Source organism: Rhinopithecus roxellana, chromosome 5 (genome assembly GCF_007565055.1).
Source record: "Rhinopithecus roxellana isolate Shanxi Qingling chromosome 5, ASM756505v1, whole genome shotgun sequence".
NCBI lineage: Eukaryota > Metazoa > Chordata > Mammalia > Primates > Cercopithecidae > Rhinopithecus > Rhinopithecus roxellana.
In genome coordinates, this window is record NC_044553.1 from 150350688 (window position 1) to 150592902 (window position 242215).

A 242215-nucleotide genomic window follows, 5' to 3' on the forward strand; every position below is an offset into this window, starting at 1 on the left:
AAGGCCTAAGATACTACTAAGTGGAACAGGAGAGTTCCCTGGCCCCCTCACAGTATGTGCAACAGGGGTGTGGCTCTCTGTTCATCTGCCCCAAGCTAAAACCCCTTATGGGAAGGGGAGCACGCAGACGGGCAGGTGCAGGAACCAGGGTGAGCAGTTTTGGGCCCCAGTCCCAAGACAGCATCTAGGGGTTGGTGTCTGTGACTTCCAAAGCCCAAGTAGGCACGTGTTACAGTGCACTCTTTCAGCCTTGCCATCTGTGGACAGCTTAAGCATTAACCAGCTTAGTGGACCCTCTCCCTTTTTGCAAGGGCAGAGGGCCAGTATGACAGCTTCCTGTATCCCGAGCTCTTGTCTAGCATCCTGGAAGAATCAGGTCACACATGGATTTGCAGGATGAATGCAGGGGTTTTATTGAGTGGTGGAGGTGGCTCTAAGTAGGATGGATGGGGAGCTGGGCAGGGGATAGAGTGGGAAGATGATCTTCCCCTGGAGTCTGGCCATTCAGCGGCCAATTTTTGGATCATCTCCAGCCGAATTCCTCCCAATGTTCTTTCTCTTCTCTCCTTCTTTGCTGTGCTGTTCTGCCATTCATGTCTGCTCATCTTCTTGTCTCCCCATCTGCTTCTGGAGCCTGGAGCCTGGGGTTCAGGGTTTATATGGGTACAGGATAGGGGATGTGGCAGGCCAAAAGGCAACTTTTTAGGGATGAAAACACGAATACCTGTCCTCATTTAGGGCCGCGGGTATTCAGGCTTGAGGGTGGGGCCTTTGCCAGGGAACCACCCTCTTCTACCCAGTATTTCTCTGTCTCCTGTCCATATCATAAGGATCTATGGAATGCCTACTAAGACTAGGGATCCAGGGCACAACTCCTGGTAGGCACCGTGTGGGTCCTTAACGAATACCTCACCAACAGGTAGGACGGGAGCATCCTCAGATGGATCTGTAGACTCCACCTCGGCTATCAGGGAGTGCACTTTTTTCCTGAAGCCTTGGGATGATTCCTGGGATGGGACATAAAGACAGCCATCCCAACCTGTCCTCCTGTGACTTGCAGTGTTGACTGTCTTGGCCCCTGCCCAGGGTTCTAAGATTTGAAGGATATCCAGAGGCCCTGACCAGGAAAAGAATAATGAATCCTACAATGAGCAGAAAAGACGTTGAGGGTAAGGCAGCTAAGGCTCCAGCCCCATCTGTCCACCTCTCTTTCTACGATTTATAACAATACATTCTCGACTCTGGCTATGTAGTCAAGTTTTCAAAAATCCTGATGGCCGGGCCCTACCTAAGCCCAATGACATCAGAGTATCTGGGGGCATGTCCCAGGGAATCAGTCTTTTCTCCAAAATTCTACTGGTTATCCTTCTATGCAGCCAGGATTGAGGGTCACTGGTTCAAAGTAACTTGAATACATTCCTGTTCTGCAGGAGCACTGAAAATTATGTACATAAGAGAAGAATTGTTAGTTGTTTTCTAATCAGATGAAACAGGACTCAGGGATATGCCTCCCCCTAACTTCCCCACCACCCCCATTTCTCTGCCCCACTGCCCCCTTCCCATCAACTTGCCAGAGTGACAGATAATGCCCTAGCTCCCTGGAGAGCTTTCTAAGCACATGATAAACAGGCTTAAAGAGAACTAGAACCCCAAATGCTGAATCATCTATGATGTCAAAATGAACCAAACACAAGCTCTCTTCAAATATTTAATCAGTTTGGAGACCTCTGCCTTCCAATCCAATTGGGTAAAAATTCTAAAGAAAGCAAGATTAAGGGGTCCTCAAAGAAAACATTGGGCTAAAATGGAGAGGAGACTGAGTTTGGGAAGACAGAACATAGCATGTGTCTGAAGGCCTTTTGAAGGAATTCTACAACATATTTTTTAAAAAATACTCAACATGAACAAGACAGGATTAAACCGTTATACAAATTTAAGGACAACTCAAACTTCTTTTATGTCTGAAAATACCAGACATGGTTTTGAAATACATTCTCAAACCCTTCGATCCTGCTGTGGTTTGTTTACATAGCCTTCTCAGTGTAGGCAAAAAGCAAACTAGCTACTCCCAGCGTTCCCCACCAGCTCCCGGGTCTTTGCGAAGCAGTAACAGCGAGAGAAGGAGTGAAAGAGGTGAAGAGGTGACAGCAAGCTGTTCACAGTCTTTGAACATAGACTCAGACCCCTGCAAACCTAATCTATTTTCTTTGAGAAACATGGAAATAAACTGAAGGCCTTGAAAATTCACCAACAATCTTACATCCGGGGAGCAATGATAATACTTTTTGATAACTGCATCATAGGAACTGGGGGTGGCATGTCCTTCAGGGTGACAGGTCTGCAATAGCACAGGTGAGAGTCAGGATGTCGGGGCTGACTCTTAGGGAAATGTTCAGCAGGAAACGCGTAACGTCTGTGTCGCTCTCATTCTCTGTTATTTCCTCTTCTCCTGTCCCTTGGTGCCCATGAGAGGCAGCGTCGGAGGCTCCAGCCCGAGGCTCAGAATGGGTACTGCGACACATATATCCGCAGTCGGATCACGGAGCTGCCTCTGAAGTTAATGACAGTGTTGACAGTGATCATTTCCAAGTCCAGCTGGATTTCCCGGGGCCCTTTGATGGGGCGTGTCATCACCAGGGTGGCACTGATGGGGCCCGTTTGCTGTGGACAGAACCGGGGGACACCAGTGAGAAAAGGCCTGCATGGTGCCCCTGCAGCCCCACCAGGGCACTCCCCTTGCCTCCGTCAGTCAAACTGGCACCCCCTCGGTGCCTCAACTGTGCCACGCTCTTTCCCTGGCTTTGCCCACTCTCCACCTGGCTCTTTTCTGTTAATCCTTCAGGTCTCATCTGAAAGGTCACTTCCTAAGAGGAGCCTTCTCTGATTCCCCAATCTAAGTCAGGTCCCCTGCGACCTCTGCCGCTGCAGCCTCTACTTTATACAGGATGGAAAGCATTTATGACTATGCATGATTGTCCACACTGTCTGCCTGATCCATGTCTGATATCTAGGCCCCCACTAGGCTATGAGTTCTGTAAGAACAGATACTGGGGTCAGGCTTTCCACCACCGAGTCCCCCTAGAACCCAGCATGGTGCCTTGAACACAGAGGTGTTCAGAAAATATATATTGAATGATGAATGAATCATTGATTGAACCTTCTACATGGCTTAGGGCTGTCACTTCACCTCTCTGGGGCTCATCTCTAAAATGAGGGTTTGGCATTGAGTACACACGGACACAAAGAAGGGAACAACAGGCACCACGGTCTGCTTCAGGGTGGGAGGCAGGAGGAGGGAGGGGATCGAAAAACTAACCACTGGGTACTGTACTTATTACCTGGATGACGACATAATACGTACACCAAACTCCTACAACACAGTCATTTACCTAGAGGACCACCATGCACATGTACCCTTGAAAGCAGAATAAAAGTTTTAAAAAACATGTTTGAGAAAAAATAAAATGAGGGTTTGGACCAGATCAGTAATTAAAAAAAAAAAAAAAAAAAAAAAAAAAAAAAAAAAAAAAGGCATCAAAAGCTACTGGAAATTTTTTTTAAAATTAACAATTCCAGGGGCCCATTCCAAGATTTTCTAGGTCAGTATATTTTTAGGTGATGCCTGGGCAAGGTAGAATTTAAGAGCTCCCCTCTAGACACCCTAGAGTCATCTCCAGCTTCACCATTCTGCAACCTGATCACTGTGGTCCTAATAATTTCATGGGAACTCTCTCCTCCACTGAGTCTTTTTCTAAAACTTTCAAGGAGGAAGGCAGAGAGGAATGACATCAGTTGAGCACTCATCATGTGTGAGGCACTCTTCTAACCATGTTTATGTACATCTGCTTATTTAGTCCTCATAAAATGGCTGGGCACCATGGCTCACAACTGTAATCCCAGCATTTGGGAGGCAGAGGTGGACGGATCACTTGAGGCCAGGAGTTCGAGACCAGCCTGGCCAATATGGTGAAACCCCATCTCTACTAAAAACAGAAAAATTAGTGGGGTGTGTTGGCAGGTGCCTGTAATCCCAGCTACTCGGGAGGCTGAGGCACAAGAATTGCTTGAACCTAGGGGGCGGAGGTTGCAGTGAGTAGAGATCACACCACTGCACTCCACCCTGGATGACAGAGCAAGACTCCAGCTGAAAAAAAAAGAAAATCTCATAAAATCCTGAAAGGCCTTGCCAAAGTGTGGTCCCTGGACCAGCAGCATGGGCATCACCAGGGAGCTTCTTATAAATGCAGAATCTCAGGCCCTGGCTAAGATCTACTGAGCCAGAATCTATAGCTTAACACAATCCCCAGGGCTTTGTATGCACATTAATTATTGAGAAGTGTTGATCTAAAAACACAGGACCCAGGTGGAGGGCCCAGCTGGCTGTCCTTTCTAAGTGCTGTATGGAAGGTATGACTCATTATTTCCTCGTTTTATGAGTAAGCAAACTGAGGTCTCATGAGGTTAAATAATTGCTTAGGGTTACCCAGCTAGTCTTGGCCAGAGCCAAGAGCTTCCATTCGGGTTTTTCTGACCCCAAGCCCCGGCTTTTTTCACTGCACAGGAGGTATTAGAAAAGGCTGATGTGTGTTTCACTTCTTCCTAGCACCAACCTAATGAGAGATGCTCGCGGTCAGTGCAAGAGACAGATATTGGCACTGGTAGAGGAAACAGCGAGAGGGAGAAAAGGGATGGGCTGGATAATCACTTCCCATACACTGCAGAGCTCAACCCTGTGTCCAGAAGCCGAAAGCAACAGTCTCTGCAAAATAAAGGAACCCAGCTGTTCTAAAGCTACACTAGATGTTTTATCTGTCTCCATAAAGGTAGGGTGCCCCATAAAGCTCTGAACATCCCCAAGAGCCACCACAGGTAAGACAAGGGTGGGGCTGGCAGACAGGTGCAGGCCAGGTGCTGGGACCTCCCCTATCCGTGAGGCTGACAGACAGCCACACAATTTCCTCTTGGCACTGGTTCCTCCTGTTCCCGTCAGCATCCACGTTATTGGCACCTCCTCACACAGAAGATCGCTTGGACTTCCTTGTCAGCCCTTACGAAACCTGAGCCCTGGGCCAGGACTTCAGAGGGTAAAGCCACACAAGGAAATGCCGGCAGCCTTTACATATACAAATATCTCACCAGCTTTCACTGCGTGAACAAAGACCAAGAGTTGAGAACCCTGAGCTGGGGGCAGCCCTCCGGAGGGATATCTGTGGAGCCCAAGGTCTGGAAGGGAGAAGGGGGCAAGTGCAAACTTCCAAGTTGTTCCTTTGGGCTCTCCTGGTAAATTCTCCTGAGTACAAAAGAATCCTAGACTCTCCCATTTGGAATCCTAGACTCTCCCATTTGGAAGTAACTGTAGAAGCTGGGGAGTCCAGCCTCCACCTGGGTCCACCCTACCCACAAGCACCTGGAAGAGCTCAAGTACCTGCCACAAGAGCTGAGGACAGCCACCTCCACATTCAGCTTTTAGGGCAGAGTCAGGGCATTAATGAAATAACCCCCCGAGAGCCCGTGGGCATTAGTAGCCTTGGTGGTGTGAAAAGATGAGGAGGAGGAGGGTGGTGGTGGTGGTAGTGATGGTGGTGGTGGTTATGATGCTAGGCATCTGGCTACAACCTTTCCTACACCTCTTAATTAATCCTCATAACCCTATGTTGTAAGTAGGTTAGGGATACTACATAAGGCCACAAAACTACTACATGGTACTAGACTTTATGGCTCCAAAAATCATGCTTCTAACCACTACATTCTCTGATAAGGTCTCTGTACCTCTCCATTTACTCACCATCCCATGGGTCTTGACTTGAAAATCACCACTTTGTGTTGTGTTTGCTAGGTTGTTTTCCCCCTCTCCGCTAAAGTGTGTGTGGGTTCCTCCAGGGCAGAGACCACATCCTGTTTGTTTCTCAGCGCTCAGTGCCTGACCTGAAGTCTCATATGCAGTGGTGCTGAATGCATGCTGGTGACGGAAGAATGCACACGAATGACTGAACGCCAGTGGACTTGACCATGCTGGGCATCGGCTGCCAACAGCCCACCAGCCATATGTCTTCCTGGCCCTGATCCCACATGCACTCAGGTTTGTTCCAATCAGCTCGTGGGATGGCATGGTCTGACCTGTGGCAAGCAGCCACGCTGTAGCAGGCCAGCTTCCATGGGCCCTGCCACTTGATCCACGTGTGTCATGGAGTAAGTGCACTTTGGCACAGTCTGAACCCCATGACCTTGCTCCTTCTTCTGGCCCTAATTATGACCCCCAAGCCACCTGACCAAAGCCAATCATCAGTCCTCTTTCTAGGGCTCAGTGAGAGACAGACAGCCAGTAAGGCTTATGAATGGGCTTGTGTGTGTGTACATGTACGCATGTGGGCATAAGTGTGTGCGTGTGTCCATGCGAGTGTGTGTGGTTTGCCTGCGGGGTGAGATGAAGCTCCTCCCATGTGCTTATAATCAAATCAATGAATCTCAAGGTGTGAGAGCCTGGAACGCCATCCAGCCTCACCTCCCACACAATGCTCTAGTCCCCTGGGTAGCATTCCCAAGCCCTCATGGCCCAGCAGCTCACAGCCTCCTTACAACAGTAGCAGCAACAGTAGCAGTTGCCACAACAGTATCTATACAATCGTAACTGCTGTTTATTGAATACTTTCTATTGTAACTGGATGTTAGACTTTTCTTGTGATCTCAATTTCTTCTGAGACCCCAAAGCTGGAAGAGCAGGTAAAACATACCTCCCCATTCTAAAAGAAAAGTGTAATAGCACAGATTTTTGGTGCCAGGCTGCTTAGGTTCAAATCCTGCCCCAGTGCTTATTAGTTGTGAGACTAGTTGGGCACGTTGCTTAGCTCTGTGCCTCAGTGCTCTTGTCTGTAAAATCTGGATAAAACCATCCTATATCATAGGATTCTTGTGAAGATTAAAGGGTTACTGTATAGAAAGCACTTAGAATAGTGTCTGGCACATACAGGCACTATACATGGCTTGCTGCTGATGCTGTGTGTGGAGTTATTGGGGTAATACAGGACTTACAAAGCTGTGATCCAAAGCCAGATGTTTCCCTCATTCCATCCCTCCTCCAGCCTACAAACACACTTTTTGTTTGTTTGTTTTTGTTTTTAGAGGCAGGGTCTTGCTCTGCCACCCAAGCTGGAGTGCAGTGGTACAATCATAGCTCACTGCAGCCTCAAACTCCTGGACTCAAGTTATCTTCTCGTCTCAGCCTCCAGGGTAGCTGTGGTTACAGGCCATGCCACCACACCTGGCTAATTTTTTAAATCTTTTTTTGTAGAGACAGGGTCTCACTATGTTGCCCAGGCTGGACTTGAACTCCTGGGATCCAGCGATCCTCCCACTTCAGCCTCCAGAGTAGCTGGGATTACAGGCATGAGCCCCTGTGCCCAACTCTACATATATTTTATTAAACACACTTACCAGCCTCCATCTCAATCAAGAGGGGTTTCAAAAAAAAAACTGTTCAGAAATGCAGGCCCCTGAAGTTCAAGGATGCAGTAAGTGGTACCAGTCTCTCTCCAGGAGAAGTCTGGAGGTGTGAGCCCTGAGCTGCCCACACACCATAGTGAGGAATGGGGAATGCAAGGAGCTGATGTTGACATCCTGAAAGGCCCTTGTGTAAGATCTGCTGCCAGGATGCAGTGACACCCTCCACCTCACTACCACCACGGAACATCTGTATGGGACGTAGCCCCAGAATTAGGGGCTGAGAGGTTTGGAGTAGCAAGTGACCAAGCACAGGCCTTACTGCCCATATCATGGACTGGTCAGTGTGAAGTCCTCAGGCAAATCTCCAAAAGACCCAAAAAAGCATACTGTGAAAGCAACAGCTTTGGGGTCTCTGCCCCTGAGGGAGCACCAATGCCTGGTTACAATGGCAACAATCAGGGAGGAGCCTCGCTCTCCCAACCTTACCCTTTCTACCACCTGCTCCTCCACCGCCAGCCCTGGAGGAGCCAGGGCCAGCACTACCATTACTGGGAGGGTAAGAAAAGGGCAGGGCAGAGGCCAACCACACCCCTTGCCTGCTCTGAACTAGGAGACAGTGAGAAACTTCACGGTGGGTAAGAGACAGAGAGGTTGAAGTTTCCATTTAAACTAGCACAGACTTTTGACGTGAGAGAATGAGGCAGTCCAATAGAAATGGAACATGCCTGTGAATCCTAGGGAATTGACCTGAGATGTAACCCAGGTGCTCACAGGTTTGATCCAATAGCGTGAGAAAAAGAAAGTCATTGACTGTTTCACCCCCACCACCAAACTCTGCTTCTTTGATAAAAACAGTATTCCAGACAGGGTGCTAAGTGGATGATCTCATCTAATCCTAAAGTAAACACTCATCTAGAGGTCCAGAGAGATTAGGTCACATCACACAATTGTTAAATTGTTAAACTGTAGAAGACATGGCTCCAGAGCCCACATTAGAATGACTGAGTGGCTTCCCGGGGAGGGTCCCACAGCTTTGGACAGCATGGACCCTTGGAAAGCCAGCCTTATCCAAACAATTTCTGTCTTCCTGCTTTGTGGTCCCTGACTTCATAGGGCCCAGTCCTTAATGAAAGCACATAAACTCCCATGGACCTGTCCTTTTCAATATGGCTCCCCACAGTGACCCTGGAGGATCACAGCAGCATCTGTTAGAAATACAGATTCCTGGGTGCAGTAAACTGAATAACAGCCCCCAAAGAGATGCAAGTCCTAATCCTTGGAACCTGTTCTGTTACAAGGAAAAGGGTTTTTGCAGATGTGATTAAGAATCTGGACAGAGAGATTATCTGGATTGTCTGAATGGGCCCTAAATCTACTCACAGGTGTCAATATAAGAAGGAGACAAAGGGAGATTTGATACACACAAAAGAGGAAGAGGAGGCAGCGTGACCACAGAGGCAGATATTGGAGTGATGCAGCCACAGTCAAGAAATGCTGGCAGCACCCAGAAGCTGGAAGAGACTTGGAACAGATTCTCCTCTAGAGCCTCCCAAGGGAACACAGCCCTGCTGACACCTGAATTTCAGCTCAGTGAAACTGATTTCAGACTCCTGACTTACAGAACTATGAGAGAATAAATTTCCTTTGCCTTAAGCCACCAAGTTTTTATTTTTATTGTTTTTTAGAGATGGGGTCTCCCTCTGTTGCCCAGATTGGAGTACAGTGGTGTGATCTCAGCTCACTGCACCTTCGACCTCCTGGGCTCAAGCAATCCTCCCATCTCAAACCACCTCCCTGCTACACCGCCCCAGGTAGCTGAGACTACAGGTGCCTGCCACTATGCCCGGCTAACTTTTTTTTGTAGAGACAGAGTTTTGCCATGTTGCCCAGGCTGGTCTTGAGCTCCTGAGCTCAGACATCTGTCCACCTTAGCCTCCCAAAGTGCTGGGATTACAGGCATGAGCCACCACGCCTAGCCTTATTATTATTTTTTAAAGTAAAGGCAGGGTCTCACTACATTGCCCAGGCTGGTGTCAAACTTCAGGCCTCAAATGATCTTCCCACCTTGGCCCTCCAAAGTGCTGGAGTTACAGGCGGGAACCACCACTAATGGCTAAGCCACCTAGCTTGTAGCAATTTGTTACAGCAGCGCCGGGAAACTGGGAAATTAATACAACTATGTCTCACTCATCATCTTCTGAAATTGATTCTCTGGAGAGGGAGCTCTGGAATCTGCTTTTTGGGAAGTGCCCAAATTCACACTGAAATGTGAAAAACATTGTTCTAAGCCAGTGGTCTCTATTTATTTAAGATGGAGTCTTGCTCTTGTTGCCCAGGCTGAAGTGCAATGGCAAGATTTCGGTTCACTGCAACCTCCGCCTCCTGAGTTCAAGCGATTCTCCTGCCTCAGCCTCTTGAGTACCTGGGATTACAGGTGTGTGCCACCATGTCCGGCTAATTTTTATATTTTTAGTAGAGACGGGGTTTTACCATGTTGGTCAGGCTGGTGTCAAACTCCTGACCTCAGGTGATCCACCTGCCTTGGCCTCCCAAACTGCTGGGATTACAGGCGTCAGCCACCGCGCCTGGCCAGCCAGTGGTCTCTAAAGAGGGGTGGTCGCTCCCAAGAGTTGCAGGATATGAAGCTCAATAATACAAATGACACAGTATTAGATGTATACAATTTACAAAAAAAAAAAAAAAGTAAACATATTGTAGCATGTCTGCTTTAAAACCTTTTGCTGATGTGGGTAAGTCAGTGTTGTCTAATCAAACTTCCTATGGCAATAGACATGTTCTGTATCTGGGATGTCTCATACAGTAGCCATGTGTGGTTTTGAACACCTGAAATGTGGCTAGTGCCCTGAAAAAACTGAATTTTTAATTGTATTTAATTCATTCAGTTTTAAAGAGCCACAGGGGCTACTGTGCTGGACCAGGCTGATAGAGCCCACGTCTAATAGAGCCCACGTCTGCGAGCCACACCTCTAACACATTCTCTGTAAAGTAAGTACCCTGAGGGCAAGGATTTGGGATGTTTTCTGCATTGCTGTATCCTTGGTTTCTAGAAGTGCATGGTAGGTTGTTTTTTTTGTTTGTTTGTTTTGTTTTGTTTTTTTTTGTTTTTGAGACAGTCTGGCTCTGTCACCCAGGCTGGAGTACAGTGGCATGATCTCAGCTCACTGCAACTTTTGCCTCCCAGGTTCAAGTGATTCTCCAGCCTCAGCCTCCCAAGTAGCTGGGATTACAGGCTTGCGCCACCATGCCTGGCTAATTTTTGCATTTTTAGTAGAGATGGGGTTTCACCATGTTGGCCAGGCTGGTCTCAAACTCCTGACCTCAGGTGATCCACCATCTCAGCCTCCCAAAGTGCTGGGATTACAGGCGTCAGCCACTGCACCTGGCCTGCATAGTAGGTACTTAAGAAATACTTGTCACATGGGTGGCTGGAAAAATGGAGAAGTGAATGCCTCTCCAACAGAATGTTAGGAGAAAAGAGGCCTGAGACTGAGTCTTGGCCTAACTTCCCATTTCACAGATGAGAATCCTGAGGCTCAGGAGGAGAAGTATCTTTTGTAAGACTACACAGAAAGTGGTGGAAACCAGGACCTTGAACCACACTCTCCACTCTTCTCTCTCAATGCCTGTTCCTCCTAGCTCCACTCTTACCTGCTTGCATACAGCATATTCCTAGGAGAGACAGCACAAGGCCACTGTTACAAATGGTGTCCCCACTCCCCACTCCCCACTCCCTCTTACCCGCATATAAAATTCTCTGCCCTCATTTCCAGATTTGATCTGGAAAATGTAATAGGCCCCAGGGTAGCGGGTCGTGGCTTGCATTTGGAAGATGTCAGCGGGAACGGAGCGTCCTGACACCACGTCCATGTCCCGGTACAAGATGGTAAAGGGCTGGTCTCTGCAGCCAGGGTTCTCAGCAGGACACATACAGCGGCTGTGGAAAGGGAAATCATGTGAGAACTCAAGAAATCCATTCCAGGTGCTGGTTGTGCCTACTTCCTCTCTTAAAACACTGAAAAAGAGGCCATCCCATTTTTAGCATCCAAATGCCATAACTGTAGAATGTCTCTGCTCCTGGCTTGAGTCTAAAAACTCTCCAGCATGTAGGTGAGCTCTGTTTCCTAGAGAATGGACTTTTCTCACCAATCAGACGTTCTGGCTACTAAATAGAATATAAACCTTAGATTTCTGGTTTTCAGAATGTTAGAACATTCTCCAAGATACTTTATGTTTGCCATGTAGGCCAAATATGCCTCTCCAGCCTGGGCGGCAGAGAAAGACCCTATCTCAAAAAACAAAACAAAAAGAAAAAAAAAAGGAAGAAAGAATTTTTTAAAGTAAGAAATTGGATTAACAGGTCTTGGGGATCCTTGTACATTCTCTATTGCACTCAGCCCAGTCTGCATGGAATGGAATTGAATAGAATATAATCAAATCTTGTCATTCGATAATTGATAAACAAGAGTTAGAACTATGTACAAGATAAGACATTGGACATTTTGGAAATTCAATAAATAATAAGATCCTGACTTCAGATAGTTTGCTTTCTAATAGGAGAAATAAATCAGACACAAATATCTCTAATACGAAGCAACTATTAACAGAGTGCCCTAATATAAAATCACTGACTTTTACTACCAAAGAATGCCTGTTATAGACACCCCTTGATTCACCCCTAATACCCCCTTCCTCTGTCTCTGACCCCGCCCTGAGACTCCACAATAGGGTTCACAATAGGATGAAGATGTGTGTTGATACGTGCGGTGGTGGCCAACGCTAGGAGTCAGCCTTACTGTGTTTCTGCCGCTTTCTAACTTCCAATCTATCCGCAAAACCTGTCGGTTCTACTTCCAAAAGAGAGTCCACATCCAACCATCTCCAGTGCCTTCAAGGCACTCTTGCCTTCTAGCCCTTGCACATGCTGTTCCTTCTGATCTTCCACTCTCTATTTAGTTAAAGTCAACTCATTTTCCCATTCCAGCCCAAATGTCATTTCTTCGGAGATGCCTTTGGACTCCTCCATCTAAACCATCCAGCCTACTCTTCCTTTTTATAAATTTCCATTCATTCTAAGCAGAGTATGGTGTCTCATGCCTATAATCCCAGCACTTTGAAAGGCTGAGGCAGGAGGATGACTTGAGTCCAGGAGTTCAAGACCTCTGGCTTTACCAAATACATATATTTGGTAAATATATATATATATAAATATATATAAAATATATAAAAATATAAAAAATATATAAAAAACATATATATAATATATAAAAATATAAAACATATATATAAAAATATAAAACATATATACGATATATAAAACATATATCGTATATGATATATGCCAGGTGCACTGGCACACACCCATACTCCTAGCTACTTAAAAGGCTGAGGCAGGACGATTGTTTGAGCCCAAAAGGTTGAGGCTTCAATGAGCTGTGATTGCACCACTGCACTCCAGCCTGGGTGGCAGAGCAAGTTTCATTTTTTTAAGGCTGCATCAAAACAGCCATGTCAAAATGTCTCTAGTGCCTAAATGGCCACAACAAAGTATCATGTGTGGCATAGAAAAATCATTGTTTTCTAAAAGAAGTTTGGAGGAGGGAGTGATGGCTCCCAGCTGAAGAGGACCACACAAACAGCTGGGAGAGGTGGCATCTGAGCTGAAATCTGAAAGATGGGGCAGCTCTGGCTATGTGGAGAGGAAAGGAATGCCTTCCATATGGCCGGAAGTATGTGCACACAAGCAGGGAGGTTGGCCATTCCTAGGCACGGGTAAAGGCATGAGCAAGTCCTGTTCAGACTGGCGGGAGCACAGGACACCTGAACTGGACAAGGAGCTGGCAGGGGCTGCCGGAGTCCGACTGGACTGGAGCCTGGAGCAAGGGAGTCATGGAGCATTGTCAGCGTCATGCCAGAGACTCCACCAGTAACTCCAGCTCAGTGCTGCGAGCTGAAACGGGTCAGCCTCCAGCCACAGACAGGGGCGGCCTGGAAAAACCCAGAGAGAACCAGGAATGGAAGCTGGGAAGAGCAGCCTGGAGCTCTGCTCTGCCACAAACAGCCCTTACATCGGGGGTCAAAGAGCCCTGTTCTAAAGGGTTGCTTAGAAGCACAGCTCTTAGCAACAAGTGAAGACGTCTCTAATGGACCCACCTGTCCCGGCATCATCCTCTCTTTTGGAAGCCACGCATTCCTCTCTTAGAGGCTGTATTCTGAGAGGGCAGGATGGGTGTGTCTGATTCATCCTTTCATCTCCCATGCAGGAGTTTGGTGTTGCTCAAGGGAAGTCAATGTGTGAACATTTGGAAGATAGGAGGCCAAGGAGGAACTAAGACGGTTTAAAAAAGGGATAAGGCCAGGCGTGGTGGCTCAAGCCTGTAATCCCAGCACTTTGGGAGGCCGAGACGGGCGGATCACGAGGTCAGGAGATCGAGACCATCCTGGCTAACACGGTGAAACCCCGTCTCTACTAAAAAATACAAAAAACTAGCTGGGCGAGATGGCGGGCACCTGTAGTCCCAGCTACTCGGGAGGCTGAGGCAGGAGAATGGCGTGAACCCGGGAGGCGGAGCTTGCAGTGAGCTGAGATCCGGCCACTGCACTCCAGCCTGGGCGATAGAGCAAGACTGCGTCTAAAAAAAAAAAAAAAAAAAAAAGGGGGGATAAAAGAGAAGGAAAAGGAACTCCTAGTATGCCAGGAACAGAAAGCCACTGTCCTACTGCATTCACCTTTTGGAAGTTGTCTTCACTTTAATTCTATCCTCAACTCTAATATTTGCCATCTGGTGATTTAGTAAAATGTTGACCAAGATGATGTCAGAAACTTGATTAGCACCAACTAGAGAACTATCCAGCACCTCAATACTCAACTCTCCAGCACCTCAATACTCAACTCTCCAGCACCTCAATACTCAACTCTCCAGCACTTCAATACTCACAGAGCAGTCCAGGGAGATTGGAAGCATTCATTTCACCTGGGAGCTTGCCAGAAAGGCAGAATCTTGGGCCCCACCCCAAACCCACGGAATCACACTCTAACGAGATCACCAGGTAAGTCCTATGCATGTTACATTTAGGAGCCAACCTCTAAAAGACCCCATGTTTCCAGAACAAAAAGTCATTAGAGGGAAGAGGAGATTCTAGAACCCTGACTCAACTCTCAGCTTGGTTAGCTTTCTAGAGAACCTTTGCATAGCTCTGGCATGAGTGAGGTAGTAATAGAGAACACTGTGTGTGTGTGTGTGTGTGTGTGTGTGTGTGTGTTGAGACAGGGTCTCATTCTGTCACCCAGACTGGACTGCAGTGGCACAATCTCAGCTCATTGTAACCTCCTCCTCCCAGATTCAAGCGATTCTCATGCCTCAGCCTCCTGAGTAGCTGGGACTATAGGCGTGGCATGCCCAGCTAATTTTTTTGTATTTTTAGTAGAGACAGGGTTTCACCATGTTGGCCAGGCCGCTCTCGAACTCTTGAACTCAGGCAATCCACCCACCTCAGCCTCCCAAAGTGCTGCAATTACAGGCATGAGCCACCACACCCAGCCTTGTATGTGTTTCTTACTGTGTGTTGTGGTCAAACATTTTGAAAAATAGTTGTTTCTTGTATGTAGGGATGTGTTTTAGGTCCTATAACTTGTAATGGAATGTTCTGCAAACTTTTTGACAACCCACAGTAACACATTTTGCACTGCAAACCAGTAGCACACAAAACTAAAAGAGAAGTTGTAGAAAACAATATTGACTCTTGCTATGTGCAACGTACTCTGATATTTTCTATTGCGGTCTGTTTTATCTATTCTACTCTGTTCTATTCTATACATACACACACACACACACACACACACACACGAGCACATGACATAGGTAGTGGGCCAGGTCCCCTGACTTCCTGGCTGGTACACTCTCTTTCACACCACACCGCCAACCTTCTGAGCCAGGCCCTCGTCAGGTTTCTATTCCCCAAGGGGACACCATGACTTACTTATCACTGATCCTCAGATAAGGTTCCTCACAGCGGATGGGGTCAATGCATTTGAAGCCCCCTTGTAAATTGTAGCAAGTCTGCTGCAGGTTGCACGTGTGGTTTCTGTGCTCACATTCATTGATGTCTGAAATGCAGGGTAGACAAGAAGCAGAGGCAGAGCATTATTGACCAGGCCAGATGTGTGGGGGTGGGGTAGGCTGGGTCTTACTACAGAGCTGTACTACCCAATATGGCAGCCACAGGCCATATGTGGCTACTGAGTACTCGGAATGTGGCTGATCCAAACTGAGATGTGCTGTAAGTGGAAAGTACACACCAGATTTTGATGACTTAGGATCAAAAAGTAATGTGAGCCAGGCACAGTGGCTCATGTCTGTAATCCCAGCACATTGGGAGGCTGAGGCAGGAGGATCACTTGAAGCCAGGAGGTCAAGACCAGCCTGGGTAACAAAGCAAGGCCCTGTCTCTTAATTTAAATATATATATATATATATATATGTATAATTTTAAAAAGAATGTAAAACATCTCATCAATTTTTATATTGAATACATGCTGGAATAATATTTTGGATATACTGCATTAAAGAAAATATAGTAGTAAAAACAGGAGTTCGAGATCAGCCTGGTCAACATGGTAAAACACCGTCACTACTAAAAATACAAAAATTAGCCCGGCATGGTGGCATGCGCTTGTAGTCCCAGCTACTTGGGAGGCTAAGGCAGGAGAATCACTTCAACCCGGGAGGCAGAAGCTGCAGTGAGCCAAGTGCAGTGAGAACCACTGCACTCCAGCCTGAGCCACAGAATGAGACTCTGTCTCAAAAAGAAAAAGAAAAAGAAAAAGAAAAAAGGAAAAGAAAAGGGAATATAGTAGTAAAAGTAATTTTACCCATTTGCTTTTCCTGTTTCAATGTGGCTACTAGAAAATGTAAAATTACATAGATGGCTCACATCTGTAGCTCACATGATACTTCTGTCGCCTGGCACCACTATGGAGAATTCCTGCTTGGCGATGGGATAAGGCAGGTTCAAGGAGGCTGAGAATGGGTCAGTCGCTTCCGCAATGACCCCTCAGTGCGTAGAGCATGGGGCTGGAAGCCAGGCCAAGCAGGCAAACAGAAGAAGACCCACCCCTTTTACAGTCTGGGGTCCCAACCCTTCCAGGAACAGAGCAGTCAGGTGCATGAGGTCTCCCTGGCGACCATGCTCTAGGAGAGATCACTTGGAGAAAGGCTGACCAAACTGCCCTCTAGGCCACATAAGAAAGCCTGGGCTCTGGCCAGGCCGTAAAAGTCCTGCTTAGCTCTGGAGCAGTTCTCAGAGGAGCCTCAGAGATCTGCCTGGGGAGGCAGAAAGCCACGCTTAGAGGCTGCAGTCTGCATCTGCAGAGTTCATTACAGAAGTTTAAGTGACCAATATCCTGGCCAAAGGACAGGTTACAGGGAGGGAAGACACCAGGCCAGGCATCCTGCCCAGAGCTGCCACTATGAGAGCCATCAGCACCCACTCACACCGCCACCCCTGCCACCTTCCCAAAGCTGCACACGATTCCCCAGGTGAGGACCTCCAGATGACCCCCTGAAGCAGCTCCACCTCACACACACACCCCAGCCAGGCCCCTCCGGACAGCCTTACCCTGGCAGCTTCGGTTGTCATCCAGCAGGATGTAGCCTGGAGGGCAGGAGCAGAAGTACGTGCCAGGCTGGTTCACACACTCATGTTGGCAGAGGAACTCAGAGAAGCTGCATTCGTCCATATCTGGGGTGACAAGTTACACCTGCTGTTTATAATCCCAGTCTACGTGGGGATGGGAGCTTAGTGGTCATCTACTCCAACTCCCATACTGTCTTGATACATATGATGGCTTTACTGAAAAGAAGCTGTCAATTCACTTCCTGAGCACTTCTAGCAATGGGGAGCTCACTACCTACTGAGGATACCCATTGATATTTGGACAGCTCTAATTGTCAGAAAATTCTTCCCTGCATGGAGCTGAAATCCACCTCTATCGAGCTTCCAACATCTACCTCTCACTCGGCTGCACCTTCCATTCACTATAAACTTATTTCACCAGGTAGGGAAATCCGCCCTCCACCTCTGACCTGCCCAAGGGGCTGAGATGTCTTTGCCCACTGGGGTTTTCTGGGGGTTTCCCCAAGACCCAAAAAAACATTCCCTGGCCCTAGAGGGTCCTCCGAAGGGGCAGCTTTCGCAGTGCCAACTCCCCTCCAATCAGCCCTTTCTCCAACTTCAGGAACAACATTGTTCCTAAAGTCATAATTAAGGGATATATCCAAAAGGCCAGGATTTTAATTATATTAAAACTTCACTGTGGAAAACAAACAAACAAAAAACTGCCTGAAAGAGAAAACTCTGGAGTGGTGAGGGATGGGCAGGGATATTATTTTTCTCTTTGTGGCCCGCCTACCTTGGCTCCTCCCTGGGACAAGGGAAGCAGCAGCTTCCAGCCAGCCTGACATGGAGGGGGAGCCCCTGTCCGTGTGATTTACAACTCATCCGCATGGGCTATGGCGGTTGATGCAGAAGCAGACGTTCCAGAAAAGCCAACTCTTCATCACACACAGAGTTTGGCAACAGAGCCCCTGTTTGAACCTCATTCGATAAGCATGCCAAAGAAAACATGTTTTTCTTACATTTGTTGTTTCCCGAAAACTTGCTTTCCCTAGTTTCCCCATGTGACATGTCCTCGGATTACTCTCTCACTCACAGACCACTGGTGGCTGGAGTCACCCAGAGAGGGTGTCAATGCAAAAGAAGCTGTCTCTCTGCCATCAGATAATTCCGGGTGTTACATGCCTCACGCCTCTCACATCCCAGAAGGAGAAACTCCTTCCTGTCTCTCTCAGGGGTCCTCAGGTGATGGGTTATCAGCCAGCAGAATTAGGATGCTGATTTGAAGTCAAGTGTGCTCAGGTAATATCTGCTTCGGTCGTGCCTCCCCACCTCCCCCAGAAGCCTTATAGAGCCCCAGGTCTCTGACTCCAGCCCATCATAATTGAGAGTGTCCTATTTTATGTCTAAGTTTGTAGATTCCATTCATACTTTCAGTAGAGTAGTAGTGACGTTTGTCAATCCCTGAGGCTCCCTACATGCCAAGCACTGGGTTAAATGCTTTACATGCCTCCTCTTATTTAATTCTCACCTCAACCCCATGAAGGAGGTGCTATTACTCTCCATATTTTACAGAAGAAAAACTGAGGCTTACACAGGTTAGCTGACTTGTCCAAGTTCACAGATAACAAATAAGGAGGAAAGCTGGGACTTGAACCCAGCCTCTAGATCTTACACTTGGAAACACGACGCTGTAATGTCTCCCTGAGTAACTGTGCTGAGGGATCAGTGGAGCTGGGGAGCCCTGAGGTTGGGGCAATCGCCCAAGAAGGGTTAGCTCCAGGGCAGATGGAGAGCGTAGCACCCACTCCCAACTCCCACTGGGCAGGGAGGGGCTCTAACAGACCCTACTCGGTTTATCTTTGGGTCTGCAATTCCCAGACTTTGCTTAGGGCTGTGGCTCCACCCTCCAGGGTAAAGCTGAAATACAAGGTCAGTTTCTGGCAGGGAGCATGTATTAGGCCACTTTCACTCCTCCACATGAGAACCCACCATGGTTTCCAGGAACAGCTCAGCTTAGCAAATCCCTGAGAGACAAGGCTAGGAGGGGTCTGGGGCTACACGGAGGGGCCACCCAGCTGTGATAACACAGTGAGGGTAACAGTGCCTGTGGGAAATGGAGAAGTGCAGAAAGGGGTTAAGTAGGAAGACGCAGAAACAGACTCTCCATCACCCTGTTATCCTGGGCCAGTCTGCTCTAGAAAGCCTACATATCCCGGGGTCACATTAAGTCTTCAGGAGGGTGTGCATCATGGAGAACATGGAGGACAAGTTGGCCATTTGGGGCAAAATGAGTCAACTGAAAATCTTTGCCAAATTGACATGGATGTAAGCTTCTCAAGAAGCCAAAAGTCTCTTACACCTACACTTAGGGAAGATAAATTAACATGTAATGACTAAAACTCCACTGTGTCCAAAAAAAACCTCCTTGAAAGAGAAAAGTCCAGAGTGGTGTGGGGTGGGCAGGAATATTTGTCTCTCCATGGCCCGCCTACCTTGGATCCTCCCTGGGACATAGGAAGCAGCAGCTTCCAGCCAGCCTGGAACCAGCCTGGAGCTGGGCCACCCTCTGGACTGTGCCAACTTATTTAATTTTTGACCACTCTCTGAGGGTAGTTGGTTGGTTGGTTGGTTGGTTGGTTGACTGGTTGATTTTTTTTAACAAAGGATGAAACTGAGACTCAGGGAGTGACCTGCTCGAGAAAAATAGTACATGGTAGAGCTAGAATTTGAACTCAGCTCCTCCAGGGTCACTCTACCATACAGCCTATGCAGTGGGGCAATAAACATCTGTGGATTAACAGAGCATTCTGGAGAAACAAATCATCTCACCACATAATGTTAGATTTTCCACACTTCTTAGTTCCTTGGCCCCAATTCCCCAAGGAATGCCATGGAGGGAACTGAAATCTAGGAAGAAAGTGGCTTTTCACGCCTGAGGGTATTTTATTTCTGTTTCTGGGCCTTGTATTTAATCAGCCCAAGGCTCTCTGTAACTGCCTGCTTGTGGCTCTGACTGTCCTGGCCCTAGGGAGAGGTGTTCATTTGTTTCATGGGACTCTGTCCCCAGAACACTTCAGGCGTCAGCGAGACTATCACACAAGTTCCATTCATGACCTGGGTCAGTTCCTGTTACAATAAAACCCGGATTAGGAAACTTTCCATTCTGCAGGACAAAAAGATTTTTCACGTCCTAGTGTATGGCCCACTTATTTTGAAAAGCACAGTGAAGCATTATTAATTTAGACTTTGCTAATTCATAACTGCTGATGACACCAGAAGTGGCTGAAATGGAGTGTACTTTAATCCAGCCTTTACAAAACAAGGCAAGAAAGGGAAAGAGAGAGAAAGAAAGAAAAGGAGATGTGTGTGGCTCTATATGGGATGCTACAGAGATAAATATGAGTAAGAGGTGGTCCCTATTCTCAAGGAGTTTGCAATCCAGTAATATTTTTCTAACTAAGAAAAAAAAATTGAACTTTCTAGGGGGAAAAAAGAGGAAGTTAATAAGAAAATTATAATAGAGTCCATAAACTAGCGTGGGCAGAAAATCATATTTCCTTGGGCTTGGAAGGAATTTATAAAAGGTCAACTAACCCATCACTTCTATGTTCTCACAACAAATTATTATGATTTCATTCATTCAACATTCAATCATTTATGTGTTGATTCCAGAACTATGTTTTTTTTTTTTTTTTTTGCATGTTCCCTGGCTGCCAGGCCTGGAGTGAGGCACTGATGATTTCAGAAGTTCACAGAGCATGTGTGCTTCCATACCTGATCTCATTCATTCAGTGTTCCCCCCAACCCTGCCCGATAAGATATGCTATTATTCCTGGGTCACTGTCCTCTGTAAGTACTTTCTGTGATATCGCCAAGACTTGAGGCGGTGCTGGGTGAGGACAGACAGCTCTCAAACCAACATGCCAAATCAGGTGACTCCTCTCCCTCGTCAACCCTACCTCTGTCCTAGAAGGTAGCCCCATTGATTTTTGCATCAAGGGTCAGATGACAAGGAAGATGAGACTCCACATCACCTTTTGGGAAGTGACTCATCTCTGTTCTGTGTGATTGTGACCCCACTGCCCTGGAGGATGTCCCAAACTAGACATGTGTCCAGGAAATGAGAGGAAACACCTATGAAGGAAGCACTTGCCCTTCAACCCCCAACTCCTGCCCAGGCCCAAGTACAGGTGGAAGTTTCCAATGCCAAAGCCCATTACCACTGCAATGAACACCGTCTTCCTCAAGTTCATATCCTGGGTCACAGCGGCAGATGAAAGAGCCGTAGGTGTTGACGCAGGTTTGCACACAGGGGTTCTCGGTGGCACACTCGTTCACATCTGTGGAAAGCCAAGGCACATTGCTGACTGTCCTCCCAACAGAACAGCCACAATAACTAGGCAGAAAAAGCACCAGCAACTAAATCTACCACCACTAGGAGACCAGAGTCGCAGGTACCAAGGCTCTCCATCCAGGACCCTTGGGAACATGATCTCAGATCCCAAAGTGTTCACTTAAGGACCGGGGCCTCCATCCACATGTCCCTTCTGGGGTCAAAAGTCAGGCAAGGTGGAAACCATATGTATACACATGATATAAACATATACGCATATACACCTGCTAGTAAGTCTATGCTCCAACACCCCCCGCCAGGAATTTCCAGGCAACACCTGCTCCTTCCTATCACTTGTTACATTTCATCCATGAACTCCCCTCACCCTCACTGACTTGGAAGTTTCAGGTTAACAAATAACCGTGATGATTCTAATAATATATTTATTATACATAAATAACTTTGCTCATTAGGAAAGGATCTTACACTCACTTAATCCTTACAATGAGGACCATTGCCCCACTTTAGAGGTTAAGTAGGTTAAGGAGAAGACCACCAAAGGACACAAGGAGTAATGGGAAATCCATTGTCTTGAGTGTGGTGGTGGTGGTTTCATGCAGGCACACGTACATCAAAATTAATAGAATCATGGTGCGGTTTGTTATACACTGATTATGCATCAATAAGATTGTTTAAGCATTTTTCAGGCACAGTGGCTCATGCCTGTAATCTCAGCACTTTGAGGCAGGTGGATCGCTTGAGCCCAGGAGTTTGAGACCAGCCTGGGCAACATAATGGGACTCCATCTCTTCAAAAAGATTAAAAATTAGCCAGGTGTTGTGGCACACGCCTGAGGTCCCAGCTACCCAGGAGGCTGGGGAAGGAGAATCACTTGAGCCTGGGAGATTGAGGCTGCAGTGAGCTGAGATCATGGTAGTGTACTCTGGCCTGGGTGACAGAGTGAGACCCTGTCATGGAAAAAAAAAAAAAAAAAACAGTATAGGCAGGGTGCAGTGGCTCACACCTGCAATCCCAGCACTTTGGGAGGCCAAGGCAGGTGGATTACCCGAGGTCAGGCATTCGAGACCAGCCTGACCAACATGGTGAAGTCCTGACTCTACTAAAAGAATACAAAAAAATTAGCCAGGCATGGTAATAGGTGCCTGTAATCCCAGCTACTCGGGAGGCTGAGACAAGGGAATCACTTGAACCCCAGAGGCAGATGTTGCAGTGAGCTGAGATCATGCCACTGCACTCCAACCTGGTAGACAGAGCTAGACTGTCTCAAAAAAAATACACACACATACACACACACACACACACAAATACACATACATACATATAATTGCTTTTGAAGATTGACAGATGTACCCAAGTCCACTAGCTAACAAGGACACAATGGGAACTGGAACATGAGTCAGGGGCCTTTCCATAAAAACCAAGATTCATTCTGCACAGCTCATGGTGCGGGGAGGGCAGGGAAGAGCCCCTTTCCCACTGGCATTGCTGGACCCACTGTAAGTACCATCCCACAATGCTCCATACACCAATGGCCAAAGTTCCAGCTGAGAGATTTTCTATCCTCTTCCCAAGTCCAGGTAAATCTCTTAGGCCTCTGAAAAGAGATGTCAGTGTTTTCAGAGCTAAACGCCTTCATGGTGAGCAGCTTGAGCGGCTTTTCTTAAAGGGGAGTGAATCCCATGGCCACAAGGTTCCTGCCTCCTGGCATCTCTGGAGCTCTCAGGGAGAAAACAGATAAATAAAAGAACAGCTCTAGAGAGAGGGTCAAGCAAGACACCGGCCCCCACCGGTGCCCGTGGGAGGTTGGGGTTTCCTCACTGGGGACAGGAGCGGGTAGGAAAATGTCCACTGTGCTAAGCCACTGAGTGCAAGTTCAGACAGGACAGTGCTGGCAAGTGTTAGGGCTGGTGGCCTCAGCCTCTGGCCAGGCGCTGGCCACTCGGAGATGAATGAACTCATTCCACCCCGTCACCGCTCTCAGCTGCTTCTGAGAGCAGGGCGACCAAAATGATTCTGCCCACCTGGGGTTCTCACTGCCCTTTCCTGCCAGCCCTTTCCAAATGCTCTTCTGAATCTGCTGAGGGCACACAGGGCCCCACTCCAACCTGCTGGACAAGAAGTCTGGGTCCCTGGTTTTACTCTCAGCTGTGCTACCACTTGGCTGCATGACTTTGGCCAAGCTGCTTAACCTTTTCGAGCCTTGATTTCCTCCTCAGTAAAGCAGAGCCACAAACACCTGCCTGCTGACCTCACGAGGCTATTACTAGAGTTCAGTGAGATGAACAGACGTGATAATGCTCTGAGTGTGCAAAGCACTCTCCCACACACGAAGAGTCAGGATTGCAAAAGCTTACTGGAGTATACGACACCCTGTGCTGCCCATCAGCCCTGCTGATACAGCATCCTAGTGGCCAAGTGCCCATACCCAGGCCTGGGTGCCGGGCCTGCTGCTTTATTGTGCTGTGGACTTGGCACTGCCAGGTGTATTATCTGCTTTTTCTCACACACCTGTCCCTCAGAGACCTGAAGGACACAGGTGCCTTTTGGATTGGGCATGGCTATGCCTCAGGAGGTACTGGGTGCACTGTGCCAGCCTGTGGCCGGTACCTCCAATCTCAGGCCTTGGCACAGAGAAGCCTGCATCTGCCCTAAGCCGCTTATCGCAGCAGCAAGGGAGCCAGGCGCCCGCTCCTGCTCCAGTGGGAAGGAAGGTCGCTTGTTTATCCGCTTCCTCAACCTCCCGGCCTGGCAACTACTCTCAGAAGAAAATGACCTCTTTTGGTGTGAGGAACACAGTCCAGACTTCTTGGAACAATTAGCAGAACGAGCTTTGGAGGAGAGACTTAGAAAGAATCCAGGATCAAACTCTTTAACACTGATGCCTTCCTGTTTACTGACGATTTAGCTACAATTAAAGTAAAGGAGACATAATATCCTCCAAATTCGATGGCCAGGAGCCTGCCAGCCAGAACTCCAAGGGTGAATGAAACAAGGAAATGGGCCTTGCAAAACCTGAGGTCTCCAGACAAAGACCTCATTCTGTGTCACAGCACTGCCTCCAACTCCAACCTGGGCCAAGCAGCTGCCAGGGGCTGGAGGCCTGGGCCAGGAGCTGGAAGTTGAGGGGGAAGCCGGGGGCCAAAGCAGGATTTGCGCTAATTCCTTGGGTCTTAAGTCCCCCGTTCACTTCCTGAGCAGAAGAAACCTTCAGATGGCAACCACAATAGGCATGCAACTTGTTTTTCTTACTTATTAGTATTTCAAGTGATCATGTGAAAACCAGAAAATGCCTTTGTTTCAGTCTGGTTTTGTGGGGGCATGCTGAGTAGCAGGGGACGTTACCACCACCACTAGACCCTTTGCTAAGGAACAGGCTGTCCTGGCACAGGTTGGAGGGAAAAGTGTAGTGAGAGGCCTCAGAATTGCCCACGACACCCCTGCCTTGCATGGATGTGTTTATTTTATGATTCATGGAGGGTCAGGGACCCTGACCAACCCTACTCAGGCCTCAGAAACTGAACTTAGGCTATAGGACATGGAACCAAATTTCTGATTAGGCCAGAAAGCCAGCAAGGCTACTTCTGGATAGTAAACACAGAAAAGAAGCAAATCCATGAAACTGTACACTCCCAGCTGGTGGAGGATTGGGGTCCTACCCTCATAGGACCCCAAAAAGTGCCATATTCAGAGCACTTTTTGAGATGCTTCGCATAGCAAGGTTCAGGTCTCGGGTTTCTGCAGCGATGGGGATGGGTGGGCAGTGACAAGGAATGGGAATACACCGTAGCAGCAGTGTTTCCCACAAACACAAGCTGCCAGGTGCTGAAGAAAGCTGCAGCTAGTGTCTCACATCGTGTCCAAGTTATCATGCATGTCACATACCTTGGCAAGACCTTCCATCCTCATTGAGGGTAAAACCAGGGTTGCATGTACAAGAATAGGATCCAGGAACATTTGCACAGAGCTGCTGGCAGTAACCATAGCGACATTCATCAATGTCTGGAAACAGAAATGCACACAAAGTGAGACAGGTCTCCTTCTCACTCAAGGATGCCCCCACTAGTGTGGCATGATTGCCTAGCTCTTCCCAAACAGGATCATGAAGGGAAGCAAAGGGGAACAAGAGCCAAGACAGTGCTTACTGAGTGTCACGGATGGTGATGCTGTCTCGATTACAAGGCTCGTCTCCCCACAATCTTTCTCCTCCTCAACCCCTCTCAGTCCCATAAATACCTGAACCTATCCTAAAAGTTGCAGAAGAAATTTCTGCTTCGAGTGGGATGTTGGGCAAGATGAGCTCTCCAATTTTTCCCAGCTCTAAGATTCAACACTAAGGTTTGTCCAAGATGGGCTCTCCAATTTTTCCCAGCTCTAAGATTTGAGATTATCCAGCTCTTAAGATTTATCCAAAGTTAAGATTCAAGTAGAAGATTCCATATAGAGGCTCCACTACCCGGGAAGGGTCCAGTCTGCTTAACATGTAAGAAGAATCCACAGCATCACTCCAATAGGCTCCTTGCCAGCTCCATGAACAATGAATATGTCCAGCTGTCAGGAACAAGAGCCAGTTAGGCCGGGAAGAGCTGGGCAGCATGACCCTGGAGACCCATGAATCCAGTAACATGAGGACGCTGGAGTTCACCCTGGATCTCCTCCTTGCACCAGAGTGAACATAAAACTCTGGATAAACACACCTCTTCCAAGCCATAGCTGGCCTTGCCAGGGAAAGTGGCGGCACTGTGGGTGAATGGATCCTTTGAGCAGAGCTGGGCAATGTGACCTCCCTGTAACATGTATCCATCAATGGGGAGCCTGACGTCATTGGGAAAGCACTTCTCAACACCCCAAGCTGATGTGATGATGGGCTGGAGAATTCATTCCTGTGGGGTAAGGGTAGTGAATGAAATCACCAGCCTCCTGGCAGACTCCGAGATGGCACCAGTACAGGCTCCTGCTGTGACCAGTTGATCTGACTGTAGCTGGAACTGGTCCTTATCCCCACCTCCCCAAGTCTCACCAGGTTTCCTCCCTGGTCCCCCCCGTTCCTTTGGAACCATGGGCCATCTAGGACTCTCGAGGCCGGCTTAGAGCCTCAGTCCTTGGGCCTGGTTTCTACCTACTGCCAGGAAGGACTCCACCTCCGAGACCCATTTTGATCCCTTACCTATTGTTTAGCCCTTCTCAGATTCTGTGCCCTGTCCTGTGATTCTGTTTTGTCTCTAAGTCCCGGCTACTTCTAACCTGGCCCATTGCACTGCCCCTGAGTGCCGGGCAGCTCTTGCACAGAAGGTCCATTGGCTATACAGTGGCTGGCCCTGATTTCTTCCCAGAGTGCAGCTGGGCACATCACCAAGGCCAGGCAGGCAGCAGGGGCTGGAGGGGGTACCCTTCACTAGGGGTACCTTGGAGAAAAGGCAGCCCCCCCGACCCCTCATTTTTCTGCAAAAGCAGCATCTCCAGTGGTACACAGAACAGAGAGTGTGTGGCTATGGAACTTGCATTTTGAAAGGGAAAGGCGAGTTTAGCCAGGGGAGGGCAGGAGTTCAGGCATAACTGGAAGAAGCCTTCCTTTCAGATGTGAATATGAGTGGCTGGGCCACATGGTACCATGCTAGGCATCTATGAGCATCCTTCCCAAAGCTCCGTGCTCCCAGGAAGAGAACAACCCTCCCAGGCAGAGGAATGTCGGAGTTGCTGGCACCCCTCACATCAGAGGGTTTCTGTAACAGGGCTGGTATATCCCGATCTCCCCCACCACTCCAGCGCCCCTTGTGGTGGGAAAAAAAAACTAGACTGAGACACAGGAGACTTGGAAGCTTGACCCAACTCGCTTTAACTTTGTCTAAAATGTTCCTTCTCTTTGAGTCTCAGTCTGCGATGCTATAAAAGTTGGATGACATAATATTCGACATCCTTTCCAGCTCTGAAATTCAACATATTAAGTTCCTGTACAAATAACTCTCTCTCACTGATCTGCTTATGTTCAAATAAGTAGCATCAAATTTTCCATTATAGCAGAGGTTGGTTTGAATGCACAGCAACTGTCATATTCACAGACGCCTGCGTGCGAGCCTGGAAAGGAGAATCAAGCCAATCTAGGCCTCAAGGATGCTTCAGACGGGGCTTGAGGGCAGACCCACTCAGCCTCAATCAAGAAACTTGGAAAGAGGTAGCTTTCCTTTGTTTCCATGATTTTGTTTGGATCTGTTTCTCAGCTCCTCCAGGACTGACTTTCAGGCAACAGAACGGTGTCTTAGAGAATTCAAACTGGTAGGGCCTTTTCTAGAAAACACAGCATAGAAATCACACCCTAGAATTAGAAATTGAACTGACAGCTACAGTTTGCTATGAATTCATTCACTTGGCTAAACCCAAAACTAGAGGGGAAGAAAGGAAAATAACCTTCCAGTAAAAATAAACAGAAAGATCAGATAGCAGATGCCAACCGTAAAGGCAGTTCTCAACTGGTGATGACTGACTTCTCAGGAGTAAAAGGCTAAGGCCACAGCCCGTGGGGTGGGTGTGGTCGTCGGGGGGAAGGGCAAAGACAGGGTGTTGGAAGGAACTGATGTAAGATCAGGATTTACTGATCCACATTCAAGACTTGCCACATTTCTGTGACTAAGCGAAAGTGTTCCCTTCTCTTAGCATTATTTCTAACTAAAGCAAAATAATCCTCATCTCTGTCACTTCCTGGCCTGGATATAAACTTCGTGAAGACAGGAAGAAAGTCAGGGTAAAATCAAACTTAAAAAATATATCCAAAACTATAGCCCTTAAAAAATATATTTGAGGCTGGGCACAGTGGCTGATGCCTGTAATCCCAGCACTTTGGGAGGCTGACGCCTGTAATCTCAGCACTTCGGGAGGCTGAGGCAGGCAGATCATTTTAGCCCAGGAGTTCGAGACCAGCCTGGCCAACATGACAAAACCCTGTTTCTACAAAAAATACAAATATTAGCTGGGCATGGTGACACACGCCTGTAATACCAGCTACTCAGGAGGCTGAGGCAGGAGAATCACTTGAACCCAGGAGGTGGAGATTGCAGTGAGCCAAGATCGTGCCACTGCACTCTAGCCCAGGCAACAGAGGGAGACTCCATACAAAAAAACAAGAAAAAAAGAAAAACATTCAAGGCCGTGCGTGGTGGCCTACGCCTGTAATCTCAGCACTTTTGAGGCGGTCGGATGACTTGAGCCCAGGAGTTCAAGACCAGCCTGGCCAACATGGCGAAAGCCCCATTTGTACAAAAAGTACAAAATGTATCTGGGCATGGTGGCACATGCCTATGATTCCAGCTACTCAGGAGGCTGAGACAGGAGAATCGCTTGAACCCGGGAGGCAGAGGTTGCAATGAGCCGCAATTGCGCCATTGCACTCCAGCCTGGGTGACAGAGTGAGACTATGTCTCAAAAATAAATAAATACATTCAAAAACCATAATGATGACAAGATGGCAATGATGGCAACTGATTTTCAAGGGTGGGGTTACACATGTGAGTTCAATAGCCTTCCACCCCTCCCACCCTTCCTGGCAAAGAAAAGCTTACTACCCTTAGGCAGCCAGCTATGCCCATACCTCACAATGCCCCTGGCAACCGTTAACTTCCAGGAGTCCCTGTGACCCCCCAGAGAGCTGTTACCTAAGCACTGGCCTTCCAGAAGCCAATATCCGTCGGTGCAGGAGCAAGTGTACCCGCCCTCAGTGTTGATGCAGATCTGGGTGGGGTTGCACTGGTGGGAATCCGTTGCACACTCGTCCACATCTGTAACACAAGACATAGGTCAAAGAATGTCACCCAAATCCATCCAGAGCCCTGGAGCCACCAGGGGTGCCAGTGGCTTTCTTGTCTTGGCCGGGAGGCAGTTGATAAGGTTGCTAGGTTACACCCAAGGAGGTGGCAGCACCTCCCTGATGGGCACCTCTAGGAGACACTAACCTCTAATGAGGGCTGAGCTAGTCTGCTCACCAGAAATCCACAAAAAGAAGGGAACACATATCCTCAGGCACCCTTCTGCCATCCTATGCCATTGCTCCCTGATGGTGCATCACCTTGACAATAACCATTACTTGATTTAGAAAGCCATTTTGTATTAGGCTTATTCATTCGTATGTTAAACAGGGGTCTACTGCATACCTACTGTGTGCACAGGACTGTGATAAACACCACTGAGAACAAAACAGAAGTAAAGGAAATGTCCCCAGCCAGGCACGGTGGCTCACGCCTGTAATCCCAGCACTTTGGGAGGCTGAGGTGGGTGGATCACCTGGGCTCAGAAGTTCAAGATGAGCTCAGGCATCATGGTGAAATCCCGTCTCTACTAAAAATTTAAAAACTAGCTGGGCCTGGTGGCATGCGCCTGTAGTCCCAGCTACTCGGGAGACTGAGCTGGGAGGATCACTTGAGCCCAGGAGGTGGAGATTGCAGTGAGCCGAGATTGCACGACGGCACTCCAACCTGGGAGACAGAGTGAGACCCTGTCTCAAAAAAAAAAAGTTCCCTGCCAATAGAAGCTGGCAGTCCAGTTTCTTAATGGTATTTAGTCATGAAAATCTTTCAGTCTGAAGCTCTCCAGTCTTCCCTCCACTCCACAGTTCCTGGGGCTAATCTCTGTCTGTCCTCTGCTCATAGCAAGTCTCTCCTGGCTGCTCTAGAGCCCACTGCCATCTGGCTGGTGGCATGAAGATACTTATATCCATATCGGTCCTTCTCCTTAACTTAGAGCTTCAGAGCACAGATATCGAGCCATATTCATGGCCATTCCCAAGCCATCTGGCGCAGACACTTCACAGTCAGTGCTCAAAACTGTTGAAACTGAAACATCCTCCTCTCCTTTCTCCCCTGCACGGCACTTTAGGGGAGAGCGCCCAAGATCCTGAAATGGACCTCCTGATGCCACACTCTCACTTTGACCTAAAGGAAGAGACTTTTCACTAAACATTCACACACTAATTTACTCCACAAGCATCCATGGTGCCTCCTGGATCTGCCTGGCCCCGCGGACCCCAACACCTTTCCTCCTTGTCAGCCCTGCCTTCACCTGCACCTTGGTGGGTCGCCTGCCCTCCCCACTTCATTCCTGCATCAGGGTTTGTTCATCTACACCCTTTCTCCACCTTCACCGAATGGACCATCGTGCAGTCAGAAGTAATACTGAAAGCTGCAATTCTCTGAGCCTGTGTTACGTGCCTGACACCTACCTTGTTACTTGTATTTACTCTCACATCACCCTGTGAGGTGGGCTCACAATCCCCATTTTACAGATGGGAAAACTGAGTGGAAAGAGCTAATAAGCACCAAGCCAAGAGCTGAGTCCAGGCCTCCCTGCCTGCCTGACTCCAAGTCTACTCCGTGCAGGTCTGACAGAGGTCACACCACCAGGACCAAGCAGATTTGGTGGCAGGGAGCTGGCAGACTGGGCTGAGGAGGGAGGACAGAGCTTTTGTTCCTTTTTACTGACCCCACTCCCACGCTGTCTGCCTCCCAACACTGCAGATTGCAAACTTGATCATCATCTATTCAGTTGGCTTCTTTGAATACAGTACGGTGGGGATGGGGGTGTCTAAGACCCAAAAGTATAAGCTCCTTGAGGACAAGGGCCTCGTGTAGCACAGGGCTTTGTGCACGTCAGTAAAACATTCAACTGGGTGAGCAGTGGGCCCTCTGGTTCAGGGGATATGACCACAAATCCACCATCCACCTGCAACAGCCCAACACTAACAACCCTGATCAGTCCACACCCTACCCCAAAACGACAGCTTTCTGGGAATCCCATGAAACCGGCCTTCCCTCCTCTAAACATGAACAACCTCCAAGAACCTGGTGCCAAGATAACGGTGGCCTCCACTCCACCCTGATGTTGAGCATGTGCAGCCTCAGTGAAAAAGACTCAGCCCTGTTCTCAGCTGCGAGGACTCCAGCCTCCCCTTTGCCTCCCTCCCACCCAGCTCTGCCCACCCAGCAGAGCCTCCCAGGGGAGCTGGTGAATAATGCTTGGCCAGAAGCCGCTCCTGCTCAAATCCACAGTGAAGTCTATGACAATAAATAGTGCCACTATCGACTGGTGCATATTTACATTTTCCCAGCAGGGAGTGATGGATGGCAATTGTGTCCTGGGAACAACACTGCCTTAGGAATTTCTGTTCTTTTTCCTGCCTTGAGGGGAATGAAGGGTGAGGGTGACCAACACAGGAGAAGAATCACTGGAGGGGCTTGGTGGCGTCAAGTTCCCAAGCCTCTGTGCTTGTGTAATTTGTGTCCCACACAATGTGCCTGCCAAGTCCTATAGAGAGAAACCAGACACAATCAAGTAGGCCAGGCTGGACTCAGAAGGGCACAAAGGACCCCATCGTGGGCATGTGTGGGAAGTATTCAGGCCGAGAACCAAAATCCTTGAAGTTCACTCTTTTAAAAACTCCAACACTTTTACTGAACTAAAGAATTAACTCAGCCAGGCGCAGTGGCTCATGCCTGTAATCCCAGCGCTTTGGGAGGCCAAGGTGGGTGGACTGCTTGAGTCCAGGAGTTTGAGACCAGCCTGGGCAACATGGCAAAACCCTGTTTCTACTAAAAATACAAAAAAATTAGCCGGGTATGGTGGCGCACACCTGTAGTCCCAGCTACTCAGGAAGCTGAGGTGGGAGGATCACCTGAGCCCAGGAAGTTGAGCCTACGGTGAGCCAAGATTGCGCCACTGATCTCCAGCCTAGGCAACAGAGCAAGACCCCATCTCAAAAAAAAAAAAAAAAAAAAAAAGGAATTAACTCAGTTATACTACACTTTTGTTTATATAGATTTTAAAATTAAAATTTTAACTTTCACTAACTTGTTTAATGAATTGTCAATAGAAACTATATTTTGAGAAGTCAATAAGTCCTTTTATATCCTCAAAACACACCTGGTACCATGCTGTGTCCCTGGTAAATGTTCAGTAACTACTGAATGAATGAACACATGAACGGCAAACATCAATCCCTCGCAGCCCCCAGAAAGGTTTTTCCAGCCAACTAGCTGACAAGCCCATCTGGGCGTGTGTACTTTAAAAACAGCCACCACCATGCAAACCACTGTCAGCCTACACACCTGATGCAGCTAAAACTGGAGTGTTCACACGGTGGGCTTCCTCGGGGGGCTGAAAGACTCATCACATATTCCAGCTCACAGCGGAACTTCTTACATTAAATACATTTGACTTAAATCACAGAAGGAAAAATACATCGAATCACTCCAAGGACATTCTTTGGCAGGGCCTCTCTTTCCGCATCAGTGCAAAAGTACAAGCTATGACACCCTGAGCAAGTGTCAGTATCCTCATGTGCAAACAGGGTCTGCTTTCCTTTCCTGTGCAATAGTCAGGAAGAGTCTCCCAAGAGAAAAGAATGCTGGGTGCATTCAATCCTTTATTCATTCACTTGTTCGCTCATTCATTTGTTCATTCTTTCTTTCTTTCTTTTCTTTTTTTTTTTTTGTGAGACAGAGTCTTGCTCTGTCACCCAGGCTGGAGTGCAATGGCGTCATCTCGGCTCACTGCAAGCTCTGCCTCCCAGGTTCATGCCATTCTCCTGCCTCAGCCTCCCAAGTAACTGGGACTACAGGTGCCCACCACCACACCCGGCTAATTTTTTTGTACTTTTGGTAGAGACGGGGTTTCACCATGTTAGCCAGGATGGTCTCAATCTCCTGACCTCGTGATCTGCCCGCCTTGGCCTCCCAAAGTGCTGGGATTACAGGCATGAGCCACCGTGCCTGGCCCCCATTCATTCATTCTTTATGCTCTACAGTGGTTGTGTGTGCGTGTGCATGTGTGTGTGTGTGTATGTGTGTCTGCCCTCTCCAGCCTCCATGACCTTTGGAAGAACTAGGCATCGAGCATATTCCGTCCCGCTGTATGGTACTCAGAAGCGGGTACTACTTTACTGAGAGTCCTCTTATCTCCCTGTTCCCTTCTGGGTGCTGTCACCCCAGTCAGCTGCCTGGGCACTTGGAGGATTCTGCCACAGCAACCATGGCTTGGCTCTCCCTAGGTGAGGCAATGTCTATCTGCTGCCCAGGTGACCAGCACCCTGGCAACTGGAGGAAAGCACTCACTAACTCTCCCAGAACCTGGAAAAGCCCAGCGCTGCCCCTGCCAGGAAGAAGTCATCATCTGCGTCAAGCAGCACAGCTCTGCCGACCTTGCAGTCTCACCTGCACTGGCACCTCTCCCTTGAGACATCCACCGAGTGGCCTTTTCAATCTGAAACAACTGCTCACTTAGGAAAGTCATCAAAACCTATCATATCACCTCCTCGATGCCTTCCAAAGAGGCCATAGACAGAAAGGGCTTTCAGGCCCCAGGACAGTGGCCTACATATTCGGGAAGCTCTTTTAGGATTTCATACCCTTAGTTATGTCTCACATTCCCCAGCCAGACAGTAAGTTTCACATGGGCAGATATGCAAAGACAATGGAAATAAAGGGATGTCCCTCAGGCTGGTATGTTTTAAAGGAGTAAAAGAATGTCCTTAAAGTATAGTCAAGATCTTACAAAGGCACCAGATGAAGGAACTGGCCTTAACACATCAAAATAGAACTGTCCAACAATCTTGGGGACAACAAAATGAACAGAACCTTCCATTCTGACTCACAGGACAGCACGGGAAGGGGCCACAGCCCACACACCTGCTGACCGTTCTAGTCCTTGGAGCAGGACTCTGCAGAGGAAGCCAGTGGTGACTGGGACTCCTCTCCTTCACTGCATGGACGTCTCAGACAGCTTCGTGGGTATCACATGGCTGATTTATGCCCATTTTATGTCCTCCCCTTGGGAGTGGGCTGGTTCTCAGAAAACATCACACAACCCACTTTTCTGTCCCATATAAAAGTAATGGTTCCAAGTACGATCTTAGTATTAACTCACATATTATTTTTATTTTTCATTTTATTTTTTGAGACAGAGTCTCACTGTGTCACCCAGGCTGGAGTGTAGTGGCACAATCTTGGCTCACTGCAAGCTCCACCTTCCGGGTTCACGCCATTCTCCTGCCTCAGCCTCCTGAGTAGCTGGGACTACAGGCGCCCGCCACCACGCCCGGCTTTTTTGTATTTTTTTTTAGTAGAGATGGGGTTTCACCCTGTTAGCCAGGATAGTCTCGATCTCCTGACCTTGTGATCCGCCCGCCTCGGCCTCCCAGAGTTCTGGGATTACAGGTGTGAGCCACCGCGCCCGGCCTAACTCACATATTATTAAATAAAATCTCTATAGGCAGTTATAACAGACTTAATATACCACATTAAATATGCATAAATCTGTTTAAATATAAATAACATGTACATGTATGATAGCTATTTGTTCTATTTGAATGCACATATTATATACATACATGTGTTTACAGTTCAGCATTTATTCCTGAAAGCTGAAAATACTTTGTTTTCATGACACAAATTCTAACAGAAATAAAATGTCCTTTAAAAACTGTACAAAACAAAACAAAAACACTAATGGTTCCCCATGCCCACAGGTAGAACATTTTCTAGGTCATTCTCCAAGCACCAAAATTTAAAAGGAAAACACACCAAAGGGCTGAGAACTCCCCAGAAAAGGCTAGCAGGTAAAAGAATAAGAACTTTGGGAGTAGACAGAGCTGGGTGTGAATCTAGGGTCCCACATTTGATAACTAAATAAGGCAGGGCAATTTACTGGATCCTTGGGTGTTCTGCAACAGGGCTGATGTAGCCTACCTCGTAGATAGATGTGAGAGTTCATGAGTTAAGAGGAGCGCAGGTGCCAGTCTGACTGCCTGACACATAGCTCCCTTCCCCAGGGAGGTGCTGTTTCTGACAGCTGTGGAAGATAGAAGCAGCTTGGTTTCTGCCTCCTGCAGACACTGTTCTAGAATTCACTAAAGACACCAGGATGACAGCCCAGGGGTTTCATGGGCTATAAGTATGGTTAGTTCTGTGATTCAACCACAGCCAAAGGCTGGGACTTCTCCCCCTTGAGCCCCAGGAACATGGCAGGAGATCTGGACAACAGGTAAGGAAAGCCAGGGTACGTTCCTTCATGGAATCTCCCTCTCCACCTCTGCACCCAGGCATCTCTGGGCCCATCTATGATTCTATAACTGTAGGCATCCAAAAACATAAAGGTACATGTGTCTAATGGCTATGTATGATCAACCTTTCCACAATCTGATTCTTGCCTCTTCCAGTGCCTTCTTTGCTCCAGTACTGTGAACAAGCAAGGTCTGACTTTGTGAGCCTGTGTACATAACGTCGGCCGAATGTCTCTGTTCTTGTTTGAGAACGGCCATCAGCCAAAGGGAAACATTCTCACTGGGTGACACTGGGAGAAGCTGTCCAAGAACCCTTGGAAGATACACCTTTCCAAGGCCTCCACTCTTCCTTTTTTGGACATGGCAAAAATCATTTCCTTGGTAGTAAATTTTTACCCGGTGAAATAACATGTTTTCCCGGCCCATTTTTGTTCCTTCCTTGCTCAAGCTAATGGAGCTTGATAAGAAAGAAGAAAATAACAATGACACATTCCTAAGCCTCCAAGTGAAGCCAGTTTCAGGCCTGCTGCTGGGCTGGGTCGGTGCCATTTTTCAGCAAGACGAGCCCAGCCAAGGCTGGAAGCTACACAGGACCTACTTCCCAAACACCTGTTTAATTAAAGATCTCAACGTTGGAGAACTCGCTGTTGAATTCCTAGGCCGTCTGCACTCCATGTGTCTTATGGTCCTGGCCAATCACTAGGATCCAGATCTTTTTGTGTTTACAGCACTTTCCCCGACACTTGAGATTAAGCATGGAATACAAAGTTGGTTCATTTTGCGCCTCTGATTAGGCAACAAATATGTGGTCCATTTTCCAAACAACAAAATATCCTTCCCTCTTGAATGAAACCAGCTGGAATCCAGGTCCCAACCTCTCCATTGGATTCTCTTTGTCTATCCCTAAAGTGAGAGCTGGAGGAGAGTTCTGACAGGCCCCTTTAAGCTGTGATCTTCTACAGAGACAAACTATGTGACTAATGGAGATCACATTGTTTGGTTCTTGGGTAATTACTTTCATCCCCAGAGCACTTGGTAAACATCAGCTGACTTTAGTTGCTTTCAAACTGGGCAGTGAATTGGCCAAGCCCATTCAACTTTTGCCAGTGTATGGTGCCTGCCACGGGCCCAGGGGAAACACATGTCCTCTCAAGCATCATGCATCAAGGTGTCCTGAGAGGAAGGGGACAAGTCATGTCTAATGTCAAACTAGACATGCTTGTTTATCTTTTTTTTTCTTCAAAAAGCCATAAGGCTTTGGCCATTATCATGAATGTAAAGCAAACAGACGTGGAGTTCAAACTAGATTTCCATTTACTAAAACTTTTGCCATTTGTCCATCGACAGAGATTTTGGAATCTTTAGAAGGCAGTAGTTTCCAAACCTGGCTACCCAAGAGAACTGCCTGCTAAATATCAGAATTTCTGGGGCTGAGGCTTGGAAAGCTGTGTTATTTCAAAGTTACCTAAATGAATCCAATGCAAAACTGCATCTAAAATCCACTGTGCCAAATCAATACTTCTCAAACTTTAATATGCGTATGACTCAGTGGGGATCTTGTTAAAATGCAGATTCTAATTCACTGGATTCTATATTCCTAACGAGCTCCCATGTGAGGCCAGTGCTGCTGGCTCAGGGACCACACTTTGAGCAACAAGGTGCTAGACTGTTCCAAGTGGTATTTGGTTCTGTATCCATGCAACCTGCTCAGAGTTTCAGAAACTATTAGGTTGATGCATAAGTCATTGCAATATTTAAGAGAGTCTAAGAGGGAAGTTAAGTTTTCAAAAATCAAGCAGCATGTTTGCTATAAGCGGGAGCTGAGCATGAAGATGGCCACAGTAGACACTGGGGACTACTAAAGGAGGAAGGGAAGGAGGCAAGGGTCAAAAAACTAACTACTGGGAACTATGCTCAGTACCTAGGTAATGGGATCCATCAACCCTCAAACCTCAGCATCACACGAAATACCTAGGCAACAAACCTGCACATGCACCCCTGTATCTAAAATAAAAGTTGAAACTATTTTTTTAAATGGGGAAGAAATCAAGCAGTGATTCTTAACTAGATTCTTCTCTCTCTAAGATAAAGCCTGCTGGTTATAAGAGAGTTGTTATTTTTGGAGTCTTATTAAAGACTCTAGCACAGTCTAGCCAAAATAGAATGCTTTTCTGGTGTACGGACAGAGCCTTTCTTTAACTCCACCCTGCAGTGGTTGGGTGCCTACGGCTGCAATGCCTTGAGCAGGGCATTATGTGCTTCCAGAAGGTTCTCCTCCCTTTAGGTCACTGGTGGGGTTTTGATTTCCTATGAACTCAATTCCCTGAATCTTGACTAAGTTCTTAGGGATACTACCCATAAAGAGATGACAAAAAGTACAAAAGATTCCAATGAGGAGAAAGGACAACATATTCCCTCCAACACAGAGCATCCCTTTTTAAACTGAGTACTCATGAACACGGTTTCTATATGCCGTGGGTCCTGACTCCTGTAATCTCCCCATCTCCCCGAGGGCCCCTCCTTCTCATTCCCTCTGAGCCTATTCCTCACCCATCCTGACCTGTATCATAGTCCGTGAACTCCTTGCCCCTCCCATCTACTCCCCACGCCAGCGCTCTCTTCCCAGCGCTCTGTCTCGGTTCACAGTGCCACCTTTTTCCAGTGGCCACAGGCTAGAGACCACAGTCATCCTTAAATCTTCCTTTCACATCCCACTCTCAAACAATTGCAAAGGCCAGGCAGTTCTTCTGAAAATCTTGCAAATTTTCCACTTTCCTTACATCCCCTACCCCAAAGACTCCAGGTCCTCACTGTCTTCTCTCTAAATGATTGTAATAACCTCATCACTTGTCTGGCAGCTCCAATCCCTCCCTGGTGAAAGTGCACTAAATATTAAACCTCCAGAATCACTAAAACACAAAAATGGCAAGTTTACATTTCCTCTTTAGAACCCTCATGGCATGCGCTTTATATTTTGGCAACACTGCGAGTTAAGCCTACTTTCCTACTCACACATGGGCAGAGCACATCTACTTTTATAGCAGTTCACTTCCTACAATATAGTTAGCCACGTGCATCGGAACCTCCAGTTTCTTGAAAGCAGGAAAAGGACTTTATTCACAACCATATCTTAAGCACCCCACACAGTGCCTGGCATACTAGGGTATTAAAGCGAATTATACTGGAAATGAAGATACTTGAGTCAAAGACTGTTCTGAAAGGAAGAGGGAAATTCAGTTAAGCCACCAGACACATCGGAAGAGACAAGTCCACCATCTACCTTATTGTGGCTCATCTCTCATTCCCAGAGGACGAAGACTATCTAGGGGACATTGGCTGACAATTCCAAATCCAACAGAGCCTCAGGCTGAGGCTCATAGTGCCTGGAGGCCTACTCCTACCCTAGCCATAGCCCAGGGCCGATTTGAAAGCGTCCTCAACTTCCAGAAGTTCTAACATACTATGTGTGTCTTAGTCCTGTGGCGCTGCTCTGACAAGAATACTATAGACTGGGTGGCTTAACCAAGAGGCGTTTATTTCTCCCAGTTCTGGAGGCTGGAAGTACACGGTCAGGTAACCAGCACAGCCAGGTTCTAGTGAGAGCCCTCACAGGGCGGAGAGAAAGCTCAGGGTTCTTCATCCCCTTATCAGGGCACCCGTCCCAACGTGGGGGCTCCACCCATGTGACCTCCTCCAAACGTAATCACCTCCCAAAGACCCCACCTTGTAATAACATCACATTGCAGATAACGGGCTTCAACATATGGATTTGGGAGGATACAAACATTCAGTTCATAGCAAAGCACTTGGCGTGATGGAGTAAGGGATTTCCTCTTTCCTCCCGGGAGAGCTTGACATCCCAGAAGAGAAAGAACTTTATTCTCAACAATCACAGGAGGAAGGAGCTTAATAGAAGGGAAAAGATACACCTTCCTGGCCTGAAAATTGACATCAACAGGACCTCTCATGCGATACCCAGGAAACCAATTTGTCAAGCTGGCTGCGAGAATCCACGGTGCGCAAATTCAGCCCTTGGGATCAATCAGCCCAGCAGCAGCAGAAAACATTCCCAGCTGGGTCACTCTCAGAGCATGATCATGAAATACACACGTGCACCCTTCCCACGCCTGCAGTGAGAAGACCCTGCCACCACTACCGATCCTATCACAGCTCACCAGGGTGATCTTGTGCACATCAGTGACCTTCTGCATGGCAGCCTCCTTACGTCTAAAATGGAACTCCCATCACCTGCCCCCCTAAAGCCTGCAGGCAAGAGAAGAGGGCAGACATGGCACACAACAAGTTACAAGAAACAGGCCAGTAGGTGACTAACAATATGAGCTTTTTTTTTTTTTTAGATGGAGCCTAACTGTCGCCAGGCTGGAGTGCAGTGGCATGATCTCGGCTCACTGCAACCTCCACCTCCCAGGTTCGAGTGATTCTCCTGCCTCAGCCTCCCGAGTAGCTGGGATTACAGGCACACACTGCCATGCCAGCTAATTTTTGTATTTTTAGTAGAGACAGGGTTTCACCATGTTGCCCAGGATGGTCTCGATTTTCTGATCTTATGATCCGCCCGCCTTGCCTCCCAAAGTGCTGGGATTACAGGTGTGAGTCACCGCACCTGGCTAAGTTTTTTGTTTGTTTTTTCATACAAAGTCTCACTCTGTCACCCAGGCTGGAGTGCAGTGGTGCCATCTTGGCTCACTGCAACCTCTGCCTCCTGGGTCAAGTGATTCTTGTGCCTCTGCCTCCCAAATGGATGGGATTAAAAGGCGTGTGCCACCACGCCCGGCTAATTTTTGTATTTTTAGTAGAGACGGGGTTTTGCCATGTTGACTAGGCTGGGTCTCGAACTCCCAATCTCAGGTGATCTGCCTGCCTCAGCCTCCCAAAGTGCTAGGATTATAGGCATGACCATGTCCGACTGAGAATATGAACTTTTTGGTCACAGACCAACCCACTCTGCTGATCCCCTGCCTTCTCCCCACCCCTCCACCCCAGCAGGGTCCAAAGCTCCCCGCTCCTCATCTCTAGCAGACAACCCCAGTGTAGCAGAAAATAGCGTGGAGGCTATGATCCAAGAGGAACTGGAAGCCCAGGAAATGAGGGGAAGAGGCTAAAGCCTGCTGGGACCATAGGGGTGGGGGAGAGCGAGCAAAGGAGAAAGAGCCTGAAACATGCCACCTCCCGGGCGAGGGGCAGCCACACGCCCCGGGAATCTAGAAGTACGGACCACACCCACAAACAGCGCAGGGCTCAAACAGCCACGCCCTGCTCCCCATCACCCTTTGGACTTGGTAAGAGTTAGATTCGATTACATGAACCTAAAATAAATATTTGGATGGATTAAACACTTTTCAGGATTGCATGTTTACCTGGCTGAGGAATGTGGGGTGGCGCCCTTTCCCAGCCACCCCTCTGTGGGCACCAGCAGATTCCTGGATGTCTCCAGTGAGGAAGGCAGGGAGGCGAGGGAGTTACATGTGGGGCCAACCAGCTGGCTGACCTGCCAGACCACCCTTGCCCTCCCTCCCACCAAAAAGGCACAGTGCCCGAGTCCCACTGCCCACAATGCCTCTGCTCAGGAGTCATTTATGCTATACCAGTGGGGCAACACTGGTATTGGTACTAGGGATTCAAAGATAAATGACACACAGACCCTGTCTGTTTACAGTCTGGTTGAGAACAGACAAGGGACAAGGTAATCCCAACTCAGAATGGTGAGTGTCATGCTGGAGAGAAGAATGGGGGCATTCCCAGGTGAAACAGGCTTCCTGGAGAAGACACCAGATGGATCTAGAAGGATCCTGCAGCAGAGACTATCATCCGCCAATATCTATTCTCGCAACCAAAGACTGCATTTTTAAGCTTCTCTCACAGTGAAGTGTGGCTACATGACTAAGTTCTGGTCAGTCAGATATAAGTAAATGTAACGTGCAATGTCTGGGTTGTGCCTTTAAAAAGATTTGGTGCATAGTCCCCTTGCCCCTTCTCTCCTCCTTCTAGTTGGGATGCAGATGTGATGGTAAGAGCCAGAGCAGCCATTTTGGACCCAGAGCTGAAAACTACACATTGAGCCTCCCTACCAGCCCAAAACCACCTGCCTCTGGACTGCAGCATGACAGAGAAATAAAATTCTCTCCTATCTAAACCAGCGTTTTGAAGGTCTCTTTGTTACAGTGGCTTAGCATGTACCCTAATACAAATGAGTAGGAGTTCGCCAAAAGAAGAAGGTAGGGAACAGCACGTGCAAGGGCACAGAGACATTAGAGGCACGGCACAGTCAGAGAGCCGAGGGGAGCTTAACTGGAGCAGTTAAAACACGTGGGAGTGCACTGGAGCAGCCAGACACGTGGGAGGGCACGGTGAGAGCTGGGCTGGGGGTGGAGGATGAGATGGGAGCCCACCTATAAAGGCATCGTGTGCCAAGCAAAGGAAGCAAAAGAGAACAAGGAGGATAATGGAGGCAGAAAGGATCGTAAAGAGGAAAATAAAAGAAAAGAGAAGGATGAAGAAGGAAAAGTAGAGAGAAAAGGAGGAGTGGAAACACAGCCATCCTCTCCTGCATGTGGGAATTGGTACTGGTTCTGTCTTAGGAAATGTTATCTCCAGTGAGACACCCCACAGACTCTAGTCCTAGCCCCTTGTAGGTCAGCAAAAAAAAAAAAAAAAAAAAAAAAAAAAAAAAAACTGGCACTAAGTTTTATGCCTTGATAATGTTTCTGAGTTAGCTTCAATCAGAACAATTTGACTTGCATATTAAAAAAAGGACAAAAATCCCAAATGCCATAATAAAGTAAGCTCCCCAAAATGTATTCACTGACACTAAAGGGTTTCATCAAGAGTCTGCTCATCATAAGTGCCTGCTCAATTGGGTTCTTAATAAACGCTTTTCCAATCAGTGTTAGCAGTAGTGGAGGAAATTCTAAAAAAAAAAGCAACTAACCCAATGTATTTCTCCATACTTCTCTGCACCACTCTGCCACAGACTTCGTAGAAGTTGCTATCTACGGTCACTGCTCTGCCTCCAAACCTCCCGTTCTTGACTCCAATCAGACTTCCTTCTCTTTCATTCCATTAAAGCCTCTCTCATCAAGGTCACCAATGACCTTCTCAATGACAAATCCAATGATCCTTTTTCATTCCCAGTCTACATCCTTCACACCTTCTCAGCAGCATTTGGTACAGTCAACCTCTCTCATCTTCTGCAGAGACTTTCTTCATTAGGCTTCCATCATCCTCTCTTGGTTTGGGGGCTTCTCAAAGGTTATCCTGGTAGTCAGTATGAATGAGTCAGGAGACGAACTCAGGCCTTCTATTTGAGCCCAGTCTTTTCTTGACCCTCACACCCTAGCTGACCCAGAGCCCTGAACGGAGGAGACAAGTCAATAAATATTTGCTGAACTAAAAAATGCTCCTGGGGGCAGAATTTTACAGCTGGAAAGAATTTAGAAATCACCTCGTGTTCTGCCAAATGTGCCTTGACTGTACATTTGAATCACCTGGGAAGTTCTAAACCTAGGAGCACATCCCAACCCAGTTAAATCAGAACCCCTGGGAGGAACCCAGAAATCGATTTGAATGTACAGCCAAATTGAGAACTACTGATCTAGCCCAAAGGTGTACACAAGAGTGTCTTTGGAGGCTTATTTAAAATAAAATAGAGCTCTTGATTCAGGAGGTCTAGAGAGAGTCCCGGGAATCAGTTCCTTCACATTCAGATGACGCCAGTGCAAGCGTTCGCACCTGCAGAAACACTAGACTAGCCCAGCCGTAAGAGTGTGAGTGATGCGAGCGCAAGAACCACACTTTATCTTTGTAGCCGCTACCCCAAGCACAGTGCCTGATACAGAATATCAATGTAAAACCCAGTCACTCACCTCATAACTGTTAGGATGATTACTGCTATGGTTTGAATGTGCCCTCCAAAGTTCACATACTGAAATTCAGTTGCCACTGTGACAGTATTAAAAGGGTGGGAAATCCAACTAAAATTCTTAGGTTGATTACAGCTGGGGCCTTTGGGAGGTAAATAAAATTAGATGAAGTCATCAGGATGGGATGATGGAATTGGTGGCATTATAAGAAGAGGAAGACAGACCTGAGCTGATATTCACACTCTTGCTTTCTGGCCACATGATGCCTTCCACCGTGTTATGACACAGCCAGAAGGCCCACCAGATGCTGGCACCACGCTTTAGGACCTCTCAGCCTGCAGAACCATGAGCTAAATAGGCCTCTATTCTTTATCAATTACCCGGTCTGTGGTGTTCAGTTATAGCAACGCCAAAGGGACTAAGCAGCTGATGTGATTTAAAACAACAATTAAAAACAGAGAACGACAACAAAAAATAGAAAAAAACAAGTGCTAGTGAGGACGTGGAGAAACTGGCACACTCGTGTGCTGTTAGTGGTAACATAAAATTGGGTAGCCACTATAGAAAACTGTATGGTGGTTGTTCTCCCAAAAATTAAATGCAAAATTACCACATGATCCAGCAATATTACTTCTGGATATACATACAAAATAACTGTAAGGATCTTGAAGTGACAGTGTTAATGACAGTACTTCATTCATGGGGTTTTATGAGAATCGCACGTAACTAAAGCTCTTAACACAGTACCAGGCACAGAAGTGGCCCTCAGTCAAGACTGGCAATAGCTTCATCTCAAGAAGCAGGAGGAGGAAGAAGAGGAAGAGAAGAGAGTGTGAGGGTGGGGAGTCCACCTCCTAAAAGAAAAGATAAAGAAGGAACTGAAAGCCAGGTTCTAGTCCGGAACCTTCCACTAGGTCCACAGTGGCCTTCCAGCAAGTCTTTCTCAGCTTGTTTGAGAAGGTGATACCTATACACCTGTGTTCACAGCAGCATTATTCACAACAGCCAGGAGGTGGAAGCAACCCAAATGTCCATCAGCAGATGAATGATTACACAAAATGTGGTAATTCACACGGGAGAATATTGTTCAGCCTTAAAAAGGAATGAAACTGGGCCCGGCGCGGTGGCTCATGCCTGTAATCCCAGCACTTTGGGAGGCCGAGGCGGGTGGATCACAAGGCCAGGAGATCGAGACCATCCTGGCTAACACGGTGAAACCCCATCTCTACTAAAAACACAAAAAGTTATCCGGGCGTACTAGCGGGCGCCTGTAGTCCCAGCTACTTGGGAGGCTGAGGCAGGAGAATGGCGTGAACCCAGGAGGCAGAGCTTGCAGTGAGCCAAGATCGCACCACTGCACTCCAGCCTGGGTGACAGAGCGAGACTCCATCTCAAAAAAAAAAAAAAAAAAATAGGAAGGAAACTCTAGCATGTGCTACAATATGAATGAACCTTGAGGACAGTATGCTAAGTGAAATAAGCCACTCACAAAAAAGACAAATGCTGTATGATTCCACCTATATGATATACTTAAAGCAGTCAAATTCATAGAAAGTAGAATGGTGGTTATCAGGGGCTAGAGAGAAGGGGAAAGAGAGTGTTGCTTACTAGATATGGAGTTTTTGTTTGGCAAGATGAAGAAGTTATGCTGCATGATAATGTAACTGTACTTCACACTACTGAATTGCACACTTGAAAACGGTCAAGATTAGAAATTTCTTGTTACGCATTTTTACTACAATAAAAAAGTGAATATTTGTAAATCAAAACATGTTTCTTCATTGATTGCATTCTAAGTTCTATAAACAGTTCCTACTAAAAAAAAATAACCAACCTGTGATCTAAAACAAAACCCCGTGAAGAAAAGTCCAGCAGCCATCCTGTGCTCCTGAGAAACTTAACTCCACCCAAACAGCCCACATCTCTTCTGTAAGCCCCCATCTCCACAAAGGAATTAAAATTCAAGTATCACGGAATGGGAGCAGCGTGCTGGGGAGAAAGGGATGGAGAGGAGAAAGATGAAGGTGGAGAAGGGGTGGCAGGGAAGGACAGAAGCAGGAACAAAGAGGTCTGGACTATCATGTGGGCATCTTGAGCCTCTCATAACTCGAGTCAAAGGACAACACAGGCAGGTGGGAACACCAGCTTTGGGGTCAGATCTGGTTCAAATCCTGCTGCCCTCATTTTTTTAGCTTTGTAATTTTTTTTTTTTTTAAATACGGAGTTTCACTCTGTCACCCAGGCTGGAGTGCAGTGGTGCAACCTCAGCTCACTGAAACCTTCACCTCCCGAGTTCAAGTGTTTTTTTGTTTTGTTTTGTTTTGTTTGATATGGAGTCTCACTGTCACCCAGGCTGGAGTGGCGTGATCTCGGCTCACTGCAACCTCCACCTCCCGGGTTCAAGCAATTCTCTTGCTTCAGCTTCCCAAGTAGCTGAGATTACAGGTGCATGCCACCATGCCCAGCTAATTTTTGTATTTTTAGTAGAGACAGGGTTTAACCATGTTGGCCAGGCTGGTCACAAACTCCAGACCTGTCACCTCCCAAAGTGCTGGGATTACAGGTGTGAGCCACCATGCCTGGCCAGCTTTGTAATTTTAAACAAGTTCTTTGGTTGGTTGGTTGCTTGCCCCAAAAACCTTGGTTTCCTCGTTTGTGAAAGGAGTTAATGATGGTACTTAATTCATGGGGTTTTATGAGAATCACATGTAACTAAAGCTCTTAACACAGTACCAGGCACAGAAGTGGCCCTCAGTCAAGACTGGCAATGGCTTCATCTCAAGAAGGAGGAGGAGGAAGAAGAGGAAGAGAAAGGAGTGTGAGGGTGGGGAGCCCACCTCCTAAAAGAAAAGATAAAGAAGGAACTGAAAGCCAGGTTCTAGTCCGGAACCTTCTACTAGCTCCGCAGTGGCCTTCCAGCAAGTCTTTCTCAGCTTGTTTGAGAAAATAAAGCCTCTGAGGTCTCTTCTGTCTGGAAAGGTTGGTGAATCCGAATGCTCTGGGGCCCAGTTGAGCTCCCTGCCCTCACTACTCCCTGCCTAAACCTCTTACCTCTGCAGGGCTAAGGAGGCCCTCTGGAGGATGCAAGAGGAAAAGACGAAAAAAAAAAATGGCTGGGAGATGCCCACACTGTGCCTCTGCACACAAAATGAGGGCATGACCTTGTAGACCTATTAGCAAGTAGGAAGAAAACTTGCTAAGAGGGTAACCTGAAAGGGGAAGACCTCCTCATCTGATGTTATTATATTTAGGAGCACAATTAAGTCATTTATTTTCCAGATGGTCTCATGTCATATGTATATTACACTGTGCATCATCATTACATTGTATGCAAATTAGTTTAATGCACAAACATTGTTCTAAATGTTGTTGCACTATCTAAATGTTATAATGTATAAACACTGCCATATTTCCTGAGATTTGCTCTAAAATAAGGATGTTCTAATATTTCCCTCTGGACCTCTTTCAAGACTTTTTAAATAGGCATCTTCAAAAAGGCACTTCGCGGTTGGGTATGGTGACTCATGCCTGTAATCACAACACTTTGGAAGGCTAAAGTGTGAGGATCATGTGAGACCAGGAGTTAGGGACCAGCCTGGGCAATATAGCGAGACCCTGTCTCTACAAAAAATGAAAAATAGAAAAATTAGCTGGGCAGGACGCAGTGGCTCACACGGGCAATCCCAGCACTTTGGGAGACTCAGGCGGGCAGATCACTTGAGGTCAGGAGTTCAAGACCAGCCTGGCCAACGTGGTGAAACCCTGTGTCTACTAAAAATGCAAAAATTAGCCAGGCGTGGTAGCACACACCTGTAATCTCAGCTACTTGGGAGGCTGAGGCAGGAGAATCAATTGAACCCAGGAGGCAGAGGTTGCAGTGAGTTGAGATTGTGCCACTGCACTCCAGCCTGGGTGACAGAGCTAGACAATATCTCGAAAAAAAGAAAAACATTAGCTGGGCATAGTGGTGTACACCTGTGGTCCCAGCTACTCGGGAGACTGAGATTGGAGGATCGCTTGAGCCCGGGAAATCGAAGCTGCCATGAGCCATGTTTGCACCACTGCACTCCAGCCTGGGTGACAGAGTGAGACTCTGACTCAAAAAAAAAAAAAAAAAAAAAAAAGAAAAAGAAAAAGAAAAAAAAGAAAAAACACTACTTTTTAGGGACTCAGGAAAAGACTGAGACACTTTTCTTCTTTAATATGCTAAAGAGGTTGTTGATGCAAAAAGCAAAAAATGTACTCATCAAAATAAGCACTGTTCACTCATCCATCCATTCATCCATTCATTCATTTAACCAATATGTATTAACCAATGTGTATTAACTCAATGTGTACTTCATATTGAGTAGTGCAGAATGGATTCATATTTTTCATTATTTGTCTTCAAACGTCCTTTTACAAGTATAATTCAATCACAAGTTTTTATCTACCTCTTTTCCCTTAGGGAAGTCTAAGGTGTTACTACCCTGTCATTATAAGTGATAAAAATGAGGTGGACATGGTTCGTGTACAGAACAAAAAATACACATCAGGAACCCAACCAGTCCCCCCGCTAACTAGCTTTATGTCCGTTTCCTCATTTTTAAAGTGGGAATATCGTGCCTGAATATTTTGGAGGATTCAATGAGATAAGAGATTCCACTGGAGGAAATGCCACCTAAAATGTATTAATAGAGCCTATTACTATTAAAGAAGAAATGCTTTTCTCTGGGTCATAGAAGAAATAAGGGGGAGAGCCATTAACTAAATCTATTATGTGTAAGACTGGGTCTGATGGTCTCACACTATCAGTGTTACAAGTATCCTCTCACTCACCCACTCAGTGTCTGTTTCCCGGGCCAAAGGAGGAAAGGAGTGAGTGGCATAGAAGATAATTTTGAGGGGACATTATATTTCCAGTGCCCATTTGCAGAGTTATTTTGGAATATCAAGTAGCTGTAAGGATTGGACAATTTGAGCAGAAAGAGATAATTCCTCCAACGCCTGGTCTATAGACATCCACTCATCTATCTTTCAATTATATCAGCAAATACTAAACGACATCTACATTCTTGGCATTGTGCTAGGCATTGTGGATACTAAAGTGAATAAATCATGAAGACCATATATCCTGATGACAGTGCAATTAAGTTATAAATGAAAAACAAAAAGATAGTTTAAATCCCCATACATGTGTAAAATTCAGAAACTCATCACTAAATAAATCATGGACGATAAGTGATTACAGGGAAAATTAAAAATTCTTACAACTTAATAGCAATAAATACCATACATCCAAACTTAGAGGTCACACTAAAAACTACGTAGTCTTAAGTGCTGACATAATGAAAGAAAAGCTTACAGTTAATGAGCTGAGCAACCCGCTTAAGAAATTAGAAAAGGGGCTGGGCACAGTAGCTCATGTCTGTAATCCTAGCACTTTGGGAGGCCAAGGCAGGCAGCTCACTTGAGCTCAAGAGTTCGAGACCAGCCTGAGAAACATGGCGAGCCCCTGTCTCTACAAAAAATACAAATATTAGCTGGGCAGTATGGTACACGCCTGTGGTCCCAGATACTTGAGGCCCAGGAGATCAAAGTTGCAGTGAACCATGATCACGCCACTGCACTACAGCCTAGGCAACAGAATGAAACTCTCAAAAAAAGAAAGAAAGAAAAAAATTTAAAGAGAAACAAATCCAAAACATAGAAAGAAAATAATAAAAAACAGAAATTGATGCAATAAAAAAGCAAAAAGAAAAGAAAGAGACAGGGGAGCGCAACAAAGCCAAAAATTTCTTTTTGAAAATACTAAACGGATACGACTCTGGCAATATCTCTGCATGTTTTCTTTTTGTTTTTTGTTTGTTTGTTTGTTTTTTGTTTTTTAATTAAAGAATTAGCACAAGGCTGGGTGCAGTGGCTCATGCCTATAATCCCAGCACAAAGGTTAGATCATTTTAACTTTCCAGAGAATAGGAAAGGAACAATATCTCACTCTATCAAGCTTATATGTGGACACCAAAACTAGCAAGAGTAATTTAAAAAAGAAATGTGGCAGGTCACTCTAATTTATAGACATTGATGACAAAAGTCCTAAACAAAATGTTAGCCAAACAAATCCAGCAGTATATTTTAAATAAATCATACTATAACATGGCCAAAGATAACGATGGTTATACTCGGTAAAAGTCTACCATTCTTTGCCTTTTATTTTTTGTTGTTCCTAAGGGCAGGATGAGAAAGAGCAGCTCAAAAGAATTCAGGTGGCCAGGCACAGTGGCTCATGCCTGTAATCACAGCACTTTGGGAGGCCGAGGTAGGTGGATCACTTGAGGCCAGGAGTTTGAGACCAGCCTGGCCAACACAGTGAAACCCCATCTCTACATAAAAATTACAAAAATGAGTCAGGCATGGTGACCGGCTCCTGTAATCCCAGCTACTCAGGAGGCTGAGACAGAGAATCGCTTGAACGTGGGAGGCGGAGGTTGCAGTGAGAGGAGATTGCGCCACCGCACTCCTGCCTGGGTGACAGAGCGAGATTCTTTCTCAAAAACAAACAAACAAACAAACAAAAAAGAATTCAGGTGAGGCACTAGGCATTTCTTCAGATGTTCTATAAAGAGGATTCATGGTATTATCTACTTGATAACTTTTAATGAAAGGGAGAGTTAGTTCTCTTTGGGGGCAGTATTGGTACCTGCCTACCTGAGGACAGGTGAGCAGCTCAGAGGACAGCTCCAGGCCCCTCCTTTCATTACTAGGGACCATCCCCTGATGTCATGGAAAGGTGTGTGTATGACTGAGATAGTGTCTCCTTTAGTGAGTGAGTGCGTCCTTTGTTATCTGTCACTGTGGGCTCAGAACAAACTTTGGGTCCTTCTGTTTCTTCTCTTTCCATGCAGAGGTTGGGATTCCAGGTATAGCTCTTGTCCTCCCACCATCCAAACTTCCTTCATCCTTCCTTCATCCAGTAACAACACCCTAATTTTCCTTTAAGGAACTGCCTTTCTGCACTTTTAGTCCATGCATGGCAGGTAGCTTTGGACCCACTGCTGGTTCCAGGGGTGGGCTTGGGATGTAGGCTTGCTAAATCAAACCCCATGTGTTGCTAGTCATTGTGATGAACTCAGGGATGGACTTGTGACCCAAGCTAGCTACTAGAGCCCAACTGTGACCTTTTGCCAGAGCTCGAGATTGAGGCAATCTCTCTGGGTTGTTAAACTAGTAAGACATAAGCCCGGAGCTGCCAACAGCCTCCACTTGAGAGATCCTGCCCTGAGAATGAAGAAGCCTATGTTCTGGAGATAGGCATTGGAGAGAGAGAAAAAAATGAAGGCCATATGACACTACTTAAGCCCTTACACTCAGGCATGTCTTATGCTAGTTCTACTTCTCAACTTTCGGTTATGAAAAAACAAATTAGGCTGGGCATGGTGGCTCATGCCTGTAATCCCAGCACTTTGGGAGGCCGAGGTGGGCAGATCACGAGGTCAGGAGTTCAAGACCAGCCTGACCAATATAGTGAAACACACACATTAAAGCACACATATTAGCTGGGCGTGGTGGCGTGCAACTGTAGTCCCAGGTACTCGGGAGGCTGAGACAGAAGAATTGCTTAAACATGGGAGGCAGAGGTTGCAGTGAGCCAAGATTAAGCCACTGCACTCCAGCTTGGGTGACAGAGTGAGACTCCATCTCAAAAGAAAGAGAAGGAAGGAAGGAAGGAAGGAAGGAAGGAAGGAAGGAAGGAAGGAAGGAAGGAAGGAAGGAAGGAAGGAAGGAAGATAAATGTGTTTATGTAGTTCATTGTTGTTTTGCTTAATCTACTTGGAGCTGGGTTTCTGTCAGTTGCAACCAAAAAGTCCTGATGACTAATACACTGAATTTAATCAAATTTCTCTATAGCTTTCTAGAGACACAGAGTCCTAATATTGGTGTTTGCTTCATCAAAAGTCAGAGCACCAAGAGTAACAAGTGAATATATTTCATTTTAAAAGGTAAATGAGAAATTTGCTCTATGTTCCTAGAAATCTCTGCAGAGCACGCCAGTCTAAAGTCATCCTTCTTAACCTTTTTCATGTTGAGGCACACATAGAACATTACAAAGGTGTGTAAGGCACAATGGAGTGGGCAAATTGGCCCAAGGACTCAGCCCTCTGAAGCCCCTGCCAACCAACACAAGAACTGAAGAGATCAATATCCAGGTACCCGTACCACCCGTGAACCAGCTGGGAGGGTCACATCTAGAATAAGGTAAAGGTGGGAGGTCAGGGAAGCTGTTTCAAGGGACAGTCCTCACATGAGTCTTCTCTTAACAAGATGGGTGACCTGCCTCATCTGATGGTACATTCCTCATCCTCCACACACCATTTGGGAACAAAGTGCTTCTAAGTTATTCGAAGCTTTTCAGAATCAGCCTGCCAACACCCAGCTGTTTCTGCACAGTCAGGCTTTCTGGAGTGTGTGGCTATGGATTCGTGGGAAGGACCCCAGTTCTGCTGAAACTGCTCCTGCTCTCTACAGCAGACCAGATTTTCAGCCAAGAAACAAGAGGGCAGAAGGTCAGGGGACTGGGGACCGAAGAAGGAGTATCCACAGAGCTGAGCCAAAAGAATGACACTATTTAAGATATGATTGAAGAGTCTCTCCAAGACTGGCCAAAAGAGGAATTTGATTTGAACTCTGAGGGCTTAAGAATGCTGAGCACCCAGTTTGTAGATTCTTCTGTTGACCTGTTGGGGCCAAACAAGGATGGAAGGATGGAAAGAGCATCTTTTCTTTATAAATCCAGTAGCTTGACTTTGTCTACGAGTGCACACAATCTAAGGAAAGGCATGTTGCTGTTGCTGTGTTCTAACAACCTCATCTTCCTGTTTATCCAGCACTTATTACTCAACTTTCTTGGACAGCTGACCTATCAACAAGCCAACAAACATGATCAACCCTGCTCTATCTGCAAGACAGGAGATGGGGGTATAAAAGAGACATAAAGATAACAGAACGTGAAGCTTTAATGTGTAAGTGACACAAGCACATTCCTAAGTCTAAGGTAGGTGGTGAAAAATGTCCCAACAGAGGCACAAGCACGGTGTTTTGGGAACTCAAAGAAAGGGAGGTTCCAATGGGCTTGAGATGAGACTAGTAAAGATTGAAGAAGGCCTCTGGGAAGAAATCACAGATTAAGGTCATTAAGGATAAGAAAAAAAAATGGCAGCTGGGCACTGTGGCTCATGCATGTAATCCCAGCACTTTGGGAGGCCGAGGTGGGTGGATCACTTGAGCCCAGGAGTTCGAGGTCAGCCTGGCCAACATGGTGAAACCCGTCTCTAGTAAAAATACAAAAATGAGCTGGGCGTGGTGGCATGCACCTGTAATCCCAGCTACTTGGGAGGCTGAGGCAGGAAAATCATGTGAACTTGGGAGGTGAAGGTTGCAGTGAGCGAGATCGCACCACTGAACTCCAACCTAGGTGACAGAGCAAGACTCTGTCTCAAAAGGAAGGAAGGAAGGAAGGAAGGAAGGAAGGAAGGAAGGAAGGAAGGAAGGAAGGAAGGAAGGAAGGAAGGAAGGAAGGAAGGAAGGAAGGAAGGAGGAAAAAAAGGAAAGAAGGAAAGATATTACCGGGGGTCTCTGACCTCAAAAGGGTCCTGGCTGGAGGAAGAGGGCTGTGTCCTGTGTTATAGGGTGAATCATGTCCCTCCAAAATTCATATATTCAATTCCTATCCCCCAGTACCTCAGAATGTGACTGCAATTGGGGACAGGGTCTTCAAAGAGGTAATTCAGTTAAAATGAGCCCGTTATGGCAAGCCCTACTCCAAAATCTCTAGTGTCCTCCTAAGAAGAGGAAACTCAGACAGACACGCACAGAGGAAAGACATAGTCAAGTAAAGGAAAGGAAAGACACAGGGCCAGCTATAAGCCAATGAGAAAGACAAGGAACAGATCCTTCCCTTGCAGCCCTCAAAAGGAGCCAACCGTGCCGACACTGTGACCTCACACTTCTGGCGAGCAGAACCAGGAGACAATACATTTCTGTTGTTTAAGCTGCCCAGTCTGTGGTGCTCTGTTATGGCCACCTTAGCAAACTAGTACATTCTGTGGGCTTTCCCCCTGGCCCTGAGCACCTCCCAAGCTTCCAGAGGGAAGTAGACTCCCTTGTCCTTCCCCCTCCCCTGTCTGGTCTCAGAGTTCTTGTTGACTAGAACTTATTAGTGTGCATGTGGCTCTCGGGGCTCAATTTGGAGTCCCACACACTCTTCCCCACGGTCAGTAGGCTGTGCTGGAATGCAATCCTGGCAAGCTTTCCCTCCTCCTCAGAGTCAAAAGCCAAGTTGCACTATCTCCTGTTGTCTTGATGACTTTCTATTTTATTAACCCATTTGTGGCTTGTCTGCCTGCTAATGTACCAGGGTCTCCTACTCTATATTTTCTGTCTTTGGAAGGAGATGATGCTAGCAGTCAAATTCATTCAATGTACCACTATTTATTGAGCTTGAATATGGAAAGAATAGGGCTCTATGATTTACAAAGAGGACTGGTCACTTACTATCCCCAGTGTCACGAAATGAATGAATTATCTAAATGAATCTTAAAGACCATCCTCCAACCATGGAGAAGTGACTTGCTCAAGGTAATTCAGTTGCTGAATCTGATCTCTTTCCACAACTCATGATTTTTGGGGATTAAAAAACCAGAGACTTCGGGCTTCATTCAGCACTGCAAATGGCCTGCTAGGTGATCTTGGACAAATCCTGTCATATCACATACCTATCCTCCAGATTTCTCAACCAAACTATAAATGTCCCTTCTTGGTGAAGACTTCCTCAACCCCCTTGGGCAGAATCAGCTGTTTCCAGGATTCTCAGTCCATTGCAGCCTTGTGGTGGTTTACCCAAGAGTTGCCAACCCTCCTCCCTGCAAGCCTCCAACCCACATACTCCATTTCCTGTGGCCCCCACCCCGGATGGTAGGATGAAGTATGGACCAGGTCAGCCCAAGCCTACCCTCAGCACTCCCTTGGCCAAAGCAATATCTTCAGGGGATCTATCATTAGAACTGGTCTGCAACTCCTCTTTGTCAGGGAAGATAACATTTCATGGTTAAAACCCAACTCCAATCTAGCAAAATTTCAACTTTGTTCTTCTGACGCCAAAGGCTAGTAGGCCTGAGACACAGAGGGCTCTGAAAGTACCACTTTTGGAATTCTAAGAGGTGTTCTATGAAAGCCAGTCATGACATTTTAATTCTCTTACCCAGATGTCCTGTGGCTTGGCTGGAATTCTGAACCCAGAAAGTAAAATCTGTTACCTGGGATTTTATAAAAAATTATCCATGTAATCTTTACCCAAAATTAATAATAACCCTTAGAAAAGGCTCAAGTATGAAAAAGTTAAAGAAAAAGGTAGTAAAGGAGAGAAGAGATGAGACAAAGTGGCTCGCGGAGTCTCTGCCAATGCTGGTCCTTCTTGCCTCTCAGGTGCAAGATGATTGATTATGAAGCAAGAGGTTCCAGCTGAGCCCTCAGCCAGTAGCCAGCTAACAGGTACTTAGCAAGCACCAACTATGGGCCAGGCAGTGGGGATGCAGCAGGTAACAAGGCAACGTTTCTTCCTCTCATGAAGTTTACAGAGAAGGGATGGGAAAATCAACAAACAAATACATAAAAAGCCACCAAAGTGCAGCCCCCGGGCCAGTAGCATCAGTATGACCTGGAAGAACACACCCCACCCCAGACCCCAGAGTCAGAAACTGGGCAGCAATCTGTGTTTGAAGCCGTGCAGCGGATTTAATGCATGCTCAAGACTGTGCTGGAAAATGATAAGGCTGTGACTGGGAGTAACTGTTGTGTAATTTCAGACAAGGCGGCCTGTGTAGGACTCTAAGGGGTGCCATCTGAACTGAGCTGAAGCCCAAGAGGAGAATGAGCCCAAAATGTGAAGAGCCAGGAGAGAGTTCCAAATAGAAGGAAGAGAAAGTGCGAAGGCCCTGAGGTCTGGAAGGGCCTGGTATGTTTGGAGAAGAGAAAGGAGCTGGCATGGTGTCTATGACCAACCAGGGCACCTTGTGGGATGGTCTAAAAGGGCCTAAAGCTGGCAGGCCCACATGCTGGTCAGCCTAAATCACAAGCGAACTGTGGGATGTGGGACAGTCATGGAGTCCTTCCACATATTCTCTAAAATGAAGGGGCGGACAGGCGCCATGGCCTGTAATCCCAGCACTTTGGGAGGCCAAAGCGGGTGGATCACCTGAGGTCAGGAGTTCAAACATGGCCAACACGACAAAACCCCATCTCTACTAAAAATAAAAAAATTAGCCGGGTGTGGTGGCACACGCCTATAGTCCCAGTTACTCAGGAGGCTGAGGCACGAGAATTGCTGGAACCCAGGGGGCAGAAGTTGCAGTGAACTGAGATCACGCCACTGAACTCCAGCCTGGGTGACAGAGTAAGACTCTGTCTCAAATAATAATAATAATAATAATAATAATAATAATAATAATAAAGTTTAAAAATAAATAAATAAATAAATAAATAAAATGAAGGGAAGAACATTCCTGGGGCTGCCTTCCTCCCTGGGCTGTTTTGAGAATTCCATGAGCGGGTGGACACGAAAGTGTTTGGAAGAGCGAGAGGCAGTGTTCCAGTGGGAATGACTACAATGAAAGGACTCATGGCAGTAACCGCAGGACACACCCTCCACGGGGCGAAGTGGAGGCCACAACAGACCACAGGCCAGTGCCACCTGGCCCCCAGCCACTGTCTGCTCTCTGGAGAGAAATGAGATGGAGACGATCCTGGAAAAAGGATCTGTTGAGGAGGTCTGAGGTGGGATTTTCCAGAGATGTCTGACAGTGGGATCGCTTACATCTCTACCTTGTTGGTCAATCTGGGAAGATTCTTGGCTTCCTAAGGAGCTTGTGTTTTGCTCCAGCTGCTTGCAGACTTCCCCCAGGAGTTACAAAGTCAGTATCAGTTTTCTCACAGGACGAGACCAGGTCCCATCATCACAGTGAGAGCCAATTTCATCCATCCACTGATGCCCCTTTTTCAGGGGTCTTGGCAAAGGGCTCATCTCTGTGTCAAGCTTAAAGGAGACTTTGATCAGGACCCTGAGAACATGGAGGTGATGTAATTACGAGGTGACCAGTAATTAGCCCCTATAGCTTAGACTACATGCAAAATCACTGCCTCAAATGAGAAGATACCATCTCCGAAAGCTGCCTGTCTCCAGAAGCCACCCTTCACCTGGTTGTCGGAAGCATCTTCGCATCCTGAATGGTCAAGGCTGGAGGGAGCCTCACAGATAATGGCCCAGCCCCTCTCATGCAGCTGTGGACTGGAGCCCCAGAAAGAGAAGGAACTGGAGCACAACATCCAATGAGCTTGTGGCAGTGCTAAGGCTAGACTAAGCAGAAATCTTCAAATAGGCTTATAAACATTTCACTCCCCTGCTCAAAAACCAGCGTTCACAGAATAAAGCCCAAGTCAACTGCATGGCATTCGAGGCCCCACAGTCTTGTGGGGAACCTTGACTCCCAACCGTCCAAGCCTCATCTCTTATTCTATGCCTGACCTGCCCACAACCTGTGCCCAGGCTGCAGCCACACTGGGTGTCCCAAGTGTACAGGTGACTGGTTGACTCATGACCAAGGCTGCTCACCATGCAGTGAACTTTCTTGCCTCCATGTCTGTGCCCACGCTGTTCCCTAACCCTGAATATGCCCTTCCTCGTCTCTGACATGGAAATCCTATTCAATCCCGCAAAGACTAGCTAAAGACCACCATAAACATTCACTTTCCTTGTGGGCACTCCCATAGCACCCGGGACATATTGCCCTCATCAGTCACATCTGACACTGGCTCATGAAGAGAATCTGATGAGTTGTGTACACTCCCTCCCAAACCCCCACTCACACCCACTCAGCAGAGAGATCCTGAGGGCAGGGACAGCGTCTCATTCATCCTTAGACCTTCCTAGCCCTAGTCAGTGTCTGACACAGAAAAGTGATCAGTCAATATCTGTTTAATCAAACGGACACACAGATGTGCAACACCTGTGCATAGGAAAGCTTCTGTGACCACTCCAGCCAGACCCAACAAAGTGTCCCCTACCTACGCGTGTTGCCACCCTATTTCATTGGGCTACATATAATTATTTGGGTTTCATATTTCCTGCCAACCCACCTGACTCCTGCCAAGATGCTATGAACTCACCAGGGGGTGATGGTGTCTGCCTACTGTTCCATTATTGGAACGCTAAGCATCTGGGAGTTATTTATACCCTCTTGTTCAAGGTCATCACCAAGGTCTGATTGCAAAAATTTTAAAAATTGCAACATCAGGCTTAAATGGGTTAATCTTTACATGCACAGCTCAGACCTCAACACATAATGGTAAATGGATAAATGAATTCCATCAATGGTCATAAGTTAACCTAAGTAGAAACTAATATATAATTCGTATCTCTTTCTCATTTGAATCCCACATATACAGTTCACTCATGTAGCTTTTCTGCTCATTTAACAAATATTTATCAGGCACTAGAAAAATACAGTGGTGAGACCAGGTGTGGTGGCTCACGCCTATAATCCCAGCACGTTGGGAGGCAGAAGTGGGCGGATTGCCTGAGCTCAGGAGTTTGAGACCAGCCTGGCCAACACGGTGAAACCCCGTCTCTATTACAATACAAAAATTAGCTGGGCATGGTAGCACGCGCCTGTTGTCCCAGTTACTCGGGAGGCTGAGGCACAAGGATTGCTTGAACCCGGGAGAATGGGGTTGCAGTGAGCCAAGATAGCACCACTACACAAGAGAAAAATAAAAAGAAAAAAAATACAATGGTGAATAAGACAGAAAGCGCTGTTGAGTGGAGAGATGTTAAATAAATAATCGCAAATGTCTATTTATCACAGCTATGGAGCGTGAGCTGGAGGATAAGTACAGGGTGCTGTGGTCACCCCTGAGTCCACTCTGAGCTCTCAGTTGCCCCAGCAGTCCTGTCCCATCATACTTCATCCCTGTCCCCGCAGAGAAGGCCACCCTTCACTCAGCTCAGATGCAGAAAACAGATGACCCGTCTTTTTCCCTAATGGAATGAAGCAGAGTCAGGGTTTTTTGTGTCTTTGCATTGTTTCATATAATCTCCCTCCAATTCTTAACCCCCCCTCCCATGGAAACTGTTGAAGATGCCAATTTCATACTGATTCCGGATGCAAAGTCTGTTCTGTCTGACCTCACTGATTCCTGGGGGACATGTTAAGACCTGTGAAATATGTAGAGCTCATAAATCAACTCTGGCTGGGTTTCCACAAATGTTTTCGTTTGAAAGAAAGTCAGACAGCACTGACAAGACCCCAAGTATTCTGCTTCCCCGGCTCCAACATACTCGCCGGCCCCAGAGTCTGTGGATGCTGCTGCCTGCAGCAGGGCCCAGCGCTGGCTGTCCCCATCTCCCCTCTGGCCCGGCTCCGACAAGCTGGAGGGGAACAGGCGGTCAGTCCTTGACATCTAGTCTGTTGTCTGAGGCCCTCTGGAGGGAAGGAATCCTGTGAATGTCCTTTCCCTGCCAGCCCCCAAGGAGATGGCCCAGAGACCCTTCCCCAAGCATGCTCCTCTGTTTCCAAGACAAACAGGAGCCTCGGGATGGTTGTTGGGCTCCAGGGGGTGCCAGTGACATGTAATACAACTGAGCAGTGCCCTCTGGAGTTGTGCAAAGAGCTAGCGCTGGCTGGTGGTGAAGCCCTGGGAGCCAGTCTCTCCCATGGCAGGAGAACAAAGCTGTGGCTTCAAGGTACGAAGGGCACAGCCTCCCACAGAGTTTCCCCTTAGGGAAGGGGACAGAGGACGTGGGTTTATCTGCAAATTAATCTGACTGGAAGGTTCTTCACGGGCATCTTTTTCCATTAGCCCATCAGTGCTGCTGTACATTAGACTGTATCCAACATTCACGGAGCGCCCATGGTGCCCAGCATCTTGCTGGGTGCAGGACTGCCACGGTGCCCATGGCCCTGGCCCACAGGGCGCTCAAGGAACAAGGAGACTCTTGGTCACCTTAGTCTCCACTTGACACCCAGTACAGCAGGCGGAGTCAGCAGGGGGTGCACTGGAGGTGAGTGCTGGGAGACTGAGTGAGGAAAACAGTGGCGCTCCCCTCTGGCTAGCCTGGGTTCAACAGCACCCGCACTCTTCCTTCCTGCCATTCATTCATTCAAAAATCACTCCACGAGAGCCCCACTCTGCCAGACGCTGTGGGTAAACAGTGGAGGCTGGCACTGTGCCTTTGTCTCAGGAATCCCCCCGCCAGGCACCCCACCCACTTCCCTGAACCCCCGACAGCCATGCCCTCCATTCTGAAAGACGAGAGCCTGTGGGCACCTGCCTGCCCTCTGTGCACATACCTGGGGCTGCTGGGAAGCCCTGGCCTCTCTGCCTCCATGGTCAAGGCCCGGGGCTGCCTGCTGGAGGGAGGCTGTCTGGCTCATGTGTCTCTCTGACGAGGGTTCAGCCCAGCTCACCAGCACTTCCCCAGTCCCAGCCTGCCAGGCCTGGGCACCACGTGGCCTGTGTGGTACATGTGTCCACAGAGGATGGCAGCCCAATGGATAGGAGAACGAAGGTACCCAGGTAGCTCTTCAGCACTCCCAGAGTCTAAGAGGACCCCAGAGAAAGGCTCGAAAGCTGCCTCTGTGGCCTGAGTGAGGTCAGAGTGGAGACAGAGCGGGAGAAGTGTCAAGACATGATCACGAATTGAAAGGACATCCCTCTTCTTCTCCCTCCCCAACTAATGCTCCTTCCCCAAACCTCCCCATCTGAGATAAGCAGCCAACAAGCACTAAAATCTGAGGTTTAGATGCTTCTCTAAGGAGCATCGTAACATGCACCTCCGACTAATTTAAAAGACATGTGCTAAACAGTCGGCCCAGCTCTGGCCCTGGCATTCGAGGCTATTTGCAACCTTGAAGGTAACTTCAACCTCCTGCCCTCCAGGCAGCGCTCTCTGGAGACTTGGTAATGCAGCCACTTTTGCCAGACCAGAGCTGAATGGTCCTGCCATTAAAAAGTCCACACTTCATCCATCCTCTGCAACACCACTTGCTTTTTGCACACAACTGGCTCATTCCAGAGTGGAGTAGAAATAAAAGAAACATGACCAAGGAACATAAGATGAGAGCCAAGAAAAACTTGTAGGTCAATGACAAGACTGCCACGCTAGACACTGGGGAAGTGACCTACTACACAAAGGCACCAAGGGCTGGGCATGGCCCACCAGTGGGACCCCACCCAGAATGTGAGGCCAGCCAGTGCAGCGAACCTCACCAGACCACTGCCAGTAACCAAAGCCAGCTACCACTGGGGGTGGGAGGGACTTCCTCACAAACGGAGACTTGGTAGGGTCCCGGCAGGTGTCAGTAGGCATGTGTGCTGTTGAAATACACGCAACAGAGAAGAGCCACATCACCTGGGCAATCCAGGTGGGAAAGGGTTAACGCAAAAACCTATGTTTCCTAAAGATTGGGAAGATTTAGAATCGTAGAACATTCTTGAGTTGCAAGAAACCTGAGAAATCATCAGAACCAGGGAATGTGAACTTTTGTGTGTGTGCCTTGAACCTGTTTGGCAGACTGCTAAAGCCCATGGACTCTCTTCTCAGAATAATGCTTTAAATTGCATAAAATAAAACTCAGAGGATTATGAAAGAAAACAATTGTATTGAAATGCAGCTATCAAAATATTTAAAAAACAAATGTATGGCTGGGCATGGCAGCTCACACCTGTAATCCCAGCACTTTGGGAGGCCAAGGAAGGAGGATCACTTGAGCCCAGGAGTTAGAGACTAGCCTGGACAACATAGCAAGACCCCGTATCTACAAAAGATACAAAAATTAGCTGGGCATGGTGGCATGTACTGGTAGTCCCAGCTACTCAAGAGGCTGAGATGGGAGGGTCACTTATTTCTGGGAGGTTGAGGATGCAGTGAGCGGAGATCATGCCACTGTAATCCATCCAGCTTGGATGACAGAGCAAGACCCTGTCTCAAAACACACACACACACACACACACACACACACACACACACACACGTGATACAGTAATATAGATACTTCTTTATCGGTGGATTAAAAACAAAACTAGGCAGACCTAGTATCTTCTACGATTTTGAAGTGATAAGCATAGATAAGGTTTCAAAATATTTCAAAATATTTCCAAGTATGTCAAAATAACTACCACGGCTATAATGTGATATGTAAATATCTGATTCTCTTGTCAATACCATCCCAGGTACTGCTAATAGTCCTGTGACCTGTTGCCTACAATGGACAGTAATGCTAAATCTCAATTCAAAGTTAGTGGGAAAAAATGTAACAATAGATCAGTTGATTTCTATCCACAGACCCCAGATTACGACCCTTAGTATAACACCATCCTTTCTTTTTACAGATAATAAAACTTAGGCCAGAGAGGCCAAGTGGCTTTCTAAATGCCACACAGCTAATAAGTAGCAAATCTGGGATCAAAATCCAATTCTTAGTAACGTCTCATCTCATCCCTTTACCACTACAGCATGCTACCTCAATCTAGGCCCTAAAGTCATTTCTTTCCAGTTTGTGTTTTGTTTTTAAATAAGTAATACATTCTTCTAACAAATTCAAACAATACACAAATTGCATGAAAAAAATAAACCTTCTACCTTTCTTTAAATACGGTTCTGTTGAAAAATAGACAGATGAACTAGGGCCTTTCTAACTGAAGGGTGGACCCTGGACCAGCAGTGTGGCATCACCTGGGGGCTTCTAAGAAAATGCAGACCCTCGGGACCCAGCCCAGACCTCTTGAGTCAGAACTGCATTTTCCCCAGGTCATTCATGGGCACAGTAACTTTTGGGAACAGCTGTCCTGGACAACTTCCTGGGGTCCTATCTGTGTTTGGGTCTCCCTGGAAGCACAAGTTAACCCCAACTCCTACTGATGAAAACTGGCAAAAATTCAACTTTCAACCCCCTAAAAGACACACACTATTAAATCTAATTCCCAGAGGAAAGAATAAAAAATAATGGAATAACAGGACTAGGGGTTTGGAGCAGGAGAAGTCATCATGGAATGATGAGATTTGAAATAATGAAAACAATAATTACAGTAACTAACTTACGAAGCCCCTACAATAACGCAGCCTCGATGTTAGACAACTTGCATGCATTATCTCCCTTAATTCTCCAAATTTCCTGTGGCAGTTGGTACTGTTATCCCTGTTTACAGGAGGAAAATCTGAGGTTTAGAGAAGTGAAGCCACTTGCCATCATCCCAGCAATGATAAGGAAAGACTTGCAGCAAGGTGGGAAACCTGGGGAGGCCATGCCCGTGAACAAGACTGCTGGGGCCAATTCACAAAGACATCTAAGCAAACCCAGCTGCAGAACCCCCGCTCAATGCAGGTCCCATTTCCTCTCTGGGCCTGCGTAGTCCCAACGCCCTCAGCAGCTAAAGAATCAGTTTCAGGGTTTCACCCATTTTCCTCCAGATCTTGGTTTCACGCATTTTCCTTCTGGTCTCAGCCTGAGGACTGAGTTTCAAGTTACAGCCCAAGCCAGAGGCCTGTATAAAAAATAAGAAAAGTCTGTTGGAGTGATGGCTGCCTTCTCCTCCTTAGTTTTTGTTAACCACAGTCCTGCCAACATTAGGGGCTGAGGTTTCTACTTGCCCCCGGCCTTTATGCCACATTTGTTCCCACTTCCCACTTTTCTGTCTCACAAGTTAAATAATCCCAGGCTCTGCTGCCGTTTCCAAGCAGATTCTAAGTGAAGCCACATCAGGCTTAGCTGGGCAAAGCCCTTCAAGGCCTGCAAGCTAAATGTGTACTGGGTTCAGTTTTAGGTCATTTTAAAGGTTTTGAAGAATTAGACGTGCGATGCATTTTCAGACTCTGTGAATCTTCCCATGGGTTATCATCTCAAGACCCTAGCAGCCTCTTCATGAATCTTTCCCAATTAACATTTACTGCACGATACTCCGCGTAAACACCAGGCAAGGTGTTTGCACATGTTATCTATGAGACAGGCGTTGTTATACCCATTTTACAGATGAGGAAACCAACCCCCCATTCTCACAGGTAGGAAGTGGCCAAACCAAGGTGAGACTCAAAGCCTGTCTGACTTCCAAGTTCCAGCCCCCTCCACCCCAGAAGCCTTCTTATCTCTGCCTTCTCTTTGTACCGTCTCAGGAACTCATCAGAGGCCGTCTTGAATTTCAGCTGCTTGTGTTGTGTCTATTCTCCCTCCCTTATCCACAAAGTCTAGAGACAGCTCCATGGCCATGCACAACTCCACATCCCCCTCAGTGCCTAGGCCAGAGCCTGGCACCAAGAAGGCACTCTGTACACATTGGTTGACTGAAGAAATACTGGCTGGCTTTCAGGAAAAATAACTCAAGAGAAAGCCTCAGACCAACACCACCCAACTTCCAAAAGGATCCCATGTGTTGCTCTCTGCCTGCTTGGGGGCCCTGATCAACAACAATAACAAAAATCCCGGACTAGAAGAGAGAATCAAGATACTGCTTATAATTTCACAAATGGCCAGAATTCCTGCAGTCCCCTGAGTCGAGGGCTCTAGTAAAAGGCTGCTTTCTCAGCCGCAAAAAATTCCACAAACATGAGTTACTGATGGAGTCCCTACATTTGCCACTGAGCCAAGCTGGTTAGCAAAGCTAGAATTTTGAATGTCCACCCAGAGAGATGACAAGTTGAGCCCCCAAGGGAATAACTGACAGAGTTAAGTGGCGGCCACATTCAGCGACCTGATCTCAGAGGCAGAGTGCCATGAGAGGAAGGTTCCTGAATGGGAGTCCACATCTTGGGTGCCCCAGCCACTTGGCACCAGCTCACCCCACTCCCTGAGGCGTCAGTACCACACCATCTTCAGCCCCACACCATCCTTCTCTGGGATGTCTATGTGGCCAGCTCAGAACTCTATGTATGCATTTGATTTGGCCTCTGTGTCTTGATTGTGAGCTGTTGGGTGAGGCTCTCCTCCAGCAGCCCCTCCCTGCTTACCAGTTAACCATGTTTGTCTGGCTCTCCCTCCCCTGAGAATCTGGTCACCAGATCTCCCAAGGGTCCAGGATCTGGGTGACATACTCTAATGAGCCATGAGTCCCATCACTGTCATGCCAAGATGCCAGTTTTCTTTTTTTTTAAATGTATTCCTTTTTTTTTTTTTTTTTTTTTTTTTTGAGACGGAGTCTCGCTCTGTCACCTAGGCTGGAGTGCTGTGGCCAGATCTCAGCTCACTGCAAGCTCCGCCTCCCGGGTTCACGCCATTCTCCTGCCTCAGCCTCCCGAGCAGCTGGGACTACAGGCGCCCGCGACCTCGCCCGGCTAATTTTTTTGTATTTTTTAGTAGAGACGGGGTTTCACCGTGTTAGCCAGGATGGTCTCGATCTCCTGACCTCGTGATCCGCCCGTCTCGGCCTCCCAAAGTGCTGGGATTACAGGCTTGAGCCACCGCGCCCGGCCTTGATGCCAGTTTTCTGAACAACACAAAACTTACTTGGCTCGTGGACTGTAATTCCTAGGTCACTGTTCACTCTGTCTGCAGAAGTGTCCCAAGTGATCCAGCTTTACATCTAGGGGCCCGTGGACTCAAACCTACGGCCAAACATTGTTCCAGAAGGGCAGGGTCTAGTCACCTCCAAAGTGGAACCAAAAACAGAGAAATTGAGGAGGAAGCTCTGAGGGACTGGCCACCCAGGCGCTGAGCCCGGCCCCATCCAGCCTGTGGAAATAGGCACGGCCTCATGCAGCACCAAGGGATGAGAGTGATTCCTTGGAAGTGGGTCCAAACCCTAGAAAAAGTAAACCGCAATGAAAGGGATGCTCATTTGCCTCCCAAGGCAGACTGCCTTACACTTTATGAGAAGAAATCAGTGCATGAAGAGGGCAAAAGATCAAAGACACTACCTACAAAATAGCCTGCCCAAAAATTTAACCTGAATTGGATCGTCTATTGATTGGATCAAGCTCTATTAGCAGCTTACAAGAAAATATAGCGGACGAAGGAATAAGATAACCCGCCCCCCCCCACAAGAGTGCAATCAGTTACCTCCCAAATGTATGAAATTCTACGGAACAAGCGGCTCGGCCTCTTCAGTAAATAAGTGGCCAGGGAAACAGTAAAGACTAAAAGACATTTAAGAGACTTGTCAACCAATGCAGTTTGCAGAGCTTGCACGGGTCTGATTCCAACAAACCAACAGACAACAGGCTGCTGAGATGGTTTCGTACGCATGGCCCCTTTGGGGCTCAGCTTGTCTTCCCTCTGGGTGGACATTCCAAGTTCTGGCTTTGCTAACCAACTTGGCTCAGTGGCAAATGTAGGGACTCTAATAACTAATGTTAGTGAAATGTTTCATGGCTGAGAAAGCAGGTCTTTGCTAGAGCCATGCTATTGCGGGGACTGCAGAGATTGTTCTGGCCATTTATGATGAAACTGCAAGGTATTTATGAGACAATCAGAGAGATTTGAATACTATCTGGATATTTAATGATAAAAAGATTATTATTTACTTCTGTAGGTTTGATAATGGTATTGTATTTTTTGGAGGTTTTCTTTATTTTTTTATTTTTTTGAGCTGGAGTCTCGCTCTGTCGCCCAGGCTGGAGTGCAGTGGTGCAAGCTCAGCTCACTGCAATCTCCACCTCCTGGGTTCATGCCATTCTACTGCCTCAGCCTCCCCAGTAGCTGGGATTACAGGCGTGCACCACCACACCCAACTAATTTTTGTGTTTTTAGTAGAGACGGGGTTTCACCATGTTGGCCAGGCTGGTCTCGAACTCCTGACCTCAGGTGATCCGCCCACCTCGGCCTCCCAAAGTGCTGAGATTACAGGCATGAGCCACCATACCTGGCCTTAAATTTGTTTTTGTAAATACTTTCTTTATCTCTTAGAGATAATTCTGAAGTCTTTAAGGATGAAATTATATGATGTCTGAGATTTGCTTTAAATTAATGCACTGAGTAGAGTGGAAAGAAGAAAGGAGATTGTGCCTGTGCTGATAACTACAGAAGTTGGGTGATAAGTAGGTAGGTGCTCACTATGTTCTTTCTACTTTTGATTAGTTTCGAAATTTTACAGAGCAAAAAGTTTCATTAAGAAAAAGAGAGACAGAGAGCTGGGTGCCATGGCTCACACCTGTAATCCCAGCATTGTGGGAGGCTGAGGCATGAGGATTGCTTGAGCCCAGGAATTCGAGACCAGCCTGGGCAACTTGGCAAAACCTTGTCTCTACCAAAACAATACAAAAATAAGCCAGGCATGGTGGGCATGAGCCTAGAGTCCCAGCTACTTGGGAAGCTGAAATGAGAGCATCACTTGAGCCCAGGAGGTAGAGGTTGCAGTGATTGAGGAGCATGGTGGCACATGCCTGTAATCCCAGCTACTGGGGAGGCTGAAATGGGAGGACTGCTTTGAGCCCAGGAGGCAGAGGTTGCAGTGATCGTGCCAATGTACTACAGCCTGGGTCACAGAGCCAGACCCTGTCTCAGAAAACAAAAAGAGCAAGAGAAGGACCTTGTTTTTAATCCTGACTTCAGCACTGACTCTGAGCACCCTTGAACAAATCTATACCTCACTGAGCCTGTTTTCTCATTCAAAGCTTGAATTGTTCAAATCGTGGCTCAGCCCCTCACTTGCTGTGTGACTTTGAACAGGTTTCTTAGCTTCTCTTCTTCGGTGTCCTCATGGGTGCAATACGATTGATAATAGTTTTACCTTGTAGATGGTTGTGAGGATCAAATGCACTAATTATTGTAAAGGTTCTAGCACACAAGTACTATCCAAGTGTTTGATTTTATTACCACTGCTGCTGCGGATGTTACTGTTGATCACTACTTTTATTTTGATGAAGAGGAGAAGACACCTTTGGAGATGTTGTCCTCCTCTCCTAGAGTGCTAAAGTTTCAGAAATGTTTCCCAAGTCTCCCTGACTTACCCACTGCTCATGCAATGCCTCCGCCACAGGATCAGAGCTGTGCTCTGGAAAACACCCACATTCTGCGGGCAGTGACACCTCCACTCTCACCTCCTTGTCTTTTCTCAATGATTTCCCCATCTTGTCTCCTTCCTTCCCACCTTCCACCACAGTGCCTTGCTTCCCTTCCACCTGCTCCCAGGCTCACCTCTCTTCCATCCCAGTTCTTGGAAGGAGCGGTAGGTAGAAAGAGCTTCCCTTCCCCATCCCTTCTCTTACTTCCCCCCACCCCCACAATGCCAGCTCTTTACAATACGCAGAGGGACTTCAGCAAGGGCCATTTGAAAGCCTTCTGTAAAACCAGGAAACCATGGGGTGGGGTGAAGGGAAGTTAGAAAGAACTCAGGACTTATGAATGCATAATGCTGAACTTTTTGGAAATGGATGGGCCTGGTGCCAGTCCTCACTAGGGCTCCTAGATTGTATTCTCCTTACAAAAGGGCCATTATGAAAGTTCCGCATCTCCCGTGTGACAGGTTCAGAGCCATAAATGGCATGACGTCAGAGGGACCAGGAGAGGAATAGCTTTCCCAGCCATGTCCTCGTTGTAAGGGCACTGGGACCCTGGAAGGAGGTCTAGGGGAAGGAGGGAGACACTTTGGAGAAACCCACAGCTGTTCTGCAAAAGAGGCCGCTGAGCTTGCCCAAGGCATCAGCTAGAGCTGTCTGCACCACTACCACCCAAGGCCCCTGCCAAAACCGCAGAGTGCCTCCAAAGAGTCATTGCACCCTCTTCCTCAAGACATTTAAGGGCTGATCACTTGGCTTATCCAGCCCCCATGTGACATCCTGGAAGAGCAGCACCTTCCACCTCTCTATCTCTGCATTTTCTTTTGGGATCATTTCTTTTCTACCAGCTAGGAGAGGTCATTTCCTATAGTTAGGAGATTGCAGACAAGGGAGAAGTTAGGAGTGCTAGACTGGCATCCTACCTCTGTAATTACCAAACTGGTGGGAGTCCACACTCTCCTGTCTACAACATGAAGAGGTTGAAGTTAAAGATTGGTTAAAAGAGAAAAAAAACAAGTCCCTTCCAGTTACAAAGGTTTTTCCTCCTGATGCTGGTTATAAGGAAGCATGTTACCATTTTCTCCACCCCATGCTGGCTTGACTGGACCCCGTGCTCATTCCCTTTGCACACTCATCAACTTTTAAGGTAAACAGTAACCAGCTCTCTCTTTCTCGCCGCCCCCCCCCCGTCAACACACACAGCGACCACACCCCTTGAGACCAGTGAAAATATAGAAGTTTGGGTTCAAGCATATCCAGCATTTCCTGGTAGCTCTGAAGACACTTGTCTACATATTATTCATGTGTATTCGAATGACAATGCACGCTCCTTCACATAAGCATGTAGAAGACACCTTAAATTAACAAACATAGCTCCCCTAATAGTGGATTACAGCTCAACACTCCAGAGCCCTGAAATAGGACAAAGAAAAATCTTGGTCTCCCAAACTTTTGGGATAGAGGAAAAAATATTAAAATTTCAATTCATATATATATTTTCTTAAGAGACAAGGTCCCGCCATGTTGCCCAGGCTGGAATGCAGTGACTATTCACAGGCGCGATCATAGCGCACCACAGCCTTGAACCCCTGGGCTCAGGTGATCTCCCCCTTCACCCTGCTGAGTAGCTAAGACGACAGGCATGTGCCACCACTCCCAGTTTCGTATTTATTTTTTATCTCGTCCTTTTAAATTTCATATTTCTTATGTGAAGTTTATATCCTGCAATCCATATTAGTATGACAGGGTACGTATGTAATTTATAAAAATCCATATAGTGGAGATCCAGGCTCAAAAAGATTTTGCAGATGGGATGCATGATTAAAAAGTTTAGAGCTTTCACTCTATACACCATCTTCCAGAGCTGGAGACAGTTGCAAGATTTTGGTCTGACCACAGCTAAAGACCAGGGAGGATCCTAGGTAACTCTCCACCAAGGCCACGATGGCCCACAGAACCTAAAGCTCTCTTGGGCACTGGTCACGCTCCTTGCCAATTCCTTTGTGCCTGCTTCTTCCCAGAGGTCCATTCTTGCTATGAGTTCCTATCAGTGAGGCTCCTTTTGGCCAAAAGCACATTAGTTCCAACCCAAGTAACCTGCTTTCTTTCCAGAACAGTTGGCCGTGCCCTTCAAGGCTTCTTCTATTGCAGAAGCACATGTTCCAATCAAGGGTGTGGGGGCTGAGGACACAGCTTTGGTCCTTTCTTTTTTTTTTTTTTTTTTTTTGAGACGGAGTCTCGCTCTGTCACCCGGACTGGAGTGCAGTGGCCGGATCTCAGCTCACTGCAAGCTCCGCCTCCCGTGTTCATGCCATTCTCCTGCCTCAGCCTCCCGAGTAGCTGGGACTACAGGCGCCCGCCACCTCGCCCGGCTAGTTTTTTGTATTTTTTAGTAGAGACGGGGTTTCACCGTGTTAGCCAGGATGGTCTCAATCTCCTGACCTCGTGATCCGCCTGTCTTGGCCTCCCAAAGTGCTGGGATTAAGCTTTGGTCCTTTCTAGATCTTCCTCTGAGATTTACTTACTGTAGTAAGTCTGACCAGACATATTTGTTATTTAATTGAGAAAACATTACCTTGGTCTTTAAATATATAGATGAGTGATAGATAGATATAGATAGGTAGATCAACGAAAATAAAATAAAGAAAAAAATTGGTTTTCTGGAGAACTGTGAACAAAACAGCAAAATAACCTCCCTAGTTGGGCAGGAACCCAGAGATACAGGCTGCTAGGAGTGAAATAAGTATGCAGAAAGTAAGTCATTGTTTCACTGGTGCATTGAATGGCAACTACCAACCCATTTGGGGTGAGCATGCCAGATACAGAGGATGTTCTCCCTGAAGCACGGCAGAGAGGAACAAAAGGCTGGGCTACTCACCCACACATTGGTTGCCTTCATCCATCTGGTATCCAAAGCGGCATATGAGAGGCCTGGAGATCGTGGGATAGTTTGGAGCCGAGAGCGGTGGGGCAGCTGCTGGGTACGGACCTGAGTAGGGGGTCGAATAGGGGTTCGAGTAGGGCCCTCGGTACACGGGGTTTGTTCGGGGAATGCATAAATACCCGCCATTTTGGTTAACACACATCATGTCTCCTCGGCAGGCCTCGGGGATGGTCCGGCATTCATCGATATCTGGAAGGCACAGAAACGACAAGCATTAGTGTCCCCCAACCAAACTGCGTTGTGTCCGGTGCATATTTAAGCGGAACTTGGCACCAGGCGTGGAGGAAGCACTCCCAAACACACTTCACCAGCATCTGCTCCTAAACACCTGGGGCGGCCCCAACTCATCCTGGGAAAGTACCTTTAAATGTTGGCTGAAGTGAATCAAAGTAACCAGTATCAGCCAAACATCAGCCTTGCAAATACCACCATCGTGATTTTGAACATATCTACAAAAACCTTGCTATAGTTTGAATGTCCCTCCAAAATTCATGTTGAAACTTAATCCCCAGTGTTGCCATATTGAGTGGTGGGGCCTTTAAGAGGTGATTGGATCCTGAGGGCTGTACTCTCATGAATGGATTAATCTACTCATAGATTAATGGGTTAATGGGTTATCTTGGAAATGAAACTGGTGGCTTTCTAAGAGGAGGAAGAGAGACCTGAGCTAGCAGCCCAGCCTCCTCATCATGTGATGGCTTGCATACTTGAGAACTCTGCAGAGAGCCCCCACCAGCAAGGAGGCCCTCACCAGATGGAGACCCTCAACCTTGGACTTCTCAGCTTCCACAATTGTAAGAAATAAATTCCTCTTCTTTATAAATTACCCAGTTTTAGGTATTTAGGTATAAGCAACAGAGAACAGACTAAAACAAACCTGTAAAATCATTTGCACATACTCTTTCTTTAAATAAACCCATATTTGAAGCACAAATAAATGTATTTTTAAAATCTTACATGACTACAGCAAGTGAAAATTAGCATAAATAGAAGGTAACAGTAAAAATAAATATATACTATTAAAATAAAGAGTGTTTATCTGCAGGTGTACCATCTAATATGCCAAGGACCCTCGTGTGCACATACTACACTCTGAAAATACTGGGATGGGCCAACAATTATCTCCACTTCTATTTCAAGTAACAGTGGTCAGAGAAGAAAGAGTCTCTTGCATCAGGAAAGACAAGGCTTAGGCCGGGCACGGTGGCTCACTCCTGTAATCCCAGCACTTTGGGAGGCTGAGGCAGGTGCATCACCTGAGGTCAGGAGTTCAAAACCAGCGTCCTAACATGGTGAAATTCCATCTCTACTAAATACAAAAAATTAGAGGGGTGTGGTGGCGCATGCCTGTAATTCCAGCTACTTGGGAGGCTGAGGCAGAAGAATCACTTGAATCCAGGAGGCGGAGGTTGCAGCGAGCCAAGATTGTGCCACTGCACTCCAGCTTGAGCAACAAGAGGGAAAATGCTGTCTCAAAAAAAAAAAAAAAAAGAAAAGAAAAGAAAAGAAAAAAGAAAAGGCTTGACTGAGAGCTAATTGCTTGTTAAGAAAGCAAAGCTTTGCTTTCTAGTCAGCTCTGTGCCAGCCAACAAAGCCCATTTCCAGCCAGGCTGGGCTCTGCTTGTTATGTCTGGAAGGGGAGAGGTGGACTCTCTAGAAAATCAGCCTTGCTAGGATACAGACAATGGGAGGCCTGAACTGTGGCTCCAGCAAGCAGCAGACATGATCCCATATACCGAGCCATCTCACCAGCCTTGGAGTCTGCTCTGTGCAGGGCTGGAGACTGGAGACCACACGCCTGCACCCGACAACTCATCCCCAGCATCTCATCTGAGAAACTCACACCCAGTCCTACCAGAGGAAGGAGCAATGGCAAGGTGCAGAATGCAACAGCCTGCTCTCCAGCTTGAAGCCTGAAGCCATTGTTGAAACTGGGGGGCCAGAAAAGAAGGCCACTGCTCCACTCTTCATTCCTCATCAAATCTTCAAATCAAAACACCTTACTTTAAAATCAAAATGTTAGCCCAGATTTCCCAGGACAGGGTTCATTCCTCACCTTTCATCAGTTTTTCAAACCATCTATCTCCCCTCTGGAGTATGCCTGACATGAGCTTGGAGAAGATAAATGATTTTGCCTAAAGTAAGTGTAATGTAAAAGCTAAATACTTCCCCTAAGATGGAGGAAGTAGGGCTGTCTTATTCCGTTCATATGCCCTATGCTCTGAGCGTCCTTTCCACACCTGGTCCTGGTTAATGCTGTTCCTTCTACCTGGAATGGCATTTCTTAGGATCCTATTTGTCCTTCCATGCCCAGTTCAAATTGACCTCCATTAATGCTTTTTTTTTTTTTTTTTTTTGAGACAGAGTCTCTTTCTGTTGCCCAGGCTGGAGTGCAGTGGTGCGATCTCAGCTCATTGCAACCTCTGCCTCCCAGGTTCAAACCATTCTCCTGCCTCAGCCTCCTGAGTAGCTGGGGCTAAAAGCGCGTGCCACCACACCTGGCTAATTTTTTTGTATTTTTAGTAGAGACAGGGTTTCACCATGTTGGCCTGGCTGGTCTCGCACTCCTGACCTCAGGTGATCCACCTGCCTCGGCCTCCCAAAGCGCTGGGATTACAGGTGTGAGCCACCGCACCTGGCCCCGTCAATGCTTATTGACTCTGGACATAAGGTATCACTCTCTCCTCATCTTCCGCAGAGTCCATTGCAAAAGATGGCATGCTAAGAGAATGCCCCTCACAAACACTCCAAAATCTCCTCTTCCTAGTCCTCAGAACCTGTGAATATGTTGGGTTACATGGCAAAGGGGAATTAAGGTAGCAGCTGGAATTTAGCTTACTAAGCAGCTGACCTTGAGATGGGGAGGTTTTCCTGGATTTTCTGGGTGGGCCTGATATATTCACAGGAGTTCTTAAAAGCAGAAGAAGAAGAGGCTGATTGGTCAGAGAGATGCCACAACAGAAAAAGAAGAGATTCAAAGTGAGAAACACTTGACTTGCTGTGTTGGCTTTGAGGATGGAGGGAGGAGCTGCCAGCCAAAGAAAGCAGGAGGTTTCTGAAAGGTGGGAATTGCCCTCCACTGACAGTCAGCAAGGAAACAGAACCTCAGTCCTACAACCACAAGAAACTCAATTCTGTCAACAACCAGAAGGGAATAAAAGTCTCACTTAGAGCCTCCAGAAAAGCACACAGCCCTACTGACACCTTAATTCTATTCTGGTGGAGACTCAATTCAAACTTCTGACCTACTGAACTGTAAAATCATACACTGGTGTTGTTTAAGCCCCTAAGTTAGTGGTAATTTGTTGCGGCAGCCCTAGGAAACACCAATCCAATAGAAACCTTCAAGAGAACAGCGATCAATTCTTCCACCCCTCTCAGTGCTTAGCTCAAGGCCAGGCACAAAGAAGGTGATCAATAAAAGGGCACCATTGACTTCAGTCATTCCATGTCACTGTGTTCTTCCATGGGCATGGCTAATCACTGAACAAAAGAGAAAGAAATAGCCCTGCAACTGGGCTGAATGCCTCCACCCCAATGAAGGATCCGCAGTGGCTCATACCTAAACACTGTCCTGACTGGCGATCCAGGTCAAAGCCATTCGTGCACTGTGCCTGCAGGGAAGGAGAGAGGAGAAACAGGCAAAGTCATTTCACACCACAGAAGTCTTATTGCTGCAACACAGAAAATTGGGGAAATGGAGAAAAAAGAAAGGCCTCCAAAATACCAATACCTGTATTATAACCCCTATTTGTTCTAAAATTTTTCCTTATAATTATTTTACACTTAGAACTACTTTCTAAACTCCCCACACCAGGCCAGGCACAGTGGTTCATGCATGTAATCCCAGCACTTTGGGAGGCTGAAGAGGGAAGATTTCTTGAGCCCAGGAGTTTGAGACCAGCCTCAAGACCCCATCTCTGTGTTTTTAGAAAAACTTTATTAAAAAAATAAGCTCCCTGCACCATTGCTTCATAGCTCTTATTTTAGCAGACAGTTTTCAGGTTTTTTAATGCTCTAGTTATGAAGAGCAAGAGGAATCACATCTGCTGAGCCTAATGTGGCATGCTCCCTGTTCATCCCCTTTCTGGGAATGAATGAGACTGCTTTTAAGGGCGATGACTCTTTAGGTGCGACCTCACCTTCAAAGTGCCGAATATGAGTTATTTGCCCCCATGAAACCCTCTACCTGATTCTGCTGTCTGTACATAAATAAAAGCTACACAGAAAAGTTGAATTGAGTAAATTTCTCCATTTCAGCCTCAGCAAATCAATGACACAAAGATGCTTCCAGAAAGAGATAGACCTCAACAATCCGAGAGGGTTGTAGCTTTTACATACAACTTGAGCAACAAGTTTATGTACTTAAAAAAAAAAAAAACAAAAGTGTTGGGTGGGCTGTTCGGGAAGATCCCGGGGCCTGACGTTTTCTAGGAGCTCCCATCCCTGGCCTTTTCTACAGCTTCGGAGGCTGATTTGCGGAGATGATGGATTTGGCCTGCGCTCCCAGGAGAGGGTTCAGGGGTCCCAGGGAGTTGGGGCAAAGGAAGTAGAGCAGACGAGCCAGGAAGCTGTGCCGGGAAGCTGGGAGGCCAGGAGACCCAGGTTCCAGTCCTGGTTGTCAAGGACTGGCATAGGTCCAAGTCTGCTGGACCAGGGCACAGCTTCAAATTCTTACTCTAGCCCCTACTCTCTACATAACTTTTCTATGCCTCAGTTTCCCCATCTGTAAAATGGGGGGTATGTATATAGTTCAAAATGGTGGTAAGGACGATGTATGTTAATCTATATAAAGTGCCTAAAGTGCAGTAAACACAACCCTGAATCGCTGCCCTCAGGGCCTACCTGTCTTCATGTGTATGCCATGAGGCTGCCTTAGAAAACCCCAAGGTCTACAATTCTTTGTTACTCTTCCCAAGATCCTTCCCATTGCCAGTGACCTGAATATGCTTCAAAATTCTTAACATGAAGAGAGAAAATGCTCCCCTACCTGCCTGCAGCCCTCAGCCTGCTCAGAGATAGGGCTTCTCTCCTTTCTTTCCCGAGCCAGAGACACAGAGGCCACTCGGAGTTTTCAGGAGGGATCTGCCCACATTTCAGGGCTGACACACAGGGGTCCATCTCTCTGGTTGCTTAAAATAAAGTCCAGGATGCTGCAAGCTTCTTCCAGAACCCCTAAGGCCCTGAGCCTGGCCTTGCCCACCCCCTTCTTACTCCTCTGAGGGGTTTCCGCCCAGCGATGGGCCCTCCTAGGTTTGGAGCCGAATTATGCAACACTGCATGCTGGGATGTTTGAGTAACCCGCACTTCCTCTCCCACCTCCTCCAAAAGGGGTGTGTCTGTGGCAACACATGCAGACCCATGGGGGTCCTCAGGAGCCGCTGCCCAGAAACACTAGAGCATATTGTACTTTTCAACATTGAAGGTAGGTTGAGGCCTGCTGTGAGGGGCACAAATGAGGCCATGCAATCTGATTAAAAATGTATGCTGGGCTTAACACCTAGGTGATGAGTAGATGGGTGCAGCAAACCACCATGGCCCACATTCACTTATGCAACAAACCTGCACATCCTGCACATGTACCCCAGAACTTATCATAAAATAAAATAAAAAAGAGTCTTGGACTGGGAATCAGGAAACTGAGTACCAGCCCCAGCCTTGTCACTTACAAGTCATGCCACCTGGGCCAAGTCTCACTTTCTCTGAGCTTCCACTGTGAATCTCTGAGAATGAAGAGTTCAGATGAGGTCAACTGTAAAGCTGCTCCCACCTCCAGAACCCTAGAGTTCCATAACACAAGGCTGGACTCCCTCACCCTGGTTTTTAATACACTTGTAGATATTTTTTAAAAATAAAAATCTTACCTGTGCATTCCCAGGACTTGGAAGACAGAGAGCCAGAATGGTAACAGTGAGTATCCTGTGGAGGTGAAAAGTCAAATATAAATGCCCAAGGCAGATTCAGGTCTAGGGGAGTGTGTGTTGCATGCGGCCTGTGACGTGTAACGGAGATACCACCTTGGGCTTGTATGGGGTGGGGTGTGCTCCAGGGAGGTCATGGTGATTCCAGACATCCCAACTACCCAAGCAGAACCACACCTCTTCTACTTGACTCCTACATTGGGATAATGTGTTAGATCACACTTTTTAATAAAGGGTTTGGCTGCTTCAAAAAAAAAAAAAAAGGCTAAGATCAGGTGCAGTGGCTTACACTTGTAATCCCGGCACTTTGGGAGGTGAGGCAGGAGGATTGCTTGAACCCAAGAGTTTGAGATAAGCCTGGGCAACATGTTGAGACCTCATTTCTACAAAATTTAAAAAAAAATTAACTGGGTGTGATGGCATGCACCTAAAGTCCCAGCTACTCAGGAGGCTGAGGTAGGGAGGATCACCTGAGCCCAGGGGGTTTGAGGCTGCAGTGAGCTGAGATTATACTACTACGCTCCAGCCTGGGTGACAGAGCGAAACTTTGTCCTCCCCCCACCACAAAAAAAGCTAAAACCTCCCACTATAGTATTAACCAATTCCTTGGTCTTTATTCTTTTTTTTTTTTTTTTTTTCTGTCGCCCAGGCTGGAGTGTAGTGGCGCGATCTCGGCTCACTGCAAGCTCCGCCTCCTGGGTTTACGCCGTTCTCCTGCCTCAGCCTCCCGAGTAGCTGGGACTACAGGCGCCCGCCACCTTGCCCGGCTAGTTTTTTGTATTTTTTTTTAGTAGAGATGGGGTTTCACCGGGTTAGCCAGGATGGTCTTGATCTCCTGACCTCGTGATCTGTCCCTCTCGGCCTCCCAAAGTGCTGGGATTACAGGCTTGAGCTACCGCGCCCGGCCTGGTCTTTATTTTTTATGCGAGATGTGCTTGACTTTTGAACATCTTTATGCTGAAATGATTACAGAGTGAATAAGCCATCATCGTGCCCCCAAACAATGAAAGGAAAAGAAAGTGAGAACATGAGGCACTTTGAGTGGCACCAAAGAAAGGTGTCATAGGAAGTCACTTAAGCAGAGCATTGAGTCCACATGCGTGAAAATCCCCCGTCAGTGGATGGGTTGGTGTGGCCCAGTCCCCTGAAGAGTGTGGCCTGCGGGAACCGCTGCCAGCAAGTCCTGATGGAGGAAAGGACTCGGGGAACCTGCGCAGCCCGGGGAAAATAAAAACCATGGGAAAATAGGAGGAGGAGTTACAAACCCAGGGCTCAGCTCTGCCATGCACAAGCCAGTGATGCTCTGGGAGCCTGCAACTCTGCCCTTCACCACGCACAGGCTTTAATCCAGTAAGATTGTGGTCAGCAAGATTGCTTTAAAAATATAAAATCTGGCCAGGCACGGTGGCTCTCGCCTGTAATCCCAGCACTTTGGGAGGCTGAGGCAGGAAGATCACCTGAGGTCAGGAGTTCAAGACCAGCCTGGCCAACATGGTGAAACCTTGTCTTTCTACTAAAAATACAAAAATTTGCCAGGCATGGTGGCACATGCTCTGAGACAGAGTGAGACTCTGCTCAAAAAATAAAAATAAAATAAAAATAAAAAATCTCTACTACTTCACACTCATGAGGCTATTAAAAAATGGAAAAGAGCAAGCGTTAGGGAGGATACGGAGAAAGTGAAACCCCTGTGCACTGTTGGTGTAAATATGGTACAGTCTCTATGGAAAACAGTAGGATGACTCCCAAAACACTAAACATAGAATTTCCATGTGATACAGCCATTCTACTTCTAGGTATATACCCTCAAAAATTAAAAGCAGGGACTTGAACAGGTATTTGTAAACCTGTGTCCATAGCAGCATTATTCACAATAGCCTAAAGGTAGACACGGTCCTTCGATGGATATGTGAATAAACAAAATGTAGTCTGTACATACAAGGGAATATTATTCAGTCTTAAAAAGGAAGGAAATTCTGACACATGATACAATATGAATGAACCCTGAGGGCGTTATGTTAAGTGAAAAAAGCCACTCACAAAAAAGACAAAGGCTGCTTGGGTCCACTTATATGAGGCACCTAGTGTAGTCAAAATTACAGAGACAAAAAGTGGAATGGTGGTAACCAGGGGCTAGTGGGAGGGGAAGATGGGGAATTGTTGTTTAATAGGTACAGAGATTCAGTCATGCAAGGTGAAGAGTTCTGGAGATTGCACAGCAATATGAATGTATTTAACACTACTGAACTAGACTTTTCAAAATGGTTATGGTAGAAAAAAATACAAAATCAGGCCGGGCACAGGGGCTCATGCCTCTAATGCCAGCACTTTGGGAGACCGAGGTGGGTGGATCACCTGAGGTCAGGAGTTTGAGACCAGCCTGGGCAACATGGTGAAACCCCGTCTCTACTAAAAATACAAAAATTAGCCGACCGTGGTGGCAGGTACCTGTAGTCCCAGCTACTCGGGAGGTCAAGAAGAAGAATCACCTGAACCCAGGAGGCAGAGGTTGCAATGAGCCGAGATTTCACCACTGCACTTCAGCCTGGGAGACAGTGAGACTCCATCTCAAAAATAAAAATAAAAATAAAAATAAAAAAATAAAATCTATGCAAAAACAGAGCTTTATCTAGTACTATTATTCAGTTCAACAGTGGTTTATCCAAGCAACTACTGCTTGTGGGTGTGGACGCTAGACAGAGGAGCTACAGAAACAACCAGTATCCTTGAGAACCAGTTGGAGAGCCACAACCATGTCTATACACCTTGGTAAGGGCATGGAAAGAAATACCTACTGGGCGCCATAACAACCAGGCTGTGGGTAGTGACAAGACTTCCTGGAGAAGGTGACCTTGAAGGCTTCTTCAATAGAGCAGTGAACCTGGGGACATGGCTGAATTCTGTGGCCCATTACTACAAACGTGCACTGCAACAACATAATCCCTCCCTTTCAGGGCACATGGCTCATCTGAATCAGCAACCCTGGGTATTAGAGGACCTGGAATTAAGGTTACATCCAGAGGGAATAGGGCCCTGATGTGATCTTAGGAGATGCAAGGCCATTTCCTTTATCTAGTCCCCAATCCAAAAAATAAGGACGCTGAGAGTGCACAAGTTTTCATCTAAGTGCCTGGGTGAGCCAGATTCTAGAACACTGGAGACAGCTCTGACCTTATAAAGTGAAGAGCCAAATCCCAGGGCTTTTTGATATTTGCCATGGCCAGATTTATATCTGGAAGGAATGAAAGAACAATAACAAATTTATTTTCCAGTCTGTATATTATGAATTTCAATGTTTTCCTGTTTCTTCACATGAAGTTTCCTTTCAGTTGGTTATAAAACCCTGTCTCGTTTATGTTGGAGACAGAACAGGCTGACTGCAACACAGTGGACTTCAAGAGCTAGTGGCAAAGGCATGCTAACCCCATTTTTCCCCTTACTCCCCACAGCCCCATTCCCTTTGGCTAGAGGCAGCCCCGGGACAGGTCTTGCCTCAAGCCCAGCCTCCTGGAAGAGCCACAGCTGAGTCCTGGGGGCCAAACAGGTTCCAGGCTAATAGGATTTTCCTAAAATGAAAGAATACCCAAGCACTTACTGCCTCACAGCATCATGAATAGCTGCACCTTGTGATTAAAAAAAAAAAAAAAAAAAAAAAAAGACCTAGACACTCCAAAAACGAACTTTCTATAAGAACAGCTGGGGGAGGCAGGTTGGTGCTCATAACTGGTCCTGGGAACTTTCTAAAGCAGGTGGGTTCACCCGTTTTGTGCCTCAGCCTAAATCACAAGGAAAGCCGGAGAGACCAACCAAATACCAGGACTGCCCGTCACAGATGTGCTGGTCCCCAATCCAGGATGACATTGTTACAGCTTAGTTTTCAGCACACACACACACACAACCCACAGACACGTACATGCACACACAAGGTTAATTTGTTCAAAGCAGTATGTTTTCAAGAACTCGCTGAATAAAGACTGTGGGTGTCATCTAGGTAAAGTTCTCCAAGACTTAAGGATTACTTAACTGGAATTGCAATTTCCTTAAAGATTAGCAAAACATTTGCTTACATGTATCTCTGTCTGCAGTTCCCACTTCTCATTGGCTTGAAACTTCTGTGAGAATCCCACACAGGCATAGAGCAAATCCGGCCCCGCGATGTTTAGCTGGCCCGTCTGCTTGTCTATCAGCCGATGCGGCACAGTACTTGCTAGTGAACTAGTAATTGGCCTCCCGAAATTTAAAAAATATAGACACGAATCCCTTAAAACGACAAAGTTGCTGCCCTTTCCAAAAAAGAAAGAGGAATGAAGCGCTGAGAATTTCGCAGCCCTCTCTGATGCTGACTTTTGAAACTGTATTAGAAAATACCCACTCCCAAAAGAACCCTTCAAGATGGAAATTACAGAGGCGCAGCTTTTTATAATTAACAATATCATTGCATCACTAGCTCATGCCTTTTCCAGTATCCTGACACCGCCTGAATCACAGCCATAACCAGTTTCCACCCATCGGATTTTTAGCAAGGTTTCCAGACCCTGGAGAAAGAAAAGTCCAGCGCCGAGAACCCACCTTTTTATTCCTGGCATGTCCAAGACGCGCGAGGAGGAGATGCGAAGGCGAGAAGAAAGCTCGCGGGCGGGACCCCCGGAGGAGCTCGGGCACGTCGGCCTCCTCTGGGCCCTCGGGGCTCGCGGGTGTTTTATTCCAGAGGGGCCGAGCGAGTCGTGGAGAGGACACGGGGAGAGCGCCAGGGTCCTCCGAGCCACTGCAGAGCCCGCAGCGCAAGCACCTGGTTTTGCTTAGCCCTCTTCAGTAATTCAGCATTAAACCAATTGGAGGAGGAATGTTAAAAATGAACACTTCATTTTCTAAGTATGTTAAACAATGCAAATGGGGCCTCCGTCTGGACACAGCTGGTTCAGATTACAGCGCTCACCAACTGGCTAGACTCCTCACAACAATCTTGGGGCGTCTGCCAGGGCCCAGTGCTCGGCGCTGGGAGGAGAGCCCTTCCCCGGCCGGGCTCGGCTGCGAGCGCCCGGGCAGGAGGCGAGGGGCGGGCGCGCGCAGGGGTGCGGGGGGCTGGGAGGGCCCGGGCCCCTTGACCTTCCCACCCAGGGGCGGGGCGGGCCTGGCAGCGCGGCCCGGCGGGGAGGGGCGTGCACGCCCGCGCTGCGTGGCACGGGGACCCGCGGGAACGTTGTCGCCTCCGGAAGGAAAGGGACTTGAACTCACGACCCACGCAGCTCCAGGGACTAGAAACTCACGATCGATTGGGAAACCAGAACCTACGAAGCAGCGGCTTGGGGCGAGCCACGGCAGAGTCGCGATCTTCCCGAAGAAGGGGTGGGGAGCAGCGGGGTAGGGAGGAGGAGGAGGATGGAATCCCGCGGGTGGGAATTCCAGACTTCAGCTTGTGCAATGCAAGTCTTAGTTAGGACGCTTTTCTCTCCCTGCCCTCATCTCCCGATTCTCCCTGGCATTTTCTCGCTTTCCTGGAAAAGTGCGCCCTGGCTCGAAAGTGATTTTAACAAGTTAAACGGTGATTTGAAGAAGGGACAGTCTGGAAAAGCAGAATGGTGGAAACAGCACATAAGACATGCTAAGTCCTTTGCGTTCATTCTAGTGGAGGCTTCAACCGATTTCTTTGTCCTGTTTTGTTTGTTTTTTTGTTTTTTCTTTTAAGCCACTGGAGAACTTTGGTCAATGAAATCTTACAGAAGGCAGTCACTCTATAAAACGCCAGTGGATTGACTGTGGCCATTCCCATCTGCTTCCACCTGCGTCTTCTACCTGCAGCCAAAAAGCCCTGATCCAGGTCCCCTGTCCTCACCACCACTCTAAGCAGTAGGAATGATCATCTCCATGTTATTGGAGGTGAAGATTAGAGAGGTTAGGTAACTTCCCCATAGTCACACAGCTATTCACTGGTACAGCTGAGCCTCTGAAGTCTACATATTCAGCCTTCCCTAAAGCATTTTTGGGGGTAAGTAAATGGAATTCTACTCAAAGGAGAATAACAGAATGTGGATAGTTGTTGAAGCTGTGTCCATTATACTAGCCTAGTCTATTTTCTGTGTATGTGTTTGAAATTTCCTATAAAACACTTTTTAAAATACCTTATGTTTATATGGTTGTTCATCCCCCCATTGTTTGTAAAAGCAAAAGATTATAAACACCTTTAAGGTTGATCAGCAAGGCACCAAGAGGGTTAAATAAAGTAAGGGGCTTCCAAAGGGACTATTGTGTAACCAGTTAAAACCTAGACACATAAGAGTCCACATTGGACGACTCCATTTATATAAAATTCAAAGTCAGATAGTGACTGGGAGGGGGCCTGGCCCCTTCTGGGTGCTGGTAATAATCTAATTATTGATCTGGATGCTGGTTATGTAGGGATGTATACACTTAATATTTGTGAAGTCTTATGTATGTTATACTTACTTTGAAAGACTGAAACAGCTCCGTATGCACTGATATTGAAGGATTTCCAATATATTTTGTGGGCCAAAACAGTAGAATATTGGTAATTTCACATAGATGGATCTAATATAGTAATAAATGTAAAAAGTAAGCTGCAGAACTGTGTGTAAAGCATGCCATCATTTGCGGGGAAAAAAATAAATATATAAGTTCTTGCTTGTACACGTATAGAAAAGATATCACCTGAAGGATGCATGAGAAACCATGAGTATTATTGGTCTTAACTCAGGCTGCCATAACAGAATACCATAGACTGGGTGGCTTGTGCAATAACATTTATCTCTCCCAGTTCTGGAGGCTGGAAGTCTAAGATCAGGGTGTGGGCATGGCCAGGTTCCCATGAGGGTCCTCTCCTGGTTGCAGATGGCTGTCTTCTCGCTATGTCCTCACATGATGGAGAGAGGGAGACTGGTGTTCCTTTTTTGAGATGGAGTCTCCCTCTGTCACCCAGGCTGGAGTGTGGTGGCGTAATCTCAGCTCACTGCAACCTCTACCTCCCAAGTTCAAACGATTCTCCTTCTTCAGCCTCCCAAGTAGCTAGGATTATAGGCACGCACCACCATGCCTGGCTAATTTTTGTATTTTTAGTAGAGATGGGGTTTTGCCATGTTGGCCAGGCTGGTCTTGAACTCCTGGGCTCAGGCAATCCACGGGCCTTGGCCTCCCAAAATGCTGAGATTACAGGCGTGAGCCACCACGCCTGGCCAGAAACTGGGGTTCCTTTTATAAGGGCACTGGTCTCATTCATGAGGGCTTCACCCTCACGATCTAATCACCTTCTGAAGGCCTCATCTCCTAGAGCCATCACCTTGGGGATTCAGATTTCAACATATGAATCTGGGGGTTTAAACATGTGGTCTGTAACCGTCTCCTAGGAGGGAAACTGGGCAGACAATTGGAGAATAGATAGGAGAGGAAAATTAGCTTCTTATTGCTCACTTTTTGGTATAACTTGAATTTTGTGCCTTGTACCTGTATTATCCATTCAAAATAGGAGTAATATTCAAAATAATAAAACAAAATATCTGATGTAGAACTAGTTGTGGGGGTAGGAAGAGTTTTAAGGGACTCAGTCCATTCCCCTCGCAGATACTGTCAACCTTCCTGAAGAACAGGGAAGGAGAGGAAATCAATATACCCGTTTCCTACATAGGTGAATTGAGACCGCTGGAAGCAAAACTGTCCCGGGACCCATCTTGGACGAGAGATTGTTTCCGTCTTGAAACTGTAGGGTTGGAAAGGAGGAGAAAACGAAGACTGCCATAAAACACTTGGGTCTGAGTCTTGATTTTGCCTCCTACCCTCTCAACATCTCAGTTTTCTCATCTGCAAGATGGCGATGATAACATCTCTCAGGGTTGTCGCAGGAATGAAATAAAAGTTATCCTTTTGATTTTCACTCTGCCCACATTCCCATTCCCTACACAATGCCCTCCAAAATATTCTTAATAAATAGTAAATTATCCACTTCTGTGGACAAGGAAATCACAGCCTCACAAAAGAGCCCATCTCACTATTGAATAGCTCACATTGTTAGAAAATTCTCTCTTCAGTTGAATCCAAATCCAAATCTTCCCTGTATGTAATTACCGTTCATGGAATCTAATTCTCCCCTCTAAAGCCAGAACTCCCTCCCCCACTTGGAAACAACAAGCATCCTATTACCCTTCCACTCATTGCCCGCGCTACTATTCATTCTCATCTACAGGCTGAACATCCCAGGGATTTTCAACTGGTCCTCATGTGCCCCGTGACCCCGAGGCAGCCTGTCCATCTCCTCTGGCAGTTTCCGCCTCTTGGTTCATACTGAATTTGCACCAACAAAAACAACTTGTAATGCACAGGCTACGTAACAGCGTCTTCTCTGCCCTGTACTTGGACTGCAAATTCTTTTTAAGCAAGAACAAGGTTTTACATATGTCCTTATTACATTTTTATTCACTAAGATCTTTCTCTCGGCCAGGCGTGGTGGCTCACACCTGTAATCCCAGCACTTTGGAAGGCTGAGGTGGGTGGATCACGAAGTCAGGAGATGGAGACTATTCTGGTCAACATGGTAAAACCCCGTCTACTAAAACTACAAAAATTAGCTGGGTGTGGTAGCATGCACCTGTAATCCTAGCTACTCAGGAGGCTGAGGCAGGAGGATTGCTCGAACCCAGGAGGCAGAGGTTGCAGTGAGCTGAGATCTCACCACTGCACTCTAGTCTGGCGACAGAGTGAGACTCTGTCAAAAGAAAAAAAAAAAAAAACAAAAAACAGACTTCTCTCAACATGAATTGTTGTCTAAAGCACAAATGTCACTCTCAGCTTTGACAGCTATGGAGCTGCTGAATGTGACTTCTTTGACTTTATCAAAGTTATCAATAAAAATGCTACCGGGAGGGCGGGTGTGGTGGCTCATGCCTATAATCCCAGCACCTTGGGAGGCCGAGGCAGGCAGATCACCTGAGGTCAGGAGTTTGAGACCTAATAATAATACAAAATAATACTAGTACTACTAATAATACAAAAATTAGCCAGGCGTGGTGGTGCATGCCTGTAATCCCAGCTACTAGGGAGGCTGAGGCAGGAGAATTGCTTCAACCTGGGAGGTGGAGGTTGCAGTGAGCCGAGATTGCACCATCACTCTCCAGCCTGGGCAACAAGAGCAAAACTCTGTCTGGAAATAAAACATAAATAAATGTTACCGGGACAGTCGGAGTGAAGCAATCCATCCAGATTGGCACTAATCCCTTCTCTTTCTTCACTATTTTGCTCATCGTCTGACTCCAGGCGAGACCATCTTCTCTCACAAAAGAGCCAGTCTTACTATTGAACATCTCTAATTATTAGAAAGTTCTTTCTTGAGCTGAACCCAAATCTGCTTCCCTGTATGTAACTAACATCCATGGATTCTAATTCTCCCCTGTGCAGGGACAGGTTCCTCCCTCTTCTACATAACAAGCTGCCTATCCATTAAAACGGTTCCCCGTGTCCACAAAGACTTTGTGAGACCCTTTGTCAAGCGTTCTGCTAACATCAAAACACATGTTACCTACAGCATTTCCTGACCTAGCAAGTCTATTTTAAAAAGGAAAAAGCTTCCTTTGGCATGAACTGCTAAATAACCCTTGCTGGCTTCCAGAGATCATCGCTTTCTTTTCCAAGTGTTTTTGCTGGGCCAGGCACAGTGGCTCATGCCTGTAATCCCAGTCTTTGGGAGGTTGAGGCGGGCGTATCACCTGAGGTCAGGAGTTTGAGACTAGCCTGGCCAACATGGTGAAACCCTCCTGTCTCTACTGAAAATACAAAACTTAGCCGGGCGTGGTGGCATGCAGCCTAGTCCCAGCTACTTGGGAGCCTGCGGCAGAAAAATTGTTTGAACCTGGGAGGCAGAAGTTGCAGTGAACCAAGATTGCATCACTGCACTCCAGACTGGGCGACAGAGCAAGACTCTGTCTCAAAAACAAAACAAAACAAAACAAAACAAAGTTTTTGCTTTTTCATTTGCAAAATGGGAATCCTATCATCTGCTCCACCTCCTACCATCAGAATCAAACACAATCAAAACTGTAAAACAACTTTACAAAATGCAAATTGGAGCATCAGTGTAAGAGGTTATCATCTGCTGAATGAGATCTTCCTGGTTCCAATGAAGCTCAGTTTCTTCACTTTGTCACTGTGGGTTGAAAGACAAATAAGCAATTTTATTTTTTCGTAAAGCAATATGTCAAATTGGCAGAAAACTCACAAAATTATAGATTGAATGATATATGTTGACTATTAATATTAAATCAGAGCTGAGCAACGTGGCACATGCCTGTAATCCCAGCAACTCGGGAGGTTTAGGCAGGAGGATTGCTTGAGGCCAGGGGTTAGAGACCAGCCTGGGCAACACGATGAAACCCTTGTCTCTATAAAACATTTTAAAACTTAGCCAGGCATAGTAGTGTGTGCCTATAGTCCCAGCTACTCATTAGGCTGAGGCAGGAAGATTGCTTGAGCCCAGGAGGCCAAGGCTGCAGTAAGTCATGGGTGTTCTACTGCACTCCAGCCTGGGCGACACAGCAAGACCCTATCTCAATAATAAACAAAACTTTTATTTTTTTACTGTCCAAAAATAATTATATTGTAATGCCTTTTTATGAGCAAATGCAAAATAGGGAGAGGGGCATTATTGAATGTCTATGATTATGTTAGACACTACAGTTCCTCTCCTTTGACCCCCACAATAACCCTGTGAAATAGGAAACCCTCCGTTTTGTGGATAAACAGGTGCAGGAACATTGGGGCCATGCAGATAATCAGGGGTCCAAACTCCAGCCCTTACCAGCCTGTTGGATTCTAGAGCCTTCCTTCCTTCCGGTTTACCAAGCCTGCTTTCTCTACTCACAGCTTCCCTGGCTACTTTCCTCCCTGTCTCAGCCCTGCAGGAATATTCCAGAACTCCATGGGCCCTTCCATCATTGCTCTGTCTCGCTCTCTCTCCTTTTTCTGAACACTAGTAAAGCCTTTGGTTTCACATATTATCCAAACTTGGCCCAAAACAGTCAGAAAACTAAAATGACAGCCAACACCTGAGTTCAGCATTAGCCAGAGGCTCCACCCCACTGTTCCGCCCGTTCCTGCCGTTGGGGAGTGGGGGAGTGTCTGTTGTTCCTGATGCCCCCAGAGGTTTCCTCTCTCCTCCTCCCTTGGTCAGACTTCTCACTGAGTACTTGTCTCAGCCACCTCCTCACTACCTAGTCCCACCTTAACCCTCTAAAATCTGGCTAAGTTCCCACCATTCACCCACATAATGCTGCCTAAGTTGCCTAGTGATTCCTCCTGGCCAAATACAGTGCTCTTTTCTCCACCTCTAATTGTTCTCGTGTCTCTAGTTGATGATGCATCTTCTCTCTTTCATCCATGGCTTTAAGTTTTCCTGAGTGTTTACCCCTACATTTTTTTTTTTTAAGCGACAGGGTCTCACTCTGTCACCCAGGCTGAAGTGCAGTGAATTATCATAGTTCATTGTAATGTCAAACCCCTGGGTTCAAGGGATCCTCCTGCCTCAAACCCTGGAGTAGCTGGGACTACAGGTGTGCACCACTATGCCTGGTTAATTTTTTATTTTTTTTTTAGAGATAGGGTCTCGCTATGTTGCCCAGGCTGGTCTCAAACTTCTGACCTCAAGCAATCCTCCCACCTCGGTCTCCCCAAGTGCTGGGATTACAGGCATGAGCAGCTGAGCCTGGCCTTTCCCTCTATAATTCTGATCACATACTTTTTTTTTGAGATGGAGTCTCCCTCTGTTGCCTAGGCTGGAGTGCAGTGGTATAATCTTGACTCACTGCAACCTCCGCCTCCTGGGTTCAAGCAATTCTCCTGCCTCAGCCTCCTGAGTAGTTGGGATTACAGGCGCCAAGCACCACGCCCCGCTAATTTTTGTATTTTTTTAGTAGAGATGAGGTTTCGCCATGTTACCCAAGCTGGTCTTGAACTCCCGACCTCAAGTGATCCACCTGCCTTGGCCTCCCAAAGTGCTGGGATTATAGGCGTGAGCCACTGTGCCCGGTCTGTACTTTAATGTAACCAACTAGTTTGAGAATGTCAGAATTTTCTAGGCAAGGCATACCTGGAATTTCCAGGAAATTCAGCAAATCATTAAAACACCTGGGCTTTTCTTATTGTTTTAGCTGACTGTGATTTTGACACATAACCATGTGCAAAATGTGGGCTCTGTCCTAGAGACTTCAGGCAAGCAGACTCTGCCGGGGAGCCCCAGAGTTGTGCTCAAAAGCTGGTAATGACCTTCCTTCATCTGCCATCTCTGTTTTGTTCTTGTCAATTTGTTTTCTGACATTTAATATGGATTGAGATTTTGGGCAACCCTAACATATTTACTGTGACTGTAAAAGGGTATGATGGTCCATTTATCTCATTTCCTATTTACAGTCCACATTAGACCGTATTAGTGGCTCCCAGATTCTTGAATATACCAGACTAGTAAAGTCAACCACCTTGAAATTGGAGAGAATAATATTAGGTGCCAATTTTTAATTTTGCCAGTAAAAACAAAAGAAAATACAACCATGATATATCACATCATCATATTTCATAAGAGAAAGAACTTTTAACACCACATGTAGGAGAGACAGGATCTCATAGCTTGAATGTTTGGTCTTGAAGACAGTTAAGACTGTCTTAAAACCGAGGTTTCAAATGACAGAGAGCAACAGAGTCATCTGAGAGCTTGTTAAAATGAATAAACTAGGCCTTACATCCTGAGATTAAAGGGGCGGGGCGGGGGAGGAATCTGCATTTTGATTCTGATGAGAAAATTGTTACTTTCTCAGCAGCTCCGAATGATTTTTAAGCAACAGGTTCTCCCAACACAAGCCTTCCCTGTAAATATTCTTGCCTAAAAGTATTGGGCTTGAATTTAATCAAGCTTCTAGAATGGCAACATCAAGCTGAACTTTCTGCCATGCTGGAAATGTTCTGTGTCTGCCCTGTCCAATGTGGCAGTGACTAACCACGTGTGCCCACTGAGAACTTGAAATGTGGCCAGTGCAAATTTTTTGTTTTGTTTAACTAATTTAAGTTTACTTTTTTTTTTTTTTTTGGATACGGAGTTTTGCTCTTGTCATCCAGGCTAGAGTGCAATGGCAAAATCCCGGCTCACTGCAACCTTTGCCTCCCAGGTTCAAGTGATTCTCCTGCCTCAGCCTCCCAAGTAGCTGGCATTACAGGTGCCCACCACCACACCCAGCTAATTTCTGTATTTTTAGTAGAGACGGGGTTTCACTATGGTGGCTAGGCTGGTCTCGAACTCCTGACCTCAAGTGATCTGCCTGTCTCAGCCTCCCAAAGTGCTGGGATTACAGGCGTGAGTCACTGCTCTCGGCCTAAGTTGACATTTAAACAACCACATGTGGCTGGTGGCTCTCACCATCACCCAGCACGGCTCTAGATCTGACATGACTGCCAGTTTGCAAGGAGTATAGAGAATAGAGGAAAAAAGGCCGGGCGCGGTGGCTCAAGCCTGTAATCCCAGCACTTTGGGAGGCCGAGGCGGGCGGATCACGAGGTCAGGAGATCGAGACCATCCTGGCTAACACGGTGAAACCCCGTCTCTACTAAAAAAATACAAAAAACTAGCCGGGCAAGGTGGCGGGTGCCTGTAGTCCCAGCTACTCGGGAGGCTGAGGCAGGAGAATGGCGTAAACCTGGGAGGCGGAGTTTGCAGTGAGCTGAGATCCGGCCACTGCACTCCAGCCTGGGTGACAGAGCGAGACTCCGTCTCAAAAAAAAAAAAAAAAAAAAAAAAAAAAAAGAATAGAGGAAACAATTAAAAGACCCCTGAGGAAGAAGCAATAGCATAAAAGAATTCAAAAAGGGAGGGAGGGTGTAAAGAAATGGAAAGGAGGGGAAAAGCTTGTGTCAGTCAGGACCTGTCCAGGGAAAAAACATAGCCTGTACCCGGTAGTTCGGCAGAGGAATTGAACACAGGGAACTAGTTTCAAAAGAGTTGAAAGAGCTGAAATGCCAAATGGAATGTTGAGGCAACCCACAGCTATGCTCCCTCAGGAAGCCACTACCTCCCCTAGAGCTAGAAGGACTAAGGAAGAGGAGATGATGTAACCAGAACCCAGGAGTGGGGGCCACCTACAAGAATTGCATCAGGTGGAGGCTGCTAGAGGGCTGGAGAAGCGGTCGCTGTCAGAGGCAGAAGCTGGGAGAAATGCCCTGGCTTTTCCCTCCTCTCATCCTTTGAGTCTCCTATGTGTACTTCCCATTGAGTTGGCTGAACTCAATGGGAAGCCAGTGGCAAAGAAGCTTGAGAAGAAAAATGTGCAGGATACCAGCAGAGCAAGGAGGAGACAGGACAGTGAATCCAAGAGCAGAGGCAAATGACTGGTGCAGAAACAGAATAAGCAAATGTAACATTTGCATTGTGTTTGGGTCCTGATGTGTATTAACCAAGTGTGTGTAAAGACACGCCTTCGATATAATGAGAGAATCTGAATATAGACTAGGTGTTAGAGAATAAAGAATTGTTGTTATTTTGTAAGATCTCATAATTTCTAACGTGTCTTTATCACTTAGAAAGGCCTACTAAATTAATGGAGGATAAATGAAATGAGATCAGCAAAATCGTGTTAACTATCAAAGCTGGAATATAGGTTCATGGACATGTATTAACTCTTCCTTAGACTTTTCTGTTTGGGAAGAATTATGTAACAATTTAAAAATGAGTTTCAATAGATTTTTTTCCACTTTATCATGTGTGATAAAAGTCTGACGTTCAGCTTTTTGCAGATGCTGCCGCCGAGGAAAATCCTGTACTACTAGCCATGGTCAACCCCATCGTGTTCTTCGACATTGCCGTCGACGGCGAGCCCTTGCGCCGTGTCTCCTTTGAGTTGTTTGCAGACAAGTATCCAAAGACAGCAGAAAAATTTTGTGCTCTGAGCACTGGAGAGAAAGGATTTGGTTATAAGGGTCCCTGCTTTCACAGAATTATTCCAGGGTTTATGTGTCAGGGTGGTGACTTCACACGCCATAATGGCACTGGTGGCAAGTCCATCTATGGGGAGAAATTTGAAGATGAAAACTTAATCCTAAAGCATACAGGTCCTGGCATCTTGTCCATGGCAAATGCTGGACCCAACACAAATGGTTCCCAGTTTGTCATCTGCACTGCCAAGACTGAGTGCTTGGATGGCAAGCATGTGGTCTTTGGCAAAGTGAAAGAAGGCATGAATATTGTGGAGGCCATGGAGTGCTTTGGGTCCAGGAATGGCAAGACCAGCAAGAAGATCACCATTGCTGACTGTGGACAACTCGAATAAGTTTGACTTGTGTTTTATCTTAACCACCAGACCATTCCTTCTGTAGCTCAGGAGAGCACCCTCCATCCCATTTGCTCGCAGCATCCTAGAATCTTTGTGCTTTCGCTGCAGTTCCCTTTGGGGTCCGTGTTTTCCTTGTTCTCTCCCATGCCGAGCTGGATTGCAGAGTTGAGTTAAGTTTATGATTATGAAATAAAAACTAAATAACAATTAAAAAAAAAAAAGTCTGACTTTCTTTTTTTCCCCTCTCCCTTGACCCGTTCTCCTTTCCTTCAGGATACCTGTGAAAACCATCAGTAATACTTACAGGCATGGTAAATTTTTACCATTATCCACCTTAATCTACGGATAGGATCTCTAATTACTCCTGGGACTCCTCTAAGGAACATTCTGTTCTAAAATCTCAAATCTAAAGCTGCACTGGAAGTTGGTTTAGGATGAGAAATTATGACAGCAAAAGTATGATAATTTAATTTCGAATTAGACTTTTTTGAGTCTACGAAGAGACAATAGTCTTGAAACACAGACTTTGCTGGAAGAAACGTTTTCTAAGGTCATAGCATAGAGAAATTTTATGATACCAGGACAGCTTTTCTGTACCCAGGAAAATAAATGTGGGGGAGAAGTCAGGAAGTAGAGAGGATCAGAGGATGAAAGCAGAATAAGAAACTACCTGGTCTCAACCCAGGAGGTGAGGGTTGAGACTGTAGGATCATGTAAGAGCCCCAGATAAGCTGAAGGAGAATTGGAGAACACCTGGGCTCCACTTCCCTGCAGCATCCAACTTAGAACCAAAAGAATGGGATTAGTGGTGAGAGGAGCCTTGGGAGATGGCTGGGTGACGCCATTGTCCTACTGCCCTGTGCTTTGCACATGACAGGTGCACAAGCTCCTGCACCCCTCTGGGGCAGTGGTGGACACTGATCAAATAGCAGTTCACTTCAGGGCAAAGAGAATGCGAAGTACAGAGGCCCCAGCCCAGGTCACAACCACAGAGGGTAGCACAGGGTCCAGGATCCGTCAGGAGCCCCCACACCCTAACTGGCCCAAAGCCATGTAAACTTCTCAGTGTATACTGATGGGATGTCAGATTTCAATAACATTCCTGTACCAGGCCAGATACAGTGGCTTACACCTGTAGTCCTAGCACTTTGGGAGGCCTAGTCAGAAGGACTTCATGGGCCTAGGAGTTTGAGGCTACGGTAAACTATGATTGCATCATTGCACTCCAGCCTGGGTGACACAGACCCTGTCCCTAGGAGAAAAAAAAAATATATATATATAAGTAATTTTAAACAGTTGGTCTTAATTTAAATTATAGGTTGGGCACAGTGGCTCACGCCTGTAATCCAAGCACTTTGGGAGGCCAAGATGGGCGGATCACTTGAGCTCAGGAGTTCGAGACCAGCCTGGGCAACATGGAGAAACCCCGTTTCTACCAAAAATGCAAAAATTTTCCAGGTGTTGTGGCGTGTGCCTGTGGTCCCAGCTACTTGGGAGAATGAAGTGGGAGAATTGCTTGAGCCCGGGAGGCAGAGGCTGCAGTGAGCCGAGATGACACCACTGCACTCCAGCCTGGGCAACAGAGTAAAACCCCCCCATCTCAAAAATAAATAAATAAATTATAAAGGCATTTTTCTTTTTTTGACCCATGAAGTCCTACATATCATTTACATCTCCAATAAAGGTATTAAAATATCTAGTAATTTTTAAAAATCTACTTATGCAAAGAGTATGACTAGAAAGAAAAGTTTTTGTACACACATGAAAATTTCTCATGATTTAGTCTTTGAGCCACTGTAGGTTTGGTAGATAATCAGTCATTTAAACTTATCTCAAACATTATTCCATTTTGAAAAATGAATGAAAATACTCAACATAGTTCAGGTGGATTAATTTACATATAGTTGGGTTTCATTTATAGTTCTGAGTTTTCAGAAAATTTGAATGAATTGCAAATAAATGGAGAATTTTTTCTTTCTTTCTTTTTTTTTTTTTTTAATGGATGGGGTGTTGCCCCATGTTGCCCAGGCTGGAGTGCAGTGGCTATTCAGAGGTGCCATGATAGCACACTACTGTAGCCTTGAACTTCTGGTCTCAAGTCATCCTGCCTCAGCCTCCTAAGTAGCTGGAACTACAGGTGCACACCACCATGCCTGTCTTCTTTTTCCATTTGCCTTACATGTATTTAGACTATCAGACCATGATTTTTTTTTTTCAATAAGCTGTGAATCTACGTTTCTCAGTTTTGTTGACTATTTTTGTTTGTTTGTTTGAGACGGAGTCTCGCTCTGTCGCCCAGGCTGGAGTGCAGTGGCGCAATCTCGGCTCACTGCAAGTTCCATCTCCCGGGTTCACGGGATTTTCCTGCCTCAGCCTCCGGAGTAGCTGGGACTACAGGCACCCCCACCACACCCAGCTAATTTTTGTATTTTTAGTAGAGACGGGGTTTCACCATGTTAGCCAGGCTAGTCTCGAGCTCCTGACCTCAAGTGATCCACCTACCTCAGCCTGCCAAAGTGCTGAGATTATAGGCGTGAGCCACCTCACCCGGCCTTTTTCTGGTTTTTGATTTCTTAGACATAAACAGTTTTTAAGCCATGCTATATAGATGATGCTAGCGTGGGTCCCTCTAGACTCTAATCTTTAGGCTAGTATTTTCCCACTTTTAAGAAGACAGATCAAATGGCACCTCTCTTATGAGATTATTAGAGACCTTCAAAGTTGGATCTCCCAATTTTTTTCCCATGATATCTTGACTCTGCCTCCATTTTATAACACATTTTATAATGCTCTGTCTCTTTCAGTAAACAGTGAGTTCCTCAAAAGCACTAACAGTCCTTTTCACCATTATAACTATGTGCACAGCCTGACATGTACTCAGTAATATCTGCTGAATAAAGACTAATTTTTTCCTGGTAGATGTTATATCCTAATGAAATTGCTTCAGCAAGTATTATCACTATATTGTAATATTTGGGTATTTTATTAAATATAAATCACACAAACAGCGTAGAGCAAGCGTGTCCGGTCCCTGGCATGTGGCCCAGGATGGCTCTGAATGTGGCCCAACACAAATTTGTAAACTTTCTTAAAATATTATTATTATTATTATTATTTTTTAGCTCATCAGCTATCAATAGTGTATTTTATGTGTGAGCCACGACAATTCTTCCACTGTGGCCCAGGGAAGCCTAAAGATTGTACACCCCTGGTGTAGAGTCTTTATCCAGCATATCTCAAGAATTAGACAATAGAGGAATTCTGTTTTCCTAGATCAAATTTCAAATTAATTATGTAATAAATAATTGTGATCTAAATTGCCCATCTAAAGCTTAAATGATGAGCTGAACATGTAGCCTCCTCCCAACAGCATGGTCCCATGATCACTTTTGAGGGAATGTTCAAGAAGTAATTGACCCTTTAGCTAATTTTTCTCAGGAGCAACAACTCATATCACTAATGATCAAAACAAAATTTTTGTTTTTGACAAATGTCACCAAACACCTAGATAGATTAGTGATTTAATAACCTACGAGGGCATGTTTTACAGTCTGCTGTGGAAACAAGAGTAGCTCTGACAGTTTGGCTATGGGGTAACTTCTTTCCTCCTTTGTGAAATGGGATCATAAAACCAGCCTCACAGGTATGATTTTGTTTTTAAAAAATATATACAAAATGTTTATTTTAGCTTTATTTGTACTGTCAAAAACTTAAACCAAACTGAAGGTCCACCTGGAAAGGAATAGTTGAATAAAATTGCTACACTCCTGAAAAACAAAACAAAATCAAAACAAATCCCAAAACATTCCTAAGAGTTCAGGAACAGGAGAGACAGACATCATTTGATCGTCTACATTGTCCTAAAAAGAATAACAAGATTTGTTACTCCTATTTGCTTCTTATGGTAGTTTTAAGATGTTATGTAAAAATCCTTTCAAAATTTTAAAAAAGGAAGTAGGTGGGAGCCCAAGATGAAACAAGAGTTGATAAGCTTGGGGTCAGGCGCGGTGGCTCACGCCTGTAATCCCAGCACTTTGGGAAACTGAGGCGGGCGGATCACCTGAGGTCGGGAGTTGGCAACCAGCCCGACCGACATGGAGAAACCCCATCTCTACTAAAAATATACTAAAAATACAAAATTAGCCGGGCGTGGTGGCTCATGCCTGTAATCCCAGCTACTCGGGAGGCTGAGGCAGGAGAATCGCTTGAACCTGGGAGGCTGAGGATGCAGTGAGCCGAGATCGTGCCATTGCACTCCAGCCTGGGCAACAAGAGCAAAACTCCGTCTCAAAAAAAAAAAAAAAAAAAAAAAAAAAAAAAAAAAAAAAAAGAAAAGAAAAGAAAGAAAGAAAAGAAAAGAAAAAAAAAAGAAAAAGAAAAGAGTTGATTGACAAGCTTGAATGGATAATTGTTAAGGCTGGTGATGAGTACATGGAATCACTATGTTACTCACTCTACTTTCATGTCTATGTTCAAAGTTTTAAGTAAAAGTATTTTTTAAATTCTTTAGAAAATATGGCATCCTGTTTGATTGAAAATACGGCACCTGATTTGATAAAGCTTGGGAATGAGTACGCAAGTGTTAATATCTTACTCGGTGTTCTTTAAACATGCTTTCCTTTAATACTTCTTATTTACAATTGCTGCCTTCAAGTTTTTGTGGGTTAAATCCAACTTCCAGACCCACACAGTTTCTTTGGACTGCTTTTTCCTGAGTATGGGCCTCACTTTCTTCTTTGTCTTACTCATAATTTCTGGTTAAAAACTAGACGATTGAGCAAGTATTGATTCTGACATAGTTTGATTTTTTTTTAAAGCTTGATTGAATGTAACTGCAGAATCTGCCTCCCACACAAGAGAATGTGGCTGCTCACGTCTCTGCTTAGTTTTACAGTCTTTTTATCTTTTGGTCTGGCTTCCCAGGGGTCACTCCTGCATAGCTGTGCTGCACCTGGCGCCTCGAAGGGCTTCCATGCACCGCGGATGGATCTGAGTGTAGGTTCAGCAGCTCACTCAAAGGCCAGTGTCATGCTGGTCTAGGCTTTTCCGTCCCATGGGGCGCTCTCAAGTCTCAACCGTGGCCCTTCTATGCCTCTCTGTTTCAGGATGTCCGCTTTAAATTTCTGCTGACCACTTGCCCTATCTGGAGTTGCAATCTCAGGCTAGCAAAACAGAGTTTTCTCCATTTGTTTCCTTCCAAGTTCACCGCTTTTAATTGACATCATGGGTCCTGCACCACCCAACCTCCACCATTGTTCACCACCTCAGGCAACAAAGCTGCTGGTTTTCATACCAGTTCAGGGCTAGAAAAGCCAGGAGGTTTGAGGGGTGACGGAAGCCCCAGGTAGGAAGGCCACAGACTCCAGGTTCCCACCCAAAGCTCTAGAAGCTTTTCAAAAATAACTCAATTTCTTGTCTGCCTTTGATCAATTTCCAGATCTCCCAAATGGTTTTGACAATTTTAGTTTTATACTTGTTTCTTACAAGGAGAATTGGCTGACCTCTTCACACCACCATAGTCGGATGTCCCTCCTAATATCCAATTGTCTCCTCGTAAATGTTTTAAACATTTGACACATACACATGCATACACACAAATTAAAGAATGCTATTAGGGCCGGGCACGGTGGCACACGCCTGTAATCCCAGCACTTTGGGAGGCCGAGGTGGGCGGATCACCTGTCAGGAGTTCAAAACCAGCCTGGCCAACATAGTGAAACCCCATCTCTACTAAAAATACAAAAATTAGCCAGGTATGGTGGCACACACCTATAATCCCAGCTACTCGAGAGGGTGAGGCAGGAGAATCATTTGAACCTGGGAGGCGGAAGTTGCAGTGAGCCAAGATCGCGCCACTACACTCCAGCCTGGGCAACAGAGTGAGACTCCATCTCAAAAAAAAAAAAAAAAAAAAAAAAAAAAATGACATCGAGGTAAAATTTCTTTTCAGCAAGTAACACTGGTGTCTAAAGTGGAGGGAGTGGAAAGACTCAGAAGAAAAGTCTTAATTCCTCGAGTAGCAATTTTATGAAGAATTGATTTTTACGATCATCATATTTTCAACACAGAAGCTACAGTTGCCAAGTGCAACGCTGACGAGAGCAGTACAGATTGAATGCAGGCAGGTCAGACTACCCTCGGAGTATGTGTGCATGTGGCATGGAAACGCTTTAGGGAGAAGACTTTAAAATGATTCCAAAAATTTTCAAAAACTAAGCAGTCCATATAAATTTTCAAAAATAAAACTTACCTCATTAGATCTTGTAAGTTCGTCACCACCACCATCTTTTTACTCAGAGAGTGTCTGAATATACTTTTAGTAAAGTGATCCTTTAGTAAAGGGATTTGTGTGTTGACTCACGGATGACAGCACAGTTCTTTAAATACATCTAAACAGGTGAAGAGGAAACCAGAAGCAAATACATATTTTCTAATTCTTAGAAAAATCATGTCTCCCTTCACCATCTGGAGGTGGGAACCTTGTCCTTTGGGAAATGTATGAATTTCGAGTGCAGTACGTTCCCGTTCACACATGGGTTACCAAGGGCTTGAGACTGACTCATTGTGAGAGGAAAACTCACAATATCCTTCAACATCTAAGTGCCTTACATTTTACAGGAAGAAATGATGTATCTTACATTTTTAAGAGTCCACGGACACTTACAAAACAACTTTACCAAACTCTTATATTAAGTTAGCAGTCAAATGTTTTCAAATCATTGAGATTTAATTTTTAAGGTAAAAAATAATTCACTGAAGTCAAAGAATGTTAGAGCTGAAAAGATTATGCTTGTAGAAAGTCACAGCTGAAAATTATCACAGTTAAAATATCACTACAGTGCAAATTATTACTCTCTTAACCCTAGAAAGGCTAAAAAGACTGATACACAGGAAGATTCCATTTTAGGAGCTAAGACAAAAACCAACTAAAGGTTCAAATATTTGCCCTAAGTGATCCATTTTTTAAACATTTTTACATTTTTCTCTCAGTAACATTTTTGAATTTTATCTTCAAGGCAAATATTGTTATAACTATAGTGGATTATTAATTTACTGGATGTACTAAATTATAACAATAACATGCTATAAAACCTTCAGCTATATCATTATTCACATGACCTAAGTCCCAAAGGCAGGAAAACAAGTTTCTGATTAGTGACATTTTGTATTCCAGTAGAATTGGTTAGGGCAAGAACCATTAGGCTTTTATCTGACATTTCATTTCCTAGCTTGCTTCCTTCCTAAGTGCTGAAACGTTTCTTTCAAGATGTGCTGAATAACCACTCTCCCTACTCCCATCAGTCTTCTAGGCCCAACTCAGGGCCCCTAGTGCTTGGCATGAGCCCCCCCAAGCATTTCTCATACTTCTTTAGTAATCTGGACATGTGTCTGTCTCTCCTACCTGTGAATTTCTCAAGCCCCAAGCCCTGCTCCCCTTGTTTTTAGCAGATAAGCTTCCCTTCAACTGCAGAGAAAAATTCCCGCAACTTCCCCCACCCAAATCCACCCGCATCTACATCTCCCCTCTCTTCCATAGTGCCAGCCCCGATCAAGGGGTCCTTCCCATCTAAGGCCAATCCCTTCAAAACTGTTCTCCCGTCCTGTTTCCCTTTCTCAGGAACTCTTCTCTCTATACGCTCTTCAGCCTTTCCATCTAATCGTGTCCTCACCATAAACATTTACCATAAGCTCGAGTCTCTCAGCTTCTAACAACTCTCCTACCGCCCCCACTTTCCTCTCCTACTCATGCCCTCTTCCCCTTCTGCAATCTGGTTTCTCAGCAGAGTTGCTTACAAACACTATCTCTGCTTGCTCCCCGCCCACTCAACAATGAGGCTTTGTTCCTACCACTCCATCTACACCGCTCTAGTCAAAGGCAACAACCACCTTCTGGTCCTCGAGTCCGCACAGGCTTCTTAATACTTACTCTCCAGCCCTCACAGTAGCAAGCACTTCATGCATTGACCTCTCCTTACCTTTCGGAAAGAACTCTTGGCTTCAGTAACTCCCTGACATTCTTATCTACCCTTTGACAGTGATAAACTTTGAACATCTGTATAGAATTTTGGACTTTACAAGGCATTTCCACAAGTGGCACATTTATTCGTTTAATAAACATTGTGAATGAATGTGTCATTTGATCCTAACAACCCCATGGGGTTTACTAGGTAGGTGTTGGCTCATTTCAGAGATGAGAAAAATAAGACCCATAGTCAAGGTAATTCTGTGACAGCTCACACAGAAAGGGTCAAAATCAGTACTCCAATCATGCTGTCAACTTTAAAAGCCATGATCCTTCCAGTATTGCCATCATATGAACCACTAGAAGCACTCAAAATCCACAGCTAAGAAAAAATGAAGACATACTGATTATCTTGCAAAAGGATCAGAGGCCAATGATGTACAATACCCTCTGAAGGAAAAAAAAGGCTGGTTAAAACCTCTCAGATCCTCTTTTAATCTTTTTTTTGAGACAGAGTCTCGCTCTGTCACCCAGGCTGGAGTGCAATGGCGCGACCTCGGCTCAGTGCAACCCCCACCTCCCAGGTTCAAGCAATTCTTCTACCTCAGCCTCCTGAGTAGCTGGGATTACAGGCATGTGCCACCATGCCTGGCTAATTTTTGTATTTTTGTTGAGACGAGGTTATGCTTGAGATTATGTATGAAAACAGAATTTTTGAGATTATGTATGAAAACAGGATTTTCAAAAAAACAGGATTTTCAAATCCTGTTTTCATACATAATCTCAAGCATCTTATAAATTATTCATGCTTAAAATTTCCAAGGCTCAAACAGTATCCTAATAGCAGACATCCGGTGAATAAAGACATTAGCTTCAATAGTTCATCAACTACTGCTACAAACAACATGTGTAAGTCATTTCTAAAGAAAAAGTCAGCAGCTGTTTGCTAAAAAATTTTTTATTGTGAATGAAGACATTGCCAACTTACATATATCATTTTTATTTGGAGTATTTTTTTTGCCTTGCAGTGCTCCTGAGAAATTCAAAAATGCATTAACTTTAGCTTTATAAATAACACAACCTAATATTAAGGTTGAGTTGGAAATTTCCCACATTTAGATATTTCCCTAAAAATCAAAAGACAATTTAAGTTGTTTTACATAGAGAAAACTTAGTATTTAACTTTTTAATAAATTAAAAAGTAAAGACTGGCAAATAATCACAAATGTCAGAACATTAAAGCAGCATTTTTTTTCCATAGGAATATATAAAATAAATATCATCTATACTTACTTGATATTTACAAAACTTAAAGATAAATTTTTGTGGATGGAAGATGTTTTAAATACTTCGGTATGTGGAAAACCTCATTGTCTTTAAAAATCAGGTTCAAATGCTTTTAAGTTTGACGCATAATAGCGTTTCACTCTCCTGTCCCTAAAGACACAGCTCTTCCCCCCAATGATTGGATAAGTATTTTGATAGTTTCTGTACTCTTTTCAAATAACCATTAAGAGGCTGAAAGAACCCTGAGGCTTTATTTGGGGAGATAGCGGGCGTTTTAATTGGCTAGTTGGAAAGAAGCCATTCCTTTTTTCCTAGGGTTTTGTTGTTTAGTTTTGTTTCATTTTGTAAAAAGCAAAAATGACAGGAATGAAAATTCTAACAATTTGATCCAGTATTATGCTAAAACTAAATTCAGTAGTTGGATGAATTTTCTACTACAGTATAGAGGTTGAAAACCATTAGGAATGTGGTAAAAAAACTATGGCAGCGAAGGTGGAATTCAACCACAAATTCTACTGAGTGAATAGAGAAATAAACAGAAAAATTACTCTAGTTAAAATATTGCAGTTAAACGCACTGTTAGCAATGCCCTGTGCCAACATTAGAATTATATGCTTCATCACTGTCTGGTTACTAAGACGGTTCAGTGAGCAGGTGGTTCATCTCTGACACAACTAAGTTTCAGAAAACTCGATGACTTATATCTGGTTTAGATCAACGAACACTTAGTATACATACCAGTCAGCTATAGTTTCAATGACACAATGAAAACATTAGGTACTACAGCTTTTTTTTTTTTTTTTTTTTTTTTTAAGATAGAGTCTTGCTCTGTCACTCAGGCTGGAGTACAGTGGAGTGGTTGCTCACTGCAACCTCCACTTCCCGGGGTCAAGCGATTCTCCCGCCTCAGCCTCCAGAGTAGCTGCGATTACAGGCGCCTGCCACCATGCCCAGCTAATTTTTGTATTTTTAGTAGAGATGGGGTTTCACCATGTTGGCCAGGCTGGTCTTGAACTCCTGACCTCAAGTGATCTGCTCACCTCGGCCTCCCAAAGTTCTGGGATTACAGGCGTGAGCCACCGTGCCTGGCCAGTATTATAGCTTTAGGACAAGGTCACACACTTATTTAAATAGCAGCCATTTAATACCATGCTCTGTGATGTTTAGCTATGCAATCCACCCACAACAGCTTTTAAACTTACGTTAAACTCTGGGATGAGAGGGGGACAAGTTGTTTTGGTCAGAGAAAGAAATACTCAAAAATGTCACAAAAGCCATTTCAAATATGATGACATAGTACTTAAATACCAACCATGCATCTCTTTTTCAAATTAAAAGAGAAAATTTTTTTACATATTCTATTTCTTAAAAATAAAGGACCATGTGTCTTTTTTTTTTAACTTAGAAAGTAGTATTTCATTTCTCCACACTGAAATGAAATTTCAATGGCAAGCAGCAAATAATGTAGGATAGTCAGTGAAAGTATCTTTGTTAGGAGCATATAAAAACCAAGGAGTAACAACTCACAGAGAAATAATAATAGGCAAAAACCAAGAGGAGGCAGTTTGACAGTTCTAATATAGAACTTGTATGACAACTTCCTTTAAAGTATAGTAAATAAAGAATGGCAATATAAATTAGTTATCTAAGGAGATACAAGACATTCTGAAGCAGCATTCTCAGTTACTGCATTTTTCAGAAAAACAAGTTTCACCCATCAACATGGAATTAAGACTTCTAGTCTTCCGAATACATTAGAAAGTACAGTTAATCACAGTAAAACTTGCAAATTACCAAATTCCGTTCTCGCCTCAGCCAGGACTATTCACATATTTGAATTTGTTTTATTTTCATTCCTTCCTTGTTATACAAATGTTTCTATTTTAAAAGCATATAGAAATTTACAAAATTTGCAAGAAATGTCTTTTTAAATGTACAACTTCAACAACTAATAAAAATATGAACATCCAGATACAGTTAAGTTTCAAGTTGGGATTTTTTTAAATAATGGGTTTATGAAAAATTAAAGAAATACTTTAAGTTTCAAATATCTGGGTACTGGTGCTAGCAAAGTGATTTCACTGCCCTCAGTGGCCACCGTGATGAGAACAGTTGACTCTCGGATTGCTGTACCTCATATGTCAACACTGCAGACGGAGGCAGGAAGTGGCCTGCTCAGTGATATTGCTAATTATACTTATGTAGATGCAGCTGTATGGTTTAATGCTTATATGAAAGTTGTATGAATCTGTGTAAAGAAACATTTAGTTTTAAGATGGTATCTTTAAATAGATATCTTAGCTGCTAAAACTAAGTGATATACCTGCACTATATGCTCAATAATAAAAAGGAACAAACTAGTGATACATCCAAAACCTTGGATGGATCTCAAGGTGATTATGCTGAGTGAAAAACAAGCCAGTCTCAAGAGGTTATATATTGATTCAATTTATATAACATTCTCAAAATAACAAAATGACTGAGATGGAGAACAGTTGGGGGTTGTCAGGGATTAAGGAGAGAGGGTCAGGGGGAGAGGTGGCAATGATTATGAGAGGGCAACACGGGGGATGCTTGTAATGGAAGTCTTCTGTGTCTTGCCTGTGGTGGCAGTCACATGAATCTACACACAGGGCCAGGTGCGGTGGCTCATGCCTGTAATCCCAGCACTTTGAGAGGCCGAGGTGGGAGGATCACTCGAGCCCAGGAGTTCGAGGGCAGCCTGGCGACATAGTGAGACCCCATCTCTATTTAAAACAAACAAAAAAAGAATCTACACACATGATAATATTGCACAGGACCAAATACATACTTCACCTCAGGGTACCTATCACCTTCCAGTGACAATCTTGTTGGCCTGTCTCCACAAAGTCCTCTAAAGATGATCAATATATGCTTCAAATCAACTTTCGGCACTATGCAGAGAAGCCAATACTATTATTTTTTTATCCTTCATTAAAAAAGACAAAACAAAAAAAACCAACTCTCTTGATAAACCACAATCTCTAGCTTAAATGAGCTTGGAAATCATAGAAGGAAATAAAAAGCTGCCATACAGGTACTAGTACTATTATCTGTCTGTATTTTTGTAAATTAGGGTAAAAGATAAATTAAATGTTCCTAGCTTAAATTAGGTCAAATCAGAAGGAATAAAGCAGATTATATAGCAAACACTTGCTCCTGACACCTGCAGTTTCTAAAAGCATTAGGAATATTTTTATTAAATTCAGAGAAAGCATAACTGCGAACAAATACATGACTTTTTCCCAAAGGCCACTTTGTGATAAAGTACATACATATAGTGTTCATGGTTTCTTTAAAGTGCTAGATTGTCTCTGGCTGAGAATCATCTATTGCTTTAAAAGGTCTTTCAGCACAACCCCAGCGCTGCTGTCAGGCAACGCTGGCAAAGGTGTAAATGTGGGCAAAACATCTGAGATGGGTTTCAGAAGAAGATGCCCGGGCCCACGAGGTCCAAGCCCAGCTGGGTTAATAAGAGGCACAGCTGCCGAGCGAGGAGCCAAAAACGGATTTACATCTGTTCTTCTACCAGATCTGGATTCCGTTGTATCTAAAGAATAAAATATGGATTTAGTCTCCTATCTTGCACAAAGAAGTCAAAATGAAATAACTCTCTGAATATAAGTAATAGCATGAAGAAAGTTATCTATGTAATATTGTTAAATTGATTAACAGATAAATAAAAATAATCAATGTATCACTTATCAACTTAAAAATTCTCCCTTGACAGTAATAACACTGGTATCCAGCACATCTTTTTGGACTGTTCTTAATTCAAAATGAAAACACAGCCAGGCGTGGTGGCTCACGCCTGTAATCCCAGCACTTTGGGAGGCTGAGGTGGGCGGATCACCTGAGGTCAGGAGTTTGAGACCAGCCTGGCCAACATAGTGAAACGACGTCTCTACTAAAAATACAAAATAAAAAATTAGCTGGGTGTGGTGGCAGGTGCCTGTAATCCCAGCTACTTGGGAGGCTGAGGCTGGAGAATTGCTTGAACCTAGAAGGCGGAGGTTGCAGTGACTGGAGATTGCACCATTGCACTCCAGCCTGGGCGACAAGAGCAAAGCACCATCTCAAAAACAAAAAAATTACAATTAAAAAAAAAAAAAAATGAAAGCACAAATAGGCCTCAATTCCTAAACACAAATACTCATCTGTATGGCTAAAATCTGACTAATGTTCACTCTTGGTATTTCAAAACATTTTCTGATAAAAAACCGATGCTATTCACGACAGGAGGATGAAAGAAGATAAGGAATAAGAGGGATGAATAGGGAAAGAAAAGGCAAGAGAAGAGTATTTGTATGCTTACCTAATACTTTATTAAACATCAAAACTCTTGTTTTATACTTAAATACCAGTTATGTAACTGACGAACTTCATTTACCATAATAACAGCTTTTTAAATGGTGTCATCTATGTTGCAAGGCAAACTCTTTACTTACCCACCTGAATAATGAAGGATTTGAGGAGTTACATTTCCCCCAAATAATTATAACAAAGAAAAACAAACCCATATTACAATAACAGTTCAGAAGAAAAAACAATATATACATACCTTACCTGATCATGTTTTAGGCAGTCAAAGGTTTGAAAACAATCTTCATTAGATTATTTTTCTGTGACACTGGGCTAATACAATTCCTTGTTATTGGAATAGGTAAATTCCTAATGTTTTAGTGGACAGATTCAGCTTTAATACCCAAGACCAATAACAGCTTCAATGGTAAGAGACAAGCAATCCTTTGAAGGTACCCACTTCAGCAATGGGAAACTCAAATAAAAAGACCTCCTAAAGCAAAGATAGCACTACGACAAATTCGTCAAATCTGCTTATCATTGAGCACTCTTGGGGTTCCCAAGCCGTACTTTCCTGTGAATGACAACTTTCCAAACTCTGGGCAAGCTTCTGGTGTTACCTAGTGAGCTCTGACACACTTCCAAATTCAGGATTAAAGATTAAGCTTGCTTTGTTCACGCAAAGCCTGTATCAACCCAAACCATCACCAGCTTTTGTATCCTATCAATGCAAATCAAGCTGGGCACTGGACTTAATAAAATAAAGGGGAAAGGTAGGAAAGAGGAAGAAAAGGGAGAGAATAGAAGGGGAAGGGAGGGAGAGAGAGGGATAAGAAAGAAGAAGGGAAGAAAAGGGGAAGGAAGGGTGGGAAAAGAAGGGGAAAGGAAGAAGGGAAGAGAGGGAGGAAAAGAGCCTGCCATAACAAATTTGGGAATCTATTTCAAGATGCTACCACCTAGTGTAACAAGAAAAACTGTTTTCAGTATAGTCTACACCTCTGAGATAAAGTTATGACTTTTCACTAAACTTAGCAGGCAAAGCTACTATCTAAAGGGCTGATAAATTTTACTACTTTCCCTTCCTATACAAGTCCAGAAAAATAGAAATATTTATCTAAACGACAGAAGTTTTAAAAATTTCAGAATATAAATTCTTTATTATTTTATCCAAATTTAAGCACTGATGTGTGATATAAATGAGTATATAACATATACTTTTACAGTACAATTAGTAAACATGTTAGTCTATATTAAAATATGAAGATTTCAGAAAATAGCTCTTCCAATAAAGAATTTGTTTATAGTCCAACAGATTACAATTCAATTTCAATTTGATAAATTTTCCTGCACGCCAGTATACATGACATGAACATAAATAAAACCTTTACAATTTAGTGGGACAGAAAAATATGTACACATGTTAACAACCATCCGCTCTAGGCAGATCTTTCAACATAAAAGAGTGATTTCTACATTCTTGGAGTCTCAGTTTGTTAAACTGCGCTTATATACATTAACATGCCTATGTTTGGTTACTGAATGTAGCACTTAAATTTTCAAAGGAGAAAAACCCTTCTCAAACTATATACACACATCTAACTCGGATTAGCAAGAAGCACCATTAGTGAGAAAGGAAAGCAGGTGGCCAAGAAAGATGTAACCAGTTCCCCATTACTTCCAGAGGAATAATTCAAAGCTGGTTAGGCAGACAGAGAATTATTATTTGGATATACAAAGGGAGGATATTTCTTACCATTTAAATTAAGTCAATTAAATATCAGATTGCTACAAGAATATATGAAGCAAAAGTCTGATGCCTTATTGGAATTCTGGAAGTCCTCATTACACAGTTTCAAAAACACTAAACATTTAGTTAATATCACTGTGAAACATAATCATACATTAAACATTCAATTTTTAAATTACAGAAAAATTAAATCTCTAGTTTTACCTTTAAAACTTTCTGGTGCATTTGTATCTCGTTTTCTTCTTCCTGGTGAATCCAGAGGTTTCATATCATGAACAGAAAGCTTTGGTGGTGGAATGGATGGATGAGATTCTGTTTCTAGAAATTTAACAAAAAGTTCTGAAAAAGACTAAGAAAAAATATTTTGGTTATATTAGGCTAGATAATTAAGTTATATTCACTACAACTAAGGACATGTATCAGCTTTTCTAATTAAATATTAAAAACTAATCATGCCATTTGAATAATTTTTTTACAAATCAGCTTTGTGAACAACTGAAAATACCAGCATTTTTTTTTTTTTTTTTTTTTTTGAGACGGAGTCTTGCTCTGTCGCCCAGGCTGGAGTGCAATGGCGCTATCTCGGCTCACTGCAAGCTCCGCCTCCCAGGTTCAAGTGATTCTCCTGCCTCAGCCTCCTGAGTAGCTGGAATTACAGGTGCATGCCACCACGCCCAGCTAATTTTTGTATTTTTAGCAGAGACGTGGTTTCATCATGTTGGTCAGGCTGGTCTCAAACTCCTGACTTTGTGGTCCGCACACTTTGGCTTCCCAAAGTGCTGGGATTATAGGCGTGAGCCACCACACCCAGCCTAAAATACTAGCACTTTAGATAGATGATCATTACAAAAATTTAACAATTTAATCAATATTCTTTGATGGTAACACTCACTTCTAGCATCTCATGGTCAGAATTAGCCAACTGATAATACTTATTTTTCTTGCCATCAATGAATAGCACTTAATGAATCTGATCATTTTAATAACCATTAACACAAACATAAAAGATTAAATGAAAGGAAAACACACATTAGACATAATTTTCTAGTTAGGTCCAACCAATGAATATAATAGCAAAAGATCACCAATAACATTATCAGATTAAAATAATGTAGTGTAGACCTTTCCTTTAAATTAAATTTTATGACAGCCAAGTAAAATGGGTTTTATCTTTAACCAGCTCTGGGTAAGTCACCTATCCTTCATGTCCTCTTTATTAAAAAACTAAGACAGGCCGGGTGTAGTGGCTCACACCCGTAACCCCAGCACTTTGGGAAGCCGAGGCGGGTGGATCACTAGGTCAGGAGTTCAAGACCAGCCTGGCCAACATGGTGAAACCCAGTCTCCATTAAAAATACAAAAATTAGCTGGGCGTGCTTGCTGCTGGGCACTTGTAATCCCAGCTACTCGGGAGACTGAGGCAGGAGAATTGCTTGAACCCAAGAGGCCGAGGCTGCAGTGAGCCGAGATCATGCCACTGCACTCCAGCCCGGGCGACAGAGCAAAACTCTGTCTCAGAAAAACAAAAACAAACAAAAAACTAAGAGAAAGAAACTCCACATTCTAACTCATAATGCTACTCAATTCAATTAATATTCATCTAGAGCCTACAACATACCAGGCACTGTGTTTTCATGTTTATTAACTGCCTCCTCCTTTGAGAATCTAAGTTTTATGAGGGCAGGCGCCTTGTCTATCCAGTTTGCAGCTGCATCCTCAATGCTTACAACAGTCTAGTTCACAGCAGGTACTCAGTAAGTATTTACTGGCTCAATGATTTGGAACATATATACACAAATAAAACAAATCCTCTATCTTGCTATCATAATTTAGTAGCAAGACTGCCTATGGTAGCATGATCAAGTACAAAGGAAAAGTTAATATTTTGAAAAATAAAAGCACCATATAAAGTTAAAATAAAACCTATATGCAATAAAATTATGAAAACTGGCTTGTTATCCTTAAGCTTAATCACCTCTCTGGAACTCAGTTTCTGCAACTTCAAAATAAAAGGGTTGTATAAAATAATTTAAAAAAGAAATCTGATTCTTTGCAAGTGAATGTAATATACAGTCATTTCACTATTCACCTTAAGCAAGAATAAAATTGGTTCTTACACTATTAAGCACAGATTGCTGATTTGGTCTCAAAGGTGTGTTAGGAACACTTTTTGATCCTCCTCCAAGCCACCCTGTCATCCACCTGGTCACACCGCCCTGATCATCATGAAACAACTGAAAGATTATTTTAAAACAGACAAATATTATCAGTACAAGAAAAAAAAAAAAGGACCAGTTTTACATAATTTCTGAGAGTTGTAAAGCATGCTCGTCAAGTTCAAGTCCCAGTAAATGTTTCCTACTGATAGAGGCTACAAATACAATAAAATGCCATCCCAAGCACCATCTCAAATGAAAGTTTGGGGATATTTCAACATTTCAGCATCCTGATATGAGAAGTGGTTTGTAAGTTACAAAACATTTAAACTATTATCATACATATTGAACAAATCAGCCTCTTCAATGTTGTATATAGTAATTCCATTTCCACACTGAGAAAATTACACTCAGTAGAAGTTACATAGAGTAAAAGGAAGTAATTGTCTACAAAGCCACTATCTGGGTTATGAATGTGTTCAGATGGCTTTCATCATCCAGTCACCTGCTCCATCTCCTCCCTTCTGACGCCTAGGATGCTCCCCATCAACCGTAACACTTCATGACGCTGATTTTTCGGTGTGTGGAAATGACCAATGAAGAGGTTTCTCATTAGGACTCTGAAAATAAAGGCAGAAACAGCTCAAGTGAACTCAACATTAACTGCACCCAAACACTAAACATAGAAATATTTAATTATATTAAACAATTAAATATTTACTTATAAAAAAATCTAAACAAAATATTTTAAAGTGTCTTTAAAAAATCTTGACAAGTCTAATATTTCAAACAAAATAAAATAAAAAAGAATATTTCAAACATCCCAAAATGTATACCTTTTAAAACCTCACTTACTAGCCACCCACTTTCTTCAACCCAGTAACTGACTGAGGTGGTGCCTCCTTAGTAATTCCAAGCGCCTGACTGGGCCAATGTTCACTGGAAGCAGAAACTTAAATGGTGATGACTGTTGTGTTTAATGTTATGCTTATATTTCCCCATCCAAATTTATTAAAAATTTACTAATAATATATACATTTTAAAAATATTAAAGGAGCTACTGTTACATAGATACCACGGTTTCAGATCTAATACATTTGAGCAAGATTACGTTCATTTAAGGACAGTAAAAGCAGCAACAAAGAATGGTAGACGTAAATTTTTTATTTTCTAAGTACTTCTTACTGAGGTGATATTTTAGCTCTTCCATATGGTTTTAAGAAAAAAAAATGAGTTGGAAAAAAATCTACCTTAAAAATAAAAGAAGGTAAGTGATTCTGCTGAATTCTCATTAAAGCTGCATCCTTCCTCACTACAGAGTAAGGGGAAAACAGGCTTTTGAAAAATTTAATCACATATAAATATCTACATTTAGAAGTTTTTTTTTTTAAACCATAAAAGCAATTTCCACAAAATATACAAACATTAAAAGGAAAAAGCATACTTGTCCACTTTTCCTTCTGAGCTGTTTGCTAAGTTCATCAATTTCTTTTGTACATCATCCAGCATTTCTTGTCGGAGCTCATCTGTTGTAAAATATGTGAAAAAAGATAGTCATTAACTGATTAAAATAGTCTGGATGACTATATAATGAGATTTATGAGATCTTTATTATAACCTCTGAATATATACACTTATTCTAATTGGGAATATTCATTAACTTCCATTTCTTCTTTGGTCCAGGGAACCAGGCTCTCATATAGAAATCCTCTAGAAGCCAGAGTGCATTAATTCACATGGTTTACTCCCAAGAAAGTAATCAACTCTGTAATACAACACTGAAAAACCAAGAAAGGTTTTCATCCTCTTTAAAAACTTAATAGCAAAGAAGAGATTTTCATCACTGCCTCCTTGCATGAAACATTTCCAGAGCCACTCTTATTTAATGGGAGGAAGTGGAAAGGACAATTTAACATTTTCCCTTTTCTATTTTCCTGGCCAGACTGTTTTTGGTGAGCTGACTAAGAAGTGTATCTAACACAACTAAGACCACGGCTCAAGATGCAGCGGATAGGACAAACCATTCTGGGGGTAAGGAAATTGCAAAATATAATAATCGGCTCTAATATACAAATCAAGATACTATAGCTTATGACTGACTTAGAAGGATGCCCGGACTATTTTAATTTTAAATTATTCTTTTAAAAGGAAGCAAAATCCATAAAATCTTGCTGGAATAGCTGGAATTTAAGCAGTATTAAAGGCAAAGTCTAGAATTACAACAGGAGATACCCTGTTCCTAAATTCAGCCACGCCACAGGGCAAGGATTTCTGGACTAAGGAACTCTCAGTCAAACACGGAGTTTACACCTGTTATGCCAGAAATGAATAGTCTGAGCTGAAAGAGATGCTCACTAATTTTAAGCTAGATGATCAGTTTTTGTTCTGAAAGAAATGAAGAGGAGAGCTCTATCTAGAACCATTCACATCCAAATGCTAGACTCTGCCACAAACCTTTTTCTTTGAATTATGCTGTATTTTCCTAGTAGTAGCTGGATACAAGTTCCTTTATCAGATATGACTTACAAACATTTTTTCCCCATTCTGTGAGTTGTCATCTCACTTTCTTGATATCTTTTGAAGCATAAAAGTTTTCCATTTTTAAGAAGTCCAATGTAGTTTTTCTTTTGTTGCTTGTGCTTTTGGCGTCATATCTAAGAAACTACCTAACCCAACACCTATGTTTTAAGGGTTTTATAGTTTTAATTCTAAAATTTAGGTCTACTCTCCATTTTGAGTTAATTTTTGTGCATGGTGTGAGGTAGGGGTCCAACTTCATTCTTTTGCACATGGATATCCACTTGTTTCAGCATTATATGGTGAAGAAACTATTCTTCTGGCACCCTTGCTGGAAATCAATTGACCATAAATGTATGGTATATTTCTAGACTCTAAATTCCCACTGTAAGAATTCTGCAAATGTTTTGTCATTTTTTTCTTTTTTTCCTGCCTGGAAAGCTCTTTTCCATCAGGACTGCCTATTAACTCCTATTCACCTTTCATGTCTCTGTTTCCAACTCACTTTCTTAAAGAATTTTCCTCTGAGCCTTAAAGATGAGGCCAGGTATGCTTTATGTTTTCATTCTGCTCTGTACAATGCCCAAAATTCCGATTTGTGGTACTAAATTCATATATAAAATATCTTGTTTAACTGTTTACGATGGCTTGTGGTTTTCCTAAATTGCAGAAATCTAACTTGCAAAATGTCATTCATATAATAGGCCAATTTTACCAAAACAGAGATGGTTGCCATAACCATATTATAAAAGCAAGGTCTGTATTTGGAAAATCTACTACAAACTTTTCCTTTCCTGTCTTTCCAGTAAGGAATTTAAACTTGGATGAGAGAGGGAGAGAGAGAAGGGGAGAGAGAGGGCGAAAAGGTGGGGGTGGACAGGACTGTTATTAAAGTCTGAGTCAGTAAAAGACACTTTAGATTCCTAATGTGCACATGTATACTACTAGCACATGGTGTTATCTGGGCCTTTTCTAGTACTACATTCTGAATGTAAATAGAACTCAGCAAATAAGTCAATCTCTTGTTACTGTTTTGACTTAACCGTCCCACTCACAAACTAAAGTAGGAGCCAGTAAAGATGGGCATGGTCTTCTCCTTCCTCATCCATTCCTCCCCAAGGCTACAGAAAGATAGCAGAGAAACAGAGGTCAAACTTAGCTACCCTACCCCCAACCCCCACCTTCCTTTTCTCTGAGATTTCCCCTCTCCTATCTACTTTCCTCTAAAATTAATAATTTGTATATTGATTACATGTCTATATAATTTGGTTATATTGGGTTATATATAAAATATATGTGTGTGTATATATATGTGAGACAGGGTCTCGCTCTGTTGCCCAGGCTGTGGCATGATTATAGCTCACTGCAGCCTCAAACTCCTGGGGTCAAGCCATGCTCCTGCCTCAACCTCAGGAATAGTTGAGATTACCAGTGTGTACCACCACAACCAGCTAATTTCCGACTTTTTGTAGAGATGGGGTCTCATGACGTTGCCTAGGCTGGTCTCAAACTCCTGCATTCAAGTAATTCTCCTGCCATAGCCTTCCAAAATGTTGGGATTACAAGTGTGAGACACTGTGCCTGTCCCTATATAAAACATATTATCACACTTAATTTCACCTATAGCTTTTTACTGTTTTAACATGGTCACTAAAAAATTTAAAATTACACATGGCTCACAGTATATTCCTACTGGACAGTACTGATTTAGAACATAACCAGGATATAACACTACACTATACTATCTCTTATTAAAAAAAGACAGGCTGGGCGCAATGGCTCCTGCTTGTAATCCCAGCACTTTGTGAGGCCAAGGTAAGCACATTGCTTGAGCTCAGGAGTTTGAGACCAGCCTGGGCAACATAGCAAAACTCTGTCTCTACAAGAAATACAAAAATTACCCAGGTGTAGTGGCATGAGCCTGTAATTCCAGCTACTTAGGAGGCCGAGGCAGGAGGACTGCCTGAGCCCAGGAGGCAGAGATTGCAGTGACCTGAGATTGCGCCACTGCACTCCAGCCTGGACAACAGAGCGAGACCCTGTCTCCAAAAATAAATAAATAAATAAATAAAATAAAATAAAAAGAGAGAGAAAGTGAAATGACAGACATCTTCAGAGTAAAATCCACAAAGCAGAGCTGAGCCTAATACAAATTTTAGTAAAATAAAGTAGAAAATTCTAACTTTGCTCTATGAAAAACTGATCAAGAAATCAAACTGTTTAAAAGTCCAAATCAAAAATACTTTCTTGATGAAAACTTAAGATTGGTATGATTTTTATTCAAGTCTCTGTATTCAGAAAGGTAGAGTCAAAACATCCTTAAGGCGAAAATGACAGGGTTAAAATTTCCTAAACTCACTATCAGAACACACAGTTTGTCCCTGAGCTAATGTGATGTGGAATACAAAGGGCTGTTAAACTCAAGCAGTAGTTTAAATGTATTCTGATATTTGAGACTGGTGGAAAACTCGAAATTTAAGCGGTGGTGCTAAAAGGATGGTATTAACTATGAGGGGTTTGGAAAGGAAAAGAAAGTCAAACACCTACTACAAAGGTCCCCATAGATGCCTCTTTTTCTCCAGGCACCCTTATTTTCCTCCCATCAGAGATTCTGAATATTTCTCTACAAAAACTGAACTCTAATTCAAACCACAAATTTGAAATCAGAACTGTATTTATATGGGCAGAGAAAATATGGTTATTCAGAAATGAGTTTTAAGCCAAATAAAATATTTCTGTGAAATAATCTCACATGCCAAAATAATTTTTTGGAAGTTAAAAAAAAAAAAAAAAAGGTGGAGGGCGCACTTTAAAAGTTCAGCAATAAAGCAACTGACATTTAATCTAGTTTGGAAAAAGAGAAAAAGAGTTATTCTACATCTATGACATAGTAAAACTTGCCATATCAGAGTCTCTTCTCTGGAACACCTAGACATGGTGCCATGGTCTTCAACATTTGGTTTAAAATAAAATTGAACATAAAATGTAATTGATTGCAACAAATCAGCACATCATAATTTTACATTTCATTTGTAATTAATGACAGTACACTACAATGCTGCCTTCAGAGAACATCTTAAAATGAATCATACCACATCTTAAAATGAATCATACTGCTTACAAAGTCATTTGGATATTTCACAACTAAGCTCCTGTAGGCAAGGTCCAAGTCAGATTTACTGAGCAGTCACCTGACTGAGAAAAAAAGGGAACACAGAACTTGAGAGTCAGAAGTGGATATGAATCATGGACCTATCCCCAGGGCCAGACTTTGTTGCCTATTTTGTAAAATGAACATGCTTATCTCAAAGGATTTGAGGGAATCAACTGAATGATCAAACGTGACTTTTCTAAATAGTAAAGTGTTATAAAAAGCATTAGTACTTATCATCCAATTTCTTAAAATAACTAAAAAGTTCATATTTCAATCTAGCCTGAATCAGTATCACATATACTACTGTTTCATGTCAATATTTTGTGAGGTTTTACCCCCTCCATTTGGCATGTTTGTCATCTTTGAGGTCAAGGAGTCAATAGAAGGAAGAAAAACATGTTAGAAAGATGATCTCACAAATATATATATATGTAAATAAATAAATTGCATCTGGTGTCTTATCTGCATCTGGATACCTTAAAAATAAATTTAAATATGATACAGTATTAAACCTAATAAGGAAATTTAACCTCTTCATTTAATTAAATATAATCAAAGCAAAAGCTAGAAATCAGATCTTTTTTATTACAGAATTTCAAGTTATACAAGATCACTTTTAACATATAAAATTATATATATATATATTATATATATATATATATATATATTTTTTTTTTTAAGACAGAGTCTTACTCTGTTGCCCAGGCTGAAGTACAGTGGTGCCCCAGCTCAGTGCAACCTCCATTTGTCAGGTTCAAGCAATTCTCCTGCCTCAGTCTCCCGAGTAGCTGGGATTACAGATGCCTGCCACCACGCTAATTTTTGTATTTTTAGTAGACGTGGGGTTTCTCCATGATGGCCAGGTTGGTCTTGAACTCCTGACCTCAAGTGACCCACCCACCTCAGCCTCCCAAAGTGCTGGAAGTACAGGTGTGAGCCACTGCACCTGGCCCAAATAATATATTTTTAAAAGATACCATACTATTTGCAATTTGAGGTTAAGTTTTATAAGCATCTGCTTTGTCTTTCTTTTCTTTTCTTTTTTTTTTAGACAGCGTCTCGCTCTGTCACCCAGGCTGTAGTGCAGTGGCACACCCTCTGCTCACTGCAACCTCTGCCTCCCAGGTTCAAGCGATTCTTGTGCCTCAGCCTGCTGAGTAGCTGGGATCACAGGCATGTGCCACCATACCTGGCTAATTTTTTAATATTTTTAGTAGAGACAGGGTTTCACCATGTTGGCCAAGTTGGTCTCCAGCTCCTGACCTCAAGTGATCCATCTGCCTCGGCCTCCCAAAGTGCTGGGATTACAGGCATGGGCCACCATGCCCAGCCCTGCTTTGTCTTTTAACTCAATTATTTTCAACTGTATCCGACCCAGAATTTGAAGGTCTAGAGTATATGGTAAATGTTTTGTTGTCCCATAATCATAATTGTTCATTGCTGAATGAAAAGTATCTTTTAAAATTCTAGGCCAGGCCCAGTTGCTCACGCCTGTAATCCTAGCACTTTTGGAAGTCAAGGCAGAAGGATCATTTGAGGCCAGGAGTTCAAGACCAGCCTGAGCAATATCGAGAGACCCTGTCTCTGTCTCTACAAAAAAAAAAAAAAAATAAGACCTTGCCTCTTAAAAATAAAAATAAACTTCTACTTCTTAGCAATGAACTCCTAGGAAAATAATTTTATTCATACAGTATAACTTCATCTGAATTCCACTAGATCAGAATCTGTGATTGGTTGAGGTCTACTGGATTAGATATAGACCAAATTTGGATTATTCATCGGAATTACTATGTACACTTGATTTTACATAAATATTTTTAATGTAACCGAATCGAATTTATTTTTCCTCACCATTCTCTTCCCTCAACCCTTTATTATGAATTCAGATAATCTGTACTATATTTCTCCATATTGAAACAGAACTAATTTTTTTAAAAAGAGTAAATATTATGAGTGGTTATATATTTAATTTTTACCCCTCTGGCATGTGAGACAGAATATATATTTAATTTTAAAAGTGTTACACACTTTCTTGCTTATAGGCGGGAGCCACACATTGGGTACGTATGGACACAAAAATGGGAACAGCAGATATTGGAGATACCAGAGGGGGAAGAGGGAGAGGGAGAGAAGGGCTGAAAAACAACCTAATAGGTACTATGCTCACTACCTAAGTGACGAGCTCATTTGTACCCCAAACCTCAGTGTCAAGCAGTATACCCATGTAACAAACCTGTACAGATACCCCTGAATCCACAAGTTGAAATTAACTTTTTTTTAATGGGATATTTCACCAAAAAAAAAATGCAGATTTCCAATGTCTCTTCAAAGATCTGAAGACATGGCAACACCGGGCCCACATTCTTGCATGACAGCAGCTGGGTGGAGCTGAGAATCTGCTGCCTCCATAAGAAACACTCTTTAATTGATTAGTCTCTACCTAGTTTCATGTGCTTTTTTATATTATCATCATAGCCTCAGTTTACAATTTGTGCTTGTGATCCATACTAAGAGATTCTTATTTCCACACGGCAACCCACTTCCACCTCCACCTTCTCAGCACTCCACTCCAACACATGCATGTGCACACATACCCAGCACCCTTGGTCATTACTAGTCAACTGTATCTTCAGCCAGTTTCCAGATTATGCCAAACAGTTTCACAGGAATTCCTCCCTCTGTCTAGAACAGTTTTCCCCAGTTCTCTGTCTTCTTAGCTATACCTATTCATCATTCAAGTAAGTTCAAGTGAGCCCTTCACTAGCCTTTTCTACCCTTCCATGCTACCAACACCAAGTACAAAGGATAGCTCTTTCCTTTCTAAATCATTTGTTGCATGTATTTGACACATGTCATCTTCCCTTCCTGCCTGACTGTAAACCTCCTGAAGGCAGGACCCCTGTCTCCTGTCTTTATATCTTTAGTGCCTATTGCAGTGCTTAGCACACAGCAAATAAACAATGAATATTTGAGAAATAAGTCAAATAATGATTTTCTCTGGGAAAAGAGAATATCTGCAAAGAACAGAACACTGGACAAAAAGAATAAGTTATGTTCTGAATTATGTACCCATCCATACATAAATAAGGGCAAGGACAGAAAACACATTAACTCAAAACATTCTTATTGCTATATCATTTACTTTTCCCTTTAAACTTAGAGGAATTTTTTTTAACTGTAATTTCTAAAATACAGTTCAGTTGAAAAAGGTTTAATTATTTACCTAATTGACATACACTTTTTTCTTAACTCATAATTTGGCATTGTCTAGTATACCCAGATGTTTATATCATCAAAATAATTTTTTAACCATTTACGGCAATTCAGAAAACTGCATCTGGTACTTCTTATATGTTTCCTCTAAAATCACCACTTCTGCCAAAAACATCTATAAAGAAATCCCTCAAAAGGTTTGGGTAACAAAGCGTCTGGGAATGTATTTGGCCTATGTTCAACAGGACATTATATGTTTTCTTGTATAAATCATGTCCTGGAAAACGGAATGTCTTTATTTAAAATAAAAGCTTTACCATCCAGCACCGTAAAGGTAGTTCCATGGAAAACATTTTAAGCTTCCTTTATATCTGTAGTTTTAAAACATGTTTTCATGCTTCATATTACAGTAAGTTTTACTGGGACTCATTTTATACATTCTTCTAGATTTTCTTTCAAAAACCAGTCTAAGGAAATTTTCCATCCTCAACTCACAGGAGACTTTTAAAAGTAGTCATTCAACCTTCTTAAAAAAAAATCAGTTATGCTGCCCTTTCAGATACAGGTATAAATGAGCAGACAGACCAAAAGTTCTTCCTGATGTTAGAACTAAATTTGCATTGCTTATGAAAACTCACTTTTCTTTGTACAACATAAAATTCACCACCTTTCTGAATCATAGTTATCAAAATAACAATATCTTGTGCTTTCTATTTCAATTTATCCAATCATTTTCTTTTTCTTTTCTTTTTTTTTTTGAGACCGAGTTTCACTCTGTTGCCCAGGCTGCAGTGCAGTGGCGTGATCTCGACTCACTGCAACCTCCACCTCCCGGGTTCAGGCAATTCTTGTGGCTCAGCCTCCCAAGAAGCTGGGACTACAGGCATGAGCCACCATGCCTGGCTAATTTTTGTATTTTTAGTAGAGACGGGGTTTCACCATGTTGGCCAGGCTGGTCTCAAACTCCTGATCTCAGGTGATCCACCCACCTCGGCCTCCCAAAGTGCTGGGATTACAGGTGTGAGCCACCACGCCCGGCCAAATCATTTCCATTTAAGCAGGAATTTATGTTAAGGATGATGGTAGAGAACAAGAAGGAAAGGAAAACGTCAAATTTGGCCAAAAATATAGCAAGATAACACATTTTAATGGTTCAGTCACAGGTGTATATTTTCTCATCATTAACAATTCCATGGAAATTCTGAACTCTGATCAGCTCAGAGCAGCAGTTAATGAAAACCACTGTCATATGTGCTTCATAGGCCACTGTATTGAGTTTGGATATGGGATGGCATGTGAAGTCTTTGGAACTGTATTGAAGAACACTTTCAGGTAAAACGCTGAAAGAATAATTTTTAAAAGGAAGGATAGCAGTAATTCTTTTACCAGCCAACACTATCTACTAAACTATAGTACTCTTAGGATCGTGGGATTTATTTTCTTTGTTACTTTCCCGGGAAGAGGGATAGAGGGGGAGGGAGACAGGGAGAAAGATTTAAACAGTTCCCTACTACTGGTTTATGTCTCTACTCAAGTTCCTTTTCTCCATGGAATGCTGCCTGACCCTTAATGGGATTCTTGAGGAACTAAATATGCCCTGTCTTATGATCACTGTTGTGCACCACTGTCTTCAATTACTAACCTGCGGGGTATCTACACTATGTGTCATTTCCTTAGCTAAACTCCTTAGAAAAGGGATACTATCTAGTATCTCGTACAGCACCTAATAGGAAGCCAAGCAGTTGGTTCTCATTAAATACTTAGTGCCTGATAAGCATCTGTCTTCATACTTTTCACACAAGGCCCAAAAATACTCTTAATTCATAACCACAGATGCACATACACACTCTTAAGAAATGACTGAAATTACCAACAGTCTACTGTTTCAATATTGGTGTTATTTGCAACAGCTCTCTTCTTCATGTGTTTGACCAGACTGAATCATCTCATCTCTGGTAGCAATGACATAATCAACCATTTTGAATAAAATACTTTTAAAAGTGAGCTTCCTATTCTTAATATTGTTTAAATGCTGAAACTGTGTATCAACTAATCATTAGTCTACAGATGCTTAGAAGTAAAACAATACTTCGTCTTTACAATTCAAGTCTCCATGTACTTTCTTCCAATAAAAGGCAATCTGTCTTTTTCAAAATTGTTTCTCCTGGCAAATACTTTTGCTGTCTGGCCAAGTTTTGTGTTAAAAATAAAGTACAGTATTACAACATCAATCAACATTTAAAGTACTTAATGATCTAGGAGAGAAAATATACAGTGATTCTTTTGAAACAAGTGAGCCAATAAAAGTTTTGTTTATATTATCGAATAAAGAGTGCAGCTTTGAGAAAATAAAATTGCATTTGTATTTAGAGATATAAAAGTGATATTAAAGCACTTAGGTAATACAAGAAAACAGATTGTTAAGAAGAGCTGTAAATGGCAAGAATGACTTAGAGACATAACAGAACCAACTGTCTCTTTACACCCCTTCCTGTCTGTGTAACACTGGCCTCCTGCCTGCCCTTTCAAATACCAGTTATACAAGCATAATCAGAGCTTTCTCTGTAGCTAATACTGATTCCACAAAATAAGTCCAAAGTTCATATACATTTACAATGAATATTAGTATTTTTTATATGAATAGGAACCTAGGCCACCTAAGCCTTATCATCTATAATCAAGAACATCTGAAAATATTCTACTAGTGAGGGCTTAAATGAGTGTCTGAACAAGTACTAAATACAGATTGAGTATCCCTTACCCAAAATGCTTGGAACCAGAAATGTTTCAGTTTTTGGATTTTTCAGACTTTGGAATATCTACATTATAGTACTACGAGCTGAGCATCCCTAATCCAAAAATCCAAAATCCAAAGTGCTCCAATAAGCATTTCTTTTGAGCATCATGTCAGCATTCAAAAAGTTTTAGACTTTGGAGCATTTCAGACTTTGGATTAGGGATGCTCAATCTGTATTTCAAGAACTCTGATAATATTTATTAACGACAATAAATCACAGAATTTTAAATTTACCATCAACTATTGGGAATTACTGAGGTAGGTGTCTAAAAGAGGATGCGGCCTTAGATATTATAATAGCATAACATATAGCATTGAGCTGTCACAAAGCAATGAGCTGGTTCACAGCACTGCTGTTTCATCTCCATCAGTCTAGCCCAACCTGAAGATTATCAATTCCCAGTGTGTCTCCTCTCAGTTGCCCATATGTCTTCCAGATAATGCTGTAGTTGCACTGGCCTTCAATCTAACTAGACTGTTTTCTTTTTTTTTTTTTTTTTGAGACGGAGTCTCGCTCTATCGCCCAGGCTGGAGTGCAGTGGCCGGATCTCAGCTCACTGCAAGCTCTGCCTCCCAGGTGTACGCCATTCTCCTGCCTCAGCCTCCCGAGTAGCTGGGACTACAGGCGCCGCCACCTCACCCGGCTAGTTTTTTGTATTTTTTAGTAGAGACGGGGTTTCACGGTGTTAGCCAGGATGGTCTCGGCCTCCCAAAGTGCTGGGATTACAGGCTTGAGCCACTGCGCCCGGCTAACTAGACTGTTTTCTAAATAAATACTGCTCTTGGTAAAGGCAACCATTTCAACATTAGGGCACAATACAGAAGATGTTACCATATTTTCAGGGGAAATTGGAGATATACAGAACAAAATACAAGTCAGACTATAAATAACCATTTTCCTGACAGAACTACAATAATATGGAAAGACCATGAATTATGGTAATAGGTAAAAAGATCGGAGTTCAAATCTTGCCTCTTTAATCCATAAAATGGAAGTAATACCACCTATTTTAGAGATGCTTATAAAAAGTAAATGATGAGAAGACTAAATACATAAATGTTATGTCAAATGTCCATAATAGACACTCAATATATAATTGTTTCCTTGCTGCCCATTTCCAGGCCCTCTATTAGATTTAGAGATCCTAGCCTGGCCAAGTCTTACAAGGTAGAAGACTTTTGGTTGGGTAGTAACTTGCCTCAGAATCAAGTCATTTTGAGGAAAATTCCTTCACATCTGTCTTTTTTTCTTTGTATTCCTAAAAATCTCCCCTCTCCTGTCTCCTACTGGATTTAGGCAAGCTTACTTTGGCTTGTCCTTTGGTGTCCATGCGTCAGTGGTTCCTGCTGGCTTGCCTCCCTAGTGTCTAAGTCACTGCTTCTGTTGTTGACAGTTCCTCTGCTGTACCATCTCCTATTTTTGCTTATTTCTAATTTCATGTTAGGGTGGTATGTATTTATTAATTACATGCCTTGTTACTATTGTGCCTAACCTAGACATCTAAAGTTGATGCATTTCTAGGCTCCATTATCACCTTTCCAATAACCTTGAATCATTACCTACTAAATGCAGCCCTAGAATAGTTCTGACTTCCTGGTTGCCTCTAAATCAGAGATGAAATGAGGATAATGCCATCTTTGTCAGCTGTTGGATTCAACAAAGCCCTGTAAGCCACCTGATCACTGAACCAATTAATAATCCTAAGCATAGGACATACTTTAGGGAATGGACAGGGTATATGAGACACTTTATAAACATCAAAAAATACATGATGTGCCTGTGGTAAAACACCATCTACAATCACAAAAATCTAGCTATACCCAGACGTTCATTCCACAGAAAGTTACTCTTTTATTTGAGAATTCTGCCTTCCCTAACAGATCAGATGGCTTTAGGTAAGATGCATGTGAACTGATAAGGGAGAAATCATATCCACAAAAAGTCCAATCAGTCCAATCGACCCCTGATGGTCAACAGGGTGACAGCCAACACAATGGCATTGCCTCAACATCCAGGAAAACTAACTGGACAGCCAGGGCCAACTTAATGACTCTGGTTTCACTAGGACCATACTTAAATTGAAGCAAATCAGTCAGGGAAGGTACAAATCGAAGTCACACATCAATGAAGTTGGTCTCAGTCAACTGTGCCAATTTATCACAGAAGACTACATTTGACTTAATATCAGTATTGTAGTGGGGGAAAAATGAAAAGAAAAAAAAACCTACTTTGTTTTTTAAGTTCTTCGATTTGTTCTTCTTTTACATCTAACTGTTCTGTAAGTCTTGATGCTGAATCCAATGCAGCATTTGCTTCATCCAAACGTTCCTGAGAAAGAAAACTTTATTAAAAAGAAGTATGCAAAAATTATTTCACAAATTAGAAGGCTGAGAGACATCTTAGAGTCAGCCTTTACATTTTGGCTGGTGAAGCTGCACCTCTATGACCTTGGGCAAATGTATCTAACCAGTAAGTATCACAGGCAGCACCCACATTCTTCTCAGTACAAAACTGCCTCATGCAGAGGAACTACATAAAAAGAGCAGATACCACTGAAAGACAACATGACAGAAGTTAAAAAAAAAACAATATAAACTACAAAAAAACAAAGATACAGAAAGTCCAGAAATACAGCAACAAAAGTTCTTCTCTTTTTAATTTTTGAAAGTCTCATAAAGTGATGCTTGATTATGACTTTGTTACTTTAATTTCCCTGACCACTACTAGCGAATTTGAGCATTACTTTTCATGTTTGTTTACACAGCAAGCTGGATCTGCCCTTCCGTGAAAACCTCTTAGGATACATTGCCCAAGATTTTGCTAAGTTGTATTTCTCCTGTCCGTCTGTAAAAGCACCTTGTATAGTAGATATGAAACTTTTTCACCTCTGCTACACAAATATCGTTACCATATCTGCCATTTTTCTACTGACTCTATGATGTCTTTTGTCATGTAAACATTTTAAATACTATATAGTCAAACGTGTTCTACTTTATTTTACAGCTTCTTAAGTTTTAGTCTTGGTTAGGATCCTCCTTGCCCTTAGAATGTACATGCAGTCTTCCAGATTTTATTACAAGATATTTTGTAATATATTTACATCTTTAACACAGTGTTTCTTAATGGGAGCGACTTTGACATTCCTTGCCCAATAAATGCCATCTATCCCCAGATAATCAGCACCACTCCCAGTTGAGAATCCCTGCTTTAATATAACTAGACTTTACTTTTGTTTATGGTATAAGATGATGGTCTGCTTTTTCTTTCCTTCCTTCCTTATGGACAGCTGGTTTTATTAACATTGTTAATTAGATAAGCTATCCTTTTTCTCATTAAATTAATTTAGGTTTTAGCTTCAAATTCTCAAATACATCCTGGGCTCTATTTCTGGATTCTCCTTAATCCACTAATCTAGTCAATATTATATCGATTTATGGCTCTATTATGATATCTAGTAGGCAGATCTCTCCTCACTGCATTATTTCTCATAATTTTCCTGGCTATTCTCAAGTATTCTCCCATGTAAATTTAAGGTCAAGTTTTGCCATCTTCAATCAGTGTGATAGCCTTTTTACTGTGTGTCATCTTGGATAGGCCACAGTCCCCAGTTATTCAATCAAACATAATCTAGATGTTGCTGTGAAGGTATTCTGCAAATGTAATCAAAGCCCTTAATCAGTTGAATTTAAGAAAGGCACATTATTCTGGATAATCTGGGTGGGCCCGATTGAAGCAGTTTTAAAGTTCTTAAAAGCCAGGGTTTAGGCTTCCCCCTAAAAGAGAAGAAATTCCTTCTTTGGACCGCAGCTTCCGCCTGTGCCTATGGAGTTCCATCCTGCTTGTGACTTTCCTTTCCTGGCTGCCTGTGGACAACAGCTTTGGCCCATGCCTGTTGAGTTCCAGCCTGCCTTTGATGTGGTCTTCCCATCTTGACTGCCAACCCAACAAATTTCAGACTTGCTTAGCCAGCCCCTACAATCATATAGCAAATTCCTTGTAATGAATTGCATGTGTGTATCCATATACATCACATATATAAATTTGATACATATACATACACACCCTACTGATTATGCTTTTAGAGGATGAACCCTGATTGATTTATAGAGTGACTGAAATTAAAAATTTTAAATAAAATATTTACTATTCAAAAATCCACAAAACTAAATTTAGTGTGAAGGAAATTTAAACTTTCAAATGATTTTTAACCCCACAGCATTTGTACTTATAAGGTTATTAAAGCTTAAATCTACACTTAGACTTTTTCCAAAATCAGCATTTAGATTTTGTTATTCTTTCTACCAATAGTTTGGTTTTTATTTAATTAATTACAGCTTTTACTTTTATTAATTCCCTCAGTTTCTTCTCATTTATTTTGTTGTTCTTTTAAATGTATATTACATTTTAAATTTTAAAAAATAAAACTAGTTTTAAAAGAAGATTTGGCTGGGTGCTGTGACACATGCCTATAGTCCCAGCTAGTCAAGAGGCTGAGGCAGGAGGATTGCTTGAGACCAGAAATGCAAGGCTGTAGTGCACTATTATGATCACACTGGTGAAGAGCCACTGCATTCCAGCCCGAGAAACATAGCAAGATTTCATCTCTAATTAAAATAAGAAAAAAATGACAAGCATAGAGGCTCACACATGTAATTCCAACACTTTGTGAGGCCAAGACAGGAGGATTGTTTGAGCCCAGGAGTTTCAGACCACCCTGGGCAACAAAGCAAGACTCTGTCTCTGAGAAAAAAGAGAAGAAGATCTGGACTTCCATTCTAGCAGTTCCACAGACTGTATACTCTGGATCCACTAGAAACTGCTAAGCATGTTGGATAAAACGCATCTTTTTAAATGTGTTAATGAGCTGACAAGAAAGTAAGTATAAATGGTCAATAAACATATTAAAAGATGCTTGACCTCACTGGTAATTAGGGAGGTGCAAATTAAAACCACAGGAAGACAGCCCTTCTGCTATGGCTTGAATATATCCCCACAAGTTCATGTGCTGGAAGCCTGATTCCCAATATGGCGGTATTGGGAGGTAGGGCCTGATGGGAGGTGTTTGGTTCATGGGGGCACCACTCTCATGAGTAGATTAATGTCCTTATTGTGGAAGTGGGTTCATAATCAAGGGAGTAGGTTCCTTACAAGAGAAGGAGTTTGGCCCCCTCTTGCTCTCTCGTCTCACCCTCTCTTTGCCATGGGATGATGTAGCAAGGAGGTTTACCAGTTGCTGGCACCTTAATCTTGGATTTCCCAGCTTCCAGAACCTGTGAACTACTAAGTTGCTGCTCATTATAAATAATCCAGTCTGTGGTGTTCTATCGTATTAGCACAAAATGAACTAAGACACTTCCTATCCATCAGATTGGCAAAAACTTTCAAAGTCTGATAACGTCAAGTGTTGACAAGGATATAAAACAAGAACTCATGTGCACTACTAGTGGGAGTAAATTAGCACAACCACTTCAGACAACAATTAACCATCATCTAATAAAGCTGAAGCTGTCATATATATCCTATAACTCAGCAATTCCAATCAAGATATACATCTAAAGAAAACTTCTTGTATGTATAGAAGATATCTGAAATACCCTTTATTAATAAAATGTGTAAATTATATATTAATGCAATGCATACAGAAGTGAAAATAACGAACCACCTACATACACTAACACACAGTAATATGACTGAATCTCATAAACACTATGGTAAGTTTTTTAAAAAAGCAAGTCTCAGCCGGGCGCAATGGCTCATGCCTGTAATCCCAGCACTTTGAGAGGCTGAGGCGGGTGGATCACGAGGTCAGGAGATCGAGACCATCCTGGCTAACATGGTAAAACCCTATCTCTACTAAAAATACAAAAACTTAGACGGGTGTGGTGGCAGGCGCCTGTAGTCCCAGCTACTCGGGAGGAGAATGGCATGAACCTAGGAGGCGGAGCTTGAAGTGAGTGGAGATTGCACCACTCCACTCCACTCCAACCTGGGCGACAGAGCGAGACTCTGTCTCCAAAAAAAAAAAAAAAAAAGTTTCTCCTAAATCTAAAAGCACGTTATTTTGGTGTTCTATCTTTTCATAGGGGTTCCTTTTTATTTATTCCTTATATATAATTTTTGTATGTATGAAATGTAGCATGTAATAGAAAAATCTTTTAAAGGATGATGTTATTATATAAAAGAAAAAGATTTAATGGGATTATATATATTGTTTTAATCCATGTGAAATAGAGTGCTCAGTAAATTTTGTTGAAAAAAGAAAATTACACGCCAGGTGCAGTGGCTCTCGCCTGTAATCCCAGCACTTTGGGAGGCTGAGGTGGTGGGCGGATCACCTGAGGTCAGGAGTTCAAGACCAGCATGACCAACATGGTGAAACCCCCATCTCTATTAAAAATACAAAATTAGCTGGGTATGGTGGTGCATGCCTGTAATCCCAGCTACTTGGGAGGCTGAGGCTTGAATCCAGAAGGCAGAGGTTGCAGTGGGCTGAGATCACGTCACTGAACTCCAGCCTGGGTAACAAGAGTGAAACTCCGTCTCAAAAAAAAAAAAAAAAAAAAAAAAAAAGAAAATTATAAAGTTAAAATAAGCTGGGTGTTTTTTTTTTTTCCTCAGAGATCTCTAAAATACCTATATATGCCAAAAAATTTAAATGTCCTATCATCTTCCATTTGCTGTGTCTATTTTAAACTATGACACCTTAGGGAAATCCTGGGTATCCTGTTCACTGTCAGGCTGCAGCAGAGGGCTGGATTCAGGGTAGAAAATTTACTAAATGAACAGTTTAGGAGATTATTTCCAAGACAAAGACTCTACAAGTAACTGTTTCATGAATAATAAAACCTACAACAGAAAACTATTTTGTCCTACCTGTAATGATATCACTTTTCCTTCCAGATTTTCTGCCTTTTTCTTCCATTCAGCTATAAGCTGTTTCTGCTTTTCGAGTTCAGCAGAATACATAGCTTTTTCCTCTAAAGAGAAAAGAAAGTTACATTAGTATTTTGCAATTGTGATAAACTAGAATGTTAAGCCATTTGAAATTTTAATAATCTAATGAAAACAGTTCAAGTGTCTCAAACAGAAAAGAATATATGCTTTAGTGATGACGTTAAGTAGTACTAAAGTAATGAGATCACTTTCTTCTGCCTAAACACTTCTCCATCTTGTCCATCTTGCAGATTCTTCTCTCCCTTCATAACTCTACTCAAGTATTTCTTCTTTGGTAATGCTTTCTCTATAGTCTCAGTTCCACACTGCTTTGTATACGTACCCACTCTAATAATACATTATACTGTAAAGCAGACCTCAAGAATTTGTTTTTTTTTTTTTTGAGATGGAGTCTCGATCTGTCACCCAGGCTGGAGCGCAGTGGTGTCATCTTGGCTCACTTACTGCAACCTCCGCCTCCCGGGTTCAAGCAATTCTCCCTGCCTCAGTCTCCTGAGTAGCTGGGATTATAGGCGTCTGCCACCACGCCTGGCTGATTTGTGTATTTTTAGTAGAGACGGGGTTTCACCACGTTGGCGAGGCTGGTCTTGAACTCCTGACCTCAGGTGATCTGCCCGCCTTTGGCCTCCCAAAGTGCTGGGATTACAGGCATGAGCCACCATGCCCGACAAAAATTCTTATATCTAAAATTTAAGATTTCAACCCCGAAGAGACACAGAGGTACAAATTTAAAGTTTTGCTTAGGCACAAAACTACAAGTCCCTGTTACTTCCTCATTCTCATATTCCCTAATCACCTCCCCCAACTAGCAGTTAATTTACTGCCAATAATTACTGAATGCACAAATACACAAATGGATGGATGAACAATCTAAAGTGAGTAAATGTAAGGATAGGAGGTAGAATGTGAAAAGGTATATTTGGTTCTCAGGGTAGAACTGCTTGGGTTACTATTATTGTGTCTCCAAAAACGTACCTTCCATATGGACTAGAAAAATGAAGTTACCTCAAAGCATAGACGAATTGCTATGAACATGTGAATCACTATTTCAAAGAACAGTAATTAATGATTATCTGAAGTAGGTTCAACCTCCAGCCCTTATCTTAAAACCTAACTATTCTTTGTATGTACGCATCTCTCTTTCTTTGTATTCTCCTCTTTATTACTTGATCATCTTTCCTTGTATTTCCTCAACTCTCACCTCTCACTGGTAATAGGATACTAAAACAAATTTTTAATCATTACTAAATAAAGTTTGTTTTCTTGTCTTAATTGTAAAAAGAGTCTAAATTAACTTTTTGATGGCTACTCACCCTTCCCCTCTAACAGTAGGTAACCTTTCAGAGATTTCCCCATGCCTCATCTAAAACAGGTCTCAAATTAGGCAAAATTACCAGTAACTACAATTTTTCTTCATTGAAAGAGTGACCATAGAGCTTACCTTGTTGGAAATGCTCTAGTACCATCTGCAGGTTGGCCAGTGACAGAGCATACTGCTTTACTTGTTCCTGAGAGACAGAAAGCTGCAGCGCAGTTTCATCCCTTTGCTTGGAGACTACATTCAATTGTTCTTGCAATGACTCTACCTGCACACTGGCTTGATGGCTTCAAACAAAAAGAATAAAAGTCAAACTACTTCTATCTATTTAGATACTTTAAGAAGAAGAAGCCACCTTCCCTACATCTTATTGCTTTATTTTATTTCATTTTTTTGAGACAGTGCCTCGCTGTCACCCAGGCTGGAGTGCAGTAGTGCAATCACAGCTCACCGCAACCTCCGCCTTTCATGTTCTAGCGATTCTCCTGCCTCAGCCTCCTGAGCAGCTGGGGTTACAGGTGCCCACCACCATGCCCCGCTAAATTTTGTATTTTTAGTAGAGATGGGGTTTCACCATGTTGGCCAGGCTGGTCTCAAACTCCTGACCTCAGGTGATCTACTCACCTTGGCCTCCCAAAGTGCTGGGATTACAGGCGTGAGCCACCGTGCCCGGCCTCTTATTCCTTTAAAATCAAGTTAGATTTCAAAGTATTTAGATACTTTAATAAGATGAAACATCCTCCCTACATTTTTTATTATGGTAAAATATACAGAAAATTTACCATTTTAACCAGTTTTAAGTGTACAGTACAGTGGCATTAAGTACTTTCACACTGTTGTACAACCACCACCACCATCCATCTCCAGAACTTTTCTGACCATCTCAAACTGAAACTCCATACCCATTAAATAGTAACTCCCCTTTCCCTTGAAAACTACTATCCTACTATCTATCTCTGCTAATGTGATCTTCTCTACACTTTACTGCATTAAATTCAAGTTAAATTTCAAAGAAACTTGAAGAGTTCTTCTGGTACTTGTTGCCCTGCTTTTGTAAATTCAATCACCCTTCCTGTGAAAGTGACTTTGAACAAATGGCAGTCCTTTTAAAGACTAAGAAATAAGTTAAATAAGAAAAGTCAGCAAAATAAAAATGTAGGCCAGGTGAGGTGGCTCTCACGTGTAATCCCAACCCTTTGGGAGGCCAAGGCAAAAGGACTGCTTGAGCCCAGGAGTTTGAGGCTGCACTGAACTATGATCACACCACTGTACTCTAGCCTGGGTGACAGAGTGAGATCCTGTCTCTAAAAAATACAAATAAAAGAAAAATGTGCAAATGAATAGCCTGCTAAATATATTTGAAGATATATTATGAAAAATAAATTTGTACTTCCAGGCTAAAACTCTAAAACTCATGATATGTTTTGTAAGGAACCCCAGAAGTCATTTTGTCCAGCTCCCAATTTAATACAAAATGGATTCTATGACACTCCCTTGCCTTTGACCCCTTTGCATTCACGGTGAACTCACAACTTTCCAAAGGCTATCCCACTGATGAAATGCTCTGAATATCAGTTATCTTTTATTATCATCTTTCTTTCTGCCTATATTAAACACAATAACCTCTATCTCTGACTACAGAGATTCCTAAGAAGTAGATACAGATATAGCACCTATCTGGACTTATGTCACTGGTGTACTTCCTGAATGTATAATGATTACATTCAAAATACTGCAATAGTCTCCCAGGGGTTTTAATTTCTGTTTAAATTTTTATTCAAGAGCAGCCCATTAAAGCTCATTAGGATCAACTCATTTTGAAGAGACTTTACCCATTAGCACCCTCTTGTGGAAAGAGTGTAAGCTGGTCATCAGAAGGTCTAAACTCAGCTCCCAAATATCTCTGGACCTTATTCAACTTTGCTGGTTAGCAGTCACTCAAAGGGTGACTGTAGGAATGAAAGGGGGATGAGTTATGATGGCACTCTAAAAGTTAATAAATACCAGGTGTTACTACTGTTAAGTAAGGGCTCACACCACCGTAATCTGGTTTGTACATCTGAGTTACTCATACAACAAGTTATTTACTGAATAGCTATTAAACTCTGTGTAATATATGTTATGCGACAGGTAGAAAATGAATGGGCCCATTCCTACCTCCCAGTGACTTTACATTTCATTGAGTGGGAAACAGTATAGGATATGTCAACAAATACCTGTACCCTAAATTAAAATATAAGTGCCCTCAAACTACAAGACTCAAACTAAGTATTATGCAAGTTTAAAGGAAAAACATCACACCCGGAAGGTTTGTTTTTGGACATGACAAGTGGGGTGCTAAATAAAGCACCTTTTAGGAAGAAATGGAATTGAAGAATAGGCAAGATTCACAGAACAACTTGCTGGGGATCAGGTTCACTCTTCAGGCAGAAGAAGGCATATGAAAAGAAAAAGCAGAAGAAAAAGATATCGGAAAACAGTGGCTCTATCTGAGAAAGTGAGTAACACAGTTTGGCTGCATGTAGCTGACAATGTGAAAAAAGGCTAAGGTGGTAGGATCCTGGGACCATCCTTGAGTCAAGACCAGTTTTTGAAAAAAGGAGCAACAAGATCACAGCTCTAATATAAGGAAGGTTATTCTGGAAGTTATTATGAAAAATAAACGAAAAGTGCAGAGACTAGAAACTATTTTAATTAAGAGAAAATAAGGGCTTGAAAAGTGCAAAAAAAGAATGAGAATATAGAATGTTACAGCGTTTCTGCCAAAGTGAAACATACAGCCAAATGATCACTCACTGTTTTAATCCCCGTTTTAAACAAGTTTTCCAGCTGAGTCTGAAGGTATAATAATACACTCTGCAAAGGTGGGGTAGGGGTTAATTCTCAGGAATATTGACTCTACTGGCCTATAATCTCTTTGCAGACAGATAGAAACTATTATCTCATTTTATCTCCCTTTGGGTCATAAATAGCAAAAAGATAAATATATGCATATACAACTAATAGGAATACAAATGGACATAATTTTTTGTAAAATAATTTGGCAGTATAATCTCAGAAGTTTTAAAATGCTTCTTGATCTAGAAGTGCCATTTCTCAAAATTTAACACTAAGGATATAATCTGTCATCAACAAAAAATTCATGGCTTGGGATATGACAACACTCAGTGATTTTGAAAAGTTGTAACATAATAAATGACTGGGTTAATCATGGCAAATCCAAATAATGGCACATTATGTAGCCATAAAATATTGCAAACATACATGGCTTAACATGTACTGACATTCGTATTATTGATAGAAACAGGTTACAAAACCGTGTATTATAATCTCAGTTTTGCTTTAAAAAGGGTTTATAATATATACACACAGACATGAAAGTATAAAAAGGCGGCCGGGCGCGGTGGCTCAAGCCTGTAATCCCAGCACTTTGGGAGGCCGAGACGGGTGGATCACGAGGTCAGGAGATCGAGACCATCCTGGCTAACACGGTGAAACCCCGTCTCTACTAAAAAATACAAAAAGCTAGCCGGGCCAGGTGGCGGGCGCCTGTAGTCCCAGCTACTCGGGAGGCTGAGGCAGGAGAATGGCGTAAACCCGGGAGGCGGAGCTTGCAGTGAGCTGAGATCCGGCCACTGCACTCCAGCCCGGGCGATAGAGCGAGACTCCATCTCCAAAAAAAAAAAAAAAAAAAAAAAAAAGAAAGTATAAAAAGGCACACAAGAAGATTATCTCTGGGCATGTAGGGCTCTGTGTGATTTGTGTGATTTTCCTAAACATGAAAAATATAACCTTTCTATAACTAAAAAAAAACAGGAAAAAAATTTTATTGAGAGAAATAAAAATCTAAAATATATAAACAGGGACCGGGTCACGCAAGAGTGCTAATAACCCAGTTAATTTTTCATACTGACCTTGGTCTCTACTTTTCTACTTCCTTTACTCTCTTCCTTCTAATATCCACACCCTATTCAACTTTAAATCATTTGATGAAAAATAAAACCACATAAATAGTTATTTGGGAGTTGGACAGAGCCAATTAAAATCAGTCAGAATTTCAAACTGTACTCCTAAAATGGTATGGTAAGAGGCAATGATCTAGGGTGATGGACAAGACACACAGAGTTTGAATGCCAGATCTGCTTAAGAGTCACAGCCTCAAGTGTGAAACCCCCACACACTGTTTGTGCCTACCTTGGGCAGGTTATTAAATCTCTTTACCTTCAGTTTCTTCATCCATAAAATACAGATAATGAATTTTGCAAGGATGAGCTAACATACAAAAAATACTTACTGAGTCTGATATTTAAGAAGTGTTCAGTTAAAGTTAATGCAAAAAAATGAAAAAATTACCTTGCATTTTCCATTGCATTAGAGGATGAAACTAGCTTTTCCTCCAATACTGTGACTTTCTTTCTCAGTTTAGCCTCTCTATCTTCTGCAGCCAAAGCTTCACGGGTATAAGAATCTTCTGATTCTAAAAGATGATTACGCAATCTCTCTAGCTCCTGGTTTGACCGAAATTCTTTGTCACGTAAACGTTGAACCTGTAGAGAACATTATTTTTCTTCTACAAAATGCTCCCTTACCCCACTACAAACCATTGTCATCAAATCTTTTTCCCATTATTGAAGTGTATTAATTATATACCAATTTCTCATACTGCAAAATGTATTTATGCTAGGAAAAAAATACCTTGAAATCATCTTGAATATGCATCTGGAAGCTTTACTTCGCAAAATTTAATTTCCTGTGGCTATAATGGAAAATGGAATTACAAAATTCTTTCTGTATAAAGTACTCTTTGTGACAGGCCACTTTTTCAGCAAATCTCATTTTTTTCATACTATATGGGTGGGCAATTTTTCTTATATCTGAGATATGCCATGGTTTTCACTTTTGAAGACTGAAATAAAATGCACCATGGGAGATTAAAATTTTACTACTGCACAGCAGAGGAAGACTAAGAAAAATCACTTAAGAGAGAAATTCATTTTCATTGGTCATCTTTCCAGTTCTCTTAATAGTTATTAAACTTGTTGATTCAAATTCCTTTAAAGTGAAAGTATACCTCATTCTGTAGGGCAGTATTTTCCATTTGTTTTTGTTTCAGGGCCAACATGACTTGGTCTCTCTCCTGTTGAAACACAACTGTCTTCTCCTGCATTGATTTAACTGCGTTTAAAAGCTGATTTAACTCTCCAGTCTTGCCCTTTTGGAAAGAAAAAATTTTAGCTTTAAAAACACACACACACACATATTTTAAAAGAGATATTTTCTTCATTAAATTATTAAGTCATTTAATTTTTAAATCGGGAACTGGCAAATGAAGTTAAATCACTTTGTAGCTTATGCCGGGCAGCATGTAGTGTTCAAGAAGTGCTAGTTGAATATTTTGTTTTGCCTATCATCTCTTTTCAAAATTTCTGCCACTAAAAGGATAGAAATCACAGCAAAAAGGCACTACCAAACAAGCCCTACACAGCACCCTATACACCACTGAACAAGCCCTACAGAGCACCCTATACACCACCAAACAAGCCCTACACAGCACCCTATACACCACAGAACAAGCCCTACACAGCACCCTATACACTAACGAACAAGCCCTACACAGCACCATCATATAGTACAGTATAGTATATAGTGTAACAGGAAATCCCCAATAATTCTTTCTAAAATGAATTGTATATAAAAATTTAAATATTATCAAAAGTTATATATAGTATAGTATATAGTGTAACAGGGAATCCTCAATAATTCTTACTAAAATGAACTGCATATAAAAATTTAAATATTATCAAAAGCTACTGGCACTATCCATATAACTGCTATGACCTCCTGTTATATATGGCTGAATAAACCAATAAGGTCAAAACATACCCAAAGTCACATCAGTGACAGAACTGGGATTAGAATATTTACTGAGCCTATTATGAGAAAAGTATTACCCATGGCTAATACTTTTCAAATTCCAGGTTGTGACTAATCAATTCATAAAAATCAATTTAATGAGTCATTCAGCACATTTTCTTATTATTTTTTAGAAATTTCTAACTGAATGTGCTACCTGAATAGTACATTCTTTTTTTTTTTTTTTTTCTCTCTTTTTCTTTTTTGTTGAGACAGAGTCTTGTTCTGTCACCCAGGCTGGAGTGTAATGGCGTGATCTCAGCTCACTGCAACTTCTGCCTCCCGGGTTCAAGTGATTCTCCTGCCTCAGCCTCCCGAGTAGCCGGGATTGCCCACCACCATGCCCGGCTCATTTTTTGTACTTTTTTTTTTTTTTTTTTTTTTTTTTTGAGAAGGAGTCTCGCTCTGTCACCCAGGCTGGAGTGCAGTGGCCAGATCTCAGCTCACTGCAAACTCCGCCTCCCGGGTTTACGCCATTCTCCTGCCTCAGCCTCCCGAGTAGCTGGGACTACAGGCGCCCGCCACCTCGCCCGGCTAGTTTTTTGTATTTTTTTAGTAGAGACGGGGTTTCACTATGTTGGTCAGGCTGGTCTCAAACTCCTGACCTCAGGTGATCCACCCACCTTGGCCTCCCAAACTGCTGTGATTTCAGGCATAAGCCACCACGCCCAGCCAGCACATTCTTTTTCAAACAGGTATCAAACGTAGTAAGAGCAATTTCTGGTTCCTGAAACTTTTCAGTTACACACACACACACTCTTACTGTGTCACGATGTAAAATGTATTTTTTACTGCAGATGGTTAAAGATGTATGTGTGTTTCACAGTGCTTTCCTTATATATAAGAATCTCTAAAATGTTAACAGCTACTGAAATATACCTAAAATTTGATTAAATTGAAGTGACTTCAAAATTCTCTCGACACACTTGTTTTCTAAAGAAAAATATTAAGTACTACTTAGTAATCTGTAAAAAATTAATGTACTACCATAAGTATTTGGAAGTATCTAACAATTTGAGGGAGAACTTCCAGATGTCTCTGAGGAAAATTTATTTAGAATAAATCACACCTTGAAATAAATATTTCTAAATGAACAAATGCACAGTCCTCTTCAAAGACAATATAAATGAAATAACATTAAAAAAAGTCTCCTCCACCCCCAACTTACTTCTACAATACTCCATCCAGAACATACCTGTTCTTTCTCTTTCAATAGCTGTTCAAAAGCAAGAGCCTTCTCCTTCATTGAGTGGCACTCAAACTCTTTTTCTCGCAGCATCATAGAAAACTTCATGTTAGTCTCTTGTAACGCTTGATATTCTGTTTCCTTTCCCTTGGATGTTTCCACTATTTTTTCATTTTCTCCTTTTAGTTTGCCAATGTCCATCTCTAGAATTAATATTCTCTCCTTCAGGTTTGTTACTGCCTGCCTCAAAAGTTCGTTTTCATTTACTTTGTTAGTGAAATTTTCATTGGAAGAAAGTAGTTGATCACTTTTGGCTTTGATTAAGAGGTCTTTTTCCTTAAGTAACTTTTGCAAAACATCTTGTTTCTCCTTTAGCTGCTTGATTTCTGAATCGGTTTGTTCGTGTTCTTTTCTTTCTAGCTCTGAGGTGGCAGCAATCGAATCAGATAATCTGTGATTATTTTCCTGGAGAGTTCTAATTGTTGCATCTTTTTCCTGTAGTGATTTTCTTAGCTCTTCTACCTCTTGCTGAAGCAATTCAGAAGATTCACTCAATACATCAGACTTACTTGCTCTAAGAGACTCTGCAGATTGGGGAGTAAGCAATGATGCAGAAGACAGCTGGGGTGAAATAATATCAAGTTTTCCTAAAAGAAGATCCTTGGTATTGCAAAGCTGCCCAATGCTGTGCTGAACTTGTGCTAATTCCTGCCCAAAATTTTTGAGTTTGGTTTCATTCTGCTCATAACTTTGGATCAGGCCAGTATAGTCCACTTGTAATTTAGAATTATTATCACTGTCAACCAAAACCTGTGCCTGAAGTTGGTGAAGCTCTTCCTGAAGCTGGGCTGACTCGTGTTGCATATTTTGTACCGTGGTCATCACCTGCTGCTTCCACTCTTCCATTTTCTTTACTTGCTGTTTTAACTTGTCACGTTCCTGTAGAAGCTCCTCAAATTGATTACTATTAACACCTCCAGCCTCATTATCAGTGCTGGATGTTTGTAAAACTGCCAATAAAGTCTGACATTTCTGACTTAGAGCATCTATTTCGATGTCTTTTTCTCGAATGATACGTGACAAATTCTGAATAGTTTCTCTAAACATATCTTGGCCACTACTTTCAAATCTAGTAGACAATTTTTTATTTTCATCTTGCAGTTTGATGAGAGCTGCTTCCTTGGCAGCAACGATATCCATCATTTTGTGATATTCTGTTTTTAAATGGCTATTTTCCCTAGTCTTCTCATTCAAAACAGCGAATACCTTTTCTCTTTCCATAGCATAAGCCTGCAGTTGCTGTTGAAGGTAAACAACATCTTGAGTATAGGAAGTTGAAGAAATTCTAGCATGAAGAGCTTGTATCTCCAAGTCTTTCTGCTGAATAATCTGAGTTAGTTTACCAACTTCATCTTTGGATAACTGATCAATCTGTTTAGTTAAAGATATATTCTTTTCATTTAGAAGTTTAATCTCCAGTTCTCGCTCCTTTATTCCTTTCACTAATCTTTCCGTTTCAGCTTTAGATAAATCATGCTTTTCACTTCCATTTTCTATATTAAGGCTCTGAACTTTTGTTTCTTGAAAAATATCAGAGTTATCTGTTTGAATGTCCTGTCTTTCTTCATGCAACTGGGTTTTGATTTGTTCGATTGTTTTTTGCAAACTCTTAATTTCCTCATCTTTCTCTAAAAAGAGCTGGGTGTGTGTGGCGTTCATTTGCTCATGCTGGTATCTAAACTCATCCATTTCCTTCTTTTGCTCTTGTAAAGACTGAAGTAGTTGCATCTTACTCTGGTTTTGATCTTCAATTATCTTTTGATGATGTTTAATTTCCTCTTCAAGATGATCCTTGATCATGTTCAGTTGAGACACCTCAGATGCTAGTTCAGCAACACTATCAAGGGTTTTAGGGTCAGTCACAGGTGCGGTTCGACTCTGCTGTTCCCTGAGTCGTTCCAATTCTTCTTGCAGATGATTATTTTCTTCTTTCATGGATCCAAGACTTCGGTCCTTTTCCTCTATGGTCTGTCTTAAAATTTCATTTTTTCTTAAGGCCTGAGAATATTTATCCAATTCCTCCTGTAGCTTTGAACTTCTTTCTTGAAGCTTTTCAATAAAAATTTCTTTCTCCTTTATAAGTTGTGCCAACTGCCTCTGCTCTTCTAAACTAGATGACAAAATGTCCTTAGTTTCTTTATGGTCAGTATCCATTTGTTCAATATTCTTTTTGAGTTCTGCTATTTCCATGTCTTTCTTTTGATTGAGTTTAATTAAATGCTCATATTCCAGCTGTAAGGGAGAGGTATTCAAATTACGTGCATTTGACAGTTCTTCAATGGTTTTCTCATACTTGTTTGCTTCTTCCAATAGCCTCTTTTTAGCCTGACACAATTCTGCTTCTATCTCTCCTTTTTCCATTTTTAGAGTCTCCACAATAGTGTTTTTTTCCAGAGAAAGCTGATTGTTACTAGCAAGAGATTCTTCTAACTGATGCCTCACATCTTCACATGCTAAAACTAACTTTTCATTCTCCATTTTGACATCAAAAGCTACTTTCTTTAAATTTTCATTGAGCTGTTCTAATTCTGAAAGATTTTGCTTTAAGTTTCTAACTTCAGCTTCTCTTTCTTTAAGTAAGGTATCCTTAAAATTACTATTAGAGTCTTGATTTAGAGACTGAGTTAACTCATTCCTTATTCTAGAAAGCTCCTCCTCATTTTGTCTAATACGCTCCTTAAGTTCTAAATTCTCCTTCTGGATGCTTACATTACTTTCTTGTGATTTATTTAGCTGATCTACTAAATTTTCTGCTTTGTCCTCAAGTTTCTGCTTGGTTAAATGTAAATCATTTAGGGCCACTTCACTTTGAAGTAGCTTTTCTTTCTGTACATCTAACTCTTTAGTAATGTCCATTTTATCATCTTCAAGTTGATGAACTCTCTTTTTTTCATCATTTAGATCTTGTTTCAGTTTACTGATGATGCTATCTACTTCATTTTGTTGCTTGGATAGCTGATCTTTTATCAAAATCATGTGCTGAAAGAAAAATTTGCATGGTGACTTTACAACATGTTCTCATTTTACTACTTAAAGAAAATTTTATAAAATCTCATACATAATAGAAGAATAATCCTCAGATATTTCCAATCCTTCTTCAAAACATTGTTTTTCTATCAAAACACCCACTGCAAAATTACTTATTACTATTTTACAGCAAATCCATCTTGCCATTTTTTTTTTTTTTTGAGACGGAGTTTCGCTCTTGTTGCCCAGGCTGGAGTGCAATGGCATGATCTTGGCTCACTGGAACCTCCACCTCCCAGGTTCAAGCAATTCTCCTGCCTCAACCTCCCGAGTAGCTGGGATTACAGGCATGCGCCACTACACCCGGCTAATTTTGTATTTTTAGTAGAAATGGGGTTTCTCCATGTTGGTCAGGCTGGTCTCAAACTCCTGACCTCAGGTGATCTACCTGCCTAGGACTCCCAAAGTGCTGGGATTACAGGCATGAGCCACCACGCCCGGCCCCATCTTGTCATTTTTTAAAGCATTTTAGGGATAAGAATTTAAAACCAAAGATGGTAAATAGAATTTTTCTTTTTTTTTGAGACGGATTCACTCTATTGCCCAGGCTGGAGTGCAGTGGCATGATCTCAGCTCACTGCAATCTCTGTCTCCTGGATTCAAGCAATTCTCTGCCTCAGCCTCCTCAGTAGCTGGGATTACAGGCATCTGCCACCATGCCCAGCTAATTTTTTGTATTTTTAGTAGAGATGGGGTTTCACCATCTTGACCAGGCTGATCTTGAACTCCTGACCTCATGATCCACCCGTCTCCACCGCCCAAAGTGCTAGGATTACAGGCGTGAACCACCACGCCAGGCACGTTGTTTATTTTTAACTCTACACTAGAGTAAGAGTCAACAAACTATAGCAATTGGCCAACTCAGGGATGCTGCCTGTTTTGCAAATAAAATTTTACTGAAAAATATTCATACTCATTTGTTGATATCACAACAGAGTTGAGTAGACTGAGACTATATGGCCTATAAGGCCAACGATATTTACTATCTAGCACTTTACCAAAGAGGTCTGTCAATCTCTATGAACTAAAATGTTAATTAAATCAAACCCATCATTTCTGCATGTTAATCCAGTGTTTAGTCTACTTAGTAGAATGTGCTGCCTCACTGTATTTAATACAGTGTTACCTTTGTAGCTTCTTGATTCTGTCTGTCCAATTCTTCTATCTCAGCTATCAGTGTTTCCTTTTCACTAATACTCTGATTGAGTTCTTGTTCCTTTGCCTCCAAATTAAGTCTTAAGTCATGTAATTCTGAATCCAAACTTATGTCTCTTGTAGCTGTACTTTTAATTACTTCATATTCATTGTTCAATTTTAAAAGTGACGTCTGAAGTTCTTCCTGAAATGATAAAAGGAAAAAAGCAACATATACTTTCAATTGGAGACACCAAAAGATTAAAAACATACATAGAAGCAAAACTTGGGAATCTATTTCAAGTGCTCTGTATTGGAAACAGTACTGAACAATACCTCAGTAATAGTATGTAAAATTCAACAAACCACATCCTTCATTCATGTGCAATTTTACTTGTAGCTTCAAGCAAAACATTTCTACAACCCTAGACAGATGCAACGACTCTAAGTTTGTCCTCCAGCGCCAAGTTCTTCTTTACAAAAAACATTTCCATTTGAGAGCCTCTCCTATCCTGCTCCACTGTGGCTACGCTTTATCCATCCCCTGGCCCCACCCACCGTACATACATACTTTTCAAAATGTCCCCAAGTCTTTTTCCCTTCCTCACTTCCATTCTCTAACATCCAGTCATCAACAGCCTCAGACTAAATAAAAACATAAAAAAATCAACGCCCTTCACCCAAACGTTTAGCCTCTCTAATTAGAAAATAAAAGGTTTCTTTTCTCTTACTAAAGGAGTTTCCTTTATTACTTTTGCTTCTGTCAGAACATGGAACTTTTTCTTGACCCAAGAAATAATCCTCCTTCCTTCCTTTACCTTCTCACCTGAGCATGGACTAGGTTCCCCTCTGTCACACCTGACATTCCTAAAGATAGTATATTTTATAGTCTACTATAAAATATAGTAGACATTTTATAGTCTACTACCTGGTATTTAATGCTTTCTCCAAAATCTCAGAAGTGGGACAGTTCTCTATGCTTCAACATTATTTCAATCTCTAGTTATAATGTTTGTAATAAACTATATATTAAAGCCTTCTTTCATTGACAGATTTTTAAACATCAAACCCATATGGAATCTACTTTAAATAAGAGTCTTGAACCAGGTGTGATGGCATTTATCTATAGTTCCAGGAGGCTACTTAGGTGGCTGAGGCAGAAGGATTACTTGAGCCAAGGAGTTCAAGGCTGTAGTGCACTATGATCATGCCGTGATCAGCCACAGTACTCTAACCTGGGCAACACAGCAAGACTCTCTCTCTCTCTCTAAAAAATAAAATTAAAAAAAATAAGAATCTCAAATTCCTTCAAATAAACAGCCTAATATAAACCTTATAAAAGAAACTCAACATCACTATGGAGAGTTAGTTGAAAAAACAGAGATCTGATAAAAGCTATACTAGAGCATCTGTATCACAATTCTTATTTCCTTCCAATTCAAAAATTTATTCTGACTACAGCTGAAAGATGGAAACAGCATTCTCTTAAATCTTTCTAAAGTTATCTGTTCAAATTAGGAGAACCACAAAAATTTTCTTCAGGTGGATCTTAAAAGCGCAGACAGCCTCATAGGTACTTTATAAAAAAATTATTTAGTGTTTTTTGGTAGATATGGTGTCTCACTATGTTGCCCAGGCTGGTCTCAAACTCTTGGCCTCGAGCAATCATCCCACCTTGGCCTCCCAAAGTGCTGAGATTACAGCATAAGTCACCACACTCGGCCCTCATAGGCACTTTTGGTATTCTTAATCAGTAAGCAGACACAATTCATGGACTACTTAACATCAAAAGAAAGGAGAAACAGCTATCAGAACTAGCTACTGAAACCAAACACATCATGAAAAGGTTACAGGTCCTACCAGATAAGTGCAGAGAGTTCTGCCAACTACAAACTACTAGGTCAGTCAGGTAAAGAGCAGGATACAATGGGAGCAAAAACAGGAAAGATAAAATATACATAATATAGCAATTTTTAAAATGATGGGGAGATACTGCTAGCACATAGTGGGTAGAAAGAGTGGCAACAAAAATCCCACAATACACAGGGTAGCGCACACAACTAAGAATTTTCCTGCTTAAATGCCAATAGCAGTCCCTTTGAGAAACACTGCATGTATACTAATGTGGAAAGATGTTGGAAATATGGTATGTAAAAAGGGTATTTATAATAAGCTGAGATTTGTACTTTTTAAAGCTACTGATATATACAATCATACATGCATAGACATAGTCCAGAAAGAAACACTAGAAACTGGTAACAGAGACTGCCTCTGGGAAAGAGGCCAAGCCACAGAGGTACAAAAGATACTCTACTTGTACTGTCCGAAGGTTTTCAGTATGTATGTTTTCTGGACACATATATCAGAAAATATGCATCACTTTTTAAAATTAAGAATTTAAATTAAGACACTGGTCTTTAACTTAATAATACTCGCTTACAACTCTTCTATATTTAAGCACCTGCCTTAGCCAATAAATTTCCCCCAAGTAGTTCAAACATAAAAACACTTCTAAATACCTTTCCCTTTCAGAATCTTATTCCTTCCTGCTATGAACACATACAATAAAGACCTTCTTTCTACCACTGAAACTGTTGCTCTGTACCCCTATAAAGACCTTCTTTTGCCAGATGTGGCAGCTCACGCCTATAATCCCAACACTTTGGGCGGCTGAGGTAGGCAGATCACCTGAGGTCGGGAGTTCGAGACCAGCCTGACCAACATGGAGAAACCCCATCTCTACTAAAAATACAAAATTAGCTGGGTGTGATGGCTGGCGCCTGTAATCCCAGCTACTCAGGAGGCTGAGGCAGGAGAATCGCTTGAACCCGGGGGGCGGAGGTTGCGGTGAGCCGAGATTGCGCCATTGCACTCCAGCCTGGGCAACAAGAGTGAAACTGCATCTCATAAAAAAAAAAAAAAAAAAAAATTAACTTCTTTCTACCACTGAAACTGTCGCTCTGTATGCCTCACCACTAAGAAAGTACTGTCCACCAAAATGGACACATTCTGAAGCACATAAGCAGCCTATACAGTTATTACAGTATGCCACTCCAGACCTCCTGACCTACCTGTGTATGCTCCTGCTGTCAGGACATTATCAGAAACCAAATAGAACCTCCACCTATCTTTTCTGCTTGTTTCTGTGTGCCTACTAGCTTACTTCTAAATATGACTCAAGCCAGCCACTCATACTCTGAACTTTGCCCAGGTACTTCCACCTAGCCTGACAAGCATCAATGAGATCAGCTTTGTTCTAAGGACTTGAGCTCAATTACTCAACATTCCATTTGGATATCAACTGGCCTTTGACTGTGAACTATAACACACGACATTTTAATTCTGCCCCCATTTTTACAGCACCAACCTTTTCTTGACTCAGCAATGACTTCTCTTTTTCTAAAACTTCGATATGCATTTTAAGTTTCAGATTGTCTTCAGCAAGACTGTTATCCTACAAAAATATTAAAGCAGTGTTTTCAGGTAACAAGAAATTTCCAGTTTATAAAAAAGCAGGCAATCTATACAACTGTGTGTTTCTATTCAGTATTTCTTTAATGATATGTAATAATTATAAGAACGCAATACTTAACCGGGCACGGTGGCTCATGCCTGTAACCCCAGCACTTTGGGAGGCTGAGGCAGGTGGATCACAAGGTCAGGAGATCAAGATCATCCTAACACAGTGAAACCCTGTCTCTACTAAAAATACAAAAAATTAACCGGGCGCGGTGGCACGCTCCTGTCGTCCCAGCTACTCGGGTGGCTGAGGGAGGAGAATCGCTTGACCCCAGGAGGCGGAGGTTGCAGTGAGCCGAGATTGCGACCCCAGCCTGGGTGACAAGCAAAAAGGCTCCGTCTCAAAAATAAATTTAAAAAAAAAGAATGCAACACTTATAAGAGTGTGTAAAATGAATGAAACCAGTCATGCATTTTCGACACCCTTACAGAAGACTTCCTTATTATGCTTGAAAAAATATAAAAATATATTTACAAAATAACTTCTAATTATTAGAAAAAGAAATAACTCTTTGAATCTCTTAAGGAAAATTAAAACTCATTTCGCACTTGGTATAGGATCTGCTTCCACTGTCTCTACGTACATAACATTTGTCAAAATTAATTTACCTGGTTTAAACTACTCAATCTCATTATTTCATTTTCGGCATCTGTAAAAACAGCAAATGAACCTGACATTAAAATTATTTAGAGTAACCTATTATCTTCAATATTAAACTCAGAAATGTAACCCAATTAAAACAAAGTGTGTATCTAAGCACCAATGGCAAAAGCAGTAACAGTTCTGAGTGAGACACGTATTTGTATTCCTGTTTTGTCATATCAAATAAATCAAAATGTAAACGCCAGTTAAAAACCAAATTAAAATCCAATTCTATGGATAAGTATAAGAAAAAATTAAAATTGTATTGTGGATGAGTCGTAAGCTATTGCCTTGATAAAAATGCTAATGACAACCAAGTTTCAAAATAAATTGATTAGTTTGAGAAGCAGGAAATAGTACATGGTTTAAGATTGGAGGAAAACAATTTAAAAGTAATATTTTATTATATATATTTATACCACCACAATACCATAATCTCTCAATTATCTAATGTGATTTAGATGTGAATGCTGAGAAAAAGACCATTCAATCTGTTATTACACACAGATCCATAAACAGAAGAGACACACACAAAAAAATAGCTGAAATCATTGATTTGACATTCACTCAGGAAATATTTAGCATTTACTATGAGGCCAGGTGCTAGACAAAAAGCTGGAAAAACTTAGCCTTTGCTCTCAAAGAGCTTACAACTTAGAGAGGAAGAAAAATTAGTAAGCACAGGATTATAACATAGTATGACAGAGCAAGCATGGGATGCTACGAGAACAAACAGGGTAAACACCTAATCCAGACTAGGAGGAGCAAATAGGGCCAAGAAGTGGCAGTGCTAGGTACTTCTCAGTGGAGATTAATACCTGCACTGAATCAATATACTGAGAGTCGGCTAAAAGACCCATAGAGACACCCCACACAGAGAAAGCAGAAAATGCAAGGGTAACAGAGTGAAGAGGCAACATTGCTCGTTTAAGGAGCTATAGAAAATTCAATATGGCTCCAGTTTAGAATGCAGGAGCATGGGCATAGTTGAAACTGAAGAGGCAGGCAGGAACTAGACCATGAGAGACATTATCATGTCTAAGAAATTTAAACATCATCCCGAAGTTCACAGGGAGCTATAAAGTACTAAAAGCAGGGGAATAACCTGCTTTGCATTTCTGACAAATTATTCTGGCTGCAGAATGAAAAAAAATAGATTGAAGGAACCGTGGAGAACAGAGAATTTTAAAAGCTAACTCTTCAGCTGGGGGCAGTGGCTCATGCCTATAATCCCAGCACTTTGGGTGATGGAGGTGGGTGGATCATAAGGTCAAGAGATCAAGACCATCCTGGCCAACATGGTGAAACCCCATCTCTACGAAAAATACAAAAATTAGCAGGGCATGGTGGCACATGCCTGTAGTTCCAGCTACTTGGGAGGCTGAGGGAGGAGAATCACTTGAACCCAGGAGGTGGAGGTTGCAGTGAACCGAGATCATGCCACTGCACTCCAGTCTGAGCTACAGAGCGAGACTCCGTCTCAAAAAAACAACAACAAAAAAAGCTAACTCTTCGGGCCGGGCGCGGTGGCTCAAGCCTGTAATCCCAGCACTTTGGGAGGCCGAGACGGGCAGATCACGAGGTCAGGAGATCGAGACCATCCTGGCTAACACGGTGAAACCCCGTCTCTACTAAAAAATACAAAAAATTAGCCGGGCGAGATGGCGGGCGCCTGTAGTCCCAGCTACTCGGGAGGCTGAGGCAGGAGAATGGCGTGAACCCGGGAGGCGGAGCTTGTAGTGAGCTGAGATCCGGCCACTGCACTCCAGCCCGGGCGACAGAGCGAGACTCCGTCTCAAAAAAAAAAAAAAAAAAAAAGCTAACTCTTCAACATCTACTATCGGCTAGACACTAACCTAAAGAGTGGCAGATAGTAACTCATATAATTCTCATTACTAAAACTACAAGGAAGATACCATTATTATCCCAACCCTATAGATGAAATAACCAACGCATAGAGATGTTAACCTGTCCAACGTCAGCTAATTAGTGATAGAGCTCTATTCCAACCCAGTCACACTGTTCTGCTCCATTCAGAGAGCTGCCATAGTTAACATAGGCAAAAAGCAATTATGACTGGCTGAAGTAATTCTGTGGAAATGGAAATAGAAAAAAGAGGAAAGACTAAGGCAGTGGGTTTTTCAGGCAAATAAACTCATCTGGATCACCCAATATGATAAATAAGTAAATGTATTATTCTTACATAAGTAAATTTATTTTTTAAACAAGTAAACATTTTTTAAAACATAAGTACAATTACTTTAAAATGTATTTTATTTACTGGTGTTTGGCCTATTTCATTTAGTACTGATTTTTTGTAACACAGAATACTGGTATAGTAACTAAATATCATCATGAGCATAGAAAATGGTGGAAGACCTATGGCTCTAAGCACTCAGGGCTTTGCTTGGATATAGGAGATCATTTCAAACGGGTAACAACTGACTTTGAAGAAGAAAGGCTGTATTCCCTAACTGGAGGATGTGGGCTGTGATGAGTTACAGAAAGTATAGCAATACTTAATCCTTTTTAACAGGAAATTCCTATTTGTAATCTATTAACTCTTACACTGAATCCAAACCACACAATTCTACCCAAACGATATACAGTCATTCCCAGGAATATGCCATTTCCACTAAGCATTCAGTTAGTGAAGCATCTGTCTCTAAAAACAACTACTATGCAACGAAACAACTACTATGCAATCTGAAATAAGCTCCAAAGACTGTATACCAGACAGTGCTTGTTGTAGTCTGAACACTTCTTCCACTGATGCACTCTGGGCAAGAATTCTTTCCTTTTCTGTCACAGTATCACTTTGCTTCACAGCAGAAGGCTGCAATTTACTACATTCCAATTTCAAGTTTTCACATTCTTCCATTATTTGTCTCTTTTCCACATTTAGCTGTTCTTGTTCTCTCCTCAAAGTATCTCTGTCATTTTCTGCAGAAAATAATTTTTTATTTATATCTTTTATTTTATCCTCAAGTTCTTCCATTTTTTTGGTAGACTCCACTTTTTCTGTTTGTAGAACTTGAATAGTTTTTTGCATCTCATAAATTTTAGAGAGATCAGTTTCTACAACTCCAGAGACACCTAGAACATAAACACAAAACAAGGACATCAAATGTCAAGTACCAAGAAATAAACGGCTTGCTATATACAACTAAGATTTAAGACAGTTCAGAATTTGGAAAGCTTAAAAGTTAAATTACTATAATAAACTAAGTGTTTTAAAATAAATAAGTTGGGGGAAAATCTTTGAATCAACTACATAAAGGCCTATGTCTCTTAGTTTGAAAGAAAGTGACAATATCTCTAATCATTTATTACCAAAGTATTATCACCAAATAATGCAAAGAAATCTATAAATTATAACTACTTACCACAAAGGCAAAAAAAGGACGTTTCCATTTTCACAGAAATTTTTTTTTTTTTTGAGATAGAGTCTCACTTTGTTGCCCAGGCTGGAGGGCAGTGGTGCCATCTCAGCTCAACGCAACCTCTGCCTCCTGGGCTCAAGTGATCCTCCCACCTCACCCTCCCGAGTAGCTGGGACCACAGGTGAGCACCACTACGTCTGCTAATTTTTGTATTTTTAGTAGATACGGGGTTTCGCCACGTTGGCCAGGCTGGTCTCAAACTCCTGGCCTCAAGTGATCCACACACCTTGGCTTCCCATAATGCTGGGGTTATAGCCATAAGCCACCACTCTCAGCCACAGAATCTTAAAAGTAGAGGTGCCATTACAAATTTCTGGCAGATAAGCAGAACTAGTCATTTATTCTTCTTTATAACTTAGTGCAAGTTTACAGCACTGTCCTGGTCTTAGAATGCTAGGTCTATCATTTAATTATGTCATCTAATATGTTAAATTAATACAATTATCAACTGGCCAGGTGCAGTGGCTCATGCCTGTAATCCTAGCACTTTGGGAGGCTGAGGCAGGTGGATCACCCGAGGTCAGGAGTTTGAGAACAGCCTGGCCAACATGGCGAAACCCTATCTCTACTAAAAACACAAAAATTAGCTGGGCATGGTGGCGGGTACCTGTAATCCCAGCTACTTTGGAGGCTGAGGCAGGAGAATCACTTGAACCTGGGGGGCGGAGGTTGCAGTGAGCAGAGATCGCGCCAGTGCACTCCAGGCTGGGCAACAGAGGGAGACTCCATCTCAAAAAAAAAAGAAAGAAAGAAAACTAATAACCTTGTTGTAACAGATTTTCAAGTTCTTCAATTCGTTCTTCATAGTCACTTAATTCTTCTCGATGTCGTCGACTCATTTCTGTCAATTTCTGTTGGTGTGCATTCTGCAGTACTGACATTTCATGTTGATGGTCATCAATTTCCTGACTTCGGTTCTGTTTTAGTTCCTTAAAAAATAAAAACAAAGTTATTCACATTTATAATCAATAAATTTATATAAGCTATATATTTAACTGTTGTCCAAAAGTCTGCGTTATTAAAAAGAATTCTCAGAACATGTTAAGGCTGAAAAGAATTTAAACACAGACCCAAAATTAGAACAATTCTGAACAACTTCACCCTTTCCTTTCCTAGATCTCAAAAACAGTTTTTCTACTTCTAATGAGGGAACATCAGCAAGAAAAGGCTGAAACAAATGATGAATAAAAATGTCTTTTCCTTAATATCTGTGACCATGAAATTCTCCTTTTCCTAATGACACACTCCACCAATACCAGTGTCACCCCTCTGACCAATCTGTACCTGCTGTTCCACTAGTTCCACCCTCTCACTCAGCCTTTCCTTTCATCAGGAAAGGAACTCCCAAACTGTCAACCTGGCGCCTTCCTACCCAAGTTGAGCCCACTGTGTCTCTCATAGGAACCTGGATCTCGAGCTGAGTCCATCAACTAGGGAAACTGGTTTGACAGGAAGCACCAGGACAGGTACCCTCTCAAGAGTCTGTCCACTGGGTCCCGCCACCCAGATTCCTAACACTCTTCCCACTCCTATCCACCATGAGGCCAAAATATTCAACTCCTCCTTCAATCCTGCGGATGGACTACTGTCGGTTCTTCCAGTAAATTCTCTTTTCCTTTGCTTGGCCAGAGATGGTTTTTGTTGCTTGTAACCAAAAATCCTAATCTATGGAAAAATTGATGCTCTTATGGAAAAAAAAAAAAAAATCCTAATCTATAAATTAACTTCTTACTTAAGTGCCAGTACTGGGCTAAGAGCTTTACATTTAAACCTCAAAACAATCCTACAAGATAGGTATTATGACAGTCTCTATTAATAATAAAACAGAAGTAACTTGCCCAAAGTTAGCATAGCATGTAAATAATACAGCTAGGATTCAAACACAGGTCTGATCCGGATTCTGTCCACTCTAGTATTGGAATAATAATGAACCCAAAACTAAAAATTCTATATCTGACAATAATTTTAACAATAAAAATAATTCACTGCCACAATAATATATGCAACTAAGACTTTTCTTTAAAGAAATAATAATTGGCCGGGTGTGGTGGCTCACGCCTGTAATCTCAGCACTTTGGGAGGCTGAGGCGGGTGGATCACGAGGTCAGGAGATCGAGACCATCCTGGCTAACACAGTGAAACCCCATCTCTATTAAAAATACAAAAAATTAGCCAGGCGTGGTGGCGGGCCCCTGTAGTCCCAGCTACTTGGGAGACTGAGGCAGGAGAATGGCGTGAACCCAGGAGGCGGAGCTTGCAGTGAGCTGAGATTGCACCACTGCCCTGCACTCCAGCCTGGGCAACAGAGCGAGACTCTGTCTCAAAAAAAAAAAAAAAAGAAATAATAAATGACACGAATTAGCAAAATTCTACTGCTAAGGTAAAATAAGTATTTCCAATGAATGATATAAGTATTTTATTTTGTCCATGTCCTTTAACCCTAAACCTTGAAACTTCAGCAAGCCTGCAATTATGTTTTAATAAAGACAGTTTTACAAGATACAATAGAGTATAGAGACTTACGAAAGATAAGCTCCGTAATAAATGTTCAAAACCAAATGATTCTGGAAAGACAGAGATTTTTATATACTTTACTTGCCATAAATAATAAAGAAGATCAACAAAATTTTTTAAAAATGGGCCACGCCCATTGGCTCATGCCTGGAATCCCAGTTTTGGGAGGCTGAAGCAGGAGGATGGCTTGAGGCTAGAAGTTTGAGACCAGCCTGGGCACCATTAGCAAGCCCCATCTATACAAAAAAATCAGAAAAAAATTAGCCAGGCATGGTGGCATGTGTGCCTGTAGTCCCAGTTACATGGGAAGCTAAGGCAGGAGGATCACCTGAACCCAGGAGTATGAGGCTGTAGTGACCTGATCATGCCACTGCACTCCAGTCGGGATGATACAGTGAGACCCTCTCTCTAAAAGAAAAAGAAGTATCATAATCTATATAATGATAATGACTTTTATAACTGAGTCCTTTACTAATTCAGGCCTATGCTTTTACAAGCAGATTTAGATGCATAACTCCCACCATCAATCAACAATTTGACTTACCTTAATGATATTTTGTAGTTTACATATTTCACTTTGATCAGAGTTATGTGTTCCTTGTGCTTTGGAAGTCTAGATCAGAAAAAGAGAATTAGTAAATAATTATACTGATTTTCTTGTCACCAGAAAGCCACAAACTAACTTCATTATAAGATAGTTTTTTAAAAAGCGGGATTTTCACAGATTCTGATTAAAGAATAGTGAATAATATACAATAAATAAAATATGTCATATTTAAGAATTTATTAACTAATGGGGGGACAACAATTTTACAAAATAAGTTAAGGTGGAAAAATTTATAGAATATTTTACTTAGCTTGACAAAATGTAAGGATAAAGATAATTGAGCAGCTTTCTAAAAGGAAATTTCTTTTTTCTTTCTTTATAGTTTGAGACAGGGTCTTTCTCTGTCACTCAGGCTAGAATGCAGTGGTGTGATCATGGCTCACTGCAGCCTCCACCTCCTGGGTTCAAGCAATCCTCCCACCTCAGCCTTCCAAGTAGCTGGGACTACAAGCACATGCCAGCATTCCTAGCTAATTTTTTTTTTTGTAGAGACAGGGTCTCACTATGTTGCACAGACTGGTCTTGAGCTCCTGGCTGCAAGCAGTCCTCCTGCCTTGGCCTCCCAAAGTGCTGGGATTAGACATGAACCACCATGCCTGGCAAAATCAAATGATTTTACCCAGAAGATCTCTACTCAATAGAGAATAATCTTTGTTTTAACAAATAAATAAAACAACTTTTGGATTCTTCTTATGCAAAGCTGTATGTTGTTCATTTATCTTTATTAATATTACTATATAGCATCTTAATGAACCAAAAGCTACTCTAGGACTGAAAGAAAGAATCAAGTATAATAGAAAAAATACAGAATTTAGTCAAAACACGTGTGCTTGAATCATAACCACTGTGGCAATGGATGGTATGACTTAAACTTTTAGTTTCTTATGGCTGAGCGCGGTGGCTCACACCTGTAATCCCAACACTTTGGGAGACCAAGGTGGGTAGATCATGAGGGGAAGAGATCAAGACCATCCTGGCCAACATAGTGAAATCCTGTCTCTACTAAAAATACAAAAAAAAAATTAGCTGGGAGTGGTGGCGGGCGCCTGTAGTCCTAGCTACTTGGGAGGCTGAGGCAGGAGAATTGCTTGAACCTAGGAAGCAGAGGTTGCAATGAGACGAGATCGCGCCACTGCACTCCAACCTGGCGACAGAGCGAGACTCCATCTCAAAAAAAAAACAAAAACGAAAACAAAAAACCCTTTCCATTTCCTTATCTATAAACTATAGGTAATAAATACATCTCATAGTTATTAACATAATAATCTATTGGGATAATACATATGGAAGCATCTTATAAACTGTACTGCAAATGTTAATTTTATTATGTCTTGCTAGAAAATTAAGTCCTCTGAAAGGTCCCAAGTACGCCTTTTTTACCTTTGTAGTCGCGTACAGGTCTGTCATGGAGTAGGCATTTAAGATATATTGAAGTGAACACACCAAAAACCACTCTTTTCCCTATGAAATCTTACCCTAAGCAATGTTTCTTAAAATGTGTTCCTCAGGTTACCAGAATCACCAGGGCTATTTGTTTAAATACAGTTTAAGGCCCTAAAACTGGCTAACAAATTGGTATCTCTGAAGGTACTATAGCAGATCTCCAATACTGCCAAGTTCCCCAGGTCATTTCTTATACATACAAAGTTTAAGAACTCCTGCTTTTTGGAGATACGATGGACAAACAGATCATCCTCTCTAAGGCTTATTTGGGGTACTGAGAATGTCTAGCAACTTGTGAAAGAAGGAGATAATTTTAATTGGGCGTGGTGGTGGGCGCCTGTAATCCCAGCTACTCAGGAGGCTGAGGCAGGAGAATTGCTTGAACCCGAGAGGCAGAGGGTGCAGTGAGCCAAGATGGTGCCATTGCATTCCAGCCTGGGCAACAGACTGAGACTCTGTCTCAAAGAAAAACAAAAAACAAAAAAGAAAGAACAAGAAAAGATTCCAAAATTCAAAATCTGAAACACTTCTAGTCTCAAGCATTTTGGATAAGAGATATTCACCCTGTATAAAATCTAGTATGTAAGACAAAAAAGGGCTCCTTGGAAGAAAGTTTACAGCCCCAAATAACAAAGAATTAATTTCTAGTGCATGAGAAACAAGACAAAATAGTTTATCATATTTTATAATATCAATTGCCAGATTTTCATTTTACATGTAACTAGAGCTAAAAGAAACCTCAGACAACATCTAAGCAAGCGGTTTCAAACATGGTGCCTCAGAGTCCTGGTGTTTCCACCAGACGAGTCTCAGGGACTCCAGAAGATAAGGTTCTTGGTTCAACCATAGCAACTCAGTTTTTTTTCCTCATAATGTTTTATTAAAAAAAAAAAAAAAAAAAAAAAAAAGGATCTGTTGCTTTAATTTTTTTTTTTTAATTTTTTTTCCCAAATAGTGTACAGAAAGGGAAACTGAGACTGGGAGAGAAAGATGACATGACCAAAATCAATTAGAAAGGCACTGGCAGAGGCCAGGCACAGTAGCTCACGCCTGTAATCCCAGCACTTGGGAGGCCAAGGCGGGCGGATCACGAGGATCACAAGGTCAGGAGTTCAAGACCAGCCTGACCAACATAGTGAAACCCCATCTCTACTAAAAATACAAAAATTAGCCAGGCATCTAAAAATACAAAAATTAGCCAGGCATGGTGGCACGCACCTGTAATCCCAGCTACTTGGGAGGCTGAGACAGGAGAATCATTTGAACCCAGGAGGCGGAGGTTGCAGTGAGCCAATACTGTGCCACTGTATTCCAGCCTGGGTGACAGAGTAAGACTCTGTCTCAAAAAAAAAAGAAAAGAAAGAAAAGAAAAGAAAAGAGAAGAGAAGAGAAGAGAAGAGAAAAGAAAAGAAAGAGAAAGAAAGAAAGTCACTGGCAGAGGCCAGGCGCAGTGGCTCACACCTGTTATTCCAACACTTTAGGAGGCTGAGGTGGGAAGATCACCCGAGGTCAGGAGTTTGAGACTAGCCTGGCCAAAATGGTGAAACCCCATCTCTACTAAAGATAAAAAAAACTAGGCATAGTGGTGTGCGCCTGTAATCCCACCTACCCAGGAGGCTGAGGCAGGAGAATCGCTGGAACCCAGGAGGTAGAGGCTGCAGTGAGCCAAGATCACACCACAAGATCTGTCTCTAGCCTGGGAGACAGAGCAAGATTCTGTCTCAAAAAAAAATAATAATAATAAAAAATAAAAACACACACAAAAAGAAAGTCACTGACGGAATCAGAATACAGGTTTTCTATTTCCTAGTCCAGGGTTCTTTTTGATATCAAAAGCTCTACATACAGCTTTTTATATTACACCTGTAATTTTACTCAAAGTTTTCAAAAACTCTAAAAAATTTGTATCTACCTGCGCAATATGCCTCCAATGGCCAACTTCAGACTCAAGTCTTGAAACTTCATTTGAGAGTCGGTTTATTTCTTGTTGGGACGAAATTATATCACCAAAGTCCATGTCATCGTCATGGAAAGCTGAAGGATGATGACTAATCCCGTAAGCGAATGAAGACAATGCAGTGGTTGCTGGTACATCACCAACTCCTGAAGGTACTGATTGAGCAGCTGACTGCAGTTTCAGCAACTGATCCTGTAGTGCAATCTGTCTGGCTTTAAGATGGCTGATTTCTACCTATATATTTATAATCCATGTTTTAGAAAAGGTACTTTAAAACAATCATATTGACCTTTCATAGATTTGTATTAAAAGACACAATATAATAATTTAAGATTATCCAATGATGGTCCTCTATTAACTGAATCTAAGTCTTACGTAACATTCTAACCATAACATTTTTATTTAAAACACACTCACAATTAAGGCATAAATAATGTTACAAATAGTAGAAATATCAGAATTTTGTATGTTAATAAAGGAATGAATCTCTCAGTTAAACATGGGTTTGCTATCTTCTCTGTATGGAGTAGTATAGGCAATTTCTTAGGGTTCTGTTTGTGATTACCAAATCTTAAATGATGTGAAAATGAAAGCTGTGTCAGTCTATGCACTGGAAATTTTCTTAGAATATCTTCTGTTACAAGAGTGTTGTGTAACTGATTATGGCTGGATGTAGGCTTAAAATGCACCATGAATCAGAGGTAACGTTGTACTGGCCTGCACAGCACAGCTGGAAGAATGCTTTGACTTATAAATCCAATCTTTTTAGATAAGAAAACAGTGAAACAGTGAGCCCATGGTTATTAGCCCATGAATCTTAAAAAGAAATAATATACTGAAAGAGGTCTTAGCTCTAGCTTTGGCAAAGAGGAGCCAGTGAAAATCTGACCTGTTTAGGAAGAGAACAGTATACAAGTTCTGAAATTACCAGCAGAGTTTTGACTGAAGGCAGGTAAGTCTTAGTGCAAAAGAAATTATAAACACAGGACCTACCAAAATGCCACATCCATTCTTGTAAAAGATTATTCAAAACACAAAATCAAACAATATAGACAGAACTGAAATAAACTTTCTGTAAAGTAGTCAAAGTAGTCCAGAAGACACTGCCACAACTGAGGAAAATTTGATATTGGGAAGACAGTCAACAAGTAAGGTATTTCTATATGCATAAAGTTAAGCAAGTAGACAAAAACCAAACATATTTATGTCATATGCCATAACAAACAAGTTTTTCATATTGGAGCCCCTTCTCGAATGGAAATCTATAGTAGTGTGCAAATTTCATTCATTTTCCTACAAATGACATGAGATAAATTATATCTTGGAGAACATGAACATCACAATGAGGCCCACACATGGATTCAGGAAATAACAGATCTATATAATCATATCTTTCATCCTTGTAAAAAGTACTAAAATCTACATCTTTTTCAAATGTAGCTATGATATTTAAAAAGCTATCATTGCATGATATTTATATCAACTTGTAGAGTTATACAAGGGCAAGCTGTGATAACAGATGCTTCCAAACCTAAATGCTTAATGTGCCCTCTATTATCAATAGTTAAGTAGAAAATACCAAAATTTCCCCACACCAGTGTTTTCCACTGAGGTAAGCATCAGAATCACCTATGGACCTTTTGAAAATGACCAATACAGGTTGAATATCCTTATCCGAACGCTTGGGACTAGAGTCGTTTCACATTTCAGGTATTTTCCAATTTGAGAACATTCTCATAAATATAATGAGATATCCTGGGGATGGGGCCCACGTCTAAACACAAAATTCATTTAAGTTTCACATACACCTTATACCCACAGGTATGTGTGAAAGTAATTTTATAAAATGCTTTTAACAATTTTGTGCATAAAACAAAGCTTGTGTCCAGTACTTATGTGTGGAATTTTCCACTTGTGGCATCACACTGGTACTCAAAGTGTTGGATTTTGGAGCATTTTGAATTTTGGTAGGAATGCTCAACCTGTACCAGGGCCTCTTTTCAATACACTAAGTTAGAATCTCCTAGGTGGTGTAAACATGTATATGCTTTTAAAGTGTCATAATGATACAGCTGTAAACTCCTGGGTAGGAGGAACTACTGTTCTATCATAATGTTTACAACTCAGTGCTACTCAAAATGTGGTCCACGGATGAATGCAGTGAATGTTCACTACCAGTTCAGAGCGCGTATAGCAATGTGAAGAGTAAGATTTAAGACTTTTAAAGCAATTTGATAGTAATTTTATATCTACTGAATCTTTTTTTTTTTTTTGAGATGGAATCTCACTCTGCCACCCAGGCTAGAGTGCAGTGCGCGATCTCAGCTCACTGCAACCACCACCTCCTAGGTTCAAGCAACTCTTCTGTCCCAGCCTCTCGAGTAGCTGAGACTACAGGCGTATGCCACCACGCCCGGCTAATGTTTGTATTATTAGCAGAGACAGGGAATCGAGAAAAATAAAAAAGTAGGTTTGTAACTTTACTTTGAACTTGTGGACAAGCACGGTAGCTCATATCTGTAATCTCAGCACTTTAGGAGGCCAAGGCAGGTGGATCACTTGAGGTCAGGAGTTTAAGACCAGCCTGGCCCACGTGGTGAAACCCTATCTCTAATAAAAATTCAAAAATTAGCCAGGCGTGGTAGTGCATGCTTGTAATCCCAGCTACTCCAAGGCTGAGGCACGAGAACTGCTTGAACCAGGATGCAGAGGTTGCAGTGAGCCGAGATCGCACCACTGCACTTCAGCCTGGGTGACAGAGCAAGATTCTGTCTCACTAAAAAAAAAAAATTATTTGAACTTGCAACTTTGCTTTTTTTAGTATTCACTTTATTTTTATAGTAATTCATTTTTTATTGTATTTTATGAAATTATCACTTTCCAACAAATTGGAAATATAAGCACTACCTTCAAAACCTATGTTTATCTTTAACGTGCTATACTTTTATCTTTCATCTTAGTATGTCACTAAAGGAACTAGAAAGTATGACACCTAAATCTTAAAAACCTAAATATAAAGTTATGGTAGAAATGAACATTTAGTCAACCAACTAAAAAACATCCAAATGATCTGGATAATAAAACAGGAAACAGGTCAATTCAATGTATTTATTCGGGGCCACTCACGTACTAAACACTAAGGAGAATTCAGTAACAGCACAACACATGAGGACACAGACTGTATTTTAAGGATTCAGAGTAACATTAAATTATATAATATCTACTACCAGCACTGTAAAGCAAAGATAAATCAATTCCAAAGCAGCCATTTCAAACTAAAAAAAACCAAAAACATTTATAAAGCAATTATACATAAATTATATTTAATATTGTTTTTCCATGGAAAATCAAGCACATGCCAATACAACAAACATTAGGCTTCATAAAATCAGAAATTATAAGCAACAGACGTCTAAAGATATTTTATACAAAAACTTTTTCTTCTTTTGGAAAGAAAAAATTATACTTCACACAGATTGGTTTATATAATGTAAACTTAATAGAAAACCTTATAAAGTTCTTATTAAATAAGGGATAGCAAACTGAGTCGAAAATTATTAAATTCATCACTTTTTCAATATTTTTGTAGATCTGAATACACCTCAATTTATATTCTAACTCTAAAAACATACCTAAATACATTACAGTGAAGTGTGTATGAAGTAACTGTGATCACATTTACCTCTTTTTGTTGAAGTTGATTTCGATAACTTGTAGATTGCTGCTTTATTTGAATCTCTGATGCTTCATGTTTCTCTTCTAGATCAGTACAAAGTTTCTTAAGCCTTTCATTCTAGAAAAAAAAAAGTATTTTCAACAAAAAGACTGCAAGTAAAACATGTAATTAGTTTTGTGCATGGCATTATGAAAAACGTACTGCTTCCCCCCAAAACAATGTCAAATATAAAAGGTCTCGGACAGAATTCTGGACTTCAAAATATGCTTTTAAATTAAAGTTAAAAATGCACTGACCAGCCAGGCATGATGCCTCATGCCTGCAATCCCAGCACTTTGGGAGGCCAAGGGAGGGAGATCACGAGGTCAGGAGATCGAGACCATCCTGGCCAACATGGTGAAACCCCCATTTCTACTAGAATAGCAAAAAAAATTAGCCGGGCATGGTAGTGCGTGCCTATAATCCCAGCTACTCAGGAGGCTGAGGCAGGGGAATTGCTTGAACCTGGGAGGCAGAGGTTGCAGTGAGCCGAGATCATGCCACTGCCTTCTAGCCTGGTGACAAAACGAGACTCCGTCTCAAAAAAAAAAAAAAAAAAAAAAAAAAAAAAAAAAAAAAAATACACTGACCATGTTTATATAGAATATGCATAATTCTAAACCAAACAGTGAAATAGTAACATTTTGCTCAGATTGATTTTCTGTTAAGAAAAGGCCACTAATCAATGTTTCCCCATCTTTGTCTACCCAGTTCTAGCATACAGTAGTCAATACATATCTAGTAAACACAAGGATTACATGTTTGAGTTTTTGTTTTCTCCCCAAACAGAACTTTTTTTAAAAGAAATCCTTCTGGGTGAAGTACAGGGAGGAGCTAAAATCTCACATCGTTTGCTTGTCCTTCAGAGTCCCTGAAGGACCTCTGAAAAATCCAATTTGAAAACCACTACCAGAACTGCTTGAAAAAAGTTCAAAGTATACAAAATAGCCCCATTCAACGAATCTAGACATCACACACTGTCTTCTAAGATGTTGAAAAACACGAAAAAAATTACTCAAATTGTATGTACCTAAATATTTAATTATCTTAACCTATTATCATTCCTTATTTGAATGAAATAATAAGAACATAATGGGGCACGAGAAATGGACACTAAAACTATCTACAAAAAAGAATTTACAAATCATTGCAGATAACAATTTACTAAGCATTCTACTAATGTACCCACAAACACAGTTTAACAACAATGAATGAGAGAAAGGAGACTGATGGTGAGAAAGAAAGCTCTTGCTAAAAGGTGAAGACTTTTTCACTTCGGGGATGTCATTTGTTTTCTTCTTGGATTTTAGGAACTTCTGATGTCAACAGATGTGAAAATAATGATCCAGGAAGATTACATAAATTCGCAGAGAAAATCAATGGAATAATCAAAGGAATAATTACAAAATCCACAAATCCTAGTTTGGGACTCTATCCCCAGAAATTTAACACAGACCTTAATTATCCTGAAGAACTAGTAGTAAGAAACAGGACCAATGGTCACAACAGCTGATTACCTTCTATTCTATTGGCTGCTTTTGCATGATTTTCTGTAAGCTGTTAATAAGAAAAACACCATACATAACTTAGCAATATAATATACTGAAGTCAAATCCTGGTTGTAAAAGATCACTTCAGGTTTTTTTTTTCACACAGAAATACCTAAGGCTATTTATTTAACTCTGATCAATAAACAGAACTTTAAAACTTTGAATATGGTCAATATCTACTTAGTTGTCTGCCCTCATCTCCATAGCCGTATGAGAGTCAGAAAGATTGAGAAAAGGCTAGGCACGGTGGCTCATGCCTGTAATCTTAGCACTTTGGGAGGCTGAGGCAGGAGGATCACTTGAGCCCAGGCATTCAAGACCAGCCTGGGCAACATAAGGAACAAAAACTACAAAGAGAAAAATTAGCTGGGTGTGTTGGCTTGCACCCATAGTCCCAGCTACTCAGGAGGCTGATGAGGGAAGACTGCTTGAGCCTGAGAGGTCATGGGTGCGGGAAGCCACGATCACACCACTGCACTCCAACTTGGGTGACAGAGCAAGACCCTGTCTCAAAAGAAAAAGAAAGGCTAAGAGAGCAAATGAAGGACGGTTTCTCTTCATGTGGCTGAATCCATAAAATATGAAGAGAGTTGCCAGAGATAATATTTTCTATTATATGGAATATGGAACAGAGGGAGCTGGTCTAAAAGGAGAAAAGAATAAATGCATGGAAAGAAGACAAGAGAATACAAATGAAAAGAGAGACAGACTCCTGATGGCCTCCAGTTCTAGCTGCAGTCCCTCTAAACTCTGACTACATTTCTGCTGTTGAAGTCCATAGGACACTCATATCTTAAAATATTCTGTCCTACTTAATCCTTGGTTATACCATTAGGGTCCACAGAAATCAACTTAATTTCTTTTTTAGGCAGTCCTAACTATTTGTAAAACTTATTCTTTCTGAGACATCTACCAACAAAGATAAAATTTACCTATTTTTAAAAATAGAATAAAACATTCTATCTTACAATTACCGTAAGGGTATCATGGATTCTTTTATAAATCTAACAAAAATCATGGGATCATAATCAACTTGTATTTTCTGTATCTTAAAACATTTTGCTCTTTTACTATCACGGCAATTTTAAAAAAACATTTAAAAACTTATTCCCAACTATTTAAAAAATGGCAGTAAGAAAACGGAAAACCTATGAAATCACCTAGGAGAATGACGCAATGGTAAAATAACCAGTTTTCTGACTGCATTGCCCAAAGTATTACATCTTTTTTTTTTTTTTTTTTTTTTTTTTTGAGACAGAGTCTCACTCTGTCAGTCGCCCAGGCTGGAATGTACTGGCACAATCTCGGCTCACTGTAACCGGGCTGGAGTGTAGTGGCACAATCTCGGCTCACTGCAACCTCCGCCTCCCAGGTTCAAGCAATTCTCCTGCCTCAGCCTCCTGAATAGCTGGGATTACAGGCACGCACCACCATGCCTGGCTAACTTTTGTATTTTTTGTAGAGATGGGGTTTCACCATGTTGGTCAGGCTGGTCTCCAACTCTTGACCTCGTGATCCACCCGCCTCGGCCTCCCAAAGTGCTGGGATTACAGGCGTGAGCCACCACACCTGGCCTATATCATCTTTTTAAAAGAAAACAGCTGTCTACAGACACCACTTTTTGCAGTTTTTTTTTTCTGTCTCTTTCATTGAAGACAGTTAAAAACTCAGAATTTTTAATTATTTGATGAAGAGAAGAAAACTGACAAAGGTAAACATTTCACAATTAATCAGACAACTCAGAAGATGAATACAAAGAGACAGAAAGCAGCATCCTAGAGTCTAATGGTTATGGTGAAACTGAAGAAGTGAAATCTTACACAAATCTTCAGATGACAATATCCTGGATTAATTTTCTAAAAGTCAAGAATTGATGAGTGAACAATATATTTCTAAGAACAAAAAAGAAATATGGCTTTCACATCATTCAACAGGAAAATACTTTACTCTGTATTATTTTGTGACAAGGACCTATACCATTTCATTTTGCTAAGCAGATATATGACAGTATTATTTATTTATTTTGAAACAGAGTCTCGCTCTTGTTGCCCAGGCTGGAGTGCAATGGTGTGATCTCGGCTCACTGCAACCTCCACCTCCCAGGTTCAAGTGATTCTCCTGCCTCAGCCTCCCCAGCAGCTGAGATTACAGGCATGCGCCACCACGTCCAGCGAATTTTGTATTTTTAGTAGAGATGGGGTTTCTCCATGTTGGTCAGGCTGGTCTCGAACTCACATGATCCACCCGCCTCAGCCTCCCAAAGTGCTGGGATTACAGGCGTGAGCCACCGCGCCTGTCCACGTGACAGTATTCTTTCATCATGTATATTTGTACACCAACATTTACTTGATATGTTCATATGTAGAAGGCTGAAGGCAGGTGTGTATACAAAAGCAACTGGGAGGAAACAGATGACACAGAAATGAAAAAAGCTCAGTGGACTGATCATTCTAATTGGCATTTATAAATCTAAGAATCAACATGCTTTGTAATTATGGAGCAAAGATGACAGCCATCATCTCTTCAATAAAATCATGAGCCATTAAAATTTTCAAAAGTATTCGTTTTAATGACACAATCAAGAACCAGGCTGGGCATGGTGGCTCATGCCTGTAATCCCAGCACTTTCAGAGGCCAAGGTGGAAAGACTGCTTGAAGCCAGGAGTTTGAGACCAGCCTGGTCAACAGAACAAGACATGGTCTCTACAAAAAAAATTATTTATTTATTTACTTACTTATTTATTGGAGACGGAGTATTGCTTAGGCTGGAGTGCAGTGGTGTGGTCTCGGCTCACTGCAACCTCTGCCTTCTGGGTTCAAGTGATTCTCCTGCCTCAGCCTCCCAAGTAGCTGGGATTATAGGTGCCAGCCACCATATCCAGCTAATTTTTGTATTTTTAGTAGAGATGGGGTTTCACCATGTTGACCAAGCTGACCTCAAGTGATCTGACCACCTCAGCCTCCCAAAGTGCTGGGATTAGAGGCATGAGACACCGTGCCCGGCCTATTACAAAAAAATGTTAAAAATTAGCTGGGTGTGGTGTCACATGCCTGTGGTCCCAGCTATTCAAGAGGCTGAAACAGAAGGATCGGTTGAGCCCAGAAGTTTAAGGTTGCAGTGAACAATGATTGTGCCACTGTACTCCAGCCTGGGCAAAAAAGCAAGACCCTGTCTCAAAACAACCACCACAACAAAAATAACTAGAAGTAGTAATAACCTGAAATCTATTAGGGAGGTAACTGAAATTTGGACTCAATATTTTACGAGATAAAGATATTCCATGTTATGCAATTAAAGGTTAAAAAGCAGTTAACTGAATTCAAAGAACATTGGTTATTTTGAGTCTTTAAGGTTTCAAAACCAGAAAAAAATAAATAAAAAATTGGATTTGCTGTATTTAAATTATTAAAATGTCTTTTTCATTTTTTGATACAAGGTCTTACTCTGTCGCCCAGGCTGGAGTACAATGGCAGGATCATAGTTCACCGCAGCCTTGACTTTCTGGGCCCTAAGATCAGGTGATCCTCCCACCTCAGCCTCCCGAGTAGCAGGGACTACAGACACCCACCACCACATCTTGGCTAATTTTTTTATCTTTATTTTTTGTAACCAGTCTCAAACTCTAGGCCTCAAGCCATCCTCCCACTTCCACCTCCCAAAGTGCTGAGATTATAGGCATGAGCCACTGCACCGAGTCTAGACACTAATAATAAATAAAACAGTAAAATTAATTTGCTATTCCTATATCTCTGGATGTAGTTTTTCTCTGTCACTCAGGCTGGAATGCAGTGGCATGATCTCGGCTCAATGCAACCTCCGCCTCCCAGTTTCCAGCAATTGGATGGAGTTTTTCTCTGTCACTCAGGCTGGAATGCAGTGGCATGATCTCGGCTCAATGCAACCTCCACCTCCCAGTTTCCAGCAATTCTCCTGCCTTAAGCCTCTTGGGTAGCTGGGATTATAGATGTGCACCACCACATCTGGCTAATTTTTTTGTATTTTTAGTCAGAGACAGGGTTTCACTATGTTGGCCAGGCTTGTCTCGAACTCCTGACCTCAAGTGATCCACCTGCCTTGGCTTCCCAAAATGCTGGGATTACAGACATGAGCCACTGTGCCTGGCTGCTATTCCTATATTCTTAACTTCTTTGTATCCAAATATTATTATCATTTGAGTGTTTAAAAAGCTCCAGGTTAAACAGAATTGCATTCTTAATATTATACTTAGCCAGGTGCGGTGGCTCACGTCTGTAATCCCAGCACTTTGGGAGGGTAAGGCGGGTGAATCACAAGGTCAGAAGTTTGAGACCAGCCTGGCCAATATGGTGAAAATACAAAATTAGCTGGGTGTGGTAGTAGTCCTATAGTCCCAGCTACTCAGGGGACTGAGGCAGAGAAACTGATTGAACCCAGGAGGTGGAGGTTGTAGTGAGCCAAGATGGTGCCACTGCACTCCAGCCTGGGTGACAGAGTGAGACTCCATCTCAAAAAAAAAAAAAAAAAGAAATTATTCTTAAATAAATGTACCTCTGCAATTTAGTATGCTGTTGGAACACAGTAAACCCCGGATTATGATAAATTATTGATACTATTATTTCTACATTTGGCAGTTTTCCTACTTATACAGAAATAGAGATGGGAATATTAAAGAATAGCAAACTGTAGTACCAAGTAAGTAAGTTTTTCATCTACAGAGGTTGATAAAAGCTCAAAAAACAATCGAGATTAAACAAGAAAAGAAAAAAAAGTGCTAAGCAGTACATTTAAAAAGAAAGGATCAAAATAATGTTTGTGTAACTTTCATGACTTTAAAAAAGAAAAATCTAAGTAGTCTTTGATTTTCCTTACCTCTGATCTCAAGATTGCATGAATGGCTTCAATTTCCTTTGTCCTAGAATCAGGTAATTCTGCTACAAGAGAAATATCAAATATTGAATATTTAATCAATACCATATGAAGTAATAAACAGGTATTTTCAGGAAAATATATTTCACTGAGTTTACACAGAATAGTAGGCTGATGAGAGGATTCAGAAGAAAAAAATTACTTTATTTCCATAACAACTTTTCACTGACACTAATGTTCTTCATTGTCATAAAAGTCATTCTTTTTGCCTATGCCCTATATCTTAGGATGTCTACCTTTACCCCTTAGAAATGTTCATTAAAATTTTGCTGAGGGAAATTAAGCTTCAGAAATTAAAACTATTTCTCTGTGGGCTTATGCTGCTATAATTTTAGATGAAACTTATTCAACTGGGGCTTCAGGCCTTATTTCTAACTGTAAGAATTAAAGAAAGAGGAGACAAACACAAAGGGTGGCTTGCCAGTTAAGACAGGTTTATTTTAGAGAAAACAAACCTGAGAGGGGCATTTGGCTAAGTTACAGGTACACTCTCTTCCAGACTAAGAGTTTTTAAGGATTTAGGGTGGGAGAGTGTATTAGAGGCTTAGATTGCCTCTGTGTTTTTTTGTAGTGCTTATCTGGGAGGGAGAGTTGTATGTTTGTTCCATTTTTTCTGGAGTTGCAGGCATACCCCCTGAATCTGCTTTAGCTTCCCTATTTTAGTGCACCTGAAGGGAAAATAATGTGCGTATTAAGGCCCACTGTTTTAGTGGGGCCCATTGTATGAGAGTGAAGTTTGGCAGTTATCCAAGAGACTTCCCCCGACCTCCTTTTGTGCCCAAGCACCCCCTCTGTATGTGTTTTACTGTCTGCTTTTTCTGGCTGCTTGTAGTTAGAAGAGAAGTGACTTCCTTGAAATGCATGAGGCTAGAAAGGGAGCTAGAGGTCAGGTGCGGTGGTTCACACCTGTAATCCCAGCACTTTGGGAGGCCAAAGTGGGCGGATTACATGAGATCAGGAGTTTGAGACCAGCCTGGCCAACAGGTAAAATCTCATCGCTACTGAAAATACAAAAATTAGCCAGGTATGGTGGCGCACGCCTATAATCCTAGCTACTCAGGAGGCTGAGGCAGAAGGATCACTTGAACCTGGGAGGTGGAGGTTGCAGTGAGTCAACGTTGCGCCACTGCACTCCAGCCTGGGTGACAGAGTGAGACTCCGCCTCCAAAAAAAGAAGGGGAGCTGGAACTTAAAAGTGGTAGTATTTGTCCGAGATAACAGTGTACCTGCTCTGTCACTAACTTCTGCTCTCAATACTATCAAATAATAAATGACCTATAAACGAAGAAAAATATACTGAGAACACTTAAAGTAACATAGACGCAATTTATTAGAAATGTGAATGAGCTCAGTCTGGTTTTGTACATTTTCATTTTTTAATTTTCTTGGAGAGGGTCTCACTTCACTCTGCCACCTAGGCTGGAGTATAATGGTGTGATCATGGCTCACTGTAGCCGCAAATTCTCTCGCTTCAGCCTTCCAAGTAGTTGGAACTACAGGCACATGTGACCACACCTACCTAATTTTTTTACTTTTTTGGAGAGATGAGGTTTCACTATGTTGCCCAGGCAGGTCTCGAACTCCTAGCCTTAGGCAGTCCTCCACACTCCGCCTCCCAAAGTGCTGGGATTACAGGTGTGAGTCACCATGCATGGCCCTTGGTTTTGTACATTTTCATTTAAAGTAGAGTCAGAGCCCAGCAGTATCAACATGGTAACCACAAATGCTAGTAGAAAATCATCATCCGGCTGCTCTCGGTGGCTCACACCTGTAATCCCAGCACTTTGGGAGGCCGAGGGAGGTGGATCACTTGAGGTCAGGAGTTCAAGACAACCCTGGCCAATATGGCAAAACCCCATCTCTACTAAAAATACAAAAAAACTGGCCAGTCATGGTGGAGGGTGCCGGTAATCTGCAATCCCAGCTACTTAGGAGGTGAGGCAGCAGAAATTGCTTGAACCAGGGTGGCAGAAACTGCAGTGAGCCGAGATCGTGCCACTGCACTCCAGTCTGGGCGACAGAACAAGACTTGGTCTCAACAACAACAAAAAAAAAAAAAAAAAAAAAAGAAAAGAAAATCATCATCCAGAGTTAGATTTTTTTCCTAGGTACTAGTATTTTTTTCATTACTCACAGCTCCTTAATATAAAAATAACTTCTCTGGGCCGGGCGCGGTGGCTCAAGCCTGTAATCCCAGCACTTTGGGAGGCCGAGACGGGCGGATCACGAGGTCAGGAGATCGAGACCATCCTGGCTAATACAGTGAAACCCCGTCTCTACTAAAAAAAAAAAAAAAATACAAAAAACTAGCCGGGCGACGAGGCGGGCGCCTGTAGTCCCAGCTACTCGGGAGGCTGAGACAGGAGAATGGCGTGAACCCGGGAGGCGGAGCTTGCAGTGAGCTGAGAGCTGGCCACTGCACTCCAGCCTGGGCGGCAGAGCAAGACTCCGTCTCAAAAAAAAAAAAAAAAAAAAAAAAAAAAAAAAATAACTTCTCTGGACTACAGTTTATTAGGAGTTTCCAATTTTTTGGCTTCCCTGGGCCATACTGGAAGAACTGTCTTGGGCCATACATAAAATACACTAACGCTAACAATCGCTAATGAGCTTTAAAAAAAAAAAAAAAAACGCAAAAAAAAACTCTTTTGTTTTTTTTTTTGAGACAGAGTCTCCCTCTGTCGCCCAGGCTGGAGTGTAGTGGCACAATCCCAGCTCACTGTAACCTCCACCTCCTGGGTTCAAGTGATTCTCCCAACCCAGCCTCCCCAGTAGCTGGGACTATAGGCCTGCGCCACCACGCCCAGTTAATTTTTGTATCTTTTACTAAAGAGACGAGGTTTCACCATGTTGGCCAGGCTGGCCTCCCAAAGTGCTGGGATTACAAGTGTGAGTCACCGCACCCAGCCAGAAAAACTCATATATTTTTTTTTTGGGACGGAGTCTCTCTCTGTTGCCCAGGCTGGAGTGCAGTGGCTGGATCTCAGCTCACTGCAAGCTCCGCCTCCCGGGTTTACGCCATTCTCCTGCCTCAGCCTCCCGAGTAGCTGGGACTACAGATGCCCGCCACCTCACCTGGCTAGTTTTTTGTATTTTTTCGTAAAGACTGGGTTTCACCGTGTTAGCCAGGATGGTCTCGATCTCCTGACCTCGTGATCTGCCTGTCTCAGCCTCCCAAAGTGCTGGGATCACAGGCTTAAGCCACCGCACCCGGCCAAAACTCATAATATTTTAAGCAAGTTTATGAATTTGTGTTGGGTCTCATTCAAAACCCATCCTAGGCCACATGTGGCCTGCAGACCACAGGTTGGACAAGCTTGGTTTAAATCAAAAGCAGCATGCAATAATTACAGTGACAAACACGCTTGTTTAGAAAATCACCAGGGAGGGTTACATCTGCGGTTGGTTGTATGTCTTGCTTGAAACTATGAAAGGACTGTTTAATTGCTACTCCGAAGAGGACAAGGTATAATCTAATTTGTTTAGGAAGGTAATTGCTAAAAGCAGCAACTATTTTAAAGAGGGATTTAACAAGTTGATGCAAACTTCATACCTTCCCCCACAAGAAAAACTTGGTCTTTTTAAGTATAAAGGGGAGATATTATGCAGACAAAAATATTCTGACTTTGTCAATGAGGGCAAATATGACATTTACCCTTCATTAATGTTTACGATTTGCTAGGCACAATTCCAGTCATTTTGCACTCATGATTTCATTTAATACTCTTAACCTCACAATAGATATGATTACCCCTGTTTAAAAGATAAGGAAATTGTGCTTTTTGGAGGTTCATTTATAATAATTTGCCCAAAATCCCACAACTTGTAATGCACAAAAGCAGAATTTCAACCCATGTCTCTCTGACTTAAAAGCCCAAGCTCCTAACCTTGAATAAATCAGTAGTGTTAGGTAAAACTGCAACCTTCTGATATTACAAATATGGATGGCTTTCAAGTTGTCCCCATAGTGCTATTTTGGAACTGTTTTATTTTGCATTACTGACACAGGGTAAACACTAATAAATACTTGTTGAATGAATAAAAGAACTGTAGCCTGACCCTCCTTTCCCTTTATTTGTTTGAGACAGGGTCGTCTCTGTCACCCAGGCTGGAGTTCAGTGGTACAATCACAGCTCACTGGAGCCTTGAACTCCTGCGCTCAAGCAAACCTCCCATCTCACCTCCCAAGTAGGTGAGACTATAGGCACATACCACCATGCCCAGCTAAAAACTTTTTGTAGAGATGAGATCTCCCTGTTGCCCAGGCTGGTCCCCAACTCCTGGCTTTAAGCTATCCTCCCACTTGGGCCTACCAAAGAGCTGAGATTACAGGTGTGAATCACCACACCTGGCCAGACTCCTATTTTTAAAAATTTACAAAATCAATAAATTAGGTGTTAAGCAAGTCTGACTGAAATACAAAGGGAAAAGAATAAAGGCATTAAGCAACTTTGCAGATTTCTCATCACCCACTTGTGCCATTTTTATTAAGCATCTACTATGTGCCAAAAGGAAGGTGCCACATATTTGGGAATATAAGGAGCAGAAAAATTTAGTCCCCACCCTGGGCATCAGGAAAACAGATAAACTATAACTCAACATGTTAAGTGCTGTCAGGAAGAGATCCACAAAGTTCTGTTAGAACACAGATCACCAAATTCAACTCAACAACTCAACCTGTGTGGGAGTCAGAATGGTTCACCAAATACTTAAGTACCTGACATGTCAGCAGGGCTGTATAGGAAAATTGTTTTCTGGGTGAAGGAGGGAACAGAGAAGAAAGGGCTTTCCATATAGAGGCTTGAAGTTGTGTAGGTGCCTGACAAAATCCCACATGACAGAAGCTGTGCGTATAAGCAAGCCTATGTATGTGCACATGTACAGCAACTGGTATGGCAACTAGAAGAGGTACACTGAAGGTCAGTCGCAGTGGCTCACACCTGTAATCCCAGCACTCTAGGAGGCCGAGGCGAGAGGATCACCTGAGGTCTCAGGAGTTCAAGAAGAGCCTGGCCAGCATGGTGAAACCTCATCTCTACTAAAAATACAAAAATTAGCTGGGTGTGGTGGCACACGCCTGTAATCTCAGCTACTTGGGAGGCTGAGGCAGGAGAATTGCTTGAACCCAGAAGGCGAAGGTTGCAGTGAGCCAAGATCACGCCACTGTATCCAGCCTACGCAACAGAGTGAGATTCCATCCAAAACTGAGAGGTTTGGATTTTGTTCTCTAACAGGGTCAAGAAATTTTTAAGCAGGTTTGTTTTTAAAAAGTAACTGACAATACAATTGAAAATGGACTGGAGTAGGGAGAAATGGGTGACAGGACATGAAAGACGAATAGTTCCTGGGAAAGATTACAGGGATCGAAAGAATAAGGAGTAATAAAGGAAAGGACAATTCTGGCATAGGACAAACAAGATTTCATGACCAACTGGAAGTAGGAGATGAAAAAAGACATAAAACAAAGACATGAAGAGTTACAGTTTAGGAAACTGAGAGTGAAGCCATTACGATTGAGAAAACAGCACATTTGGCAGGAGAACAAAATGAATACCACCTTAAACCTGGAAGACATCCAGGTTGAGGGATGCACATTCTCTGGCTTAGGGTCAAAGGAACAGCCAACCGTTTCCCCCTATCTAGGATATAAGGAGCGACTAGTCATTTCCCATAGTTATCCAGCCTTTCTGTGCTTCTGACTGCCCTCAGGGTCCCATGCTTTCCCCAACACATAAAGACGCCCTTTCATTTCTATACCCAAACCCGTCTCACTGATGCACCTTTATGGCATGGGGAACCTCAAGCGGTAAAGTGGATTTCGCTAGCTCCCCAGTCTATTCTTCCTTCCATCTAAACAGACCCCACAGAAACTCAAAACATAAGCATTATCTTTCTATCAAACCATCTTTCTCGATTTCAACCAAACAAATATGAAGGATCTGTTAAATAAGCAATTAAACAAAACTAAGCCAGAATACTAATTTATTAAATTTATTTATAAGAAATACAATTGTCAAAGCAGCAGCTCTCACCCAAAAGAACAGTCCATTATCTCCCTGGAGCAGACTTAGATTGAAACTTAAAAACTGTTTCGATCCAAATATTGCTTACTGAAATGCCAAGAAATCAAAATAGTAATTAATGGATAGTAATTAATGTAGCCATTGATTACCATGTAACTCTGGGTCACTATTGTGTGTGACTCAATCTTGTTTTACTAACAAGATTGAGGACTTCAAAAATGAGTGAAGATTGCTAAGGGTACCTTAATAATAGGGTTGTCTTCCCTATTCTACTGTCGAAATACGGACGAAATGAGAGACTATACACAAAAATACATTCTCAGCTGGAACGCTACAATGTATCATCACAATAAGGAAAAGTATAAAATAATTAAATGGAAAAACATGGACGTGTTTCATAACATACTCAAGACAGAAAAGAGCAAAACTCACCAAATGTTTAAATTATGAGTTATTTCAACTGTTACAAAAATAGAACAAATATACAATTCTTTCGACTGTGTCAGAATACAGGAAAGTAAGAATGAGATCAGACCCCAAACTGAGGGCAAAGTGGTGGGCGTGGATAAACCAAACAAAAATAAATTCGACTTAACGTAGGAGCAGTTTCACTCTGCTGTACTTTGAAATATCCAGAATATTTAAAGGAGAACCAGGAGTCTTCCCCTGGCCTCCAGTGGCCTTTCATCATAGAAAATCTGTTGAGAAGAGGCAAGAGGAGGTGTGTGAAGAAAAAAGGGAGGAGCAGCATTCCTTTGCGACCTGTCCGCGTCTCCTGACTGATGGAAGTAGGGACCAAACGGACGTTCCCAGGGTCTTAGAAAAGCCCTCCCTTCCCTCGCTCCAGCTGTTACCTTCCACTTCCTCCGTGCCCTCCATCAGCATATCCTTTGTAAAGTTTGAAATCTGGCCAGTGAGGGAAGCCAGGCTGCCCCCGACATGACCCAGAGACTGGCCCAATCCGGAGCCGAGGCCCCCAAGCCAGGACGACATCGCAGCAAGTTTAGAGAACGACCTGGTCCGCTCGGGAAAAAAAAAAAAAAAAAAAAAGTTTAGCGCCGTCGGACGATCTGACCAAGTATCCTTGAACGCCTGCCTTCGCGAGACAGGATATGACAACACAAAGCGGGGTTCTCAAGCAAGGCCGGCTCCAGGTTCTGCCTAGAAACGCAGAGGCCTGGCCTGGAATTTTACCAGGGTCCCGCCTCGAGTGACACAGTCACCCACGGAGAGCCTTCTGCTCATTCCCACCGTCCAGATTGGGCCACTTCTTCCTCAGCTCTAGTGAGTTTCCCCAGTTCCGTGGGCTACTCCTGCCAACTCGACGCCGGCCGCCATCACACTCGCTCGGAAAGCGGCGGCGGATCATAGAAAGGCGCCGCGGTGGCGTAGACAGGCCCCGCGAAGCCGCCGGACGTGTCCTTGGCGCAAGGGAGGCTGGGATCGCGGAGGACCGCGCGCGGGTTGGATAGACTGCAGCCTGCGCCTAGCGCAAGGTTAGGTACACGCAGCCCGCCGGCTTTGGCTGGGGTAGGAATGCCCTGGATAACTGGGGCATCGCGGCGCTCCCCGGACTCCTGCAGCTGCGTTTCAAAGCAGAGCCGACCCTTGGTGGGTAGTCCGGGGACCCTGCGAACCCTCCTTGTGTTGTTGAAACCTAGTGTTTTAATCGGGACTGCCTCCAGCGGTGCCTGGAGACTTGGCGGGGAGTTCCAGTGCGCAGGAAGCGGTTTCAAATAGCTTACACGCGTCACTGTATCGATTAGCTGCTCCGTGACAGGCACTATGGTAGGAACTGAGGCTGCAAAGATAGAACGGACGGGTTGCAAAAAAGAAAAAAGAAAGAAAAGGAAAAAAAAAAGATGGGTTGAAAATTCAGGTGTCCAAGCAGGAAACACACTTTCCTTCTGTAGGAGAAATCTCTGGTGCCTTTATAGCTCACAATTGAAACCCTATCTTCTTTAACATACGACGAGCTATTTTCGTGAAGCTGCCCTCACCCAAGTAGTTGAAAAACGGTCAACCGTTTTTCAAAATGACTCTTTAGAGGACAGCAGGGCAACTTAATACAGAAGTGCCATTTAGTGTCAACGCTCCTATGGTATTGGCGGCACTCGCTATGCAAGTGCTACACCTCCTTAAGTCCTGTTACCCACACTGTGGCTGTAACACAGTGTCCTGCCTTGCTTGCTTCCTTCCCTAAAGGAAGAAAAGTTGTCATGTGACTTTCAAGCAATTGGTGCAGGATACGTGGACACACAGCATCTAGCCAGGGAGACTTCCACATTTTTTGGTTTCAAAAGGATATAGATCTGCAGTTCTTTTAAGTATAGCAATAAGTATACTGGCATCTTTCACTTTGATTATATTCACAAGAGGGGCTACTGCAGATTGCACAGTTTGTGAACAGAACATTGGGAATGCCTCCAGTATTTGAGATCTGATGGCACCAAGCAATAGTAGTTCTCCTTGAAAGCTGAATTTTTTTTTTTTTTTTTTTTTGATATGGAGCCTCGCTCTGTGACCCAGGCTGGAGTGCAGTGGCGAGATCTCGGCTCACTGCAACCTCCGCCTCCCGGGTTCAAGCGATTCTCCTGCCTCAGCCTCTGACGTAGCTGGGACTACAGGCGCCCATTCTTCATTTTACTAATGAGAAACCAGTGCCCAGAAATGTTAAGTAACCCATCCAAGGCCATACAGCTAATAAGTGACAGACCCAGGCAGTCAGGCTTCAGAGTCTGCACATCTAACCACTGGGCTATGATGTTCACATTAATGCAGGGAAAGCATTTAATAAACACTTCAAGAATGAGATGTAAATTTTATTTTAAGCACATTCAGATATCCAGTGTGAATCCTGGATGTTAAAAAAAAAAAAAAAAAAAAGAAGGGCCGGGGGCAATGACTTCCGCCTGTAATCCCAGCACTTTCGGAGGCCAAGGCAGGCGGATCACCTGAGGTCAGGCATTCAAGACCAGACTGGCCAACATGGTGAAACCCCATCTCTACTAAAAATACAAAAATTAGCCAGGTGTGGTGGCAGGCGCTTGTCACGCGCGTCCATGTGAAGAGACCACCAAACAGGCTTTGTGTGAGCAATAAAGCTGTTTATTTCACCTGGGTGCAGGTGGGCTGAGTCCGAAAAGAGAGTCAGCAAAGGGAGTTAAGGGTGGGGCAGTTTTATAGGATTTAGGTAGGTATTAGAAAATTACAGTAAAAGGGAGTTGTTCTCTGGTGGGCAGGGGTGGAGGTCACAAGGTGCTCGGTATGGGAGCTTCTGAGCCAGGAGAAGGAATTTCAAAAGATAATGTCATCAGTTAAGGCGGGAACCAGCCATTTTCACTTCTTTTGTGATTCTTCAGTTGCTTCAGGCCATCTGGATGTGTATGCGCAGGCTTGGGCTCAGAGGCCAGACATTCCTGTCTTCTTATTTTAATAAGAAAAATAAAATAGTGTTGAAGTGTTGGGGCAGTGAAAATTTTGTGCGGTAGTATGGAGAGATAATGAGCGATGCTTTTCAGGGCTGCTTCAAGCGGGATTGGGGCGGCGTGGGAACCTAGAGTGGGAGAGATTAAGCTGAAGGAAAATTTTGTGGTAAGGGGTGACATTGTGGGGTTGTTAGAAGGAGCATTTGTCATATAGAATGATTGGTGATGGCCTGGATGTGGTTTTGTATGAATTGAGAAACCAAATGGAAGACACAAGGTCCAAATAAGAGAAGGAGAAAAACAGGTATTAGAGGACTAAGACTAGGGAGGACCCAGGACATCCAATTAGAGAATGTCCAAGGGGGTTCAGTGTAATTGGTTGGCAAGTTTTTGGGCTCTATTACTGAGTGTTTTTTATGTTGTCATACACCAGGCCAGATTGATTTCGGTAAAAACAACACCCTTCTTTTAAAAATATACAGAGCCCTCCTTTTTCAGCAGTGAGTAAGGCAAGGCCTTGGCGGTTTGGAGGACAACTGCAGCTAGAGAGTCAACTTGGGCCTGAAGGACTGATAAAGTTTGTGGTATGTCTGTGATGCTAGCAGAGAAGTCATTAGAGAGGCTATGGAAGGTTGTGACAGAGGTTGAAATGCCTGCTATTCCAGCACCGAGAGCAATAGTGGAGGTAGAAAGTCCTAAACCGACAAGCAAGGGAATTAGTGGAATAACTTTTTTTGCATGTCAGTGTCATAAGGGGAACAGGAAGCTCTTCATAAGGGGAACAGGAAGCTCTTTGGTTACATTTGCAAATTGAATTTTGGGAGTAAGGAAAACTAGTGTGCATGTGCCTGTCCAATTAACAGGTAGACACATGTAGATAGAGGATCCACAGAGGAAGAAGGATCCTTTGCCTTGTGCAAGGCAAAACTGGAAATGCAAAGTAAAAAGATGAGAAGGAGAGCTGGAAGGGGTGTCTTTTATCCAGACTCCTAGGGCTTCAGCTAGGGCGGCAGCTGTCAGAGGTTGTAATGGGGACTGACGTAGTAACTGTGTAGAGGGGGAGGTTTGATTTTCATGGTGTATGAGAAAACGTTGAGTGTCTACGAGCAACCTTTCAGTGTTATTTTTGGGGCTGGGTATAAGTAAACAAGAAGAGGGCCTGGGAGGACAGTCTCATGAGCAAGGGGAAGGTAGCCAAGGATGGAGTGAAATACAGGGTAAGTGTCTTCCTAAGCAGTAATTGCTGCTAATGTTTTTAAGTTTGCCTGTATTGATACAGTGCTTATCTGTAATACGGACCTGGAAGGCTCCAATTGTTTCAGTGATGCGTGTAGTTGGACTTTGGAGATAAAGAGTGAAGGAACATCGAGAAGGTGAAAGGTTACCCAGGGGAATTCCAGTGGGTCTTTGCTGAGAGATGCATAAAGAAGCGGCCACAGGAATAGTAGTTTGTGTTGTGAGGGGTCCAAATATGGGGGGAATAGAGTTGATAGAAGGAGAAAAGTTTTTTAAGTAAGTGTGCAGGAGGGTGGCAGCTTGCTGATGTGAAATGTCTGGGGAGGTCTTGCTGGACCTGTCTAGAAAGTAAAGAAGGGTAAAGGTGAGGGCTGTTACAGGAAGTTCGGAGGTGTAGGGAGACATGAGATGTTGACCAGTCTGTATGTAAGGCAGGGACAGCTGTGTAGGCACAGGAAGAAAGGGAAATGCAAAGCCAGCAATTGTTCGCTAAGGAGGGATTAGAAACGGCTAGGAGAGAGTGAATAAGATTGATAGTATGGTGGAGATAGCTGGGGAGAGGTAGAGGGTGGCATAAGGATGGGAATGAGAATAAGAGTGAGTATAAAAGTAAAGAATAGAACTTTATCAGGGTGGAAGTATTGGAGGGTGCCCTGCCAGCAAAGATCATCTATCCACTCTAAGAGGGAGTTAAGAGTGGCAGTTTGGGGATAGCACCAGGAGATACCAGCTGTGATGGCTTAGAGAAACAGTGTAAACCGGCAGTGTAAACAAAAGCAGGGCATTTATGAGTAATTGAGAACGGTGAATAGGAGTATGACTAGACAGAAGATAGTAGGGATGACAAGTTTTTTGGGCACAGTCCAAATAGTGAGGGTGACTGTGTAAAGCCCTGTTGCAAAAAGTAGGGTAAGGACGAACAGACCTAATAGAATGAAGAGATGTATTAGGCTCATGAGGGTTATTACTGTTCTTCAGAAATGCGAGTGAGTTTAACGGAAGTAGGGGAGAGTGTTTGCGACTTCCAGGAGGAGGAGGAGGGATTAGTCTGGCTGTCCGACAAATACAGCTTTATTCTGGAACGGTGAACCCAGTGGGGAGGATCCTGCAGGCAGATGGCAGTTGGCGCACTATAGATGACTAAGTAGGGTCTGGTCCATCGAGGTTGTAGAGTTTGAGGGATCAGGTTTTTAACAAGAACTGATCGTCCGGCTAGGTGTCTTCATATGGCTGGGAATCTGGAGTAGGCAAGAGAAGATTAGCAGCCTGGCGAATTTCCTGTCTAGCCTGCTGGAGGACTAGAAGATTGTCACCTAGAGGACTGGTGTCTGGGATGAGGTTGGGGCCGAGCAAGAAACTGCATCCATTTAAAAGTTCAAATGGACTGTACCCTGTAGCATCTCGAGGACAGGCTCTAATTCTGAGAAGGGCAAGAGGTAAAAATACTGTCCAGTCCTTTTTAAGTTGGAGGCTGAGCTTGGTGAGGTGTGTCTTTAAAAGACCATTAGTCCATTCTACCTTTCCTGATGATTGAGGACAGTAAGGGGTATGAAGTTTCCACTGAATACCAAGAGCCTGAGAAACTGCTTGGTCGATTTGACTAGTAAAGGCTGGTCCGTTATTGGACTGTATAGAGGTGGGAAGGCCAAACTGAGGAATTATGTCTGACAGAAGGGAAGAAATGACCACGGTGGCCTTCTCAGACCCTGTGGGAAAGGCCTCTACTCATCCAGTGAAAGTGTCTACCCAGACCAAGAGGTATTTTAGTTTCCTGACTCAGGGCATGTGAGTAAAGTCAATTTGCCAGTCCTGGGCAGGGGCAAATCCCTGAGCTTGATGTGTAAGAAAGGCAGGGTTCCTGAATAATCCCTGAGGAGTAGTAGAATAGCAGATGGAACACTGAGAAGTGATTTCCTTGAGGACAGATTTCCACGATGGAAAGGAAATGAGAGGTTCTAAGAGATGGGCTAGCAGCTTTTAACCTACATGGAAGAGGTTTTGAAATGACAACAGAATAGAATGGGCCTGTGAGGTTGGAAGGAGATATTTTCCTTGGTCTAAGAACCACTTGCGTTATGTGGGAAGAGATTGATAGGTGGAAGTTTCAGTCTGTGAGTAGGTGGGAGTGACTGATGAGAAGGAGAAAAACTGGCCGTGAGGGACAGAAGTTGGAAGGCTAGCTGCTTCTTTAGCTGCCTTATCAGCAATAAGTGTTGCCCAGAGCAGTGGGATCTGATGCCTTTTGATGGCCCCTGTAGTGAACGACTCCAGCTTCCTTTGGAAGTAAAGCAGCCTTGAGAAGAGTTTTTATTAAAGAGGCATTAATGATGGAGGACCCTTGCGTAGTGAGGAAACCTCTTTCTGCCCATATAAAAGCATTGTGGTGCAGGATATGGAAGGCATATTTAGAGTCAGTATAAATATTGACACGTAGTCCTTTTGCAAGAGGGCTTGAGTTAAGGCAATGAGTTTGGCTTGCTGAGAGGTAGTGGAGGAGGGCAGAGCAGTAGCCTCAAGGATAGATGTGGAAGATACTACTATAGCATAGCCTGCCTTTGCTGGTGAATGGCAATTAGGCCTGCCATCAATAAACCAAGTGTGATCGGGTGAGGAACAGGAAAGAAGGAAATATGGGGAAATGGAGTGAATGCCAGGTGAATTAGAGAGATACAGTCATGAGGATCAGGTGTGGTATCAGGAATAATGTGGGGGCTAGCCTAAAATAGTAAGGTCAAGTTGTTTGGACAGAAAGGCTACAGGGCACAGTCCCAGCTCTTGTGTAAGAATTCTGACCACACAGCCCTGCACTTCAGCTGTGTGTAATGAAAAAAGGGTTGGGATGAGTTAGGGAGAACTAGTGTGGGAGCAGCTTTTAGTGCTGTTTTTTAAGGAATGGAAAGGGAAGTGGGGAAAGGACATAGGATTTATGGGGTCAGCTAGGTTTGCTTCTGTGAGTTTATGTAATGGTTTTGTTAGGATGGCACAACCAGGTTTCCAAAGGCAAAAATATCTAACCATGCCCAGGAAGGAAAGGAGTTGTTGTTTTGTAGAAGGGGTTGGGGTTTGAGAGATCAGTTGGACTGATAGGCAGGGACAGCACGTGTGTTTTTATGAAGAATTATGCCGAGGTAGGTAACGGATGGAGAAGAAATTTGAGCTTTGGAGGGAGATACCTAATATCCCTTGGAGAATAAATGTTGAAGGAGCAGGAGGGTGTTTTGTTGAGAAGATTCAAAGGAGGGGCTACAAAGTTGAACGTCATCACTATATTGAATAAGATGAGAAGCGAAGAAGTGGAAAGTAAATCATGAGAAAGAGCTTGGCTGAAGTAATGAGGGCTGTCCCTGAAGCCTTGTGGCAGTACAGCCCAGGTAAGCTGCTGGGACTGATGGGTGTCAGGGTCAGTTCAGGTAAAAGCAAAGAGAGGCTGGGACAAGGGGTGTAGGGGAATAGTGAAAAAAGCATCTTTAAGATCAAGAATGGAATAGTGAGTTGTGGAGGAAGGTACTGAGGACAAAAGAGTGTATGGGGTTGGGCACCACAGGGTAGATAGGCAAAACAATTTGGTTGATAAGGCCCAGATCCTGAATTAACCTGTAAGACTTGTCCGGTTTTTGAACAGGTAAAATGGGAGAATTATAAGAAGAGTTTATAGGTTTTAGAAGCCCATGCTATAGCAGGCGAGTGACAACAGACTTCAATCCCCTTAAAGCCTGTTGTGGGATGGGATACTGGTGTTGAGCCAGGTAAGGGTGATTAGGTTTTAATGGGATAGTAATGGGTGTTTGATCAGTTGCCAGGGAGGGAGTGGAGGTGTCCCATTGTGGGTTAAGGTGGGGGATACGAGAGGAAGACGCAAAGGAGGCTTTGGGTTGGGAAGAAGGTTGGCAATGAGATGTGGCTCTAGTCCAGGAATAATCAGGGAAGCAGATAACTAGGTTAAAATGTCTCAACCTAATAAGGGAACTGGACAGGTGGGGATAACTAAAAAAGAGTGCATAAAAGAATGTTGCCCAAGTTGGCACCAGAGTTGGGGAGTTTTAAAGGGTTTTGAAGCTTGGCTGTCAATACCCACAACAGTTATGGAGGCAAGGGAAACAGGCCCTTGAAAAGAAGGTAATGTGGAGTGGGTAGCCCCTGTATCAATTAAACAGGGGATGGACTTACCCTCCACTGTAAGAGTTACCCAAAGCTCAGCATCAGTGATGGTCCAGGGGGCTTCTGAGGCGATCAAGCAGTGTCAGTCTTCAGCTGCTAAGCCGAGAAGATCTGGGAAGGAGTCAGTCAGAGAGCCTTGGGCCAGAGTTCCAGGGGCTCTGGGAGTAGCTGCCAGGTTGGACAGTCCGATTTCCACTGGAGTCCTGCACAGATGGAACATGGCTTAGGAGGAATCCTGGGCTGCGGGCATCCCTTGGCCCAGTGGACAGATTTCTGGCACTTGAAGCAAGATCCTGGGGTAGGCAGTCCTGGAGGAATGCCTGACCACTGCGGTTCAGACATTTGGAAGGTCTTGTGTGCTGGAGATGTGGCTGGGGTTTGTCTCACAGTGGAGGCAAGGAATTGCAACTCAGAAATATGTTGCTACTTGGCTGCCTCTACTCTGTTATTGTACACCTTGAAGGCAAGGTTAATTAAGTCATGTTGTGGGGATTGAGGGCCAGAATCTAATTTTTTTGGAGCTTTTTCTAATGTCGGGAGTGGGTTGGGTAATAAAATGCATGTTGAGAATAAGATGGCCTTCTGGCCCTTCTGGGTCTAGGGCGGTAAAGCATCTAAGGGTTGTTGCCAAACAGGCCATAAGGGTTGTTGCCAAACAGGCCAAACTCAATAGGGTTGAGTTTTTATATTTGATGAAAAAGAGTCTAAACGCTAACTGATTTGGGAGAGGTCGGATAAAGAAAAAGGAGCATTAACCTTGGCTATGCCTTCAGCTCCAGCCACCTCTTTAAAAGGAAATTGTTGGGCAGGTGGGGGAGGGCTAGTCGAGGAAAGAAACTGTAAGCCAGACCGGGTGTGGGGAGGGGAGGTGATAGAAGGATTATAGGGTGGGGGAGCGGAGGCTGAGGAAGAATTGGGACCTGGGTCAGCCTAGCGAGGAGCAGCCTGGGGAAGAGGGGAGAGGTCAGATGAGTCCGTAGAAAAGAAGGATGCAAAGGACTCAGAGCTTGGGGTGGAGACTGAAGGAAGAGGAGAGAAAGAAGAAAGATTCGGGACGAGTCGCATTGGGAGCAGAGACTAGGGAGGGACCAATGTGTAAAAGAATGTGTGGACGTCAGGTACCTTAGACCATTTGCCCATTTTTCGACAAAAATTATCTAGATCCTGTAGGATAGACAAATCGAACGTGCCATTCTCTGGCCACTTGGAACTACTGTCGAGTTTGTATTAGGGTCAAGTGGTATTGCAGAAGAAAATAAGACTTTTAAGTTTTAGGTCAGGTGTGAGTTGAAGAGGTTTTAAGTTCTTGAGAACACAGGCTAAAGGAGAAGAAGGGGGAATGGAGGGCGGAAGGTTGCCCATAGTGGAGGAGGTAAGTTTAAAGAGAAAGGTAGAGACACAGAAAAGGGGGTGGGTGAGCAGCCAAAGCAGGCGTCCCTGCAATTGACTTGCCACCAAGGGAATGTGGATGAATGACCAAGGCAGGTGCCCCCCTGATGATCAGCCACCAATGGAGTGTGAGTGAATAATCAGGCAGGTGTCCCCACAGTGATTAAACACCAAGGAAAGACTGTCTTCCCGAGTCTGTGACCAGCGCCAGAGTTTTGGGTCCATGGATAAAATGTGTCTCCTTTGTCTCTACTAGAGAGGAAAAAGAACTGGAATTGGAAGGACAGGGAGACTGAAGGGTACTGAGAGAGGGAGATTGAAGGGTAGCAAGAGAGGCTGGAAAAGACCGCTTACCCGACTTGAAATTCATGAGATGTTCCTTGGGCTGATTGGTCTGAGGACCCGAGGTTGCAAGTGGATCTCCTCATGGAGTGAGGGTGAGGACAGGGGACCGGTCTCCCAGAGGAGTCCTCCTGTCCCAGGTCTTCGGCACCAAATGTCACGCACGTCCATGTGAAGAGACCACCAAACAGGCTTTGTGTGAGCAACAAGGCTGTTTATTTCCCCTGGGTGAAAAAGAATGAGACATATAAGTATCTGGGAAAGAGCAATCCAGGCAGAAAGAAACAGCTGATAGCTGATGCAAATACCTTGAGGCAGGATAATCCTTGGCAGATTAGTAAATTAGAAGGAAGGTAAGGATAGCTAGTGCAGAAAATTAGAAGGAAGGCAAGGATGGGTAGTGCAGAAATTAAGTAATTAACATAAAAGCTATGTCCTAAAAGTTTCTCATGGGGGATTTCTTTCTGTGAGATGGACTATGACCCAAGAAACTTAATAAATAATGTGATAAATAATGTGATGTCTTGGATGTGCTTCAAAATAATGGAAGTTGACTTTGCTCCCATGTGGGTGTGTGTCTGTGTGTGTGTGTGTGTTTGTATGTGTGTATAGTAGAGGTGGGATAGGTGAAACAAGAATTGTCAGGAACTGATAATTGTTGAAGCTGGGTGGTGAGTACATAAGGTTCATTAAACAAGTCTTTTGCTTTTGCATATGTTTGAAATTTTTTATAATAAAAAGTTAAAAGACATACAAGTTTGATAGCATTTGAGCTGAAGACATCTCTTCCTTTTTCTGCAAAATATCTCAGTAGCGAATACATTGCTCGTCATCACTCAATAAGCAGCAAAACAAGCCCAGCACAATTGAACACAATATCTCAAACAGCCTGTGAACCTCAGTGGCTACAGGTGGTGGGATCAAAGCTGCCTAGCTGAAATTTCAAACCTAGGACAATGGATAGAACAGGAAAAAAGACAAAAAATAACTTATCAGCTGCAAGCTGGTTTCCATTACTCAAGCAGTGGGATCATCAGTATTCCTCAAGGAAAAACAATTCATCTGTTTTTTGTTTTTTGTTTTGAGATGGAGTCTCACTCTGTCGCCCAGGCTGGAGTGCAGTTGTTCGATTTCGGCTCACTGCAACCTTCGCCTTCCAGGTTCAAGTGATTCTCCTGCCTTAGCCTCCTGAGTAGCTGGGATTACAAGTGTGCACCACTGTGCCCAGCTAATTTTTTGGCTGGTCTGGAACTCCTGACCTCAAGTGATCCATCTGCCTTGGCCTCCCAAAGTGCTAGGATTACAGGCATGGACCACTTTACTCAGCCAGTTCATCTGTTCTGAGAAAACCATCAAAATGAATTTATTTATGCAACTATAAAGCAAAAACTCGGCCGGGCGCGGTGGCTCAAGCCTGTAATCCCAGCACTTTGGGAGGCCGAGATGGGCGGATCACGAGGTCAGGAGATCGAGACCATCCTGGCTAATACGGTGAAACCCCGTCTCTACTAAAAAAATGCAAAAAACTAGCCGGGCGCGGTGGCGGGCGCCTGTAGTCCCAGCTGCTCGGGAGGCTGAGGCAGGAGAATGGCGTAAACCCGGGAGGCGGAGCTTGCAGTGAGCTGAGATCCGGCCACTGCACCACTCCAGCCCGGGCGACAGAGCGAGACTCCGTCTCAAAAAAAAAAAAAAAAAAAAAGCAAAAACTCAGTTTTAAAGTAGACTTTAAAATTTAGTCTGATATTTTTCTGAATTTCTAAGCATTAGGCTTATGATTGTCATTTTTTAATTTTATACATTACCAACTTATGGAAAAAAAAAGATTTAGCACTCTTGTATTTCCCTTCATTTCCCTTCCTTCTGGGCTTTCAGTATGGTGATATCATAATTATTGGTAAAGTAAGTAATCAATGCTTACCTTATACAACTATGTAAGTCTTATTCATTGCAGCTGAGTCAAATGTTGTACCAAGATTATATTGCCTTTTCCACCTTTTGTTCTTCCTGAAATTAACAGATTCCATTTTTTAAATTTGCACAATTTTCCATTACTACAGAATCTTTCTAAAACTTACCCAGAGAATTATAAAGTGCTTCTGTTTTCAACAAAACATCAAGAATTCTATCAATTGGCTAGACTCAGTTCTCTCTACCCAGGACCCTGTTTTCCTGCTCTACTCTCCTCTGATTATTCTCTGTGCCTTGTTTTCTTCCAAGAAGCTTATCAGATCTTCTCTTTATTTCTGATGCTCTGAAATTAATAATGGTGTACTTTGATGTGGGTTTGCTTTTGTTTTGTACATTATGCTGGGCACCCTGAGCCCATTCAAAAAGGGCTTTTAGTTCTGCGAATTATTTTAAATATATATATATATATATTTTTTAGTGATGAATGTCTCCTCTCTAGGGAATCTGCTGTTTCTTCTCTCTCTCTCTCTCTCTTTCTTTCTCTCTTTCTTTCTTTCTTTCTTTCTTTTTTGAGATGGAGTCTCTCTCTGTCGCCCAGGCTGGAGTCCAATGGCATGATCTTGGCTCACTGCAACCTTCCCCTCTCGGGTCAAGCAATTCTTCTGTCTTAACCTCCTTAGGAGCTGGGATTACAGGCATGCGCCACCACGCCTGGCTGATTTTTGTATTTTTAGTAGAGATGGGGTTTCACATGTTGGTCAGGCTGGTCTCGAACTCCTGACCTCGTCATCACCTGCCTTGGCCTCCCAAAGTGCTGGAATTACGTGAGCCACCACACCCAGCCTCTTTCAAAGAGTTTTAACCACACCTCCTGATTTCAGTCTACATCTAACCCCACCTCCCGGGATACTTGTTGCTTTCCTTTCCTGCGTGCTGCTAGGAACTCTTAAACACTGAGTATCCAGCTTCCTGGTTCTGCTCATTCCTGCATCAACTTGTCATCTTCCAAAAAACAAAAAAATGTTAGCATCTCTCGCTGGGCGCGGTGGCTCACGCCTGTAATCCCAGCACTTTGGGAGGCCGAGGCGGGCGGATCACCTGAGGTTGGGAGTTTGAGACCACTCTGACCAACATGGAGAAACCCCGTCTCTACTAAAAATACAAAATTAGCTTGGTATGGTGGTGCATGCCTGTAATCTCAGCTGCTCGGGAGGCTGAGGCAGGAGAATCGCTTGAACCCAGGAGGTGGAGGTTGCAGTGAGCCGGAGATTGTGCCATTGCACTCCAGCCTGGGCAACAAGAGCAAAACTCTTCCCCACCCCCCACGCCCCCCCCGAAAAAAAAAAAGAAAAAATTTAGCATTTCTCTTCTGTTGTTGTCTCACCTGGAAATGACTGATAATTATTCCCTAAAGTCTGTTCTCCCCTTCATATATAGTAATTGAGCCCCCACTTTTTACCTGGATGCATGACAGCCAAGATGCCAGTGTCCCTATTGTAGCCGCTCATCCCTTTACCACTTTTGTGCACACCAGCCAGCACCTGTGTCAGCAGACTGCCTCCAGGCTACTGGAGCCCATACTTTCCAGGTGCCCAGAGAGCTGAAACACAACCTTATTCAGCCGGAGTTGAAAATTCTGCAGCTTGCCTGTCCTGTTTCGGACAACTCTAAGATATGAATATCCTGCCTCCGAACTGTCTGCAGGACTGAGGCTTTGCTTGATAGGATCCCCTTGCTTGGCTTCCTTCCTTTCCATTTTCCACTTTCTTACTCCCCTATGCCCTTTCCATTTCTTCCTGGAACACTTTTAAAAAATCATTTTCGGCCAGGCACAGTGTTTCACGCTTGTAATCCCAGCACTTTGGGAGGCTGAGGTGGGCAGATCACCTGAGGTCAGGAGTTTGAGATCAGCCTGGCCAACATAGTGAAACCCCGTCTCTACTAAAAATACAGAAAAAAAAATAGCTGGGCATGGTGGCACATGCCTGTAGTCCCAGCTATTTGGGAGACTGAGGCAGGAGAATTGCTTGAACCTGGGAGGCAGAGGTTGCAGTGAGCCGAGATCACGCCACTGATCTCCAGCCTGGGTGACAGAGTGAGACTCCATCTCAAAATAAATTAATTAAATAAGTAAATAATCATTTTCACAGGAATCCTCATCTCAGGATCTGCCTGTAGGGTACTCAAGCTAAGATGCATGGCAACCCAGAATAAAAACCACCTTGTAGCTAGTAGTTGTCATGTTAAGCTCTGACCAATATAATATAAATGGAAGGGGTATGCACAACTTTGAGAAGGTAACCTGAAAGAAAAGGTACATAGCCTTTTTCTGCCCTCTTTTTTTTTTAATTGTTTGAGATGGGGTCTCACTGTGTTGCCCAGGCTGGAGTGCGGTGGCGCGATTATAGCTCACTGCAGCCTCAAACCTCCAGTCTCAAGGTATCCTCTTACCTCAACCTCCTGAATATCTGGGACCACAGGTACACGCCACCATGTCCAACTGATTTATTTTTATCTCTTGTAGAGATGAGGTCTCCCTATGTTGCTCAAGCTGGTCTCAAACTCATGGGCTTATGTGATCCTCCTGCCTTGGCCTCCCGAAGTGCTGGGATGACAGATATGAGCCACCAAACCCGGCCTCCTTTCTCTTTCTGATTGCTGGGCATGATCACCAACACAGCCATATCAGATCCACGAGCTGACCTTAACCATGGAAGCCATGTACATAAAGCCATTATGTCAGAGGCATGTAAACCAGAGCAACTCCATCTTTTCTTTTTTTCCCCCTGAGACGGAGTCTTGCTCTGTTGTCCAGGCTGGAGTGCATGGCGCGATCTCTGCTCACTGCAACCTCCACCGCCTCCCGGGTTCAAGTGATTCTCCTGCGTCAGCCTCCCGAGTAGCTGGCATAACAGGCGCATGCCAACCACGCCCGGCTAATTTTTGTATTTTTAGTAGAGACGGGGTTTTGCCATGTTGGCCAGGCTGGCTTGAACTCTTGACCTCGTGATCCACCCACCTCAACCTCCCAAAGTTCTGGGATTACAGGCATGAACCACTGCGCCCGGCCACAACTCCATCTTGAATAGGAGCTGGGTAAAATGAGGCTGAAACTTACTGGGCTGTATTCCCAGATGGTTAAGGCATTCTAAGTCACAGGATGAGATACAAGGTCAACATAAAATACAGGTCATAAATTCCTTGCCGATAAAACAGGTTGCAGTAAAGGAGCTGGCCAAAACCCACCAAACCAAAAAGGCCACACAAGAGTGACTTCTGGTCCTCCTCAGTGCTACGCTCCCACCAGCACCATGACAGTTTGCAAATGCCACGGCAATATCAGGAGGTTGCCCTATATGGTCTAAAAAGGGGAGGCATAAACAATCCACCCCTTGTTTAGCATATCATCAAGAAATAACCATAAAAATGGGCAACCAGCAGCCCTCGGCAGCTCTGTCTATGGAGTAGGGAATTTTTATTCCTTTACTTTCTTAATAAACTTGCTTTTACTTTGCACTGTGGACTTGGCCTGAATTCAAGAACCTTTTCTTGGGGTCTCGATTGGGACCCCTTTCCTGTAACAATTATACAGAAAGAGCAGATTCCTGACACTGTGATGTTGTATCATCCCTGGACTGGCAGTCTCCACATTTCTTGAAGATGAGAGGAGAAAAAAAAAACCATAGCATGTAAAATCACTGTTATATTAGTTTTTGTTTCTGTTTGAGACGGAGTCTTGCTCTGTCATCTAGTCTGGAGTGCAGTGGCATGATCTCAAGCTCACTGCAACCTCTGCCTCCCTGGTTCAAGTGATTCTCCTGTCTCAGCCACTTCAGTAGCTGGGAATACAGGTGTATGCCACCACACCTGGCTGATTTTTATGTTCTTAGTAGAGATGAGGTTTTACTATGTTGGTCAGGCTGGTCTCGAACTCCTGACCTTGTGATCCGCCTGCCTCAGCCTCCCAAAGTGCTGGGATTACAAGGTGTGAGCCATCGTGCCCGGGAGGTTTTTTTTTTTTTTTTTTTTTTTTTTTTTTTTTTTTTTTTTTTTTTTTTACAACCAAACCTAATCCAGTGAATGCATCTCCTCTCCTGGTCCCTGTGTTCTTGTGGGTTTATGTATTTTTCTTTAACCTAGGTGGGATTTTGGAAGGGAGCAAATATAGTGATCAGTCCTCTGTATTTTTTATGTGATAAGATATGCATAACACAAAATTGACCTTTATAACCATTTTCAATTGTTAAATGGTTATACGGTTCACCGACATTAAGTACATTCACATTGTTGTGCAGCCATCACAACTATCCATCGCCAGAACTTTTTTCATCTTCCCAAACTGAAACTCCATACTCGTTAAATGACTCCCAATTTTCCCCTCTACCTGGCAACCACCATTCTACTTTTTGTCTCTATGAGTTTGACTAGTCCAAGGATCTTACATAAATGGAATTATACACTATTAATACTCTGTATTTAACAGAAGCCCCTGGAAGATGTGTGAGATGGTGGTTCAAAGCAGTTAAATCTGGCCGGGTTAGGTGGCTCATGCCTGTAATCCCAGCACTTTGGGAGGTCAAGGCGGGTGGATCACCTGAGCTCAGAAGTTCTAAGCCAGCCTGGGCAACATGGCAAAACCCCTAAAAATACAAAATTAGCTGGAGGTGGTGGCCCGCACCTGTAATCCCAGCTATTCAGGTGGCTGAGGCAGGAGAATTGCTTAAGCCCAGGAGGCAGAGGTTGCTGTGAGCTGAGATGGTGCCACTGCACTCCAGCTTAGGCAACGGAATGAGGCCCCGTACAGGAAAAAAAAAAAAAGGCAGTCTTCTCTGGGTCTGGTAAAAGCGGTTTCAGTGTTGGAGACAGAGATGCCCCTGTGCAGAATTCAAACACAGCATTTGGAAAAAATGGATCTGGAGAAGGCACAGAAGCAATGGAGGTGGCATAGAATCTGCTCCCTCCTGGCCTCCTGCGCTAGTTTGAGCCACTTTAGAGAGGTGAAGAATAAGACTTAGCAGGACTCTGAGCACAAGAAGAGCTGCTTGGGGCCCATGTAGTGACATGTGGCTCAGGGCTGAGACAAGGGCCATTCCTTTCTGCTCAGCTTGAATTATAGTACCTCTCTGGTGTTCAACAATTTGACATTTTTGGGCTTGGTATTTTTCCATCTTATTTTTTTTAACCAGGTTACTGCTGGTATGTAAAAAAGCTATTGGTTTTCTTTGATGGATAAATGAATAAGCAAAATGTGCATATATCATACAACAGAATATTATTCAGCTTTTAAAAAGAAGAAAATTCGGACATATGCTACAACATGGATGAACCTTAACATGCTAAGTGAAATACACTAGTCACAAAAAAACCCTACAAATACTGAATGATGCCACTTATATGAGATACTTAGAATTATAGAGACAAAGTAGAATGGTAGTTGTCAGGGGATGGGGAAGGGAGGAAGGATAGAGAGCCATACTGACTGAGTGAGCTCCTCTCTACCCTAATACAAGAGACTCTCATAGGCAGGAATATCATCACCCCTATTCAGCCTGAAGAAGTTACAGAAGATGGATCTTCTTCCCTCTGCAACCCTTAGGATTAAGGGTTGTCTTATAAAAGGGAGTAGGGAAATATCAGAGGTGTTTGAACCAGAGCAACTCCATCTTGAATAAGGGCTGGGTAAAATGAGCCTGAGACCTACTGGGCTGCATTCCCAGATGGTTAAGGCATTCTAAGTCACAGGATGAAACAGAAGGTCTGCACAAGATACAGGTCATAAAAAACTTGCTGGTAAAACAGGTTGCAGTAAAGAAGCTGGCTGACAAAGCCAAGATGGTGATGAAATGACCTCTGGTCCTCACTGCTGTACTCCCATTAGCGCCATGACAGTTGACAAATGCCATGGCAATGTTGGGAAGTTACCCTAAACGGTCTAAAAAGGGGAAGCATGAATAATCCATCCCTTGTTTAGCATATCATCAAGAAATAACCAGCCAGGCGAGGTGGCTCATCCCAGCACTTTGGGAGACCAAGGCAGGTGGATCACGAGGTAAAGAGATCGAGACCTTCCTGGCCAACATGGTGAAACCCTGTCTCTACTAAAAATGCAAAAATTAGCTGGGCATGGTGGCACACACCTGTAGTCCCAGCTACTCAGGAGGCTGAGGCAGGAGAATTGCTTGAACCCGGGAGGCAGAGGTTGCAGTGAGCTGAGATCATGCCAATGCACTCCAGCCTGGCAACACAGCGAGATTCTGTCTCAAAAAAAAAAAAAAAAAAAGGGGGGGGGGGTGGGCGGGCAACCAGCAGCCCTCAGGGCTGCTCTGCCTATGGGGTAGCCATTCTTTTATTCCTCTACTTTCTTAATGAACTGGCTTTCAATTTTTTCAATTTATGGACTTGCCCTGAATTCATTCTTGCACAAGATCCAAGAACCCTCTTGGGGTCTGGATCGCGATCCCTGTCCTGTAACATTATTATGTTTCAAAATTTGTGCCCAATCCTAATTAAAGCTAAAATGAATAGACAACCCTTAATGTGAAGACAATATATTCCTCAATCAGTCTAGGTGGAGTCCAATCATTACATTTGGATTCTGGTGTCCAGAGTTAGATAAAATGAGGAAAAGCAGCACTCTTAAAAATTGCTACCAATGTGCTTTGTTTGGCCCTCAGGGTTAAAAATCAATTGAGCAAACATTTATGATTTTTTTAAGGCAGCATTCTGTCTCTATTTTTTTTTTTTTAATAGAGATGGGGTCTCTTTATGTTGCCCAGGCTGGTCTCGAACTCCTGGGCTCAAGTGATCCTTCCACCTTGGCCTCTCAAAAGTGCTGGGATTAAAGGCGTGAGCCACTGGCGCCCTGCCAATTAAGCAATCATTTAAAAAATATATTTCAAATAAAAATTTGGAACTTAGCTTCTCTTGGAAAAGACTCGGGATCCAGTAATAATGGACCTTTTGGCAGGCAGTAAGCTGGAATAGAATATCAATGGACTGTGCTGGCTTGCGTTACTCATATTCACTACCACAGCTGGTTAAGAACAATCCATAAAATCGTGCTTCTCAAGCTTCACTCTACACTTCAGTGTCCTGGGGATCTTGCAAAAAGTGCAAGTTCTGATTCAGTAGGGTCTGAGTGTGGCCTGAAACTCTGCATTTCTGAAAAACTCACAGGTGATACAGATGTTGCTGGTCCTCCATCCACACTTTTTTCCTGCTTTGTCGCCCAGGCTAGAATTCAGTGGCAAGATCATAGCTCACTGCAGCCTCAAACTCCTGGGCTCAAGCAATCCTCCTGCTTCTGCCTCCTGGGTAGCTGGAATTACAGATGCAAGCCACAAAGCCCAGCTGTAATCATACTTTGAATAGCTATGAATTAACAATAAACACAAATTCAAAAGGAAATAGAAAAGCAAACATTATCTTTATTTAATAATCTTTGATATTTAAAATACAACTCATTGAACATCCACACTAACAACAGAATCCTCAGTGTTCAACAGTGCTTTGGAAGCCCAGCTTTTCTAAGGACCAGACAGGAAGGCCTGTGTGTGTAATAACAGCAAATGAACTTACGAGGGAGCACACACAGAAGGGCTGCAGGGCTGGGTCCTGAGCAAGGGGCACTGCCACAGTGCACTTGTATCATGGCCAAACAACAATGCTTTTTGTTTCAGATATTTTCTGCACTTGAATTTCAAATATTTTATTTATACAGAACAGTAATTTTTAAAAAGTTATTCCTAATAGCCCAGTGTTGTAAAAATTAGATAATCACATTTAAAATGTATGTTTTCGTCTTTCAAAAAAAAAAAAAAAAGCACTAAAAAAATTCAGAAAACATTCCTTGAACTATGTAAGAGACAACTGAGAGCTTCCTAAGTGCCTCAGGAACATCCGTGTGTATTTCACTAGTTTCTCATTGCTTTGTCTATGCATCCACCGGCTTAAAATGTTTTTTGATATGCTATTAAACATGCCAATGACAATAAATTTAGAAGTTATTAGCATTCATTCTTAAAATGTCAGACCATTTGGAAAAAATAAAAATAGCAAAGGTTTTCTTCAAATTAAAAAACAAAATCAAAATTCTAGAATTTACCAACCATGTCAATGGTCTTCATTCATGAAAGCAAATTGGAACAAAAGACATTTTTCTTATGTTTAAGACTTTAAAAAACTACAAAGCCAGCTCATTTTTCAAAGCAAAAAGATGCTGGTTATAAAGGGACCAGGAATAAAAGTTTTTATTTTGAATATGAAAAATAAAGTTATTTACATTGCTGACATAATTAGTTGATCCAATCTGGTATTTCTTAATTAGGATCACATATATCATACGTCTGTACTTGTTAAGGACTCAATACAACGAACAATTCACTTTGAAAACAGTAGCCCAAGACCGGGCACGGTGGCCTGCACCTGTAATCCCAGCACTTTGGGAGGCTGAGGCAGGCGGATCACCTGAGGTCAGGAGTTTGAGACCAGCCTGACTAACATGGTGAAACCCTGTCTCTACTAAAAACAAACAAACAAACAAACAAAGGAAAAGAAAGGAAAGAAAGGAAGAAAGAAAAGAAAGAAAGAGAAAATAGTGGCCCAAGGAAAAAAAAAACCTTTAAGACAAGAGTTTCACTCATTGCCCAGGCTGTAGTGCAATGGCACAATCTCAGCTCACCGCAACCTCCACCTCCTGGGTTCAAACAATTCTCCTGCCTCAGCCTCCCAAGTAGCTGGGATTACAGGTGCCCGCCACCACACCCAGCTAATTTTTATATTTTTAGTAGAGACAGGATTTCACCATGTTGGTCAGGCTGGTCTTGAACTCCTGACCTCAGGTGGTCCACCTGCTTCAGCCTCCCAAAGTGCTGGGATTACAGGCGTGAGCCACCGCACCCAGCCGGGATCAAGTTTTAAATAGCAAGTTATATATATATATATATATATATATATATATATATAGACATATATATATTTTTTTTCGGAGACAGAGTCGTACTCTATTGCGCCAGGCTAGAATGCAGTGGTGAGCCCTCGGCTCTCTGCAACCTCTGCCTCCCAGGTTCAAGCGATTCTTAGCCTCCTGAGTAGCTGGGATTACAGGTGTGTGCCACCACGCCCAGCTAATTTTTGTATTTTTAGTAGAGACGAAGTTTCACCATGTTGCCCAGACTGGTCTTGAACTCCTGGCCTGAAGTGATCTGCCCGCCTCAGCCTCCTGAATTGCTGGGATTATAGGCGTGAGCCACTGCGCCCAGCCTGGAGGTAATCAATATTAATTATTGAATCCTCCTAAAAATTTAAAACATCAAGATTTATTTTTCTACTTAAGATTTTAAAATTATATTTTGATTATGCATTGAATCTATTTTGTATTTGTACAGAAGTCCAATGGGCCGGTTTTAAGAATTTCATAGCTCTTGGCACTAGCATGAGTTTTTTTTTTTTTTTTTTTTTTTTTTTTTTGAGATGGAGTCTCACTCTGTCACCCAGGCTGGAGCACAGTGGCACCATCTCGGCTCACTGTAACCTCTGCCACCCAGGTTCAAGTGATTCTCCTGTCTCAGCCTCCCAAGTAGCTGGGATTACAGGTGTCTGCCACCGTGCCCGGCTAATTTTTGTAGTTTTTAGTAGAGACGGGGTTTCCCCATCTTGGCCAGGCTGGTCTTGATCTCCTGACCTCGTGCTCCACCCACCTTGGCCTCTCAAAATGCTGAGATTACAGGTGTGAGCTACCACGCCCGGCCGGCACTAGCATGATTTCAAAAATAGTATCAAAAATTCAGCCATTCCAAATGTGATTTAGGCTCTGACTGGAATAAAATTTATTTTATTCAACTTAATATTAAATGAAACAATATGGACTACTGGTAGTTTTGTCTATAATGATACTCAACTGGTTTTGAGTTTTTTTCCTCATTGGCTTTGGCATCATGAATAAAGCCTTAAGAAAAATCAAGTTTTAAGGACAAAAACAAAGCACCTCCTTAAACAAAATAATCTGTGAATTGTAAATTATTTGGCCAAGATCTTAGTATAGTTTACCTGCAGCAGCCTTTTCAGTTTATATTACTGAAATATTTATATGTTGATTACTGTAAAAAACATATATTGATGGTTTTAGATCAGAGATTAACTATTCTGAATTTTAAAAACATAAATTACTCATTAAATCCATGACATCTGAAAATATGAAAGTGGTATTTCCAAGGCTTAAATTTCTACTAGCATCACCACTGTACATAGTTGATCCCAGTAATACAAATTATACATTAGAAAAATGATACCAATAGTTTAAATATTAAACATTAAGATGTTCCCAATTAGTAAAACAGAATGGAAATCTTTAATACAGTTCTTAGCAGGACAGTTCTTGTGAATTTAGTTGTTCCTGACTTTCTTGCAGGTGGTTTACAGTAAATGGCAGTACCTGATGTATAAACTATAGCTCTGCATAACTTTAACTTCTTTGATACTATGGTTACTTGCACTGGCATATTTTCATACTGGCCAACCAATTAAGAAATAGAATCTAAACATTCAATTACATTTAAGCCAACCCCACCAAGATGGCAGTTCACTAGTGATTCTGGATCTGCCTGCTAAATGTAACAGTTTCACAACAAACTACACAAACACATTCAAACGCATCCAGTGTGTGCTCACCTCTGCTTTAAAAACTCTCCAGCTGGCCAGGCGCGGTGGCTCATGCCTGTAATCCCAACATTTTGGGAGGCCAAGGCAGGCGGACCACCTGAGGTCCAGAGTTCGAGACCAGCCTGGCCAAACATGATGAAACCATGTCTCTACCAAAAATACAAAAATCAGCTGGGTGTGGTGGCGGGCACCTGTAATCCCAGCTACTCTGGAGGTTGAGGCAGAAGAATCGCTTGAACCCAGGAGGTGGAAGTTGTAATGAGCTGAGATCACGCCACTGCACTCCAGCCTGGGCAACAGAGTGAGACTCCGTCTCGAAAAAAGCAAAAACAAAAACAACCAGAAAAACCTCTCTAGCAAATAAAAGTCAAACATGCCGTATTTTCTTAAGTGCTTTAGGGTATATATGAACTTTATAAACGCTAAAGTTAAAATTTTAAAATGCATATTGGTTTTCTCATTTTTATATTAGGTAGCTCATCAATTCAAGTGTATGAAAAGTTTAACGTCATTTTTCAATGGAAAAAGGTAATGAACAAATATCCATGGAAAATATGACTAACACACCTGTAATAACATAAATGTTCAGTCTTAAAATATTTAGCTTTTTAAATCTTGAGGGAGTAGTACTAAACTCCAACATCTCTTGTAGTTTTAAAGTTTTATAATTTTTCTGAAACATTTTTAATTATTAAAAGAAAACTTTAGATTTTAAAATAAAACTATCCTTTTGTATAAGGGAAACTTCAGAAAACTTTGGCACAAAATAATGACTTAAAAAATCTGTTATATTCAAGAAAAAGCTATTTCATAATCATAAATAAAAGATATTTTTTCTTCTCTTTTCAGTTAGCAATAAATCCTAGATCAAAAAACTTTCCCTGATGAAATGTGTGCAGCCACACACCAGTAGGGCAATATACCATACTTTAATTTTCTAAGTTGTCAGCTGAAATTTCTTGGATTTTAGCTTATGAACAATTCAACATTCAAAAGAGCTTCAAAAGGGGCTGCAGAATGAGGGATGGGGAACACGGAAACGAAAACATCAAATTCAGAGAGACATGGTTTTCACCAAAATGATACTATCCTATTGACCCAGCAAGAAACTCTCTGTACATCTCAATTAAAGAGAATATTTATCAAAACTATGGACTTTCTTATTTACAGACCCACTAAGTACTGTGACTTCTATAGTTTTTAAGCTATCTAAACATGATACAAGTGCCAAATCACAGTATAAATTTAAACATTTTCATTAATTATTTTCATGTTCCAGATCACCATCTTTGACAAGCTATACCTACTAAAAGATGTGAAGTAGACACCTATATTCCATGACTCAACTGTAAAGAGAACAGAAAGCTCCAGTCATAGGAGAAAAAAATAAAACTATTAAAATTGAAGGCCAAATTTCATGTATTATACATTCATGGTGGGTATGTATGTTTAGTCTTCTAACAGATGGAGACTTGCCTGCATACTATGCTTCTCCTAGTTTTCTCAATTGGAGAAGGAAAAATAAGGCGCAGGAAGAAGGGGTTGCAACAAAGCTGTAAGGTTTTGATGTAAGTGAAAAGACATTCATAAAGCGTCTGGGAAAGCATCTGGGAAAGCACATGCTCACACATTTTAAAAAACGCTCATTTATTCTCAAGTACTTGTGCAGGGCTGATTTCAGAGTTTAGGAATGCACCAGTCATGAAATAATGATCCCATCACAGGGCTTAAAACGCTAGACCTCAGAAAAGATTACCATCTTTCAAAAGAATTGTGGGAAAATAGTGAAAACCAGGTCGCAGAAAAGTTGTGATCAGAGAAAATAACACAAGAAAACACTGGAGCACACAGTATACAGTTGAAGGGAGGACCGTTTACCCTTCTAGAACCATTACTATTATCAACACAGACTAGAGATACTTTCCTGAAAGGTTAATTTGGTTAATAAGAAATGAAAGTCACTATTAGATGATATGAGCCAAATTATCTACAAAAGAGAAAAAGAAAACTATATGGAAAAAGCCTGAGGCAAGAGCTAATTAGCTGGTCTGCAAAAAGATCCAAGAAAAATGCCCTAATTTTAGACATGTTAGATATTGCACACTCAAAAAAGAAAAAGAAACATTTAGAAAACTATTTTATGTCTTTAATTGCTGAATGCCTCTTTGGCTAATATTTGGAAGATCATTATTTCGTCCTACAACTGACGCATTGTTCCACTTTCCCATCATTTTGTTTGCAAACCACTAAAAGTCTTATTTCCTCATCTCTTTGACACATTACCAAAGTGGACCCTATGCTGTAATCACACAGAATAATGTTGGAAAGTATGAATATCTCAATTATTTTTTAAAGGTATTATTTTTTTCCTTCTGTTTTCAAATCATTTCTGACAGTTTCTAAAGACATGGTCACAGCTGCCTGAAGCATGTCTTCTTCACCCATAGCATCACCTGTTGGGAAACAAAACCACATTTCTTTAAAATTTCCAGAAAATTCTCAAAGTCATCAAAAGGTAAGCTCTCAGAAAATGTATTTCTATTTGAGCACGAGTTTCTTTTTTTGATTTAATGCATATAAAGCAAAACTCACTTTTATATAGTTCTATATATTTTGGCAAATACACTGTCAAGATATACAACCATTCCATTGCCCCAGAAAACTCCCTCATGCTACCCCTTTGTGGTCAATCCCCAATTCCTAATCCCAGCTAGCCAACAGTATATTCTCTGTCCAACAGTTTCATCTTTTCCTGCATGTCATATAAAAGGCATCAGTAGGTATGTAGCCTTTTGAATATGACTTCTTTCACTTAGCGTAATGCATTTGGGATTTGTTGTGTATATCACCAATTTGTTGTGTATATCAACAATATCAGCAGTTCATGTTGATATACTCATGTTGTGATATACTCACGTTGTGTATATCAACAATTCATGTTGATATACTCATGTTGATATACACAACAAAAACCCAACTTTCTATTCTGAAATAATTGTCAATTCAAAGGAAGTTGCAAAGATATTTCAGAGAGGTTTCGGGTATTCTTTTGCCCAATTTCACCCAACAGTTACATCTTATGTAACTAAAGATCAAACTAAAACCTAGATACTGACATTGGCACAATGTTATATGTAGTTCTACATGGCATTTTATCACACATGTGTATTCATGTAACCATGAGCACTACAATCAAGACAGAAGTGTTATAATACCACAAAGATCTCCCTCCTATCGATTTATATTCACACCCACTTATTTTACCCATTTCCTCTAACTAGCGACAACCACTAATATGTTCTCTATCTCTATACAGCTGTCATTTTTAGAACGTTGAACAAATGGAATCATACAGTATAAGACCCTTTGAGGCTTTTTTTGCACTCAGCATAATGCCCCTGAGATCCAGCCACGGTGCTGCCTGTGCCAACAGTTGGTTTCTTTTTAATCCTGACAGTAGAGTATTACATGCTATGGATGTACTACAGTTTGTTTCACTGTAGGACATTTTGGTCATTTCCAGTTTTTGATTATGACAAGTAAAGCTGCTATAAACATTCATGTACATGTTTTTGTGAGAATATAAATTTCTATTTTTGGCTGGGCACAGTGGCTCAAGCCTCTAATACTAGCACTTAGGGAGGCCAAGGCAGGCAGACTGCTTGAGTCCAGGAGTTCAAGACCAGCCTGGGCAATTGTGTCAGTGGAACAATGCATCAGTTGTAGGTCTAAATAATGATCTTCCAGGCTGGGTGCGGTAGCTCACGCCTGTAATCCCAGGACTCTGGGAAACTGAGGCGGGTGGATCACGAGGTCAGGAGTTCGAGACCAGCCTGACCAACATGGTGAAACCCCATCTCTACTGAAAATACAAAAAATTAGCCAGTCATGGTGGCACACGCCTGTAGTCCCAGCTACTTGGGAGGCTGAGGCAGGAGATTCGGAAGAAGAAGAAGAGGAAGAAGAAGAAGAGGAAGAGGAGGAAGAAGAGGAAGAGGAGGAAGAAGAGGAAGAGGAGGAAGAAGAGGAAGAAGAGGAAGAGGAAGAAGAGGAAGAGGAAGAAAGGAAGAGGAAGAGGAGGAGGAGGAAGAGGAGGAGGAGGAAGAGGAGGAGGAGGAAGAGGAGGAGGAGGAGGAGGAGGAAGAGGAGGAGGAGGAGGAGGAGGAAGAAGAATGATCTTACAAATATTAGCCAAAGAGGCATTCAGCAATTAAAGACATTTAAAATAGTTTTCTAAATGTCTGTTTTTCTTTTTTGACTGTGCAGCATTGCCCAGGCTGGTCTTGAACTCCTGGGCTCAAGCAATCTGCCTGCCTTGGCCTCTCTAAGTGCTAATTACAGCACTTACGGAGTGTAACACTGAAAAAAAAATAATAATAATAAAATAAATTTATTTCTGTTTTTCTGGGACAAATGCCCAGGAGTATAGATGCTATGTCATATGGTCAGGGTATGTTAAGTTTTTAAACAAATAGTGAAATTACTTTCCAAAGTGCCTGCATCAATTCAAAAGAAATACAGAAAGGTTACCTCCCTTTATATTCTTTGACCCTCCTTCATTTGTAACGTAATTGCCTTAAATATTTCCAATATATATACTGAAAACCAAATCAGTGCTATAATTCTTGCTTCAACCATCAAACAATTTAGAAAATTCAAAAGGAGGGTAAAGTCTATTGTGTTTACCCATATTTACTCTTTTTATTGTTCTTTCTTCCTTCCTGGTGTTCCAAAATTACTTCTTTTATCATTTCTTTTCAGTTTAGAGAAATTCCTTTAGCCATTCTTTTAGGGTAGGTCTGCTGAAGAAAAATTGTTAATTTTCCCTTGACTCCTGAAGGATATTTCTCTGGATGTGTAACTCTCGGTTTAGAGTTGTTTTCTTGTTTTTTTTTTTTTTAGATGAGGTCTCGCTCTGTCACTCAGGCTGGAGTACAGTGGCACAAGCTTGGCTCACAGCAACCTCCACTTCCCGAGTTCAAGCAATTCTCTTGCCTCAGCCTCCTGAGTAGCTGGGACTACAGGTGCCCACCAACAAGCCCAGCTCATTTTTGTTTTTTTTTTTTGAGACGGAGTCTCACTCAACTGCCCAGGCTGGAGTGCAGTGGCCCAGCCCTGGCTCACTGCAACCTTCACCTCCCAGGTTCAAGCGATTCCCCTGCCTCAGCCTCCCAAGTAGCTAGGATTACAGGCGTGTGCCACCACACCCAGCTAAATTTTGTATTTTTAGTAGAGACAGGGTTTCCCCATGTTGGCCAGGCTGGTCTCGAAATCCTGACTTCAGGTGATCCTCTCACTTCAGCCTCCAAAAATGCTGGGATTACAGGTGTGAGCCACCGTGCCCAGCCTAGAGTTTTTTTCTTTCAGCACTAGAAAAAATGTTGTATGTACCCCTTCCTTCTGGCCTTTATGATCTCTGATGGGAAATCTGCTGTCATTCAAATTGCTGTAGGTAAGGTCGTTTCTTGCTAATTTCAAGATCTTCATTTTTTGTCTGCAGTGTTCATAAATCTGACTGTGATACATCTCTGTGAATTTGAGTTTATCATATTTGAACTTCATTCAGCTTTTTCAATCCATGGGTTTCTGACTTTTGCCAAATTTGGGAATTTTTCAGCCATGACTTCTTCCTCCAATATTTTTTCAGCCCCACCCTCTTTCTCCTCTCCTTCTGGGACTCCATGATATAAATTTAGATGGAGTCTTGCTCTGTTGCCCAGGCTGGAGTGCAGTGGCGCAATCTTGGCTCACTGCAGCCTCTGTCTCCCAGGTTTCAGTGATTCTCCTGCCTCAGCCTCCCCAGTAGCTGAGATTACAGGCGTGCGCCACCACGCCCGGCTAATTTTTGTATTTTTAGTACAGATGGGGTTTCACCATGTTGGCCAATCTGGTCTTGAACTCCTGACCTTAAGTGTTTGGCCCACCTCAGCCTCCCAAAGTGCTGGGATTACAGGTGTGAGCCACTGTGCCTGGCTTAGTGATTTTCAATTGAATCTTGAAAATTTGGGGTATTACGTTATGAGAATGTGAATCTTATTTACATCTTCCAATTTGGCAAGCCTCCTCTGACACAGCACTGGCAGCAGGAAAAAGGGAGTGCCACCTCACTACAACCTGAGGGGAGTGAAAGTTCAGGCTTCTTCAAGGCCTGTGATAACACGGAGTGGTGGTCATGGGGATTACTGCTGAATGCACATGGGAGTTCTAGTCCCCTAGTCCTCCACTGACATCTCTCTGACTGGGAGGGAGAGGAATGCCTTGTTACTGATCCCCACGTGGCCTCCACAGACATTGTGGAGGTGTCCTTGTTACTGCTGGGTGCCAGCAACAGTCTGGATTCTCTACTAGGCCTCTTCTCTGACATTACCCCCATAGGAGCCAGAGAGATGCCTATGTATTATTAGGTGGACGTTCAGGCTCCCCGTGACTGCTGACACCGTGGGAAAGGAGTGTTATCACCTCCTGGAGGGAAGGAAAACCCCAGCTCCCCAGGCAGCCTTCTCTGACACCATGTTGGCTGGGAAAGGGGAGAAGTGTACCTTATGACTTCCAGGTTGGGGTACATATCTTGACTCCCACTCGGCCTTTGCTGACAGGGTTTGGGGCCAGTTTATTCTGTGGTGTTTGACTGTAGTCAAGTGCTTATTATCTAAAAGTTTTTGTCTTGCTAGGCTGCCTCTTTTGGCTAGAGAGAGCAGGCTTTTTATGGGGTTTTCTCTTGGTCTGAGCCCACAGCTTCTCCAGCACCAAGCCCAGGATAAATGAGGCAAAAAGAAAATCCAAGCCACTCCCCACCACGCTGCTCCTCTGGTTCCAAGGTTCCCAGCCAGTCTGTCTTCTCTCTGCCTTTGAGATTTAGCTTGTTTTTTTTTTCTTTTTGAGACGCAGTTTTTGCTCTTGTTGCCCAGGCTAGAGTGCAATGTTGTGATCTCAGCTCACCATGACCTCTGCTTCCCGGGATGGAGCAATTCTCCTGCCTCAGCCTCCCAAGTAGCTGGGATTATAGGCATGCGCCACCATGCCCAACTAATTTTGCATTTTTAGTAGAGACAGGGCTTCTGCACGTTGGTCAGGCTGGTCTTGAACTCCCGACCTCAGGTGATCTGCCCACCTCAGCCTCGCAAAGTGCTGGGATTACATGTGTGAGCCACCGCGCCTGGCCCAGCTTATGTTTTATACAAATGTTGAGGTGTTTTGGCTGTACTTAAGAGGAGGAATAGAAAAAAGTACCAGTTCATCCCTTTTATTATTCAATTGTTTGGATATACCACAGTTTGTGTATTCATTAACTAAATGAAGGTCTACATTTAGGCAATTTATAATTTTGAGCAATTATGAATAAAGATGCTATAATCTTTTTTTGTTTTTTTTGAGATGGAGTTTCGGTCTTGTCGCCCAGGCTGGAGTGCAGTGGTACAATCTCGGCTCACTGCAACCTCCGCCTCCCGGGTTCAAGCGATTCTCCTGCCTCAGCCTCCTGGGATTACATGTGCCCGCTATCACACCCCGCAATTTTTTGTATTTTTAGCAGAGATGGGGTTTCACCATGTTGGCCAGGCTGGTCTTGAACTCCTGACCTCAGGTGATCCACCGGCCTCGGCCTCCCAAACTGCCGGGATAACAGGCGTAAGTCACTGTGTCCAGCCCTTTTTTTTGAGACAGTCTTGCTCTGTCACCCGGGCTGGAGTATAGTGGCATGATCTCGGCTCACTGCAACCTCCGCCTCCCGGGTTCATGTGATTCTCCTGCCTCAGCCTCCTGAATAGCTGGGACTACAGGTGCCCGCCATCATGCCTGGCTTATTTTTGTATTTGAAGTAGAGACGGGATTTTGCCATGTTGGCCAGGCTGGTCTTGAACTCTTCACCTCAGGTGATCCACCAACTTCGGCCTCCCAAAGTGCTGGGATAATAGGCATGGGCCACCATGCCTGGCCAGCTATAAGCATTTGATATAAGTTTTTACGTGAACCTAAGTTTTCTTTTCTCTTGGTTATATATACATGATTGGGATGGCTGGAACATATGGCTAAGTATACATTTATCAAAAAAAAAAAGTCAAACTGTTTCCCAAAGCTGTACACTTTTACATTCCCATTAACAGTATATGAGTCTCAGCTGCCTGGATCCTTGCTAACACTTGTCAGTTTTATTTCCTCATTAAGCCACACCTACAGGGGTGCCGTGGTATCTCATTGTGGTTTTATTGTGCGTCTCCCTGTGACTAGTGATGCTGAGAGTCTCTTCATGGCCTTGTCATCCCTATGTCTTATTTGGTGAAGTACCTTTTCAAATTCTTCACCTTTTTATTGAGTTGTTTTCTTATTGTTCAGTTTTAACAGTTCTTTATATATTCTGCTTATAATTTGTCAGATACAGTTACTTTTTCTCTCAACTTCTACTACTAATTGGCCAAAGTTTAAGACATATTTAAACCGAGACAGGGAAAGTAACTCTGCACTTCCCATTGTTATTTAGATTATACTCAAGTATTTTTCATTTTCCAGGTGGTAAAATGTATTTATTTTTCACCTACTAATATTCATGATTTCTGGCCGGGCATGGTGGCTCACACCTGTAATCCCAGCACTTTGGGAGGCCACGATCATGAGGTCAGGAGATTGAGACCATCCTGGCTAACACAGTGAAACCCTGTCTGTACTAAAAATACAAAAAATTAGCCAGGTGAGGTGGCGGGCACCTGTAGTCCCAGCTACTTGGGAGGCTGAGGCAGGAGAATGGTGTGAACCCAGGAAGTGGAGCTTGCAGTGAGCCGAGATCGCGCCACTGCACTCCAGCCTGGGTGACAGAGCGAGACTCCGTCTCAAAAAAAAAACAAAAAAACAAACAAACAAACAAACAAAAAACATGATTTCTAAGGAATTTTTGGAGACTGTACAAATTACTGTGAAGTTTAAATTATTATGTTAAAGTAGTCATTAAATGTTCTAGCAATCCTATCCTGCCTTGGTTTCCCAAAGTGCTGGAATTACAGGTGTGAGCCACCACATCTAGCTTTGGTTTTTTTTTTTTTTTTTTTTTGTAACTGCTCCTTAATCCAGGGAAATTTAGTAGATTACAAATTTACTTAAGAGTCTTAATATGATTAAAGAGGGGATGAAGAATAATGTAAAGCAAAAATCAGATGGAGCCCATATGTCAGATAAAAGCGTAAAGGTAGCAAACATGATGAATGGTGAGCAGGCCTTACCTAGATCACTCCCAAGTGCTCCTGAACTGGTGGTTGGCCTTTCACATGGATGTGAACTCTGTCCTGATAGATCCCCCTGCTGCTGCTGCTGCTTCTGCTGTTGCTGCTTTTGCTGCTGTCTGAAACATTCAAAAGTGAATGTATATTTAAAAAACAAAACTTAAAAGAATAAATACACCATGAGAAAAACTATTCATGTGGAAAATACACTGTTCCACAAATCAAAGTAGTCATTGGCATTAAAAGAATGCAAGAGCAGTTAGTCTGATATAGATTACTTTATTTATTTATTTATATTTTTTGAGACGGAGTCTCGCTCTGTCGCCGGGGCTGGAGTGCAGTGGCCGGATATCAGCTCACTGCAAGCTCTGCCTCCCGGGTTTACGCCATTCTCCTGCCTCAGCCTCCCGAGTAGCTGGGACTACAGGCGCCCGCCACCTCACCCGGCTAGTTTTTTGTATTGTTTTAGTAGAGACGGGGTTTCACCGTGTTAGCCAGGATGGTCTCGATCTCTTGACCTCGTGATCCGCCCGTCTCGGCCTCCCAAAGTGCTGGGATTACAGGCTTGAGCCACCGCGCCCAGCCAAGATTACTTTAAAATATAGAAGTGCTGATCCTAGGAAACCTAGACATAAAATTTAAATTTATCAGACAAATTAAGAGGTAGGTATTTTCATCACAACACAACCCATCATGGCCGGGCATGGTGGCTCACACCTGTAATCCCAGCATTTTGGGAGGCCGAGGCAGGTGGATGGCTTGAGGTCAGGAGTTTGACACCAGCCTGGCCAACACAGTGAAACCCCATCTCTACTAAAAATACAAAAATTAGCCAGGTGTGGTGGCAGGCACCTGTAATCCCAGCTACTTTGGGAGGCTGAGGCAGGAGAATCACTTGAACTGGGAAGGTAGAGATTGCAGTGAGCCAAGATCGCGTCACTGCACTCCAGTCTGGGTGACAGAGCAAGACTGAGTCTCAACAAACAAACAAACAAACAAACCTATCATACAAAAAGATTCACTGGTAGCTATTCTTATGCAAATGAGTGTTGGTTTATAGACCCTTAATATTGTTGAAAGTCACTGAAAAGAAGTACCTTTGATCAGATAAAGCATCTCAAACTACCATGTGAGTTAACACAATGTTTCCATGGCTGGCTCATTCTTTTGATTCAGGTCTGAGCTTAACAATCTCCCCAGAGATGCCTTTCCTGACCATCCCACCAAAAGTAGCCATCTGACATTCCCATTATTTCATCACTTCGTTTTAATTCTCAGCATAAACTTACCATCTGGTGTTCTCTTTATTTCCCTCTTTATGGCGTGTAAGCTAATGAGAGTGCAAATGTTAACTTGTTCATCTATTTCAACAGTGCTGATAACCGTGCTGTTACAATACAGTAAGCATTCACTGAACACCTGATAAATGAAAACTACTATTTAACACACATTATCAATTTTAAGCAATATTGATTGCATTCAGCTCCTCTGTAATTTTTTTCAAAAGGAAAAACAATGTAATTCAAATCCCCATTTTTAAAATGTTTAAACATGATAGTTATGAGGTAAATATGTAGGAATATATTCTTGTACTTAGAAAATACATACTGAACCACTGAGACATAATGGAAAATGATACCTGCATATTATTCCCAAATGGTTCAGAAAGGCCAATTGGGGAATCTGGGTGAAGGATATAAGGCGCTCTGTGTACTATTTCTGCTTTTATGTAAATCTGAAATTACAGGTCAAGCATCCCAAATCCGAAAATCCGAAATCGAAATGCTCCAAAATCAGAAACTTTTTGAGCATCAACATGATACTCAAAGGAGGTGCTCAGTACAGCACTTCAGATTTGAGATTTTGGATTTGGAATGCTTACTGGCAAGTATAGTACAAATATTCACAAATCCTATAAAACCCCAAATCTAAAACACTTCTAGTCTCAAGCATTGTGGATAAGGGATACTCAATCTATATTTCATATATGTAAATACAAACACAGAAAACCAAAAACCAAAACTTACCAACAGCTGACAATCTCAGTGAGAAGCCATAGGTTTAAGAAAAAAAAAAGAAAGATTGCTTCTCGGTCTTTTGGCTAAGATCAAGGTATTAAAAAAAAAAAAAGGGGGGGGGTATATAGGAATTTGAAAAGGAACCAGAATTTTTAAACTACCAGCAACAATTATTAATAGAATGACACCTTTTTTCTAGAGTTCCTCTCAATTTTGTTTTAAAACTGTGAACAATAAATAAAGTTCAACCAATGAGAACTGCAATTTTTCCCTGTTGGTCTCTAAGCCCAAATAGTGATCTGTGTGTAGGTGTTAAGACTTTAGTGTGCATGGCTAACGATGCACATAAGGGCAGTATCCTCCCATTAGCAAATCCTGATGCTGTGACATGGCACAAGAAAGACGGACTGAGTATGGAGAATTCCTGGCACATCAGCTATCACTCCATGCCCTCTTCCCCTCCACTCAAGAAGGTATGTGAGAATGCAAGGGAGTGACAGGTAAGATAGCAATTTTAGAGGAATAGCCTTTATTCTACTTTTAGTTTATGAAAAGTAAGAAGTAAATCAATTGCCCACCTTGAAACAATGTTGACACCTTCCAGCTGTGAAGACACTGAGATGGAACATGTTTAAGTGGCACTCAGCATCCACTCCCACTGTGCCATCAATATTACAGAGGCTACAAAGCTAAAAGCTCCATGTCTTAGATTATTTTACAAGTAGGATTCTGGTTACAAATTAAGTGCTCACATGAGCTTTAAAAGGCTGAAATGGGTTGAGGACGGTGGCTTGCGCCTGTAATCCTAGCACTTCGGGAGGCCAAGGCAGGTGGATCACCCGAGGTCAGGAGTTCAAGACCAGCCTGGCCAACAAGGCAAAACTGTCTCTACTAAAAACACAAAAATTGTCCGGGCACGGTGGCTCATGCCTGTAATCCCAGCACTTTGGAAGGCCAAGGCGGGCAGATCACGAGGTAAGGAGTTCGAGACCAGCCTGGCCAACATGGTGAAACCCCATCTCTATTAAAAATACAAAAAAATTAGCTGGGCGTGTTGGCGCGTGCCTGTAGTCCCAGCTACTTAGGAGGCTGAGGCAGGAGAATTGCTTGAACCCGGGAGGCGGAGGTTGTAGTAAGCCCAGATCATACCACTACACTGCAGCCTGGGTGACACAGCAAGACTCTGTCTCAAAAAAACAAAACAAAACAAAAACAAAAGTTAGCCAGGCATGGTGCTGCACAGCTGTAGTCCCAGCTACTCGGGAGGCTGATGCAGGAGAATTGCTTGAAACTGGGAGGCAGAGGTTGCAATGAGCCAAGATGCCACCATTGCACTCCAGTCTGGGCAACAGAGTAAGACTCCATCTCAAAAAAAATAAAAATAAAAATAAAAGGCAGAAATGGGCCAGGCATGGTGGCTCACGCCTGTAATCCTAACACTTTGGGAAGCTAAGGCGGGTGAATCACCTGAAGTCAGGAGTTCGAGACCAGCCTGGTCAACATGGCAAAACCCCACCTCTACTAAAAATAAGAAAATTGGCTGGGTGCAGTGGCGGGTGCCTATAATCCCAGCTACTCAGAAGGCTGAGGCAGGAGAATTGTTTGAAGCTGGGAGGTGGAGGTTGCAGTGAGCCAAGATCACACTACTGCACTCCAGCCTGGGCGACAGACAAGAGTCTGTCTCAAAAAATAAAATAAAATAAATAGGCAGAAATAAGGCCAGCCGTCTCCCTCCTCCTTTAGTTGTCCTCTGGTGGCAAGCAAAGTCATGGAGATGTCAGTCCCAAACTTCTGCTTCACTGCTTTTGCAGTGGGGGCCAGACTTCACGTTCCCATGTCTACGCAATTGTAGTGGCAGCTTTCTAAGCCCAGGATCTTTGCTATAGCAGTGTGTTCTTAAATTTAATATCCTCATTAGCCATTGTCCCAATTGGGGCAGTGGTTACAGTTCTTCCTGCAAGTTGGTTTGTGGTACTCTGGAGGCCTGGCTAAGATCTGCACCTTCATCTTTTCTTAAGATTATGTAAAATCCTAATTTCTATATTAAGTACTTTTTCTCCTTAAAACATCCCCAGTAGTTTCTGTTTCTCAACACTGTTTGATAAATTATACCATATCACTGAAGTGGTGGCTTAAGTTTTAGTCAATCAAAAACTCATAGCAATCCATGTCCATGAAGATATTTGTGTGTCTCCTTGTTACAAAACATTTGTAACTATGTTTTTTGTAGCAGAAATAATCTGCATCTGTTTCAAAGCCACACCTAGAGAAGACATTAATAATTGCCAACATGCATGTATGGAATCCTTTACAGTTTATAAAATAGTTTCACACACATTGCTTAATTTCATACTTATGTGAGTTAAGGAAGGTTTTACAGTGACACAGCTGATGTAGTAGAGTTTTACTTGGGGTTTTACAGTGGTAAAACAGATTTAGAGACTACTGTTGGAAAAAATGTCATGGCTTAAAAATATTATTTAATGACTCATAAACTATGAATCTGTAATAGGGAGACTTTTTAACAGTATGTGTATATATATATATATATATTGAGGTGGAGTCTCGCTCTGTAGCCCAGGCTGGAGTGCAGTGGCGTAATCTCGGCTCACTGCAAGCTCTGCCTCCTGGGTTTACGCCATTCTCCTGCTTCAGCCTCCCAAGTAGCTGGGACTACAGGCGCCTGCCACCACGCCCAGCTAATTTTTTGTATTTTTAGTAGAGACGGAGTTTCACTGTGTTAGCCAGGATGGTCTCGATCTCCTGACCTTGTGATCTGCCCGCCTCGCCTTCCCAAAGTGCTGGGATGAGCCACTACTCCCGGCTTAACAGTATTTTTTGCACTAGAGAGAAACTAGTTTTTGTTGTTGTTTTTGAGATAGAGTCTCGCTCTTGTCGCTTAGGCTGTAGTGCAACAGCACTACCTCGGCTCACTGCAACCTCTGCCTCCCAGGTTCGAGTGATTCTCCTGCCTTAGCCTGCCGAATAGCTGGGATTACAGTGCCCACCACCACACTTGGCTAATTTTTTGTATTTTTAGTAGAGAAGAGGTTTTGCCATGTTGGCCAGGCTGGTCTCGAACTCCTGACCTCAGATGATTCGCCTGTCTTGGCCTCCGAAAGTGCCGGGATTACAAGTGTGAGCCACAGTGCCCGGCCTAAACTAGTTTTTTTAATGCATGAAAACTATAATTACTTTATGCGTTTATGCAATTACTTTATGATTTTCTTTATGCATGAATACTATGATTACCATATTCAGTATGAAGCTTCAAATACTCAAAAAGGGAAAAGAAAAACTAGAAAATAATACGAATAACAAATCAGAACCAGGGTCAATTTGGGAAGGGTAAGAGGTAAGAAAGAGTTAGCCTGATAACCTTAGAGCCAAGCTCCCAAAGACAGAACCTAGAGAGACAAGGAACTACCTAGGCTAAGTATCAGGAATTTTAGTGAAAAGCAAATATTAGCTTCTCAGCTCTCCTACTAATGAGCTCTATAAGGTTCTGAATGCAAACCATTGTTAAAAATGAACATCAAGAAGTTAGTTCTTAACTCTTCTCAGCAACATGTGACTATGTAAGATATTCTCAAGCTCTTTCCAAATTCTCAACAGTATTTGCAAAGTCAAGCCAAGAGGCTGAAGCTGGTAACCATCGCTGCACACTTTCCTCCTCAATCAATCCTGCTCCAATTAGGAAGGAGGTATATCGAGATTTGAACATTTTTAAAGGGTACAAGGTTGCCTGACCCTGTTTACTAAAAAGCACTAGTTATTGCTGACATTGTTCTTGTTATAACTTAGTCATTATTGGGCATTACTGAATTATCTTTACTACTATAAAATGTTCAGGCCGGGTGCAGTGGCTCACGCCTGTAATCCCAGCACGCTGGGAGGCCCAGGCAGGCTGATTGCCTGAGGTCAGGAGTTTGAGACCAGTCTGGCCAACATGGTGAAACCCTGTCTCTACTAAAAATACAAAAAAATTAGCCGGGCGTGGTGACATGCGCCTGTAATCCCAGCTACTTGGGAGGCTGAGGCAGGGGAATTGCTTGAACCAGGGAGGTGGAGGTTGCAGTGAGCCAAGATCGTGCCACTGCACTCCAGTCTGGGTGACAAAAGCGAGACCCTGTCTCAAAAAAGAAAAAAAAAAAAAAGTTCAATTTGTTGGAAGTTCCATTTTTATTTTTTTTTTTTTTGAGACGGAGTCTCGCTCTGCTGGAGTGCAGCGGTGCGATCTCAGCTCACTACAAGTTCCGCCTCCTGGGTTCATGCCATTCTCCTGCCTCAGCCTCCGGAGTAGCTGGGACTACAGGGGCCCGGCGCCCGGCTATTTTTTTGTATTTTTTAGTAGAGATGGGGTTTCACTGTGTTAGCCAGGATGGTCTCAATCTCCTGACCTTGTGATCCGCCCGTCTCGGCCTCCCAAAGTGCTGGGATTACAGGCTTGAGCCACTGCGCCCGGCCCGGAAGTTCCATATTTTTAATCCAATTTTTAAAAAATTTTAAGTAAAAGAGGGGTTTATTTTTATGCTTTAAATATACTTTCCTTTTCTTAGATATACCTATAAATTTTGTATTATAGTTTCTCTATGATGTATGTCTTTAGACCATTTTATGGCAAAAAATGGCATAAAAAAGTCTGATGGCCGGGCGCGGTGGCACACGCCTGTAATCCCAGAACTTTGGGAGGCCGAGGTGGGCGGATTGCCTAAGCTCAGGAGTTGGAAAGCAGCCTGGGTAACGTGGTGAAACCCCATCTCTACAAAAAACACGAAATGTTTAGCTGGGCATGGTGGCACTTGTCTGTGATCCCAGCTACTTGGGAGGCTGAGGGAGAAGAATCGCTTAAACTCAGGAGGCAGAGGTTGCAGTGAGCCGAGATTGTGCCACTACATGCCAGCCTGGGTGACAGAGTGAGATTTCGTCTCAAAAAAAAAAAAAAAAGTCTGAAATAAACATGATGAAAGTATCACATGGGAATTATTCTGAAAAGCAATTTAGAAATCTGTACCAAGGCCTTAAAAATGTTCATAACCTTTAACCCAGTAATCTGACATCCTCAGAAAAAAGAAGAAATGATGAGACATTTGAGGCATAGAGGCAATATAAGAATTGTTCATTGCAATATTAATAATAGCAGAATTCAAAAGGCACATATATAAATTATGCCACATCCATTCATTTTATGAAATATCATGCAGCCTGTTACAAAGACTATTTACTGTCATAGGAAATGAGTACAACACTTACAAGGTAAGCGTGTATAAGTCACAGAAAGAGAATGTGCCAAAATACTAACATCAGTTACTGAAGGAGGTGACGGTATTTTTTTTTTTTTTTTTTTTTTTGAGACAGAGCCTCACTCTGTCGCCCAGGCTGGAGCACAGTAGCGCGATCTCTGCTCAATGCAAGCTCCGCCTCCTCGGTTCACGCCATTCTCCTGCCTCAGCCTCCTGAGTAGCTCGGACTACAGGCACCTGCCATCACACCCAGCTAATTTTTTTTGTATTTTTTAGTAGAGACGGGGTTTCACTGTGTTAGCCAGGATGGTCTCCATTTCCTGACCTTGTGATCTGCCTGCCTCGGCCTCCCAAAGTGCTGGGATTGGAGGAGTGAGCCACTGCACCCGGCCCCTTTTTTTTCGGCCCCTTTTTTTCTTTTTGAGACAGAGTCTCGCTCTGTCACCCAGGATAGAGTGCAGTGGCACAATCTCGGCTCACTGTAACCTCCACCTCTAGGTTCAAACAATTCTGCTGCCTCAGCCTCCAAAGTAGCTGCAATTACAGGTGTGCGCCGCCATGCCCGACTAATTTTTTTGTATTTTTAGGAGAGACAGGCTTTCGCCATGTTGGCCAGGCTGGTATTGAACTCATGGCCTCAAATGATCTGCTTGCCACAGCCTCCAAAAGTGCTGGTATTACAGACATGAGCCACTACCCCTGGCCATGTATGCTTTCTTTTAATTTTGATATTTCTTTTTTTTGTTTGTTTTTTTGAGATGGAGTTTCACTCTGTCATCCAGGCTGGAGTGCAGTGGGGTGATCTCAGCTCACTGCAACCTCCACCTCCCGGGTTCAAGCGATTCTCCTGTTTCAGCCTCCTGAGTAGCTGGGATTACAGGGGCTCGCCATCATGCCCAGCTAATTTTTGTATTTTTAGTGGCAACGGGGTTTCGCCACGTTGGCCAGGCTGGTCTTGAACTCCTGACCCTCCTGACCTCAGGTGATCTGCTCGCCTCAGCCTCCCAAAGTACTGGGATTAGAGGTGTGAGCCATCGTGCCCAGTCAATTTAGATATTTCTTAAAATAAAATTTCCAGAATATTAGTTTTTCTAATTAAGTAGATTTAAGTTATTTTATTATTATTTATTTATTTATTTATTTGAGACAGAGTTTCACTCTTTTTGCCAAGGCTAGAGTGCAGTGGCAAGATCTCAGCTCACCGCAACCTCTGTCTCCCTGATTCTCCTGCCTCAGCCTCCCAACTAGCTGGGATTACAGGCATGCGCCACCATGCCCAGCTAATTTTTTGTGTTTTTAGTAGAGATGGGGTTTCTCCATGTTGGTCAGGCTGGTCTTGAACTCCTGACCTCAGGTGATTCGCCCGCCTCAGTCTCCCAAAGTGCTGGGATTACAGGTGTGAGCCACCACGCCTGGCCTTAGATTTAAGTTATTTTTTACATTAACTAGATAATTGGTGATATAGAATTACAATTAATTATGATTATTTTATGACAATAGCATTTAACTATGTTAAAAAAAAGTTCATATATTTTAGAAACATATATTAAAATGGTTATAGAACAAATGATATGATGATTGAGATTTGTTACAAAATAATCCAAACTTGTAGGTGGGACAGTGGAAAGAATGGGAGATGGGAGTATTATAAAACGAGACTGGGCCAGGTGCAGTGGCTCATGCCTATAATCCCAGCACTTTGGGAGGCCGAGGCAGGTGGATCACTTGAGGTCAGGAGTTTAAGACCAGCCTGGGCAACATGGTGAAACCCTGTGTCTACTAAAAATATAAGAATTAGCTGGGCATGGTGGTGTGCACCTGTAATCCCAGCTACGTGGGAGGCTGAAGTGGGAGAATTGCTTGAACCCAGGAGGCAGAGGTTGCAGTGAGCAGAAATTATGCCACTGCACTCCAGCCTGGGCAACAGAGCAAGACTCCACCTCAAAAAAAAAAAAAAAAAAAAAAAAAAGGCAGGATTGGCTGTGTGCTAGTATTTGTTGAATCTGGGTGATAAACAGGAGTTCATTATGCTAGTTTTTCTACTTTTGTATAAATTTGGAGTTTATTATAATAAAAAAGTTAATTTTGAAACTTAAAAGTAAAAAGCACTAATAAGCACTACTTTGAAATTTAACATATAATTAGCCATTAATATATGCTGAATAAAGACCAGAAATATCTCACATTAAGAGGATGTCAGCTGATGAGAATTTTCCTTCATCTACTTCTGAGTTGTGACTTAAAAACAAAACAGAAAAAAAGGTAAATATTTTCTTCATTATACCATCAAATGTAAAATGAGCCAGTATTTTTAGGTGCTGCTAATATACTGTCAATTATGATTGTAAGATGCTTCTCAATTTCAGAGACGTTGAAATGTGAAACTATGTGCAGATTCAGCTATGAGTCTTTCGTTTTCTGACCTAGGATCAGCAGGTCTGATTATTTATCTTGTAATTTTTAACATGGAGTTTTCTTTTTCTTTTTTTTTTTTTTGAGATGAAGTCTCACTCTTGCCCCCAGGCTGGAGTGCAGTGGCGCAATCTCAGCTCACTGCAACTTCCGCCTCCCAGATTCAAGCGATTCTCCTGCCTCAGCCTCCTGAGTAGCTGGGATTATAGACACCCACCACCACACCCGGCTAATTTATGTTTTGGTTTCTTTTTTAAGACGGAGTTTCACTCTTGTTGCCCAGGCTGGAGAGCAATGGCGCGATCTCGGCTCACCGCAACCTCCACCTCCCGAGTTCAAGCGATTCTCCTGCCTCCCAAAAACTCACTCCCAAAAACTCGCCTTGGCCTCCCAAAATGGTGGGATTACAGGCGTAAGCCACTGCGCCCAGCCTTTTCTTTTTCTTTTTTTTTTTTTTTTTTTTTGAGACGGAGTCTGGCTCTGTCGCCTGGGCTGGAGTACAGTGGCCGGATCTCAGCTCACTGCAAGCTCTGCCTCCCGGGTTCACGCCATTCTCCTGCCTCAGCCTCCTGAGTAGCTGGGACTACAGGCGCCCGCCACCTCGCCCGGCTAGTTTTTTGTATTTTTAGTAGAGACGAGGTTTCACTGTGTTAGCCAGGATGGTCTCGATCTCCTGACCTCGTGATCCGCCCATCTCGGCCTCCCAAAGTGCTGGGATTACAGGCTTGAGCCACCGCGCCCGGCCACATTTTTCTTTTTTAAAAAAAGTGGGGGACAAAAGTCTGATAGTTACTTGAAAACAATGTATTTTCATACAGTGGAATTCCTATTTCATACAATGCTGGGGTTACAGGCGTAAGCCACTGCACCCAGCCTTTTATTTTTCTTTTTTAAAAAAAGTGGGGACAAAAGTCTGAATGACAGCTACTTGAAAAGAATGTATTTTCATACAGTGGAATTCCTATTTAGCAAGCACTTACAAGGCTGGGCACAAGGTAAAGTTTTAGGAGTTGATCCAGATTTATAGTTTGCATCCATTCTCCTGATGCTAACAGGCCTACAGGACCCCCTGCAGCAGCCATGAGCGCTAAATGAACTACCCACGTCTATTTGGGAATGTGCTCCCATACCTCAAAAGCTGTTTTTCTTATTGATTGGTAGAGAAGTTTTGCAGGGTTAATCAGGTAAGCAAGAAGCACATCCAAAGGATCAATAGGTATTCTTCTTGCCTTGTCCTAATTTCATTTTTCTTTTAATAAATGAAATTGTACAAGGTTTCCTTCACTCAGTTTCAAAAATTTATCCAGTATTGAGGCAAAGTTTTTCATTAAAACTACATTTTGCTTCATGTTATTTGCTGTAAATTTTTATTTTTATTTACATATACATACATATATTTTTGTAAACAGTCTCACTGTATCAACCAGTCTGGAGTGCAGTGGTGCGATCTCGGCTCACTGCAACCTCCACCTGCTGGGTTCAAGCAATTCTCCTGGCTCAGCCTCCTAAGCAGCTGGGACTACAGGTGCACACTGCCACGCCTGGCTAATTTTTTTATATTTTTTAGTAGAGATGGAGTTTTACTGTGTTGCCTGGGCTGGTCTCGAACTCCTGACCTTAGGCAATCTGCCCACCTTGGCTTCCCAAAGTGCTAGGATCACAGGCATAAGCCACCGTGCCTGTCCTATTTGGTGTAAATTTTTTAAATATGCATTCAAATATTCATAGGATTCAGGCAGTAACCATTTACAAACAGACAAAACAGCCAAAGCAAATATTAAATGTGCTACTTTAATTTGTACCAACTACTTTACTTTTCAAAGTAGGCTTCTCGTCTCTTCCGAAGCTCTTCTGAAGTAAGATTTGTACCTGATGTCTGTGGAATATCTTGAGATATATTTCTGGAACTACCTGAAAACAAAACACAACAGAACAAAAACCAATCACTGTATTTACCAATTCAAGCAACAATACATTTGTTTATACTCATTTGAGTAAGCTTTTAAAACGTTTTTTCTTGAAGAATATTCTACTCTTCTGGCTGGGCGCGGTGCCTCACACATGTAATCCCAGCACTTTGGGAGGCCAAGGCAGGTGGATCACCTGAGGTGAGGAGTTCAAGACCAGCCTGGCCAACAGGGCAAAACCCTATCTCTACTAAAAGTACAAAAAATTAGCCAGGCATGGTGGTAGGTGCCTGTAGTCCCAGTTACTCAAGAGGCTGAGGCAGGAGAATCACTTGAACCCAGAAGGCAGAAGTTGCAGTGAGCCAAGATCGTTACACTCCAGGCTGGGTGACAGTGAGACTCTTAATTCAAAAAAAAAAAAAAAGAAATCTAAAGCTGATTTCTGTCCCTGCTAATCCAGCAGGACTCTATTAATCAAAAATGGGATTGCACACCATATGGAGTACTCAGAGGCGTGCCTAGAGGCAAGAAAAGTTCAGGATAAAAATAATCTTCCCATTAATGGAATCTCAATTTTATCTAGATATCTAAGGAAATCAATTGATAAATAATTCCATTAGAAAGTAGAAGCAAATACACATAAGTTAGAGAAAAATAAAACAAAAAACCCACTTCAAACTTTTAATTAAGCAACTTCGAGCTATGTCTTAACACTTTTCTTTGCCTAGACTGTCTAGGGGATATGTTTTCGCTTTTGAAATTAATAGTTTATATCACTAAAAAACTGGGCCCACCAAAGTGGGCTTAAGGTTTAAGTTGCATAGCCAATAAATGTTGGCTTTTTGTAAAATCAGTTTATATTCCCTGTCCAGGCCCTTCCATAGTGTCTAATGACATACATTTATGAAAGAGCTGATTTGGGTAAGGGTCAACTGATAACCCACAAAGATTAACACCACAATTGACTACTATGTTAGTACAGTGTTGAAACCAAATAAATAACCAGGAGTAAAAATATAACTACTCCTAATAAAATATAGGTCGTAAAAAGTTATTTCCATTATAAGAAATCTAAAGGGAAAGCCCACTATATAGCTATTGCTTCTGCAGTAATTGTCAAAATACTTCTAAGAGTACATTAACTTCCAGGAAACCTAAGAATAATTGGAATCAATTCTTCAGCAATGAATACAACACACATCAGAATGTCTTTACCTTGCATACTTAGCTGAATAGCCCTGCGGAGATCTGCTTCCTCATCTTCCATGTCAATTTCTTGGCGACTTAGTGCCAGAGCCCTCTGCAAATCCTCCTCATCTTCGTCTAACATTCCTGAGCCATCATTTGCTTCTAACACTCGTTCCAGGTCTGTTTTATGGACTCTAAAGAACAAAAGCACTGGTAATAACTGCAACCAATCTTCTATTTTAGACATAACATAAAGGCATTTGTAATGTAAAGGCTTTACGTAAGCCAAAACTTAAAACGTTTTCTGGCAAATAAGCTCTAGTAATATAATGATTGTGTTGTAATTTGAATCCAACTAAGTTTTTTTTTCCGTTTCTTTTCTTTTTTTTTTTTTTTTTTTGAGACAGGGTCTGACTCTCTTGCCCAGGCGGGAGTGCGGTGGTGTGATTGTGGCTCACTGTAGTCTCGATTTCCCCAGTTTTGGGTGATCCTTCCTCCTCTGCCTCCCAAGTAGCTGGGACTACAGACACATACCACCACGTCTGGCTAATTTTTGTACTATTTGTAGAGGTGAGGTTTTGCCATGTTGCCCAGGCTGGTCTCGAACTCCTGGGTTGAAGCAATCAGCCTGCCTCAGCCTCCCGAAGTGCTAGGAATACACCATACCTGCTAACTTAGTTAATATATTTAAGTATTTCAAAGAGTTGATTCAAGTTCGAACTAATAAACTTCACTAAAACGTAAGGTCCAAAATAGAGGTGCCAACAACACAAGGACCACATATTCAATGTAAGCATGAAAATTTAATTCTCGTAATGAAATACCATCATATGTTCCATACTGCAGGCCTCATTTTTACCTTTGCTCTTTCAGTTGTGCTAATTCTTCTCCAATAAGTTTTGGTCGGTGCATCTGTTGGACCCTGATCATCTGCAGGAGTTGGTCAGCTTCGCAATCTGGCAGGTCACCCTTAACAACAAATATAGAATAACCTAAAACAAAAAGGCAAAAATCAACCTAAACAGCTAGTAAAGAGATTCAAAATTAATGTAAAATGCTAGTAGATAAAGAGGCAGCACAGTACACTGGAAAAAAATACAAGCTGAGGATTCAGAAAGATTTTAGTTCAAATAATGATTCTTATACTTACTAGTAAAGTCATCTAGGATAAGTTACTTAAAGTCTCTGAGCCTCACTTTCTCCATTGTAAGACTGGAATAGCCGTCTCACTGAGTGACTGTGCGAAGTAAGTGTCTGTAAAGGGCCCTACTAATATAGCACTTGACTGAGCAGGCTACTCACTTACTGGTATCAGAGAGAGTAAAGGAGTGGGTAAGAGCAACTGATTTAGAATCAGACTGCCTGCATCTGATCCCAGTTCTCCCACTTCCTAGCTGCATTTGTCTTGGTTTCTACTGTTAAACATAATGATACTGGTACCTTCCTGTGATGGTTAATATTATCAACTTGATTGGATTGAAGGCTACAAATTATTGTTTCTGGGTGTGTCTGTGAGGGTGTTTCCAAAGGAGATTAACATTTAAGCCAGTGAACTGGGAGAGGCAGACCCACCCTCAATCTGGGTGGTCACCATCAAATCAGCTGCCAGCTGGGCTAGAATAAATCAGGCAGAAATAAGAGCGTGAAAGGACCAGACTTGCTGAGCCTTCACCTTTCTCCCGTGCTGGATGCTTCCTGCCCTCAAACATCAGACTCCAAGTTCTTCATCTTTTGGACTCTTGAACTTACACCAGTGGTTTGCCAGGGGCTCTTGGGCCTTTGGCCACAGACTGAAGGCTGCACTGTCAGCTTCCCTACTTTTGAGGTTTTGGGACTTGGACAGGCTTCCTGGTTCCTCAGCTTGCAGACAGCCTATTGTGGGACTTCACCTTGTGATTATATGAGTCAATATTCCTTAGTACATTACCCTTCATATATACATCTATCTTATTAGTTCTGTCCCTCTAGAGAACCCTAATATACTTACTCACAGGGCTGTTTTGAGGACACAGTCAGATAATGTGTGCAATAACTAGTAACATGGCTAAAACTAATCATCTGTGGAAAGAGCTACCCCTACGCTGACCCACACACATGTACACCCCTTGTAACTAAAAATAGGAGCTGGGAAGCCAAATACCTAAAAGCTATTTAAGGTGTCAAATATGTGGTTTGCATCCAAAAAAATTACATTAGTCTAGTGTGACTGTGTATAAATATGATTCCAGAAATCCAGGGTTTCCCCAAGCTAGATGCTATACACAAAAACTAAGGGTGGGCTATACCTAAAGCAATCTAATTGATTTAAGTTTTTCTATCATTAATTTTTTTTTTTTTTTTAATTTGAGATGGAGTCTCACTCTGTCACCCAGGCTGAAGTGCAGTGGTGCAGTCTCAGCTTATTGCAACCTCTGCCTCCCAGGAGGTTCAAGTGATTCTCCTGCCTCAGCCTCCTGAGTAGCTGGGATTACAGGCACCTGCCACCACGCCTGGTTGATGTTTGTATTTTTAGGAGAGACAGGGTTTCACCATGTTGGCCAGGCTGGTCTCAAACTCCTGACCTCAGGTGATCTGCCCACCTCAGTCTCCCAAAGTGCTGGGATTACATGTGTGAGCCACCGCGCCTGGCACATTTTTCTTAAACTCTGGTGTTTGTTGTTGGATATCCTTTGTTAGAATTAACACATAATGGGACAAAGATTATAAGAACTATTAATGGAAAACCTCAAAATAGTACAATGAACATTTTTTATGAGGACAACTGTATTCAGAGTTCAAATGGTTTAATGTGTTTTCTGCCAGTAAAACTGTTTCTATATCATACAATAAATATGCCAGCTCACCATGGTATTCTATGAAGAGTGTCTGAAGAATGGATACTCTGCCCTGTTCAGGGGTCATGGTAAAGATCTTGGGTTTTATTCAAGACTTCAGATTTTATTTTACTTTTCAATTTTTTTTTTTTTTTTTTGAGAGTCTCGTTCTGTCACCCAGGTTGGAGTGCAGTGGTATGATCTTGGCTCACTGTAACCTCTGCCTCCTGGGTTCAAGTGATTCTCCTATCTCAACCTCCCGAGTAGCTGGGACTACAGGTGCACAACACCACGCCCAGTGAATTTTTGTATTTTTTTGGTAGACACAGGGTTTCACCATGTTGGCTAGGCTGGTCTCAAACTCCTGACCTCAAGTGATCTGCCCCTCATCCTCCCAAAGTGCTGGGATTACAGGCAATAGCCACCACGCTCAGCCTAAGACTTCAGATTTTATTCTAAGTGTGCTGGGAAGCCACTGAGAGACAAGGAGTGAGGGTGGGAAATAACAGGCATTACACTGGTTAAGAAGCACTCTGAATGGCTCTATCAGTATAATATATAGGAACCAGAGTACAAGAAGAGTCACGCTTATGGAAATGGAAAACCTGATGGATAGCATGGATAGAAAAAAAAAAGTCTTTCATAGACATGTTCAGTTTGAAATGCTTTTTGGACTTCAAAGTGGAGATGCCAAAGCTAGGAGATAGTCAAAGCTAGGTGTTCAGGGTAGATGTCAAGACTGAAGATAAAAGTTTGGTAATTACTGACACACAGATCTTATTTAGAGAAGATACTTAAGATCCATGAAAGGGATCTGAAAGATGCAGGCAACAAGTTAGGAAAACCACAGCATGGTGGGCTGGAGGTCAAGGGCAGACAGGGTTTTTAAGAAGGGATATCATTAGGAACCAAGGTTTTAACTATAGAAGAAAAAAGATACAAGTATCTAAAATCAAAGAATTAAAAACTCTATATTCCTAAATGTGGATTCACAATAACTACATAACAAACCTAGTAACAATAAGCATGCCAGCACTCAAACTGTGATCTCTAAATACCATTACTAAAAGATGGCTGGGCACAGTAGCTCACGCCTGTACTCCCAGCACTTCAGGAGGCCGAGGCAGGTGGATCACCTGAGGCCAGGAATTCGAGACCAACCTGGCCAATATGGTGAAACCCTGTCTCTACTAAAAATATAAAAATAAAAAAAAATTTAGCCAGGGGCCAGGCATAGTGGCTCATGCCTGTAATCCCAGCACTTTGGGAGGCTGAGGTGGCAGATCACCTGAGGTCAGGAGTTCGAGAGCAGCCTAACCAACAGAGAAACCCCTTCCGTCTCTACTAAAAATACAAAATTAGCCAGGCGTGGTGGTGCATGCCTGTAAACCCAGCTACTCGGGAGGCTGAGGCAAGAGAATTGTTTGAACCTGGGAGGCAGAAGTTGCAGTGAGCCAAGATCACGCCATTGCACTCCAGCCTGGGCAACAAAAGGGAAACTCCATCTCAAAAAAAAAAAAAAAAAATATCCAGTCGTGGTGGCATGCACCTGTAATCCCAGCTACTCGGGAGGTTGAGGCAGAAGAATCGCTTGAACCCAGAAGGCGGAGTTCAAGAAAAGGAGAAGGCACACTAGAGACAATCCTAAGGAAAAAATAAAAATGGGGAGGCAGCTGGAGTTTCATGGAATTAAGAGAGGATTTTTCTTTTTAATCAATGGAGATAAAAAGCTTATTTTTCTGCTTATAGGTATATTACCAAAAAAAAAAAGGGGGCGGGGAACTGATTATATAAGAGAGTGGAGAGATGAAAGCAGGAACATCTTGAGTAGGTGAGAGGAGCTGGGATCCAGCCCACAAGTGAGGGACTGGTCTTCGCTAGAGGTAGGGGACCATTCATCTATTTTAATAGTCTCAAAGCACAGGTGAAGATAGAAGCAAATTGATATACCTGCTGGTAGAAAGATAAGAACATAATTTTAATTGCTTCTATGTTCTCAGCAGAATGTAATGGAAGGCCATACGCAAGGTGTGTAGGGAAGGGAGAGAAAAGTGGTTAAAGGTTTGAAGACAGAAGCTGTGAAATTAGTCACCTTGGAGAGTGTCACATGATTTTTTATAAACATCTGGAGAGTGGCACATGATTTTTTATAAACATCTGGAGTGGTACGTGATTTTTTATAAACATCTGGAGTGGTACGTGATTTTTTATAAACATCTTGGAGAGTGGTACATGATTTTTTATAAACATCTGGAGAGTGGTACAGGGATTTACTAAGAAAACATAATAGAAATATCAGGCAGCACTAAAGGCTCATCTGAATTTTGTGATTAAAATAAATTTAAAGTAAAACCTTAGCTAGGTGTGGTAGCACAAGCCTGTAGTCCCAGCTACTCAACAGGCTGAGGCAAGAGGATCACTTGAGCCCAGGAGTGTGGGGCTAAAATGAGCTGTGATCATGCCACTGCACTCCAGCCTGGGCTTCAGAGAGGCCTAGTCACTCTGATAGACAGATGGATGGGTGAATGGATGGATAGATCATTTAAGAAAAAAGTAAAACCAATCATCATGTTTTATGTTATTTTTTAGCCATATCCTGCTACTCTGGTACAGGAATGGACAAGGCCAAGATTTGGTTTTAACCGGGGTTGAGATTTTTGTCATTCAGGTATGATGGAGGGAGAGAAGGGGGAAACAAGCTGAAGAATGCAATGGAGTGATATAACAATGGATTACAGAAAATAAGCAGTAGAAGAAAGGAAGAATGCATATAAAGGAAATGCCTGGGCCCCACGGTAGGGTTTAAAGAATGGCTGGAATAAAAAAAAACAGACAAAACATGGTTTAAGGATAGGAGGTGGTAGTTAAAGAGTAATATGCTGGCTGGGCGCGGTGGCTCAAGCCTGTAATCCCAGCACTTTGGGAGGCCGAGACGGGCGGATCACGAGGTCAGGAGATCGAGACCATCCTGGCTAACACGGTGAAACCCCGTCTCTACTAAAAAATACAAAAAACTAGCCAGGCAAGGTGGCGGGCGCCTGTAGTCCCAGCTACTCGGGAGGCTGAGGCAGGAGAATGGCGTAAACCTGGGAGACAGAGCTTGCAGTGAGCTGAGATCCGGCCACTGCACTCCAGCCTGGGAGACAGAGCCAGACTCCGTCTCAAAAAAAAAAAAAAAAAAAAAAAAAGAGTAATATGCTTGCAATTGAGATTTGACAGTGGTTATGATTACTGGTAATAGCTAAGCAAGAGTGAGTGATTTTGAAACTAAGAAGCAGGTACTGGATTACTGGATTGATTAGCAATACAGAAATCATTAAGAATGATAAAAGGAGTTGAAGTAGAGAAAAACACAATGAGTCAGATCCTAAAATCACTGATGAAAAGGGACTTTTGGATGAGTGCAAACGGGCAAGGGATAGTTTAATCTAGGGGCCTGTATTTCTTTCTTTTTTCTTTCTTTTTTTTTTTTGAGACGGAGTCTCGCTCTGTCGCCCAGGCTGGAGGGCAGTGGTGCGATCTCAGCTCACTGCAAGATCCACCTCCTGGGTTCACGCCATTCTCCTGCCTCAGCCTCCCAAGTAGCTGGGACTACAGGTGTCCACCACCACAACCGGCTAATTTTTTGTTATTTTTAGTAGACACGAGGTTTCCCTGTATTAGCCAGGATGGTCTTGATCTCCTGACCTCGTAATCTGCCAGGCCTAGGCCTCCCAAAGTGCTGGGATTACAGGCGAAAGCCACCACAACCGGCCCTTAGGGGCATGTATTTCAAAGAAACTGGAGTTTATAGGGAAGAACAGTGGCCTAGAAGAGGCAAAGAAGAAAAATATCTATCCTTCCTCTCAGCTGTGTGGTATGTGATGTATAAAAGAAAAAACCATTACTTAGAAGGGCTGCAAAGAAAGCAGCACCCTCAGAAGAGGGAGGGCCAGGTGCCAGTGAGAACTCTAATGGAACAGCGTCATCCAAATCACAGCCTATCACCACGTCAAACCTAAAGATTGTTTCACCGCCACTGCCAGAAAAACAGTATTGTCACACTGTCATCTAATGCGCCTGTTTATTTAACTACTTCGAAAGATAACATTACAAAATGTTCAGCCTTTACTTACCTTCCTGTTGTAATTGAGCCAAGAAAAGTGCAAGATATGTATCTGATATTAATTCTGGACCCGTCAAGAGAGAATTCAAGTTAAACCACTGGAAAAAAATTGTCAATATTTAAGTTAGTGCATATTATAGGTAATAAATTGTTTCACATGTTAAGAATAGATATAACCCATCAAAGCTTAGTAAGATTGTTTAAACTCTGGAAATATTTCAAGTTGAGCTCTTTCCTCTGATTGAATAATATGATCTTAAAAGAGAATACTGCAGATTTATCACTATTACTTTTTTTTTTTTTTTTTTTTTTTTTTTTGAGAAGAGTCTCACTCTGTCACCCAGGCTGGAGTGCAGTGGCATGATCTCAGATCACTGCAACCTCTGTCTCTCAGGTTCAAGCAATTCTCCTGCCTCAGCCTCCCAAGAAGCTGGGACTACAGGCCCGTGCCACCACACCCAGCTAATTTTTGTATTTTTAGTTAGAGACAGCACATTTGCCACATTGACCAGGCTGGTCTCAAACTCCTGACCTCAAATGATCCTCCCGCCTCAGCCTCCCAAAGTTCTGGGATTACAAACATGAGCCAGCCATTGCACCCGGCCTCTGTTAAATACTTTTTTTTTTTTTTTGAGACAGTCTTGCTCTGTTGCCCAGGCTGGAGTGCAGTGGCGCGATCTCGGCTCACTGCAAGCTCCGCCTCCCGGGTTCACGCCATCCTCCTGCCTCAGCCTCCCGAGTAGCTAGGACGATACGCACACACCGCCACACCCGGCTAATTTTTTGTATTTTTAGTAGAGATGGGGTTTCACCGTGTTAGCCAGGATGGTCTTGATCTCCTGACCTTGTGATCCACCTGCCTTGGCCTCCCAGAGTGCTGGGATTACAGGCGTGAGCCACGGCGCCCGGCCCTGTTAAATAGTTTTTTAAAAACAACACTTTGCTTTAAACTATACACATTAAACCCTCCCAAAAGAATAAAAATGGATAGTCAGTAGTTGAAATGTCTTTATTAATAGCTATAGTTAAATCTTTTTTCAAAGTATCAGTCCAACATAACTCTAATCGCATCTATCATACTGACGGGAGGAAAAATGACAACTATTCCAAGTTTTCCCATTACCGATAATTTTTGTCAAAAGATTCCAATTGTGAGAAAGAAGTTCCAGGAAGATAATTTATAATTACCAACTCAGTTTTTAAAAATCACTAAATTAGGTGGGCATGGCAGCTCATGCCTATAATCCGAGCACTTTGGGAGGCTAATGTGGGAGGATTGCTTGAGCCCAGGAATTTGAGACTAGCCTGGGCAACATAGTGAGACCCTCTGTAATTTAAAAATGTTTTTAAAAAACACTATCAGATATATATATATAAACACATTTTTTTTTTTAAAGAGATGGTCATCTAGGCTGGAGTGCAGAGGTGCAATCATAACTCACTGTAGCCTCGAACACCTGGGCTTAAGTGATTCTCTCGCTTCATCCTCCCAAAGGGACTACAGGTGTGCACCAAGATGCTTGACGAATTTCCTAATTTTTTTTGTAGAGATGGGGGTCTCACACTATGTTGTACAGGCTGGTCTCAAACTCCTGGCCTCAAGACATCCTCCCACCTCAGTCTCCCTACGTGCTGGAATTACAGGTGTTAACTACTGCACTCGGCCCTAATTAACATCATTTATCACTACCACATAGTAATCCTAATTTAACCCACAAGATACAAAAAGTGTTTAAAGTTACTGTCAATATCATGACCAACTATTTTCCTGGATTTTGACAATGTTAATACTTTTTCCAGCCTTCTTTTTTATTATACAGGGACCTCAGACAGAGTCTATAGTGAAAAATATAGTTTTAAACAAAAATATAAATTAGAACCAAAGAAAACAAAATAAACCAAAATTTGACATCTTCTGTATTTTTTTTTTAAAGATAGAGTTTCACTCTTACTGCTCAAGCTGGAGTGTAATGGCGTGATCTCGGCTCACTAAAACCTCCACCTCCCAGGTTCAAGCAATTCTCCTGCCTCAGCCTTCCAAGTAGCTGGGATTACAGGCACGCGCGACCACACTCAGCTAATTTTGTATTTTTAGTAGAGACGGGGTTTCACCATGTTGGCAAAGCTGATCTTGAACTCTTGACCTCAGGTGATCCACCCACCTTGGCCTCCCAAAGTGCTGGGATTACAGGCATGAGCCACAGCGCCCGGCCAACATCTTCTGTATTTGTCAAAGATAATGTAATTCAAAATGTGAAAATTCAATTTTGAAGAACTAAAATTTTTTAAATCTCTCAAAATAATAAGATAGACATTTATTTGCAAATTAATACTAGGGTACTTCTGAAATCTAAGTCTACAGACCTTAAAAATTCAGTGCTTACTTTATACAAAAAAAGTAAAAAATACTGGATCATAATTTTTAAAAACACATAAATAAAACCCAGAGGTTAAATAATCTCAGCAGTACCCTACCCTGGGTTTTTACCTAGAGGTGATTCCCACTTGCATCAGCCTCTACTGCTGTAAGCTGCACTTTCTAAATTTTACCTTTAAATTTAAACCTTTTTTCGGTAGAGACAAGGTGTCACTGTGTTGGTCCAAGCCAGTCTCAAGCTCCTGGCCTCAGTGATCTCCCTGCCTCAGCCTCCCAAAGTGCTGGGATTACAGGCGTGAACCACTGCACCCAGCTAGCCTTCACTGCAAGCTTCTAGATTACACCTCCTTAACTTGCTCTTGGCTCCTCAGGAAGAACTTTAAGAAAGAACCAATTTAGGGCTGGGCATGGTGGCTCACGCCTGTGTTCCCAGCACTTTGAGAGGCAGAGATGGAGGGATCACCTGAGGTCAGGAGTTCAAGACCAGCCTGACCAACATGGAGAAACCCCTGTCTTTGCTAAAAATACAAAAATTAGCTGGGTGTAGTGGTGCACACCTGTAGTCCCAGCTACTCGGGAGGCTGAGACAGGAAAATTGCTTGAACCTGGGTGGTCGAGGTTGCAGTGAGCCGAGATCCCGCCACTGCACTCCAGCCTGGGTGACAGAGCAAGAATCCATCAGAAAGAGAGAGAGAAAGAAAGAACGAAACAACTTAGGATGAAGCTAAGTAGGTGACTTTTCCCAAATTTGATTTGGGTGACTTAAAAGATAACAATAGGGTTTTTGTTTTTGAATTATCTCTTACAGATTTAATTCAATATACTTTCTTGACATATCTTTTTTGGCTTTTATTTACTTTTTTAAAAAAACAAACAGCTTTATTGGGGTATAAGTGATAAATAATAAACTTCATATATTTAAAGTGTACAATTTGAAACTTTTTTTTTTTTTTTGAGACAGGATCTCCTTCTATCACCCAAGCTGGAGTGCAGTGGTGCGATCATGACTCACTGCAGGTTTGACCTCTGGGCTCCCTCCTCAGCCTCCCTAGCACCTCGGACTACATGCATGTATCACCACGCCTAGCCAATTTTTCTTTTTTTTTTTCATTTTTTTTTGTAGAGATGGGGTCTTGTGACATTGCCCAGGCTGGTCCTGAACTCCTTGAGCTCAAGCGATCCTCCTGCCATGGCATCCAAAAGTGCTGGGATTACAGATATGAGCCACTGCACCTGGCCTTTGAAATGTTTTGACATTAGTATACTGTACTCCCATAAAACCATTACTACGGCCGGGCGCGGTGGCTCAAGCCTGTAATCCCAGCACTTTGGGAGGCCGAGACGGGCGGATCACGAGGTCAGGAGATCGAGACCATCCTGGCTAACATGGTGAAACCCCGTCTCTACTAAAAAATACAAAATAGCCGGGCGAAGTGGAGGGCGCCTGTAGTCCCAGCTACTCGGGAGGCGGAGGCAGGAGAATGGCATAAACCCAGGAGGCAGAGCTTGCAGTGAGCTGAGATCCGGCCACTGCACTCCAGCCTGGGCGACAGAGCGAGACTCTGTCTCAAAAAAAAAAAAAAAAAAAAAAAAAAAACCATTACTACAACCAACACTGTGACACATTAATCACTGCCACGTTTCCCATGCCTCTCTATGACCCTCCCCTCCCCTCTCACTCTTCCTTAGCCTTCTCATCCCCAGGCAACCACTGGTGGATCCGCTTTTCATCACTGCAGATGAATCTGCACTTTTCTAGACTTTTAATAAATGATACCATACAGCATGTAGTATTTTGCTTCTGGGTTATGCTTTCAGCATAATTATTTTGAGATTCATCCATGTTGCTGCATGTATCACTAGTTTATTCTTTTTTACTGTGCTAGCTCGTTTTCAATAACCCTCTTTCAAAGCTTCAAAATTCTAATAAAAAGGATGTTAAATGATTCTGTTTCTTAAAATAGCTTGCTCAAGACATATTTCATGTTTTATTTAACAACTAGAAGCGATCTTATGTAGACGTATGTATTACATGGCTTTTGGAATCATATGAATAATCTTACACTAAAGCAAGCATAATTGAATGCTTTATTCATGCTTGACACTATTTCAGGCTTTGTGACAGCACTACGCTAAATACAAATCTACAAATGTAGTAATTAACTGACAGAACATAGTCATCACATAAAAACCCACTTAAAAGTAACCACATTTGTATTATATTTAATATAGAATTTTTCTTATGATACAGTTAAATTGCATATACTTGTCACAAATATATTTACAAGGAAAACTGATATGTTTTAAAATGACAAATTTCTATCTATCAAGATAGATAAACCATGCCAGAAACATACACATTACTGGTCAGTTTCCTAATTTTAAAGTCAGAAATCCTTTTTTTTTTTTTTTTAATATTTAATTTTTTTTTCTTTTTATGTTTGTTTGTTTGTTTGTTGTTTTTTTTTGAGACGGAGTCTGGCTCTGTCTCCCAGGCTGGAGTGCAGTGGCCGGATCTCAGCTCACTGCAAGCTCCGCTTCCCGGGTTTACACCATTCTCCTGCCTCAGCCTCCGGAGTAACTGGGACTGCAGGCGCCCGCCACCTCGCCCGGCTAGTTTTTTGTATTTTTAGTAGAGACGGGGTTTCACCGTGTTAGCCAGGATGGTCTCGATCTCCTGACCTCGTGATCCGCCCATCTCGGCCTCCCAAAGTGCTGGGATTACAGGCTTGAGCCACCGCGCCCGGCCCTTTTTATGTTTTATAAAACAGAGTCTTTATAAAGACTCTGTCACCCAGGCTGGGGTACAGTGGCACAATCATAGTTCACTGCAGCCTCAAACTCCTGAGCTCAAGTGATCCTCCTGCCTCAGCCTTCCAAGAAAGCTGGAATTACAGATGTGAGCCACCATACCTGGCTTTTTTTTTTTTTTTTTTTTAAAGAGACAGGACCTCCCTTTGTTGCCCAGGCTAGTTTCAAAGTCCTGGCTTCAAGTGATCCCCCAACCTAAGCCTCCCAAACTGTTGTGATTACAGGCATGAGCCACCACATCTGGCCCACATTTTAGTTTTAAATGGGGTATAATATAAGAAAAAAGACAAGGAAGGGTAAGAAATGTTACCTGTTTTCCTAATTTTCTAACTGTAAACCAGTGTTCTTTATAATTGCATATAAATGATCTTTCATTTCTAAAAAAGAAAACACACAATATTAACTCGAAATACTGAATTCATATTTATGTTGTCTACTGGCAAACATTATATAAAATTTATCATAATTTAAGATTATATTTAGTTAAGTGTCACTGATGTTTTTAAAAGATCACACAACCATATGAATGTCTCTGCAGCAGCGTAGTGATGCCGTGCCAAAAGATGGCCTCACACACCACTTACGGGGCAGCTCTGTGCTGCCACAGACACTGGGGTACCAGGAAGGCTACAGGGCAGATGCTCATGGACATCACAAAGGTGAAATAGGAAAGTCTGAGGGAATGAAACAGGGAACATCAAAACACAAGTACTCAAAATATATTTCTCTTCTTTAAGAAATATTTTTAAAAATCAAATTTGGGAAAAGAAATGTATGAAATGCAAAACAAAATCTTACATAGGATCGATCCTGAGCCTCTGATACTCTGGACTGTTGAACAGGATTAGTTCTAAACCCCAAACTTTCAAGGCATTGCTTATAACCTGTTAAGAAAAATAGTAACTTTTCATAAGCCAAACCACTCCATTCCAAATTTAAGAAGTGTAGCTATGTCAGCTGTGTAAACATTTTAAGAAGTATAGCTGTGTTAGTTGTGTACCTCATATATAAATTTCTCTAGAAGGCTATAGGTTTTTTTTGTTTTTTTTTTTTTTTGAGACAGAGTCTTGCTCTGTTGCCTAGGCTGGAGTACAGTGGCATGATCTCGGCTCACTGCAACCTCTGCCTCCTGAGTTCAAGTGATTCTCCTACCTCAGGCTCCCGAGTAGCTGGGATTACAAGCATGCGCCACCACACTCAGCTAATTTTTGTATTTTTAGTACAGACAGGGTTTCACCTTGTTGGCCAGGCTGGTCTCAAACTCCTGACCTTGTGATCTGCACGCCTCGTTCTCCCAAAGTACTGGGATTACAGGCATGAGTCACCACACCCAGCCGGCTATAGGTTTTCAAAAGTGTGTGTGTGTATAGATATATCACTAAATCCATAAAAAACATACACATATATATTAGAAGAGTGCTTTTCATACCAGGTCTCTTGAGATGTTCCAGAAAACCACACAATTCCTACATAAAACTGCCTCAAAAATCCAGATGTATATTCTACCCATAAGTGCTATTCTTAAAACAAGTCTACTATATACATCTGATAATTTGGCTGCCGTGGGTGCTACTTCAGAAAATTTATATTCAACTTACTACTTGCAATGTCAGAAATCATGTCTATCAAAATAAGTTCTCCCTGGGCACTTAAACTGAAGTTTCCATAGATATCAGACTTCCAGGGTCATGGGCTTGCCACTTGTAGAAAAAAACAAAATGCAAACCTGATTATTTCAATCTGTCTGACAAAAAAAGGGAAATTTCTGAAAATTCACTATCTACCCTCCAAGGTAGCCAACAAAGAAGCAAGTAAGCCAGGTACCGGCAAAGACAGAAAGTGAGTGCAAGGTAGTGGGCACCAAGAGCAGCAAGGCACAAATAGGAAACGCCAAGTGCTGGGCCTACTCTGACCTCTGATTCCAGCCCTGCAGTAGCCATTACCTGTTAACAGTGGCACGGTAAAGCACCAGATGGAAATGCTGGTGGATGAGGAGAAGTCCAGGAGGGCAGTACAAGGGAAATACAAACAAAGGTATCTGCACAGATAGGCCGCTCAGGAGAGGTTCTGAAAGACCTCTGGATACAACTCACGGTGTCAGAAAAGAATGAAAGACACGCAGATAAAAGAATCTTTCAAGTACATATATATAACCACCAAAGAACTCAAAGACAAAAATCAAAAGTCACAGACCATAATAAGGAAATCCAGTCTGGTAGGCTGATTTAAAAGGATGGTAGCAAGGTACTGCATTTTCTCAAATTTACCCAACAGATGGTAAGTTTGAGACATTGGGACTTATTATAATTAAGGGTATTTGGTTTTCTTTGAGACACAGTCTTGCTCTGTCACCAGGCTGGAGTGCAGTGGTGCGATCTTGGCTCACTGCAACCTCTGACTCCCCGGTTCAAGCGATTCTCCTGCCTCAGTCTCCAGAGTAGCTGGGATTATAGGCTTGCATCACCACGCCCAGCTAATTTTTGTATTTTTAGTAGAGACGGGGTTTCACCATGTTGGCCAGGATGGTCTGGATCTCCTGATCCTGAGATCCGCCCACCTCGCCCTCCCAAAGTGCTACGATTACAGGTGTAAGCCACCACGCCTGGCCACAATTAAGGTTATTATTAGCATCCAGATGCAAATTAAATAATCTTTCTCAAAAAGGAATTTTTAAATGCCCCACTCTAATATGAAGATTCTACAATCCTTTCATGTCTATCTATATAAAAATCTAGTACTCTAGTAGGCCGGGCATGGTGGCTCACGCCTGTAACCAGCACTTTGGGAGGCTGAGGCAGGTGGATCACAATCTAGTGATCTAGAGTATAATCTTATACTCTGTAGACATAATCTATTAGAAGAACTTCTGAAGGTCGCCTTGTTACAGTGACTATTGAAAGGCTGTGAAATGGGGCCTGGGATATAAGCAACACATAGTAGATGCTTGTGACTACTTACCTGAATAGAGAAAAAACCACTGTCATCCATATTTCCAGAAGGCTGCTATTAATTTTGACAGGTAGTTGAAGCAAGGGTGGGGGTGAGGAAAGAAGGATACAAACTGTCATTAGCGTGCATATTTAAAATAACATCTTTGCATTTCCATTTCCAAAGTTAACAGTGCAGTTATAATTCACCAGTCAGATCCCTATAGGAAGAATGGCACATCCTTTTCTAAATAGTACCATGTTTCTAAAAGAAATGTAAGCCGGGTGTGGTGGCTCACACCTATAATCCCAGCACTTTGGGAGGCCGAGGCAGGTGGATCATGAGATCAGGAATTCCAGACCAACCTGACCAACATGGTGAAACCCCGTCTCCAACAAAGATACAAAAAATTAGCCAGGCGTAGTGGCGTGTGCCTGTAATCCCAGCTACTTGGGAGGCTGAGGCAGGAGAATTGCTTGAACCCAGGAGGCAGAGGTCGCAGTGAGCTGAGATCGCGCCATTGCACTCCAGCCTGGACAATAGGGCAAGACTCCATCTCAAAAAAAAAAAAAAAAAAAAGAAAGAAATGTGACTTAGTGAGTTTAAAATCAGTACCTGTAAAAACGTGCGATAATCTTCACTAGTAACTCCTCCTTCTGCCATTCTCATCCTCTCCTCCTCATCCAGCTGATGTGCAATTGAGGATAATTCCACAGGGCTAAAATATTCTCCTTGCAATAAATTATTCAGGCAATGTTGAGCACAAAGTGAGCCTTCTTGCTAATATTTCCAAAAGAAAAAATTAAAATGTGACTTATTAAACAGAATTGCACAGTATTTTCCCCTAAATAATTTAATCATTAACTTTTCTTTCTTTTTTGAGACACAGTCTTGCTCTGTTGTCCAGACTGGAGTACAGTGGAGCAATCTCGGCTCACCACAACCTCTGCCTCCCGGGTTCAAGCAATTCTCCTGCCTCAGCCTCCCGAGTAGCTGGGACTACAGGCATGCCCCTATGCCCAGCTAATTTTTGTATTTTTAGTAGATACAGGGTTTCACTATGTTAGCCAGGCTGGTCTCGAACTCCTGATCTCGTGATCCGCCTGCCTCAGTCTCCCAAAGTGCTGGGATTACAGGTGTGAGCCACCGCGCCTGGCCAACTTTTTTTTTTTTTTTTTCTGAGATGGAGTCTTGCTCTGTTACCCAGGCTGGAGTGCAGTGGCGCAATCTCAGCTTACTGCAAGCTCTGCCTCCTGAGTTCACGCCATTCCACTGCCTCAGCGTCCCGAGTAGCTGGAACTACAGGCGCCCGCCACCACGTCCGGCTAATTTTTTGTATTTTAGTAGCGATGGGGTTTCACCATGTTAGCCAGGATGGTCTCGATCTCCTGACCTCGTGATCCACCCGCCTAGGCCTCTCCAAGTGCTCGGATTACAGGTGTGAGTCACCGTGCCAGGCTACAACTATTTTTTAACATAGTTGAACTGAACTTTCAGCTTTAGATAAGTATAATTAACATAGGTACATGCATTTTCATTTGTTAACATTTATTTTACAAATCTACCATTAATGAAACTACGATTACATGATCAAAAACTTAGGAATTATTTTAAACAAACATTATCGGCCGGGTGCGGTGGCTCACGCCTGTAATCCCAGCACTCTGGGAGGCCGAGGCAGGCGGATCATGAGGTCAGGAGATCGAGACTATCGTGGCTAACACAGTGAAACCCCATCTCTACTAAAAAATACAAAGAATTAGCCGGGCGTAGTGGCAGACACCTGTAGTCCCAGCTACTCGGGAGGCTGAGGCAGGAGAATGGCGTGAACCCGGGAGGCGGAGCTTGCAGTGAGCCGAGATCACACCACTGCACTCCAGCCTGGGCGACAGAGCGAGACTCTGTCTCAAAAAAACAAAAAACAAAAAACAAAAAAATTATCATCTATCAAATGCATCAAATCTCATACTTTACTAAAAACTACTGTATAAAACACTTAGTCTCCCTCATTTTCAGTACCTAAAATAAGTTCATTCTTGGAGATTCCACAGTAAATTACTAATGGTGAAAGGAAATTTTAGTCTCTAGAACAGTTACTTATTTATTTAAAAAATGAGATCTGACTATGTTGCCCAGGCTGGACTTGAACTCCAGGGCCCAAGGGATCTTCCTACCTCAGCCTCCTGAGCAGCTAGGACTACAGAAACATGCCACCATGCCCAGCTGCCTAGAACATTTATTCTTTTAACATAATGCCGGTCAAGCATGGTGGCTCACACCTGTAATCCCAGCAGTTTGGGAGGTCAAGGCGGGTGGATTGCTTGAGGCCAGGAGTTTGAGACGAGCCTGACCAATATGGCGAAACCCCATCTCTACTAAAAACACAAAAATTAGCCAGCGTGATGGTGTGCACCTGTACACCTAGCTAATCGGGACTCCGAGGCATGAGAATCGCTTGAACCTGGGAAGTACAGCCTGCGGTGAGCCAAGACTATGCCACCGCCACTCCAGCCTTCTGTCTCCAAAAAAAAAACACAAAAAAACAAAAAAACAAAACTCCACACAATCTAAATGCTTGTTGATAGAATTTCAAATCTTAAGAATCAATACAGGTGAGAAAAATTCTGTTCCATGTTAAAACTTGCAGTTACAGAGCTGAAGTTCTCTTCATGGAATTCTACAGATAATGTACACACAGTGTAATGCAATGAGCAGAACTGTCCCAAACAACCCTAGAGCTCACTCCTGGACAAGCCAGCAAGAGGGACTGCACCCAAGCTCAGCTCCCATGGGACGACAGGCTTCCTCCTTATGGGAGGTGGGTACAACCTCCCACGGGTTCAGGGCCTTCAAGTGCTGGGCAGTTTCTCACACAACTGGCAGCCTGAATCCAAGTCCAGGGTGCCTGGTACCGAGTAACCTGTGTGTAATCCTCCTCTCCACAGCAGTGTAGCTTTCCCATGCTATCTGGTAAGAAGGGAGAATCATGTATAGATGGATCCCTCCCTGTGAACACAGACACCAGGTTTGCCACTTCCTGAAATGGTAGCAAGATGAGAGAACGTTTCCTTCTCCTGCTAACCTTGGCCCTCCAAGTTCTCTCTTTCCCCAGTAAGGTCTATTCCTTAACCCAACTTATCTGACATCATGCAATTTGTCCTGAGCTATGTTACACAGTAGACTCTAAAGAGAACCACCTTGCAAGATGGATTTTTTTCCTGCTAAATCAATTTTCTAGGAATAAAATTCAGCTGGTGAAAAAAAATGCGTTATATGTGTATAATGGAATCGGAAGACAGCATTGAGACAGCCTGAGTCTGAGATAAGTTTATCCTCATCTTTTGGTAAAGAATAAGTAGCTTGGAGCCAGAGAGAACACTATCCCCCAAGTCTTCTCATGAAAATAGACTTTTTGTTTCCACTTCTTTCTCCTTCTTCTATATTTCTACTACCAGAGTGCAACTCTTACTGAATAATATGCAAACTGAAGGGATATACAGATGTTCTACTTATAACCTATTGAAAAACAGCCAAGGCTGGGCTGCGGTGGCTCATGCCTTAATCCCAGCATTTTGGGAGGCCAAGGCAGGAGGATTACTTGAGTCCAGAAGTTTGAGACCAGCCTGGGCAACATGGTGAAACTCCATTTCTAGAAAAATTAAAAAATTAACGGAGCACAGTGGTGTGTGCTTGTAGTCTAGCTTCCTGGGAGGCTGAGATAGGAGGATAACTTGAGCCTCATAAAGGCTGAGGCTGGAGTGAGCTGACATTGCGCCACTGCACTCCAGCCTGGATGACAGGGCAAGAACCTGTCTCAAAAAAAAAAAAAAAAAAAGAAAGAAAGAAAAGAAAAGGCAAGACAAACAAGCACTTCACAAGACAGTCAAAGGGCTATCAAGAACACAAAAAAGGTACTCAACTTCATTAGTCATCAGGGAAATGTAAATTAAAACCACAATGTGTTATTACACAAACTCTAAAATGGCTAAAATGTTGGAGATCAGAGATATAGCAACTGTTGTATACTACTGGTGAGAGAGTAAATTAGTATAACCAACAATAACTAATAATTATGTAATGCATCTACTAAAGCTTAACATGTACATCTCCTATGATCTAGCAATTCCATTAGTAGGTACATAATGTAAACAACAGAAATGCAAACATATATTCATCAAAAGATATGTATAAAAATGTTCACAAAAGCACTATTTTTGTGCTACAAATAGCATTACTATTTGTAGTAATACAAAATAGCATTACAGATAGCATTACTATTTGTAATGGTCCCTAAACTGGCAACGACCCAAATGGATAGCTGGGATCACAGCAGAATGGAAATCGTGTCTACTCACAAAGGAATACTACATAACCATGTGAATGAATTAACTACAACTACCTGGAACAGTATGGATAAATCTCTCAAACAATGGTAAACTAAAGAGGACAGAGTCAAAAGGGTATACACACCGTACGATTCCAGTCACAAAAGCTCAAAACTAGGCAAAACTCATTTATGATATCAGAATTCAGTATAGTGGTTATTTTTGGTGGGAGTGCAGTGGAGAGAGAGCACCTAGAAAAGGGAATAATGGGAGGTTATAGGATGCAGGTAAATCTTCTGTTACTTGCTGTTTACACATGTTCATTTTGTGAGAATTCACTGAGCCGTACTCTTAACGATTTGTGTGCTCCTCTCTGTATGGTACCTAATTTTTTAAAAATTCAAACCGTAAGAAAAAAGCCTTTGCTAACACAAATTTCCTGGCCTGCTGTCAGTTTGGAGTTTACAAACTATGGTCACCATACTTAATATCACATATAGCAATAGCGACATCCAAATATTTGATTAAAATTATCTCTATAAAAAATAGCTTTAAATGATGAAAAATAAGTACTTGAAATCAAACTTCATCAAAGATACACTGTATTGCTACAGGAAATACCAAGTTCTGTACTTCGAATATGATTTAATGGAAGGAAAGAACAAACTGTTCAGTACAAATTTAAAAATGACTTCAGGCCAGGCACAGTGGTTCACACTGTAATCTCAACTGTTTGAGAGGCTGAGGTGGGAGGATCACTTGAGCCCAGGAGTTCAAGGCTACATGGAGCTATGATTGTGCCACTGTATTCCAGCTTGGGTGACAGAGCAACACCATGTCTCTCAAAAAGAAATAAAATAAATAAATATAAAAACAAAAATAAACATAAGTCATAGGACGGATCAAATTCCACACAGACCGAAAGAATTGTACAATGACAATGAGCCCACCTAAGATTATGCATTTTCCTGCCTTGCCCTTATCTCAAACTATCCCCAGCCACCTCTCTCATCAAGCTTTAATCAAAGCAGAAGTTCACTTTGCCATAATCAAAGTTCAGCAGTATTGAAATCTCACGATTTGGCTGGGCAAGGTGGCTCATGCCAGTAATCCCAGCACTTGGGGAGGCCGAGGCAGGTAGGTCACTTGAGATCAGGAGTTCTAGACCAGCCTGGCCAACACGGTGAAACCCCGTCTCTTCTAAACATACAAAAATTAGCCAGGTGTGGTGGCAGGTGCCTGTAGTCCCAGGTACTCGGGAGGCTAAGGCAGGAGAATCACCTGAACCCAGGAGGCAGAGGTTGCAGTGAGCTGAGATTGCACCACTGCACTCCAGCCTGGGTGACAGAGCGACACTCCACCTCAAAAAAATAAAAAATACGCCAGGCATGGTAGCTCATGCTTACAATCCCGGCACTTTGGGAGGCTAAGGCAGGTGGACCACGAGGTCAAGAGATCGCGACCATCCTGGCCAACATGGTGAAACCTTGTCTCTACTAAAAATATAAAAATCAGCTGGGTATGGTGGCACATGCCTATAGTCCCAGCTACTCGGGAGGCTGAGAGGAGAATCGCTTAAACCCAGGAGACGGAGGTTGCAGTGAGCTGAGTTCATGCCACTGCACTCCAGCCTGGTGACAGAGCAAGACTCCGTCTCAAAAAAAAAAAAAAAAAAAAAAAAGAAAAGAATTAAAAATTTTAAAAAATAAAAGAAATCCTATGATTTTAGGCCCAGACTTCACTGTGTTGGGCTCAGAGAATTAGCACACTGCAGTTCTACAAAGATAATTTGTAAAATCACAAGGGAACTGCTACCAAATCATTTACCCCCAACCTCCCCAGGTTTTCAAGACCAACCTGAAACTAGTTAAAATTACCACAGACACTACTAACTACAACACAAATCACGTATAAACCTAAGGCGCTCTCAGGAATGGGCTATTTGGGGACAAGCTGTCAATCTAGCAGCATTCTCACCTCCTCTTAGTGCTCTCCCAGCCCTTACTATGAGGGTCAGCAAACACAAGCATCTGAGTAATGGCAATGACCAGTACTTCTACAGCACTATCTGCCAGGGAGCCTTCTCTACACTCTTAACTCTGAGGTTATGTCTATGTTATTATCCCTACCACTACAGAGGAGGAAACCAGAGGACAGGGATACTAAGTAACTTACTCAGGATCACACAAGTAGTAAAAGGCAGAGCTGAGACTCAAACCCAGGCAGAGGTTTCAAAATCTGTGCCATTAGCACTTCAAGTCATTTATACAGAATTTGGTTTCTCCTAAAGCTCAAATATCCTAAAGATGGCTAAAATCCAGCAATCACAAAAGGGCATAATGAATGCCACAGAGTCAATACTCAGCATCTTTTCAGTATTTTCAATAATTTTATGTACAACCCCAGCAAGTTTAGTTATTATTCCCAGTTTGCATTACATTAAAATCACCAATACAAATGGCACAGTGACTGCACCAAGAAACATCAGCAAGAGAAGTGATTAAAAAAAAAAAAAAAGACAGAAAGCAGGCACCAGAACTAAAACAAACAACAACAAAATCCAGTAGTTAGTGGTCATAAAGTTAGTACAAAGATTTAAATTAGGGGTTGGCAAACTCTAGCCCATGGGCCAAATCCAACCTGCCCCGGTAGCTAAGAATGCACTTTACAATTTTAGATGGTTGGGAAAAACATGCACAAATAAGAATGTGTGACAGAGACTCCAGCGGCCTGCAAAGCCTTAAAATGTTTACAGAAAAGTTGTTTACTTTAGATAAACAGCACCATATATATCTCAGAAACTCAAAGACCTCTCTTTATCCATTCAAATATATACAGTTTTTTCTTTTGGGACAGGATCTTGCTCTGTGCCCCAGGCTGGAGTGCAGTGGTGTGATCTTGGCTCACTACAGCCTCGACCTCCCAGACTCATGCAATCCTCCCACCTCACCCTCCCAAGTAGCTACGACTACAGGCTACCACACCCAGGCTAATTTTGTTCATTCTTTGTAGAGACAGGTCTCACTATGCTCGGCCCCATTCAAATATATATTGAGTACTTACTCTGTGCCAGGCCCTATCTCAGGCACTGTAGATGTATCAGTGAGAAACTGTTTTTACATTCTAACTTAATAAAGGGTACTCAAAGTGACAACTCAGAAAGAGGAAACCAAGGTTCCAAGAGGAAGTGGTTGCAAGGCCCTTTGTAGGCAGATATTCCCACCCACCCAGCTTCTCTAGGGCCAAAGTCGGTTCTCTGGCTCTCCAAACCCAGGACCTAGCAAGGGTTACAGGTATATTGCAGAGGGGAAGGCAGTGAACTGAAAAATGGCACAGTAAGCTCAAACATTCCCAGAATGGACTGTATAGGAGATTAACAATGGGCCATATGGTTATAGGTGCATACTCTTGAGTACGCCCAAAAAACTAAATTGTTGAATCTCCACTTGCTACGTACATACAAGTTAATGATAACGGTAAGTGCATTCCTGAAGTATCTGTAGGCCTATACACATGCTGATAATTCAGAGGGACTCTTTTTTTCTTTTTTTTTCTTTTTTTTCGAGACAGAGTCTCGCTTTGTTGCCCAGGCTGGAGTGCAGTGGCTTGGTCTCAGCTCACTGCAACCTCTGCCTCTTGGGTTCAAGCAATTCTCCTGCCTCAGCCTCCCGAGTACCTGGGATTACAGGCACCTGCCACCACACCTGGCTAAGCTTTTGTATTTTTAGTAGAGTCGTGGTTTCACCATGTTGGCCAGGCTGGTCTCAAACTCCTGACCTTGTGATCCAACCGTCTGGGCCTCCCAAAGCGCTGGTGTGAGCCACTGCACCGGGGTAAGTAGATTTTCACTAGGCTAGCACCCAGCTTTTATTGATCCCATGGTTCAGTAGAAATGTGTTCCAACTAGGTAACAATCAATATTGTTAAAAATCTTGTCTAATTCTCAGGAAGTAGTGTGGAACATGTTTAAGGCCTTCCATGTTGAAATGCGATCCCACACCAAAGCCTTTGAAAATTAACAACAAAAATATGGCCGAGTGCAGTGGCTCACGCCTGTGATCTCGGCACTTTGGGAGGCCAAGGCGGGTGGATCGCCTGAGGTCAGGAGTTGGAGACCAGCCTGGCCAACGTGGTTAAACCCTGTCTCTACTAAAAATACAAAAATTAGCTGGGCGTAGTGGTGGGCACCTGTAATCTCAGCTACTAGGAAGTCGGAGGCAGGAGAATCGCTTGAACAGAGAGGCAGAGGTTGCAGTGAGCCATAATCGCGCCACTGCACTCCAGCCTGAGTAACAACAGAAAAACTCGATCTCAAAAAAAAAAAATGTTTTTAAGAAAGTACATGTGTATTTTTCACCCACTCTACTCAGCCAAGCAACTAAATCTCTATTGTCTATGATTTATAAGTCATGTCAATCAAGTCAAAAATTAGTGACAACTAATTAGTGACTGAGGCCTTCCTCCCCCACTGTAAATCTGCCTATTTCAAAAGTTTCCGAGATGTTTTCTACAATGAAAAGCATTGTACTTAACAATTTGTTCCAGGCACAGTGGCTCACGCCCGTAATCACAGCACTTCGAGAGGCTGAGGTGGGAGAATCACCTCAGTCCAGGAGTTCTAGACCAGCCTGGGCAACACAGCGAGACCCCCGTCTCTCCAAAAACATTAGCTGGCCCTGGCGATATACACCTGTAGTCCCAGCTACTCTGGAGGCGGAGGGATGATCGCTTGTGCCTAGGAAGTCAAGGCTGCAGTGAGCCATGATCCCTCCACTGCACACCCGCCTCGGTGACAGAATGAGATGCCATCTTTAAAATAAAAATTAAAAAAAGATTTATACTACAGATTTACATCTGGTAAATGTATTCTTTTGTCTTTGCTTTATTTGTTGTGTGTGTGTGAATTTTAAATGTCTGGGATAAACGATAATTTATAAGCATTTAATAAAACAAAAACCCTTTGCTCCTCCTATTAAATAATAGCCTTACCAGCAACTCTTTCCAAACACGATACTATTATGAAACGATATAATGTACCAAAGTTGTCCTGGGGAAGGCTTCACTCACACACAAATGGATGGATAATAGCATGTGAGAAACGAGGAGTTTCTCCACATATCACAGACAGTATCTTCAAGATGTGCATGGTCACTGAAGAGTTAAAGTGACAGCAGGCTAGGCAGACCACAACAAAATCATTCCAGTCCACTCCTAATACCTAAAAACAAAGCTGGCTGCCTGCTCCGGAAAGATGGGAGTACCAAAAGAAACCAAACCCAAACATCCCGTAATAAAAACTTGTGACGACTTCCCTGTTTAGGGGCACAACGGGTTTCCTACTTCACTTCCTAAGTGTCAGGCCCCACAGTGGGGGAGCCAAGGTCTCCTCCCTCGGGAGGCTCGCGGACCTGGTGCAGGGGAAAAAACATGAACAAGACTCCAAAGATCTAAATGTAGGGAAGGCTCCAACACAGAATTGAGCAGTCTGGAGAAGGAAAAGTTAATTCTGCTAGGAGTAGGGTAGGAGGGGTCGAGGGAGGTGTCCCAGAGGTGACTGTAGCTAAACCCTAGGGAGAGGGAAGGATTGGGGAGGGGTGAAGGAGTCCTCCGAAAAGCGATGGAAAGTGACTGAGAAAGGCAGAAGCAAACCCACTGGGCGCAACCGCGCTCCCGTGTCCCGAGACGCCCCGGCCCCGCCCATACTCCCTCCCGGCTCCCAGGGCGGGGGCCGCGGGGGAAGTAGGGGCGTAGGTGATGCTCCCCTCCCCGAGCCGAAGAGGGGGGAGGGTGCGGCGTCGCCCCTAGCCCGGCGAGATCGGCATGGGGGTGACTCGGACCCCACCCAGCCCTCCGGGGGGCGGTGATGCAGCGCTCCACGCCCGCCACCGCGCGGCAGACAGCTCCCCACCGAACGCGGACACTCACTTTCTCGTGGAAGATGGACTCCATGTTTATTTGTCTGGAGCCAACGGCCCCCACGCCGAACCACCCACCCCCTCCAGCGCCGCCCCCTGTCCCTCCCCTCCGCCCACCCCGCCCCTCCCTGGCCCCCCGCCCACGTGCCGCACGCAGGCCAGTCACCCGCTAGGATGCGAGTCACGTGAAGCGAAGAGCGAGTGAACGCCGGGGACACGTGACCTTGGTAGCGCGCCCTCCTAGCTTCTGTTAGCGGGCCTTCTGGGGGATGCTACATCGCCACCTGCTGTCTGGAGGATCTTCTCCGATTCCCACCCATTTCTATGGATTCTTAGGTTTGTGGGGGGAGGTCTGGACCACTCACCTGGGTTCAATATTCTTTTTGTTTTCCACTTTGTACTTTCTACTGTGTTCATATAACTATTTACTTTCTTTCTCCTTGTCCTCCACTGAAAATTTAGTAAGAAAAAGCCATCATTACATTCTCCCAAAACCTAGCACTTGTATAAAAATGATAGCTAGGCCGGACGCGGTGCCTCATGCCTGTAATCCCAGCTCTTTGGGAGGCCGAGGCGGGCGGATCAACTGAGGTCGAGAGCTTGAGATCAGCCTGACCAACATGGAGAAACCCCGTCTCTACTAAAAATGCAAAATTAGCTGGGCGTGGTGGCACATACCTCTAATCCCAGGTACTTGGGAGGCTGAGGCAGGAGAATCGCTTGAACCCGGGAGGCGGAGGTTGCGGTGAGCCGAGATGGTGCCATTGCACTCTAGCCTGGACAACAAAGCGAAACTCCGTCCCCAACCCCCCCAAAAAGGAAAAAAATGATAGTTAATATTTATATAAGGCTTTCTATGAGCTAGGCCCATTTCTAAATGCTTTGCATATATTATCAAATTTAATACAGCAAACTTTGATGTAGGTGTTGATGTTATTCATGCACATGAGGAAACAGAGGCACGGAGAGGTTAAGAACAGCACAATGTCCAAGGTCAGATGGTAAGTTGCCTTGCCAGGATTCAAATCCAAGTGACTTGTTACCAGTGTAGGTGTTCGGGCCCTTTAGAGGGAACTTAGAAGTCTCATAAGTTGTGTGGGAGACGGGGAGGTAGCAGCGGTTTGATGAAGCTTAAATGGAAGGATAGGTGCAGATCTTGCACCTTGAAACCAGATTAAGGTGTACTGTTTCTTTTTTTTGAGACGGACCTCTCTCTGTCCCCCAGGCTGGAGTGCAGTGGCACAATCTC

General features: G+C 43.0%; 3 protein-coding genes and 1 long non-coding RNA gene across 12 annotated transcripts; all 4 read right to left on the bottom strand.

The window, feature by feature from the left end:
* Positions 1-1695: 1695 nt before the first annotated feature.
* On the bottom strand, positions 1696-81409 carry FBLN5 (fibulin 5). Of its 2 annotated transcripts, none has more exons than XM_010357487.2 (11): positions 80291-80649; positions 76167-76221; positions 73865-73916; positions 70237-70491; positions 29074-29196; positions 25313-25429; positions 21297-21416; positions 17077-17199; positions 15439-15565; positions 11200-11395; positions 1696-2661 (listed from the first exon to the last, which is right to left on the bottom strand). In XM_010357487.2, exons 1-11 carry the CDS (start codon positions 80356-80358, stop codon positions 2500-2502), a joined length of 1398 nt encoding a protein of 465 aa, XP_010355789.1. In that variant the 5' UTR covers positions 80359-80649; the 3' UTR covers positions 1696-2499. The 2 variants fall into 2 exon arrangements, with proteins under 2 accessions (XP_010355789.1, XP_010355790.1); XM_010357488.2 differs by lacking the exon at positions 80291-80649 and adding an exon at positions 80793-81409 and having other exon boundaries at positions 1700-2661.
* A 20928-nt stretch (positions 81410-102337) lies between these two features.
* Positions 102338-172037, bottom strand: TRIP11 (thyroid hormone receptor interactor 11). Of its 2 annotated transcripts, none has more exons than XM_010357490.2 (21): positions 171450-172037; positions 164519-164580; positions 158087-158197; positions 154360-154638; positions 150942-151010; positions 148647-148812; positions 147174-147536; positions 144407-144447; positions 143646-143732; positions 140271-140483; positions 136067-139096; positions 134030-134170; positions 133312-133505; positions 129082-129245; positions 127560-127663; positions 122915-123014; positions 110449-110530; positions 109510-109624; positions 108966-109082; positions 107053-107197; positions 102338-104349 (listed from the first exon to the last, which is right to left on the bottom strand). In XM_010357490.2, the coding sequence occupies exons 1-21, from the start codon at positions 171586-171588 to the stop codon at positions 104129-104131; spliced, it is 5943 nt and encodes a 1980-aa protein (XP_010355792.2). In that variant the 5' UTR covers positions 171589-172037; the 3' UTR covers positions 102338-104128. The 2 variants fall into 2 exon arrangements, with proteins under 2 accessions (XP_010355792.2, XP_010355793.2); XM_010357491.2 differs by having other exon boundaries at positions 164519-164577; positions 171450-171962.
* Positions 172038-174256: 2219 nt separating this feature from the next.
* On the bottom strand, positions 174257-193863 carry LOC115897423. Of its 2 annotated transcripts, XR_004057206.1 has the most exons (7): positions 193725-193863; positions 190231-190374; positions 183067-183152; positions 181903-182096; positions 181161-181372; positions 179427-179620; positions 174257-176497 (listed from the first exon to the last, which is right to left on the bottom strand). It is a non-coding gene; the product is annotated as an uncharacterized LOC115897423 (long non-coding RNA). The 2 variants fall into 2 exon arrangements; XR_004057207.1 differs by lacking the exon at positions 181903-182096.
* A 1478-nt stretch (positions 193864-195341) lies between these two features.
* ATXN3 (ataxin 3) lies at positions 195342-241058 on the bottom strand. 6 transcript variants are annotated; one of them, XM_030929888.1, is made up of 13 exons: positions 240977-241013; positions 235197-235302; positions 231342-231506; positions 230757-230801; positions 228597-228682; positions 228109-228175; positions 222621-222708; positions 216552-216684; positions 215720-215886; positions 214412-214508; positions 212370-212423; positions 202925-203043; positions 195342-196168 (listed from the first exon to the last, which is right to left on the bottom strand). In XM_030929888.1, the coding sequence occupies exons 3-13, from the start codon at positions 231393-231395 to the stop codon at positions 196074-196076; spliced, it is 1005 nt and encodes a 334-aa protein (XP_030785748.1). In that variant the 5' UTR covers positions 231396-231506; positions 235197-235302; positions 240977-241013; the 3' UTR covers positions 195342-196073. The 6 variants fall into 6 exon arrangements, with proteins under 6 accessions (XP_030785748.1, XP_030785746.1, XP_030785747.1 ...); XM_030929886.1 differs by lacking the exon at positions 235197-235302 and having other exon boundaries at positions 240977-241058; XM_030929887.1 differs by lacking the exons at positions 212370-212423; positions 235197-235302 and having other exon boundaries at positions 240977-241058.
* Between the last annotated feature and the right edge of the window lie 1157 nt (positions 241059-242215).

Bases quoted from the DNA above. Each gene is read 5' to 3' on its own strand.
- TRIP11 (XM_010357490.2), bottom strand. From the start codon at position 171,588: ATGTCGTCCTGGCTTGGGGGCCTCGGCTCCGGATTGGGCCAGTCTCTG. The intron at 109,083-109,509 runs GTGACTGGATGA...ATAATCTTTCAG, and splicing joins GAAGGGAGGAGATGGAGCAG to TTGTTTCATGATGATCAGGG. The intron at 107,198-108,965 runs GTAAGAACCAAT...ATTTTTTCTTAG, and splicing joins AGCAATCTGTGCTTAATAGT to TCTTTTTCAGAACTTTTTGT.
- ATXN3 (XM_030929886.1), bottom strand. From the start codon at position 241,000: ATGGAGTCCATCTTCCACGAGAAA. The intron at 222,709-228,108 runs GTAACATTTCTT...ATTTTTTTCCAG, and splicing joins TTAGAAAATTAGGAAAACAG to TGGTTTAACTTGAATTCTCT. The intron at 203,044-212,369 runs GTGAGATATTTC...TGAATGTTTCAG, and splicing joins TCAGCTGACATCCTCTTAAT to ACAGCAGCAAAAGCAGCAAC.
- FBLN5 (XM_010357487.2), bottom strand. From the start codon at position 80,358: ATGCCTGTGTGGGATTCTCACAGAAGTTTCAAGCCAATGAGAAGTGGG. The intron at 29,197-70,236 runs GTGAGTAGCCCA...CTTGTGTTACAG, and splicing joins TGAAGGCAACCAATGTGTGG to ATGTGGACGAGTGTGCAACG. The intron at 11,396-15,438 runs GTAAGTCATGGT...CCCTTTCCACAG, and splicing joins TATCTGAGGATCAGTGATAA to CCGCTGTATGTGTCCTGCTG.